General features: G+C 41.5%; 4 protein-coding genes and 1 long non-coding RNA gene across 6 annotated transcripts in view; 4 read left to right on the top strand and 1 right to left on the bottom strand.

Moving 5' to 3' along the window:
- The window catches only part of sparc (secreted protein, acidic, cysteine-rich (osteonectin)), a 27,069-nt gene extending 6,615 nt beyond the window's left edge, over positions 1–20,454 (top strand). The window contains exons 2-10 of the mRNA XM_070549990.1: positions 8,185–8,250; positions 8,589–8,642; positions 13,012–13,096; positions 14,034–14,155; positions 14,229–14,349; positions 15,185–15,318; positions 17,101–17,249; positions 17,338–17,486; positions 19,719–20,454. Of these exons, the coding sequence (XP_070406091.1) occupies positions 8,194–8,250; positions 8,589–8,642; positions 13,012–13,096; positions 14,034–14,155; positions 14,229–14,349; positions 15,185–15,318; positions 17,101–17,249; positions 17,338–17,486; positions 19,719–19,747 (900 nt within the window). The 5' untranslated portion in view covers positions 8,185–8,193 and the 3' untranslated portion in view covers positions 19,748–20,454. The remainder of the gene's footprint in view (positions 1–8,184; positions 8,251–8,588; positions 8,643–13,011; positions 13,097–14,033; positions 14,156–14,228; positions 14,350–15,184; positions 15,319–17,100; positions 17,250–17,337; positions 17,487–19,718) is intronic.
- Positions 20,455–28,116: 7,662 nt separating this feature from the next.
- Positions 28,117–37,795, top strand: g3bp1 (GTPase activating protein (SH3 domain) binding protein 1). Its single transcript, XM_015952006.3, has 12 exons — positions 28,117–28,251; positions 29,669–29,785; positions 29,891–29,972; positions 30,821–30,994; positions 31,065–31,155; positions 34,524–34,608; positions 34,807–35,056; positions 35,141–35,242; positions 36,059–36,176; positions 36,295–36,420; positions 36,606–36,715; positions 36,831–37,795. Exons 2-12 carry the CDS (start codon positions 29,691–29,693, stop codon positions 37,074–37,076), a joined length of 1,479 nt encoding a protein of 492 aa, XP_015807492.1. The 5' UTR covers positions 28,117–28,251; positions 29,669–29,690; the 3' UTR covers positions 37,077–37,795.
- Positions 37,796–55,488: 17,693 nt separating this feature from the next.
- On the bottom strand, positions 55,489–265,231 carry glra1 (glycine receptor, alpha 1). Of its 2 annotated transcripts, XM_070549989.1 has the most exons (11): positions 263,915–265,231; positions 232,056–232,180; positions 208,204–208,209; positions 191,980–192,018; positions 164,725–164,792; positions 133,179–133,402; positions 127,089–127,171; positions 125,924–126,061; positions 111,089–111,303; positions 108,942–109,088; positions 55,489–60,605 (listed from the first exon to the last, which is right to left on the bottom strand). In XM_070549989.1, the coding sequence occupies exons 1-11, from the start codon at positions 263,983–263,985 to the stop codon at positions 60,321–60,323; spliced, it is 1,401 nt and encodes a 466-aa protein (XP_070406090.1). In that variant the 5' UTR covers positions 263,986–265,231; the 3' UTR covers positions 55,489–60,320. The 2 variants fall into 2 exon arrangements, with proteins under 2 accessions (XP_070406090.1, XP_015807505.2); XM_015952019.3 differs by lacking the exons at positions 191,980–192,018; positions 208,204–208,209 and having other exon boundaries at positions 263,915–265,228.
- On the top strand, positions 87,942–91,655 carry LOC139069534 (uncharacterized). The gene is made up of 2 exons (XR_011520250.1): positions 87,942–88,956; positions 91,045–91,655. It is a non-coding gene; the product is annotated as an uncharacterized lncRNA (long non-coding RNA).
- A 7,645-nt stretch (positions 265,232–272,876) lies between the features above and the next one.
- Positions 272,877–274,026, top strand: LOC139070680 (zinc finger and SCAN domain-containing protein 29-like). Its single transcript, XM_070553384.1, has 3 exons — positions 272,877–273,299; positions 273,553–273,696; positions 273,776–274,026. Exons 1-3 carry the CDS (start codon positions 272,912–272,914, stop codon positions 274,024–274,026), a joined length of 783 nt encoding a protein of 260 aa, XP_070409485.1. The 5' UTR covers positions 272,877–272,911.
- The last annotated feature ends 14,332 nt before the right edge of the window (positions 274,027–288,358 follow it).

Below are 288,358 nucleotides of genomic sequence, written 5' to 3'. Positions count from 1 at the left end.
GGGCAGAAGTGCGCCTTGTAAGCATGCAGTCTGACAAAGTAACTAAGAAGAAGAAGAAACTAGCCACACCGTACTTCTAGCGATGGAGGATCACACATATTCTACAAGCAAACTTGAGAAACGGGATAGTTTGTCTCATCCAAGTAAAAGAAAAAGGATTTTGAAAAGTGAACAAGACTCTCTCCTCATCAGCTCTTGAAAGCGCCGATCTTCTAGACTTTATTGCAGCTCTGCCTCTTCCTCTTGTGCGTGGGAAGTTGCGGCTGGTTTGAGCAAATTCGGCTCCTTCATCTTGGGATGCTTGCCCTGCTTCTGTCGCATGTCTAACACCTCTGCCTCTCTGTGCGCTGGCACACGTCTGTCCTCTCCCTCTTCTTTGCCCTCTTCCTCTCCCTCGTCCTCTGTCTGTCTCCACTGATGGACCATCGGATGATATCTGACTCTGTTTACGGAGAGAAAACAATTACAGACTACACTACCTTGTATATTTCCAAAATGGCAAATAGAAATATAACATTTCTCAAATAAAATGAACAAAATATTGTCATTTTTTGTAGTCAGAAGTCATCACTAACTAGCTGCCGTTTGCTATTAGCAAACATAACTGACATAAAAAAAGTTTTTCTTATTCAAAACCTATTTAGATTAAATTAATAAAATAAGTTAGATGAAAACAACTAACCTGTTCGCTGACTTGAAAGCTGGAATTAGATGATGACATGCTGCCGTTTACAGCAACACGATTTTGTATTGTATTTGTTATATTTGTTAATAAAGTTTTAAATAATGATAAAAAAACCCTTTTTGATCCTCGGGGGCTCCAATAGCTGCAATACCGACTCTAAACTGCGTGGTGCTAAAGAGTCGGATCTTTTTACTATGATTTCTGTGAATTTCACACACGGGGCCTTTAAGGACAAATTACCAAAGTCTCAAAAAGAAAAACACCATCTGAAGTCACGGACAACAAAAGACGTTTTGACCTAGAAAACGGCGACTAGTGTTAAGCGCTTTCTCGTTTCCTCTGGCAATGTGGGTTTCCGGTTCCAGCAGAAGTGATCCAACTTAGGTTAGAGAGGTCAGGTGACCCACAACTCCACTTACTTTTCCTCCTAAGTTCTCCTTTCGTCTTTTCCTTTTAGTGTTCTTTGTGCTCAGTGACACAGGTGCTTTCTATGAAAACTGTCTTTGTTCAGAAAGCTTAATGGGAGCTGCACTAATCTCTCTGGAGAGAAACTCACATTGTTGGGTTCCAACAGGCCACAAAGACTGAAGCTTTTTACTGCTCAAGCTAGAAAAACAGTCCAAAAGGGCAGAATCTGGTGAAAGGAAAGGAGCACCAGCAAAGTGAAAGTCATTTAAAAACTTATCACATATCACTTTATGGGTTTGATTTTCATTATCAGCATTTATTTTAAGCAAAATCTACTTTCACTTAACTGTGTATGTGTGGAACACTGAAAAAACATTTTTAATAATTGTTTATGATTATGATCAGAGGCAGCTGACGGGTACCGTCAGTCCAAGCGGAACGCGGCTCGGGTGGTCGCCAAGGCAAAACCCCGGGCATGGGAGGAATTCGGTGAGATCATGGAGCAAGACTTCTGTACGGCTTCAAGGAGATTCTGGTCCACCATCCGGCGCCTCGGGGGGGGGGGGGGGGGGGGGGGAGCAGTGTGCTATCAACACTATCTATAGTGGGGACGGTGTGCTGCTGACCTCTACACAGGACGTTGTGGATTGGTGGGCAGAATACTTCGAAGTCCTCCTCAATCCCACCGACACGTCTTCCAGTGAGGAAGCAGAGTCTGGGGACTTTGGGTTGGCCTCTCAAATCTCTGGTGCTGAGGTCACTGAGTTGGTTAAAAAGCTCCTCTGTGGCAAGGCTCCAGGGGTGGATAAGATCTGCCTGGAGTTCCTTAAGGCTCTGGATGTTGTGGGGCTGTGTTGGCTGATGCGGCTCTGCAATATCGCGTGGATATTGGGGGCAGTCCCACTGGACTGGCAGACCGGGGTGGTGGTCCCTTTTATTTAAAAAGGGGGACCGCGCAGGGTGTGTTCCAACTACAGGGGGATCACACTCCTGAGCCTTCCTGGTAAGGTCTATTCAGGGGTTCTGGAGAGGAGGGTCCGTCGGAATGTTGAACCTCAGATTCAGGAGGAGCAATGTGGTTTTCGTCCTGGCCGTGGAACACTGGACCAGCTCTATACCCTTAGGGGGATCCTGGAGGGTGCGTGGGAATTTGCCCAACAAGTCTACATGTGTTTTGTGGATTTGGAGAAGGTGTTTGACCACATCCCTTGGGGGGCCCTGTGGGGGGTACTCCGGGAGTATGGGGTACCAGGCCGTCTGATACGGGCTGTTAGGTCCCTTTATGACTGGTGTCAGAGCTTGGGCCGCATTGCTGGCAGTAAGTCGGGCTCGTTCCCAGTGAGAGTTGGACTCCACCAAGGCTGATCTTTGTCACAGATTCTGTTCATAACTTTTATGGACAGGATTTCTAGGTGCAGCCAAAGTGTGGAGGGCATCCGTTTTGGCGGCCTGAGGATCAGGTCTCTGCTTTTTGCAGATGATGTGGTCCTGTTGGCTTCATCAGAACGTGATCTTCAGCTTTCGCTGTAGCGGTTCGCAGCCGAGTGTGAAGCAGCTGGGATGAGAATCAGCTCCTCTAAATCTGAGACCATGGTCTTGATTCGGAAAAGGGTAGAATGCCTTCTCTGGGTCAGGGATGAGGTCCTGCCCCAAGTGGAGGAGTTTAAGTATCTCGGGGTCTTGTTCACGAGTGAGGGAAAACTGGAGCGTGAGATCGATAGGCGGATTGGTGCTGCATCTGCAGTGATGCAGGCGTTGTACCGGTCTGTCGTGGTGAAGAGAGAGCTGAGTCAGAAGGCGAAGCACTCGATTTACCGGTCGATCTACGTTCCTACCCTCACCTACGGTCATGAGCTTTGGGTAGTGACCGAAAGAACGAGATTGCGGATACAAGTGACCGAAATGAGTTTTCTCCGAAGAGTGGCTGGGCTCTCCCTTAGAGATAGGGTGAGAAGCTCGGTCATTCGGGGTGGGGGGTGGGGGGTGGGGGTGGGGGGCTCGAAGTAGACCCGCTGCTTCTCCACATCGAGAGGAGCCAGTTGAGGTGGCTCGGGCATCTAGTCAGGATTCCTCCCTGGTGAGGTTTTCCGGGCACGTCCAACCGGGACGAGACCTAAAGGTAGACCCAGGACATGATGGAGGGACTATGTCTCTCACCTGGCCAGGGAACGCCCTGGGATTCCCCCGGAGGAACTGGCCCAAGTGGCTGGGGAGAGGGAAGTCTGGGCCTCTCGCCTTAGGCTACTGCCCCTGCGACCCGACTCCGGATAAGCGGATGAAAATGGCTGGATGTTTATGATTATAACCTGTCACTCTGAGTTAGGCTGAACATGGAAATAGTCTCCTAAACCTATCTGCTGCATTAGCTTCTCATAGAAAATAGACAGTGAAATCCTAGGATTTGAAAAGCCTGACAGATGTATGCCACACTGTTACTTAACATTCATGGACTCACCCATCATGACTCGCGACAGGGAATGCTGTTGTTGGTTTAGTGTCCAGCAAACAGAAGAGAATGTCTCGGCTAGCAGAAGCTAACTGTTAGCATCAGCACCTCCACTACACAGCAAGACTCCTCCAGGCTTGTATTATTTGTGGCGATGAGACATCAACATTTCAAGTCAGTGGTAGTCGTGTTACTGTTTGCCAGTCAGAGGCAAGATGTCCAAATATCAGTAAATAAATCTCTAAATCCTTTTGACTGAAGCTCAACTCTGATCTGGCTAACTTCTAGTTCCTGAAACAGGTGTATACAGAGTGTGACTTACAAGGTATTCATTTCTACTGTAGAGACCACTGCAAAGTCAAGTCAAATTGATCTTTAAAGTCATCAATATGTAGTAGGTTCGTTTATGTTTAGGTGCACATAAGAAGTGATGAAAACCACCTTTGATAAAGATTTTGCTGTTCTCTTTCACTCAACACTTTGGGTGCAGGGCAGCAGTTTGGTTGTAAATATTTATCTTCAGCAAATCTAACTAACAACCACAGAAAATGCTGTGATTTTTCAGGATACATCAGACAACACATCCAGATCAAACCTGAAAGTAGACAGAACATCTTAAGATGTGTCACACGTGTCCAGAATTATCCACCTACTCTCTTTATAGCATAATAACACAGGGTCTGCTGTATTCACTCCAACTCAACCCAGAATTTGTAACAAATAATTTTGTCTGCAAAATATATAACTTTGACAGTAAATTGAATAATACCGGTAACTGTTATATTGGGACATTTTCAAGACTCCTTTAGGTGAAAATCCTGCCTGCAGGTTCAACCATTACAGTACAAATGCCTAGTTTGTTATATTGTCACATAAGCATTTTACAATTATAAATAACTAAAAACAAATGTTTTATCTCACTTTCACACAGGAACAATCATTTGTATTTTTCGCTTTCTTGAATTGTATCAGACTTTTTTTTTTGGTAAAATCTTCTAAGTATATATATTTGCACTGTTTCAGGTTCAGAGTTTGAGGATAATGTTACATTTTGTTGCAAATTTTATGTTTGTTAATTTTTAATGACATGACTGGTACATTTAAAAACTGTTTATGTCAACCAGGTGGCCTTTATAAGCTCCAGAAGTCCAATCGGTGACCTAAACTGGAGAGACATTTAGAGCTCTTAGCTATAGCTCAAATTTTCTGGAAGGTCCGAAGACTTTGATGCCACTCATGCTTCTCGACAGACTTTGTAGCACCTGTTTGACCTTTAGCATCGCTATTTGATCTCTTTATGCCCCAAATAATCAACCCAGAAGGTGGACGTAATCAGCCAGGACACTTTTATACTGCTTGGTAAACTTGGCTTTTTTATGGGAAATAAGTACAATATTTTAAAATGGAACATCAAACGCCAGATTTATTGATTTGTAGACCTAAAAATATAGATGAAGAACATAAATTAAGCTATCTGACAAATCAACAAAATGATTTCAAATGAATGCAGAAATGATTAGCTGCAGTTTGAGTATTATCAGCTGAAAGTTAAAGTCCATCACAAAAAGCTTACCGTATATGTTTTATAAACTCTCCTTGTGTAGACTCAGGAAATGACACTTAATTCTCAGAGTTCTTACTGAATTATTTTCCTGTTCCCAGCCTTATTTGTCTGGCTGTTTATTGTCAGACAGACCACGGCAGGCTGTTTATTCAGGCCTCTGACCCGCCTGTTATGTCACAGACGAATGAGAAAGAATTCTTATAAAAATCTGTTTGGTGGAAAAAGCAACAGCGATATTACACCTACAGGAGGGGAGACGTCTGAATCAGCGACAGTTCCAGCGCAGGTTGTTTTTTCCAAGCAGGTTTACACTTGCTTACCTAACTAACCCAAATTAAATAGATTTGTGGGGGGAAAAGAGGCTCTTTATGAGCCTGAAGATTCGCATTTAGCCTCAGTCCTGTTTGATTATGAGAGCAGCTTTCCAAATAAAATAATTTGTTTTGCTATTACGTCAGTTTGTCCGCTCCGTCGTCCTTCAGCCCAGCACCTCCACCATCAAACAGCAATCTTCAGAACTGAGGACTCTACGTGCCTCCAAACCAAATACACGCTGATGGTCGGACCGTTTGTTTTCTCCTCCATTTTGGATTAAATGAGACTGTTTTCTGCACATGCTTTAAGGTCCTCTGTCATCTTAATACAGAGCTGTTCCTACCAGAGCTTCTGTAATTTTCCAAATGTAAGTTCTAACATTTTGACTTAGCCTGAAATTTGTGGACTTTCACAACCAGCAGACACCGCGGAGGTCCTACCGCAGTGAGAGTGGAAAAGGTTCCAGATGAAAAACCAGCAAGAACATTTAGGCATGTTCAAAAGGACTTGAACCTGTTAATGTTCCACATCTACTAAACCTCATTAAAAATGTGTAAAAGACAGAAAAGCAGATTTAATGTCTTTGAATCTCTTTTTAAAACATTTTCCTGACGATAAGAAATATGCAGAAATGGTGTTTTCATCTACATTGTTCCATGACTTTGCAAGATATAGACATTATGACACATCCAACTTTATTTTTAAAGCTGCATCTCTAGTTGAAAAAGTTATATTTGAAGCACAGAATTATCTTCATCAATGCATGTTTTCAATTGTTTTAAACAATATTGGCCAAAAGGACCCCCAATGGTTTCTGTTGGGAATGTTTGAAATTAATTTGATAAAGAATAAAGAACTAATTAATTATAGGAAACTAAATTTCTCCCATTATGCATTCTTTACCTTTAAAAGTTTTCTTCGCAAAATGACAACTGCTTCAATTTAAGTTAGGAAATGGTGAGAAGCAGCTGAGTCAAGTTCTCTCTGAGATAATCCTGACAAAAACTCGCCACACAGAAAAACTTCTACTTCTTCATAGGTTGTGCCAAACAAACAAAAGTATCTCAAACACTTTATTTTGGATGTGTCCTATTTTGATTTTCTGAGGAGGAGAGATGTGGCTGAGAACTTTGATGTATAGTATGTGCATGGTAGCTAAAGTTTGTGTCAATAAAACAGTAAAAACCAAAAGTTTGTTGCCACTTTCAGCCAATAATACTGGTAGACCAATTTATTGCATAACCCTAGTTTTTATTGAAGGTAAAGCATGCAGAAGCTGTGCTTCTGGTTAGCATTTGCAATTCTAATGGTAGCTAGAGTTCATCTTTATTTGAAACACACTTTCAGACCAATTTGCTTTCTGAATTGCAGATTTACCAATCAAATAAACCTAAAAGACACCCCTGTGAGACAAAGATGTTCACTTTTTATGTAATAATTCAATAGTTAGTCATAAGCAGAATAATAGTCATGCAATAGAAAGCTTTTCAGTCTGAAAATAAGTATTTAAACAAGCTAGACTGTGTTCGTTCTTTAGCAGAACGTATACCTTTCTCCCAGGAAAGAATGTAATTTAAGCAGCAAAAGCAAACATGCCAGTCATTTTAGCAGTGTGCTTGTGGTACACAATAGAATAGAAGGTCTGCTTTCAATGTCTGATTTTCCTTGCTCTGTTCCAAGGTCTGTAAAACAAGACATGAAGAAAACTTGAGCCTTTTCACTGCATGTGTTGGGACATGTCGACCTATTCAGACACTTTATGACAACAATCCTGTCCCTCACAGAGTTTAAATTCCTCAATATGTTCAAGAGTTTTTCCAAACAAGATTTATTTTGGATTACGTTCCAAGCTAGGTCCATTTTTCTGATCTTGATCTGGGTTGATTGCTTCCCTTCACTGTTATGACTCTGCATGAAAAGTTTGTCTAAAACCAGACTCCCCATAAAAAAGATAACGCAGCAGTTCAGACTTTGATCTTTACAGATGGCTTCTGCTGGTACTTAAACCTGCACATATGTCCAAAATGTTCCTGATGCTTGTGAGATGTGTCTGGGAGAAACAGCTGATTACATGGAGCTGAACAGGAAGAGAAGGCAGAAAGAGAGAGGGGAAGACCAAGCCATGCAACACTCCACTTCCAAACAAAGGAACCCTTATTTAATCGCTGAGATGAGAGGAAAGATCTGGTTTCTACGTCAAGTTTCAAACAATGGATCTCCAGATGAGATGAGATGGATAAAACACGGAGGACTTCTCTAACAGCAGCCACATTCAACAGGAAATATGTTTTCCAACAGATTTGTTGTTCTGTTGCATGAAAGGAAAAACTAAAATTGCAAACTTAAAATTAGAGGTGTTTGTTGAGATGTTGGTTCAGCACCAGATGCTACTCAGGGTCACATAGTATAGATTCTCAAATGTAAACGTGTGTTTACAAAAGCTGGTTATTTCCACTGAAGGCCTGGTGGGTAAATAAGGAATAAAAACATGTTGCCTCAGGATATGGAAAAGTATTCCTGTGGATGAAAACAGGAACTGTTTACACATCTGTTTCCAGCCAAACAGCAGAGCTAAATGCAAACTTCAGAAGACCTATTTAATCTCAGCTGTCTTATTTGCACGTATGCTCCCGACTGCAACAACTCCTTCAAGCATGTGACATAATAATGTGCAAGAGACTTTTGAACAAACGGACAAGTGAATGAAGCTGAAACTGAAGGGTTATGAACAGTATAATAGGAATATTGTGTTTTCTGTCCTCAGAGACTTTGAAGATGAGGGTGTGGGTAGTCTTCCTCCTGTGCCTGGCTGGCCACGCCTTTGCTGCTCCTGTAAGTAAAACTCATGATGAGTGTTTCTGTGTCTAGGTGTCGCCTCCAGTCGGTGTTTTAGCCAGCACGTTCCTTCCTTTGTGTACTGTCTTCTGTTCTTTCCTGTACGACCTCTAGTCAGTGTGTGACAGATTGTGTTTGAGTCTTGATCTTGGTGAGTACTCACCCTTAAAGCATTTCCTGGGCATTTGTCCTCAAGGGTGTATGCCATAGTCTAGACAAAATGTTTGGTTTAACACAATTTCCATGCAATGTCTCCTTGTTCATATGAAAATTCACATAGTGTTGATAATCTGTGATTTTTTTCATAAGATTGTGTAATGCTTTGTGTGTCCCAGACTGAGGAGGAGCCCAATGTGGAGGAGCTGGTTGCTGAGGAACCAGCTGCTGAGGTCAGTCCAAACTTTCTTTTCATTAGAGCAGCTATGTTTTAGCCTGGCAAGCCAGACTAAATAAATGTATTATTTAGTCTGGCCACGCTCCATTGATGGCTCTTGGTTGTGGGGCGGGTTCTACCGTTGTCTTTCAAATGATCTCCGCATTCCACTGGACAATGAATGTGACATACTCTTGTTTCACTCTGTTGCATCATCCCACCCACCAGGCATATAGAGTGCCCTGATTGGCCCACAAAGCCGATTAAGCTCTGTGATTTGTTCACTAAGCAGATAGAGCACTATGATTGGCCCACCATTATGGACCAATCACAGCTCTTTATGTGTTTGAAACCCCTCTAGAGAGCTGTGATTGGCTAGCCAGAGTCCTGGTAGGAGCTGCGGAGGTTCCAGTGGAGCATGTCTAGACCATTCTTTGCAAAGCAAGAATTTGGTCTAGTTAACTAGGCTAGCTATGTTTGGCTTTCTATAAAGTATTGATATTTTCTTAAAGGGTCAGTAAAATTTACAACCACATTTACCTTTTTGTTATTGAGTGAAGGCAGCTTGGCGTGTCTGATATAGCATACCAAAAAATCTTTGCTGTCTCTGACCTGCTTTCCTGTATAAATTAGTCATGTTGTAATGGCCACGGAGACGCAGTTTGTTCTGAGAAAAGCCGGTTTAACACGTCATAGAGTGCGTTTACATGCAGCCAGTAACCCTTTAAAAACCCGAATATTCACAATAACCCGGTTCCGCAGGTCCGTGTAAACACCGCCAGAAACCCGGATATGCTCATAACCGGGTTTTTAAAAACTCGGTTACTACACCTGGGGTAACCCTTTTCTAACCCGAATGTTTGGTCGTGTAAACGCATACCGGGGTATCCCCATCAAAGCGTGTGTTCTGCGCATGCTCTGTTTGCAAGGAATCGTGGTCTTTTGAGTAGCGAGACGTCTTGTATGCGCCAGAACTCTGGAAGTAAACAACAAGTTGGGAGCAACGTGGCGAGTCGCAGCACAGCACCACACTTTCGGAGTGACGAAGAAACTAAAGTGCAAACAAAAGCGGTCGCTATCTCTTCCGAACTGGGAAAAATGTTGTTGTTTTCACGGATACCGGAACGAGAAGAACCGGAAATGACGCATATTGCGTCTTGACGTAGTCCACACGTCCTGACGCTACCCCAACGTCTGCATTTAAATCGGGTTATGCAAGTTAGGGGTAACTCTTTCTATTTATGCTTGTAAACGGGTATTCTGATCAACTCAGAAACCCGAATCCCGACCTTAACCCGATCATAACCCGGATATTGGTTGCATGTAAACGTAGTCAGTGTAGACACACCTCCTTAAATATGCACATTCCAACCCACGTCAGTGTTAGCGATGTATAAACGCTGATCGCAGTAATGCTATCTGCAGAACAAGGGTAGCCTTGAGCTACCGCTACCACTAGCCTGAAGTAATGCTAATATACTTGTTGGATGAGTGGAAAACAAAGGACAGTGATGAAGCACTCACATTCCAGGATGTAATGGAACAATGACTGCCCACAACCCACTGGAGTCAGAAGCTATCAGGGTAAACCGGCCAATCAGCACGCAGCTCATGTCATGTTTACATCCTGCACGTGTGAGAGGGAGGAGGAAACAGTCTTTTCATCACAGATCTAGTTTATAGATGGTAAAATGGTAAATGGCCTGTATTTGATATAGCACCTTCTAGAGTCCTGGAACCCCCCAAGGCGCTTTACAACACAATCAGTCATTCACCCATTCACACACACATTCACACACTGATGGGGATGAGCTACGATGTAGCCACAGCTGCCCTGGGGGGAACTGACAGAGGCGAGGCTGCCGAGCACTGGCGCCACCGGTCCCTCTGACCACCACCAGCAGGCAACGTGGGTTAAGTGTCTTGCCCAAGGACACAACGACAGCGACAGACTGAGCGGGGCTCGAACCTGCAACCTTCCGATTTCGGGGCGAGCACTTAACTCCTGTGCCACCGTCACCCCATAGGGTTGAGTTTGGCCATTTATCGTGACTCCTGGGCCATTGTGAGCCCCAGCAAAGTTTCATAAGCTTTATGGAGGCTCAAAGAACAGTTTCCAACTGTGAATAGTTTACTATTGACCCTTTAAAGTTGAAGTATTCGTTTAGTGTCAAGAAGTTGCAAAAAAAAAAAAGTAATCCTTGAGAGTTTCTCATATACCACATTTGATTTGGAGCTAATTTTTTGTTCTGCATCAGAATGTACATCTTGAACTACAACAGAGATGTTTAATGTTTACGTTTATAACCTTTATAACAATTTGATAGAGAAAAGTGATTGATTTAGCTTGAAAAGTTTTACTTTTAGACCCCATGCTTAAGTTTCAAAAGCTCCTTGTTGCCTTCAGTTGAAGTCTGCAGACCTGAGCCCTTGAACTTACGCTGTAAAAATAGCCATATATTTACCAGTGATAAATCGTAAAACCACGACAAGAAAAACCAGTCAACTGTAAAATTATCTAAAACTATTGATTTTATGTGAAGTTGCTGTAAATAAATTAATTGGTGAAAACAGTAATTTGTACATTTTTACTTTGTAAAAACTACATCATTCTACTGTAAAGCACTCTTGCATAGTTTTCTTTATAGGAAAATTCCTTAAAGTTTACAACAATAAAACACCATCATTTTTACATTTATTAATTGAAAAAACTGCTTTTTATTGATGGTAATGGTGTAAGGAGTTTACTTCCTGTTTCCCAGTGTGCTTAGCGGCATTTAGGTGAGATCTGGCTGAACTGTCAGGGAAGTGTGTGTTCTTGACCTGACTCATGAATGCAAATGAAGGCTGTGCTGCAGTTCAATGCTGATGTCTTTAGAAACTCAATGCCTTTGATTACCATGATTTTACACAAAAGTGCTGTTGAAAACATGAGCAGTAATTAAGCAAGCAAATCAGTTATGACCCTAATGGCAGTTAATTGCTTATTTTGTTCTACTAATTGATTGCAATAAGGTAAACCCATTGAATTTAGTTTTTAGTGTGAAAAAATGTTGATTCTAGTGGCATCAATTTTAGTTTATACATTATTTTCATGTTTGTTTTACAGTAAAACAATGGGGTTTTTTTTTCAAGTAAAAAACATTTTCTTCTACAGTAAACTACTGACTTCAGTACCGTTTTTAAATGTAAAAATAAAAATAAATTACCGTAACGTTACTGTACTATTTTGGCAATCCCAGCTGCCGGCGTTTTACCGTAAAATCTACGTTATTTTTTTTACAGTGTATAGAAAAAGGCAAAAATAGATATTAATGGGAGAATCTGGCTCTGTTTTACTCTATAAAACATGCATTAAAACATGGCTTTCTCAAAGGTTTTCAATAGAAAAAAATTTGGGACTTTAAAAAAAAATCTAAAATACAGAACAAGAGCTTCCGCCTCAGCCCTGTTTTTACATCTCTGCTCATTATTTTCAAAGGTAGAATGACACATACATTTGGTTTTGCAGCTTTGTAAAAATGTTACAGATACATGCAGGAACCCTTGCAGCAGTTTTTTCCTCACTTATTGGCGCACATTGCTAATATTTACTCACAGACTTGACAAAGGTTTAATGTTTGTTTCTGCTCACACCACGGTCACAGCGGAGTTCTGGAAGGAAACTTCTCTAGAAAAATAACTTTTTACTCATGAGGGTGTGTGAGTTGTCTTGGGTTTTGCATTTTTATTTCTGTTTTTTTTTTTGCTAACCTTCTAAACTAATTATTTTTGTAGCTATAACTTCATGTCCCCGATAAAAGGCTTTTAAAGATCCATTATTAATAAGTCCAAATTATTATTAAATTATTCCACCAAATTCCATCTCAAATGCTTTCTTCTTTTTCTAATTAAAGTCTATAGGATCAGTTGTGAACAATGCAGGAAATATCAAAGGGAAACACTAAGCAACGTTTCTGGATCCAAAAACTGGAGTTTCCATGTGAACATTTTATGGTTTCCTGCTCCAGAGGTCCAGTGGGACCACAGATCCCACAGATGTTCATTTTAGCCACTGATGGAACCAGTCAGGGAGCGTTTAGATTCTGTTTTATGGCTTCACCACTTGTGGACCCAGCTGCTTGTTTTTGCTGGATATTATGGTCTTCCAGACTCTGTCTGGCCTACAGGGTGGACCGTCTTCTGAGAAGACATCTTGGGTTTTTTTTTTCAGGAAAACCACAAGTAGTTAAGTGGTTTGGGTTGAGTGGACGCCGTGCAAAATAGACCCAAAAATAAATGTTTTAAAAGACCAGAGTGATTTTGTTTTGTATTTATCTCTTGATTCTGATCACTTTTGACCAACATGTCACATTGCAACCTTCAATCTCTCTTGTTACCTATAGGAGGTCGATGTGGGAACAAACCCAGTGCAGGTGGAGGTTGGAGAGTTTGATGAAGGAATCGAGGTTGATGAAGATGTTGCTGAGAGTAAGTTTTCATCTTTATTTTGTCATCCAGGGAGACTCGTCCTAACCAACACATCCATCGTGGGGACCTGAATGATATCCCTGGTTATTGGAAGACTTTATCCTCCTCAGAGCTATTTATTCAGTGCTTTATGTCTCCTGATGAAACACAAATTCCAATTTCTGAGGCAAACTCAACCAGAAATCTACTTCTGGCCCTGTAAACTAATCTAGGAGGGTTTAAAGAGTTGCCCAAACGTCTGTGTAAAGATACAAAGTTAGACGTGGATGCACAAACATTGAATTCATTCTGATGCACTGACTTCTTCTTCTTCTTCTTCGTCTTCGTCTTCGTCTTCGTCTTCTTCTTCTTCTTCTTCTTCTTCTTCTTCTTCTTCTTCTTCTTCTTCTTCGTCTTCTTCTTCTTCTTCTTCTTCTTCTTCCTAAAAGGCATTTGGTTACATTGTACGCACTCAAGCCTTTGCTGGCTCAGGTTTCTGGTTTTATCCAAGCCTCAAACTGCTAAATCGAATGGTTGTAATGACAGGCTGCTTCCTTCTGTGAGCAGACGGCTGTGATTATATTTTCCACCCAGCTTTAAAATGCAACTCAGCCACAGTCAGCTCAGAGAGCATCAACAGCACAGGGTAGAAGCTTTTGCTCTGAGCGGTTCCACACTCTGATTAAACTGTGACTGATTAACACCTGATGCAACAGCTGCATGTTTCTTCTCATCTGCATGCTTGTGCATCTTGTAGCAAATCATGGTAAACACATTTAAAATCTATCAAATCAAAGATGAAAATAAGTACAGCAGATAGCTCAGGCGATGAAAGGTTAAACCCCCTAAAACAAACACCAATGAAATTAAAACAGTGATGAAAATTCAAACTACACGTTTCAAGGTTTAATCTTAATAAGAATTTAAAAATGAAATCTCCAACCTTCCCTCTGTGCAGACCCTTGCCTGAATTACCAATGCAAGAAGGGCAAAGTGTGTGAGGTTGATGAGAGCAACACCCCTATGTGTGTGTGCCAGGACCCCTCCACCTGCCCCCCTGCCGAGGGAGAGTTTGAGCATGTGAGTTTCAAAAAGAAACATCTTCCATCTCTGTTCAAACTGATCTCTAATCGCTTTTGAAACTTTTTTCCAGGTCTGCGGCACCGACAACAAGACCTATGACTCCTCCTGCCACTTCTTTGCCACCAAGTGCACCCTGGAGGGAACCAAGAAGGGCCACAAACTGCACCTAGACTACATTGGACCCTGCAAATGTGAGCTTCTGAACCCTACGCTGAACCAATGGCCTCATCTACACATCTGGAATATCCTGAAAGAAATGCAGTGAGGCTGTTGAGGCTTATAGATGTTATAAACAGGAGTCAGTGATGACTGACGGGAGTAAGGTGTGCAGGATAATGCATATTTTTGAGCTCCTACCTGATAAGTCAGTATTTCATCTGCACTAGAAGAAGTGGGATTCAGTCACTGGTGACTTTGGGCTTTTCTAATACTGCTGTTTTAAGAAACTCCTAGTCCATTTCACACTTGAACATTCAATGTGCATTAAAGCCAGTGGAAACATTTTTTTTACCCTCAATTGCTTATTTTATCTAAATTCTGCAGAACCAGAAAATCTAAAGCTTCTGCGTTTATGATTTAGTTCCTTCTCACGTGTAAGTTAAAAATCTGAAGCTGTCGGCAGATCCGCTCTCTCTCTCTCTGCTGCGACTGACGGGTGGGCTGGGCTGTCGTGTCGGGCCCTGTGGGCGCCGTCCAGACATGCAGAATGCATTTCTTCCTCTGTTCAAACTCAACACATCTCACGCAGCATGAGGAGATGAGTCAGGGCTGAGGGGCTCAAACGGAGATCTGGTAGAGCTCAGACACCAGCCTTTGGGATGTTTAAGGTGGAAAACTACCTGAACATTTGGATTTAAAGTAACGTCAATGAACTTCTAGATGATTATTCAAATATTGTAATGGTAAAGAACACTGACAGAGTTTTAGCTTGTGATTGCTTCTCCTTATTTTGTTGCTTCTGTGTAAAATATTTACTGACAGCGTGCAATGTGCTGAAGTTTGTCCAAAAATGTTTGTCCCTTTCAGTGATCGAGCCCTGCCTGGACAGTGAGCTGAACGAGTTCCCTCTGCGGATGAGGGACTGGCTGAAGAACGTTCTGGTGACTCTGTACGAGCGGGATGAGGACAACAACCTGCTGACTGAGAAGCAGAAACTCAGGGTGAGAAGGGGCGCTGATTAAATTATTAGATGTTTGGTTGAAAAAAATTTTTTGAATTTAATAGAAAAAAATATTGAAATCACCTCTAATTCTTGTATATTTTCATCTTCAACAGACAGGTTTTCTTTTAATCTTCTAAAGTACTTTTTCTGCCTTTGTCCTCTGTTCTACTTCAGTTTAGACCATTTTCTTCATTTCTGTTCTCAATCTTTATGAATCACAAAACTATTCAAATTAAACACTGACTGAAAAAACAACAACTCAATAATCTGACACAAATCGATAAATCTAAATCTTAAACTTGTATTAAATGCCAAAGCTTCTGCAATATGCACAGAGTTTGTTGTAAAGATCAGCAATGCTTTAGTGATGAATAATAAAGTTTCTGTAGAGCAGATTTGTTTCCTAAAGAATTAAACGTTAAAACTGTTTGATGGTTACAAACAGAAAATGTTTAAATGAGTAAAAAGCAGCTAAAAACCAGAGGTTCTCCAGCAGCAAGTCGGATTAATATTTCTGCCCATCATCATTTTGACTTCACACCGCCCAAGTTTGATACCCCAAGGGACATCTTATCCATACATTTACTCAAATACTATTTTACTTAAACATTTTACTTCTTTGTCTGTTTTTTTATTTATTTTTTATCTCTTTAGTCCATTTGCATAGTTTATTACTGTTGTGGTTCTTTTGTGTGTGCCTGTAATGTCATGTTCAACCAGCCGTTTTTCCAGCCCTCTTCCCAAGGTGGTTTGCTTCGGGCTGAACTGGCCCAACACGCCCACTGCCGACTGATTGGCCGGCTCAAATTCATGCCTACCATTAGGGGGAGCCTCCGACTGGCGGATAGATCAGTCAGGCGAGCAGTATACGTGACTAACGCGACCACCTTCTTTTACGGGGGGCCTCCCACAGTCGCTCCAAAGCGATTAGCGGAGCTGACACGCGTTTAGCCGTCAGAGGCGAGGGGCTGATGCGGCAATATTACTACCAAGTGAGGCGGAACGAATGTCGCAATATTCGAGCAACGCCATGCCGGCATGGCGCATTTATAGACATACAATTGCGGTAATATTACGCCAATATGCCGGCATGGTGTGTCCTATAAATGCACCTTCTGTGTGTTGTGAGAGGCACTCACACACAGACGGTGCTGTCGAGGTTTGAGGTGCCACGTTGGAGGACACACAGCAGAGCAGGATGCAATACCAAAGTCTGAGTCTCCCAAAGCAACACAGCTCACGGCCACCTTTATCAAATTTAAGGGAGACACCACAAACTTCTGTGTTAGTCTTTTGCCCTGCCCACGTACTCAGAGATTACACATTCCTGATAACTGTGTGTGTGAACAAACCCTACGAATGTGGGAGCTGTATCTGACGCCACCCAGCCCAGACCGGACTGGGACGATGTGGAAGCGGCCATAATCTTATCGCTATGGATCAGTACAAGGAGATGTGTCAAGATCTATGTGCGTCACATATCTTCTCCTTCGTACACAAGATGTGAAAACAATGGGTGTTGATTGTGGAAAGAACAAACCATTCTGTCCTACTTTAGCTGGACAGATAGAAAATGGAGAGAAGTGACCTAGGTCATGTTTCAGATTAGTAATTAACCATCAATTCTCCAAGGGTGTAGGTTCTTAAGGGTTAAGCAGGTAAAGTCCTATAAAACTATGCAGTTTTGTTTGTTTACTTTTTGTAACGGAAGAATTTTGATGTGAAACAACATTAAATCTGTTCGCCTCTGATGTGAAACCACTTCTGTCCCATCTATCAGGTGAAGAAGATCTTTGAGAATGAGAAGAGGCTGCAGGCTGGCGATCACTCTCTGGACCTGCTGGCTCGTGACTTTGCAAAGAACTACAACATGTACATCTTCCCCGTCCACTGGCAGTTTGGCCAGCTCGACCAGCACCCCATCGATGGGTATGCAGCCATTAGTTTGTTCGCTTTAAAGGAAAATCAAAGTTTAGGAAAACCTCCCCATGGGTGATTGTCTCTGTTTCATCACCAGATACCTGACCCACTCCGAGCTGGCCCCCCTGCGTGCCCCTCTCATTCCCATGGAGCATTGCACCACCCGCTTCTTCGAAGAGTGTGACGCTGATGATGACAAATACATCGCTCTGGAGGAGTGGGCCTCTTGCTTTGGCATCAAAGAGCGTGAGTGTCGATAACACAACTGTGTTCAGCATTTTTTCCCAGTTTCATCTTTTTTCTTTTCTTTTTTTTTTGCAAAGTTTATGATCATAAACTAAAAGTTTAAGTTTATGTATTTGGCAGATGCTTTTATACAAAGCTGCTTAACGCGGTTTCCCATGAGACTAGCAATAAACTACTTACATTGAAGAGAGAAAAAGGGCATAAAGAGAGTACAGAGTAGAGCAACGGCTCCCAAAAGTTCCCTATGTGGGTCACCATGAATTACACAGGGAGTCCTGAGATGATTTCCCGAAATTGATAAAAAAAATTCTGAAGCTATTTTTCTGGGATAGTTATTGCAAAAACTCAACTAAATTTTCAAATGTTTGTAAGTGAGCATGAGCTGAAGTAGTTTTCTTCATGCCCTGAGTTATTTCTCTTTTTAAACATGTTGGTGTTGTAAAATCAGCAACATCGGGGCTTGCATGCTTGACTATTGCTATTTTGAGAGTCTAAAGCTAAAACATCTTGAGAATCACTGCAGTAGTATAGAAAAAAAAAGGTGCATGTTAGGTCCTAGTCTGTAAGATGCTCTCTGAGGAGCTGGGTCTTCTAGACAGACAGGGAAGCCCCTGTCTTGTTAGCATTCGATAGGCCAATTGACTGTTGTGGAACGACTCAGGAAAAGAGTCTGGATTGTCGTGAGCTTGGTGTGGAAACCCTAGCAGGTTATCCTTGATGACCAGAATGACCAAGTCATGGGACCAGAGGAATGCAAACTACTCTATTCAGGACTTGATAGGCAAACAGTCAGTGTGTTTACATGCAATAAGAGAAAAACCAAGTTATTGCCTCAGTCTGAATAAAATTAGACATTTAAATGCACAAATACACCTTAGTCCAACTGAAGTCAAACCAAACTGGCCTACTCCTAATCAAGATAACGTACCCAGATAATCAGTGCGGTTACATGCGCACTGACTGACATCTAAGTTGATCCCGGTTGATCTAAGGGTAATAAGCTGGGAGTCTTTATCGTGGTGCGCATTAGAAAACCGACCGCTCATATAAAGTTCCTTCCACTCCGCTACAGTAGGTGGCGACACGCCCCATTTCACGTTGGCATTCTTAGCTTATAGCGACGCAAATAATATACAAATGTCGGCGGGGCTGCAGCTGATGGAATTGAAACAGGATGTGCAACAACGCTGCAGCACAGCTTATTGGGTACGTACTATACTGTATGATGGTGTTACACGTGCTCATTTGTGGCAATGATAACCCTAACCCGCAAACAGTAGAGGGCGTACCAAATGTACTGTCCCAACACATTCTCACACCCGAAGCATTGAAAAAGGATGCTGGGTGACCAAACGTTTGTTTCCGACACATTGGGAGCCCCAACGCATCAGGAGGCGATGCGCAGTTCCAGAGCATCATTTTCCGACGCCCGTGGTAAAACGCACATTTCCCTTTCTTGCTATTTAACCTTCCCCTCATTGCCCTCATAACCTTAACCCTATTTGTCATTCTAAACTTCCCGTGAACCATGTTTGTGAGGGACGATACAACTAGCAACAAAGTTTTGCATGCGCAAGAGGGTTAAGGTTAGGATGGGGGTGAGGGTGAGGGGGAGGTTAAATAGCAAGAGGGTAAAGGTCAGAATTCAGTGAAATCTCCATTTTCCCACAGCAGTCGGAAAACGCCTCCCTCACCCATCGTCATTTTTTAATGCTTCGGGTGTGAGAATGTGTTGGCTGTGCTGCAGTGCTTTTGTTGTCCATTGCTTCGGCTATTGTGCGTATCCTTATTTTCTTCATCTGCTTCACTTGCTCCAGTAATTTTTTTATTATTTTTGTTGCTACAGGCTAACCAGAAGTATGTCAACACAAACGGTGCATGATATCATGGAGTGGAAAGCACTCAATTCAATATTTGCTAACGAACATGTACACCATGATAAAGGCTCTCATTCTTGTTCAGTTTGAGCTCGATTATTGCCACAGCTCGATTTAGATGCACATGTAAATGCATCTTGAGCGTGGTGCAGGCAGCTAAGATTAGCCAAAAGGATGAATGTCCTTAAACCGTTTCTATGTTTCTAGATGGGTTACTTAATTGGTTTACATCAAACCAATTTTTAAAAGATTTTTCCTTAAATGTATCTCTATAATTTCTGTTTTCCTATTATTATGCCAGGAACGTTCTGTTACCAACATGCAACGATGAATGTTTTGTTCTTTATGTTTACAGAGGATGTGGACAAAGATCTCATCATCTAAACTCCTCGATTGGAAAGCGGTCGTATGACAGAAAACTTTAGCCGCTACTGACCAGACAAGGTGCTGATGATTCTTAAGTTAAAATAAAAAAACACAAAGTGCTAATTGCAAATTCTTTTCAACTTTTTCTCAAATATCGATCTTTCCTACCTATACCACTAAAAATATTCCAAATGAGAAGTGTGCACAGTTTGTACTAACCATCACGTGTTCAGAGACGTTTGCCTGTTTGCTGAACGAAACACCTTGTAAAGAAAAACTAAAGACCTCTGATGTAAATTTACATTTTGACAATATTATATGTCTATGCTATGATGTGTTCAGGGCTTTTGTTAAATTGGAGACCGGTTTGAAACATTTTCTTCAGGAGACTGAAACTGTAAAGTCAAAAATAAAGTTTCTAAATAAATGCTTTTCCTGCTTGCTTTCTACCAAACCAGCTGTTTAGTTTTGTACTCTTTTGGTGGCAGTGGGCTCCTTTTACAGTGAGTTTTGTATTTTGTTTTCTAACTTCTTGACTACTGGTTGATTGGTTTTTAAGTCTGACTTTTGATGCAAATTTCCTGACAGAGGCCGATGTGTGTCGATGTTTACACATTAAAGAGGGTCACGTTTGCTGGAAAAAAGGAGAAACCTCGCAGGCTGAGTTTTTCTCACCAATAAAACTCAAATGACATCTTATGGTGAATAAAATCCTATGAAACGAATGTGCCGATCTCTTCCTGGCTTCACGTCTGCAGCTGTGTCCTAGCGAAAGGAATTCAGTCTTAGATAATCCGAGGAGAATCTGCACAACAACCTGTCCTAACTCTGTTTTTCATCATTTCTGACTTGTTTTTCTTTGTAAAGTTTTTATAGAGGAAAATCATGTTTGTGAAGTTTGTTAGGTTCATTTGACAAACCTCTATGAGTGTTTTGGTTTTTACACACATTAATTCTGACAGTTCTTTTGGTTTGATGTCATAATTATATTTTATCTCCTTACTGTATATCTGGGCAGGTTTAGGCAGGTGGTGACTTTTAGATGCAGGATAATTCATTTTACTTTCTTGAGATCACTTAAGATTTATTCGTTACTTCACTCTCTCCGCCCTGACTGTTAGCCAGCTTAGATAATCCCGTTTCTTCTTTAAAAGTCATCGTGATTAGGTTAAACAGTCAATGTGGTAATTGTTTTCAGGCCCATTTTTAATTGTGAATGCACAAAATTCTGTGAAATACTCAAAAAGTGGATCGGAAAAGCAAAAAGATTAAATTAGGCTTGATAAGAGCGCTGTAACTGGGATTCAATGCATTCTCCTCCACGTTGCTCTAACTGTAATCCACTTTGATTAGAGTAGATGCAGTATCTAAACTTTCTTAACAAATTAACACACTGAAAGAAAAAGTCTGTTGGATTTACCTAACTGAATAATGTACATTCGTTGCATGAAATTAGATTATGTTTTGGTTTAATAACTTTATTATATAATATGAACGTGTTAAATGCATGATATTAAAACATGACTATTTCATGTTATTATGACACATTAATTACATGTAAGAACATGATCATTTCACGTTCTTACAACATGTATTTAGCATGTTCATGTTATATAATGAAGTTATTAAACCAAAACGTAATCTAATTTCATGCAACCGATGTACATGGTTCAATTATGTAAATCCAACAGACTTTTTCTTTGAGTGCAGTCGGACTTCATTACCATGTTTCTGAACTGACATTAGATCCCTCATAACCACTCAGAAGGGTCTCTAGGAGCTGGAGTTTCCAGCAGTCCCCATGAGAGGTGAGGGGACAGCTTGAACATGTCTCCAGTCCATCACAGAGGACTTCATGTTAGCTGTTGATCCAAGTTAGTTTCAAATTATCATCAAATTAAATATCATCCATATTGCACCATCATGGATTTATGTTTACAATTCATCTGAGCACAAAGAATCTCCTCCTAGTCCCTCTGTAACAAAGGTGTTTTCGATTTAAACCCCTCCCTCTGACTATTTGGAGCAGGATCATCATCGTCGTCTTCCTCCACTTATCCGGGTCCGGGTCGCGGGGAAAGCATCCCAACTAGGGAGCTCCAGACTGTCCTCTCCCCGGCCACCTCCACCAGCTCCTCCGGCAGGACCCCAAGGCGTTCCCAGACCAGATTGGAAATGTAACCTCTCCAACGTGTCCTGGGTCGACCCGAGGGCCTCCTGCCGGCAGGACATGCCCGAAACACCTCCCCGGGGAGGCATCCAGGAGGCATCCTGACCAGATGCCCAAACCACCTCAACTATCTCCTTTCGATCCGAAGGAGCAGCGGTTCTACTCCGAGTCCCTCCCGAATGTCCGAGCTCCTCACCCTATCTCTAATGGGCTCGACACACGGGAGGCGACATCGCCTCTCCTCCATTCATTTTCAATGAGACATGCGCGACAAAGCGATAATCGCGGGTCTCCCTCCTACTAAGCGAAACGGGAAAACATGCGTATGAAAGTTTGCACTCGTGCACATGTCGTGCACATACAGCCCAGCGACGCAATCCCAGAAAGTTGAAACATTTTCAACTTTTCATCGCTGTCTCTCAGGCGAGGACCAATCAACGGAGGTTTCATTCACTGACCAATGAGCGGACAGGATGCTCCGCACTTCTCCGAGCAAACATGGAGGAGAAGTTGATTATTATTATGTTTTATATAGTAAAATCAGAAGTAAGATTTCACATAACTCTAGCAGCACCTTGTGAAACATCATATCTTCCACTTTTTTAACTCTGAACCACTTAAATAACCTTAATTCCCTCCAACCTGACACAGCCAAGCAAAACAACGGAAGTTTCAATTTCGCCACGGAACAAAACGCGTAGACGGCTTTGCTGCTGGCCGCTGCCACGGATCGCCTCCCGTGTGTCAGGTAATAAAAGCGACAGCGACAAATTTCGCTGATCGCGGTCGTTTGTCGCCTCCCGTGTGTCGAGCCCATAAGGCTGAGCCCGGCCACCCTACGGAGGAAACTCATTTCGGCCGCTTGTATCCACAATCTCGTTCTTTCAGTCATTACCCAAAGCTCATGACAATAGGTGAGGATTGGGACGTAGATCGACCGGTAAATCGAGAGCCTGGCTTTCTGGCTCAGCTCCCTCTTCACCACGACAGATCGGCTCAGCGTCCGCATCACTGCAGACGCCGAACCAATCCGCCTGTCGATCTCCCGATCCCTCCTATCCTCACTCGTGAACAAGACCCCAAGATACTTAAACTCCTCCACTTGAGGTAGGACCTCTCCCCCGACCCGGAGTTGGCAAGCCACCCTTTTCCGGTCAAGAACCATTGTCTCAGATTTGGAGGTGCTGATCCTCAACTGAGCCGCTTCACACTCGGCCGCAAACCTACCCAGCAAGAGCTGAAGGTCAGAGCTGGATGAATCTAGGAGGACCACATCATCCGCAAAAATCAGAGAAGAGATTCTCCTGCCACCAAACTCGACACACTCCACACCACAGCTACACCAAGAAATTCTGTCCATAAAGGTAATGAACAGAACCGGTGACAAAGGGCAGCCCTGGCAGAGTCCAACCCTCACCGGGAACAGGTCCGACTTACTACCGGCTATGCGGACCAAACTCACGCTCCTCTGGTAAAGGGACCGAATGGCCCTTAACAGAAAGCCACCATACTTCTGAAGCGTCCCCCACAGGGTGCCCCTGGGGACATGGTCATAAGCCTTCTCCAAATCCACAAAGCACATGTGGATTGGTTGGGCAAACTCCCATGCCCCTCCATCACCCTTGCAAGGGTATAGAGCTGGTCCACAGTTCCACGGCTAGGACGAAAACCAAATTGCTCCTCCTCAATCTGAGATTCAGCTATCGATCGGACCCTCCTCTCCAGTACCTTGGAGTAGACCTTTCCAGGGAGGCTGAGGAGTGTGATCCCCCTATAGTTGGAACACACCCTCAGGTCACCCTTCTTAAAGATGGGGACCACCACCCCGGTCTGCCACTTCACAGGAACTGCCCCCGATGACCACGCAATGTTGCAGAGACGTGTCAACCATGACAGCCCTACAACATCCATAGCCTTGAGATACCCAGGATGAACCTCATCCGCCCCCGGGGCTCCGCTGCTGTATAGTTGTTTGACTACCTCAGCAACTTCTGCCCCCGAGATTGGACAGTCCATCCCCAGGTCTCCCGGCTCTGGTTCCTCCTCGGAATGCGCATAGGTGGGATTGAGGAGCTCCTCAAAGTATTCCTTCCACCGTCCGACTATAGCCTCAGTTGACGTCAGCAGCTCCCCATCCCCCCTGTAAAAAGTGTGAGCGAGTTGCTGCCTTCCTCTCCTGAGGCGCCGGACAGTTTGCCAGAACCTCTTTGGAGCCGATCGATAGTCTTTCTCCATGGCCTCACCAAACTCCTCCCACGCCCGAGATTTTGCCTTGGCAACTGCCACTGCTGCACCCCGCTTGGCTATCCGGTACCTGTCTGCTGCCTCCGGAGACCCACAGACTAGCCACGCCCTGTAGGCCTCCTTCTTCAGCCTGACAGCTCCCCGAACCTCTGGTGTTCACCAGCGGGTACGGGGGTTGCCACCACGACTGGCACCGGCCACCTTGCGACCACAGCTAGCAACAGCCGCCTCAACAATCGCAGAGTGGAACAAGGCCCACTCGGAGTTGATGTCCCCCACTGCTCTCGGGATGCGGTCAAAGCTCTGCCGGAGGTGGGAGTTGAACACTGTCTTAACAGATTCTTCTGCCAGGTGTTCCCAGCAGACCCTCACTACGCGTTTGGGTCTGCCAGGTCTACGCGGCATCTTCCCCTGCCATCTGATCCAACTCACCACCAGGTGGTGATCAGTTGACAGCTCTGGTCCTCTCTTCACTCGGGTGTCCAAAACATACGGCCGCAGGTCAGATGATACGATTACAAAGTCTATCATCGACCTACGACCTAGGCTGCCCTGGTACCAAGTGTACTGATGGGCATCCTTATGTTCGAACATGGCGTTCGTTATGGCCAAACTGCGGCTTGCACAGAAGTCCAATAACGAAACACCACTCGAGTTCAGATCAGGCGGGCCTTTCCTCCCAATCACCCCTCCAGGTCAAGCTGTCATTGCCCACATGAGCAATGAAGTCCCCTAGCAGGACAATGGAGTACTATCTAGCACTCGACCCCGGGACTCCAAAAAGGGTGGGTAATCTGAACTGATATTTGGCCCATAAGCACAAACAACAGTCAGGACACATGTCCCGACCCGAAGGTGCAGGGAAGCTACCCTCTCGTCCCCCGGGGTAAACCCCAACACACAGGCAGAGAGTCTTGGGGCTAACAAAAAGCCAACCCCAGCCCTCCGCCTCTCACCCGGAGCAACTCCAGCAAAGGAAAGTGTCCAACCCCTCTCAAGGACTTGGGTTCCAGAGCCAATACTATGTGTCGAGGTGAGTCCGACTATATCTAGCCGGTACCGCACAACCTCTGCCACAAGCTCCTGCTCCTTCCCCGCCAGCGAGGTGATGTTCCATGTCCCAAAAACCAGTTTTCTTGTCCGGGGATCGGACCGCCAAGGCTCCCGCCTCGGTCTGCCACCCGATCCACATTGCACCGGACCCTTCATGTTCCTCCTGCGGGTGGTGGGCCCACAGCTGGATGAGCCCATGTATCCAGTTCAGGCTGGGCCCCATGGGCGAAAGCCCGGCCACTAGGCGCTCGCTCACGGGCCCCAACCCCAGGCCTGGCTCCAGGGTGGAACCCCGGTAACCCTCCGGGCCGGGTACTCCGACTCTTTGACTTTACCTCCATGAAAGATCCTGTGAACTGTTCTTTGTCTCACCCTTCACCTAAGACCAATTTGTCATGGGAGACCCTACCAGGGGCACAAAGTGCCCCAGACAACATAGCTCCTAGGATCATTAGGGCACTCAAACTCCTCCATCACGATAAGGTGACGGTTCAAGGAGGAGTGGAGCAGTATCATTAAATTAAATCAAATATAAAAACATATTTAAAAAAATTTCTTTTACTCTTTTTTTTCTTTTGGGACCAGATCCATTCTAATTCGGTTTAATATCACGTCGAGTTTATTCCAGTTAAAAACCTCGGGATGGTCCAGTTCAGTTTGAGTGAGACTGAGCTGATCAGTTCTGTGATCATAATAAATGGTCCATCCTGAGCATGAATGGAGACCTTATGTAACAAGAACTGACTCAGGAGAGGAGGTGGTCTGTAGGACGACACAAGAGGACAGAAACAAAAGGAACTGGGATTCTGCTGCTCAGCATATTTAATTTACAGCAGACAGCGTCCAAAGGGACCTTTTCTTGTTTAGAAGAGCGTCATAGATGTTTTTTTTAATAATATATTCTACCTACAGAGATTTTTGTGTTATCTGAAATGCTTTTATTTCTATTTGTTCTCTTTTTATTTCTTAATAACTTGTCCCATGTAGTTTTGTATTCCACGTACTCCTGAGCTTTTCTGGTCCCAGTGTGTATTCACACCCATTATTGATGTGGAATTTATGACCTCCATATAAATACTCTGCTTGTTTTGTTAGTCATGTTGTTTACTTAAGCCGGTGTTCTGCTCTGGTCCAGATAGTCCAGGTTTCTGCAGAACTTAGGTTACACTTTCTGCTTTGGTTACTTTGAATTGTTCTTTGGTCTTCCATTTAGGATTTCTAAAGGTTTCTCTCCATGCAGCTGCTTCAGAACTCTTCCTCATCACAACTGCTTTTCACATTAAAATAATTAGTGAAGCCTCGAATTTGGTTGATCATTTTGCACCATCTCTGATCAGAACGCAAACGAAAAAGTCTTAAAAATTGTGATAAGAAAGCAAAGACAGGGATTAAACACTGTGTGTCAAGCTAAACTCTTTTTGACATTGTAATGTGATGTGAGTAATTAAAAGTTTGCACTGAACACTTATTTGTAACATCAGAAAATCCTGGCTGCATGAATTGAAGGTGTGTCTATGAAAATCGGCTTGAATGAGCCAATTCAACATGAGAACACGCTGTTCAGATCTGACTGCCATTTAAGGTTGTTCATGTCTTCAGTCTGTCTGTTCAACGTTGTTGCACTGAGAGGTTTCATTTTCCCTGGCTAAGGCTGCTCGTGGTCCCCTGGGAGACAGCAGAGGGAGATCCGGAGCACCCTGTTACCATCTCCACCCGCTCATCCAGACTCCAGCGTCAGGAATGTGAAACAACCCCAGGGCCCATGAAGCCTGAAGTCCCTCCTCTCTGCCACAGCAGGGAAAAAATAATGAGTTCATCATGCTGTTGAAGAGAAGGTTTGGTGATTTAACACATTAAAATCTCATTCAGGTCATAAAGTCATAGGTGTGGTTTTAAGGAGAATTTTAAGAATTTAACAAAAACTACGAAATAAAAAATAAAAAATACAGGTGAGTTAAACATTTGAAGTGGCACCTTTTAGATTTGATGTTTGAATTTTTTTTAAAGAACCATCATCTGTGTTCTGGCTAACTTTTTTAGGATTGTCAATAATTACAGCTGGATTAATTAGTGATTAATAGATAATAGCTGATTAGATAGATTTCTTTCCAGTTTCCATAAAAAAAGCACATTAGCAAAACATTTGTACTACACATGAATCTAATACTTAAGATATCATATGTGAGGAATGACTCTGGAGGATTTCTTTTCCAGCTCCACAATATTCAATTATTTCATTTTGAATTTCTTTTTTCCTAAATAATTATTACAAGTTATAAAAGTTTCTAAAAGGACAAATTTCCCAGGCAGTCTATTGACCCCTCCAAAGTTAACAGAGCTAAGAACAGAAACAAACTCAAGAAATAATAAAAAAAACAACAATTTTTTAATGAAAGAAACAAACTTAAAAAAATCACGTTATGACATTCACAATGAATATTATGACACAGAGAAGGGGGAATCTGAAGATTTCAGTACCAACATAAATATTGTTCAATCAATGTTGTCTCAAATGTTCCATGTTAGGTGTTTAAAAAGTTGTCCAAATATTTATACATTTGTAACTCTTTTGCTTTTCATTTTAGTTGACATAACGTCTGAATTGTTTTGTTTCGAGACAGAATCAGCATAAATCAGTCTAATCTCAGATAAAACGCGCTTGCATCAATCTTCCACAAATTACATTAGCTCAAATGTTGGCCAAACACTTTTGTCGCCTCCAAGTGGAGAAAATGTAACAGTGCATATTGACTACGGGAGACGCCAGTTCTTAAAACCATCGCACCTTAAACCGTTACTCAAACTTCCATTTTCATCCGGGATACTCCTTGGCGCTTTATTTAATTGGTTGCTGACTAAAACCTTAATCTTATTGGCCAGAGAAGCTCTGAGAGGCGGGACATCATGTTCAGTTGCGATTGCGAGGGTGAAACCACCGGTATCCGGGTACTCCAGCACGTTGTGAAGCCGCTAGTTAACAGGCAGCTGCTACGCTGGTTAAAAAAAGTCACATTATTTCAAAGCAACGTTTTCATTTTAATAGTTTGATCAGTTGGTGAGTTGTTTCGTTCCTATTTATGCTATCCTATTTTCGAAAAAGCAAATTTTCATTTCGCCGCGCTTATTTGATTAACTGGGTTGGCGTCCCGGTCTCCGTCTATTTTCTGGCCTTGCGATGATGTTAGCTGGTTTTGGCCATTGTAGCTAAGCTATTACATAGGTGTTATAACTGTGCAGTTCGCTTAATTATTAAATTATTTAAAACACAAGGCTGTTACTGAAAGTTTGAAATTGTAACTTATTTGAAAATAATTATTAATCCCCAAGTTTCGCTTTTGCTATTTCAGGAAATAGCCACCGCCCTTTCAGTCGTGACTCCCGTTTTCTTTCTTTACAATATTACTTTCCACATTTGGAATTGTATGATCGAACCGAATTTGGTAGTGTTTCGTTGGTTTTATTTGTGTATAAACTACCACCTTGGGTGTGTGGTCGCTAAAAGCGAAAGGTTAGACCAGGGACCGTGCGGGACACGTGCTGGGGCTCCTTCCGTAACCTAGCAGCAGACGGGTCTCTGTTCAGCTTTGAGGCCGTGAGCTGCTCCAGCTGTCGTTGTTCAGCTCCGTGGTGTGGCCGGGCGTCGTGCCATGTGTGCTCAGGTTATATCTGGTAACGGCCGCCGGACTGGCCTTTAGTCCCTGAGGCGAGCGGGGGCCTCCATGACTCCATCACGGCTGGCACGGCGTGGCCTTTGTCTGCTTACAGTTCGAGCACCTTTACTCAAGACCGTGACTTAAGATAATAAACACAAGTCCAAGCTTATCCTCTGCGCGCATCGTGGCCCGGTGGCACATTCTGATCTCGATGGATTGCTTTGCTTGTTTCTTTAACTCGGTTTCATTTCATGATGGATGGGATTTCGCTGGTTGTCTTTATGAGGATGCTCATTTCTGGTTCTGAATGATCTGATAGAAGAAGGATTAGACCGTAGCTTCTATGTGACTAACGTAAATTCTCAGGTTTGATTACCTGTTCTTTATTTGCCTCCTGCCTGAGCAGAAACAGGTTCTCTCACCAACTCATTCATCAAATGTTGCCATAATGTGCTGCATAACGCTAGGTGCCAAAATTATTGTTGCAGGATTGTTAAAAACTAAATGAAGACAATAGTTTTTGATGACTATTAGTTATCAATGTTTACATTAAAACATTTTACAGTTAAAAATATTGTCTTTGATCAGGAACCTGAGCTACAAGTTTTTATTTCATTTTTACAAATTGATGTAAATATATCAAGACTAATGATTTCACTCTCTGTAGTCTGTGGAAGTAGCTGCCTTATGAATTTCTCCACTGTCGGATTAATGAAGTTATTTTATTCTGATTCTTGGATCAAATCACCAGTTTCTTTGTCCCTACTTGGAATCACAGTCCGTCATTTTCTTTGTCAGTGACACTTTTCTTATTTGCAGAGATTTCCAGTTGACCAAAGAAATGGTGATGGAGAAGCCAAGTGCCCAGCTGGTCGGGCGAGAGTTTGTCCGACAGTATTACACACTCCTGAACCAGGCCCCCGACTACCTGCACAGGTACGGAAGTCAGCTGCTTGTGGAGGGTTTGATTTTGAAGTTTAAATGGTTTTATGATAAATTGTTAAATATTTGTACAAACAACTAGTTTGTCTTTTTGTTCAGGTTTTACGGAAAGAACTCCTCCTATGTGCATGGTGGCCTGGACAGCAACGGCAAACCAGTAGAGGCGGTTTATGGACAATCTGTAAGTGGGCTTCACCCAGTTAGAGGCATTTTCCAGCGGCAATACTTGGTGCAACTCGGGAGGGTTCGGTTTGGTCTGATTGCTTTTGTCCAACGGCGCGTTTTGGTATTTTTCCCCTGCTTTCCCTCTACTTTTCAGTCCCTCTGTTTTGGTTCCAAGAGCTGAACCGGTATTTCGACTGTCGGCCACTGATTGGCTAGGGGGCGGAGTCACTGGTTGCTCCAGAGCCTTCTGTCTGCTGTCTGAAACCATAAAACTGAAGAGTGTTCAACATCACCTTTATTTTTGTGCAGAGTTGTTTCTGTGGAGCATGCAGGTCACCTCACAGTGTGTACTGATGACCTTGTGCTATTTTTGTCGCGTAAAGATCCCTGCACAAGCAAATGCTGTGGTCCCCCCCATCCGCTATGAGGGGTGCACCCACTTTTTGTCTCTGAGCAGGCAAGGAAAGCCAAGTACTCTGTGGTGAGCCGAGTTAACCCACGCTGCACTGAGCTGTTTTAGCCTGAGTAGTGCTGTTGGAAAAGGCCTGTTAGGTGTGTCTCATAGTCTCATGAATCTAGAATGTGAAATATTCATGAATATATTTTCTTTTCAAGAGTCATTGTTACACACTTGTTTTTTTCTTCCAGAAACTAAGTTTTCTAGGTAGTTTAACATTCTGATGAATGTTTATCAGTACTTTCTGATTTATTAATCCTCACGTAAATTGTTTTATTCTAATGCTTGTTAAAATAACCATTATCGCTCTTGTCATGTAGTTGGATAATTGAGAAATGATTGATTGCTGTTAAATGCCCAAATTAAATCTTCAGTTCGTTAAATCTTTTGAATTTTTTTTTTATCAGGAGATCCATAAAAGAGTGATGGCTTTGAGTTTCCGAGACTGCCACACTAAGATCAGACATGTGGACGCTCACGCTACTCTGAACGAAGGCGTGGTGGTGCAGGTGATGGGCGAGCTGTCTAATAACATGCAGCCCATGAGGAAGTTCATGCAGACCTTCGTTCTGGCACCAGAGGTTGGTATTAGATTATTAATATATTTTTTTCATTGATCTGATCAGTTTATTCACATGCATGTTTTTCCAGGGTACGGTGGCAAATAAATTCTACGTCCACAACGACGTGTTTCGTTACCAAGACGAGGTGTTTGGTGACTCTGACTCTGAGCCTCCAGAAGGTGAGAAACTGTTTTGTTTTATGACCTAAACATTTTTCTCTCTGAAATTGGTGTAATGTAGCAAGTTTAAAAGAGGTTTAAAAAACATTTTTTTAATATTTCTGTTCATAATCGGTCACTTTGGGTTTTTCAAGCAGGCTGAACATGAAAATAGTCTCCTACACCAATCTGCTGCATTAGCTTCTGACGGTGAAGCTCTAGGGTTAGAAAGTCCTTGACGTATCTGCGTCACACTGTCACTTGGCATTCATGGACTCCCTTCCAGTTTTCAATCCAGCGATCACATGTAGTTCAAGCAGAGCAAGAAACCAAAGAGGAAGAACTTTCATGCCAAAGCACAAAGGCAAAACGTGGAGCATTGTATCTTGTAAGTCCCTAAACAGCAATGGTAATTAAGATGGTTAATGGACAGTGTCAACCTTCTTTTATGTTTATAAAAACGTAACATTTAAAGCTAATATGAATATTTAGAATGGACTTTGGTGAGATTTGTTAATGACAAAGGTCAAGTTTGTGAACACAGAATTTGATAGTAAACAAGTAAAAATATTGCACACTCTGCCTTTAACATCCACCATTTTCCATTTTTTGAGATCTATAGAAACTGTATATTGATGGTTTACTGGAGCAGATTATTTGTAACAATGGTTAAACTGGTCCATGGGGATGGGTCTAAGGTAGAGAAATAATCCCTCTAAAACATTCATTTAAAATCAGTTTATTATTCCATTGATCAGGGTATCCGCGGCGTCTTAAAAGTCATGAATTTGATGAAAGGAAAATTAAGACCCTTAAATGTCTTAAATCGATTTAGTGAAGTCTTAAATTTGGTTGCTAACTTGAAAAAAATGTTGGCGAAAATTGCCGTTTATGAAACCAAATGCGTTCATGGGAATGAAAGACTTTTTGTTTTAGGGAAGGTGAGTCTGATCGGGTTTCAGTCGCTCTTTATAAGAATCTGTTTCAGAAAAATGAGGAGTGTTCATCTTCTTCACAAACCCATCTTTGTTAGTGGGTCACGAGTCGCCATTTGACCAATCACAGTCATTGACTACGTTTACATGCAGCCAATATCCGGGTTATGATCGGGTTAAGATAGGTATTCGGGTTTCTGAGTTGATCAGAATAACCCGTTTACAAGCATAAATAGAAAGAGTTACCCCTAACTTGCATAACCCGATTTAAATGCGGACATTGGGGTAGCATCAGGACGTATGGACTACGTCAAGACGCAATATCCGTCATTTCCGGTTCATTCTTTTCGGTTACCTTCTTGTATATTTCGCTGTCTCTGTACTTTTGGCCGTCAACAAAAGACAATGTTCATACTTTTCACCAGACCGATGAAGACAGAGGTTTCCTCATCACTCCAAAAGTGTGGTGCTGTGCCGCGACTCGCCATGTTGCTCCCAACTTGTTGTTTACCTCCGGTGTTCTGGCGCATACAAGATGTGTCGCTACTCAAAAGACCAAGATTCCTTGCGAACAGAGCATGCGCAGAACACACACTTTGATGGGGATATCCCGGTATGCGTTTACACGACCAAACATTCGGGTTAGAAAAGGGTTACCCCAGGTATAGTAACTGGGTTTTATAAAACCCGGTTATGAGCATGTCCAGGTTTTTGGCAGTGTTTACATGGACCTGCGGAACCGGGTTATTGTGAATATTCGGGTTTTTAAAGGGTTACTGGCTGCATGTAAACGCACTCACAGAGACAGCTAGGGAAAAACACAGCGGTAGCCGGTACCACGGCGCCGCTACTACTGTCGCTTCAACATCTGGCAGCGGCTGGGGCTTAAAGTTCGTACAATCATCAAAATCCCCTCCCAGATACCAGTTTTCTGTCCAGAACTTTTAGCAGGTTTGTCTCCTTGCAGTTTCAGCCTTCACTGATGTTTCCTGAGGCTTGTGTTCTTATTTTTTGGGAGGGGGAGGAGTTGAGTTCAAGTGTTGGTCAGAAACTGCTTTCCCAGGAATTAGACAGGTCCATCCTAACCTAAAGAAGATTCTGACAGACAAGCTGCTGCAATTGTTTTTTCAGATTTGTACAAGCTAAACCCTTTAGGCACGCCTTCCCTACATGTTATATAAGAGATTTGAAATCAAGAAGAAGAAAAACTTGCAAAACAGTATGGATCTGTTCTCAGTGAGATGTTTTTAGTGGAAAATGAACATAAATAGATCTAAAGATGTTACTGGTACTTTTACTATCATTCTGTTGTGGAAAGTCAGCACAAATATTCAGTGAAAACTTTAAAAAGCTGCTTAAACCTTCATTATTTTATAGTGGGCCTTTCTATATTTATAAAATCAGTTGATTGTTTAAAGTAACTGTAACTAAAGTTACTCAGAGCCACAGCAGAAGGTCCAGTCTGAGTTAAGCTGTGGTAGCTGCAGAGAAACTGAGAAACAACATTAAAGCTTTTGCTATTTGCTTGTTCAAGTTTAATTCAAATCGAACAAATAAGTCATCAATTATATATTATTTCTATGTATATTTAACAGTCATGCTGGAGATAAAAGGCAGAATAGATTAACATTTTAACTTTATCTGGTTACATTGAAGCTTCATGTCCCACAGTGAGCAGTCTGTCCCACATGTGGGGAGTTGGGATCTGGTCATCCTACTGAAGAATGATTACAGTAATTTGGAATATTTTCAGATGTTTTTATGTTTGGTGTTTTGTGAATTAGTTTCATAATAATAGTTAATTATTATATGATGATCCCTAATCATTATCTGATCAGTTCTGTTAGCTTATTATATTTAGCTTTCATGATTCGTAGGACTGGTAGAAAGTTGCTTGCATTTTGCAAAAACATCACATAAAAAATATATATATTTTTTAAATGTTCTCAATAAAATAAAAGTATATAAATGTCAGAGGTCACTACAAAACCCACTGTAGAATAGATGCACACCTGCAGCACGTGAGGACCTTGTTTGGGGGAGTTATTTTGTCACTTTTTTCACAGCCTTGGAGTTTGCGGGTATGAAAAATAGATGCATGTAAACTAAAAATAAATATATTTTGTTCGTCTATGCGTGCGGTTTGCATTTTTGTACCATGGGGCTTTCCATATTATTGCTACAGCCTCGCTGTCCCGGGTGGGACGTAACCCAACATGAAGTGGAAAACGAAGCGATGCAGTATTTAAAAACAATATATAAGTGTTTAACAGTTGATTAGTTCTTTGCGATAGACTTAATTTTATTTTTTACAAGGTCTTAAAAAGTCTTGAAAAGGTCTTAAGTTTAATTTTGAGATTCCTGCCTATACCCTGATAGATATGAATCCAGTTTTTTTTTCTTTAGTTGTACATTGCGTTGTTCATGAAATAGTTTTTACTGTTTTATTTTCAGAGTCTGAGGATGAGGAACCGGAGAGGGTCCCCTCACCTGACATCGCCCCCGAAGACTCCGCCCCCTTCTACGACCCAACCCCTTGGTACGGCTTTAACACCTTTTCAGAAGTTTACCGTTGTGTTTTCTACTAAAGTGCTTTAGCTTGATATTGCAGGCATTGTTGCCAAGTGCTAAAGAAAACTAAACAATTTAAGTTTTAATACTATTTAATGTAACTAATTATTACTACCTTGTCAGAGTTAGAAATGCTGTTGTTTTGACAAAACGGACCTGGTTACAGTTCAGACCCAGTGGCTCAAGGTGATGAGGAGGAAGCAGCTGCTGTGAGTCCAGAACCAGAACAGGAGACTGAGAAGGAGGTTGAGGCTGTTGAAGAGGAGCTCACGGCTGATGTGATGCAGGAGACTCGGACAGAAACGCACACAGCTGATGATCAGACAGAGAAAAGCTCCACCACCCCAGTCCCTCCAACTACAGAACCTTCCTCTGCACCTGCAGAACCTGCCCCCGCTGCCCCAGAAGAGAACAGGGTAGGTCTGAATACCTCAACAGCCTTTTAGCAAATTCAACCAGGAGCTCAAAGCAGTTGTTCTTCCATCTGGTCTTCCTAACAGCCTTTCTCCTGGGCATCGGTCACCAGTAAGAACCTCCCTCCCAGTGGGGCTGTCCCAGTCTCAGGAATCCCTCCTCACGTTAAAGTCGCTCCCACCGCTCAGGTAAGTTTTATTTTTATTTTACTTTCACCTTGATTTCACTTAAGTTTTCAGCCATTAAAAGATCATTAGATTTTTTCTTATTTATTTGTAGAAGAGGAAAAACTTCTCAATTGTTTCCAGATCCAAACTGTTAAATAGTCTCAGTATATTTAAAGCTTGATGAAATAAATGAAAACTCACACACTAGTGGCTGCTGTGATCAATAGGGTTGAGCATTGTTTTTGAATTTGAATGATTCTAGTTCCTATTGATTCTCAGTTTCAATTCTTTCAAGAGCCGGGGTCCAAACACACGACATGTTTTAAATGAGACTGCTAACCATAGGTCTTACTTGATTAAAGGGGGAGTCACACCATGGGTGGAGTTTTACTTCAACCACACTTCCTGTTAGAAAAATTCATGTGGCGGACCGAGAGATGGAGAAAGGCAGTGGTTGACAGCACCCCCACCCCCATGCGCTCTTGGAATTTCACAGGTTGAAAAACGAGTCCGTAACAAGCGCGCTCACACACAGCAGACTCACAGCTCGGGAGAAGAGCAAACACAGAAACTGCAGCAGGCTGGAAGGTTTTCCGTCCACTGCGATCACTAAAGGACAGGAGGGCTTTTTTAAGGAGAGTGACTCTGAGCTGTAACGTGTCATGTTGGCAGGAATCCTGGAAAAACTGAAAATTAGTCCAGATTCCAATCAGTGCTTGATGCCCAAACCTATTGATCAACAGGATCTGTTGAATTCTCTTTAGGTAGAGATTTTTTATTTTTTTGTCTTTTATCCTAAATCCTGACCGCTTTCAAATTTATTTATTTATTTTTCAGCCACGTGTGGAAACAAAGTCTGAGTCACAGACAACAACACAGAGACCGCAGAGGGACCAGAGACCAAGAGAACAGAGACCTGGAGGTCCTCCGCTAGCCCACAGAGGGCCCAGACCAGGTACACATGGTTCAAGCTCCACATCACCTAGAGCTGATGTGAGCAGGTTTAGGACTACAGAAGAAACCAAACTAGTGAAATCTGTTAAGTATGCATTTGTTTCTCCTTTATCTTTTAGCTCGAGAGGGCGAGCAAGGCGAGTCGGAGGTTCGAAGGGTGGTCCGGTACCCAGATGCTCATCAGCTTTTTGTGGGCAATGTTCCTCATGATGTGGACAAGTCTGAACTAAAAGAGTTCTTTGAGCGTGAGTTAGATCTGATTGTTGACTTCTCTGTAGCTCTGTAGGTTAGTTTAATAGAAAAAATGTATCAGAAAATATGTGGTGTATAAACACATTTCTTGTTTTTTTTAGAAAGTAAAAGATTTTTTTCATTATTTCTTATTTTGTAAGCATTGTTTAAAATTGTGAAACATTCCCTTCTCTTCCAGAGTATGGGACAGTCCTGGAGCTGCGGATCAACAGTGGAGGGAAGCTACCAAACTTTGGCTTTGTGGTGTTTGATGACTCTGAACCTGTACAGAAGATTCTCGGCCTTCGGGTAAGGAACGCTTTTTAATGCATTTTAAAAGTTTTCTGGTAAACTCGATTGACATTTAAGTAAAGTAAAATGAGGTTTTTACATATTAATTGATTTTGATCTTCTCTTTGCTTAGCCCATCAAGTTTAGAGGTGATGTCCGTCTGAATGTGGAGGAGAAGAAGACCCGGTCGGCCAGGGAGGGCGACAGACGAGACGTGAGGCCCCGTGGTCCGGGTGGCCCTGGCGGTCCAAGAGAGCGAGTAGGAGGTGGTGGAGGACCCAGGGGTCCTGCTCGGGGTGGAATGGCACAGAAACCCAGCTTTGGCTCTGGACGGGGTGCTGGGCCCACCGAGGGTCGCTATTCTGCTCCACGTCAGTGATTTAGCTGGCTCCAAACCTGAGTTAGATTACTGCCTGGATTTAATCTTTACTGGTTCATTTTCTGAAACTGATTGGTTAAAACCAAATTGGAAAAACAAAGTAGAGCAGAGTCAGTCTGTTGGAGTAATTGATCTTGTATCCAGATTTTGGTTGCTGCTCATCCAGGGCTTGACTTCTGACTCTTTTCCTTCTCATTCTGCCTCCTGAATGCTGAAGTGTATCAAAGGAGTTTCTGGGTAATCCACGCAGGTTTGGTCCAGCATTCAATGTCAAGTCAACAGCAGCCAGAATAAACAGTCATCCATAGCTGCTTCCCCCTCACCAACCCCACCACCACTACCATTATCGATCGGAGCATCATGAGCAGAGCCGCATCCTCTGGCACCTCAGTCACACAACTTCATTTTCCTTGCAGTGCAGGTAAACTGCTGAGAGACTCGTTAGGAGTGAAGAGTGATGGTTCACATGACAATTTACATTCAAACCCACGGAGTTCTGCAGGATGTGGGTCAGCTTGCTCTGTTTTTAAAATCCCCCTTCTGGGTGTCTGAGTGCTGATCTGGCTTCAATACAACGTGCTCACTCAGATCCAGCTAAAGAAGAAAGAAAACGAAGACTCGATAATGACTTCCTCAGTTTTTCACCTGATGCAGTGTTGCTTCAGAACAATGCAGGCGGCTGCTCCGGCTCTCATTTATCTCTTTTTAGGATGACTCTGAATCCAAGACATTACCAGCTCCTCAGTCAGATCACCGACAGACTTTTTCATTGGTTTTACTTGTTTTACCTGGACATTAGTCAATTTTTGTCTTGTTTTTCATGCTTAACTTGAAATTATTAACAAACCATAACACACAAACATGAAAAAAGGGTAAATACTACTTGAAATGGGGAATAAAACCCGCAGTATTTTTGTTTTTTAGTTTTTTCGCGTTCTCTCCCTGTTTCTTAAAGGAACGTGTACTTTACTGTTTGGGCAATCCTGTGTATTGCTGCCACCATTGTACCTAGCGATGGATCGGTCTTATCTTTTTATTCTATCAGGTCAAGAGCTGAAACGTAGAAGTTTTATTTGAGTGTTAAATGTTGGGTTGCGTTAGTTGGATTCGGACGTGTCTGAGTGGAGCATGTATCCAAACCTGTTAGGCTTCTACTACCAATGCACTTCATCTGTCATGTTAAAATAAGCTCACATGCCGACAAGAGAACTAAATTAAAAAAACAAGTTACTGTTTTAACTTGGTTTTGATCTTTGACTCACTGGTTACAGCTGGATTAGAAAAGGTCAAGATACAGTTCTGTTCAGTAAACGGGGATTAAAATTACTAATCCACTTGTACTTAAGCTTTAAATTGAAAATTTTAATGCCAGATGTTGCATCTATAACCAGACAAAAAAACAACTAAAGCAACATGCATCCTTTGTTAATAAAGATGTCTAGTGAGAGGTAGGATTAGTGTGCCAGTGATGCAATCAGGCTCACAAAGTTGTCATCTCTTTGACCATAATGGATATAATCTCAACAAATGTATGTAAGATACTTGTTTTATAAATGAGTTGTGCAATTTGCATTTCTTGGTTCTTTCTAGTTACAGATCTGTGTTTAGAAAGAACCAAGAAATGCAAGTTGAAAAGATGCACAGAGTGAACGTACAGAAGATGTTAGTTCCATATCTAAAAGGTCTGGAAATGAGGCAGAAGCAGAGAGGCCCAGACTTCCCTCTCCCCAGCCACTTGGGCCAGTTCCTCCAGGAGAATCCCAAAGGCGTTTCCTGGCCAGCCGGGAAACAGTCCCTCCAGCGTGTCCTGGGTCTTTCTTTAGGTCTCCTTCCGGTTGGACGTGTCTGGAAAACCTCACCAGGGAGGCGTCCGGGAGGAGTAACCAGATGCCAGAGCCACCTCAGCTGGCTTTTCTGATGCGGAGAAGCAGCAGGTTCACTCTTAAGCCCCTCCTGGATGACAGAGCTTCTCACCCCGTCTCTAACTTCTACTTCACACTGGAAGCGTCAGCGACAACATCAGTGGAACAACACTACCCCTGTCAAGTGGGGTGACTGGCAGAAGAGTTACCCGGAGAGCTGTGGTGTCGAGTACCACTGAATCTGTTGCAGTCTTGTCCTTGGGCAAGACACTTCACCCACCTCACCCGATAGTGGTCGGCGGGACAGGTGATGCCTGTTCTCGGCAGCCTCGCCTCCATCAGTGCGCCTCAGGGCAGCTGTGGCCACAGTACAGTGTTGGGAGTAACGCAGTACAAAAGTAATTACTGTAATGCATTGCTTTTTGCTGTAATGTGGTAATGTAAGGCACTACAGGGAAAAAAAGTGGTAATATTTACTCGGTACAAACGTCAGTAACGCGGTAATTACAATGCATTTTTAAACCCAGAATCAAGATGTGGGTTTCCTAAAAATTCAAATTGCGGGAAGCCTGAAGAAAGATCCAGCATCCACATATATGACGTAATTTATGGACTCAGCTTTGCGGGCATTCTATGAGCAGAGAGGACCTAGCGGTAATGGCTCAAATACTCCAGCTGCGTCCTGCGTGCGGCCGCTGTTATATTCACAAAATGGCTCCACCGAAACAAAGTCAATCATTTGCGACCGTTTATATCAGCCCATATTCTCTGGTACTTCATGTACTTTTCAGCTGAGTTCATAATCTGTGCCCCGGTGATTTCAGCTCATTGCTGCTGGAGCGCAGCGCATATTAAGCTTTATATTTATTTATTTATTTATTTGCGTTCGGTAGATCCCTTTGGCTGATTAGTTAGAAAGTAGGAAATCTAGGAAACAGTTTTCTGGAAGACGGAGAAAACATGCAGCATGCAGGAAGGTTAGAGAGAGAAAGGGCAGGAAGTTATTCTAATAGAATCAAGAACACAAAACAAAGTGTTTGAAAAGAAAAAAAAGTAGGTAGATTTATCCCCAATACACATTTTTACCAGCAAAAAGCAATAATATACATAAGCATTTAATATTTATACATGTGATAGAATCAGATCACCCCAGAAGTAAGTCCCACATCCAGGGCCGTATCAAGGCATTTGTGGACCAAGGCAAATATAGGCTTGGAGCCCCCACCACCCCACTCCCTGCTCAGTTAATATAAGATGGCAGCGTAATGAGAGTACAGATTGTTGTTGCTTTTATTTAATAAACAATCATTTTAAAACACTGTTATTATATCTGACTGTTTTTAACAGCAATCCTAGCTCAGACACCACATCACTTTCCACATATATGTCATGAGCTCACTGAACGTCACATTACCAGATTCATATTGAAGTTGTATTGGTGAAAGTAACTTAAAGTAATGCAAAAGTAGCGTAATGCCTTACATTTTAAAATCAGTAATATTGTAATGTAATGAATTACTTTAAAATGAGGGTAACAAGTAATAAATAATGCATTACAGTTTTGAAGTAACTTGCCCAACACTGCCACAGTATAGCTCATCACCAGGCAGTGTGTGTGAATGACTGTGTTGTGAAGCACCTTGGGAGGTTGTAGAACCCTAGAAGGTGCTATAAAAATACAGGATGTAGAACTTTAAGGGAAATAACCACATAAATTGTTTTACTCTAGAACTTTGCTGCAGATCTTAGCCTTGGTGATCAGATGATGTGTGTGGTTCTGACATCATTAACAGACCTTAATCAGACAGAAGATGCTAATTACAGAACAGCTCCTGATTTTAGCACCACTCTGGCAAGTTTAAGACTACTGCAGCGTAATTGAAATTGTGCATCCACACTAGTTAGTTCTGGGGCTTAAATTTGCAGACATTCTTTTATATCAAAACTTATTTAGGGGGATTTATTTCAAGTGATTTGAAACTGAACAGACCAATCACTTTACATTTCATAATAATTCTCACAAGTTCAGCATGGCTGACTCTGAAACTTAATGTTCATTTCTGTCTCCATCTCTCTCTCTCTCTCTTTTTTTTCTTTTTTTCCTTTTGGATCTGTGTATTAAATTAAAAAAGTATGAGCTCAGATGCTGGCAGAAAGTCTCCCTGTGAATTGAATACTAATGTGACTCCAGTCCTGCTGGTAAGACGTCCTGGTTTTTCTTTCCTCCCACATTTATTTGTTTCCTGGGATTCCTGCACATCTAATTAGTCACCACAAATGGACCCACACTGCTGGGCTTTTCAATGTTGTGTTGGAAAAAGGGAAAATACAACTTTTAATCCTCCGTTAAGATTCCAGAGGGTCTAAAGATGTATTGGAATTGCCCCCATCTGTATGATTAGCATTGATCGTTTTTTTTTTTTGTTGTTGTTTTTTGCAGGAACCTAACCAGGCTGTTGCTGCAGTCAGAGAGCGATTTACTCATTCCTCCTGATGGTCGGGTCCTGACACACCCACTCAAACACTGGTTTTGCTTTCTGATCAGATGTCTTCACTGATTTGTTTGGTTTTTAAATGTGAAGTGAATGAAAGCTTCATTTTGAATGTTGAAGACTCGTTTGCTCAGCTTTAGATGGACAGCACACCTGTTGTCCCATCTCCAACTCTTCTTGGAGATGTGCCCAGACCAGAGAGGATGACTCAAGTCTGTCTTCCATCCCCTCCCATTAAACAGTCAGAACAATGTGACTGGGAGATGTCCTAACCTGATGTGTGAACCACTTCCATCTTCAGTGAGGAGGAGCAGTGTCTTGTAAGAGAGCTGTCAAAAAGGTGTGTTTAGGATTCTAAAATTTTGTATTTGTATGTTTGTCTTCCAATAAGTGTTGAACATTAAATTCTGCTGCCACATTTGTGAGGCTGAAAATTGTGAAGATTAAGATTTTTTAAATGTGAGTATGAATCTAAAAGCTGTGAGTGAAAATACTTGTGAATACAAATGACATTTCTGTGACTTTGAAAATCTTCTGCCTGTGGATACGAATTCAGTTTGTGGGTACAAAAATAAACATACTTGTGAATTAGATTCTTTTTATGTGAGTACGAATCTAAAAGTTGTGAGTGAAAAATCTTGTGAATACAACTCAAATTTCTGTGACTGAAATGTTTCTGCCTGTGGATACGAATTCAGTTTGTGGGTACAAAAAAAACCACAGTGAAATGACATCACGAGGATGAGCAATTGAACACCGATTTCACCAAACCTCACGCTTGAGGTCACGAGGGGGTTTTGGCAAGATGGCGCCACTGTAAGACGCCTTTTTACGGCGCTGGTGAAACTTTTCATTCAAAACTTGAATTCGCTTGCTTTAACCCCTAAAAAATGTAACTAGTATCTTAGCTCTTGTGGGGGACTGTGAAGGGAACATTTTGACCCACATTCCTTCTTTCATTGACTTTTTGTTTTTCTCTCTTTGACTCCCGCTGTATTTATTGCTAGCTTACGAGCACGACGTGGCTTGCTAATTGTGAAAAAAGTGAAACTCCAACTGCCAAAGTTTCGAATTTCTTTGTAGAGAACCTGGCTAGGCTCTGCCAATTATGTAGTGTAATGGTTTATGCTCTTTTATGAAAGAGGAACCATTCTACATATTAATTTGAGATATTAATTTTAGTTTTAAGAAGACTCAAAGGTTGTTTTCATCGATAAACTGTCGATAATATCCGGGGGTCTGTGTTTCAGTTCAATGAAGAGACAAGTTTGAAAGTGAAAGGTTTTAATTCTTCAAATTAAACTAATGATTTTAAAATGACAAGCATAGGAAATAACAATCAACATTGGTAACTTTGTTGAACAATCTTTAACAGTTGATATTTTAAGCTTGCACAAATAGACCTTGTGTTGGATGTGCTGAAGATTGAGAATGATGTGATGTGATTATGGATGCGTGTGTGCAGGTGTCTGAGATTGCTTCAGGAAGAAACAGGTGTCTGAGTGAAAAGTGATGGTTTGAATAAACTTAGGTTTTGTTAGAAAAGATGCATCAAACGCTATCTCTCGTGGACTGCCTCACCGTATTCGGACCCTCTTTTAGATCCGGGACGTCAAAGGAGGATGTTTCATCCAGGGCACCTTGGCTGGCAGAGAAGACGAAGGTGTCCGACGCTCCGGTCCAGAGATGACCTCGGTACACGTGATGATGAAGCGTTTGCAGATGCGCTTTCTTAAGTTTAAATTACTCAGAAAATCAAAGACTCTGGACGAGTCTGCATTAGCGGTTGTAATTCAGCTATTCCTGTCTGGCTTGGCAGGAATAGCGGGGGGGGGGGGGGGGGGGGGGGAGCCGGTGGGCTCCGTTCCCCCGTTAGCGGTTGTTCACACGTCCTCCCTCTCTCGTTGACCAACAGGAACTGAATCATGAACTGAAACTTACCAAAAGCCTTTCTCTTCTCAAAGCAAAACTTGTGCGTCAGCAAATGTGTTTTGGAGTTTACTGTGAGAGTGTTTGAGTGTGAAGCTCATTCCTTAAACATCTTCAAAACATTATTTAATTAAGCATTGATTCATTATAGGTCATTATGATTACCCAAAGCATAATAATCATTCATTTGATTAAAACACATTTATAATGAGCAAAATGATAATAATGATTATTTAACATTTAAAATAAAGGAAAGGAAGTTTAAGACTTTGTTATGTTATGACTAGCTTCCATGAGAACACCATCTTCTGGCCCTGCAGGTGGCAGATGTTATGGTTTGCAGCAGACTCTTGCAGACTTCATGTTGGCAAAAGGTCTTAATCTGTGGGTGAAAGTTCTGGGCGACCCAGCTTTGACCCAGCCGGGCCTTTGGCACAGAAAACCCATATTTCCTCACGTTACATTTTTGACGATACTAATACAGGTGAGGACATGGCCATGGACACAATGGAGGTGACAACGGAGAGCTTTAAACGATGCCATTCATATGCTAAACAACAACCTGTGGATGACGACTCTCCCTCCAGGAGCCCACAGATAAAAAAGTCGCCTCGCAGCGAGTCGGAACCCTCAAACGTCGTCCTCCTGGCAGCAATTAACAAACTTACAGAGTCGCAGCTCGAGTTCAGAGAGAAGTTGGAATCCATAGAGGCATCCATTGCGAACAACTTAACGAGTATCCAAGCACTCTTTTCCTCAGTCCAAGCAGCAGAGAAGAACGTCGGGGAGCTCTCAGCCAGAGTGGACCCCCTGGAGCTTCAGATTATAAAGCTGACTGTGGAAAACAAGAAGCTGGTGGACAGGATGAACGACATGGATGCGTACTCCAGACGCTGGAATCTGAAGATCTCCGGGGTCCCAGAGTCCGCGTCCAAAACAGGAAGATCAACGTCCCCCACGCCGCATCATAGTCCGGTCCTCGCTCCGGGCTCACCGTGATTAGGTCTGGGCAGATGCTAAAACTTCTCAGGTCCTCAAGCAGAAAAACATCAAAATATCGGAGGACCTAACCCAGTAGATGAGGGATGCAAGAGCGAAACTGTGGCCGATGGTGGACGAGGCGAGGAGGCAAAACGAGAGCAGGCTTCAGCGGTCCGTTTGCCATCATTGCTGGTAAGAAGTTCTCTGCTGAGGACTTGCCATAAAGGATTCCCCTAAAACAGATATTCTCATCTTTGGATGAACAGTGTTTAATGTTGATGTTTGACAACCAAGCAATAAGCTTTGGATGTTCTATTCATCTGGCCTTATCTTCTTCTAAAGCCTGGTTTATGCTTCTCCGTCAGCTCCGCAAGGGACAGACACGCACGGATTGACGGAAGCGTTTTGCTCTTTTACTTCTCCGTCTCCTGGAGAGTGTTGCAAAGCAATTGCCCAGCAGGACCACAGAGGGCGTAGCGCTGTTCTGTGGTATCCTGTCATGTATCGGTCCAAGATAGTGTGTTTATATTGTGTTTTTTGTGTATACGAGACTTTTTAACACGGACATATTTGTCTCTCATTCTCCCACCTCTTCATGCGCTCCCCACCTCTAAACCCACGTTTCCTGTCATTTCCGTCCACAAATAAAACGCTTGCTGCGTATCTTTTCACTCCTCCAGTCACGGGAGGATGAAACGTTCATTTTTTAGAGTTTTTTCGCGAGGTGTTCTTTAAGCTTCTCCGTGTCTGCCGCTTGTTAAACTCGGCTCTCTTTGCAATGGCGGCGCTGTAAACAACAGCAGCGTCCTGACCAATCACAAGCTTGCGTAATCCGTTTTGTTCGACGGATGTTTAAAAAAGTGGGCTCGACTCCGTACGTACTTGCGTGCCTGCCGGAGCCCTACGCAAGGACGGATAATGGCGTTGCGTGTCTCCGCACTGACGCAGACGGAGAAGCATAAATCAGGCTTTAGTAGACAAAATGAAAAAAAAAACAATGGCTGTGTTTTGTTTGGCACCTGTTTATACTGATTGGTTCCAAATCTTGAGTTTTTAGAGACAATAAAAAAAATAAAAAAGGGAGAGAAGGAGAAATATATACTATTTAAAAATAGTTAGATACCTGCAATGGGTTTTTGAATTTGTAGTATGATCCTGCTTTATAGTTTACATGGGTTTGTTCCAATTTTGATCACTCAGCGTTAGGTTTTGGCTTGTGAGTTCAAGTTTTGCACATTTCAACTTTTCACATAACTTAATACAACTACTGTTCAAGTAGTTTTGTTCTTCTGTGTTCTATATGTCTGATTTTCGTTTGTCGTGTTTTTCTCTAAATGTACGGGGTGTTCCAGATTTAACCAAAAGAAAAGCTTTATTTTTATTTTGTATGCAGCAAAATAAGGATGTTTATTTTTTACAGGAGACACATTCCTCTTCAAAAGATGTTACATTTTGGCGTAATCAATGGTGGTGGTGGTGGTGGTGGTGGGGGGCAATTTTTTTCTTATGGTACTAATTTTTCAGGGGGTGTTTTAATTTTATTTCATCCTAAATTTAATGGTGAAGTCATACACACCGAGGTTTCAGAAGACGGCAGATGGATTCTGTTGGTCATTAGATGTGGAGATAATTTTTTTATTTTAGTAAATGTTTATGGCTTTAATTCTAGGGTTTCTAACACCACGCTCCTTAACTCGTTATCTGATAAAATCCTCATGGAATTGAACAAATTTCCCTCAGCATTTATGGTTGTTGGCGGTGATTTTAACGAAGCTCCAAATTTATTTTCAGATAGATTTCCTGCTAAAGGTAGTCCGGATAATTTTAACCCTGTTATTTATGATTTCTGTGGTAAACTTTCCTTACTAGATGCCCTGAGAATTTTACACCCTTTGGAAAATAACCTCTTCACTTGGTTTAAAACCGACCTATCTCAAAAATCGCGTATAGATTTGTGGCTAATCTCTGATAATTTAGCTCCCTGGGTTCGAAGTTGTAATATTGCTATTGCTCCCTCAACTGATCATGCTGGGATAGATATATTTTAATAAAATTTAAGATCCACTAATTGTAGCAAACCTGGATATTGGAAATTAAACTCTTCCTTGCTACAAAAAAAAAAAAGAAAAAAAAAAAAAAGAAAAGATTACTGCTTGGGCATTAAAAAAATTGCTGCTAAATTCAATTCAATGTCTGAAATTACACCTACCCTAAAATGGGAGCTTTTCAAATTTGAGTGTCAGCGCTTCTCAATGCGCTTTGGAAAGCAACAAATAAGAGATCAGAATAAAGCTTATACTAATTATTTAAAAGAGTTTAATGAAATTTTAAGTATACCTGTTCTCAGTAAGGAAGATAAAGTGTGTTTGCACTCATTAAGGGGAAAATTAGACCTTTATTTCCAGAAAAAGGCAAGGGGAGCTTTTATATGGTCTCGGGCTGGATGGTTGGAACACGGAGAAAAAAAAAACCCATCCTTCTTTTTTAATCTGGAGAAAAAACGTGGAGAGGCAAGAAAAATATCTACTTTATTTATTAATGACAATCTCTCAAAAGATGAAAATGAAATTTCTTCCTTTATCTCTAACTTTTATCAGAAGCTATACTCATCCTTGTTTGTGCCTCAAGCCCCTCAGGATTTTTTTGATTGTGTCTCCCCATTCATTCCTAAAATGTCCCGGGAGAATTGTGAGCTTTGTGAAAGTCCAATTACGCTTGATGAACTGAAGAAGACTATTACAAAAATGCCATCTAACAAAAGTCCAGGCCCCGATGGGTTGCCTTATGAATTTTACCAAACCTTTTGGGATGACTTAAAATATATGTTGTTAGAAGCCTTCATGGATTGTGCCAAAAATATGGAACTGACTGTCTCTATGAAGCAAGGTGTAATATCCTTAATTCCCAAACCTGATAAAGATCTTCATTATGTGGATAATTGGCGTCCTATAACGTTACTAAATTCAGACTATAAAATACTTGCATCACTATACGCAAATAGATAAAAATTTTGCTTAGAAGAAATCAACTCTGTAACACAGTCAGGCTTTATGAAAGGTCGACACATCTCTAATAATATCAGGCTTGTTTTAGATATTTTAGATTATGGACATTTGTTTGATGAAAAGTCATTGATTTTATTTTTGGACTTCTACAAAGCTTTTGATACTGTGGAGCACTCATTTATTTTTGAGGCTTTAAATTGTTTTGGGTTGAAAGAAAACTTCAGGAACATAATAATCACTCTTTACACTAATGTTAATAGCTGTGTATCCCTGGCACATGGTACCTCTCCTCGCTTTGATGTGAAGCGGGGAATAAGACAGGGGTGTCCTATTTCCCCTTTCTTATTCTTGATAGCTGCTGAACTTCTTAATCTTTTCATTGTTAACTGTGTGAATGTAAAAGGTATTAAAATAGGTCAAGATGTTCTAACCATCAGTCAGCTGGCCGATGATACCTGCCTTTTTCTTCAAAATGATCTTCAAGTCCCTGTTATTATTAAAGCTTTAAATAGGTTCTCGGATGCTTCTGGTCTCACAGTTAATAAGAGAAAATGTGAAATAGTAGCCATACATGATTTAGACACCATATCAATAGATGGCAGAGAGGTAAAAAAAGAAGTTAAATATTTGGGTGTCACATTAAGCAAATCCTCTAGTGAAAGAATTTCAAAAAACTTCTACCCAAAAATGGAATAATCTAAATCTGTCTTTAATTGCTGGCTACAGAGGGATCTTACATTATAGGTCGTGTTTTACTCTCCAAGGCTGAAGGATTATCCAAGTTAGTATACCAAGCTTAATCTTTTATTTGTTGATAGCAAAACCTGTGCAGCTATTGATTCACTCTTATTTAAGTTTATTTGGAACCATAAAAATGAATACGTAAAGAGGAAAACACTTATTAGACAGATTTCAGAGGGGGGTATTAATTTATTGGATTTCCAAACTATCAACAATATATTCAAAATTAATTGGTTAAAACATTGTCTTTCACATAATAATGAACCATGGTTTTTTATTTCCAATTTTTTGTTTAACAAATGTGGCGGCTTAAAGTCCTTGCTTTCATGCAACTTTACCTCAGGTAAACTGCCTGTTAAACTTGCCAACTTTCACAAACAAGCCCTGGACACTTGGAAAATGGCGTTCAAACACAACTTTTACCCTCACACATGTAATTTATGGAACAATCAACATATTGCTCACAAGAACAAGTCTCTGTTTTACAAAGACTGGTATGATCAAGGTGTTATGTTTGTGTTTGATCTTTTGAATGATAACAGGGGACCTAGCTACGTATGATGAATTCATCCAACGTAAGGGGTTAAACACATCTCTCGCTATGCAAGAATTCTCCAAAGTATTCCTGTTCATGTATTGTCTCTTGTCAGAGCTCCTGTTCAGTATACACCTTACACAGGAAGGTTTCCTGCACTGTGTCTTGGAGGAAAGCTTCTTGAAGAGCGCTCATGTAACAATGCTCACATTAGAGCAGTTTTCACCTCTCTATATAGTCAGTTTCCAAATTCATTACGTCGTTGGAGGGTAATGTTTCCTGACATCAGTAGCAATGCCTTTTCTGAGGTTCAGAATTTTTTTGTCCCCAATAAAGTTAAAGAAATACACTTGAAAATCTTACATAGATATTATCCGTGTAATGAATTAATTAATAGATTTAGACCTGATGTGTCCCCTTTATGTTCCTTTTGCAAAACAGCTGTTGAGTCTCTTACTATTTGTTTTGTAGTTGTCCTTTAGTTGTACGGTTTTGGAATCAATTGTCTTCATTAGTTTGGGATTCTCATAAAATATTGATTACTTTTAATGAAAGTATGGTCTTATTCTTAAACGTTAAATGTAACAAGGAAGTTAACGATGTAACAAAATTGCTGTGTCTGTTGGGTAAATTTCACATTCATAAAGTCAGATTTCTCTAGGCTATACCAAATGTAACTTTATTTTATATTGATCTTAATTTTTTTATGACTCTGTATGCTCTGTACGTAGAATTAGTAAAAACAAGAAAGCTGTGAAAATATGCAATTTGATGAATTCTATTATGCCCCATATTATAAGGTGACGTATTAGTGGAATTTTATTTTATTTTATTTATTTGTGTATAATTATTTATGTTTATTTTTATTTATTAACATTTTTTTTCTCTTCTCTGTTTGCCAATGTATCACACCCTGTACATCGATGTTGTTTTGTCAATATGATATGTCTTGTCTGTTGCATATGTGTCAATAAAGATAAAAAGAAAAGATTTGCTCAGTTGCAGGATCGGCTCAGGGTCCTTCGACTGCCGATGACGTAAAAGTAGTTGATTGGCTGAACATGAAGCGTACGGAAGTTACGTTATCACGTTATGATTTTGATTGGTCAGAACAACTTTGCGGTCGTAGTCTTAGCGGTTGTAGTGTTGTAGTCCAAAGATCAACACTTTTTGGAGAAAATATGTTTGAATTTCTAAAGGAAATGTAAAATATAAGCAAATGATAAACGGTGACCCTCAAAAGCGCTTGATGTTGATAAAATGGGGCAAAATAAAATATAAGAACATTATTGAAAGACACCAAGCAATATTTTGAGTCAAAGAATGTATTTGGATAACAACTAAGGAAATATACAGACGAACTCCACATTAATACAAACAGATATGGCTTCATATATAAGAACTGTTCTATTTTTTGTCAGTCCAATGTTGGTTTTATGCAGTTTCACATTCTTTACAAAACAAAGATAATTATGGTGTTTTATTAAGTCCAGCTGGTATCCTGTCTTTTGGGTGTACTAGTCTGTTTCTAACTGTTGTGTATGGTTTTGTTGGTGTGTTTATGTTGTGTTTTTTCATTGTTGCTCTTATTTTTTCTGTTATGCCTTTGATGTAACTGCAAAATAAAATTACGAAAGATGGAATTTGAAACTAAACACAGCAAGAACACACCAAAGATGTTTAAAGAGCCTGATTGTTTCTTAGTGAATTCCTGTTGTCTACTCTAGCTTTATAGCCTGGCAAGCAATTCTATGAATGTATTAATGGGTGCTGGTCATAAAATTAGAATAACAGGACAAAGTTGATTTATTTCAGTAGTTCCTTTCAAAAAGTGAAATTTGTGTATTAAATCGTTCAGTACACACAGACTGATATACGTTTATTTCTTTATATGTTTGATGATTATAACTGACAACTAATGAAAATCTCCAATTCAGTATCTCAGAAAATTAGAATATCAATTAAGACCAATGCAGAAAAAAGAATATTTCGAAATGTTGGCCAACATGGATTACTGCAGCAATGCGGCGTGGCATAGAGTTGATCAGTCTGTGATACCGCTCACGTGTTATGAGAGCCCATGTTGCTCTGATAAAGACCTTCAGTTCTTCTGAATTGTTGGGTCTGGCGTACTGCATCTTCCTCTTCACAATACCCCATAGATTTTCTATGTTATTAAGGTCAGGTGAGTCCATCCATCCATCCATCCATCCATTTTCTGAACCTGCTTGTCCACGTAGGGTCGCAGGGGGGCTGGTGCCTATCTCCAGTGGTCAATGGGCAATCAGGCGGGGTACACCCTGGACAGAGAGCCAGTTTATCGCAGGGCAACACAGAGACACACAGGACAAACAATCACGCACGCAACACACACACACACACACACACGCACACGCACGCACACACACACACACACACACACACACACACACACACACACACACACACACACACACACCTAAGGACAATTTTGGACAGACTAATCAACCTAACAGTCATGTTATTGGAGGAAGCCGGAGTACCACGTATGCACAGGGAGAACATGCAAACTCCATGCAGAAAGATCCCGGGCCAGGAAGCGAACCCAGGACCTTCTCGCTGCAAGGCAACAGTTCTAACCGCCCGGTCAGGTGAGTTTTCTGGCAAATCAAGAACAGAGTGTAGCATACCAAAGGTCACATTTTCATCAAAATGAACAGAAATGAACTTTCAAGCACCCTTCTGTCAAGATCCCAAGTGATCCAGGGGGTCAGGAGGTCGAGATGGACACTGCCGATGGCGTGGGCCTCTGGTTCTGGAGCCCGTAGACGGCTCAGAATACGACCCTCCTAGTCTGGGTAATCTTCAGGTGACGGCAGGAAACTGGAGTGTCTATTTAGCGTCTAAGGCTGTTCGGTGGCTCTTAAAAGAGCCGTTGTGTCAATAATCACTCGCAAGCATTGCAGAGAGGCTTTGACCTTGAGGTCAAAAGAGAGGTGGGTTTCAAATGCTTGCTCACCGGTTTGGCCGGACCAGGAGTCAGCTGGAAACTAACTAGATCAAGACATAATTCTGTTTTATCAACTCTCTTGTTGATAAATTAGGCTAATCAGAATTTGACATGTTTAAAAACGTTACCCAGAATACCTCAGAAAGTCACGCCTTCAATCAGATACTCAGAGGTTAAAGCCTGGTTTATGCTTCTCCGTCAGCTCAGCAAGGGACAGACACGCACGAATTGACAGAAGCGTTTTGCTCTCATACTTCTCCGTCTCCTGGAGAGTGTTGCAAAGCAATTGCCCGGCAGGACAACAGAGGGCGTAGCGCTGTTCTGTGGTATCCTGTCATGTATCGGTCCAAGATAGTGTGTTTATATTGTGTTTTTTGTGTATATAAGAGACTTTTAACACGGACATATTTGTCTCTCATTCTCCTCCACCGCTTCATGCGCTCCCCACCTCTAAACCCACGTTTCTTGTCATTTCCGTCCACAAATAAAACGCTTGCTGCGCATCTTTTCACTCCTCCAGTCACAGGAGGATTAAACGTTCATGCTTTTAGAGTTTTTTCGCGAGGTATTCTTCAAGCTTCTCCATGTCTGCCGCTGTCAGCTCAGAGTCAAAAACCACACCCAGGTTCTTCACTTGTTCAGATGGATTAAAAGACAGAGAAATTGTAATTTCGGTAAAAGCGTCTCTCTCTCTGGGCCTCAGGACCAATGACTAAAACTTTAATTTTGTCCTGGTTGAGCTGGAGAAAGTTCTCTGCCATCCAGGATTCAATGTCTCAAATACAGTTAAAAAGAGCATCCATTGACCGAGAGTCATCAGGAGACACAGAGATGTACAACTGTGCATCATCAGCATAACTGTGAAAGTTAACCCCATGTCTCCTGATGACTCTGCCAATAGGGAGCATATAAAGATTAAAAAGCACTGGGCCTAAAATTGAACCCTGGGGCACACCACATGTAATCCCATGGACCCTAGAGGAACAAGTATCCAAACTCACCATGAAAGTCCTGTCTGTGAGGTAGGATGTGAACCATCTATGTACAGCACCAGAGAGGCCGATCTGTTGTAAACGAGTTAAAAGAATAGTGTGGTCTACTGTATCGAAGGCAGCACTTAGATCCAGTAGAGCCAACACTGTCAACTTCCGTTCATCATAATTTACTCTAAAATCATTTAAAATCTTCAGAAGAGCTGTCTTGGTGCTGTGGTTCACCCTAAAACCAGACTGAAATGTCTCTAGGACATTATTAGTGTTTATAAAATCATTTAGTTGATTTAAAACCAACTTTTCTAAAATTTTTCTTAAAAATGGTAAGTTGGATACCGGTCAATAATTGTTTAATTCATTAAAATCTAAATTCCTCTTCTTCAACAGGGGCCTCACCAGCAGCAGGAAAGACCCCCGTCTGAAGGGAGCAATTCATCAGGGTCAAAATCTCATCACTAAAAGATCCATAAAATTGTTTAAAAAACGAAGTTGGGATTGGGTCCAGAACACATGTGGTGGGTCTCACTGAGGAGAAAACTTTATCAAGAGTCTCAGCTTCTACCACGACAAAGCTGTTCAGTGTTTCCTCTGGTATAGACACACATCCAGATTTATCTAAGACCTTATTACTTATGGAGGATAAAATATTCCGTCTGATGGTGTCTACCTTCCCTCTGAAGTGGGCTGCAAACTCCTCACAGAGTGCATTTGAGGGTGTTTTCTGAGGTGAATTGGATGTACGGTTTAAAATGTTGTTTATGGTGGAAAAAAGTATTCTGGGATTGTGTTTATTGTCTAGAATGAGTTTGGAAAGGTATGCATTACTTTAATTTCTCACTGTGTTATTATATGATTTAAGTAGCTCTGTATATATTTGATGATTTATAGTTGTTTTGTTCTTTCTCAATCTCCGCTCTGCAACCCTGCAATTTCTCTTTAGTTACTTTAGATTTTCATTTCTCCACAGTGAAGCACGTTATGAATATAGACTTTTGATTTTAAGTGGAGCGAGCAGGTCGAGAGTGGATTTCAGTCTACTGTTAAAATCATTGACAGTAAAATCACAGGAGGCAGTTACTGGAGTGGGAGGGATCTTTCTAAAAACTTCAAGAAAACCTGCAGCCACTTCGGGGTTAGATGACGCTCCCTTGTTCTCACAGAGGGTTCCAGCTGGATAAAACTGGTGATGCTAAAAAGTACGCAGTAGTGATCAGAGATAGCCTTATCAATAACAGAGGACACACTGGTGGACAGGCCATACGTGACGACCAAGTCCAGGGTGTGTCCTCTGTTGTGAGTTGGCTGTGTGACATGTTGACTAAAATCCATATAACTCAGAATATTTAAAAACTCCTTTGAAAAAGCATCAGTCAGAAGGATTATCTACATGTAGATTAAAATCACCGGCTAAAATGATCCTTTCAAAGGAGTTGTGAAGGATTGATAAAAACTCTGAAAATTCTTGAATAAAAATGGCACTCTGCTTAGGAGGCCGATAAACTGTGACACATAAAATCTGAGGAGAGCTAAAAACTGCCGCTGTATATTAAAAAGTGGTAAAATTATCAAATAAAACTGGTTTGGCAGAAAGTATTGATGAGCTAATAAAAGCAGTACCGCCTCCCCTTTTGCTACTCCTCGTTGAAAAATTAAAATTAAAGTCTGGCGGAGAGGCCTCTGTGAGAACAACAGGTGCATCTGAACTCAGCCATGTTTCCGTTAAAAGCAGACAGTGAAGATTACAATATAAAATCAGGTCATTTATTAAAAACGTTTTGTTCAGCAGAGAACGAACATTTAAAAGAGCCATATCAATAGTAACTGGTGAAGGAGTGACTGTATTAACTGAAGGTTGGACTTTTGGTAACTGTTTTAGATTATTGGGGTTGCTTTTGTTTGGTTTATGACTGTTTGTCTGCTCTCTGCTGATAATAACAGGTATGAATGAGGTATGGTAAGGTCCAAGTACGATATGTGATTTACTGTTAAATTCAGGGCTGGGTTGGTAGGAGCAGGGACCAGCTACACATCAGGAAGTGGGAGCAGATGAGGCCGGTGGAGTAGACAGGGGGGGTTGTGGACAAGCCAGGCTCATGGTTAGAGTACGGGTCCCCTGTCTATTTAGATGAAGCCCATCTGCTCCAAACAGGTGTCTCCTGCCCCAGAAAATGTTAAAATTGTCTATAAAACCAACATTATGGATCACGGTGGCAGAGGAAAGCCAGGTGTTTAATGACAAAAGTCTGCTAAAATGGCTGATTCCTCTGCCCATGGTGGGAGTGGGGCCAGAGATAAAAACAGACAGGTGCATTGTTCTTAAAAGATTAAAAAGGTGAATAAAATCACGCTTGAGGAGCTCTGACTGCTGCTTACGGGTGTCATTGGTACCAGCGTGGATGATGAACTCACTGTTGTGTGTTTCTGGATGATGTCTGGGATGTGTCCTGCAATGTCCAACACTGTAGCTCCGGGGTAACAGAAGGTCAGGGCTCCTCTCATCCTGACATTACGGATGATGGAGTCCCCAACGATGAGTGTGGTTGGTGGTGGTGGTGTGGGTGTGTTAGTTGGTTGAAGCTGGGCAGAGGACCCTTCTGGGGCCTGCTGAGTGATGGGTTGAGCCCCCCCAGGGCTGCAGCAACGAGAATTCAGCAAGAGATACAAGAGATAACATGGTCATAAACCAGGTACTGGTAGCTTTGGCACTGTGTGCAGGTGCCAAGTCATCTTGGGAAATGAAATCTGCATCTCCATAAAGTTGGTCAGCAGCAGGAAGCATGAAGTGCTCTTAACTCAAACCCGGCTGTTGCTACCTGAATGCAAACTTTTTCTATGTTAAATATTTTGTCTCAGAAATAACTTTATGGAGTTTTGATGAACAAGAAATCTCACAGAACATGTTTATTTGTAATTTTTAATACTTTTTCTTTAATGATTACACAGATCCTTGAGTTGAGTAACAGAAAGCTGAAGATCCAACTCCAACCATCTCGACAATGTTCAAAAACAGGTAAAGAGAGTTTTGTCCAGAAAACCTTTAATCATTAATAGAATTAGTAGTATGACATGTTTCAATAAATATTTAGATATATACAGATACAGCAGGAACGGTACATTCTTTTTTTCTTTTTAAATTGCTTCACATTTTTTGTACAAGCCAAAATATCTGCCATTTTATTCATATTCATGCAAAATATTGTTTCTTGGATTAATGAAAAATAAAATTAATTTGCTGAACATTTTTCATCTTGCCTTGATGTGCACTTTCAGATTATAAGCGTCGGAAATCCGCAAAAGAAACAGGTGCACTTTGTGCCAACACACAATAGAAGCAAGTAAAGCAAAAAAAATTAAGGCCATTCCAACTTTTGCAAAGAAGATCAATAAATAATAACAATATTAATTATTATTCCTTTAGTTCACAGCAGTTCGGGGTTCATCGTGTTTTCCTCCTTCTTCTGGGCATCAGATTGCACATTACATACAGCAAAATACAAGGGAAACAAACAAAACCTCAGAAATAAACCATTCATCAAAATATCAAATCATGCTACTTTAAAATCCATTTCAGATTCAGAAATGAAGGTTTCAAAACTCCCCTTTTCTTGTTTATTTCAGTCCATCGGCATCATATCATGACGCAACAGAACCGAGCAGCCATCTTGTACTGTGATGCCCTCTCTACCCCAAACACATATATTTAACCAGTGATTAATACAATGAAATGAGGCCGATGACAACGCTATACAGTGATTATGATAAACACATGGACCCACGCCAGAAAACGGTCATGAATCATGTAAAAATGGTGGCTGAATGAATGCATGATATGCTTGTAGGTCTTTGTTTTCGTTTGCATATTCAACCTCCATATGGCACAAGAAGATATGTAGGGGAATGGATGACTGCTGTTGGCTCGAGGACAGAAGTGCTTCTAGTTTCAGTGTTTGTGACACAGTAGGAAAAACAAGTCATCATAATTAGACTGAGCCTGCTCAGGTTCAAGCTGCGATCAGAGAGAAGGAGGCTTCGATAGGAACAGGGAGACCGGGAGGTGGTGAGGTTCGCTTTTACGAGCTCCACATGGAAACAGAATCTAGCCCAGTTTCTTTCTCAGCGGCCATTTCTTCAGACATTTAAAATAACATTATGAGACTTTTTATTAGCCCACGACAGTATACAGCTCTGCAGAGACTTAGCATGGTTCCATTTGACTTTCCAACAGGTCCAGTTGGCGTTTTTAAACTTTTGCCTTAAAGCTCATTTTTCTGGAGGTAGAAAAGTTTCAAACATATTGTTTTGGGAACTTTGTGTTTTCAGGTGTCAGCATCACATGCTGTAAAACTCACTTTAAACCAACAAATGGGTCCGGAGCACAGCCACAGCTGCAGCTCACCGCTCCCCACAGGGATGGGTCAAATGTGGAGATACACTTTCACCAGTGTGTGATGAGGACTAATGTGACTTTAAATACAACAAATAAATGTGACTTTTTACATAGATAAATAACATAATTGAATCTCTGAGTCTATTTTTGACTTCAACTAATAAATAATGATGATGATGATGATCATGATGATTAAATAATAAAAATAAATAAACAAAACAAAAGAGGGAAATTTAAAAAGGGAAGCGCTAGGGGTTTTAGACATGCAAAATAAAAATGCTTTTCAAATATTTCAGGATTTTCACTGTAAATGGTGGCAGACGAGATCAACTCAAGTACCTTGGAAGGAAGTTTATTTTTCTCTGGAAACATTTGCAGCTGATTGTTCCAAAAAGAAAAGTAGACATATAAATCTTAACCACGAGCATACTCTTATGTAAAAGCTATCTTTATACCTTGGTTCTGCAAAAAAAAAAAAAAAAAAAAGGAAGAAAATTAAATTGAACATGTAAAGTTTGGGCTTTGACTTCACAAGTCCAACAAGCACAACTTAGTTTGTCTCAAAGATACCATGTATGCTACATTATGTAAACAGCATCGATGTGGGCTTTCAACAGGTTAACAGGCTGTTTTTTAATCTAGCTTTTGTGACTAAATATGTAAGCTATACCTAGAAAACTATCTTTATTAGAGCAATATAATCATGTTTTTCACACTGTGTATTGCAGCATAAGCAACATGTTTCAAGCTGATATAATTCTAAACATTTTAGGAATTAGAGTTTAATCTGTTAATTTGTCCTTTTTAGCTCCAGATTTTGGTAAAAGTTGATTAAAACAAAACTTAACACAAATGTTACATTTGTTTTATCTAATTCTGTCCATTCTTCTATTTTTAACAATAAGTCGGTGTGTTCTAAGCAAGTGATAAAAAAATCAATGTCAAAATATAATGGCCTAATTGGGCAGGAACTTCTCAATATAATGGCTCAGCTGTTGGGTGGTGCAGATTTTATGGCACCTTCATCTCAAAAGCATCAGAATTTTGATGAGTTAAATTAAAAACACACATTGTCATGCTGCAATACAACTTAAAACTGTCCACATGAAAGTGTCTCACATTTGGATAAAAAAACTCCAAGAATGTGTGTTTCACAGGTTAGACCGTCCTGGGTGTTATACAGTTTGAAATGGTACCAGTCGTATGAGTCCTAGATACATATGCCGTGTAATGGGAGCAGCAAGTCCAGTTTGTACTGGTTTCCTGCTCTACACAGCACATGAGCTCCAAAGGAGCTGGTACTGTAACAACACAGTGGGTGGACACCTTAGCATAACATGTAACATTTATATGTTCATATTAATAATGACTATATTAATAATAATAACACACATTCGTAGTATTTCCGGCTTTTCCTGGATGATATATATAGTCATTCCTTTGAACAGCTGAATGCTATAATATGCTTGCTGGGTAAATAAACATACAAAGTGCATGATTTAAAATGGAAAGGACAGCATTGAGATGCTGTAATATATCTTATTATATCTTTCACAAGAGAAAGTAGACCAAAAACTTTCTATCAATTTCTGCATTATGAAAATAAAACCTCTTTGGGGTAATTTGAGTAGGAGATAAATGAGCAAAATATTAAACGACTTGTGCAAAAACTGGAGAATAATCTCAACAACGAGCCAAATTGCTGAACTTTAGTTCTATCATCTGATTGGCGTAATTTGGCTCAACTTGCTTCTTGCCGATTGCTTTCTACAAAACAGAGTTTCATGCAGTATCCTGCATGCCTCGGGAACAAAGTGCCTCAATAGGTTTCTACCTTAAACATTCTAACACATAATCACATTTGACTTTAGAAGTAGCAGTTTGATGAAAGAAGCAAAGCTCTCTGAAGGGTACTGCTGGAGATGGAAGAGCTCTGAAGTGATAAAAATCAAAATTGCATATACTGATTATTGCATAGAAAAGCCTGGTGCAAAGCAAAAACATCGATCGCATCATCCTGTTAGACTGATCGATACTCGTGCAACACAACTACAGAAATCCTGTCATTGAACTCTGACTGGGTGGTGGTGGTTCAGGATGTTTGCAGCTACAGTTGGTGTTTGTGAGTGAGATGGAAGTACATTTATTTAGGATGTAACAGTTGTTGTAAATCTGCATAATTTAAAGTATTTGTTGTCTCAGATGGGAACAGGATGGGTTGAATTTTCAGCATCGCACTGAGGCAGGGTCAAAGCAAGGAAGTGCTGCTAAAATGTAAACATGTTTAAATTTCAGAAAACACAGCGACGAAAAACGGGTGAAGAACTCCATCAAGGATCGAGATGGTCTTTCTTCTGCTGATGGCATCAAATGAAGGATTTCAGTCATCTAAAGAATAAAACACCCGCTCCCCTTCCCCAGATGAAACCCTGAAGTGGAGTGCAGCCACATCATTTAATTGGCACATGAGTTAATTATAGTACATAAAAATAATCATTTAAGGACTGACGAGATGTTGATCAGAGATTTCTCAGCACTGCGTGTCCAGTCATTTCGTCTTTTTTCGTACTTGTCAAGCGGCAGCGACAGACTTCAAGTGTCTGCAGTTCTTGTTGGCAGCGGGGGGGGAGGAGCTTCGACAAGTACTTGCAATACATCTTTGAAGCAAATCTAGATATATAGAATGTGATCTTTGCATCAATTCATTAAGTGGAAGCCCTGACACGCCTTCCTTCCTTTTTTCTTTTTTGTTTTTAGTGAAACATCCTTCGTTCCAGAGGCCCACCTTTGGAAATAAAGTTTATAAATTTTCCAAATATGATAAATATGAGTATAATACACTGCAGTATCCCTCTTGCACATCCCCAACCCTCCACCCACACCTCATGTGTTCATATAGAATAATATATCTGTCTTCACACACAAAAGAAAAGCTCAAATCAAATACATCGTCTCCTCTTGTTTCAGTTCCTTCACTCCCAAACAGTTTGTCGTGTTTGCCTGTGAAAGTTTGTGGTTTCGCTGTTCCTCTTTAATATATTGCCACATTCATATATCATGCATTTAAATGCATTGCTATTGCACTGGTCCGGAATTTTCTGGGATCCAGGGGTGGTGGGGGCAATAAATGCAAACAATAGGATCGGATGGATCTTTTTTTTTTGAGGGGGTTAAAAAGCAGCAAAAAGGGGAAAAGGTGAAGGAAGAGGGACAAGTTAAATGGTTGGAAAAGAGGGCAATGTCTGCTACCGAAGTCATATTTGTGGTTTTTTGTTTTGTTTTGTTTAGCTGAATTCTTAGTTCCGCATCCCTTTCATCCTCCCCCTCTCCACTACTGCTTGTGGACGTCCTCACTGCGGATGATTTTGTAAATGATCCAGTAGAAAATGTTAAAAATGAGGAAGACAAGCGGGAAGGCCACACGAGACACCGTGTCAATGCGCTTGGCCCGACTGATGAACAGCTTCTTCATCTCCTCGATGCTCTTCTCGGGCGCGGCCGAGGTCGGAGCGTTGTTGTTGTTACCCTTGATGGCCATGCCGTCCTTAGCCTGCAGGCAGGCGGGGCCCATGCCATAGCCGGGGAAGTTGAAGCGCCCATCGCCCTGGTCCTCCTCCTGCAACATAGGCCAAGACCCAGACAGTTAGGAACCAGAGAAAAAACATCAGCTTTGGAGGTGTGGGTAGAAAATATGTGCAGGCTCCTAGGCGTCTTTGACAAATTGAAAAAAAAATAAAAATAAATACAGCTGAAACAAACAAAACAAATAAATGAATGAATGAATGAATAAGGACATTGTTTCATTTTGTAAGTGTGTGTTTGATTTAAAAATGAAATTTTAAAGAGATCCTAGAACATTTTTATTTTTGGAAATTGTTCTTTGAACCTCTATAAATCATTTGCAACTTTGCTGGAGTCTACAGTGACCTGGGAGCTCTAATGAATGGCCAAACACAACCCTGTTTTAAAGTTGTGTAAAAGAATGACCCGCCCACTCTGCCTGGACATGAATATTAAATTAGCTGCATGCTGATTGGTCGGTTTACCTCTTTTTTTTTTTTTTTTTTTTTTTTTTAACGTGTCCTGTCTGGCTGTGAAGCAAGCAGAATTGATGTCTGAATGCTGGTAACAAGCCTTACAGTTTTACTCTCAGGTGGAGCATCAGAGCATCTGCTTTTAATGTCGCACCTGATATTTAAAACTTTATTGTTATTGTTTTTGAATGCTTTGTAATTTCGACCAGACACGGAGACAGAGGTGAAAGAGAAAGGAAAAGAGAAAAGGTGGGGAGAGAGGGGGTTAGGTGGGGGGGGGATTCAACAAAAATAAACAATAATGAACAAGAGTCTGCTTCTAGACCTGCAAAATGAGACGAGAAAAAAGCAAAACATAACAAAAAAATGGGACACAACACCAATATAACAAAATCAAGCTATCACTGCGTCAACTTGATGAAGAAATATATAATCAATCATTGTTTAACTAAACAGTCACACGATAATATACCACAGTGCATTGAGTGCCCACCATAGTCTTAAGACATGTGTTGAACGTGCCCAAGCCCATACTTATGAGAGCACCATGTGAGCACCTGTGTGTGTACACGCGCTTGTTTATGTAAGGTTTATCTATAGGAGCGTCCAATAGAGAGTGTGAGGGACCACAGATCTGCCCCCCAAAGACGCGTAGGAGACGGGGGGGAGCTCCAAGTCCCAGAGATCCAGGCGCTGCCCCAGAACACAGGAACCCCAAGGAGCCCGCAACCAGAAAGGCCCCCGCCCCCCTCGAGAGGCACAGAGGATCGCCCCGGGGGGCCACAACCAGCAGCCGGCAGAGCCCCGGGAGATATCAGCGGCAAGTCCTCAGGCCTGCCCGCAGCCTCCCACCCCCTAGCCGGCCGAGTCCGGGACCCAGCGACCCGGGACCCAGGGGCGACCACCCCCGCCGGGGACCCAGCAGAGCCCAGGGACCCAGACCCCCCCAGGCCGCCACCGGGATTGATCAGGCAGATGCCAAAAATCTTAAACTCGCTGACCCGGGAGCCACGAACACTCAGGCAGACCAAGGCATCACACCAACACCAGGTGTGACAGGGGGGAGGGGAGACGAAGATCTATATCATCAAAGGAGGTCCCAGGAGAAGGGAGGAGTCAAAGGCCCCACCTGACATATACAGTCATACACAAACACAGTCACACACTCCCTCCCTCATGCTCACACATGCACATACAACCAAAGACTTACAAAAATACACGCCGGACACCCATTCATGCTCCCCATACACACCCTATTCACTCTGGTCCCGGTAATGCTGCACATGGGGTACAACCACCACCGGTTACCAGAGTTTGACCCTTTCTGCTGGGGTGCTGATGAGCAGGCTCCCCCGCCCACCGCCGAGCACAGCAACCCACCACCCCAGACCCCAACCAGACGGCCAGATCTCCCTCCTAGTCTCCAGCCCCAGGCAGCCAAGCAACAACAGAGGTGTGCTAAGACCCCCTGGTCTCCCTCCACCTGCTCCAACATAGTGTTGTGTGTTACAACACCTCAATGGCTTTGACCGCCTAAAGCTAGAAACGCTGTGCACAGTCATGTGCAGGATCTGGATAATGGAATGGTCAAACTATGGATCTATCTAGAATGTTTTCATAACCTGAAACTTTGGAGCTCTAATATGTTTTAGGAAGACAGCAGCAGTCTTTGGTCTTGGCTACACTTAGACTAGCTACATCAGTCTTGAAATAAGATGTCTGTATTTCTCCAATCAGAAGCTGTTTAGAAAGCTATCAACAGTAGGGTAGGAATTATAATTTTTACACAAAACGGACTCAAAATGACTAAAATAATCTATCAAAACCATTACGATAACAAGGGATTACATGAACAGTAACCAAGACAAAACAATAAAAGGTAGGTACTGTAAAATTTAGCCAGTGGTTATAAAAATAAATAAAATTCACCCACAAATGTTTAAAGTGTCACTAATGGTGTTAAAGGGGCAAAAACATCCACACTAAGATGTCAGCTGCAGTCACGTCACACGGGAAGCAGAACGTTTGTTGACGGTTGAGTGATCGGACCGACAGACGTGACCTGATCTGAACGTGATGAACAAGTGTGTGGCGTTTTCACCCAAAGGATGCAAGATCCTGAACATCTTATCTGCATTGTCACCCTGTCTTTTCATTAAAGCAGAGAAACATTGACTTTGTTATCTGGTTGCAAGTCTCCAATACAAACATGGACACGATCCGTGTGTGGAAACTTAAACAGGAAAATCAACCCGACAGGATCTTTAAAAGAAGATTAAACAATGTATTAAGAAGAAGAAAGAAAAGAAAACACAGATGACTCAATGTTATGTTTGACTGGAATCTGAATTTTTAGGTTAAAGATGGAAATTAAAGCAGGGTTGCTAGTTGTTTTGCTTTCTGAGTCACTTTGGGGAATGCTTGCAGAAGCATGTTTGGAGCAAATCGTTTAATTTTCCATTGGATGGGAAAAATAAGTATTTTATGATCAGAATACAAGCAAAAATGTAACCTCAATCAGGAGGAAATGCTAGCAGCAAGAGGGCTTAAGTGATGCAGAACCTCTGCAGTATCAACAAATCAACACGAAAAAAAAAACGACAGGTGGAAGCTCTGGTGAAGCATCCCTCTAACAACCAGAAACACTCAAAACAATCAAACAGCTGCAGTTTTTTAAATATTGATTTAAAAAATCACAAAAATTAAGACTTTTCAAACCAAATTAGACAAAATAAGAAGGTCTCACATTAGTGTGTGTGATGATAAGAGGCACTTTAAAATGCATTTGTAGATATGTGCATGTACAGGCATGCGTGTTGAACCACAAGGTTCATTTTTAGCTGCCTGTGTCCCGGTTCTGTCCTTACATCCACACCAAGCCATCTATTACTGTTCACACACACACACACACACACACACACACACACACACACACACACACACACACACACACACACACACACACACACACACACACACACACACACACACACACACACACACACACACACACACACACACACACACACACACACACACACACACACACACACACACACACACACACTACACTGTACGCAGGGTGTCTACGCATTAGCTGCGATGCTAGCCGACCTCTGCCCGTCCTTCAGTGACGCTGCTAAACTATTACGGATGCTCTGCTTTATTCTCCCTGCCATGTGATTAATGTGGAGGGTGGAGAGACGTGAGGAGGAGGCAAAATGAGAAGAACTGAAGAAAGAAAAAGAAGAATGAAAAGAGGAGAGGAAGAACAATAAGATGGGTGGGGGTGGGGGGTGGAAGGAGGAAGCCTGCAGATGCTGCTCAAGGAGAAATAAGCACTTTTGCAAAGGCAGAGGAACATAGAGATGGTTCCGGTGATCTAATAGAGGTCTGATCATGATTTTTACCTCCATCGGAATAGACAGAATTCCAAAAAGGATGGATATACGCAATCAAACATCTCACCATGTCCACAAAGAAGCAAGATGAGTTCAGAAGGGTAATCTAGTTTAGATAAATAGTGTGTAATGAAATCATTGGTCTAATTTAGGTGAAGTGCATGTTAGTCACAGCTACATCTGTAATTAAGCCCATCAGTACTTTGAATGTGACAGCATGGCCCGGCTCCAGGACCTTCTCGGTCTTCTGGGTTGAAAAATGAAGCCAGAAATGCTTTAAACAAGAGGAGCCTTGGTGGAGGACTGGGTCGGGTGAATCAAAGACAAACAGATATGAGTTCAAATAGAGACATCTGGTTCAATCTTAATAGGCGAATGTGAAAAAGGAATGCCTGCCTGAGCGAACATTAAACTTTACGTCACACATTGCTCAGTCTGACCATTTTCAATACAAACAAGTAAAAGGAGAAAGAGGATTGAGCAGAACCTCTTTGCTCACTCATCCATCACACTTTCAGCTCATGATTGAAGCATTTGTATTTCTGCTGTTGCTGCTGATGTGATTAATCTAACTGATCAGCATGAAGCAGAGAGCAAATGTTGTTAGGAATGCTGCTCCACATCCTCTCCTCTGTGAATGTTATCCTTGGATAGTTGTTGTAGAGATCTGCATTTGCATAAAACACGACTCAGAAGATGTGTCAGACCCACCTAATGCTGGTCCCTCCTGAAGGAGGAGGGATTTCTTGGCTGCTTCGTGATTTCCCCTCGGAAAAGTGATTTCCAGACGAGTAGCAAAAACAGGAATATATTCTAAATTTGCCTTTTCTGATATATTTTCTGGCAAATTCATCTCACACTGCCCCCCCCCCCACCCACTGACTCTTGGCTCGATTAAGGCCGATCGAGGCTTTTTAGGGTGATTCACTGGTATGCAGCAGTAAGTGGATTCTGTGCTGCTGACAGGAATGTTTAACCAACAGGAGTTTGAAAAGCTTCTATTTTTGTTTGCAGGTTTTAGTTTATATTTAAAGAAACAATAGTCTTTCCTTTTGTTGAAACAGCTTACAGAATTGTGTAGTGATACCCACTTCTGTTGTTGGAATTGTAACGCGACCATGAACCTCATGCAGAATCCATCTGCACTGAGGGGATTTGGCTTTTCATCTTAGATCTGATTTTAGCTGCATTATATGCGACTCCTGCACAGACACATTTGTCCTCCTGTGAGAGTCTCCGAGTCTTTCAATTGTGACCAAGCTTTGAATTTCTGCACACATAGCTGGAATGTATTTAGCTGTAAAGAGACCTAAAATAAAATAAAAATAAAGTGTTAAAGGAATTAATGTATGTTTATTGTAATATGTTATAAAAACTGCTTTCAGAGCACCTGAAGAAGAATCTGGTCATACAGAACGTTCCTGAACTGTAAAAAAATAATAAAAAGAAAATATTTTTGTTCTCATTCTTTTGAATAAGCAGCACAAGCTGGGACTTCCCTATGGTTTCCTTCCAGTAGGAACCTTGTGAAAAAATGCCAAAGGGAGGTGACCAGGAAGCATCTTAAAGGTCAACTGAACTGAAAAAAACATTTTTAAATGATTAGTTCTGATTTTAATTGGTCACTCTGAATTTTTCATGCAGGCCGAACATAAAAATAGTCTCCTACACCTATCTCCTGCATTAGCTTCTGATAGAAAATAGACAATGAAACTCTAGGATTTGAAAATCCTGACAGATCTAAGTCACACTGTCACTTAACATTCATGGACTCACCCATCTTGACTCGTGACAGGGAAGGCTGTTGTTGGTCTGGCGTCCAGGAAATGCTCGGCTAGTAGCAGCAAACTGTTTGCATTAGCAACTCCACTACACAGCAGAACTCCTTCAGGTTTGTGTTATTTGTGGAAGTAAAACATCAACGTTGCAGAGCAAACAGAGTCAGTGGGAGAGTCATGTTGCTATATCCAACAGGGAGCACAAGTCACACCCATCTACTTCCAGACCATGGGTCCCCAGAAGAACGAAAAAAGGAATGCAAGTCAGTGTTGCTAAAAATGCTATTTTCTAATTCTGCTTGTTATGTTCCATGGATCTGTCACCTTTGGTCTTTAGCCTGGTGCGCTGCACAACCAGTAGGCTTTGGTCACTGGACCTCAGGGACCTGCTGGGGGTGTAGGGACTAAGAAGATCACCAATGTAAGATGGTGCTTGTCCATGTAAGGCCCTATAGACCAGAACCAGGATCTTGAAATGAACCCTGAAGTTGACTGACAGCCAGTGAAGCTGGAGGAGAAGCGGGGTGATGTGGGTGTGTTTGGAGGACTTGGTCAGAAGCCGAGCACAGGCATTCTGAACCACCTGTAGACGGTTCAGGGAGGTTCTGCTCAGACACGTGAAAAGAGAGTTACAGTAGTCTAAGCGTGAGGAGATGAAGGAGTGGATAACTGTCTCAAGTTCAGAGCAGGACAGAATGGGACTCAGCTTAGCAATGTTCCTGAGATGGAAGAAGGAAGAGCGAACAAGAGAACTGACATGAGAATCCAGGGTGAGAGCTGGGTCAAAGGTCATGCCAAGATTCCTGATGGAAGGTTTGGTGTTAGAAGCAAGCTGACCAAGAGAGTCTCTGACTTTGGGAACCAGCTTGTCTGGGGCACAGATGAGGATCTCAGTCTTATCTTCATTCAGCTGTAGAAAGCTCCCAGCAATCCAGGTTTTGATAGTCTAAGCAGGTGTGTAACAGCTGCAGCTTAGACATCTCATGGGGCTTAAAGGAGATGTACAGTTGGATGTCATCTGCATAAAGATGGTAGGAGATTCATTTGAAGGAGCTCAGAATGTGCTGAAGAGGAAGCAGATAGAGGAGGAAGAGCAGAGACCCCAGCACAGAACCTTGTGGGACACCATGGGTAAGAGAGGTGGTGGAGGACCTAAACTTGGAGACGGCCACAGAAAAGGAGCGCTCAGAGAGATAAGAGGAGAACCACTCCAGAGCAGATCCTGATAGGCCTACCCAGTCTCTCAGCCTCTCCAGTAGCAGGTGATGGTCAACGGTGTCAAAGGCTGCAGTCAGGTCCAGCAGGACCAGAACAGAACAGTCCCCTACATCACTATGAGTCAGAAAGTCATTAGAGACCCTAAGAAGAGCTGTTTCAGTAGAATGAGCTCTACGAAAACCTGACTGGAAGCTATCATAGATGTTATGTTCATCAAGAGCAGCTGTGAGTTGTTTAGCCACAACCTTTTCCAAGATCTTGGAGATGAACGGAAGTTTAGAGATGGGTCTGAAGCTGCAATGGAGAGAGGCGTCAAGTCTCGGTTTTTTAAGAAGTGGGTGGATTACAGCGTTCTTAGAGTAAGCAGGGACCTGACCAGAAACCAGAGAAGCATTAATTATGGAGAGCACGCTGGGACCGATGGACAGAAAAGCACTTTTAAACAAAGATGAGGGTAAGATGTCGAGGGGGCATGCAGAGGTCTTCATAGAGTTAACTAGTTTGGTTAACTCAGGCAAAGAAACATGAGCAAAGCTATCTAGGATGATGGGCCTGGTTGGAGTCGGGAGAGGCAGCGATAAGGCTGAAGGAGAGATGCTAGATCTAACCTTATTGACTTTGTCCACAAAGGAAGACAAAGTTCTCACAGTCTGCAACAGAGAGGATGGAGGCTGTAGGAGAGGCAGGAGAGATGATGCTGCTGATGGTGTTGAACAGCACCTTGGGGTTCCCTTTGCTCTGGGACACCAGGTTGGAGAAATAGGAAACCCTAGCGTCTCTGATTGCAGAGTTAAAGGATGTCAGAAGATCCTTTAGGTGCAGCAGATGGACGTGGAGATGGGTTTTCTTCCACAAACGCTCAGTTTTTCAGCATTGACGCTTCAGGCTGCGAAGGCTGTCAATAAACCAGGGAGTAGGGTTCACTGCAGGAACTGATCTGGTTCTGACAGGACAGATGTTGTCCAGAATGGAGAGGCAGTGCTCGTTGAACTGAGAAGTTAAGGAATCTGGGTCATTATCAGAAGAACAGGGTGGATCAAAAGCAGCAGAAAAATTGCTAGCTGTGCTCTCATTAAGAAAACGAGAACTAACCATACGGCGAGCAGGAGGTGGGGACGCAGAAACTGACAAGTTAAAGAAAATGCAATGGTGATCTGAAATATAAACATCCTCAGGACAAACACTGTCAGCATGTAGACTGAGGGTAAAAACAAGGTCTAGAGTGTTTCCCTTGGTGTGTGTGGGGCCAGAAACATGCTGGGTAAAGCCAAAGGTGTCCATGAGGCTGGAGAAATTCATGGCAAAGTGATCAGAGGGATCATCATCGTGGATGTTAAAGTCACCAACAATCACCAGTCTGGACAGCTTCACAGTGGAGGATAGAAAGTCACTAAACTCCTGAAGGAAAGAACTGTTTGGACCAGGTGGACGATAAACCACAGCACAGTAGAACGGGTTCTTACGCCCAATTTTAATCAGCTGCAGTTCAAAGGAAGCAAAGTGACCAGAGGTTGTAGAGCTACATGGAAGATGGTCTCTGAAAACAACAGCTAGGCCTCCACCACGACCAGAACCCCGGGGCTGTCTAAGAAAAGAATAACCACTCGGGCAGAGTTCAATCAGAGCAGAATAATCAGATGTTTGCTGCCAAACTTCAGTCAGAAACAGAAAATCCAGGTTTTTAGAGAGAATTAAATCATTGAGCAGGAAGGACTTATTGTTAACAGAGCGGGTATTTAATAGAGCCATGCTGAGTGAGGTGGAGGAATCAGAAACTACAGAAACAGCTGGAGTTAGTGGATGTAAATTAGCGGGGTTAGATCCATGGTGTTTATAAAAACCACTTATGGAGAGAACAGGAGGAGAAACCACTGAGGAATGAGGATAAACCGACCTTATAAAACTTGGACGGATGAACCGCGCTGCAATGCGGCCTGGAGGAAATGCGGAGGTGGCGCTCAGGTCACCAAACAAAGGACAAGAAGCTAGAAGATCGCGCCGATGTTTACTAGATAAACCACGGTTTAAGAGAAGTCTTATTGTCACCTGGATTCCTGCTCGTTTACCTCTTTTCCTCCGACATTTTCCCGGGACCGGACAAACGTCGCTGGAGGTGTGCAGCTCGTGGCCGTCGTTTGGTTCCGGCAGGCACGTCCTCGGTGCATCTTGGGCGATCGTGAATGAACGGAAGGACAAAAGACTCTGGCGATCATAGGAAATGGTAGCAGGGACACTACTGAAGAGGATCGCAGACAGGAGCAAGGTGGAAAAGAGGAGGTTAGAGGAGAAAAGTTTGAAAAAGTGGCCAGTGACTGCGGCGAAGCCAAGCACAGGCGCCATCTTGTTGCCGACCGGAAGCGGAACCCCTTCTCCTTTAGCTACGCTAGAGGAGAGGAGATTCTGTGGTGACATCATATATATCCCTGCGATGGACTGGCCCTCTGTCCAGGGTGTACCCCGCCTGACTGCCCGTTGACTGCTGGAGATAGGCACCAACCCCCCCGGCAACGCACAGGCAGAGAGGCACATGAGGGGCGGGACTAGCCAGCTCAAAAATAACCAATCAGAAAAAATATGCAGGCTGTACTGCGCAACGCTGTAATTTGTTAGCTGTAGTCTAAAATGGTGTCTGGCAATGGCACAAAAATTTTTTTTTAGAAGAAAGGCTTTTTGCACTTCTACTTGTGGTTTTAAAGACATTCAACACATTTAGAACAGAGGAAAGAGCCGCAGCAAACTCCGCCGCTGTCTTTGTTGTTTGAGAACCTGAGCGTCGTCGTGTGTGACGTCCGCTACTCAGCGAAGACTGGCTCGGTTAGAATACTCAGGGGGTGGGGTTACTTGAACAAGAAAGTTCCCAGACCCTTTCTCTGCACAGAATTAAACAGAGGAGGAGTCTGGCAGGCCAGGCTAGGCGACTGCATGAAGAAGGTCTTTGAAATACATATACACAACATGCTATCATAGACTAGAGACTGCAATGATGGCAGAATCTCCCAGAAAAGTGCTATGCTCCCTGTTGGCCTGGAGGGGATATGCTTTGCAACACCCACCAGGCAACAGAGAAGTCTGAAAGAAAAACATCTCTTTGAGTGTTTGTGAGTCTCCACCTGAGCTGACTTAAGCCATCCTTGGGTGTTGGAGCTGATGCTGAGCCCAGACACTCTGCAGAGGAAGCTTATTTAGACTGCAATCAAAATCTCATGACTGAGGAAAAGGTTAAAAATGTTGACTAAGAGGGTGAAGTGTAAGAGGTGGTGATAAAGCCTCGGGACCCGTCTGACTTTTATATCATTATGTATGCTGCAGCTGAGGAGATGTCTGCCTCACAGCTGTGCTTGGCATCTGATGAAAGCAGACTTTCCTAATTATGTTTCTACAGAATTTGGATATTGACCAGTTGTTTCACTCATCTCTGCTTTTCTAGCTCTCTGTTTCCACCAGAGCCCCCATAGAGTATTAAACCAAGACATGTTAATGTCTTTAGCTCATCAAGCTGCTGACCTGGAATGACTGTCCTCATGATCTGCTGCTTAGTTCCTTTGTCTCCTCCTCTTTCCTTTTTTATTCCTCCACTTGATCTGAATTACATCCGAGGAAGTCACAGTCTGTTCAGCTTTATGCATTAAATCAAACCTCTGGAATTTTAATGAGAATTAGGGTTCACTGAAGCTTGATGCTCAGTTAAATTTAGCCTTTAATTTGGGATGGACATAATGAAAACATGAAGTCTTCCCAAGCTGATGCTCCATGATAATATTTTAAACCTATTTAAGATAATTGTATAATGTTTTGTTCAGTTTATATGGATGTGGCCCAGTGTCCCACTGCTGGAATAAGAGCACACTCCGACAGCACTGACCTTCTTTTGAAGGCTATACAGTGTAAATAACAATGTTGATATATCCAAAGACCATATATGTAAAAAATTACATATTCGTGTCCTGTCAGCATTAAAACCAATGCAGTAATGTTTAAAACAGCTCTAAAGCCAACTATGTGGCTTAAAAATATCAAATCTCACACAAACATCAAAAGGGGCCAATATTTCAAGTAAAACTCACAACTAATTCAGTTCAATTCAATTCAAAAATACTTTATTAATCCCAGAGGGAAATTGATTGATGTACTAGCTCAGAATAATAATAATAATAATAATAATAATCAAGTCGTCAATGAGTTATTGTATATTACAATGGCCGTTGGCAGGAAGGATCTCCAGTAGCGGTCAGTGTTGCAGCAAAACTGAAGAAGCCTCTGACTGAAGACACTCTTCCGTTGTCGGACAGTCTTGTGAAGAGAATGCTCAGGGTTGTCCATAATTTTCTTGATTCTCTGGAGAATCCTTCGTTACATTATCTCCTCCAGCGGTTCCACAGTCATCCCCAGAAGATGTGATTTGAAGATATGAAGATATATCCAGATTTTGTTTTTTAGGGCTTTGCCGACGGTGTTTAACCAAAGCAAGAGCATTCTCTTCAAAAGTCCACACTCATTCCAGAGGCTGGTTGGAATCTGCCCCATGAGACATTTCATATGACAAATCAAGACTCAGATTAGCTGAATTAAACATTTTAAGTTATAGGTTAAAAAAAATGAGGTGGTGGCTCAAGGAGGAGTATGATGCCATGAAGGAGATGCAGCTCGGCCTCCTGATTGGCTGACTGACTGTGAAGGTGGTGAACAGAGTGCCCTCCCAAATGAGGTCTCAGGTATCCATCGTAATCTTGTTGCCCTTTATCTTACTGTTCTGGTTATGAGAGATGATTGCTTTTTAAAGTTGAGTTGACTTATGTTTTTAAGGCAGGGACACAACTTAGAACTTTAGTAGAATCACCCATATTGTCAAGATGCAGTTGTTTGTTAGGACCCAAATGCAGGTGAGAGCATTCACAGGGAGCAAGTTGGTAAAAATAACTGATTTATTTAAAATTTGGCAGATAGGATGACATGAAAGGAAGATAAGGTGAGGCTCTGACACAGACCAGTGCAAACAAAGGGTTTAAATACATGAGGATAATCAGGGAAACAGGTGGGTAAGGTAACGAGGGCCAGGTGAGTTCAATCAACACTAACAGGGGAGACGAGACACCAAAGACACAGGAGGCTACAGGAGCACACTCTTCTGACACATGTACCTACACTACCATGTTTTATGTGACTGCATAAAATATGAGGAAAGTAGAGGACAACTCAGGGAGAAATTAAAAAACATAGGAGGTGGAGTGATAAATGTAAATAATTTGTTGAATGGTGAAGAAAGGACATAGAAGTTGGTTATTGAGTATCTAAAACACTGTGGTTTGCTGGATAGAATTTAGTTTTTTTTTTTTACGCTCTTACTCCGACTCACACTCCAGCACAGTAGGTGGCGGAAATGCGCCTAGAAGTTGGGTGCCACCCGCCATTAAACACGAAGAAGAAGAAGAAGTACCTACACCACCTGGCCCCAAAAAAGTCACCACCTGGATTTAACTAAGCAAAAGGGAACAAACCTCCTATTGGATAGTTACTGAATGTGATTATCTTTCAGCTGGCAACAAGTTATTTAACTACAACTTGTGCAATGAGTTGCTTCTCATTTCTTAAACAACCATATGGAAAGACACATCTGGTGGGAGTGGTAGGAGGTCGGAGGCATGGTGGCAGGTGTTGGGAGCGGACTTGTTTTCGGTTTAGTCTATCTTCAGGGGTTGTTCGGGTAGTCGGCCTACAGCCTGTACTGGCCCGGTAAGACGGCGGCGCTCTGTGCCACGCTTTGTTTGCGGGGGGGGGGGGAAGAGTGCGGCTGTTCAGTCAGCTGGGATGGTGGGCTGCTAAGAGGGACTGCGGGGGCAGCAGTGACACGTCGAACAGTGATTTGGATGCTCAGCTGAAGCAGCAGAGGGTTGGGGAGGACGGCTTTGTGGTCCATATCAGAGCGGCGGGTGGTGTGCATTTAGCTACTTCTAACCTGTTAGCAGTGTCCAGGAAGCTGAAGGGGGTGATAGGGGATGCACTGGTTTTAGTTATGTGGGGAGGGTTGTGCCGGATCAGTTATTGTGGCTGATGTGGCAGCAATGCAGACGTATAAGGACTGATGAAACTATGAATGCACTTAAGAACGATTTATTAAATCAGGACTGGAAAAATGTGTACAAAGAAGCTGATATTGATATTGCATATGGTACATTTTAAAAAAATATTTATGGAATTGTACGATAAAAACTGTCCAATAATAAAATACAGCAGAAAGCATAAATACTCAAATAGACCATGGATCACTAAGGCTTTACAAAATGCATGTAAAAAGAAGAATACACTTTATAGGGAATTTCTAAAACATAGAACAAAAGATACTGAAAATAAATATAAAAAATACAAAAATAAGTTGACCAGTATTATACGTGTATGTAGAAAGGAGTATTATAGTAAAACTTTGAACAACAATAAATATAATATGAAGGGTATATGGGATTTTTTAAACTGTATCATTAAAAATAATTCTGGGCAACGTAGTTATCCTCAACATTTTATTGACAATGGCAATATTATGGAAAACACTGCTGATATGGTCAACAGCTTTAATCATTATTTTGTCAATATTGGACCAAAACTAGCAGAGCAAATTCCTGAGTCACTGCCAACAGTAGACTGTAGGGAATGCCTGATTGACAGGAACCCAAACTCAATGTTCCTGATAGCAGTGGAGGAAAAAGAAATAATTGACACTGTACACATGTGTAAATATAAAACATCTACTGATTGTAATGATATTGACATGGTAATTATTAAGAAGGTCATTGAAGGAATAGTTGGACCTCTAACATATATTTGCAATTTATCATTTCAGACTGGAAAAGTTCCAAACAAAATGAAAATAGCTAAAGTTGTGCCGCTGTATAAAACTGGGGATAGACACCACTTCACAAATTACAGGCCAATTTCTTTACTACCACAATTCTCCAAAATCCTAGAAAAACTTTTTAATAAACGATTAGACAAATGCCTAGATAAATATAAATTACTCTCTGATAGTCAGTATGGATTTAGGTCGAAAAGTTCAACATCTCTGGCATTAATCAAATCAATTGAGGAGATTACAAATGCCATAGATCAGAAAAAGTATGCAGCTGGACTATTCCTGGATCTCAATAAAGCATTCGACACAATTAATCATGACATATTAATTAATAAACTTGAACGGTACGGGATAAGGGGGGTTGTACTGTGATGGGTGAAAATTTATTTAAGTGACAGGAAACAATTTGTGAAGTTGGGTGTCCATTCCTCATCATGTTTGGACATTGCTTGTGGTGTTCCACAAGGCTCTGAACTGGGTCCAAAATTATTAATTCTTTATATAAAAGATATTTGTAGGGTATCTGATATATTGAAACTAATATTATTTGCAGATGATACAAATATTTTTTGTTCTGGGGGGAATCTAAAGGAACTGCTGGATACAGTCACTACAGAGATGTGCAAAATTAAAAGATCGTTCATCAGGAATAAACTATCTCTGAATCTAAGTAAAACTAAAATAATCTTATTTGGGAATTCCCTCAGAAATGCACAAGCGCAGATCCATATATATAGTGTGGCAATTGAAAGAGTACTTGAACATAAGTTTCTTGGTGTGATTTTAGATGATAAACTAAACTGGAAATCTCATATAAATCATATACGTAACAAAATTTCAAGAAGTGTTTCAATCTTAAGTAAAGTAAAAAACATTCTGGACCACAACACACTCTACATTCTCTATTGTTCCCTGATTGCACCGAATTTGCATTGCTGTGCAGAGGTTTGGGGCAATACCTACAAATGTTCGCTATCATCAATCCTTATATTACAAAAAAGGGCAATACGGATAATCCATAAAACTGGTTATAGAGATCATACGAATCCTCTATTCTTAAAAGCTAAAATTCTAAAATTCACAGATCTAGTTCATTTTCTCACTGCTCAAATTATGTATAAAGTAATAAATAAATTGCTTCCTGACAATATTCTAAAACTGTTTACTATAAGGGAGCGTGGATATAATTTGAGAGGGGAGTTAATTTTACAACATCCTTGTATCCGAACAACATTAAAAAGTTTTTGCATCTCTGTATGTGGAGTGAAGCTGTGGAACAGACTGGGTAAAGATATGAAGCAATGTCCGAGCATGGTGCAGTTTAAAAAGCGGTTTAAGGATATGGTTTTTGCAGGGCACAGGGAGGAGGTAGAGACTTGATAGGGTGTTCCCATTGAGAATTTTTTTTGCGGGGGCACGGGTGTGATGGTATGTGTATATATATCTGTAGGTTGTGTATACTATGAATTGTTACTGGGGTTACTGAAATTGTGAATAGGTGTGTATGTGCATGTATGTAGATAGAAACATATATGTATGTGTATATGTAAGTATATCTATTTATTTCTAGATAATGGAAAAGGGGTGGAATTAAATAAGCTTATGCTTCTTCCTGCTCCTTTTTGAACATGAAGGTTATTAGTTGTGACTGCTCGTTTTCTTTTTCTGTTTGTTTTGAAGTAATTATTTGTCTCTTTGAATTCTACTTTGTTGTACTTTTTTTTTTTTTACATGTTCAAAATAAAGATTTCAATTCAATTCAATGCGCCATTTGGGCATCCAGCCTGCCTAACCTATTGAAGAAGAAGAAGATACATCTGGTGGTTGTGGAAAAGATGCTGTTTGAGAAGGGTCAGATCATTGAATGCATCAAGCATAGAAAACATTTAAGAAGATTGTATAAACAACAAAATTTTGGTTAAGAACTGTCTAACGTAATATTAAAAACTGGTCTGATGAGTCCAGATGGACCCTGTTCCAGAGTCATGGTGCATCAGGGTAAGAAGAGAGGCAGATGAAGTGATGCATCCATCATGTCAAGTGCCTACTGTACAAGCCTGTGGGGGCAGTGCTATGATCTGGGGTTGCTGCAGTTGGTCAGGTCTAGGTTCAGTAACGGAATATGCTCATGTCACCAGGGAAGATGGAATAACCTGGTCATTCAGTAGATTCAGGTAGTCAGCTGGCCTCATTCTTGGAGCACATCCTAACATGACAATGCCACGATTCATCGCGCTCAAATAGTGAAAGAGTGGTTCAGGGAGCATGAGACGTCATTTTCACACATGGATTGGCCACCACAGAGTCCAGACCTTAACCCCATTGAGAATCTTTGGGATGTGCTGGAGAAGGCTTTGTGCAGCGGTCAGACTCTACCATCATCAGTTCAAGATCTTGGAGAAACATCATCATCATCATCATCATCATCTTTATTTATAGAGCCTCCTACAGGCATGAAGCCTGCCACCAAAGTGCTGCACAGTAACAAATTAAAACTGATAAAATCACCCAAGACAATTAAAAACCAACAAGTGAAAACAGAATAAAATCATATAAAAGATCAGCAACATCTAACCCCTAACATTAATGCAACACTGGATGGAAACAAATCTTGTGACTTCGTAGAAGCTTATTGAAACAGTGCCACGGCCATGTTTTTAACCTAAAAGATGAGTGTGAAGTGGCAGGGTCTTGTTCACCAGTGGGTGAAGGAGTCAATGGGAGATTGACAGGCTGATTGGGGCGGCGTCTACAGTGATGCTAAACTGGTCTGTTGTGGTGAAAAGGGAGTTAAGACAGCTCTTAATTTACCAGTTGAACTGCGTCCCAAGCTATGGTCATGAGATCTGTGTAATGACCAAAAGAACAAGAACACACATGCAAGCAGCTGAAACGTCTTTACTCCTATCTCTAAGACTCAGCCTCTCAGTGGAGAGCTCAGACATTCAGGAGAGACTCAGAATAGAACGGCTGCTCCTCCACCTCAGAAGGAGCCAGGAGTTTGTTTGGGCATTTGGAGGAGGTATTTCGGCATGTCTGGCCAGCAGGAGGTCCTTGGGTCGACCCAGGACACATCAGGAATGTCATGTCTCCACATTGGCCAGAGGATGCCTAGAGATCCCACCAGTGGATCTGAGGGAGGTTGGTGGGGAAAGTGTGTTTCGGCTTCTCTCCTGGAGCTGCTACCCCCGTGACCGGGACTCAGACAAGCAGGTGAAAATGGACAGATGGACGGATGTTATGGGTCAGGCCAACATTAATTTGCATAAATATGGATATTAGCATCAAATTCTGAGGGTTAATTTGGTTTTGTTGACTTTTAGTGGAGAAAGAGGAGTCATTAGGTGTTTGATGTTAACAAAGCTCCCCGCAGTGATTAAACACCTCTTTGTTTAATCTGGACACATTGAAAGTGTTGAAAGCCACTTGACTGCCGACCTGTCAGTCTAAAGGTCGAATTCAGCCTGCAGAGATTGCTGATCGCTCCTGCTGTGCTACAGGCCTCTTAATCTCCATGCTCTCTTATCTGCCTTTGTTCTGAAAGCTGCTGAACATCCTGTGAGATCAAGGCAGTTTGAGCAAACCAGCATGTAGAGCAGACACCCCCAGCCACCCAAAAAAAGCACCTAATCACTGCTAACGAGCTGATTATGGCCGATCAATCAGGAAGTGAGTTTCCCTAATGAGACGCTGTCATTGTCAGACAGTGGGATGGTCTCAGCAGATTCGGGAGGGAGGTGGGTCACTTGCCTCTGACCACTTGTCCAAATGGACAGCTTCTTTTCCCAGGGGACTTAGCGAGCCAAAAACAGTCGGCTGAAGGGAAGGAAGGAACTCAAGGTTGCTCTCATTTCTTTTCTGCCTCCGCGTCGGCGAGGAGAAAGTCGAAGAGGACATTCATCAGATTTAATAGCTTTTTGCCTCCAGGATAAATCAAACATGTTATTTTTTTGTCTTTTTTGTTGTTAAAGATGAGGTGTGTGTTATTAAGATGCACCTGACAAGACTGATTGTATTACAAAACAGATAAATCTTCAAATATTTGTTTTAATGAGAGCGATTTTTGATCTAAAAATACATGTTTGCATTTTGCTTTGAACTCCAAAAATTAAATCTCTCCTGGAGAAGCGACCGAAATAGAGGAGTGAGGCAGTAATGTTTCTTTGATTTGCAAAGACCTCTCTCATTTTCTGTCTGGAGAGCCTGTCTATATCAAACAACACGAGCTGCTGCCAGGCGGGCCGATCCGTCAGGGAAGAGCAGAGTCATTAGCCCGATTCCCACCTGTACCGGGTCGGCCCGGGCCGGGTAGCCCCAGTCGGCCCCAGCCTGGCCCGGTTGATTCCACACATCCTTGCCTTAAGCCCATGTGGGCTGATTCTACCCACCAATCAGAGGCTTGCTCTAATGGAAGGTGTGAATGGGCTGATTCTACCCACCAATCAGAGGCTTGCTCTAATGGAAGGTGTGAATTTGCTGTCAGCAGTGGGCGTGTTGGCCCTGGTCGGCCTGAAGCAGACCCCCTCGAGAAGAGGGCCGAGAATGAGCCTTGGTTGGCCCGGGAAAATTCCAGGCCACCCAGATATGTAAACAACCTATGCTACCCGGCCCGGGCCGACCCGGTACAGGTGGGAATGGGGCTCTAGATCTGATGTGTGCTTCGCTGCTGTAGTCTCCCAGCAGGGGGGGATGTCTCTCTGCCTCGACACACAGAGGAAGTGACTCGGCCTCGCGGCTCTCTCTCAGGGCTGCAGCGTCTGTATGTTTGAGGCCTTCTTGCTCTGTCTTTCTAATTAAACAACCTCCTGAAGCAGACAGCCTCAGTCCAACTGCTCCTGCTCCTTCTTTCTCTCTGGACTACCAGTGTCACTAACAAATCAATAAAGCATCAGGCTAGAAACTACTGAAATCAGCACAATGGAGACTTCTTTTACTGCCGCAGCTACCTGCAGTTCAGCAACGGGCTTGACACTGAAATACGAGCTAAAATGCAGCGCTGAATTTATGTCAGTACGAGGACAGCGCTATTGAAACACGAATTCTGTATCACAGAACTGCCAACTTGAGCTAATCAGACAGAATCAGAATTTTTTTTTTTTATCAATCTTGACAGTTCCCACCCAAAAAGCTGACTTTCCTCTGAAATTTACAGATTGAGTTGTCTATCTTTCTGGATTCTTTCCATTTCCCAGCACTCACTGCTAGCGTATATCTTTCAGAAGGCAAAATGATTACATTAAGGTCACAGAAACCTCCAGGACAGTATTCACTCAGATTATGAAGACTTCAAACTATATGCAGCCTGACTAACAAAGAAAATGCTGCTCAGTCTGATCAACAAACCAATGCTAAACACTTACAAAAAGATCTTTGGTATGTTCTTGCTGTGTCTAATTTCTAATTCCATTTTTAGTTCTTTTTTAAAACACAGAAAATGTTTTTTTTTTACCTTTCTAACGGTTTCGTTTGTGGACTACAAAACTTCCTCAGAGCTGACGCTGATGGTGGTCTGCTGCCTGCGGATATACGGAGTAGGAAGGGACGCCACCATCAGCGTCAGCTCTGAGCAAGTTTTGCAGTCGGCAAACGAAACTGTTAGCAAGGTAAGAAAAAAAACATTTTCTGTGCTTTAAAAAAGAACTAAAAATTGACTTACAAAAAGAATGTGTATTATGATGCAATGCTAAGTGAATGAGACCTACATGTCTAGATCACTCACCTCCTTCCTAATCTCATTAAAAGGCTGAGTGTTCCATGAAGGAATTCCAATCTCCAAACTTCTTCCATGCCAGAGTTTGACTATAAGATCATTTTATATTGGGAAATGATCAACTTTTAGCCATTTTTAAGTAAAATATTGAAAGTAACAGTGTGCTTGATCAAACATGGTTTGTTGGAGCTCAGAATTTGTACTTTAAACGACACTAAAACATCACATTTTAGTTCAATGTCAAACCGAGTGAGTTGAAGACATGTTTGTGGCCGCCAAGGAGGATTAACTAAAGGCAGAGCTGACCCCAAAAGCTAATCAGTAGTAGATTTTCACCCAGTTAGCTCTTTGGATAATTTCATTATTATACTGTACACCCAGAAGTGAATGCGATGTTTAGCTACCATGTTTTTCTTTTCCTTTCTTCTCCTGCCTTTTGGCAGCAGGCAATAATCAATGTCAAGGTAAGACTTGCTGTTACTGCTACCTTCTTTAGACACAGAAGGTTAAGAATCAATGAGTTTTTGTCAAAGTTGGTCAGAAATACAAGCTCTTTTCCTTTAAACAGACAGACATAAGAAAATAAGCCAGGTTGATCATCTAACTCTAAAGCCTGGTTTATGCTTCTCCGTCAGCTCCGCAAGGGACAGACACGCACGGATTGACGGAAGCGTTTGTCTCTCATACTTCTTCGTCTCCTGGAGAGTGTTGCAAAGCAATTGCCCAGCAGGACAACAGAGGGCGTAGCGCTGTTCTGTGGTATCCTGTCATGTATCGGTCCAAGATCGTGTGTTTATATTGTGTTTTTTTGTGTATATAAGAGACTTTTAACACGGACATATTCGTCTCTCATTCTCCTCCACCTCTCCATGCGCTCCCCACCTCTAAACCCACGTTTCCTGTCATTTCCGTCCACAAGTAAAACACTTGCTGCGCATCTTTTCACTCCTCCAGTCACGGGGGAATTAAACGTTCATATTTTTAGAGTTTTTTCGCGAGGTATTCTTCAAGCTTCTCCATGTCTTGCGTTCCTGCCGGAGCCCTACGCAAGGACGGATAATGGCGTTGCGTGTCTCCGCACTGACGCAGACGGAGAAGCATGAATCAGGCTTTAGAGGCAGAAATCAGCTCGGACCATGTGTCTGTCATACCACATGTGAAGGTTAAATTTTGCTTGTTGCCAAGTCAAGTATCAACATGGTCATTTTGAAGTTCAAGCCTTAGTCAGACTGAACCAGTAACCCAATATTCACTGACCTCTGCCTTTTTCCTTTAGAAGGAAATGCTACATTAGCATTTATCTCCAATTCAAATGACTCTGCAGCAGTAATGGGTATTTATCAGCTCCAGCTGCTATCAGCAATAATGGAACAACCCAATTTCATGGTGAAATAAGAAATGAGGACTAAATAAAACCAAAATTTCATACCGTTGCATTTTTTGGTATAGGTGACACCTAGCATTGATGATGAAGATTTGTTTGCAGCTACAGTGGGATACAAACCATTGGGCAGCCATTTTAATCTTCATGATTTTCCTGCATAATTTGTTGGTTGTTACCATACAGATTTTCAGTTAACTATATAATATAGGAGACACACACAGTTATATTGGAGAAGTGAAACAAAGTTTATAGGATTTGCAGAAAGTGTGTAATAACTGTTTAAACAAAATTAGGCAGTTGCATAAATATGGGCACCACAAAAAAGAAATGAACTAAATATTTAGCAGCTCCTACTTTTGTAGAGATACCAGTCTGTAAACACTTCCTACAGCTTCCAATGAGAGATGCTGAGCAGTGTTTAGGGTCGTTGGCTTGTTGAAAGATCCAGCCCCAGTGAAGCTTCAGCTTTCTCACTGATTCCTGGACATTGGTCTCCACAATCTGCTGATACTGAGTAGAATCCATGCGTCCCTCAATGTTAACAAGATTCCCAGTCCCTGCACTGGCCACACAGCCCACAGCATGATGGAACCACCATCATGTTTTACTGTAGGTAGCTAGTGTTTCTCCTGGAATGCTGTGTTCTTCTTCCTCCATGCATAACGCCTCTTGTTCTACACAAATAACTCCATTTTAATTTCATCAGTCCACAGCACCTTATTCCATAATGAAGCTGGCTCATCCAAATGTGCTTCAGCAGACCTCAAGCAGCTCTGTTTGTGCTGTGGGTGGAGCAAAGGCTTCTTCTGCATCACTCTCACATACAGCATCTCCTTGTGTAAAGTACACTGAATAGTTGAACGATGCACAGTGACTCCATCTGCAGCAAGATGATGTAGGTCTTTGGTGCTGGCGCCTCATTTATCAAGCTTGTTTTCACACAAAACGAGGTCGGAAAACTGCGTAAGCAACTTTCCACGCAAACTTTGGGATTTATGAAAGAAAATTTAGCGGAAAAATGTGTGCATCTTTAAGTTGACTAAGGACCTGGCTTACGCACATTTTGAACATGGAGAGCACCTGCACTGCTGCTGCTGCTGAGAAGGATACAATAAATCCTGCAGCATTATCACTTGTACTGCTTCGTTTTCATACAGAACAAGACCCCCCACATGCACACAAACGCGCGTACACACACATGCGCGCACACTCACACACACATACACAGCCTGAAGCGCAGAATGCGGGATGCAGAATATTAGCAGGGGGACAGATTGAGACAGAATGTCATGCGTCTGTGACAGTGTGTGTGTCCTGTCACTGTGACCCGATTGATCATGCGCCCTGGCTACTTGGACAAGGGAGATCTCCATTTGGGTGACTGGTTAGCGCACGTGACATTCACCCGGGAGTCTGGGGATTGAATCCCGATTGGACCATTTTTTTTATATCCACCACAGATCTCTCTGAAGAAATCACAACATTGATGGCTTCAGCAACGCTGTGCCACTCCGTGGGTTTTCTCTCATTTGTTTTGCAAAAGCACTTCCTTTCATTTCTCCACCTCACCCACAGGCACCTCAATTTCTGCTTCTGTGAAATTGTGCTTCCTTGGTCTGGCCATGTCATTGGCGGAGCGCTGCAAAAGCTGGCTTATGTTCCATCTTTTAGTTCTTTTTAAAACACAGAAAGGTTTTATTTACCTGCAACGTTTCGTTTGCGGCTGAGTGAGCGTCAGCATTGGCGGCTGGCCAGTAGAGAGCGATAGGGCGCCACCCTTCCAGTTTCCCCAGTGTTTTTAATTTTTATTTTAAAAAATAAATAAATAAAATTAACAATAATCACATATTATAACTTAATTGTGTGTTTTGTAACAAAAATAAATTATATATATATATATATATATATATATATATATATATATATATTGGTCTCTGCCGATCTCTGCCGAGCGGTGTGCTGTTTTTCAATCGCCCAAACAAGACGGGACCAGTTGTCCAATTGCTGACAAGAAAATCAAAGGGTAGGAATGGGAATGTATCCAATCAGCGTCGACGTTGTTTCAGAAGCATGATGGGCGATAGAGCTACCGCCAAGGCTTTCGTTGGTGTTCGGTAGATCTCGGAGAGTCTCGACTCCAGCACGTTTTTGGTCGTGACTCGTGACGGTCGTGACGCAGACGTAGACATGGACGCCAGTGCGCCTACAACCAGCAGCATGGATACCGGATCTCAGCAGCCACTGAATTCAGTTCGGTCTCCTCCAGTATCCGTTCGAGAGGAGAACTATGGTGGAAAAACTTAATGTCAAAGAGCTTGGACCAGATCAGCCCGACGTAAAGATAAGCCAGCAGGACAAGGAGAAGGGTAAACTGTACACACGACGCTTCTCCCAAAATTGGTACACCAGGAAGCAGTGGCTAGCTGGATGCAATCACGCTAATGCGTTATTTTGCTTTCTGTGTTTGTTATTCAAAACGGCTGGGATCCACAGAAGGTGGATGTGGAACTTGTGTCTCATTGGGGACTCCATTCATTCTCTGACTGTGGAATGCAGCGCATCAGTGCAGCAGCCAACAAAGAAACGGAGGACGTTTGGACAGGGAGAACAGCAGCTGGGTGCAGAGGTAAGCTGTACATTACATTTCTGTAAACAAGACAATCAGAATCAGAAATCCTTGGTTGTCCCACAAACTGGGACATTTGTTTAATAACATGTACATTGTTTAATGTGCAATAACTGTAAAAACTAATTTCAACACACATACCTATTATACATATTTAATCATGTAAATGTAGATTTCAAGTAAATTTGTACATACGTCAATCTGATTCCATTTTACTTGTTACACTTCTGCTGCAGCAAACAAATTTCCCAGCTTTTGGGACAATAAAACATTTCTGATTCTCAATGAGATGTTTTTACATTTAAAGTAAAAACATCTCATTGAGAACCAGAAATGATTTATTGTCCCAAAAAGTGGGAAATATGACATTTGTAAGAGGGTACTGATGACATTATTTCCTATGAAAGTGTTTCCACTTTCCATAAGTCCTAACAGTGTAAATTTCTGGCATTTTGTCTAAGTGGTGTTTACTACCATTACTGTAACAGTGACCTGCTCATAATTTTTCATGTTCACTCAAATGTTGAAATTAAACAAAATGTTTTTGTTACTTGCCTCTTGCATTGCCTATTTACCATTTATGGTCATGTTATTTTATGTGCAATTTAATGCAGTATTTTTCAACCTTGGTCCACAAGGCAGCGTGCCAATAGTCAGACACACCTGGATTAATCAGTTTATCCAATGATGTAAGACAGGAAATAAAAGAGCTGTGCTTAATTCAGGAAATAGTGAAGTTGTGCACAAAGCTCAGAAAGCACAAGTTGGTTTAAAAAAAATAGCACAGCCCCACCAAAAATATTTTTCACCAGCCGCCACTGAGCGTCAGCCTGACGAAGTTTGCAACTGCAAAACGAAACTTTGCAGGTAAATAAAACCTTTCTGTGTTCTAAAAAGAACTAAAAGATGGAATTAGAATTTCAGCACAGCAAGATCACACAAAAGATGTTTAAAGAACAAGCCGGCATATGTAAATGCATGAGATCCAAAAGGCACTTTGCATTGACTATTTATGGCAGTAAGTGGGCGTGGTGAGGGCAGAATGTGACTAAAAAGCAGCTGAGAAACATTCTCATTAGTCTCCAATTTATGAAGCGGAGACTGCGTGCAGCTGTGCGTACTCCAAGTTTGATAGATTACAAACCTAATTGGCGTATGTATATTTTTTTGCTGAGCTTAAGTACGGTTTTAGTAAGGATTCTACGCAATGTTTGATAAATGAGACCCCTGGTCTTCAGGTTGACTATCACTGTTCTCACCATTCTTCAATTCTGTTTATCTGAGACTTTTCTTGGTCTGCCACTTGGTGCCTTTACTTGAACTGTGCCTGTGGTCTTCCATTTCCTCAATATGTTCCTAACTGTGGAAACAGACAGTTGAAATCTCTGAGACAGATTTCTGAATCCTTCCCCTAAAAAAATCTTTGTTTTCAGCTCGTGTGAGAGTTGTTTTGAGACCCCCATGTTGCTTCTCTTCAGAGAATATTCAAAGAGGAGGGAAACTTAAAATTGGACCTCTAAATACTCTTTCTCATACCTGGATTCAACTGTGTGTGGAGGTCAAGGGTCACTGAGCTTACCAAACCAATTTTGAGTTTCAGTAATTAGTTCTTAAGTATTTTGGAATCAATAAAATGACAACAGTGCCCACATTTATGCACCTGCCTAATTTTGTTTAACCAGTTATTACACACTTTCTGTATATCCTACAAATGTTGTTTCACTTCTCAAACATCTCTATGTGTGTCTCTTATATTATATATTTAACTGAAAAGTTTATGTTAAAAACCAACATTTTACACAGGAAAATCATGAAGATTAACAAGGCTGCCCAAACTTTTGCATCTCACTGTATTTCCACTGTGTTTCCACATTTATATCTTTCTGCTTTTTCCTTTATTCATGTGGGTTAAAGAAAGAGTTGGAATGACTTGAGAGAATTTTAAACCCTAAAATTTCAGATATCTAAACATTACCAAAAATGACTGTTAGAATGATCATGCAATAACCATGGTCTTGTGTCTATGTGTTCAAATAGTTGACATCTGTAGATGTTTTCAATTGAGCTAATGTCAAACCAGTCTTTGGTTGGATACACAACATCGTGACAAAACAAAACACCTTTCTGTTAGAATCACACTGAATGAAGAAATGTTTTTAGCTGAGGTGCATACTGTAATGTACTTTTGTCACAAAGTGTTTGACTTATATCCTTTCAGCGTACTCCTTTGCAATTTAGTTGACAGCTCAGCTCAGAAACGTCACATTTATCAAACTTTGTGACTCCCAGAAGGGTTTGGCTTCCAGTCACTTATGACAATTCTGTGACTACTTTGTTTCTCAAAATGTTTGTCTTTGTCAACAGTCCAACATTCTAGTACGGTAATTTGAGAGCCCTTGCAAATGTTTTAAGATATTTTACAACCTCCTATTTTCATGACGTTTCTGATTTGTTGCCAGCAAATAAAGTTAAAATCCCATTACTCCTCATGACGTACTGTTGAACTTACGTCTCCGCATTTGACCCATCCCTGTGGGGAGCGGTGAGATGCAGCTGTGGCTGCACTCAGGAACCATTTGGTGGTTTAACTCCCCAATCCAACCCTTAAAGCTGAGTGTCACGCAGGGAAGCATTGGGTCCTATTTTCAAAGTCCTTGGTATGACCCAACCAGATGTCAGCCCCGATCTCCCAGTCCCAGAGTGGACACTCTACCACTTGGCCACTGAGAAGGTTAATTTTGGCCAAGTGTGATGGTTTATGGTTTTCTGAGTGATCAGGTTGCTTTCTCTTGGTGGAAAAAAAACAGCTTGTCCATCTTCCTGATGTGTTTTAAATCTTTAAACCTAAAATTCGAAAGCTTAGTTGTAGTTTGGGCGACAGCGGTGCAGGAGTTAAGTGCTCCTCCAGTAATTGGAAGGTTGCAGGTTTGAGCCCCGCTCAGTCTGTCGCTGTCGTTGTGTCCTTGGGCAAGACACTTAACCCACCTTGCCTGCTGGTGGTGGTCGGAGGGACCGGTGGCGCCAGTGCTCGGCAGCCTCGCCTCTGTCAGCGCGCCCCAGGGCAGCTGTGGCTACATTTTAGCTCATCCCCACCAGCGTGTGAATGTGTGTGTGATTGGGTGAATGACTGACTGTGTTGTAAAGCGCCTTGGGAGGTTCCAGGATTCTAGAACTCACTATATCAAATACAGGCCATTTTAGTTTTACACAATTGAAGTGCTTACAACAGTCTTAACTGGCTAAAAGTTTGCCATCTCTACCTACATGTGTTTGATTATTGCTGAAAACAGACTTAAGAGTGTTACTAAAACCATATTCAATTACAAAATACACAAGGGTCATCACTGAGACTTGTGAAGACTAGCAAGGACTTTACTTTTTTGTTGTTTCCACTTCCTGCTCCTTTTTGAGTTTTAATTTGCTTCTGAAACTGAGTTAAAAGTATGTGAATGGCGGGGCTTTGATAAGCTGGTTTGTACATGCTGGAGGCCTGCAGAGACAGTTTCCTCTGCAGTGAGCTGAAACCTGACTGATATCCCTCCCAGAGCCACAATGAAGGGCTGTGGCTCAGATGAGAAAGCCTGGCCGGAGAGGTTAATTAAGAACGTGAGATGCTAAAGGACTGTCCATCTCACTGTGTCGGCTGGGTTGCACCATTAGACTTACTTCACAGCACAGCGGTCAGGACTGTTGGGGGAGATCTTACTGAGGGTGCTCCTAACTTTAATACTCTAGTCTTCTTTTTTAAATGCACTTAAAATGAAGTGAAAAGAACAGGGGATGAATTTTTAAATGTTTTGAATAATTGGTCCATTTTGACCAAATTATGCAAACCCCTGGAGTAAATTCTTCAAATGCAAATATATTATACTGGTTTGATACTTTTTTAAACTTTGTTTTAAGAAATCTTAGTTTTGCAATGCTTAACCTTGAGGGCACAAGTGCTCCTTGTCTGCAGCTGTTTGTGATTTAAAAAGCTAAGTGAGCCCGTCACCAAATGGGAGAGTTTGAGTATTCCTAAGTGTTATTTCTAAGAATAGGTTCTGTAGGCTTTTCAAAATGGAAAATCAACAATCAATATCACTATTTTTATACATACAAGTGTTTAAAGGAAGTTATAAGCAGAGATGGTGCAAGGGACCCTTAAGCAGTGGTGTCCTCAAGAGGTGGTTGTGGCCACCCCTGGAAAAGGACTGGCCACCAGTTACCCTCCCAGTGAAGAGCCCCCTTTCATAAATCATGTTCAACAAACCAAACATTTTTCTTCTTTAATCAAATAAATGTATCACCCTGAGTAATTATAATTTAAATAAATTTCACTGAGGCTCATCATTTTCAAAAAACATAATAAACATCAACAGTTTTTGTGAATTTTCAAAATGCTGAAACAATCAAATTTAAACAATAATAAAATACGGTTCGAAATGCCTCTTTTTAAATGTTTGTGTCTCTCGATTGGAGGTAAATGTTTTGGACACAAATTCTTGTTTAATTAAAAAGAATAAAGGAGCATGAGGTAAACGATCCCAGAATCACCACAAGGACCAAAGTGGTGTGCCACCTCAAATTTTCATGGCTCCATCTTGTCGCTATGATTATTTTCTGGGGTGTCACTGACCTTAAATAGAATTTGTCTTGGGCTGGTGAGCCAGTTATTCACATCCCCAGAACCTGGTGCAGGTTTTTGTTTAGGTTACTCAAATACTGAAACGATTCCTTGAGTACCTCGAATAATTCGAGGTCAAAAAATCCTCAAGTCAAATTCTCTGCCTCGAGGCTTCGTTTAATTCATATTTAATTAATTCATGGCTTTGCAATCGCCCGGGGTCATGTTTCACCCGGACCGAAATAAGTGACGCACATACACACTGCACTGAATGCACACGCGAGTAGCAAAAGCAACTTAACTTTCTCTTAAGCCATGGTGGAAAACGTGGACCCCGGTGGAGTGCGAAAAAGACACAAAATGTCAAAGGTGTGGGACCATTTTTCACGTCGTAAGGCGGAAAACGTACTCCAGTGTAAATACTGTAAAATGGATTTAGCCTACCACAACACCACATCCTCCATGCTGCAACCTGACCAGGAAACATCCACATGTAAATGTCACTTCTGCAAGCGGACTCGGAGCCTCTACAAGATAATGCATTTTAGCCTTTATTTCTATATATTCTGTAGACACTGTGCGACTTTTTCGTTTGTAGCGCTCAGTTTCAGCTCACACCGTACATCTGGTAGCAACACGTCGGTCTTAGAATGTGCTAAAAATAGCAGTTTTTACAACACGTCGGACTTTTACTGTGTTGTTATTGACGTCCGTTGTCCCTCAGGATTGCTGCAGGAGGACACGGGTATTTATGAGTGGCGGAGGAAAACGAAAGAAAGTAAATAAATGTGTGATCAGTGTAATTTGACATAACCACGGCAAACATGCTTTCTCGACAATCCTTGTTAGTGTGAGATAAAAAAGTGTAGAAATTAAAACGGACGTGTGTTAATAGGGAAACAGCTGGCGAGCCATGTTTGCGCATGCGCCGTGAGCGGTTCTGGTGCTGTTTGGGCCGCAGCCGCTCGCATTTGTTTGAAATGCTGAAGTTTTGAAAACTAATTTTGAATAAATCTTGAAGAATAACTGGCAATTGCTTGCTCATTTTAAGAGGTCTTTCTTAATTATAACATGCTATTTGATATAATGGTTTAAAAACGCAAAAGGGTAATTTATTAGAGTACTCGATTAATCGATAAAAGATTTGATAGAGTACTCGATTACAAAAATATTCGATAGCTGCAGCCGTAATTTTAAGTGCGGCCCTGGCCATTTTATGCTATTTGCTCATGAACTACTTTCAGTAAAGAACAGACAAAACCTGACTTAAATATATTATTTAAATATCTTTATTTTACTAGAACTAAACTATTTCAGGAAAATATTAAGTTGTGTTTATGTTTCTAGCACAAATTAAGATTTCTGTTGAATTTGTGATTTTTAGTTTTCTAATCAAGGTTTAGCTGCAGCAGATTAGTCACAATTATAGTGAAATGTACAAACATGATGAGAAATTACTAAATACCATCCTGCTTTCACCAGGGCTGCCAGCTCTAACACAATGAGCATGAGACACATGCATCTGACCTTGTACACATGCTCTCACGCTACATCTCCAATACCCCCCACCCCTGGCGCTCTTGCGGATAAAGACTAAAGAGACTGCGCGCACCCCTTGACTCCCCCCTTTAACAAACGGTCAGGATTGACGCACTTTGTTTTCATTTAGTTTTTAACCCTTTAACACCGAGGCGTCACCAGGATCACCGTGACGCCTCGGCGCATGTGATTTCAAATAACTCCTCGCTACTTAAACTATAAAATTCTTTAAAAAAAATAAAGGAGCTACTGTGTGGTGCTTAAAGGGTTAATGAAATCATGGCCGTTTCACATTCTATTCAACTCTAATCAGGCAGTGATCAAGGTCGCTTTTCTAAGAGAGACCTGAATGAGAAATATTAACACAATCGGAGAAACTCCTCCAATTGTCTGACTTGCCTTGCTTTGGTTTTTGTGTCATAAAGACCTTGTTTCAGCTTCTTTTCAACCTCAATTGCCGACTCCATCATACTCATCCCGATCCCGCACTGTTTCTTTTAGCCGACCGTTCCCGCCCGCAGCAAAATTCACACCGCCCGCCCTCGCAAGATTTGTTTTGGGTTCCGCGGGACCCAATCCCGATGCAGCCCTCTACTATGAACCTTCGCTAGCTATGCTACACCATGGATTTCACACTTCACCATGGATGCCCTATCCTGGCAGCAGCCAGCCAGTGCCAGCTGGGCATTACTTTGCGCGCCCTCCAATCAATTCAAAATATTCTCTACCAGAGAGCCCTCCCTCTTTCAAACAGATTCTGCTGCAACCATTCCAGATCTCTGTGTAGACTCAACACGGGGCGGGGTTACACATAGAGATCTGGCTGCTGCCAGGTTAAAATATTTTCAACTTTGCTTAATTGGTCATTTTGTCTGACAAAGGGAGTCTTAAGGGCTTTTCTATGATTGCATTTTACAGGATCCAGTGTTTCCAACACCAACTGTTGTCCTGACAGACTGCAGGGACGAAAACCCACTGCAGAGTGAGGCCATCACTGTGAAGATGGATAATGAAGAGATACTCCTTGATGATGGCAGTGTGGACATCTCCCTTGCCCTGGCTGTTACTTTTTCTCTTTACCACATCTTCCAAGTTCAGTATCCCAAAAACTTGAGAAAGACTGTTTCCTTTCTGGAAACTTTTGTTTTCGAAATGAAGGGTTCTGTTCCAATTGCTGTGCAAAGGTTTTATAATTCACTGTAAAAAGCAAGCCTGGCACTGTCTGTTATGGTTTTCCATTTGTTCTGTCGGTGTGATTTTGCAAATGTGTTCAACTCGAGTTGCTCTTTACCGTCACTATTTTTCCAGCATTATAAAAAAAAATTCAGCACTTTATAATACCTTTTTGCCTTGCATAGGATTATATTATGTCTGCTTGTTTACACTGTTTGTTTCGCAGTGCATGACCCATCAAGTGACTTACATCACAAGACATTTAAGATGGCGCCTGTAAACTTGCGTGACAGAGCTTCTTGCTTGAGAAGTGACAACTACTTTCCTGAAGCAAATAAATTGGCTGCATATTGGAACCTTGCAGTATGTGAGTTCTTTTTTTGACTTTCACCTGCCCAAGATTTTTGGTACAGATGTGGGTAGGGACTTTCTTTGAGAATGTCAATTTTATACATTTTTATGAAAAACAATTAGTTTTACCTTTTTTAATGGCATCATTGTTTGCTTTGAAGGACATGTTATAAGATCAGTTTTTGTTGTGTTTAATTTTGTGGAAATAATTTTTCAAGAAATGTAGAAACAAAAAACATCCCTTTATAACCTCTAAAACAAAGTTTTGTCTGGGTGTAAATGAAAACAGATTTGACAGGAATGAAACTGATTTAATGTAATTGGGTCCCAAAATTTTCTTTTTGGTTTAATTACTGCACTTAAATTGATGATTTCTGATTAAAACACCCAAAAAAACTTTTTCTGAAGCACCCAAATGAATTAGTTCTTCAGAGAACCCCTTGATAAATGGTTACTAAAGGAACCCTAAAAGGTTCTGATTTTAAGGTTCCACAGAGAATCTAATGATGTTCTTTAAAGAACTTTTTTTGGTTCTCTGAAGCACCCAATTAAATTAGTTCTTCATAGAACCTTTTGATAAATGGTTATTTGTGGAACCCTAAAAGGTTCTATATGTGAGGTTCCACAGAGAACCAAATAAAAGTTCTTCAAAGAACCCATTTATAAATGGTTCTTTGAGGAACCAATAGGCAAAAGGTTTCTTGGAGAACCGAAGAAGGTTCCCCTATGGCATCACTGTGAAGAACCGTCTTTGGTTCTAACTGGAACCTTTATTTTTAAGAGTGTAAGATGCTTTCATTCTACATTCTAAATAACTTGAGAGACTCCAGAGTACTTTTTTTTTCGTATTTGCTTCACGGATTAACCTAAATTCACCTTGACACACATCAGTCAAAAACAATCACGTTACGTAAAAATGCTGCAACCTGGATTCACCGTTTTAGTGATGCATGTTTGAGAAATTAATGGAGGATTTCCTCACTACCAGCTGTGAAACCTGAAACGAGTTGACCTCAGCTGAACAGTGAAGCCCTTCACTGTTCTGTAACAGAGCCTGAAATCACCTTTTGCTTTCATCAAATGAGCAGAAATAAATGTGCCACATAGGAAAAAAGTACCAGATGTTGGTCAGCCCCGTGCCTGCGGTCTCCCTCCTCCTGCTGTTAGGTCAGCAGAAACAGAAAAACAGACTGTGGGGTTTGGGTCCAATTCCCCTGAAATTGCAGCAGCAGGCAGACTGCTAATCTACCCCTTCACCTGTCGTCAGGCCTCAGCGCATTGTGGATGGCTACAATGAGATTAGGGATTAATCCAGTTTTTTAAATCATAAATTTCCAACTCTGCCCACTCTCTTGGGATTTTTTTAATGAAAGATCAGGACTAAACAGCCATCAGTATAAAAGTGATAACTAAATATTAGTATAAGGCTTTTCTTGAAGTCACAAATTGCTTTACAAGAAAAGAAACCAAAACAAACAAAACCAGAAAAGTTTCGTTCTGGTCACTGCAACAATAAACAGGAAGCTGTGCCAAAAGCTTTTACACAAAGGGTGAGTGTGTTCTAAATGAGACATGAAGGTATTTTATTGTAGAAGGTCTGATCTCCTTGTGTCTCAAACTGTGACCAGCGCAGCTGTCTGTGGCTCTGCTGGAGACAAACAGGTCAGTACGTCCGTGATGTCATTTAAAATCACCAAGGTGAAATAAGATCTTAAAATCAATATGGAACACATCAATCAATCAATCAGATTTATTTATAAAGCGCTTTTCAAACAAAGTGCTACTCAAAGTGCTTTACAAAATAACCCCAGATTCTCATAACAGATTAAAAACACTAGCAGACATATGCAAGCACACGCACGCACACACACACACACACACACACACACACACACACACACAAGTAAAAATTATATTTGGCTGAGTCCAGATGAGCCAAGTAAGGTAAGGCAAGGAAACGCCATCAGAGGAGCCGTCTGCCCCGGCAGCATCAGGTCTTCCACACTAAGTCAGGGCGCTCAGTGGAGGGGGAGCATAGACCCCCACCTATAGAGCACCCAGGAAGCTACAGTCGACCACCGCTCCCGGGGCAGAGGGCCCCTACAGAGGAAACACTGGATTAAAATGAGTGAAAATATAATAAAAGAGCTAATATAAATGACAAAAGTTAGAAAATAAGTAATAAATAAAATCATATAGACAGTAAAATAATAATATTAAATAATAAGAAGGTGCTAAAATATAATCATATAGAACATGCAAAGCAAGTAATAAAATATAATCATGTAAAACGAGGAATAAAACTGTAGAAAATATTTAGATAAAAGCTAACCTAAAAAGGTGGGTCTTGAGTCTGGACTTAAAAACATGAACGTTCTCTGCGACCCTGAGGTCCTCTGGCAGCTCGTTCCAGAGGTGAGGGCCATAACACTGGAAGGACGCCTCGCCGTGAGTGTGTGTCCTGACTTTAGGGATGACCAGGAGACGCCTGCCAGAGGAGCGCAGAGGCCGCGAGGGTTCATATTGTAAAAACAGTTCTGAGAGATAAGAAGGCCCAAGACCGTTAAGACACTTAAAAACCATTAGAAGAACCTTAAAATGGATCCTGAAACATACGGGGAGCCAATGCAATGATTCTAAAACTGGTGTCATGTGCTCCCGCCTCCTGGTCTTCATCAGGACATGTGCTGCCGAATTTTGTAGAAGTTGTAAGCCTGAGATGCTCTTTTTTGGAAGACCACAAAGCAGGGCATTGCAGTAGTCTATCCCACTGGTGCTAAAAGCATGCATCAACGTCTCCGTATTGGCCCAAGGGAGAATGGGGCGGAGGAGGTATTTTCACCATGGCTGTGTATAAAAGTAGGGGTTGCATCCTTTGAAGGCCGTATTAGATGGCTGAATTCATAATTTAATTTGATTTCCCAACATAGGACTAGTTTTAAACGTTCTGAAGTTTAGTGACTTAGACACCTACATTACAACAAAAATCATGTATACAGCAAAAATAACTAAAACAACTTCTGCCTCATCATGTCCAGACACTTTTCAAAATGACCTGATACTTCACCTGAGAGGTACTTCATTATTTAAAAACCCTAAGACCAACAGAATCACTGTGTTTGTTAATGGTGTAAAAATCCGGAGTAGTTGTAATGATAAACGATAAAATGACCCGCACTGGTATAGCGCCTTTCAGAGTCAGAGGACTCCAAAGCGCTTTACAATATAGTGAATCATTCATCCATTCACACACACACATTCACACACTGATGGTGATGAGCTGCATTGTAGCCACAGCTGCCCTGGAGCTCACTGACAGAGGCGAGGTTGCCGAGCACTGGCACCACCAGTCCCTCCGACCACCACCAGTTGTCCAAAAAATATTAAATAATGTTCTAATATAGTTCGTTTTAAGATACTTTATAAAGAAAATATATTTTTTGTTACAATAAGGAAATAAAAGTTGAAAAGCCTGGTATCACTCTTAGGGCCATGATATACTTGCTGTTTGACCTCGTGCTGGCGCAGGCAGCAGGCTACGTCTTTCTTCTTTTTTTTATTACTTATCTTTTATTCAAGTTTTCTTTCAGCATTTACAGTGTAAGGTCACTTCATTCATACATTTGTAGCGGAAATCCACATTTTATATCCTCAGGTTAACTTTGTATGGACTTACATGGAAAAGATTAACAACATTTTCACACACAGGGTTCTTTCACATTTAGCAGAAGAAAATAAAAAGGGGAATCTGAAACTGGTCCGCAGTTGAGCATTCTGGTTAACTCCTACATTTTTCTCCCAGGAACGCAAATTTTACCAAGTGACTTGTTAAGCCGGACATTATCAGGACTTGGTCTGTCTTACCTCAACCTGCCAATAACTGACTCTCCCCCCAAGGCCGGGTGCTCGTAAAACTTCTCAAGGGTCATTCTGGAAGATTCCAGGATCTCACTTTTATAAAAAACCCTAGTATTTTTCCTGTTTATCTATAATCAAAGGTGTTTAGGTTGTTCACCCTTAAAATAGAAATCAAGGTGCTCTAAGTTATCAGCCACAGACCTAAACTGTTTTGTGTTTTCTTTTAAGTTAAACCTCTGTCATTTGGTGTTTCTTTTTGTATTATATCTCGTGTTAAATTTCCCAAGTACGGTATCTTACATGTTTTTGGTATCCCATATCCTATTATTTTTTGTATGTTCCTCCATAACCTCTCCCAGTACCCCTCCAATTTTTGGCAGGACCAAAATATATGCGTATGGTCCACATTCACGTGCCCACAGGCTCTCCATGGCTGCTGCGTGGACATCACCCCTTTCATGATCTTTGGGGTTCTAAAGAATCTGACCAAGTTTTTCCAGTTGGATTCTCTCCAGCTCCTGGAGCTACTGGAGGTGCACTGTGTGTCATGATTGCAGGTGAAGAGATGATGGACCATGTGTGGAGGGGCAGCTCAGGAGGTAAAAATGCAGGCTCGGATAAAGTAAAAATGGGTTTAATGACAGGATACGGCAGGAACGAGAACAACACGACAAACAACACAAACAATGATCTGACAAAGTCTGGCACAAGGAGGGAGGTATAAATACACAGGGAAATCAGGAACACATGGGCAGGTAAACAAGGGACATGTGAAAACAATAAGGGCTAATCAGGGCAGGAGAGAGACACAGTCAGGAAGGCAGGGGCAGAACGTGACACTGTGTTTTACAGATATTGAGCCACTCCTCCTCTGTTACTTGTTCTTTTAATTCCTGTTCCCATTTTTCTTTGATATAGAGGGAAGAGGACTTTCTACATGTCATCAAACTTTTATACAGGGCTGAAATTACTCTAAATTTTTTCCCCTCATATGCTCTCTGGAATAACTCCAGAATCGCATTATTAGTCCCAGTTTTTTTTAAAATCTTTTTCACATAGTAATCCTACTATAGTCCAGTCCAAATCTATTACTTAACTTGCATATTGCTGTAATCCTTTTTTTTTTTTTTTTACCATTGTATGAACCCTTTATCATTCATCCCAGGCTTAAACCTGTCATCTGATGCAAACTCAATTTCCTTGTTTCTTTCTCTAGTTTATATCCATCAACAACCGTGTTCCATGTCTCAATTGTATTTTTGGTTATGACATTCAGTTGATTCCCTATCTTTCCCAGTAGATCTTTATATGCTATCAAATTTTGTACTTCGGTGTTCGTCTTTTCCATTTCTATACTCTTCCATCTTGAGGTATATTCAACATTACACCAATGTATCAAGGGTCTAATTTAAGCAGCATTGTAATATTCTTCGAGGCTTGGCAGGGCCAGTCCTCCCTTGTCTTTTGGAAGCGGCAGAGTTTTGTACCTAATCCTAGGTTTCTTTCCTCCCCATATGAACCTCGATATCCATCTTTGGTGGGATTTTCACTGGCAGAGCCTGAAACAGGTATAAAAGTCTCGGTAGTATATTTATCTTGATTATTTCTGTCCTTGAGCTGAAGTCTAAAAAGATGTCAGGCCATTTCTCCAAATCTCAACGGATTTCTTGACGTATTTTAGTATAGTTTGCATCATATAGTTTGTCTATTCTTTTTGTAACATTTACTCCCAAGTACCTTATCAATTTGGCCTTCCAATTAAGTTTAAATGTTTCCATCACTTGAGGCGGGGAGTAATTTATTGACAAGACCTGCGTTTTTGAGACATTTATTTAGTAGCCTGAATATTTTCTGTAAGTTTCCAGTAGCCTAATGAGTTTAGGGAAACTTTCATTGGGTTGTTTTAAAAAAAGTATTATGTCGTCTGCGAATAGTCCTATCTTATGTTCCCTCCTTCCTATTTCTACCCCTTTAATCTCTTCCTCTTGTCTAATCATTTGGGCTAGTGGTTAAATAAATAATGCGAATAAACTCGGAGAGAGACTACACCCCTGTCGTGTCCCCCTTTCTAGTGTAAAGCTTTTTGTCAAACTACCATTTATTCTAATCCTTGCCTTAGGTTCTTGGTACAACGACCTGATACAATTCACCAATTTCTCATTAAATCCAAATTTTTCCAGAACCTTGTAGAGAAATACCCAATTCACACTATCAAAAGCTTTTTCAGCATCTATGCTTACTAGAATTGCACTATCCACCCCCTTTTTTGGTATTTTCTATAACATGTAAACTTCTTATGTTATCTTGTGTTTGTCTATCTTTAATAAAGTCAGTTTGGTCTTCATCAATCAAATCTTGAATAAATGTTTATATTCTTTTGTCTATAATTGAAGTATACAGTTTATAATCCACATTTAGCAGTGAGATGGGTCTGTAATTACTGCAGTATTCTTTGTCTTTGCCTTCCTTTGGAATAATCAAGACTATGGCTTCCTTCCTAGAGGGAGGGATTTTGCCTGATTTTAGACTACAATTGAGTGAGTTCTGGAGCATTGGGGTTAATTCGTCCTCAAATGTTTTGTAGAAGGAGGCTCCCAATCCATCAGCTCTTGGTGACTTTCCTGATTTTGTCCGCCCAATTGCTTCTGTAATCTCTTTCGTTGTAATCTCTGCGTTTAATGTTGCATTTTGTTTTGAGCCTATTGTTGGTAAATCTAAATTGCTGAGAATTCCCCTCAAATATTCCTCACCTACATAATTTGGTTGTGAATATAAATTATTGAAGTATTTTTCGAATACTCTTTCAATTTCTTCTGGTTCATATAGGATTTTGTCAGTCGCAGGGTCTCTTATTTTATGTATATTAGTCATTGTTTGTTGTTTTGTAATACGTCTAGCCATGGCTTTAGTAGCTCTAGGTCCTCCTTCATAATAGGTCTGTTTTGTAAACCTAGCTCTTCTCGACGTCATTCAACAATATGCCATCTGTTTTTTCCCTTACTTCTTTAATCTGGCTCATTATTTCTGGATCTTTTAACTGCTTATGTTGTTGTTCGAGTTCTTTTAGTTTTTCTATTTGCCGCTGGTATGATTCTAGTCTGAATTTATTCAAAAATGCTATGTGGGAAATCAATTTCCCTCTAATCACTGCCTTTAGGGCATTCCACAAGATTGTCGGATCGACCTCCCCATTATCATTTTCCTCTTGATACCTAATTATTTCCCCTTTTATTTCTTTAATTAGTTTTGTATCATACAATATGTTTATCGTTGATTTTCCGTATTTTGTTTTTTCTCCTATAGTTTAAATGGATTTTTAAATAAATTGAGCTGACACATCGGCCACACCTATTCTGCATTCCTTTACTTTGTGTATATCTACTTTACTCATTATAAAATACGGTAATCAGTTCTGGAATACATGTTGTGTGGGGCAGAGTGATGGGTATAATCCCTGTCAATTGGATGAAGTTCTCGCCATACATCCCATATATCCATTTCTGGCATAATTGTGTTCATGTACCTGTTGATTTGTTTTTTGTTCCTCTTCATGCTTGTAGTATCCAACCCATAATTCAAAAATACATTAAAATCTCCTCCACACACTAATGTCCCCTCCGTTTCTGAATTTATGAGGTCAAAAACTTTATCATAAAATGTTTTCCCACTTTCAGGAGGAGTATACACATTGAGGAATGTCACCAATTGGTTTTCTAACTTCCCTTTTATCAAGATATATCTTCCTTTTTTGTCATTGATTTCCTTAGTCAATTCAAAATTCATTGTGTTGGAAATCAGTATCATCACACCCCTCTTGTGGTAACGCCCAAAGTAAGTAAGTAAGTAAAAGTTTATTTATATAGCGCCTTTCACAGATATAAATCACAAAGCGCTGTACAACATGATAAAGATCAGCGCAAATACCTCTGACCAATAAAAACACCAGAAAAACAATAGCAGTGATAAACGTAGAAAATAAAATCATAAGTATAAACAAAGTGAAGGTGTGAACCTGAACAAAGCCATCTTTGAATACCATCTTTGAAATACCAAAGGAAACTGTAGAATGAGTTCCTGAATCCCAACTTTCTAAACTTAACATGTTCTTCTTGTAGAAGGTGGGTTTCTTGGAGAAAAACCACCTGTGTTTTCTCCTTCTTAAGCTTGGATAGAATTTTATTCCCTTTTTAATAATTATTTAAGCCGTTAACATTCAGAGACACCACCATTATATCATTATGTTGCATTGGTTACACCCCTTGAAGTAATGCCTGTTCCCTCACCGCACTGCTGATAATCAGTATTTTCTCTTCAACAAAACATGAACGAACACATAGGTTGAACTCCCCAACAAAAATTGACCTCACTCTCTGTGGGTCCTGTCTCCTTGTTGGTAGGAGTGGGGGGTTATGTTTCCTAAACAGGAGGGCCTCCCCAATGGTCTGCGAGTGAGGGTTTGTTGACGGGTTGCTCACCGGTTTCCAGCCCTCTTTACCGCATGTCCCTCGCTGCATCTTCTGCGTTGTTGTAGGTTTTGGGTCCGTCCGACCAGTGGATCCTTATCCTGCTCAGTGGCGTCTGAAAGCGTATCTTTTTATCTTTCAGAATCTTTTAAATTTCTGAGTAGGATTTACATTTTTTTAACACTTCACTGGGGTAGTGGTGGTTGAAAAATATTTGTCTTCCCTTAATTACTATTTTCTTCTTCCAAGCTTTAGAGAGAATGCTCTCTTTGGTCTCATATTTGAGAAAATTGACCACAATGGACTTCGGAGATGTACCTGGTGGTGGTTTTTTCCGAGACTTCTATATGCACATTGGATATGTAGCTCATTTTCTGCCGGTAATGCGAGCTCTTGGTGGAGGAGTCCCTCCATTAGTTCCATCACAGACTCATTGTCTTGTTCTGCCACACTGTAAATCCTCAAGTTACAATGTCTTGCATGTCCTTCCACCTCAGTCAATTTTTCTTGTAGTTTTGCTTGTTGTTTCCACAGAGTTTGGATGGTGTCCCTCGCCTCAACATTCCACTCCTCTAATTCTGCCACTCGCGTCTGCACCTCAGCGATATCCTTCCGCTGTTCTTGTATTTCCTCCATGTTTTGTGTCAGTTCACGATTAGTTTCCTCTTCAAAGCCGGCGAACTCTCGTCTCACCTCTTCTTTAAATTCGTCTCTGAACAGGGAAAGGTCCTGTCTCATCTTCTTCTTTAGGTCTTGTATCTCTCTTGTAATATCTGCTAATCCTTCGAGTACCGTGAGGGCCTGAGTGCAATCCTCATTTTCCTTGCTTGCCGCATCATCTTCAGACTCTTGTTCTTCTTTGGTTTTAGCCATTGTTTTTTTTTTTCCTTAAACTTCTCTGTCCTCTTCCCTCACTCATTATTTGTCAGTCGGGAATTCGTGTTCTCAATATTTTCGTAGTTTTGTGGGGGAGTATTATCTAGTCTCAGGAGCTACATTCTATGCTGCCATCTTGCTCCGCAGGCAACCCGGAAGTCCTGGCTAAGTCTTTCTTCACATACTTGCTGCTGCACAGCACAGCACTGCATGCAGTACTGGAGTGTTCCACTAGGGGACACACTAGACTACTCAGACCGGACAGAGAGCCGGGCTTGTGGGTACAACTAAAACAAATATGGCATCAATAGAAGAGATCAGTAATTGCTTACTCTTAAGTTCACGACAGAAAAAGAGACAGCAGCTGTGTTGAAGATGGTGTGATAGACCTCTAAATCAGAGACGGAGTCACCATTAGTGGTGTGTCAGTCGCGAACAAACCGGCTCTAAGAGCCGGCTCTTTGAAGTGAACGATGGGAGCCGGCTCGTCATTGGGAGCCGTCCCTCCCCCCCCCCCCTCCCCTCTTGCTTTGGTGAAAGCTACAGGTGATTGGTCAACATGTGTAACTGCGTGTCCAGACTGTCCACACACAGAGCAGTAGGGGCGGGGAAGAGGGAAGGATCAGACTCAGACACACAGCAGAGCACATGCGGGTGGAGGGAGACGAAAGGGAATGAGGAGGAGGTAAAAGGCGAGCGAGAGAGAGGAGAGTGCGACGAAGATGGTGAGAAAATGAGCGCCAGCAGTCGGAAAGTGGAGATTTCTTAAAGTGTTCAGTTATTAAATCCATAGAAATGATAAATATTTGATATATAGCATTTTTTAACATTAGTCAATCATTTTACATATAGTGTTGCATTATTTTGGTTATAAATGTACTCTACGCAACAGAAAATCTGAGGAGCCACTTGGGAGCCGAAAGAGCCGGCTCTTTTTTGTGAGCTGAGCCAAAAGAACCGGCTCTCTAAAAAGAGCCGTAATTCCCATCACTAGTCACTATGGTGAGTGTGTCTCGCTCATTTTGTCAACTTCACCTACAGGTTACTCGTATATTGTAATGTTCGGATGAGTCGCATTAATTTTGCGGGATGCGCACAAAAGATGCTTCGAATCAACGCAAGTAACCCATGGCAGCAATTTTAAACGCGCATTCATGTAATCAAACAGGAAGTATATCACGGCCCTTAGACTGTGGGTTGCACTAGTGTTTCTTGTGGTGTGCGGAAAATTTAAGTTCCATCCATCCATCCATCAATTTTCATCCGCTTATCCAGAGTCGGGTCGTGGGGCCAGTAGCCTAAGTCGAGAGGCCCAGACTTACCCCTCCCCAGCCACTTGGGCCAGCTCTTCCGGGAGAATCCCAAGGCGTTCCCTAGCCAGGTGAGAGACATAGTCCCTCCAACATGTCCTGGGTCTCCCTATAGGCCTCCTCCTGGTTGGACTACCTGGAAAACCTCACCACGGAGGCGTCCAGGAGGCACCCTGACCAGACACTCAGAATTAAAGGGTTGGATTGGGGGTTTAAACCACCAAATAGTTCCCGAGCACGGCTGTTTCTGCAGCTCACTGCTCCCCACGGGGATGGATCACATGCAGAAGACCGTTTTCACCGCACCACACCAGTGTTTGTGACAATTATGGGTCTCTAATCTTTAAGCTTTGCTTCTACCTACAACAATTCGGATACATAAGTCAACTGAAATCAGTTGTTTATTGTGCTGAATTCAGTTCAATTCAATTCATCTATCCATTTTCTCGATAGCCGGGTGCTGGAGGCTAAGCCTATCTCCAGCAGTCATAAAACAAGCGGAATTAGAAAATAGCGTTTTTAGCTCTATTGACTTGCATTCATTTATTCGTTCTTCCAGGACCCTTGAGCCGACTGGAAAGGGAGGAGACTTAGGCTCCCTATTGTTTAAGCTATCTCTGTTGACTCCGCCTCCTCTGCGCATGTGCGGTATGAGGCGTGGCTTTCAGCTCCTTCTAGAAGTTGAGAGGGAGCAGGGGTGGGAGCTATAGCTATTCAAATTTCAAAATCTCCTCCTTTCTCGATGACGCCACGTTACGGACCACAGCTTTAAAATGACTAGTTGTCAAATTAAACAAACCATCTTAAATCTTTGCTTTCTCAGTTCATTTGAGTTGAGTTTATTTTTACATTATCAATTTACAACAAAAGATGCCTCAAAGCACGAAACAAAAATGCAACAAATCCAATTCCCATAAGAGCTGGTCTAAATGTGTGCTGTCAGTTTAGTGCAGTTGTAATATTGTTAAATTCAGCTATAGTACAAAGTTGTCCCTAAATAAGAAATTCCCGATGTGGGATCTGAAATGTCCTCACATGAGAGTCACTTTCGGGGCTTGTGAGGACACAGTGTCCTCATAAATACAGGAAAACATGATCCCACAGGTCTGACATGCTACCACTCACACACAACATGTCAGATTCGATCAGGCAGCTGGAGTCAGAGCAGGCACAAACACATGCCCTTCAACACTTAATTACACAACAGCATTCACAAACATGCATGTTCACAGAACCACAACCTCCTTCCTCCTCACGCAAACACACAAATGCAAAACTACAGGGGTTTTCTTCATTATTACAGGAACATTGCTGCATTTCTTGTGGGTGTTTGCATTTTTTCTGCCCTGCACCCACACAAGCAGCCAGCCTCACAATCAGACAGTGAATTGATGTTCCCTGCAGGCCTGACAGCTTTACCTCTTATTCAATACACAACTGACTGAACAAATGCCACATAGTTAAAATTATTTCAAGATATGCAACAGATAATTATCCTGGTGTAAACTAATGATGCACTTTGTTGTTTCAGCTAAATATGTCTGAAGAGGTTTGGAGATTTGTCATGAAGCAACGTCTCTCCAGGTCTTTAATTTCACATCAGTGAATTTGATGTAATCTTCTAGAGCAGTTAGACAGTTAATAAAATATTAAGGTGGTTTTGAGAGTTATTGTTTTTACACTAATGTCTAAACAGACTATGATAAAGGAGGGGGATGTGATGCTGCACACAAAGTTCCACACATCAGTTGTCACTAAGGGGCCATTATGGTCTACATTTTTTGAAGCCAAGTAGAAGTGGCTAAAATTGCAGTTCCACTCTCATCCGCTAGGGGCTGGCACCTTAAGTTAGCAAATCCTCATTGACTCCCATGTTGAAAACGCCAATTTCACAGCTGAAATAAACATGTTTACAGCCTGGTTCAAAAAACATTTTAGGTTTAATATATCTAGTTTACATCCCTGACAACTCTGGGTGTGTGTGTGTGTGTGTGTGGGGGGGGGGGGGGGAATTTTCGTAATTCTTCTGTTTAAGTGTATTAAATGCTTAAAATTCTGAATAATTAATGAGCTTCAGAGCCAAGTGACTTCAGAACTAGCTCCGGGAGAAGGCCTCAGACAAAGAAGGCAAGCTGTGGTTATTAACTGCTCTAACAGATCATCCAAGCAGTTTCTTCTTCTTTTTATCAGTATAAAAATTTATATTTCTGTACTTCATTTTGCTTTTTGAATGGGGGGAAATGCTGTGTCATTTAACGGCAGGCGGCTGGCTGTTCCCATTTCCCGGGGCAGCCGGCGTGCAGACCAGCTCTGATGCCATGCAGCAGTCATGGTCATTTGTGGATTTCTGAGGGAGATCACAGAAACACGGCAGCTTTTTTAGTTGATGCTGCTTTATTTTTGAGTTGTTCAACTGCTAATAGTTTGCTGGTTGAATGGGGGAAAATTCTATGTGTTTACCATAACACTGTTTGGTCTACGATGGTTTGAAATTGGTTGAAATAAAACGTGTTGGGGTGGCTCTTGGGTAGCTGATCGAGGATCGTGCTTTGCTGGTTCACCGCGGTGAAAGATCTGCGAGTCTGCCATTCTCATTTCTCCGGTTGGGAGTGCAACACAAAACCGTGAGCCAAGTCCCACTGCACTGACAACGGCGGACTAATGGATTTTTGACCGCGGTGGACCAACAAAGCCTGATATCCTCGGTCAGCTTACCTAGTTATAATTTTGTTACTACTAAGCAGGCCAGAGGTACTTGTACGTTGGAGTCATTCTACCAAGTTTTTCTTGCTAAAACCGCCCAGAAAAACATTTTTAGCTTCGGGTTAGCATGTAGCTAATGTCCTGCAGATCTCCAACCATGGAGAATGAGCTGATCTAAAAGGCCAGGGCTCACAATTGCAGCATTCTGGCCCTGCTTGTAATTTAACAGTCCCAGTCCATATTAATCAATCAATCAATCAATCAACGCTTTATTTATAAAGCGCCTTCCGCAACCCTGTCAGGAAGCCCAAGGCGCTGAAGATCTCCGTGTTTGACCAGCATGACTACAGCCTTGCACTGAAGCTGGTCAGCCATGTGGGTGGGCTACCCCGCGGTCCCTGGTGCCATTCTTAGCTTCTTGGTTGAAATGAAATGAATTAATACATTGATTTAAATATATGGTAATCAGTAATGTTTGATATGACAAGGCAATCGTCACCTGCACCCAGAGACAAGGACAAATTAAAGTTAAGTTAAACTCATGACATATAGATATTTCTTTACCCCAGATCAGAGCATCTGGTATCTCAAGAAGACGTGTTTTCTGAGGTTGTCTTGGTAATATCCCTTAACATGGCATGCTCTGACTGGCCAGGTAAATCATAATATGAGAATATTAAAACAGAATCACTTACAGTGATTCAGCAGTAGGAGTCGCATTCCAGCTTCCCATCATTCAGCATTTCAGTTCTAGAGAGCGCTTCGGAACGGCCGTCCGGAGTGACACCTCTTTAACCCTGAGCATTTTTGGCCAGCTGCCAAAACCCTGCTAAAAGCTGCCTACTGCTACACAGCAAACGGTTCCTGCAGAACTAAGCTGATATTGTTCTGACTCCTTAAGAGTCCTCGGAGATGCAAAGGGTTCCATCCTTTTGTTGTGACCCGGGACATCTCTGGACTGAAGAGTCGGTGCTACGGGTATTCTACAGCCCACAGTGCCAGAGGTCATCCGACCTCTCTGACCTTCGGATCCATGAAGAGGGTCTCCAAGAAAGGGTGAAGTAGAAACACAGATAGCGTGTGATGCCTTTTGATAAGAATCAACTCCATAGCTTAACGCAATCCATATTCTTTTACACCCAGAACTCAGTTCTTCTAGATACGAAAGTTCTGATAACATCATATTCACACATAGGCACCATACATCACATCTCACCCACCTAGATCCATCCATCACAGTAAATATTAGTTAACTTGTCATGTTTTAATTGTTTGGAAAATAACATTTTACTTTAATAAACATGACTCTTTCCTTGAATCAAGACGAAGTGTTTACAATCCCTGAATAAACAAAGAATCCTAGAATCTTCTGATTAAACATACAAGACCAAGCAGGTTGATATTCTATATTTATATAGAATATCACAGCTTATTGGTCATAAGTAAAGGTCATTTATTAAACTCTTAAAGCACTACATTTACCAACACCAACAATGATTGTCACGAATCCTACCAACAGATCTATCAGCCTTCCCAACTCCCACTGAACCCCAACTCCCATCATTCCACAGTCTCCCCTTCCTCCCTCCACATCATCACCTGCGTCTATATACGGACGTGGATTACCACAGACGCCATTTAGTCATCAAGTCTTCAAATCTCTAATTTCCCTCTGGGATTAATAAAGTTTTGATTGATTGAATCCATGCCAGAGATCAAAGATTCACAGCTTCACCAACTAGTTGGCTTCAGACCAGTAATTCACTTCCCTTAAGTTAGGAATAACACTACAGACCCATTTCCTTTCGGACCTTATGCTGGTGTGTTCCTAAAATCAAAGTGCATGTCGACAAACTCCCAGTGCTCGTACTTCCGTTTGGGTTTTCCCTTCACACTACAGCTCAACTCCCGCTCGTTCAGTCAGCTAGTTGCAGTTCTCGGGTACAGATACATAAACACAGATCTCTAATTTGAACTAAAACAATTTACCCGACCAGGAAGGTCCGTGCCGACCCAGATGTGAAAGCACCAACTAACATTTAGGCTCATGTTAGTTCATCTGCTCATTGTGTTTCTTTTCTTTATTTCTTGTGTTTTCAAGGCTTCTTGTAAGACCAAAACCACCAATAATACAAGTGATTGCATCCTATGGAGGCCAATTCACACCACTCTGATAAAAAAAATCATTCATCTCATTATTGCAACAGATATCTCATAATAATTATATAAAACATACATTTAACCTATAAAATGTAAAAAAACAGTGAGAAAAAAGCCCAATGTGCATATTTTATGAACATTTTTACAATATGAACACATAAAATGCCATAAAGGTTCTCTAAATACTTATTAGTGCAAGTCTAAACTTGGCTTAGTCATTTTCTGTGAATGAAACTCGCCTTTCATTAACATGATTGCATAAATTCTTTTGGATGATCTGTGTTCATGAGCCTCAAAATTCACTCACAGAAAAAAAACAATTAGCCACTTTCATCATGAATCTGTTATGAGCTCCTCTTTTCACCTGCAGCTGCTCACCAGTCTGTCTGTCCCTCATTAAATCTGTGTGCGATACCTCTTATCGGTCAAGGGACAGAAGCTGTCAGAGTAAAGCTCTGAATTATCTAACACCTGAAAGACAAAAGAGGCAGACTTCAAAACACAGTGGCACACATTTGCTCTATGTGAAGACACCTGGGCCTTCATTTATCAGTAGTACTTACACACAGATCTGTGCATTTGTTGTGTGTAGGAACAATTTTACACATTGTGTGAGATTTATCATTTAGTACTTGTGCGTAGAAATGTTCCTAAATATAAGAACAGCTCTGACCATGTGTACGAACAGCATCTAGTGGTAGAAAGGAGGTACCGCAATACTGCATTCATGCAGTTTCATCATCCACAAAATAATTTACTCAATAAGTGATTCTGTCTGTGGAACAACAGCTTTATCGCATAACCGGTGTTAGAACCTATAATCACACCTGTGATTGTAGACACCTTTCCCTCTGGCTGAATTCTCTGAGCTGAAACAAGCGCATCAGAGCTTTTTTTATCCCCAGACTGACTTACGAGGCATTCATTCCTACTAGAGACCACTGCAGATGTATTTAAAATATGAATGAAGGGCCCCTTTAATGGTAATAGCTATAATGAAAGGAAATATTTTCAAATGCTTAATATTTATTTCAGTATTGCAAAAAACATTTCAAACGTTTTGCTTCTTGTCCACGGAGCTTTGTCAATTCAGAATTGACAAAGCTCCGTGGATGAGAAGTGAAAAGTCTTCAAGAAACCAAAGAAGTCCATGACCTGGAGGACTGAGAACCATCACTAGCACATTTTAATTAAATTAACTGTATGTTTAAAACATAATATTTCCATAGCAGGAAAAATAAGATGTTATATTAATGATATTTTTTTATGATGTTAGACACAGAAGGTGTGATTAAACCCACAAATTCATTAAAACAAGAGCTCCTTCATCACCGTTTCTAATGGATGTTGCAAGCTTTCCTTTGTGTGTGTGTGTGTGTGTGTGTGTGTGTGTGTGTGTGTGTGTGTGTGTGTTCTGTTTTGTGAATCCTTAATGAGCTGTTCTGTGTTTGCTCTGTGGCTCAGCCTTCAATCAGCCCTCCGTCTAAAACATTGATGCCTCGTGTTTCTACCAGGCGGTGATGAGCCCCACACAAAGCCAAAACCAAACAGGAACTGAATTTTAGAAAAGGCCAAAAGATGGTGGGGAAATGTTTTTTTTTCATCTAAATGAGTAAAACAACAAGAACCAGATCACAAACTAAACTAAGTCATTGTGCTTTAGGTGCCAGACAGCTGAGGTCCAGATGGTTCTGGAACACATGATTTTGGATAGATGACAAGGGCGTGGGGGATCTTAAACCTGTAATGATCACTAATTGTTAGAAGCACAACGTGTTTTCCACTTAGCACATCCTAAATATTTGTTATTCAGAACATTGCTGAAATCCATCAACTCTGATTCCTGAAACAAATTCAGCTCGTTTGTTTCTGTTGACACAGCTGACAAACGAATGAAAGTGAATCGCTGCTGAACGTTTACCTTCATGTGTCGTCGCCTCCGTCTGAAGCGCAGCAGCTCCTTGTGTTGGCGGGCAATGAAGTTGACAGCGGCGTATTCCAGCAGAGCCGAGAAAACGAAGAGCAGACAGACGGCCATCCAGATATCAATGGCTTTCACGTAGGACACCTGCGGGTCATTGACACGAAGTTTTAAAACATCTAATGTGATTTATTAATCAGTGATAACAGTCGTCCCAATAGGTGTAGGTAAACTTTTAGAATATTTCCTTTATTTGTTTTGTTATTCTGGGTGTGATGAGAAAAGGCAGCGTTTCTGATTTGTGTATGAGTTTCCTCTCTTCCAAATGTCTTTTCAAATTTTAATTCTGTGAACTGTAAGAATAAAATCTTTAACTTAAAGATGGTAAATGGCCTGTATTTGATATAGGGCCTTCTAGAGTCATGGAACCCCCCAAGGCGCTTTACAACACAATCAGTCATTCACCCATTCCCACCCTGGTGATGATATGCTACAATGTAGCCACAGCTGCCCTGAGGCGCACTGACAGAGGCGAGTCTGCCGTTCACAGGCACCACCGGTCCCTCTGACCACCACCAGCAGGCAAGGTGGGTTAATTGTCTTTACCAAGGACACAATGACAGTGACAGCCTCAGCGGGGCTTGAACCTGCAACCTTCTGACTGCGGTGTGAGCACTTATCTCCTGTGCCACCGTTGCCCTCGCCGTCGTGCCTAAAGCACACACCACATAGATTTGAATTCCTATCTTTTTTCTGTGAATTAACAAGAAAATGTGAAAAAAAAGTTTTTGTCTTCAAAATAGTCAACTTTTAACTTTTAACTCTGCTTCAACACACCTGATTTCAATCATCAGAAAATTAACAGGCTTAGAGCCTGACGAGCTGAAAAAACTGAATTAGGTGTGTTGGAACAGAGAAACAAGTAAAACATGCTGGATGCCAGTTCTTCAGGACCAGGAGTGAGTACCATTGCTATAAAGGGTCATTGTAGCACACAATAGGTCAAGAAAATTATTTTAAAATCTGACAAAAAATAATCTTTAAGAAAATAATCTGCTTTTCCCTAATTTTCTTTACCTACCAGGATAACTATTACCTGGATGACCCAGAACCTTCACCAGCAACAAAACCCAGGCCCAGCTACACTACATGCTGCAGAGGAACAAAATAGATTTAAACTGTTAAGAGCCATAAAGACGACAGAATCATGGAAAAAATCAGTACCCACACCTGTGAGCAGGAGATTTTGCACAGAAAAAGTGTATGGACTGTTCAGGTGAAAGGGTTAAATAAAGTCTCCCGGATCACTGTCTGATTGCTACACCCTGCTGTGCTGTTACACCTCTCACACTTTGAAAGGGAGATCCTCTCTCCGTCACACAGAGAAACCCCACAATCAGCCGTTTAAAATCCAATTAAACTATGACTCTGGATCTTTTCTCCAAACACACTAAGATGACTGTGCAGCTTTACTATGAAAGCATTTATCTTTGAACGTCTCTGTGAAACCTCTTCTCCTCCAGAGCCGTTCAGCAGTCGGTCCGGTTTAATTCAGACAGAAAGGTGGAAAAAGGTGCACATGATAAAAGAGTTTCGACGCAATCAAAGCTAAAACCGATGTAAAAATCATTCCAAATGCCTTGAAGCGGTTTCTTTTTAGACAAACTTGCAAGAATCAAGATGGAATGTAAATGAAAAAATGAGACATTCATTTATCTTCATTCTACGTTTCTATGTTATTGTTTAAAACACATTTTTAAAATGCTTCAGGTGTGCCTGACTGAAAGAGTTGACTGGATAGCAAAGAATATGATCTGGAGTGTTATGTCTGATATTTTATAAATATATATTTGGTTGTTTTGCTAGTTATTTGTGAACTGTTGCTGTTTTAAACTCCTAAATTATGATTTTGTTTTGCTTTTCATCAAATCTTTTCTGTCCTTGCTACTTGTTTTCATCTCCTTTTAACGTCCCCATTTCCCGTTTAATTGATTCCCTCCCTTCATTGTTTTGAACATTAAGCTTCTCATATTTTCTCTGATCAATTTGCATAAAACTCCATTTTTAACTTAAAGGGCAACACAGAAGCCTGTAATGTTAGTTTCTGTTTAAGAGCAGGTAGCGCAGGATGATAGCATTTTTGTCACCTTGGGTAGTGAGGCTCTGGAACCGGAGCTCTGTGTGGTCATGGTCAGCACCGTGGTGATGCCCAGACCGACTCGGGCAGGCGCAGCATCCATGTTGATCCAGAAGGAAACCCAGGACAGGATCACAATGAGCAGGGAGGGGATGTACATCTGGATCAGGTAGTAACCCATCTGACGCTCCAGGTGGAAACGAGCCTCAATACAGGTGAATTTACCTGAGAGAGAGGATGGAAGATTGTCACTTTGTGCGCAGAGGAAGATAAGTTTCAGCTAAACAAAGGGGAAAAACCACAAAAAATGTTCCTATTTTAATGGAATATTATTGATCTTTCTTGAAGATCCTGGGATAAAAAAACAACAACAACAAAAACAACCCATCATTTTCTCTATTTGCTTTCTTTGAAAATGACTAAAATCTCAGTTTCAGTGACATCTCTTGGCAAAGAGCAGGGCAGCACACACTGAGCACAAGTAGCCTGTTATAATCAGGACATAACTGTGGTGCATCCAGCTGTGCCTTTGCACCTGCCAGACATCTGATCCACTGGGAGATTTTAACAGGCACCAGGTGTCTTTAACCACCTGTAGATGTTCTGTAGCTTCAGCGACCACCAGGTTTTGTTTGCTGGAATCGTACTACAACTGTATTTTATTGTGACACATTGCTATTGGAATGAAGCATCACACTTTTCCCTAACTCCTTGTCCTCATACTTTTTTCTGGGTCTGGGCAGCACCCCTAACAAGGAAACACAGAAAATTCACAGCCAGGAGATCCCTCTAGGGTGTCTTGAGTTGACTTGGGGGCCTCCTACTGATAGGATGTCCCAGAAAGGCCTCCTTTGGGAGTCTGAGGTTCATTTTTAACATTAACAAAATGAAGGATCGTTGGTATTTAATGTATGCAGATGGATCTGTGTTCAGTCCTCTGAACATTTAAGAAAGTTGGTATGACAACAACTTTTTCATCATAAAGAACAAAAAACCAAAGCCTACTTTAAACAGATCTTTGTTCACTGGGTGTTTGATGTTTTCTAGTTCAGAGTTCACACTGAAACCCTTACATCAGACCTTTCCACATTTTCCCAAACAGTAATATGCTGCCACTCACAAGCAGTAAGCATTAGAATTGTTATTTTTACATGAGTTTCACAACAGTAGGGCTCACTCGTTGTTTGGATTTGGGCTCAACTTTAATGAATGTTTCAGCTGAATGCTCATTTTGACTTCTTCATATTTAATCACGTTTTAATAATTGATTTGAACCAAAAGGCTGTTCCACGTTTAAGTTTTACTCCTCATCTTCTAAACCTTGTTATAATCACACTGCAGCTTCCACCGATTAGAGCCCAAATCCATCCGTCCGTCCATCCACCCATTCATTCTTTTATAGTGGAACATAGAAGGTTGGACTGAAGATCGATTGGTAAATAAACACTCTTGCCCTTTGACTCTCGTTTCACCAGGATGCATTAGTGAATAGTGATCAATCTCCAACTTTATTCTACCCTCATTAATCAACAAGACCCAAGAACCTTGAACTCCCCAACCTAGATCACTGATTTAATCTCAACTTCAGCCTCATTCACACCAAATGTGGATCAGATACAGTCTGGAATCTGTACAGCTTCTACACAAAACCAAAAACCATTGAATCCAATCAAAGCATTCACACTGAATGTGGTGCGGTGCGTTGTGGATCAGGAGCTCTGCAAAGTTTCAGCTTGGAGTCTATTTCTTTCTGTACAATATGCAGATTGTCATGAAGTAAAATAATTAACATGACCCAGACAGGAAGTGATGCATGGAACAGCGAGGTGCATTCAGTATATTTAAAACTAAAACTCATGCTGCATTATTTTGCTGGCTTTAGTTTAGGTATTAGGCAGTCTTTCTGGAAGCTTTGCAGAAACCAGACTAAATTTGTTCTGCACTCGGTATGACTTATGAGGCTTCAGAGTTGGCAATCCACCTGTTTCTGGTTTAGAAACAGGGCTCCAATTATGTTTTACTTGTTTCTCTGTTCCAACACACCTAATTCAGTCACCACCCACTGCAGGTCAGCTCAACGAGGCAAACATCATCAGTAAAGATCAGAGATGTGATGCACCACAGCCAGAAAATCTGTCCAACCCTGGCAGTCCAACACCTAATGAAAACATGTCTGACTTGTTGTCAGTGATGTTAACCACACTCTCTTTCTGATTGGACAAGGACCAATTAGCTCCCTGCTGGATTCATAGAGATATCTGGAGAGGTGACCTTTATTTTAAGTATGTTTTAGTCGGTTTAAATAGCATCTACATACCTTTGTGTCTTGTCTTTGTTGCACGTGCTTTTTCTTTTTCACAATAACAAGAACTCTTCAGACTTCCAATAAGGTTTCATTAAGGCTGTCATTGCATGGATGACTTCGAGACTCACATTAGTTGGGAGTCTTCAGAGCTGACATGATAATTATTATGGCAATATTAAATACAGTTAAGTCAGCAGTTCATTAGTAAGTAATTAATCTCTTAATGCAGCCACTCAGCAGACGGGGCGTAACAAACACTGGAGCCTAAACGAACACATGCTTTATCATCGCCTAAACCAAGGGATTTAATTGTAACATTTAGCCATTTTGCTTTAGAACATATAATTATTAATTATTAGGCTTGCTGAAAAAGATCATTTACTATCTGTCGAATGATGAAGACATCAACAGTTCAATAAATTGTGAAAAATGTACTTAGCCTTTCAGAGATTTTTAAACTGAAAACAGGATTAAAATACAAGACTTGCTTTATCCTCCCTTGGTTCAATAAATTATAAAAGAAAGGGAATTTTTCTGACTGGTTGTTATTTTCTGAAATGCTGGTCACTACTCGCAGCTTCAAACACATTCTGTTTGATATAAATGGAGTCAATCATCTCATCTCATTAGGTGGGCTGTTTTACAACACAGACAGCTTATTCAGGAATGGCTGCATTTTAAGAAAATGATGCAGACAAAGCAGATACAAAGGAAAAAAAGCCAGTCTAATGCAGTTCCATTAGCAGAAAAGGACATTCCAGAGTTCCTCATTATCTTAATGTGAAAGGGCACATTATCTCACGGCGGGCACACACATGATTCCTGGATGAAACACAGAAAAGCGCTGAGAAAGAGAGCAGCACTTGATATAGGCCTTTTTATCGATATCCAGTATATGATGTAGTCTAGCTCTTAATTTCTGATAGCGATGTAAACCGATACTAATATACCTAATCCTGACACCTAACCCTAAACAAATAAAATATCTCAAAAACTTAATGCAGATTTATTATTTTCTATGTGAGATAAGCAGCTAAAGAACACGTATGTAAAAGTTGCTTCATTAAAAGAGTAAAAAAAAATGATAATATCCACCAAGAGGCTATGCTGTCAGAACCTCAGCCTTCCTGATGAACAGTTTTTATCAACTTCCCCTCTCGGTTTGAAGCAGCATCATTACTAACTCCTGTTTCACAGAGACCTTTCTTCTAGAAGTCGTTTTAGTTGCTTTTTTCCATGGAACATGACCAGAGAGTGTACATGCAAGCTGGAAAGTTGGTTGCTTGGCAACGGTGATGCTGTCAGTCATCTGAGTCATAGAGCTGTCAGACTGACGGTTTGTGGGGGTTTTGGGCAAAGATGTCACACAATACGAGGCCCTCAAATAACATGTTGGACTCCTAACTCGTGTGACACAAAGTTTCAGCTCAGAGTTTAGAAACTTGACTGATGTGTAAAATTGTTTGTCTCATTCATGACCCACCTTTCACATTTGAGCAATGGACTACAGTCATAGACATTAAACAAGGATAATAATCTTCCATCTTTAGCTTTGCACAGTCCAAAATTCTAACAACACATGTTTTGCACTAACACAAGTTGTCGGCACACCACAGTTTGTTGTTTCTCTATGAGGCAGACAGCCAGCCGTGCTGCTGGTCCTGAAGCGGCGAGGGGTAAAGCAGTGGTTGATGTCTGTGCTCGCAGCATGTTGTCACACAGCTTAGGGAGAACAAAGTAAGGAATTTCCCTTCCTTCTCCTGATCCATCCCTTTCATCCGAAGCTTTTGAGTTTTGACCTAAAACCCACCAGAGTCAAGATCCGTCTTTAGTCACAAGAAGAGAACAGATCCTGCTACAGACAGAGCTGCTCACAGAGCTCTGATTTGTACAACATGAAATTGTCTGTGATCACATCTAGTGACAGAACACTCAGAGGAAGTACAGCGCAACCTGCCTGCCAAGCAGCGTGGAAAGTTGTGCAAAAATAAAAATGTTTTCCTCTGTAACTCTCAGGCTTTTCTTTTGTAAAGAAATTGTTTTTTCTAAATTCTAAAACCCAAATAAACTTGGAGAATGAACAGCAATGTTTAATCTAACAGTTCCAAAACTGTAAGAACAAAGTCTGGACTTGTTAAAATTTAAAATACACTTGAATGTTTTGCCCCTTTAAAAATAGATCGGACATAGAACATTTTTTATAAATGTGTGGTTTTGTTAAAACCCTTAAGAGAACAACTAAAGCAAGGAAAACCAAAAGATCTGGGTCCAGCATGAACGGAAAGAATATTTACGTTGGTAATGTTTCTCTTGGTATAATTGTCCTAATGCTGAAAATAAACAATCAAATGCTTGAATAACTTTCTTTTAGGCTGCAAAAAGTCCTTTCAACAGCAGAAGTTTTAAAGTGCACAAAGAAAACTGCACACTGCAGTAGGCCTATTTCCATTGCAGTACTGTAGCAACTGTAACAAATGTCCCTCCGTCTCCTTCTGTAATGTAATGAGCACACTGGGTCTCATAAGAAACCACAGGGTGGCCAGAGAGCGAGCTAGCCGGTAATCCATTTAATCAGAGACCATCAATGGGACGCTGTCCTGTTTGCTAGAGTTAACCTTAAAAGGGCAGAGAGAAGAGGAGAGAAGAGGAGAGAAGAGAAGAGCCAGAAATAAAGTGGTGATGACGAAGATGAAGACATGGGAGGAGAGAAGGGTGGAGAATGGAAGAAGCAGGTGGAGGAGGCAGAAGAAGAGGGGAGAATCTGTGAGGTAGATTTATGGCTGTGATACACTTCAGAGCTTTTAAGTGCTGTCCATATTTTCCATCTGATAAGAAGACTGAAATTACTCAGCTGAGCCCATATCTCACTGGAGGGTGGTGACAGCGGCGCAGAGTGTGTCAGACTTCAACCTGATCTTTGAGTTTCAGCTAATCCTAAAATATATCAACTAGATGTGTGATTTTTAAGAAAACAGGGTTTGTTTATGCATGTTTCTCCTCTTTAATTTTTGCTGGAATGTGAGTCGTTAACCTGACTTGGTCCAGTAGAGGTCTTGCTCCACCGCAGCACTGACTTGTGAGTGTTGGCATAAGTCCTGGCAAACAACCAGAACTAAAACTTTGTGTGGTGGAAAACTTGTCATGAATTGTTGAGCCAAATGCTAATATCCTCCTTTATGAACTCTTCATTAGTTGTTGAAATCTGACTATCTAAAAAGTCTGAGTGTACTTTTGCATCTAGAACCAGTCCAGAACCCATCTTTCTGGCTGAGTTGGACCTTCTAGTTTAGTTTCAGTGACTCAGAAAATACAGAAGCTGCAAGACTACTTTGGGAGTTGTCAGCATGAAGCTAAACTCAGGTTTATTAGAGACAGTAAAGAGAAGAATATGACATTCCCAGCAACAAAAGATAACATAAAGTCAAAAGATTGAAAATAAGTTGATTATTCAAAAATGTTATAACCCCATAATGGAAGTTCATCCATCCATCCATCCATCCATCCATCCATCAATTATCTGAACTCGCTTTGTCCACGTAGGATCGGGGGGGGGGGGGGGGGGGGCTGGTGCCTATCCCCAGCAGTCAATGGGCAGTCAGGCAGGGTACACCCTGGACAGAGAGCCAGTCCATCGCAGGGCAACACAGAGACACACAGGACAAACAATCATAAACACACACACACACACACACACACACACACACACACACACACACACACACACACACACACACACACACACACACACACACACACACACACACACACACACACACACACACACACACACACACCCAGTTAGATGACCGACTGATCATCTCGAGTCCTCCAAAATCAGCTGCAAAGAAAAAAAGATCCAGAGTCTGTAGATGAAAGGTTTGGTGGATAATTTAGCCATAATTGAAATAAAGCCTGTCGCACACAATAAGAACCCATAAACCGTGTCAACCTGTGAAAGAGGGACATCATTAATCTTCTTTACATTTGTTGGATGTATTCATAAGGTATTTTAGGTGGTTGGTGACCATCTATGTGCCTGAAAAAGTTCAGGTTAAGCACAAACACAGATTATGTCAAGTCTTTGGCTGTTAAAAACTTTCCTTCATGACACCAACATGCTGTCAGCCAGAGAACAAAAGCCCCCTGCAATGCAGCAGAAGCCTTAATTAGTATTTCAAACAGGAGTTTTGGTGTGTGTGTGTGTGTGTGTGTGTGTGTGTGTGTGTGTGTATATGGGGGTTTATGGAAAGAAATAAAAAGAAAATAGTCAGTGGGGGAGTGAATGAGAGATGAATGCAGGAGAATCTTCCGGTTTCTTGGCGACACCGCTGACTGCAGCTAATATATCTGTGGAAAACGACACCTTAATTCCCTCTTAATGCTTGATTAGGAAGCAGTGAGCTGAGTGCACACTCAACCCGCCACGCTAACTCACACTAGCACGCCATCACACAAAGGTTCAGCTACAGAGGAGCAGCAGAGTTGGAGAGCAATAACCCAGAGATGAGATGAGACAGACAGAAAAGACGACTGATGGTGGTGTTTCAGGGTAAACTGTCTTCAAAGAATTAATGTCAGCCTCCCTGAAGCTTTGAATGGAAATAAACACCACAGCATGTTTGGGTCATAGGACAAACCACAATGAGCATTTTTACCTCTTTTAGCTGCTGTTTTAGTAGCACAACTAGTTTACAGTAACTATTTATCTTGTTGCTTCAATCCAGCAGCAGCAGGCAGCGTCAAATATGTGATGAATGTGCTACCTACTTGCCTCCTCTTAATGAGCTCCATTCTCTTGCCCTCTGCAACACTTGTGCTTTACCTATTCCACCTTCCTCAGGATCCACTGATTTCCCTCTTCACTTTCTCTCTTTCTTAACATTTTTTTAATCACAAATGTCTATTTTCTGCTCATTTTAAATAGATATTTTAACCACTTTCAAAATATTTTTACATTGTTTGTTTTTGTGAAGCGCCTTGTGATTTTTTATCTTGAAATGCGCTATAGAAATGATATTTTCTTTCTTCTTCTTTATTAACCAAAATTTTATTGAAGGAAAGCTCTGCAGTTTTTCATCCCGAGTTCTGTTTAGTTTATTTTTTTTGAGTAAAATGTTTAGCAGGGTGAATAATCCTCTAAGAGTTGGACTCGTATAGAGAAAAACGCTTTAACAACTGAATGTGTGAAGCAGATGTCAAAATAGCATCAATAAAATGCAATGATGGATTGAAAATGTTAAATAGTGGAGGGTCTCTCTTATTTCATACACAAAGGCAATTTACTTTGCTTTCTAATTAGCAAGAATAGCAAGAAAATTAAAAATCAACATGACAAAAAGTACACACAAATTAAAATTTGATTTAAAAGTTTATGCATATCAGAATCAGAATCAGAAAAGGTTCATTGCCATTGTCAGTGAACAAGCAGTTCACAAACTAGGAACTTGTTTCGGTACTAATGTGCAACATATAACATGAATAATAAATTTCAAAAATAGAATAAGTAGAATAAAATATAATAAAACTAGCATAAAACATTCAGCTATAAAAACGGCAGGTAATGGTAATATGGCCGATAACGTGACGTTATGTCAAGTACAGAAGACGAGCATGGTTGTGTGTTTATAATCTATTCACAAGTCTAACGGCAGATGGAAAGAAGCTGTTTTTATGGCGGGAGGTTCTGGTCCGGACGGACCGTAACCTCCTGCCCGAGGGAAGCGGCTCAAAAAGTCTGTGACCCAGGTGCGAAGGGTCAGCTGCTATCCGACCTGCACGCCCCCGAGTTCTGGAGACGTACAGGTCCTGGAGAGATGGAAGGCTGCAGCCAATCAACTTCTCAGCAGAGCGCACAATGCGCTGCAGTCTATGTTTGTCCCTCACTGTGGCTCCAGCGTACCACACAGCGATGGAGGAGGTGAGGATGGACTCAATGATGGCCGTGTAAAACTGCACCATCATCTGGGCCGGCAGCTTGGCCTTTTTCAACTGCCGCAGAAAGTACATCCTCTGCTGGGCCTTTTTGATCAGGGAGCTGATGGATGGCTCCCACCTAAGGTCATGTGTGATGGTGGTTCCGAGGAAGCGGAAGGAGTCCACAGTGGTGACGGGGGTATCCGTCAGGACGAGGGGGAGAGATGGGGCTGTGACTTTCCTGAAGTCCACAATCATCTCCACTGTCTTCTGAGCATTGAGCTCCAGGTTGTTGCTGCTGCACCAGTACACCAGCCGTTCCACCTCCCTCCTGTAGGCGGACTCATCACCGTCAGAGATGAGCCCGATGAGGGTGGTGTCGTCCGCAAACTTGATCAGTTTAACGGAGTCATGGCTCGAGGTGCAGCAGTTTGTGTACAGGGAGAAGAGCAGAGGAGAAAGTACACTGCCCTGTGGGGATCCAGTGCTAATAGTCTTAGCGGTGGAAACATTCTTCCCCAGCCGCACGCACTGCCTACGGTCTGTCAGGAAGTCAGTGATCCACCTGCAGGTGGAGTTGGGTACGTTGAGCATGGAGAGCTTGTCCTGGAGCAGAGCAGGGAGGATGGTGTTGAACGCAGAGCTGAAGTCCACAAACAGGATCCTAGCGTAGGTTCCCGGGGAGTCCAGGTGCTACATATTTTAATTACAACATAAAAGGGACATTTGAAGAAGAAACTAAATGAGCACCCTCTAGAGAATGGTTACAGCATTAAGCCCCTCCATGTAAATGAATGGGACATTTAAATAAAAATAAGGAAATTATGCAAATAATGCAAACTAATGGAAATAATCATCATGGGATATATTTAGAAAGCAAAACCTAGCTGTGAATTATCACTATGAGTGTGCATGAAAACATTTATGTATGAGTGTGTGTTGCAGAGTCATGTCAAGGCTTTCCATCAGAAGGGGGATCATTTATCTCTGATGTGGAGGTGGCAGCCAGCCACCCATGTGGGTGTGATGCTTTAGAAGGTAAACTCATCTGCCTGCCAAACACACACACACACACACACACACACACACACACACACACACACACACACACACACACACACACACACACACACACACACACACACACACACACACACACACACACACACACACACACACACACACACACACAGTTTATTTGGACCCTATGATAAACAGTACTTAAAACAATTGTTTGTCGCGTCAAGTAATAATGGTTTTAAATATGTTTAGCTCTACTGACTTATTACTTTTATTTCAAGTTTCACCAGAAATATTTAAATATTCTGTAATTTTATTCTTTAATTGCCGGTGAAAAACACGAATGAGCAAATAACTTTAGACACTGTAGGTGGTAGCCCAAAGAATATTTAATTTATCATTCATGAATATGATTTGATTTACTACTGGTGGTATTGTTGTACATTATGTAACATTTTGATTTCCCACCTTTATCTGAGTGTCTCAAGAAGGTTGAAGTGAAACAGTTCAATCAGCTGGGAAATGGATCGAGGACTCGCCACTCTAAGCACTTAACCTCATATCTTACTAGTGTCCCTCTATGTGTCTTCAGACAACAAACTATGAAACCAATATCTGTGTTTATATTGCATTTTCTCTAGAGGACTGGTGGGCTGGACTCAACAGGTGGTTTTCAGCCACAGAAAAACAGAGTGAGGCAGAAGCCTTCATTTAAGTTGAACCTCCTCCATCATCTTTAGTTTTAAATTTCATTACCCTTTTCTATTTTTCATCCCTTTAAATAAGTTCATAAACGGTCCTCTTTTCAGCTTTATTTTGTTCCAATTGTTCTTAGAGAGTTTAAATTGAAAACAGCTGGACTTGACTGGTTATCTTAAAGACATTTCACCTCTCATCCAAAATCGTATTTGTTCTCGGGGAAACTTATCAAGGTCATGTCACAAGTCACCGATAATCTACACCAATGTATTCAAATCCTTTTTTAGCTTTCCCAAATTTTTTTGGAATACTTCCAAATGTCTCCTCCTTGAACCGTCACCTTATCGTGGTGGAGGAGTTTGAGTGAGCGAGCCAGCCCGAACCGGATACATGGGCTCGTCCAACTGTGGACCCACCACCCGCAGGAGGAACATGAAGGGTCCGGTGCAATGCGAATCGGGTGGCAGACCAAGGCGGGAGCCTTGGCGGTCCAATCCCCGGACAAGAAAACTAGTTTTTGGGACATGGAACGTCACCTCGCTGGCGTGGAAGGAGCCGGAGCTTGTGGCAGAGGTTGAGCGGTACCGGCTAGATATAGTCGGACTCACCTCGACACATTGCATTGGCTCTGGAACCCGAGACCTGGAGAGGGGTTGGACACTCTACTTTGCTGGAGTTGCTCCGGGTGAGAGGCGGAGGGCTGGGGTTGGCTTTTTGTTAGCCCCGAGACTCTCTGCCTATGTGTTGGGGTTTACCCCGGGGGACAAGAGGGTAGCTTCCTTGCGCCTTCGGGTCGGGGAACGGGTCCTGACTGTTGTTTGTGCTTATGGGCCAAATATCAGTTCAGAGTACCCACCCTTTTTGGAGTCCCTGGGACGAGTGCTGGATAGTGCTCCATCAGGGGACTCCATTGTCCTGCTGGGGGACTTCAATGCTCACGTGGGCAATGACAGCTTGACCTGGAGGGGTGTGATTGGGAGAAACGGCCCACCTAATCTGAACTCGAGCGGTGTTTTGTTATTGGACTTCTGTGCAAGCCGCAGTTTGGCCATAATGAACACCATGTTTGAACATAAGGATGCCCACCGGTACACTTGGTACCAGGGCAGCCTAGGTCACAGGTCGATGATAGATTTTGTAGTCGTATCATCTGACCTGCGGCCGTATGTTTTGGACACCCGAGTGAAGAGAGGGGCGGAGCTGTCAACTGATCACCACCTGGTGGTGAGTTGGATCAGATGGCAAGGGAACATGCCGCGTAGACCTGGCAGACCCAAACGCATAGTGAGGGTCTGCTGGGAATGCCTGGCAGAAGAACCTGTCAAGACGGTCTTCAACTCCCACCTCCGGCAGAGCTTTGACCACGTCCCGAGAGCAGTGGGGGACATTGAGTCCGAGTGGGCCTTGTTCCACTCTGCGATTGTCGAGGCGGCTGTTGCTAGCTGTGGTCGTAAGGTGGCCGGTGCCAGTCGTGGTGGCAACCCCCGTACCCGCTGGTGGACACCAGAGGTTCGGGGAGCCGTCAGGCTGAAGAAGGAGGCCTACAGGGCGTGGCTGGTCTGTGGGTCTCCGGAGGCAGCAGACAGGTACCGGATAGCCAAGCGGGGTGCAGCAGTGGCAGTTGCCGAGGCTAAATCTCGGGCGTGGGAGGAGTTTGGTGAGGCCATGGAGAAAGACTATCGATCGGCTCCAAAGAGGTTCTGGCAAACTGTCCGGCGCCTCAGGAGAGGAAGGCAGCAACTCGCTCACACTGTTTACAGTGGGGATGGGGAGCTGCTGACGTCAACTGAGGCTATAGTCGGACGGTGGAAGGAATACTTTGAGGAGCTCCTCAATCCCACCAATGCGCATTCCGAGGAGGAACCAGAGCTGGGAGGCCTGGGGATGGACTGTCCAATCTCGGGGGCAGAAGTTGCTGAGGTAGTCAAACAACTACACAGCGGCGGAGCCCCGGGGGCGGATGAGGTTCGTCCTGGGTATCTCAAGGCTATGGATGTTGTAGGGCTGTCATGGTTGACACGTCTCTACAACATTGCGTGGTCATCGGGGGCAGTTCCTAGGGAGTGGCAGACCGGGGTGGTGGTCCCCATCTTTAAGAAGGGTGACCTGAGGGTGTGTTCCAACTATAGGGGGATCACACTCCTCAGCCTCCCTGGAAAGGTCTACTCCAAGGTACTGGAGAGGAGGGTCCGATCGATAGTTGAATCTCAGATAGAGGACGAGCAATGTGGTTTTCGTCCTAGCCGTGGAACTGTGGACCAGCTCTATACCCTTGCAAGGGTGATGGAGGGGGCATGGGAGTTTGCCCAACCAATCCACATGTGCTTTGTGGATTTGGAGAAGGCTTATGACCGTGTCCCCAGGGGCACCCTGTGGGGGACGCTCCAGGAGTATGGGGTGGGTGGCTTTCTGTTAAGGGCCATTCAGTCCCTTTACCAGAGGAGCGTGAGTTTGGTCCGCATAGCCGGTAGTAAGTCGGACCTGTTCCCAGTGAGGGTTGGACTCCGCCAGGGCTGCCCTTTGTCACCGGTTCTGTTCATCACTTTTATGGACAGAATTTCTAGACGCAGCCGTGGTGTGGAGTGTGTCGAGTTTGGTGGCAGGAGAATCTCGTCTCTGCTTTTTGCGGATGATGTGGTCCTCCTAGCTTCATCCAGCTCTGACCTTCAGCTCTTTCTGGGTAGGTTCGCGGCCGAATGTGAAGCGGCTGGGATGAGGATCAGCACCTCCAAATCCGAGACCATGGTTCTCGACCGGAAAAGGGTGGCTTGCCACCTCCGGGTCGGGGGAGAGGTCCTACCTCAAGTGGAGGAGTTTAAGTATCTCGGGGTCTTGTTCACGAGTGAGGGTAGGAGGGATTGGGAGATTGACAGGCGGATTGGTTTGGCGTCTGCAGTGATGCGGACGCTGAGCCGATCTGTCGTGGGGAAGAGGGAGCTGAGCCAGAAAGCCAGGCTCTCGATTTACCGGTCGATCTACGTCCCAATCCTCACCTATGGTCATGAGCTTTGGGTAATGACCGAAAGAACGAGATCGCGGATACAAGCGGCCGAAATGAGTTTCCTCCGTAGGGTGGCCGGGCTCAGCCTTAGAGATAGGGTGAGGAGCTCGGACATTCGGGAAGGACTCGGAGTAGAACCGCTGCTCCTCCGGATCGAAAGGAGCCAGTTGAGGTGGTTTGGGCATCTGGTCAGGATGCCTCCTGGACGCCTCCTCGGGGAGGTGTTTCGGGCATGTCCTGCCGGCAGAAGGCCCCCGGGTCGACCCAGGACACGTTGGAGAGGTTACATCTCCAATCTGGTCCGGGAACGCCTTGGGGTCCTGCCGGAGGAGCTGGTGGACAAGGCCGGGGAGAGGACGGCCTGGAGCTCCCTAGTTGGGATGCTGCCCCCGCGACCCAGACCCGGATAAGCGGAGGAAGACGACGACGACGACGACTTCCAAATGTTTCTATACATTTTTACATCCAAACATTTCTGTAGGGTCAGAATTTGCTGAGTGCAAGAGAACAGAAACTTATTTGGAAAAATATTTTACACTAAATCTTGTGTGTTTCAATAAAATGTAAAAAACTGATTGTCTCAATATCTCATATTTTATTGTGTAGTCAGTTTTCCTTTGTTTGCTACAAGCCATACTTTTAATTTGCATAAAGATAAACAGTAAATTAATCGACTTTAAAAGGTATTGGCAGATTCCAAATATTGTTTCAAAAATCACACTTATGTAATGACCAGACTGGAGAGCACCGTGAAGACAACCGAGACACAGTAAAACCCTTTAAAGTTTTTATTGTGGAACATAGAGGAATGTTACCAGTCTGAAGGAAGGGCTGTAGCAGAGGCTTAGTCAGGAGGAGAGCGGGGGTCAGAGCCGGGGAGATCAGAGTAGTTCCAAAAAGGGGATGGAAAGAGGCAGAGTCCAGGATCCAGGTCCGAGATCAGAAATCCTGATAATCAGATGCACGAGATACTCCAGGCAGGGTGTAGGCAAAGGGGTAATCCAAAGGGCCAGAACAGGGTTGAGATGCGAGAGCAGAGGATCAAGAGTGGTGGAGAATCTACTGGGAAATGCTTTAACAATCTGCCATTGGCTTAGTGTTGGTCCTGGTGTTATATAGGGAGCGTTGCAGGTGGAGCTGATGAAGAGTTCATGTGAGACAGGTGGTTTGGATGAGGCTGATGGTGAGCTGGTTGTGGTTGCTGGGGAAATGGGGCTTGGCTGGAGCAGGGGCATGGCAAAATAACTCCATGTTGTTGAAATTAGCCAGTTTTCATGTTTTCAGCAAGTTCAAAACTGCAAAAGGGAAGCAATTTACATCTCGGCAGGGCAAAGCTAAAGCTCAGATGTAAAAGAGCAAAATGTTTTCATCACATCTAGTTATTTCTGCATGATATTGACACATAAATAAATTATCTTTTTTTTTTTTACAGGAGTACCTCAAGGCTCAGTGCTGGGTCCCTATTGCTTTGTCGTTTACATCCCCACCTTGAGCATCCATGGTGACCCCCCTCACAAGGCTTCAGGTTCACACATGACCCAATGCACCTTAACATGTTTCCTGATAACTATTTAAATTCAGTGTCCAATAAATAACATCTTTATTTTAAAGTTTAAATAAAAAAAGTACAAAAGTTGGGTATTCAGTGAATAAGCAGATTTGGAGCTTGATGAGAATGAGAAAACCCTTCAACTTACTCAAAATAATTGTGCTGCAGTGGAAAAACTCCAGGAAACAACCAGTTTACCAAATCAAGGGTTTTGACAGTGACTTGACTTTCTTTATAAATTACAGGACAACATTTCAGAAACTATGTGACCTTAAAAATAAGTTAAAATAACTACAAGGCCTACAAGAAAGCAGAAAGATGTTTGAACAGAAGTGACATTTCTCTCCATCCTACTCACCTGTGTTGTAATGTTTGGTGCAGTAACGCAGGTCCTTCTCTTCTTTGAGAATAAACTGAGGTAAAGTCAGGCCGTCTGCCACCTGCACAGCTCCCTTCTCGTCCCACTCAAAAATGAGGTCGTTCATGGTGTAGCCGACTGGAAGAGAGAGCAGGGAGCAGTATGTCAGACTGGGTGCACTGATTATTAAAAGAAAATATATATTTTTGTTCTCTCACCACTTTTAGAAAGACTGAGAAATCACATGAACAAAGAAAACAAAAAAGCTAAGCCAAATATAAGATATATATAAATATTTTTTGGGGAGGGAGGGGGGAGGGTAATGGTTATAATTCAATATATGGTAATAATAATTTAAACTAATATATTTTTAATATTAAATTTAATTTACTTTCCTATTCAACTGACTTCACAGGTTTTTTGTCATTTAGACATGTATATACAGACAAGAATATATGTCATTATCGCATGTGCTTCAAAATGTATCGCAATATAGATTTAGGCCATATCACCCATTCCTAAATCTACGTGTCGCTCAGCTTGGCATATTCTGCCACATCCACATGAATGTATTCAGATGCTCCATCTATAATCCCTGTTGTAATCAGAATCAGATTTTTTTTTGCTAATAACAGAAAACACACAAGGAAATTTGGCTGTTGGTAGCTTCAATAATATAGAGACTCTTAAAAAATTCAAAAACTGAAGATGCAATCAAAAGTTACGGCAAAGCAGTAAACAAGGCCAAAGGTAGCAACATGTGATAACTGGTGACGCTGATCACAAGCCATTGTTTCCGCTGGTCTGTGATCTAGACAGTTTCACTCTATACCCTCATTGTTCTGAGTTTTGATGCTGCTGGTGATCAGTGCATGTTTGTCGACCTCCTGTAGATGTACTGATAAGAACTCTTTGTACTTTCTCTGTGATTCCCCTCACGTCTGCTCGGGAATCAAAAAGCCACAGAGAAACCTATACCACAGCTCTCCCCCCGCCATCACTGATTGACTGATGCTTCTGTCACTTTCTGTGTGCGTGTGTGTGTGCGTGCGTGTGTGTGTGTGTGTGTGTGTGTGTGTGTGTGTGTGTGTGTGTGTGTGTGTGTGTGTGTGTGTGTGTGTGTGTGTGTGTGTGTGTGTGTGTGTGTGTGTGTGTGAATGCTCACAGCTCTCTAGCTGCATGATGCAGGTCTGGACATCCATCGGGAAGTTTTTCAGATCCATAGGACAGGCCAGGACCAGAGTTATTCTGCAACACACATATGAACAAACACACGCAAATGACACTATTGAATAATTACATGATAGTGATCTAAAACATTAGATTAGCTCTATTATGCAACAGTTAGTGGACTTTATCTGTAATGAGTACATGTTTATATGAAAACTGTGGGACGTTGTCCGACTACACTAAATGTTGTTCTCAGTGATAATCTCCTGCCCCCAAAAGGAAAAATATAAATAAATAACATCCTCTTAAGCTATGGCTTTCTGCCTGCTCAGTGTTCGCTGTCAGCATGTTGTCATAATGAGCAGAAGCTGATTTGACTTCACGGTTTCAGTCCTTCTGTTCTTCTCTAACTGGACACCCACTGCGACAACACACACGTCCCATTGGGCTGATGTACCAGATAAACTTTGCCGCGTCTGCACATTGCTACGAATCCTTGACAGGAGGTTTTACTCACATGATGTAACGAGCACAGATGTGCTGCTTTCTCACAAAGATGTTGAGCTGTTTCCTTTCTTCACCTCAACACCAAATGCTGACTGAGCAAAGAGCTCCCCCCACCCCCCCACATTGCCGTAAAGGTGACGAACCTCCAACCCTGCTGGGGTTTGTGCTTTTAATGAACTGCTGTGTTTTTTTCTTTTTCTTTTTTATTTCACCATTGTAAAGGATGAAATATCTCATACAAACCAAGTCCATTCAATTGGTGCAATTGTTTCTCCAAAACCCTGGCCCATTATCATGTTTTGTTCCTCTCTCAGGAGGCATTTGCAACTTTTCTTACAAAAAAATTGACATCAGATTAGTGGTTTGTCATGGGATGTATCTGAGATAGAACAGAGTTTTATTACAACCCAAAAGACTTTTATTACAACCCAAAAGACAAGTGTTTTGGTGAGAAATAGCCTCTGCTAATGCAAAACCAATAGAAGAAAAAGACTGAAGGAGGCAGAAGGATATGGAGGTTTTTAACCTGAAAAAGGGTTTCTTGTTCTTGTGGAGCAGAGGATATTTTGTCATGAAAAAATGTCATTTTGACACTGAAGTCAAACAGCTGACAGGAGGGGAATAAAATCTATGTTTATGCTATTTCTCTCAGCATGCCTGGAATGGATTTGCAGGCATTCAGGTAGAAATGGTGTCAAGGAAAATAAGCTCTCATAATGTGACTCTGCCCAATCTGTAGAGCTACGAAAGTCGAGGTCACCTCACTGCCCCCAGATTTTTATTTTTCTGTGGGGAGAAATGTTTCTTCTCTCCAGCTGTTTTTGCAACATTTTTCTAAACTTGTAGAAGTGTTTCTTCATGCGTCTTTTCATTTGACTTCTTTGTGTCAAACGCTGATTCTTCCTGTTTTGTCATGCCTAAATATAAACCACAAAAACACTAGCGTTGTGAAGGGGGTTTGGTGATTATTTTTCCAGAGAAAAGGAATTAGTTTTCACCATCAAAGGTAGTTGTAGGATGTTCATCTTAAGTCATTTTCTACAGAAATCATCCTTCATCTTGACCGAAGCATCAGAAGGTTAAAATTTAATGTCTATACTTTTACACTTCTCTGTTTACTTCTTATGAAAGAGGTGTCAAGTCAATTCATGCATTTTGATTAAGTAAAATAGTAGAACCACCTGATGCGAAAAATCAGATTTTAAAGATCAAGTTCACTGAGAAACTATTTTTACTTGTTATTTTTGAAATACAATCAGTCACTCTGAGTTTAACATGCAGGCTAAATGTGAAAATAGTCTCCTACACATATTTCCTGCATTAGCTGTTGATAGAAGATGGCAAACACTCAGATTAGAAAAAGCATCACAGATATACGTCACATTGAAAATTGGCATGCACAAACTCACCCAACATGATTCGTGGCGGGAAAAGCTGTTGTTGCTTTAGCGCCCAGGAAACAGTGTAGAAAGCCTCAATTAGCTAACTGCTAACAGCCAACTGTTAACATTAGCAACTCCACCACACAGCAGAATTCCCTCAGCCTTGTGTTATTTAAGGAGATAAAACATCAACATTGCAAGGCAAACAGACTCAGTGGTAGAGTTGTCTTGCTGTCAGCCAATCAGAGGCGAGATGTCAAGATATCAGGAAGTAAGACTCCAAATCCTGTTATCTGCTGCTCACCTCTCATCTGGCTAACTTCTACTTACTGAAACAGGAACGCCAGAGCTTTTTTGCCAGAGATCGACTCACAAGTCATTCATTTATTTTAAAGACAACTGCAAATGTGTTAAAAAAGAGTGAACTTGGTCTTTAAAGAAACATAATCACTGGTACCTGTTTTTAAACTTCAGGTTCAGCTGAATCATCATTTTATGAAAGCATAGCTAAACAATAATTTTTGAGGAGAATAATCCAATTTCTCTCATTGTTTTACATTATATTTTATTTTTATTTTCCAAGAACTTAGAAAAAAATCTATGGATATTTCCTGTAAAAGACACAACACAGTTCATGGAACTAAACGCTCATACATTTCCCCTTTATTGCTCTTGACTTCCACAGATCAGCCCAGCACTTGTATTTGAAGTGCAGCAGGAGATTACACTATTTGTGAATCTGCCCATCCAATCTTTAAAACTTCACTTTCATCCTATGGGAAAAGGCATCGTCGGCAACAACGTCCCCTCTTATAGAGATAAACATCAAAAAACAGAGTAAACAACTTTCACATCACCCCCCTCTTTCAGTCCCAGCCCCGGGGTAGTTTAATACCCAGAGTTGCCTCTGAGATGGAGCTGATCAACAGGGGGTTCATTCTGATGATGTCAAGTTAAAAAATGAAAGGCACAGAGGAGGCGTGCAGGGTGCATCCAAGCTCTGACGATATTTATAAAGGCCAATCATACTCCTCCTGCTCCTGCTGGACATGAAGGTGAAAACCGAGGCTGATAACGGATCAGAGTCGCTGCAAGAATACTAACAGGCTGAGTAGATTACGGTGCCTGCTGCTGCAGTGCTTTTTCATTTGCCCCTGAGCAATAAAAGCAACATGGAGACTGAAAGGATTGTCAGCTGAAGGAGGTTATAACTCTGACAGCCTTGAACAGCAGATACAGAAGGAAAAAAATAGTAAGTGGCTGGTAAAAGCTCTCAACTTCAACATGACAAGATTAACCCATTTAAGAAAATGAATGTCTCCAGAATAAAGCAAACAGACATGTTTCAGATCAGCACTGATTTAAATGTCAATCCGTTTCTTAAATTAATGCAGCGTTGATTCGTTATTGCACTTTTCAGCAAAGACCATTTAACTTTAACTCATCAAAAACAGAAGAAATGTTTTTTATTTTCTTTTGTATCAACAGCAGCAAACACATCCTTTACAGTAAAATAAAAACAAAACTTCTAAAAGCTTGAAAACCTCTGAATTCCTCAACCACAAAAGTTGAGTCTTTCTTTTGTCTGTTTAGTGAATACGGGCCCTCATTAACTGGTTCTTTAAAGCAAAACAGAACCTTCTGTGTTGGTAGGAAGTGGCCAGGATTTTAAAATCTGTTGTAAAAAATGTGAACAGTCAGTGGTATTTCGATATTACACGGTTCACATTTCGTGGCCTTGCAGTTTCCCAGATTTTATTTTGTGCAATTTTGCATGCTTGTTTGTACAGTGCATAATGTTTTTTGTCCAATGGTACAAATATTTGAAGTTTGAGTGTTTAAACAATAGATAAAAGTATGAAAATGTTAATGTCTGTCTGAGAAAGTGTCTAAAGTGTGTGGTGAGGGGTTTTACACAGTGGCGGTGCATTGGAGTGAGCATGTCTGCGGGGTAGAGGATAGCGGCTGTGTCGGGGGAGCGCAGTGCACCTGCTGGAGCATTTTAGTAATTTGCAGCAAGAGCCTGAAATGCTGGAGTGTGTGTGTGCAAATAAAACTGGTCACCCATGCATGCATGTTGGAAATAAAACTGTTGAGAAACTGACATTCTACTGTGTTGTGTGCATGACCTCAATAGTTGCTGTGTACGCTACAAAGATCTATAATATAAATCTGACTACTTTTCGGATTTCGCCTATCGTGGGTTATTTTGTGAAAGTAACTCTTGTGGAAAAACATGGGTCCACTGTAAATGACACATTTGCTAACAGGAAGTCTGAAGTCAAAGCAGCTAAAGAAACATAGAAGCGACAAGATACAGATAAGAGGTATAAAAATACAAACATGAAGCAAAACTGAGTAGGAAATAATTGATGCATAAGAAAAAAATTATTTAAATGGTCAAAGAATGTGTAATATCATTACATCACCCTTTACTGAAACAGCCCAAAAATGTTTGGAGAATAAAAATATAAAACAAGGCTGAAGTTTTGTTTTTAAAAAACAAAGAAAACAATCTTTTATTTAGAGCTTTTATATATAAAATTCACGAGGCGCTTCACAAGAACAAAAATAAAGAAAATAAAAATGAATTACAAAAATCAGAAAAACAATTTAAAAAATGTGATTGAAATATGTAAGAAAAGGGAAAGAGAAAGTGAATGAGAAAGCTGTTCAGATGAAGTTTGTTTTGATTTATGCATCATTCATTTTCACTAACTTCTGTCTGACTCAAACTAACTTCATTAGAATAGCGGTGTCCAAAATTTTCTATATTAGGTAAATTTAAAAGTCCCATTGAGCCACACAATGTATTTTATGATGATTTTATATTTGAGCACCTCAAAAGAAGGAACAAATTAGACACTTTAGTAAAAGTCTGAACATAAAAATGCTTTAAAAAAAGTCTGTCTAGACTGCTAGAGAAAATTTCACCAGTTCAGAAATACAAAAGGTACCACGAAGCCTGCGAAGGCCTGCCTCATCCAGAACACATCATTTAAAAATCATTCTAAAATAGCTATACTATTTTTAAGCTTTAAAATATTGACTTCTGTTTTTCACTTTTATAATCAAAATATTGAAGAAGAGTCTGAGGGAAGATACCCAAGGGGAGGGGTGAGTGCTCCGTGACCATGTTTGCATTCAAAACCTACCGTGTTCTGTAGATTCGCTGAAGCAGCTTTAATAAAATTTACAATAAAATAATTCCCACTACATACGCTGGTAAAACAAAACAAAACTAAAGACCAAACAGCAACAAAACCACAATAATTTACTTAACGCTCTGGCATCACTGATATCACTTCTCATCACCTTCATTTACCACCCTGTTGAGTCATAAGAGGACAAAACCATTCACATGTAAAAGTGGCCATAACCCTAACCCTTTAAAATAATATTTTTTGTTCATAGAACTATTAAACAACATCGGCCCAGCTCAAAGCTATAATTTTGAGGATTTTCACCTTTGAAATTCGTGTTTGAGTACTTAATGTAAAAATGCTGCATTTATGTAACAAACTAATAAATAAACAAATAAATTAAAGAGTTATTTTCAAAAACAAAGAAACAAAAAAGCTATTTTTGTGCCCCGGGCATTTATTACAAATTAGTTTTTTTAATGTTTTGAAATATTTATAATCACATAATGCATGATTATTTTTTTCAGAATGGAAGCCATTGAGACTTTTGTTCTGAAGTGGCACGAGAGGGTAGTAAATAATAAATGTCCTGCTACACAAACCTCAATATTGCTAAATTTTAACATTTTAGATATTTCATAATATAACCAAGACTGATTTATTATTAATGTCCCAGGCACCAAAATTAGTGTTTTGAAAAATAATTATTTTCACAAAAAAGTCATTGATCCTTTCAATGAAGATTATGATAACAGACAAAACAAAAATAAAAGACAAAAAAAAAAAAAAATAAAATAAATAACATTCAGGCTAGAAATAAAGAGAATCCAGAAAAAAATTCTTAAATAAATGAAATCTGTTTACTGATGATGAGTGAGTAGTCCAGCATATATTTGTTTATTAGTGGAAATATGTTTAATTTTGCACTGTAAAAGCATTTGAAAAGTCTTTGTAAAATCAAACTAACTCAAGCAACCACAAAACAAACAAAATATTAAGCAAAACACATCGTGATGAAGCAGTCGGTTAAAGCCAAACGCCTCCTTCACCTACCGTATGCTGTAAAGCACATTTCCGTTTTTCGAGATGCGCAGCAGCTTGTTGTCAGTGGTGACCTCATGAAAGTTGGCCCCTTTCTCGTTGGCAAAGAACAAATCAGGTTTCCAGATAGAGTCCAACATAGACGGATCAAGGTCCAGCGAGTCATCGGGATATTCGCTGTAGGCCAGCCGAGGGTCATTCCACTGCTGCCTCAGGAAGATGTTCACTCTGTAGTCCTGCATTAAGAAGAAAAGGAGGAAATACACAGAAGGGTTAAAGGGAGGGAGGAGGAAGAGAACAATACAGGAAACAAGTTTTGGAGCTGATGAGAAGCAGGATGATGTTTGTGGAAACACTATGTTAAGTCCACAAATGATCAGTTTTCACCTACAGACATCGGTCATCTACAGACCTAATTCCATCCTATGAGGTGGATTTTATATTCTATCTGCCAACAAGCCATAAGATCCTGCACTGCTTGTTGACATCTCTGAATCATTACATTAACATCATGTTCCTTCCAAGGTCCCTCACAGAGCACCCTTTTATCTAAGACTCCTTGCTTCACAGAAGAAAGAAGATTTAAAATTAAATATGAACTTCTAAAACTTATAAGCTGGATAATCATTAAATACATTTTTGTTTATTGCTACTTATAATAATTATAGTATAATGAAATGTTTTCATTTATCTGTGCTCAATGATTGAAGTTTGAAATGAATGTTATGTTATGATTACAGTGATTGAAAAATGTTTCAGCATGTTGATATGACAAGGTCATAATCATTTGCACTCACACAAGGACAAAGTAAAACCAGTAAAGTAAAGTAAAACCAATGTCACATAAATAGTCCTTTACCCCAGACCAGAGCCCCCGTATCAAAGAAGGCGTGTGTTTCTGAGACTCTTGGTAATATTCCTCAAACTTGTCAACCTCTGGTTGGCTACACAAATCATAACATGAGGACATTAAAACCAGATTACGCTGGTGGTTCCCTGAGTTCTTGAGAAAAGCTTCAGACCAGCCAGCTGAAGCAAGACCTCTTTAACCCATCAAAGTTTTGACACGTCGTCAAAACCTTTTTTGCACTTGCAAAGCTGATAAAGCAACGGTTTCTGCAGAACAAGCTGATATTGTTTAGACTCCTTCAGAGTCCAGACGCACGGTTCCATCCATCTGTCGTGACCCGAGACATCTCTGGACTGAAGAGTCGGTGCCACGGTTAGGGTTGTCACGGTAACCGGTATAGCGGTAAACCCCGGTAAAAAAGTTGACAATAAAAATAACCGTCCAGTTTTTAAAAAACTAAATTATCTCGGTGGGTTTACCGTGGCCGCGGTTTCGGCGTGGTGACCCTTACCAGCCACCGTCGCTTCAGCTGAAGTTCCCGCGGCGCGCACACGCACTTTTTAACCCCCAAATTCCACTACCTCCGTTCCCCTCCGCTCCGGTCCGCCCCCGCCTTCCGCAGCCGCTCGCTTCCGAACTCAATTTTTACTGGTACCCGCTCTACAACGGCTCCGCTCCGGTGCGGAGACCTGAGGTGGGCAAACAAGCATGCGCGGGACTTTCGAGATCTTGCGATACAGTCCGAGCAATAAACGCGGAAGTTAGATCCAAACACCCGTTGTGTGGGAGAAGCATCGGCATGAGCTGTTTAATCTGCCCATCATTTGTGTTGAGAGATCAGCAGTGTTTGGATCAACAAAGTGTGACTACTTTGATAGTGGAAACTGTATTTATGGCTTACTTTTGTGCTGAGTCATGTTTACATCCTGCATGTGTGCATGAATCATAAATGAAATATTTTGGTATTAAATGACAAAATTAAATGAGGCAAAAATATGTATCATTTTCTTCAAACAAATATTCTAAATAATCACAGCCAGTCCCTGACCGCTTTAATCAGCAAATTCTGAAACTATGAAAATCCCTTTCAAAGATGGGATGTCATCTTTTTCAGGTAGACAGAAGTCAAAACCAAAACCTGAATGCGTTGGGCTGGAAAACATGGCTGATGGAAGAAATGAACTTTTCAGATTTATGTTTATGTTTATTCATTTAGCAGACGCTTTTATCCAAAGCGACATACAATTTATAACCTACAGGGCATGTTGTGATCTGTAGGGGAAACCGGAGTACCCGAAGGAAACCCACGCATGCATGGGGAGAACACGCAACTCCACGCAGAAAGGCCGCAGCCGAGTCTTGAACCTGTGACCTTTGCGCTGCAAGGCAACAGTGCTAACCACTGCACCGCCATGCAGTTCACTCTTTAAAAGTTTTTGATATCAGCAGGAATTTAACCCTCTGGAGGCAGGCGTTGCAGATTTGTAATGTTAAAACCTACCTACCTGGTTACTCCACATACGTATTTCATGAGCATTTTTAACTCAGAAGTACCCCTGAAGGACTTAGTTGTTCGTCCTTTTATCAAAACTTATTTTGAGCCTGAGAGGGTTAAATGAATGTTGGGTAAACACAAAAAAGACGAGATAATAAAAATGGAAAGAAAAGAAAACATATTGCTGATTTATCTGGGATCAATCAGATAAAAGTAATAAAAAAAGCACAAAACAAACAAGAATTTATTTCACTATCTGCTCCTATGAGAGCAGCGTTCTCTGGAGTTCCATGCTCTCTGTAGCAGATGAGGCAGGTTGGAGGAAAATTGATTTAGGAGAAAAATCAAATTATAACAAAACAGGCAAAGTTATAAATCATACATCCTTGAAACAAGGAATGTATTATGAATCCGCAGGGAGACATTCCCTATATAAAAGGATTGATGTGGGAAATGAAGGAGAATAGAAGGCTCATCATGGGTCACTGCACTGCTGACTCAAGACAAAGTTAAGTTCATAAGGAGAAGCGGATCGACAGATACCAGCTGATGGAGTAATGGGCAGGATTTCATCGTTGGACAAGCAGGTGGTTGTGGGTATGTCATTTTCTGTTATGTGACTGGATTTTATTCATTTACTTTTTAAACAATCATGGCAAGGTGCCATTCTGAGCCCTAGCAGAGACCTTTTATTCAGCCTCTAAATCAGTGGGGAGTTTGAATTCTGCAGGAATTCTGGAAACACATGAAACCAACGTCACAACCTGCTGATTTTATTCCTACCATCTTGTTTGTCAGGATGTTTGACCAAATTGACTCATGCATTGTAGATTGTATTAATTTATCTTTACAATCATGCAATTGTTGAACCTATCCTGAAAAATAAAACAAAACAAAAAAAGTTTGCACTCAGCCTAAAAATTACAGACCCATTTCTAAATTACCCTTTGTCTCTAAAATATTGGAAAAGGTTGTGGCACATCAACTGCTTACTTTTCTGGAACTACACAACAGTTCTGACAAATTTCAATCTGGTTTATGTTAAAAGCATTCAACAGAAACAGCTTTGCTTAAAGTTTCCAGTGACATCATGATGGCTGCAGACAACGGGGAATTCACAATGTTAGTATTGTTAGATCTTTCTGCAGCATTTGACACTGTTGATCACAGCACCTTAATTAACAGACTTTGTGACTTGGTGGGGATCTCTGGAACTGTTCTAGACTGGTTTAGATCGTACCTTTCTAACAGAAGTTACAGTGTCTGTATAAACCAAATCATGTCAGATTTTACCGATCTGTTCTGTGGAGTACCCCAAGGCTCTGTTTAGGGTCCACTTTTGTTTCTACTGTACATGCACCCTCTTGGACAGAAAATGTATTTGTTTCATAACTCTTATCACCAGATGATATTCAGCTGTACTGCTCCTTTAAGGTTCTATAAACTGTCTGAACTGCTTGAGTGTCAATCAGCTATCACCAGCTGGCTAGGAGATAACTTCCTTCACTTAAGCTCTGAAAAGACTGAATGTCTGATCATTGCCCCTGAGAGCATGATTCCCCTGATTTGTCAAAAACTTGGTCATTTATCCTCTGCCGTAAGGACAAACTTAAGGAATTTGGGTGTTATTTTTGACCAATCTGCCCACCTGCCGGACAATCCTGATACTGACCACCTGTTCCTGTGCATCCCAAAGATGAGATACAAGTCCCATGGGGAGCAGACCTTTGCGTTCGCTGCCCCCAAACTCTGGAATGCACTACCCCTCAACGTACGACGGGCCTCTTCACTATGTCGGCTCAAGTTGGCGCTGAAGGCCTATTTTTATCATTTAGCTTTTGAACTATGACAGGGCATCTAGTGTTTTTCCTCTGTGGTATTTTCCTGCCAACATGGGTTAATCTTTTAGTGAGTTTTTTATTATGCTTTTAGTTGTGTTCTTGTTTTAGTTTAGTATGCTCTTTAAAAAAAAAAGTATATTCTTTTTTATCTGAATTTTTATCTAGACTTTTATTGTTTATGTATTTTTAATACTGTACATCACTTTGGTCAGCTGTCATGCTGTTTTTAAATGTACTTTATAAATAAACATTGTGTGGTATGATAATCAATGTCTCTTGAAGGCCACTCAAAAACATTGGTCTGAAACGTTTTTTATCACTTAAGAAATATCTCCAAACTGCAAAGGTTGGTATCAAAACATGAACTTGAAATGGTTAACCATGCCTTCATCTCCTCCTGTCTAGATTACTGTAACACACTTTTCACATGTTTTAACAAAAAAGCCCTTGACCGTCTTCAGTTGGTCCAGAACTCTGCAGCGAGGCTCCTAACTGGAGCAAACAGAAGAGCTCACATCACTCCTATTCTAATGTCTCTGCACTGGTTACCCATTAACTTTAGAGTTCATTTTAAAATCCTTTATTTATTTTATATTTTTTTAACGTGTCCTGTCTGGCTGTGAAGCAAGCAGAATTGATGTCTGAATGCTGGTGACAAGCCTTACAGATTTATTCTCAGGTGGAGCATCAAAGCGTTTGCTTTTAATGTCACGCCTGATACTTAAAACTTTATTGTTATTGTTGTTGAATGCTTTGTAATTCCGACCAGACACGGAGACAGAGGTGAAAGAGAAAGGAAAAGAAAAGGTGGGGAGAGAGAGAGAGAGGGGGGGGGGGGGGGTCCACAAAAATAAACAAAAATGAACAAGAGTCTGCTTCTAGACCTGCAGAAAAAAAAGACAAAAAAAAACAAAGGGACACAAAAAAAGGGACACAACAACAATACAACAAGATCTACCTATCACTGCGTCAACTTGATGAAAAGAAAAATATAAATATATATAATCAATATTGCTTAACTGAAGAATCACGATAATAAATCACAACGCATTAAGTGCCCACCATAGTCTTAAGACCTGTGTTTAACGTGCCCAAGCCCATACTTTTGAGAGCACCATGTGAGCACCTGTGTGTGTACACGCGCTTGTTTATTTAAGGTTTTTCTATAGGAGCGCCCAACAGAGAGTGTGAGGGACCACAGATCCGCCCCCCAAAGATGCGCAGGAGACGGGGGGAGCTCCAAGTCCCAGAGATCCAGGCGCTGCCCCAGAACGCAGGAACCCCAAGGAGACTGCAACCAGGAAGGCCCCCGCCCCCCTCGAGAGGCACAGAGGATCGCCCCGGGGGGCCACAACCAGCAGCCGGCAGAGTCCCTGGAGATATCAGCGGCAAGCCCACAGGCCCGCCCGCAGCCTCCCACCCCCTAGCCGGCCGAGCCCGGGACCCAGCGACCCGGGACCCAGGGGCGACCACCCCCGCCGGGGACCCAGCAGAGCCCAGGGACCCAGACCCCACCAGGCAGCCACCGGGATCTAACAGGCAGATGCCAAAATCTTAAACCCCCAGACCCGGTTGCCACGAACACTCAGGCAGACCAAGGCACAAGCCCCCACACCAGGTGTGGCAGGGGGAGGGGGGACAGAGATCTATATCATCAAGAGAAGTTCCAGGAGAGGGGAGGACCCAAAGGCCCCACCTGACATATACAGTCATACACAAACACAGTCACACGCTCCCTCCCTCATTCTCACACATGCACATACAACCCAAGACTTACAAAAATGCACGCCGGACACCCACTCATGCTCCCCATACACACCCTATTCACTCTGGTGCCGGTACTGCTGCACATTGGGTACAACCATCACCGGTAACCAGAGTTTGACCCTTTCTGCTGGGGTGCTGATGAGCAGGCTCCCCCGCCCAACGCTGAGCACAGCAACCCACCACCCCAGACCCCAACCAGACGGCCAGATCTCCCTCCTAGCCTCCAGCCCCAGGAAGCCTAGCAACAACAGATGTGGCTAAGACCCCTAGTCTCCCTCCGCCTGCTCCAATATAGTGTTGTGTGATCATGAGGTGTATTCCATGGCTGTGGTGAGTGGGCAGTGCGGGCATAATCCAGCATATGCCAGCTGATGCCACTGCACCACCCCACTTACACCCTCAGCCATCAGTGTCTAAGTGCGGTTTAAAATTGGAAGTGGGCACCGGCACTCGGGAGGAGGCTGAAATATCCCCCTGCCAAATGCCGTTGAATGTGCTCACTCCCAAGGCCCTAAGTGTGTGTTTGTGTGGAATGTCGTCAGTGGAAGTGTATAAGGTGCAAATAAAATTGGGGGGCAGGTTTCCACAGGAATGCGGAAATGGGGTCCATACCCGCACTTCCTGACTTGCCTACCCCCCAAGGTCCTATGTGTATGTTTGTGTGATGATGTGAGGGAGCAGGAGGAGAGAAATATGCGGGGATGGGGAGGAATGGCTGGTTGGGCTTAGCCCTCCAGGGAGCCAGCTCCCCTACTGGCCCCAATAGGCACCTCTGTTGTCAAACTGCCACCCAGGGCATGGAGACCCCCAGCCCATCCTGCCAGGGCCCAAAGCAGCAGCATTACAGAGCCTCACGGAGTCCGAGGGCACCAACCCAGCCCCACCCCAGCAGAATATCTATGCCCACCCCTGCATTTGCACAACTTCCAGAATATATAAGACATGGGACATCCAGGTAAGGTTGGGTCCTCCCCCTCCTGGACCTCCCCCTCCCCTGTGATGGAACGGCAGAGGAGCCAAGGTCTACCTGAGGCCCCCGAACCCGAGCCAGGCACTGCTGGGTGTCCCTGCCTTCTTCCCGGCAGCATACATGTCAGGACCCGACCCCCAAGGCCCCGCCCAGATCCCCACACGGGGCCGGCCACCCCCAAACCCCGAGCCCCCAGGCCCCCACCCAGACCCGCCCAGGGGCATTGCAGCCGCCAGGCAGTGACCCATGGCCGCCGCCAAGATCCCCAAGGGGCCCCACTCGCAACTGCCAGCAGTCCACCCCCCGAGGCAACCCAAGCACCTCCAGAGGGGGGCAACGGCCCCCCAGTCCCAGACACCCCCAGTGAACCCACCTCCAGGGAACATCCGGATACTCCAAACTCAGACCCCACACCCCCCCACCCACACCATCCCGCAGGACAACATCAACGGCCCCCACCCTCGCTATGTGATGGAACCGATCAAAGGAGCCCAGAGAGATTCATCTGAAGTGGAAGCAGAGGCTATATCAAGTGCAATATGATCTAACAAAAGATTTCTATACTGGTTAATGCAGAGAGTTTCTTTATTTTTCCAATTCAAGAGGATAGTTTTCTTAGCGATGCATATGGCAGTCAGAACCACGTGAACCAAAGATGTTGCAATCGGGACATCGTCCAGGTTTCCCAGTAAACAAAGAGAGGGGGAAGTTGGGATATGACATTTCAGACAATTTGACAGATCCTCACATACTCTACCCCAAAATTCCTGGACAGGTGGGCAGGACCACAGTGCATGAATGTAATTGTCAGGAATGTTGTTTGTGCAGTGTGTACAGGTGTCAGACGACACAAACCCCATCCTGAACATCCGATGACCTGTATAGTGTACTCTGTGTAGAATTTTGTACTGAATTAATTGTAAATTGGGGTGTCTGATCATTTTAAAAGTTTTTAAACAAGTTTGGGACCAGAAGTCCTGGTCAAAGCTGACTGATAGATCCACCTCCCATTTTTCAATAGGGATTGCAATTTTATCGTCTATTTTGGACAGTGTCTTATATACTTTAGACATTTTAAAATCCTGACTATAACTTTAAATGCTCTACATGGTCAAGCTCCTCCCTATATTACTGAACTGTTAAAGCCTTATGGTCCAACACAAGCCGTCAGGTCCACACAGCACCTTCTAGAAGTTCCAAAGACCAGATATAAAAGTCGAGGTGATCGCTCCTTCCAGACTGTTGCACCCCGACTTTGGAATGATCTTCCTTTATCCTTACGTAGGATTGACAACACGGACACTTAAAAAACCTTTTACTTAAAGTTGCTTTTACATGAATCTTTAGTTTTTTTTACTCAGATTTGTAATAATCTTTCACTTGGTTTATGATATTTTATAAATTTATGATTTTATTTTTTCTGATGTTAATCTATTTCTGATTTGAGATCATTACGGTTTTATGACTTTTTCTTTTATTTTGTTTTGATGTGAAGCACTTTGTGCTTCTATGTCTGTGGTAAGTGCTGTATAAATAACATTTCCTTACTTTCTGACCTGCTTCTGAGGCCATTGTGTTCAATGTTGTTTGACTCAATAACAAATAAAAACTGTGCAGATTTCTTGGTCTTCTTAAAAAGGGCTACTTTGTAACTTTTTGATATTTTTAAATTATTTTTGAACCAGTATGTGCTAAAATGACCCAGTGCAGGGTTAATGAAATGCCACTCAGACCCCAACGCCCTCTGTGGCCAGAGTACCACATTTGCCACTTCAGAGTGCCAGTCCGGTCTGTGGGACCAAGAAAAAAATGGAGCTGACATACCTGGCGTTTCCTGCATGTTTCAGATCATGAACACAACTGATTTGTTTAATTTAATGATGAATCGCTCCTATAGATATTAATGAAGTGTGGTTAGACATTTCAGCAGTTAGATTAAGGTGTTAAGAAGATGAACTCACAGCAAGGTTTTGCTTTTGGTTCTACAAAGAGATAATAAGGGGTGCTAAAAGCAAACCTAAACTGCCTTGTCTCCCTTTAACCATCTAAAGAAGAACATTACACCAACAAACAAACAGAATGGAAACAATACAAGCTGGGTACCAGAATTAAAGATAGACACACAATTGAAGATCATTTTGATGCTGCCTCATTAGTTTTGCTGATAGCAACAAACAACATGAACAAAAGATCACCAACAAAAGCCACAGTTACATTTAGAAAATGTATTTTAAAGGTGCATTACGTAAGGATGAAATAATCATGACATCCTGTGGTGAAACTTGGCTACTGCAGCCATTTGTAAACCAAACGTGTGACTTTCTCACTACTGTTCCGTGAGTTACAACGCAGTTGCCAGTGATGGATCAGCGCCAGAAAGTTCAAGATGACGAGTTAAGACGAGTCCTACACTGTAAGTTGATACCGTGACAAGTAGACTTTTCACAAAAATATCAAGTTGTAGAAATTGACAAAATCGCTTGAAACATTTTTAGAGCCAACTATTTGTTTCATTTAGCCGGCCAGTGTAGAATTACAAATGCCGGCCCTGCAGATTTGGCAATCACGAGGGCTCACGCATTGTAAACAATAACTACATTCCATTTTAGCTTTTGTAAAAAATGACAACCACCCAGCCGACTCAGAATGAAATTTGTTTCAATAACCTTTTGTGCTTATTTCACTGTTAAAGTCTTATGGTATATTTTGGTTAATATAAATAACCAAGACCTTTCTTTGCTAATTTAAATAATACTGAATGACCTACTCCAACTCCAGACATCCACAATGTCTTTTTGACGTCATTTAGCCTGAAACCTGATATTGACAGTCTGGTTTTATTCAGCTCGTCTGACACATTTAACCTTCATGATGTAACTCGAATCTTTAATATCTAAAATGGACTCAATGCAGTCTTCCGATCGCTGAAGGTCTGTACATGAACGTGTCTATTCTTATTTGAGTACATGATGTCATCCTAAAGATTATGCATCTCAGTAATTTGTTTCTGAGTGACAGTAGGATGGAGAAAGATAAAGACAACTGGATCAGGGTCCATGATTGAGTATCCATCTAAAGGGTCCCAGGTTTTGACTCCTGTTGGTTCACAGAGTTACATGTACCAAATAAACAAAATAAAAAAAAACAACAGAGTAACATCAGTAAACGGATTACACGGACTGAAGGTGAACTGATATCAGCATAATTACATTTTGCTTTCAGAGTGTTTGGACACCCTGAAGGAGATTTGGTTTAGATGGGTTTAGATAGAATTGCTGCTGTTCCTTAATGGAAGGTATCAGCTTTAATCGGTCTTTGTCAGATGACATATCGGGTGCTGTAGCGCGTTGCATGATGGGATAGCTGAGTCTATAAACAACGGAAGCATTGGTCGCTTTGTGTGTTGTGAGCTTATAAACCTGCAGAAAATGGGGAACTCCTGTTGGGTGAAGGGCTGCCATGCTATCTTCTCAATAAGTCAAAAAAGTTAAATGTAGGCTGGAGTTGCATTAACCGGACATTTCCCGAACTTGACAGTTTAGTTTTTGGGTGCAAAAATCTCAAAGCAGTTGGTCATTCTGACAGACTGGAATTACCCCGACACATGCAGGTGTGCAGACATTTAAAACTTTATGCACAGAGGTAAAAAAAATTCTATCAAAAAAGATTCCCATCAGAACATCTGAGCAGACCTGGACTTCATGATCAATGCAGCTCACTGTCAGCACGCTGAGGAGCTGTGGAGAGTAGCTCCGTGTGTGGGTCACAGCCCAGCAGCAGAACCAGAACACAGCAGGTAAAATTTAACTACTTTAAGTGAAACAGTTTAATTGTAACATTATTATGTTCCTGAACATGCTGGTCAGCTTGTTCAGACTAAATATAAATGAGAAATGAATGAAAATTAAAATTGTGAATTTTTATTTAATATTTTTTTAAATGAAAATGACAGGAGGAAACGATCATGACAGTTTTTTTAAACTGTTGGTGTTTTGTTAAAAATATTATTTTGAAGTCTAATAAAAGAAGGTAAATGGGGAAGTAATGTTTGTTTGCTTAAATGTAAACTAGTTAGAAACAATTATGGTGGAACTGTGTTTGGCGGTGGTAGGATCAGGACTATAAAAGGTGATGCACCAGCTGACGCCCAGTTTTAGGGAAGAGATGGCAAAAGCTGGAAGAGCAACAATAGTGGGTGGGCACAGCTGTGCTGTGACTGAGAAGGAGTGGGGCGATTTTGTAGAAAGTGGAAGTGATATGGAAATGAGTTTTGGACTGGAACAAGTAAAGAAAAAGAGAGCATATCATGTTGAAGGAAGTGAAAGTAGAAAGCAAAGGAGAGTGGTGCATGGTGATGAGGACAGAGGTACAGAAGAAAGGAAGGAATTTAAAGTTATATTGAGATTTTGAGAGGTAAATGGGGTTCAGGCTTTGAATCCAGTGAAGTTGACAACAATATTGAAAAATCAAGTAGGAGACATACAACTTGCTAAAGTGTTGAGGGATGGAAACTTGCTAATTCTATGTAAAAGTAAAGAGCAGAGTGAGAAAGCCTGCAAAATGAAGGAAGTGGGAAAATGTCAGGTAATTAGTGCTAGTAAGGTGGGAATGGGAGAGAGAGGAGCAAAAGGGGTGATTTGGGGGATACCGCTGGAATTGTCAGTAGAAGAAATCAAAGCTAATATAAAAGATGCTAAGATAAAAGAGGCAAAACGACTCACAGTATTCAAAGCTGGAGTGAGAAGAGGGACAGAGAGCATCCTATTGGAATTTGAGGGAGAAAATCTACCTGCAAAAGTGGCACTAGGGTACATAGCATACTCGGTGAGAGAATATATACCAAAACCATTAAGATGCTTTCAGTGTCAAAGGTTTGGACATACTGCAGCAGTATGTAAAGGGAAAGTAAGATGTCCTAGATGCGGGGAGGATCATGAGTATGAAAACTGTGGAAGAAAGATGAACCCAAAGTGTTGTAGTTGTGGAGGAGAGCACAGTGTGACATATGCAGGATGCCAGATAATGAAAAGGGAAATGCAAATACAGCAAGTGAGAGTTAAAAACAAGACTTCATATGCTGAAGCAGTGAAAATGGTAACTCGAAGAACCGAGGAGAGTAATGAAGGAATAAGGGAAGAATCTACCGAAAGGAGGGTTGGAGAAGAGGAAGGGAAAGTATTGGTGGATCTAAAGAAACTTGTTACATTCATAGCTGGAGTGATAAATGCAACAATGGAGACCAAATCCAAAACTGAAAGAATTCAAATCATTGTAAAAGCAGCAGTGAACCACTTAGATATCAGCGATCTCACATGGGAGGAGGTACAAAGTACTCTAAGTACTCAAGCAAGTCAGGACTTGGGAAATGTGGGGTGATAAATGTTGAGGGTTTTACAATGGAATGCACAGGGTTTAATAGCTAATGGACAGGAGTTTAAAAGTTATATTGATGAATCAGAATTTAAGCCTTATATAATATGTATTCAAGAATCATGGCTTAAAGTAGGGGTTGACTTTAAAATTAATCAGTATAAAGAAATTAGGTGTGATAGATCAGGGGGAGTAGGTGGTGGGTGTGTGACATTTATTAAAAATAATGTTCATTTTAGAACTGTAGAGATCAGAAAGGAAGAAGAATTTGTAATAGTGGAGGTGTTTACAAATCAGGGGAAAGTTATTATAATAAAATAAACTCTGCCATCCCTTTCAAGCGGGGATTCTACACAATTTAAGGCAAGACTTGATGGTAAAAATCGGCAAAAAACCGGCAGTAAAATCCAGCTTGTAACTGGTGGGGAAAACTCACTGAAGATTGATGGAAAACCAGCCAAAAAGTCTGTTTAACAACTAAAAGCGGAAAGGACATCAGCAAAAAGATCCTTCACCCGTCTAGCTAACAACATGAACAGACAGCTTCAGGGCATGTCCGAGGAAGAGCTTAAGGAGAATTTTAATAAAATTTCCCTAGAAGCTGAAAGAGTTACGACTGCAAACGATGAGGTTGGTGCTGGACTTCTTGTAGAAACAGAAGATGGACTGGATGAAGAAAGTTAGAACCTGGATTAACCTCTGATCAACAAGCAGACCTAGATGAAGCGACAAAAGACTGTGAGGAAAGACTGAAGCAGGTCAAAACATCCATCCAAGAAACTTTGTGGAGGATGTATGGAAAAGCTGAACTAGGAATTGAAATCCAAGTAGCAGAGGACCAAAGTACATATGCTACCACCATAAAGCCTGAGGCGGGGAAGGCTGCATATGATTTCATCCTCAGTCACTTACAAACACTTTTGAAATCTGCAAAGGAAGCATATTCTCAATGGAGAAAATGGATCCCTCGTGATGACGATTAAGAGACCTGGACCTTGGTTTCACGAACTGCAGAATTTATTCAAAAGGAATCAAAGGATGATAAAGGAAAAGATGGTCAAATGATGAATTTTCCAAATCAACCTCTGCAAATCATCAGATTAAAACCAACGTCTCTCCCTGAGTTCACAGGAAATAAGCGTGACTTCTGTCAATGGAGGAAGGACTGGGAGGCACTGCAAAAACAAGGAGAACCAACAGGTTCAAAAAAAGTAAAGAAAGCACAACTACTTGATAGTATTAGTGAAAAACTTTCTAAGGACCTGCGTCTCAATTCCTACAATACATCTGATGATATTTTCTGTGTCTTTGAGAACCGGTTTGGGAACCGGACAGCCATCACCATTGAAATAGTTGAGGAGCTACAGAGAATCCCTGCAGTGAGAGGTCACCAACCAAGACGCATCGTTGAGTTGATCCAGGCTGTAGAGAAGGCACTTGAAGATCTGAGTGACCTTGGGGACACTGGGGCAATAAAAAACCCTCTTGTGACCAAATCAATAGAAACAAAACTTCCGGAAATTTTTAAAAAGGAATGGCTTGTTTATGCAGCTGACAAAAAGAACTCTGTAGCATCGGCAAATCATTTCGACAGTCTGTTGGCATTTCTGAAAAAACAGAGGACATCTATGAGCAACTAGAACAACTCGAACAATTAAAGGAAGAGGAGCCAAGTAGAAAAGGAGTCAGGTCAGAACCAAGACTTGCCAGGACAAAGTCAGCTGCATCGGAAAGCAACTCCGTTGGTTGCGTTGTTTGTGGAGATCCAAAACATAAACGAAGATTTTACTTTTGTAAGAAATTCCGAACACTAACGCTAGCGCAGAAGGATGCTTTGAGGAAAACTGGAGTGTGCATGAAGTGTATGGAGGTTCATGACAAAAGACAGTACTGCAAACCAACTTACTTGTGCCGAAATCAAAGCTGTAAAGGTGAAGAAAATCCTGATCACCATTATTATCTGTGTCCACATGTTGAAAGGAGTAATTCAACTCAAAGAAAAAACAGAGTTGTAGCAGAAGAAAGTGATTCCACGAGAAAGTACACTGAAGACCAGGAAGAATTTCTCAGGAGGCTTTCACCTGAATTAGCAGAACACTGTAAAATGTGTTTACTAATGCTGTTACTAAAACTGGAATTCAGAAGGCTAAAAAAGACCAGTCTAATCTCTTCATGGGAAGTGGACTTGAAGAGGCACCAGTGCTCATGATTCTGGAAGTGACCACAAATGATGGGCAAAGGATTGGAACGCTGATTGATTTAGCCTCTGATACCAATTATATCACCCATAAAGCAGCAAGAAAACTAAACCTCTGCAAGTGAGGAAATTGCACTTGTGGTGCACGGAGTGGGTGGCATGAAAATCCATGTCAAGACTAGATGCTACCTCCTAATAATTTGTAATGACCCAGAGAGGAGTAATAAAGTCACACCAATTGGTTTGTTATGGACTTGATAACATTGCAACCTTTCACAAACATGTTACAGCAGAGCAACTCCAACAAATCTTCCCAGATGTATCTTTGGAGGAATTAAATTGACCAAGTGAAATTAACTTTCTCATCAGCCACAGGGAAGGGAAGTTGGCCCCTCAAAGGAAAAGAGTTGTGGGGGACCTTGTTTTGTGGGATGGACCCTTGGGCAAGGTGGTCGGCGGGACCCATCCAGAACTTTTTGAAGGGTTAACCATGACTGCTCATATGACAAAGACACACTTCGCAAGGTCAATGAGAACAGCCGCTATCAAGTACCAGGAACTCGGCCAGAAAACACCACAAAAGCACCCTTTAAATGAGTGGAACCCTAATCAAGTTATATGTCGACAATGGCTACAACAAGTCAAGACTTCTTAAAATGGTGGCATTGGGACAGCATTGGTGCCGCTTGTGTACCAAAGTGTGGCAGCTGCCGGTGTGGTGGTTGTCATCCGGGTGGTAAAGAGATGACCCTTTCTGAGGAACGAGAGCTGGAAACCGTGAAAGAAGGTCTGACCTAAGTTAAAGGAGACCACCACACAGATGAACCCCATTGGCATGCCAGCTACCCCTGGGTGAGTGATCCAGCATCCTTACCTGGAAACAGGAAAGCAGTTGAAGCCACATTCCTCAGAACAGAGAAACAATTGAGCAAAGAGCCTGGGTGGAAAACTGCCTACACTGAGCAAGTCCACGATATGCTTGATCGGAGAGCTGCAATCAAGCTTACCCAGGAAGAAATCACCAGGTGGCAGGGTCCAGTATGGTACATCAGCCATCTCATCACCCCAAACCCACATTTAGTGACGACTCCCATCCGACTAGTCTGGAACAGCAGTCAGAAGTTCCAAGGGGTAAGCATGAATGATTTGTTGATGAAAGGTCCCGATGTCTTAAATCAAATCCATGCTGTCCTTTTGAGGTTCAGAGAAGGAACTTGTGCTGCACTTGGAGATATAAAAAGATGTACAATTCCGTCTGGCTAGAAGAGAAAGCGCTACATCTACATAGGTTTCTATGGCGTGACTCAGAGAATGAGGAGATTGAAGACTATGCAATCACAAGAGTCAACTTTGGTGATAAGCCAGCAGGATGCATAGCGCAGTTAGCAATGAGGGAAACTGCCAACTTACCCCCTTTCTCTCACCTTCAGGAGGAACGGAAAGTCCTTCAGTTCAGCAGTTATGTTGACGACATTTTTGTGTCCCTTAACCCAGTTTGATTGAGGGAAATCACAGCTAATGTGAAAATGGTCCTGAAGGCTGGAGGGTTTGAATTGAAGCCCTGGGTATATTCCGGTCAAAGTGGGAGGAGTGAGTACACTGGCAAGCAAGTCAAGTCAGAGGTGAGAACTATAATCCTCCCAAACCAAATGAAAGAGGAAGAAAACAAAGCACTTGGTCTGGGATATATTGCAGAAGAAGACAAGCTTCATGTGATGGTCAGCATCAATTTTTCAAAAAGAAAGAAAGAAAAAAATGAGATTGGGGAAAAATCTTACTCAAAGTGAAATCAGAGACCAGACGCCAAACCATTGACATGGCGGGAGCTTCTCAGCCAAATATCAGGCCTGTATGACCCAATCAGCTTGGTAGCACCCGCAAAGCAGAAAGGAGCGATTCTGGTGCGGAGAGCATTCCAGGAAGCAAGTCTCACCAGAAATCAGGTTAAAGATACCTGGGATTCAGCACTCTCTAATAATCTCAGAGAGGATGCAATCAGGCTGTTTGAAGAATATACTCAGCTCAACAAGATTCAGTTTGACAGGGCTTTAACCCCCTTGCATTTCAGCTGTGATCCAACAGCCATAACCTTCTCGGATGGGAGCGAGCATGCTTATGGAGCTGTTCTGTACTTGAGGTGGGGGTCAGATCGGAGCCAAATCATAAAGCTGGTGGAGTCAAAAGCCAAGCTAACCCCTTTGGACCAAAAAGGTGATGCTGTCAAGGCAGAGGTTTGTGGTGCAGTATTCGCATCCCGTCTTAAAAAGTACTTTGAGCTGCACAGTCAAATTAAAATTCATCAATGGTATCATCTGATTGATAGCCAAACAGTCCTTGGAGCTATACAGCGAGAGAGCTATGGTTTTCAAACATTTTTTGCAAACAGAATAGGCGAAATCCAAAGTAATTCAAAGATCCAAGATTGGAAATGGATTCCAGGTCATCACAACATTGCTGATGTGATCACCAGAAGTGCTAGCCCTCAAAATCTTGAGGACGATTCTAGATGGCAACAAGGTCCGACCTTCCTAAAAACACCTGTAGAAGATTGGCCAACTAAATCACCAAAAGAGCTTGGAAATGCTGCTAGAGAGAACATCACCAAGCTTCAGAAAAAGGCCTTTGTTGCTGTGTTGACGAGAGCTCAAGCAAAAGAACTTAAGTTGGAACAGGGAGAACCAACAAACAACCAAATCTCCTCGGAACGGAGAAATCCAATCTCTTTGAAGAATCTTTTGAATTTCAATCACTTCAGCTCATTTATCAAATTAGTCAAAGCAGTTGCATATACCTGGAGAGTTGCTAAGGTGTTCCTCGGGCATAACAAAACTCTAAAGAAACCAAAGTGGGAGGAGATCCATCTTAATGGAGTCATTTCTGTATGAGAGCAAGAAAGTGCCCTGAAAGAAATCCTATTTACGGTCCAGGAAGAAATTTCCTTTCCAACAACAACATTGGAACGACTGGTTGTCTATCGGGATAAAGAGTCTGGACTGCTTCTCTGTGGAGGAAGAGTGCAAATTTTCAGAGAAGACAACATTGCCGTTCCACTAATCCCCTACAGTTCCTGGGTATCAACTCTGTTAGCCCGGGATGCCCATGAAGTATCTCATGATGGAATAGCTGGAACTCTGTTAAAGATGAGTCAAAAGGCTTGGGTTATAAAGGGAGGAAGAATTGCTAAAAAAAGTTGTTGATTGCTGTTTGATCTGCAGAAAAGCAAGAGCTCAAAAGTGTCAGCAAGTAATGGGAGACCTACCATCAGATAGGACTGAGCCTTCAGCCCCCTTTGAGTACGTCTCAACAGACCTCTTTGGGCCATATCATGTAAAAGATGAAGTCAAGAAGAGAGTTACACTCAAGGTTTGGGGAATCATTTTTTGCTGTGTGGCAAGTAGAGCCATTCATACTGAAATTGCTAATACACTATCTACAGAAAGTTTTTTGATGGCCTACCTAAGGTTCACAGCAATCCGGGGCCACCCAAAGAAAGTCTGGTCAGACTCAGGTACACACTTTGTTGGGGCTAAACCTGTTTTGAAGGATGTCTACGATTATCTTAACACCCAGAATAAAGTAACTCTTGAGGAAAGCGCTGCAGGAAATGGAACAGAATGGGCATGGACTGTGCTCCCAGCTGAATCGCCGCACAGAAATGGAAGTGCTGAGGCTGCTGTCGGAATCATGAAGAGAGCCCTCAGGAATCTTGCCAAAGGGACCATGCTCAGCTATAGTGAGTTTCACACTACCCTCTACATGGCTGCCAACCTTGCAAACAAGCGACCGATAACTGCAAGAGAGCAAAGCAGAGAGGGATGTATCCAGTATGTTACTCCCAATAGCCTTCTGCTTGGACGTGCATCCCAGGGTGGGGATTTAAAGAACTTTGATTTTTCCAGCTACCCTTACAAGAGGTTAAGAGGGATGGAAACTGAAGTAACAAAGTTCTGGAAGAACTGGAGGCAACTTGCTGGTCCAAATTTATTTGTAAGACAAAAGTGTCACACAGAAAAAAAAAATGTCTCTGTCGGCGACAACGTCTGGGTGTGTGTTCAGAATGCTATCAGAGGCCAATTCATTCTGGGCCACGAACCCTGATCGCAAAGAAGTCGTGAGGGATGTGGAAATTAAAGTTGTCCCCAGTTGCAGTGTTTCAATGGCGAGAGGATCAAGAGAACCAAAACAACGTCCAAGATATTCAGAAATGGAGGAGGTACCAAATTTTACTATTCTCCGAAGGGACGTCAGAAGACTTATTGTTCTACTACCCAAAGAAGAGAAAGGACAAACCTGATGAATGTGGGAAAAGGTCTATGTGAATATTGACTATGGAATTTGCGACCTTCCCAATGATGTCATGTGGGAATGTCGAGTGGGAGGTGTAAAAAATAAATAAATAAAAAATTATATATATATATATATATATATATATATATATATATATATATATATATATATATATATATATATATATATATATATTCTTTTGAAGTCTAATAAATGAAGGTAGATGGGGAAGTAATGTTTGTTTGCTTAAATGTAAATTAGTTAGAAACAATTATGGTGGAACTGTGTTTGGCAGTGGTAGGATCAGGACTATCAAAGGTGATGCACCAGCCGACGCCCAGTTTTAGTAGTCAGACAATCACATGTACCAGACCTTGGCCCATGTGAAGCACTTTTTGCTTATGTGGCAAGCCTGTGTGGAGCTGGCAGTCTTGATTCAAGCAGCAGGAAGGCAGCCGTTAAGAGAAACTTAAGAAACTTTATTGCTGCAGTTGCTTTCTGGTTGGCTGTAGCTTAGCCACCGGCCTACTAGCATGGTGATGTGGCATGGCCATATTTGTTTGACATCAATAGTTTGCACTGTAAAGCACTGTGTTTTAAGACTTTTTTTTAGCAACATTTGATAGACTTTGTCATCTGCTTTTGTAAATTTTAGATGGATTGAGCTAAAAGTTTAAGATCATTGATTAATTTAAAAACCAATAAACATGTTTAAGATATTTGCACTGCATAAATTAGAGAATTAAAAGGTTGTTCAATTTTGCATAAATTATTAAAACATTTAAATATTTAAATAGTTAAAATAAAAACAATTATTTCGAAGTTATTTGTGAAATGTACTATTTTGTTGGTTCTCAGTTAAGTATGTGTGCAATTTGAATTTAGTAAAATGTATAGTATGGGTTTGACGTAACCATTTGCATTTACATGTTTCTTGCTTGAATTGTTTTCGAGGTTTTCACCTGCACAAGACCAACCACAATCCTAAACCTTCTAAAAAACTACAAAATAATGAAGACGACAAGGAAAAATGGTGTGGTCCTTGAGTAAAACCCAGTCATATAACACTGCAAAGACTCTGCCATCCCTTTCAAGCGGGGATTCTACACAATTTAAGGCAAGACTTGACAGTTGGTGAAAACGAAAACAAACATGTCTAGCGTGACCTCTGCACGTAGGTATTGTGTCTGTACCTGGTTGTAAATTATAGTGATAATAACTCGTTTATTTAAGGCCCATCCAGAAAATAAAACCTGGCGCAGCACCTGTGTTAGTGGAGTCATGATTTTGGATGGCTACTTATAACTTTTACTTGATTAGAAATATGTTGAAGTAGTGCTACGCTTACTCAAGTGAAATATTTTTGGCAGTAATGAAACTTCTGAGCTCTGCTAGTTTCCTTTGAGGTCGTAGGGATCTACGTTGATGACTGTCTATGAAAATCCCGATCCTTAGCCTCCTTCAGAAGTTTATCCCTGTAAAGGATGCGTCCATCCTTGTTTTTTTTATCCATCCTTTTCACTCTTGTGCTGCTTCAACCTCAGCTGCAGCTTCCCCTAGCAATGCGAGTCACACACCGAAGATGGCGCCGGGGGTGTGTGGTTTACAGGCAGGTCACGTGTCTGACAAAGACCGATGGATTGGTAATCTTCGTTCGAACATCTTATTCTTAGTTTTCCTAATCCAGATTGCAAAACTGTAAAACCACTCTTGTTTGTAGTTTTATATCGTCCACCAGGCCCTTACTCTGAGTTTTTGGATCAGATCTCAGATTTTTTATCTGATTTGGTGCTAAATACTGATAAGGTCAATGTAGTGGGGGATTTTAATATTCATGTGGACATTGAAAATGATAGCCTCAATGTAGCCTTCAGTAACATCTTAGACTCAATTGGTTTTACTCAAAGAATACATAGCTCCACCCACTCCTGCCATTATACATTAGACCTTGTGCTGACTTATGGCATAGAGTGTGAGGAAATAACAATCTTTCCACATAATCCAGTCCTCTCGGACCACTTTCTGATAACCTTTGAGTATTTTATAACTGAGTTCTGGAGACATGAAAGTAAATTTCACTATAGTCGGTCTCTATCTGACAATGCAGTTGCATCTTTTAAATCAACAGTTCCATCTTTACTGTCCTCAGCATCTCAGAGGCATGTAGCAGAGGGCAATATTTTCAGTTCTAGCCCCTCACAAATTGATGCCTTAGTTCATCATGTTAATTCCTCTTTACATGTGGCATTAGATGATGTTGCCCCTTTAAAAACGAAGGTAATTAGGGACAGGAAGTTGGCTCCCTGGTTTAATTCTCATTTACGAGCCCTAAAACAAAACTCTAGAAAATTGGAGGGAACATGGTGCTCTACATACCATGAGGAGGCCTACCTACCCTGGAGAAATAGTCTTGTGCTTTATAAAAATAAGCTTTGACAAACTAGAACTGCTTATTTCTCAGCATTAATTGAGGAGAATAAGTATAATCCTAAATTTCTTTTCAGTACAGTTGCTAAACTTACACAGAATCATAGCTCTGAGCCATCTATTCCCTTAGCCCTCAGCAGCAATGACTTCATGGGATTTTTTACAAGTAAAATTAATTCTATTAGAAACAAAATCTTTAGCATCCTCCCTAATGCGATTTCTTCTTCCTCAGTAAGTGAGGCAGCATCAGAGGTGACTGTAGAACCTCATCTGTGCTTGAACTGTTTTGATCCAGTTGAGCTTTCAGATTAATCAAAAATATTAGCTTCATCTAAACCTTCAACTTGCATTTTGGATCCAATCCCAACCAAATTATTTAAAGAAGCATTTCCACTGGTTACTGCCCCCATTCTAGATATAATCTATCATTAGTAAATGGATATGTTACACAGGATTTTAAGGTTGCTGTAATCAAACCTTCACTTAAGAAGCCTTCTCTGGATCCAGATGACCCAATGAATTATAGACCAATATCTAACCTTCAATTTTTATCCAAAGTCCTGGAGAAAATAGTGGCCATCCAAGTATGTCAGCATTTAAACACCAATGCCCTGTTTGAGGAATTTCAGTCTGGTTTTAGAGAGTATCACAGCACTGAAACTGTGTTAGTGAGAGTGACAAATGATATTCTCATGGCCTCAGATAAGAATCTTGTGTCTGTTCTAGTCTTGTTAGATCTTAGTGCTGCCTTTGACACAGTTGATCACAATGTTCTTTTAGAAAGACTTGAACATGTTGTAGGGATCAAAGAAACGGCACTAGGCTGGTTTAAATCCTACCTGTCTGACAGATTTCATTTTGTAAATGTACATGACAAATCTTCATACTCCAGGGTTACTTGTGGAGTACCACAGGGTTCAGTGCTTGGACCAATTCTTTTTACTATGTATTTGCTCCCAATTGGTAAAATCATTAGACAGCATGGGATAAACTTCCACTGTTACGCTGACGGTACTCAGTTATATTTATCCATTAACCCTGATGAACCCAATCGGTTTGGGTAGATTACAGGCTTGTCTTGAGGACATAAAAAATTGGATGACTCTAAACTTTTTGCTTTTAAATCAAGACAAGATGGAAGTTCTCATCTTTGGACCTGAAATCCAGAAAATAAAATTGCTTAGTCAATCACCTGACCTGAATGGCATTACATTAATCTCTGAGAAGAAAGTAAGGAACCTTGGTCTTATCTTTGACCAGGATTTGTCATTCAAATCCCAGGTTAAACAGGTTTGTAGGATTTTCTTTTTCCACCTTCGGAATATTGCTAAGATTAGAAGCATCCTTTCCAGGAGTGATGCTGAAAAACTAGTTCATGCATTTATTATATCAAGACTGGATTACTGTAATTCATTACTCTCAGGAAGTCCACAGAATTTAGTTAAAAGTCTTCAGCTTGTCCAAAATGCTACAGCTAGAGTTCTGATGAGAATTAAAAAGAGAGATCATATCTCTCCTGTCTTGGCTTCCCTACATTGGCTACCTGTTAAATTCAGAATAGATTTTAAGATCCTTCTTCTCACATATAAAGCTCTGAATAATCAAGCTCCATCAAACATCAGTGATCTGATTGTTCCATATGTTCCTAACCGAGCACTTCGCTCTCAGACTGCAGGTTTACTGGTGGTTCCCAGAATATCTAAAATTAGGATGGGAGGCAGATCTTTTAGTTATCAGGCTCCTCTCTTGTGGAACCAGCTCCCAACTTTAGTCCGTGAGGCAGACACCTTGTCTACTTTCAAGACTAGGCTTAAAACATTTTTATTTGATAGGGTCTATGGTTAAAATCTGATGTTAGCCTAAATCTGGACAAGTGGGGGAGTAGAGGGAGGTGGAGTGTACAGTCAGTAAAGACGGCTCTCCCTTGCCCTGCCTCCAACATGCCTCCATCTAAATAGGATAGATTATACATAGTTATCTCTGCAGTTATGCTACTATAGGCTTAGACTGCTGGAGGATACACTGACCACTTTTCACACTAATGCTTTCTTCTACAATCTACTCTTTAACTGTATTATTTTCTGCAATTTCAGCTGTTAACTTTATTTTCTCTGTAAGTGTTTTTCTCCCCAGAAGAAGCTACAACGATGTTCTGCTGAGCTGTGGTGGCCTCATGGAGGGGGCCATCGTCTAGCACACTGCTGCTAACCACTTAAACATTCTCCCTCTCCTGATAATAACTTTTTGCTTTCCTTGACGTTGGATTTGCTACTGCTAGTTTACCCGTTTAATTATAGATCCACTAGGATAAATACAATAAAGTTTATCTCTCACCAAATACAATATTTACTAAGATATCACAAAATAACTACAAATAGAATATTTACTAAGATATCACAATATAACTATAGACACATTACTTTGTCGTGTGTGTGTGTGTGTGTGTGTGTGTGTGTGTGTGTGTGTGTGTGTGTGTGTGTGTGTGTGTGTGTGTGTGTGTGTGTGTGCCTGCTCTGTCTTCTCGATCCCCAGTGAGTCGTGGAGGATGGCTGCTTATACTGAGCCAGGATTCTCTGGATGTTTCTTCCTGTTAAAAGGGAGTTTTCCTCTCCACTGTCGCTTTATGCTTGCTTAGTATGAGGATTGCTGTAAAGTCACTGACACTAGTCAGTGACTTGATGCAATTTGCTGGGTTCCTTATATAGGAAACATTATTTCTGATTGGCTTAATGAACTGACCTGAATTGGAATGGTTATTATGTGAAGTGCCTTGAGACGACTCTTGTCGTGATTTGGCGCTATATAAATAAAATTGAATTGAATTGAAAATTGAATTAATCTAATCAGATGCCTACCTTACAGAGTTTGTTTAGTTGTGTTTAAGATGTGTCTAACCCAGAACTCACTGGAGCGTTTGTGTATCTCTTCTGGCTTGGGAATGCTTTGGGAATGCCTAGAGAGAGCTTGAGAGTGTCATAGGGGAGTGAGATATCTGGGTTTCCTTTTTGAACCTGTTTGCTGTTGGAACATGGTTGATCTAGTTTTCACCCTACCTCTATCCTAATGAAGACATCTGTGGACGAAACCTGATTTAAATTGGACTGAATGGTTTCTTCTCTTATAATTCTTGAAGAAAGTAAATTGTGTTAGAAATAGTTTTATGTGTTTCAGCTCTGTGACCGCCAACATAGACATACAGAAAAAATTTGAACCTTCATTTTGCTTTCTTCTTTTGCCCATTTTTATCAGGTACAGCTTTACAGTAGTCAGACTGATCCAGGTGTATTTACCACTGTTTCCTCAGAGTTTTGTTCTATAACCTTCCACCATCCATTCCTCACTCACTCTGTTTCAGTCACAGCTAGACCATCATCTGTGTGGAGTTGGCATTTAGCTTCCCCCTCCATCTCCCTAATTGTCAATTATTCTCAGAATATGGAGCTGGGCTGCTTTGGCTGAGCTCAAACTGTCATTAAGCTGTGTGGCGTAGCAGAAAAAGCATAGCAGTGGCGTGGTTCGGCCATGCCAGCAGCTCCAGCAGGTGGCATTTAAAGGAGCAATCAGCCACCGCGCCTTACATGCGTGCATGGGAATCGCCTCTGCCAAGCCCCTCTCTCTGGTTATCACTGTTTATTACACAAAACATCTCACATGAAACAAATGAGCCTGACCTTTCCTGAATGAGTCGCCTTTTTCTGCTTGAGAAAGTGACAAATAACTTGAAATGGTGCAGAGATGAGGAGTGTGTGCAGGTGGAGAGAAAGCAGCCACAAACATGCCAGCTGTTGGTTTCAGCTCAGAAAAGAATGGGGCTACTTAAAATGAGGAAAATGTATTAGACTAAAAACAAATTCTAAAACAATAAATCGTGGTTGCAGTCTCGTATTAATCAGTTTAAAACCAGTTTTGTAATTTGTGAATCTTCAGTATGAAATGGATTTTTGGGTAATTCTGAAGTATATTTATACGTACTATACACTGCATTTGAAACAGCTTCTTCCTTATGTTAGCTGTGGAAATTAACGTGTCCCAGAAGCAGCTCATTGCAAAATTAGAACCCAATCCTATCTTTAGTTAGTCTGATCAGCCAGACCCATGCTTCCTTATTCTCATAAGGAAGCATGGGTCTGGAACCCATGGTTAAAGGAACCCATAAGGAACCCATGGTTCCTTATTCTCATAAGGAAGCATGGGTCTGGGAACTCTCCTATTGCCCTGAAAATTCTAACCAAGCCAATCTGCACTGAGCAGCGTACATCACACACCATGACACTCAGTTTCTATTAAACAACAAAGATGGCGTTCCGCATGTGTATGCACCTTAAAGTGACTCATCGGATTTCGAAAACAACACGCATCATATCAAAAGGCATATGGAATATTTTTATTGTACTATTTGTCTATTTGCATAATTTGTTTTTTTTAAAAAGATGTTAGGCTTTTTTGTTCAAAGTAATTTTATTTTTATTTTTATTTTTTTGGTTTCTTACATTTCAGCTAATGTGATAAATTATTTGGTTGGAGAAGACATTTAATGACTTTCTTATGTTTTAATAGCACAGCAGCTTAACATTTAGATAATTTAATGAAAATAAAACTTCACATTTAATTAACAGTAAATCAAAACTCATAAAATTCTTCCATACATATAATGGAAAATTATGCATCAGTATCAAACACAAAACAGATAAAAACCCGTTAAAAAACACTTAATGTTTGAAAGGGTCAAAACGAGCTACTGTGGCGATCCTAAGCTGCATCACCAGACAATGGCTTGTCACAGACGCAGATGGATGGAAAACAAACATTTTGGCCACAAGACAAGAAATGAATGCCAGGCCAATCCAGCATTCAAATGAGGGAAAAGCAATTTTGGAATAAAATGAGAGAAAAGTAATATGAATGAGAAATGAGTCATTTCAGGGTATGGTTTATCATTAAGGGTGCATGTGACTCATTTGAGTAATTGCGTTATTAAAAATGTTATTGACACTCAGGCAGCTCTCACGTCCATTTGAGGGTGAGACACGAGGCCACTGGGCTGTTAAACACCACCCTTAAATTATCATCTTCCATTGGCACGCTGTGATGGAACCATTAGCAGAGGAAGTGCTGTACTTACACTGCAACACACTCATTCTGCATGTATTAAACTCAAGTAGTAAACCATGCATGAAGAACACAAATTCTCCTCCCCGTCTTCCTCTTTTTCTGCTTCCTTCAACATCAACAACAACTGCAACGACTCCAGAAGAATCGGCAGCCATATTCTAATTCCACGCCTGTCATAACATCCTGCCGCCTCCCTGGAATCTGCTCAGGTAGCAGGAGGAGGTTACGGACGCTCGCACATTATGGTGTAGCATCTGCTCTGCTACGACAATGCTGCACCAAGAGGCTGAGATGTGCTTTTTATGATTCTTTTTTACCATGTGGTCTCAAAGCCAGCTGCACAGAGGGATGCTGTGTTAATTTACAAAAGGGAAACGGCCTTATCATTAGGTGATTTTAGGACATTACAAGCATGGGCATGAAATGAAAACTGATGCTGCCGACAAGCAGGGTCAAAAGAATAAATATGCAAAGCAAATCAGGAATAGACATTTTAATAACTACAAAAAATAAACATAAAATTCTCAATTTTGTTAAATTAAACAAACAAAGAAAGATAAATCGTTATCAATAAACTATTTTGTTTGTAACTAACCTGAAACTGATATGTACTTTTCAGTTCAGTGTCACTTTTTTTTATTATTTGTTTTTTTTTACCGTGTCCTGTCTGGCTGTGAAGCAAACAGAATTGATGTCTGAATGCTGGTGACAACCCTTACAGATTTACCCTCAGGTGGAGCATCAAAGCTTCTGCATTTAATGTCACGCCTGATACTTAAAACTTTATTGTTATTGTTTTTGATTCTTGTAATTTCGACCAGACACGGAGACAGAAGTGAAAGGGAAAGGAAGAGACAAAAGGAGGGGGGGGGGGGGGGGGGGGGATGTTCCACAAAAACAATCAATGATGAACAACAGTCTGCTTCTAGACCTGCGTCAACCTGATGAGGAAATATAAAAACATTGTTTTACTGAACAATCACAATAATAAATCACAGTGCATTAAGTGCCAACCACAGCTGACATGTGTTGAACGTGCCCAAGTCCATACTTATGAGAGCACCATGTGAGCACCTGTGTGTGTACACGCGCTTGTATATGTAAGGTTTCTCTATAGGAGCGTCCAATAGAGTGTGAGGGGCCACAGATCTGCCCCAAAGATGTGTAGGAGATGGAGGGAGCTCCAAGTCCTAGGGATCCAAGGGCTGCCCCAGAGCACAGGGACCCCAGGGAGACTGCAACCAGAAAAGCCCCTGACCCCCTCGAGAGGCACAGAGGATTGCCCCGGGGGGGGGGGGGTTTGGGGTTAAGGGCACAACCAGCAGCCGGCAGAGTCCCGGGAGCTATCAGCGGCAAGCCCACAGGCTGCGGGCGAACCCAGCGACCTGGGACCCAGGGATGACCAGCCCCGCTGGAGATGCAGCAGAGCCCAGGGACCCAGATCCCACCAGGCAGCCACCGGGATTAATCAGGCAGACGCCAAAACTCTTAAACCTCCTGATTGGGGAGCCATGAACACTCAGGCAGACCAAGGCACCGCACTCCACTCCAGGTGTGGCAGGGAGAGGGGAGATGAAGATGTATAGCATCAAAAGAAGTCCCAGGAGAAGAGAGGAGTCAAAGGCCCCACCTGACATATACAGTCATACACAAACACATTCACACACTCCCTCCCTCATGCTCACACATACACATACAACCTAGGACTTACAAAAATGCATGCCGGACACCCACTTATGCTCCCCATACACACCCTATTCACTCTGGTCTTGGTACTGCTGCACATGGGGTACAACCATTACCGGTTCCCAGAGTTCGACCCTGTCTGCTGGGGTGCTGATGAGCAGGCTCCCCCACCCAACTCTGAGCAAAGCAACCCACCACACCAGACCCCAACCAGACTGCCAGCTCTCCCTCCTAGCCTCCAGCCCCAGGAAGCCAAGTGACAACAGAGGTGTGCTAAGACCCCTAGCCTCCCTCCGCCTGCTCCAATATAGTGTTAGTGAGTGTTGATGAGGTGTATTCCATGGCTGTGATGAGCGGACAGTGCGGGCATCGTCTGGCCTACGCCAGCTGATGCCACCACACTACCCCACTTGCACCCACAGCCCTCAGTGTCTAAGTGCAGTTTAAAATTGGAAGTGGGCACCGGCACTCGGGATGAGGCTGAAAACCCCCCTGCCAAATGCCGTTGAATGTGCTCACTCCCAAGGCCCTAAGTGTGTGTTTGCGTGGAATGTCATTGGTGGAAGTGTTTAAGGTGCAAATAAAATTGGGGGGCTGGTTGCCACAGGAATGCGGAAATGGGGTCCATACCTGCACCCCCTGACTTGTCCATCCCCCAAGGTCCTATGTGCATGATTGTGTGATGATGTGAGGGAGCAGGAGGAGAAAAATGTGTGGGGATGGGGAGGAAAAGAGGCTCAAAACAAGAGGAGACAGGGCTTTTTCGGTAGCAGGCCCAAAATTATGGAATGATCTTCCATTATCTGTGCGACTGTCCACGTCAGTAGAGGTTTTTAAGAAGCCGCTGAAGACCCATTATTATAATCTGACTTTTAAATCTGTGTGTTAACTGATGTTTTGTATTTTGCTGTTTTAATTTTTTTATTGGGTTCCTATATATTCTTTGTTTTTATCTTTTTAGTTTAGTCTTGTGCAGCACCTTGGTGACATGATATATGTCTGTAAGGTGCTTTTATAAATAAGGGTGATAATGATGATGATGATGAATGGCTGGTTACCACCATGTGGCCACCAGTCCACCACACAGGTGCTCACATGGTGCTCTCATAAGTATGGACTTGGGCATGTTCAATTCAATTAAATTCAATCCGATTCAAATTCAAAGATACTTTATTAATCCCAGAAGGAAATTAGAGTTTCAGTACACACAACTCAGAGATCAGACATACAGGCTAGTGACAAGACATGACAAGAATTGGTGACTGTGATCATTTGCAACCCTGAGTCGCGCTACCTTAATAGAGATCAGAGGGGTTACATGAGGACTGGTTCAGGTGGAGGAAAAAAAAGGCACTTCAGAGTTACCCTCCACAGGGAGGGCAGCATTGCTATGCAAAAACACCTCAGACAGAAATGTTCAACACATGTCTTAAGGCTGTGGTTGGCACTAAATGCACTGCGATTTATTATCGTGTGATTGTTCAGTAAAACAATGCTGATTTTACATTTCTTCAACAAGTTGATACAGTGATAGCTCCTGTTGTATTGATGTGTGTCCCTTCCCTTTTTCTTTGTTCTCTGTCCTTCTGCAGGTCTAGAAGCAGAGTCTTGTTCATCATTGATTGTGTATTTTTGTGGAATTACAAAGCATTCAAAAAACAATAACAATAAAGTTTTAAGTATCAGGCGTGACATTAAAAGCAGATGCTTTGATGCTCCACCTGAGAGTAGAATCTGTAAGGCTGGTCACCAGCATTCAGACAGTAATTCTGTTTTCTTCAGAGCCAGACAGGACATGGGTAAAAACAAAAGCAACTGAAAACACACTTGTTCAGGCTGGCTTTTGTGTGACCTTCATCCCTCCCTCCTTGTTCTGCTCTCCCTCAGGATCCACTGATTTCCTTCTTTCCTATTCACTCTCGCTTTCTTTACATTTTTAATCACAATTGTCTATTTTTTGCTCATTTAAAATATATATTTAATCATTTTCTAAATTTTGTAAAAATATTTTTACATTTTTGTTTTTGTGAAATGCCTCGTGATTTTTATCTTGAGAGGCGCTATAGGAAAGATCTTCTTCTTCTTCTTCTTCTTCTTCTTCTTCTTCTTCTTCTTCTTCTTCTTCTTCTTCTTCTTCTTCTTCTTCTTCTTCTTCTTCTTCTTCTTCTTCTTCTTCTTCTTCTTCTTCTTCTTCTTCTCTGCAGAACCCCTGAATAGACTTTACCAGGGAGACTCAGGAGTGTGGTCCCCCTGTAGTCGGAACACACACGTGGTCCCCCCGTTTAGATATGAGGACCACCACCCTGGTCTGCCAATTCAGTGGAACTGCCCCGGATGTCCAAGAGACATTGCAGAGCTGCGTCAGCCAACACAACCCTACAACATCCAGAGCCTTAAAGAACTCTGGCTGGATCTCATCCACTCATCTCAACACACATATGTTTAATTTAATTATTAATATAATTAAAAGTAATAGAAAAAACACAATTACTTAATGTAAGTTTATTTTCTACATTTGAGAAAGAGCATGGCAAGCAGAAAAATCTGCTCCATCCATCAACATGCCGCTTTGTATACACTAGCATTTTCGCTAACCTACTTGTAACTTTAGGCTAGTATCAAACATCAAAACAATCTCCCTCGTGTGTGTGTGTGTGTGTGTGTGTGTGTGTGTGTGTGTGTGTGTGTGTGTGTGTGTGTGTGTGTGTGTGTGTGTGTGCGCGCGCGTGTGAAATACTACAATTATGGTATATGAAATAAACACTATTATGGCACTATTATGGCATCAAAAACCTTAGAAGTAACGTAAGTCGTTCTCTAAATTTGTTTATCTCATTTACAGAAATGAACCAAGATATTTATTCCTTGAAAAGAAACTCAAACAACCCAAAAATGTGTCCCAAACACCACAAACGTATGCTCTTGTGATTATGGGTACTAAAAGATTTTTAGTGAAATTTCAAACAAATTTAACATTTTATTTTTGCATCATTCGACTTTTCTGAAAATAGACTTGTGAGCAGAACTTTTAAGAGGGTGTGGTTTAACCTCAGATTCCCTGCAGAGGAATTGGACAGACTCAACGCTTTAGTGGAAGTGTTTTTCCAAACGAACACAAAAATATCTGCTGTGAGCCTTGTTGCTCGGTGGATGCTGGGGCTTCTGCTATATTCAGAGTAATGGATTTTCCATGTAATGACAAAGTGTAAAGTTCTCCTTGCTTGCTTGCAAACACGCAGCCATTTTGCAGCCACTGTGGTGTTCCTTCAATCGCCATGAAGGTGATGCTGAGAGATGGACACAATGAAGGAAATAAATTTACAAATAGAGGTCTTTTTTTTAATTTGGATGTGTAGAATATTAGCACTGCTTTTAATTTATTTCATTTTTCTGTGGAAATTACTGGAGCTGAAATGGAGTTGTGGTGAGACTAGACAGTTTCCATTAGAGACCTAACTATTAACATCCACGTGCAGACAGGAGTGTCAAATAAATTAGTTGGAAATGTTCACTTTTAGACCTGGTGCTAAATGATAGGGATGATAGATGAACTTACCATTGTTGTTTCAGCTATGGACCCAAAACTGTTGATAAAAATGTTGCAGGTTACGTTGACAGGAGGGCCTGCAGAGATGGCACAAAGAGGAGAAAAATGAGAAGTTGTTATTTTTTATTATGTAATATCAGTAAACAAACAATTGAGGAAACTGAGAGTTGAAACGTACTGTTCAGTGAAGGTTCATCAGTAAAAATACCTTCATAAATTTAAAACTTTAACTGATTTTTTTTATTTTTAAAAAATCAATACTAGAAGATTTATTTTTACAAGTTAGTTTACGGCATCCATCTTGGTCTAACGAGTTACTTTCTTCAAATCTTATTTACAGATGTTCTGCCTCATTCACCATCATTAATGTTTTCCTATTTTCATTTCTTTTGGATGCTTTCTGTCGGGCAAAAAAAAAAGTGATGTCATTGTTTTCATTTATCTTGTTTTAAAATATTTTTACTCAGTATTGAATCTAAATGGGGAAAAAATCGTCAACTCTCAGATCAGTGTCAGAAATGTTCATTAAAATATCTCAAAAATAATTTCTACGCTGGGCCCTAGTTGGGAAATGTTTTTATTTAAAGGCAGATGAGGTAGCTCGTGTTTGTCTGGTGCTGCAGACGGTTTACGAAGGCAGAAGATGAAAACGAAGTGAGTCAAATAAATACCTCACCAGCCAGCCAAATAACCAACAAACCAACAACACAGCATAAAAACAAATAACTGTTTGTCTTTAAGTCACAAAATCACTTAACAGATATTGTAAAGGTGTACACATCCACGTGTTTGTAGAAAATGTTTGTTTGAAAGAAGAATAAGATACTAGGAGTTTATGAGCCAAGAGGAGTGACAGAAAAACACCCAAACACATTTATTTAACATGTGAATGAAATATCAAGAAAATTTATTTGCAAAGGAACATTTGACTTTTTGCTAGGCCCTGCTCACACAAAATAAAATGTTTCATCTGGGTTGGTGCCTTAGAATGATCTGTTTGGGTGACTGATAAGTTCTTACTGTTCCGTGTGATTTAGATTGTACTTATAAAGCACTGTGAGTGATCTGGAAAACAAGGAAAAAGTCAGGATTTACACTTTTTTGTTGCAATAACTGTGTTTGAATCAAATACACTTATGAAAATAGTTGTAAATGTAAGAATTACACAAAAAGTTGTTTGTGAGAAGCTTTAGTAAAGGCTGGTTTCTGCTCAGGGCTGTTGCTTTAGGCTGAGCTTTTGGACTTCAAGGCTTTTAACTCAATACAACTCAGTTATGTTTTTCATCTAAGTTCTCTCACAGAGCTGCTTTGGGGCTGTGCGATCAGCTGTTACTGACTGATATCAGATCAGTGCCTGACATAAATATTCATAACTCACTCGAGAAAATGGTGATGAAAGATTACATTTTGAGCATTTTCCATGAAATTACAAGAGGCAGGAAATACAAGAACATGTGCACAAATTCAAGTTATACATGTTACCAGGTTTTAGATTGTGATTTTTATTTATATTCAGTTAATCATGCTGGAGTAAAAAATAAGACAATTCGGAAACAGCTGGATAAGGAAATATGTTTCATGAGTCAACAGGCTGCATCACAGTCAGATAAGACGATCATGTATCTTTAAGGTCACACTTAGCCTCGTGATACCAAACACACAAACACACACATGGACACAGAGTTTGTGTTCAGTGTCCCAGGTTCAACTCGAAGTCTAATTCCACTTGCCGGAGGCGAGCGGCGAATGAGGGAAGGGGTCCGGATTTTTTTGATGGCCAATTACTCTTCCTGTCACAGTCTGAGGACCGCTCGAGGCCACTGGGGAGGTATATCAAGTCAGAGTCACTCACTCACTCACTCACTCACACACACACACACACACACACACACACACACACACACACACACACACACACACACACACACACACAGGCATGGAGTAAGGTTGCAGGAGTCCGGTTAAAAGAGGAAAAGAGTCATTAAAGTTAGCTCAGGGGGCTCATTCTCTACATGAGTCATATGTTCCAACATCCAATTAAATGATGATAAATGATGTAAAGAATGGGTCGTTTACATCTTACTTATGAACCATGAAATGTGAGATTCCATGGAATTATGAAATATCGATCTGATGGATCTTTGACTATTTTAACCTGAAGATCAGAACTTTTTATTGCAGGGATTAAGCAACACTTCGTATTAACTCCAAAGAAAGGGAGAGAGTCAGGTTTAAAATAGTTAAGAAATTTATTTCTACACAATTTAAACAAGACTAACTTAAACACTCTGTGTACTGATGGGCTAAGGTGGAGTGAGACGTGATGAATGATGATGGTGTGTGTGTGTGTGTGTGTGTGGAATGTTATTCAGAACCAGCGGATCCGGAGAAGCAGTTAGTTCAGAGTAGGAGTGAATGTTTCGCTCTAAACTTTAGTAGGAGATTTATAACACATGAAACGCCATCTGTTGGTCTACGTACCCAGGGGAAGCCTCCGTCAGATCCAGAATGCTGAGGTCCTCGTGGACCCTCCTTGGTACCGAAGCCGGTAGAAAAGCAGCGGTGCTAACCAAACTAGTCTTGGAACGCTTCCAGGTCACGACAAGTTATCACTGGCGTCTCCGAGACCCTGAAGGGGTCATGAGGTTCAGCTTTTATTCTGAAGGAACCGTTGCGGTCAGTTGTAACTTGCAACAGATTTTATCCAGCTTGTCTGAGGTTGTCTGAAGAATACAAGTCCAGTTGTTTCTAACCAAACCTTCTAGATTACCATGCCCTGTACGACAGATAATCTACACACACGTATCCCATATCTGTTTCCATTTAGTGTCCATCCAGCCTGCATCCTTAGTGCTTGCTGGTGTCATCATGAATTTTTTGACACAATCTACCAAGGTTAACTGAGGAGACACAAATGACTTGATAGTTCATCCAAACGACTGACCTCTCAGAGGTTCCAGGATGAAGAAATCATGATAACCTGCAGAATTTAGAAACGTGATCTACTGATAGAGTAGTAGCAGCAATGCTTTGGATGTTATCAGAGTTCATTTTTTGGACATTATTAGTTGTCCAGTAAGATAAGGTCATCACGGCTGTCCTTCTCAGCTGCCAATCAAATTCAAGATGGCTAACACGGTTGATTAAACTTAGTCTAATGTCCAACACAAACTCTCTCCTTATTCTAGCTGTTGAAGTCAACCATGTCTGTTTGATACAAGTCAAACTAATTACACAACAAAATTATAGTAATCTTTGAATGGACGTCTACATTCGTTGTGACTCTACTAAAAAATAGCTGCACCACTTACCAACATTAGCAACTGCAAACGGGAAAACCAGTTTTATGAAGAGCTAAACACTTATGTGGTTGTTCCTGAATCATTCACAACACATACTTAGAATTACAAAGAAATTATGCAACAACTTGATTCTTTGTGAAATATTGTGGATAATATTAATTTTAAGGTTTTTAAATGAAACTCCATCTTTTATCAACATGTAGTTAAAACTTAAGTCTGAACAGCATGAGGGAATAGAAATTCTTTTTAGTTTCTTTTTCCATTTTCAATTGAAACGTTTAGTACTTTTCCCACAGTCTTATTATATTTAAAAACAAAACCACTTGTTATGGTTCACAATCTGCTTTGTATTTTATTTTTACATTTGATTAGGCTGCAGTTACAGTTTTGATGAATATTCCTTCTAATTGAGATTCTGATGACACCAAGATTGCAGCGCTTGTGCATGCTGCATATATCCATGTTTCCTAAAAAGGTTTCAACTTTTTCTTATAAGATTGCTTTGCATACAAAACATCAGTTGCTATGCAACATTGGACAAATAAAACATAATCTTTATGTGACTTTTGGAGTTTGACTAGATGGAGCAGAACCGAACAGAACATAAATAAACTCAGAGATAAATACACCCTTTTTAATAAACCCCCTGCTGAGCCACCTGACTGAGTAAAAGCTCTGATATGTCCGAGACATCAGACAGTTTATCCATAACACCACCTAGAATTACATGTTCAGTGTGTTTTATTTCAGAATGGTTTTCCATGGTCTAACCCAAGTCCTCTGAATCTTTCTCTCCTCCCGCATTTTGGCTTTGTTCTGGATCCCTCCATCAGAGTCCTCTCACTGTCTGGCATGAAGGAGGGGTGGAGGGATGTCATAGTTTGTCTTCTCCTGACATGCCTTGCAGCATGTGATGCAGAAAGGGAAGAGGATGAGGAGAAGCTAATACCCATCAAATTCCTCTTCTCTCTGCTTTTATACCCCAACAGTTCATTAAATAACCATCGAGTGAAGGACAGAAGGAAAGATATCCAGTTTGCTTTATGGCTTTTCAGTGAAACAGAGGATGGGGATGCAGCAGGAGAGGTCAGATAAAAAAGAGGTAACAGCTCATTAACTGTCATGGAGGACAGGCTGGCAGTGAGTCACAGGCCACTGTAGCTGCACTCTGAGTGTATGAACTCAGACATCTCTTTTTTATTTCACAACACTCAGCCTCCAGCTTCAGTGAAGCAGAGGCTTTTCAGTTAAACCTTTAGTTAGTGATGTTAAGGTATTTGTACTTTGTGTTAATTCTTTAAAAGCTACCATTCAGCTAAAATATCCTTGTGCACATGTGCCTTCTTCTTCCAGCTCTTGAAGTGTACAGACGCTTTTTTCTCCTCTCCTCTCCCTCCCCTGCTCCTCCCAAGGCTCTCTGTCCTGTCTGCCTGTGCACTGCGCTTCTCTGCATTTTTTCTAGTAAGTGGAAATTATTAAACATGGATCTGGTCAGTTTTTTTCTCAATGCGATTGACAAAATCTTTTCAACGATGAGAACGGGAGATGGGGCTTCCGGATGCCCATCTGGGACAGAGCCAGCTGGGTATACCATGGACTCCTGGAAACTGTGGAACTTGATCTGTCTCTCTCCACTGTGTAGAGGATTCTGAAGATGTTTGGATATTAGTCGTTTTGGTGTCGGGATTCCTGCTGTTTGGCCTGAGCGGTTACCTGGCATACCGGAAAATTAACGAGCTTTCAAGGGATATTGGCTTAATCCCGGAGCTCAGGGATGGAATGCATCGCGCTGTAAACTCACAAACTCATATAATTGTCGAGATGAGTCGTAAGCTTGGAACTTTGGCTGAGATTCAGGCTCTGGCACAGAAGGTGGATTCGATCAAGGAGAGAGTTGACGGATCCCTCCCCTTTCCAAACGGAGGTGGTGAGCGCCGCTCTTGCGGCTGCACGCTCTGAAATGAGGAGAGTCCCAACCCTACCTTCCCACCTAGTGGACACTTATGTTGTGTATCGTCTGAAGTCTGTGTCCATATCTGTCTGAGGTGTTTTTTTGCATAGCAAAGCTATCCTCTCGGTCGGGGGTGTCTGATCTTGGAATTGTGTGTACTGAAACAACTGAATTTCCCTCTGGGATTAATAAAGTATTTTAGAATTTGAATTTTGAATTGAATGAAGCTAACACGCTGAGATTCATGAATTTTAAGAATCTGTTTTTGTTTCACAATAAAAGAAAAACTTTGTTATGAACCAGCGATAATGCATCAATAAGATACGATTTTGTGTATTTTATTTTGAAATTAGTATCACCAGTACCATTTTTGATTCCAAGATGTTACACAATGATGTAACATAAACTGGCCACAAAAGTCAAAGCAAATTGGTCCCACATTTTTCAGTTCTGTTCTGAGTACAAGTGAAAGTAAATATTTTAGTCTGATTTAAATGCCAATAAAATACTCAAAACAGTTTAAATATTCAGGACAAATGGCAGAAAATCAACTCTGGTTCCAGTAAAGCTTGAAGAGAAGCGGGATGATGTGGGTTAGGGTTAGCCCAAACCCTAATCCTAACCCTAACCCCAGCAATCATACTGTACACTCCTTAAATTATGATCATCTCTGGCAGCTTTGATCAGCTGCAGCCAGCCAGGAAATAAAAAATGACTTTGCATTTTATATAGAACTTTTTTTAACAGTGTTTAATCCATCCGCTCTGTGGAAAAGCAGCATCTAAAGCCAAGTGCACATCTTTTTTTTTTTTTTTTTTTTTTTTTTACACGCAGAGACGTCCAAAGCTGGACAGACTTCCCATGCTAATTTAAGGTTGCTAAGTTATGACTGAACACTGACTGACTGAGGAGAAGTTTAACTAAGCAGACAGAGGATTAAAGTTAATCACTAGCAATGTTTCTCTGCAGAGATGGCTGGGCATTTAATTCATGCAGATAAAAATAGAGATAGAACAAATGTTCCAGTGACCAAATGTGTTTAATCATTACATGAAACATACACAAAAATACACAAAATTACATTAAAACAAGGACAGGCACACACCTACACACACACACACACACACACACACACACACACACACACACACACACACACACACACACACACACACACACACACACACACACACACACACACACACACACACACACACACACACACACACACAGACATAAAGATGTGTTCATGCTGTGGAGGCTAATCAAAGCGACTGTGCTTGTCCTGCTGCGGTGCGTCTGTACAAATAAATCGTCCTCTTCAGCTGAACTCCACTTTCATTAAAAACAAGTGACAACAGCAATAAAGGAGGTGGAAACAAACGGCTCGAATCTGCTCCGCATTTCAGGCCCTTCTGCTAACACCATCCACCCGAGTCATTTACCGTAGAAACGCTCTAAACAGTCCCAGAGCTCATGGGCTGCGCGTGCATGATTTCCCTGAATGCCACGTCCTTAAAAATGAGCTGCTGGAACAATTTGTACAAGTCTACACGACAGAAATACGTCCTAGATGTTTCTTTCTGCCTATATTTTCTGAAAAATCTCCTTTCTTTGCAGCTAAGTCTCTGCAAGTGCTGGAGTTTCATTATGTGACTGAGACATCAGCACGTTGAGCTCAGTGAGACAGTGATCAGCTTACTGCCTAGATTTGGTTATCCTTTTAAACATATATACTGTACACATATTTATTAAATATGTTAAATTCAAGTTTGTACCCAAATCAGCTCATTCACACATTGGTTTCTAATTTCAAAAAACAGAAATGCTCTTTATTATGAGCTTTAGATGTCGCAAGGTTTCACCTTTTTTTCCCAGAATTTAAAGGATCACAGAGTTGTACCTGTTTCACATCACAACAAAGAAAAGGCAGATAACACGTTAAAAACCAGAAAAATAACATGAGAAGGATGTTCATCTCTCCATTAGTTCTCCATTCAGTGTTAATTCATGACGTATGTGCGGAAGAACTATTGAAAAAATGTATCCTTTCCATGGGAAAAAATAAAAATGATAATAATAATAAGCCAAAAAGCACTTTGCCATTATGTCTTCACAGCTCATTCTATGTAACACTTGCACATTTGTTGGATATAATTAACTTTTCATTTCCTGTTACCCTTGTTGTTTATCCAGGAAGTGTTTGGGTACAGGGTTTATGTAGATGACAGCTGATAAAACTTATAGTTCTTGTTTTCTGCAGATTCTCCATCAACAAGCCTTTTCCTCCCTTCATTTCACTTGTGTATCAAAAGAAGACACTGATCTATCACCAGAAGATAAAATTTAAACTCGTCTCCTATCCTGAAATATTGAAACCGTTTTCATTTCCTCGCTGCTCTTTTTTTAAACATTTTGCACTGGAGTCTGTTTGGACCAGTGACTGCAGCCCTGATCTTGGAAGGTGTTTCTGATCTTTGTGCCACCAAATGCCATATGTTGGGATGAAATAGCAGGTGGGTGAAAACTGCAGGGGGATTTTTCTCTGATGTAGTGGCGAGTCTCACTCCAGCTGATAACTAGAGTATTTTAGAACACTATAACATGTTTTTTAAATTGCACTCATCAGCCTGAAGCATCGAGAATTTAAAACTGCAAAGCTAAGTTATCTGTAGCCTCCCTCTAGCCTCATGCTCCTACCAAAGGCTGTTTTATTGACGTAAAAGTCACATGTTTTATTTGACTGTCAGTTGGATTCTTGCTTTAGAGAGGATGAGGATACACAAACATGGCACCCCCACTCCTCCTGCTTCCTGATCTACCTCCAGTTTGTGACATGTTGAGGTTTATCTGTGTGAATACATTGAAACCTTCCTCAAGCCTATGGTGGTGAGCTGGTCCCCATCTGCCAAGAATGACTGATAAAAACAGCAGACTAGCTTTACTACAACACAGCTCATTATGAAGGCAGACAATAGCAAATAAACAACAACTTAAAAAGCTATTTAAGGAAAATTTACTTTTATTTTCATTAATTTATAAAATCTTATAATAATCTAATAGATTTAATGAGTGCTTAATAATTCAAATCACATGCAATCATGTTTAGAGGCAGCAAATCAGGAGTTAGAGCCGGTGGTCCAGTAATTGGAAGGGTGCAGGACCACCTGATTCTTCAAATGCTCATGTGTTGTTGAGTAGACCAGGGCTAACGCTGGTCCTAGAGAGCTGCAGTCCTGCATGTTTTCCAGCCATGCATGAACCTGCAGTTTCTAACTGGTTGAACACACCTGATCCAGGTAACAGCAGGAACAACAAAGATATTTGGAAAACTAGCAGGACTGTGGCTCCCTAGGACCAGGGTTGCCTACCCCTGGAGTAGACAGAAAAAAATCCACTTTCCTTTAAAGGGACTTTATGGAGTTTTGAATTTTTATGCTCGCGATTGCCCCCTCAGGCCAAAAGCGTAACAGCAGCTTCAATAGTAGGCTCGTGCACGAGGTGTGCATGCTGTACGTGCACACTCCTTAACGAAAATAACAGCTGAGACAGTCCCTTGTGTGTGTGTGTGTGGCCTGGAGGACAGAGGAAAGGAGAATGCGCAGCTAATTAATTAAATAATTTGGTTCTGTATCTTTCTCTTCAGCACAGCCGACAAAGGTTTATGATGGGTCAGTCTTCCTGCATGCTCAGATCATGCCCTTCCCTTGCTTGAAAAATTGTTCCAAAATGAAAGTTCAACCCACATCTATTTTTTGTCGGTGAATTCAATGCCTTTCGGCGAGTCTCAAATAAAAATTTGGGCATCTTACTGTAAAAAATATACCATTAATGCAAAAAAAAAAAAAAACTCAAAATTTTGTTCACATCCAGAATTGAACCACGGGTCTTTTGCAGGAAAGCCCAACGCTTCACTAAGCGAGCTAAAGCACCAGTGATGTCTTTGATATCTGTAACATTTATATCCTGATGACAGCTGAAACAACGTTCAAAGAACGGTTCGGAGGGCTATGCCTGAGCGTGAACGCGCATGAAGCAGCCTGCTCGACCTGAGCAGCTCTCTTTTTCTGTGATTTTACAGAAAAACAGGCAATCACAGTAAAAATGCCAGGGCTCATTCTACAGGACCAGGGCATTGCAGGAGAATGTATGATGAAGAAATTTATTATTTCTAAACATGTTTTGGCTGTCAAACTTCCATAATGCCCCTTTAAAGGAAATCATTTTATGTTGAGAAATTAAAGAACTACAATTTTAGCAAAGTCTTGAAAATACTATTGAAGACATTTGGCACTGCTCTTGGAATCAGTGTTGAGTATGATGCACTTACTTTAAAGCTGTCATTCACTCATTAGTTTAATACATTGTGGTAAAAAGCTGCCATGGCCACCTTCAATTAGGTAATGAAACCTATTCAGTTGTAGATCTTTTTTGAGAGTTTACTTTAAGTTGGTCCAGTTGATCCTGAGATATTATGCTCCCGCTGTAGAACCAGAATCTGAATAAGAAGGGTTTTATTGCCATATGTGCGAGTATCACAACACTAGGAAGCAGCTGCAGTACTTGGTGCAAAAAAAAAACTGTCATGATTGCAGGTGAGGAGATGATGAACCATGTGTGGAGAGGCAGCTCAGGAGGTAAAAATGCAGGCTCGGATGAAGTAAAATGGTTTTAATAATAGAGTGGGAACGGCAGGACAAAACACAACGCTGACAGCTAACACAAACAATGATCTGACAAAGACTGGCACAAGGAGGGAGGTATAAATACACAGGGAAATCAGGAACACATGGGCAGGTAAACAAGGGACAGGTGAAAACAATAAGGGCTAATCAGGGCAGGAGAGAGACACAGTCAGGAAGGCAGGGGCAGAACGTGACCAAAACAAAAAAAAAAAAAAAAAAAAAAAAGCAAAAATTAGAATTGAGAAATAAACCCAATGAAATGAAAATAATATAGGGAAGTAATACTACTGAAGACGTAACTCAGGTTATTCTGTGGGAACACCCTGTTTAATTTTCCCCTGCTCATTCTATTGCTAACAAGACGCCCACCAGCTGTGAATGTTTCATCAGCTATGAGCGCTGGAATCCGCCTTCCACTTGAGAACTCTTTGGACAATCCTAAACTCAGATGTATTCTCTCAGATCGGTCCTCTGTGACTCATTCCAGCATGCATCTTCCAAGCCCCTTATCATCAACGTGCCGTTTTCAGGGACCAATTAAGTGGTCAACACAACAGTGTTTTGTGCTGACTTCTTCATTTTCCAGTAGCTCCTCACTGCAGCATACCCTGGCCACCGAGTGGAACTAATAAAGCAGCAAAAATCCAACACGCCTTATGTTTGATGACAAAGGATGGAGTGTAGGTGGTAAGGTGGGGTATTCTCCATTATCAGGCCTTTAGAGGGTTGTAAAACACACATACCTGAAAGATTTAATGTTTTCTATAGCTCTCTACTCTCCTGATGCCCAATTTAAACTGCTGTAAGTGACACCATGTCCTCAGGGGCGAGGCTGAATTTATTCTCATCAACAATTGAACTAAACAAAGCAAAGGAAAGCAGAAGAGAAACAAAGAGTCATAGGCTACAAATGAGACAAATAATAGTGTAAATTACGCAGGATCGCCTCCTTTGCAATTGAGCTGCCTTCAGCAAAAATGCTACAATGGCTGTGAGACACTGAATATTTATGAGGTGTCGTCTGTAGCTTATAAGGTCTGAGGGGAAAGCAGTTTTGCTCTTTATTGAACTAATAAATATTCTTTGCACATGCTCACCAAAGAACACAACTCATTTTACAAGCAGTGCTGGGGGAGAGGGATTAGAACATGCAGGGACTGAGCGAAAGGTAGAGGTGTGCTTTACTTTTCTTCTAGCCATTTTTATCCTCTATAATGTCCAGACATGGCCGCTGAGGGGGCGATCGTTTGTTCTTCCCACCATGTATTAACACCAGAGCTAAAATACCAGCTACATGAGAGAGAGAGAGAGAGAGAGAGAGAGAGAGAGAGAGAGAGAGAGAGAGAGAGAGAGAGAGAGAGAGAGAGAGAGAGAGAGAGAGAGAGAGAGAGAGAGAGAGAGAGAGAGAGAGAGAGAGAGAGAGATTCCCTTGGGATTTTAGAGTACCATAAATCAAAATTAAGGAATGGAATATATCTGTAAATGGTGTTAAGTTATGGAATAACCTTAAAAGGGAAATTCAAAAAACTCTGTCATTTAATATATTCAAAAAATGTACCAAATTGAGTGAACTAAATAATTATGAAAATGTAAATTAAATCAATGATCATGATCGCACTGGAATTAAGAACAGGAAAAAGTTTAAAATGAATCTGTATGTGTGTCTGACAAATGGAAATTGTATATAAATTGATTATTTCTTCTGGAAAAGAGGGCAGATATTATAAGATGTTTTTCTTCATTCTGCTCCTTTTCGTTCAAATTTGATTTTTTTTGTTATGTATTTCTTCTTGTTTATATGTTTTATTTGTTATTTTTTTAATGAAATAAAAAAGAGAAAAAAAATCGCCTGACACTACGATGTAACAATAATCATTTTATCAGACTGAAAGTTTTAAATTCGCAGAAGTTACTCTTCTCAGGAATTTAAAGTTAGCTAAAGTGATTCTGAACTTTGAAGAATATTGTCCTTCAAGGCTTTTCAGTGTGTGTGTGTGTGTGTGTGTGTGTGTGTGTGTGTATGTGTGTGTGTGTGTGTGTGTGTGTGTGTGTGTGTGTGTGTGTGTGTGTGTGAATGTGTTGCACGTATATATTTGAACCCCTTTATAATAATGATACTAACATATGTCCCAATCCAATCTTCATCTAAAATATCAGGTGTTTTTCACTGACTGGTATCAGGTGATACCGTCTGGGGACATTTAGTTTCTGATCTCTATTGTGAACTTACTGCCTCTCTGGTTTCACATAATTTGTGCTGCTGTCATACAGCACCATTAGTTCAGTGGTCCCAAAGAACGTTGAGGTTCACAAGCTGCAGCCAGATAATGCTAACATATAGTAAACGTCTTTAAAAATATTCTGAGCACCAAGCTTGACATTGCTTTTAATTTACTATGTATAAAGAAAACTTCAAAGAAAACAGAAACCCAAATAGAAGTTAAACGATATGAGGTTGTTGGCACTATTCTTCCTGTTGTTCTGTTTAATCTCCTGTCTCGTTGTTGAAGTGGATCAGAACAACAGAGCTGCCTTCAGCCACCGTGCTCAACTGAATTCATAAACACTTTAAAACATCATTATCATTGTTGACTCTTACTTTTACCAGCTGGTGTTTATGGATCCTAGGTGTGTTTATCTGAGGTTTACAGCAGAGTTTAACAAACACAACTAAGTAACTAACCAAGTAAGGATAATTTAGTTAGCACCTATCACAAAAAAAATAATAATAATAATAAAATCACAAAGGGCCTCACAAAGGAAATCACAGCAATGTTAAAACACCGGGGACCCCCCAAACAAACAAACAAACAAATAAACAAATAAACGGATGAATAAAGATCATTAAAAACAAAAAAGATCATGAAGCAAATGAATAAATATCCGAACTGTGTGTATTAAATAGTCCCTTTTATCTGTGCTGACTAACCACCTCTGTACACTAAGTTATGCATGTATTTTCATTGCTGTGATCTGTTTATAGTCTGCAGTAAAGATAGTAATGCTATTTTAATTTTCAAAGTAATGAAAAAAGTACAACAACAACAACAATAATAATAATAATTTAAATTCTTAGGTTTGTGCTTATATAAGTACGATAAAATGACACAAATGTGCTCCAATGAATGCTGGATGAACGTTTTCTTTTGCTGCAATATTTGCTACATGAAACACACAAACGCATCTGTCCCACGCAAATTTAATCCCAATCATTTTAATTAGGTTCAGTGATCATCTCCCCTCAGGTATAGCATCACATAGGGGTTGATATGAAGATGCTCCAAACCAAACATAAAACATAAAGAATATCAAACCGTGATCCATATGCTTGTGCGTAGTATGCAAATATGGATGCAGCTCCAGTTGAATCAAATTTCTAAAGGGCTGAAACACAAAAACTAATATTTGTTACACAGCAGCAAAAGGCAGAGAAAAAAAACCTCAGAAGAGAAACACTTTCAATCTCCCTGCTGCTGTTTTATTTATTTTCGTCCTCTATCAAATCCACGTATATAGAACATCCAAGCAAGCTGCTGCAAGAACAAGCTGATGTTTCCAGAACATCGAAGACATCTCCATCTTATGACTGAACAATAAAACACAATTTAAGAAAGTCTCGTCTTTTTTTGTTCATTTCTTCCCTCTGTTTGTTAGCAAGAAATCAAAGTTGGCCATCTGACAAAAGGCTTGCCTGCATCCTTTTCTTTTTTATCCTCATGCAGAAGTTTGAGCCTGCCTTCTATGCTGCACTGCTCCTCATTGACTCAGGCAGCTCGTAACTTTCTCACAAACAATTTAAAATGTAGCAGCTCCTGTTGCAGCCCCTTTCCTCCTTTCAGCGGGCTAATAAACAGCACAGCTGACGAACGGCAAAGGGAAACCACCGCGTTCTGTCATATTTTAATTGGGGTAGCGAGATGAGAAATTGTGGTTTCTCCTGCCGCCTTATTCAGCCATCCATCATCACCTCTTCGTTAGGAACAAACTTTATTTTGTTTTCCTGTGAAGGAGGAGGAATGCCATTATGACATGTTTTACCTCAGTTCTCTCTCTTTCTTTGTGATTTCCCCAATAATCTTGTTTTCTTTCTGTTTATGTCCTTTCCGTGCCTGTGTCATGTTACCCCAGCTCCTCTTTTCATTCATATTCCCTCTTGCAGCCACAGGGTGTTCTGGTTTCATTATGAGATGAAATGTATTCAAACTGGAAGGCAGACAGAGAGGAGAGGAAGGAGAGATGGATGGATGCAATGCAGCTTGGTCAGAAAACACCTGAGGCTCAGTCTCTTTGTGTATGTGTGTGTGTGTGTTTGCTTTTCTATGCATATTTACCTAAAATTGGCATTCATGCCTGCCAGCATCCTACATTTCTCTGTGAAACTGTGTGTGCAGCCTGTTTGCACTGAGAAAATCTGTTTGTGTGTGCTTGCATGAGCATTCCTGCGCTCCCATTCTTATGTTTATCTGTCCTCCTTCACAATCAGACTACATTGTATGAATCTGCCATTAAATAAGATATATGGGTTTGTGACCTTGAACAAAAGTTCACTGCCAATATAATTATCGTCCTACAAAGCCAAATGTTTATGATCATTTAATATGCATTAAAGCATGGGTCCAGGCTGCTGGACACTGGGAAAACTGAGAGACCATCTAAAGGCTCGGGAACTTTTTGCAGGTGTTTAGGATTTATTAGCTGATTAGAGTTTGACACTTTGAGTCAAGAATATTGAACCTTTTCACATTATTCGAATTATCTGAGCTTTGAATATGGGGTTTTCATCAGCTGTAAGCCATAATCATCACAATTATAACAAATAAAGGCAGAAAAATCTGGATTTGCATGGAATGAGTCTCTCATATATTAGTTTCACCTTTTAAGCTGCATTACTTAGATAAATAAACTTTTACACCATTTTCCAATGTTGTGAGTTTCACTTATCTCCCTATTCAATGTTGTAGGGGAGACTTTTTAGGCTCACCTTTGACCCATTAGTACCACCTGAGCCTGGTTTGAACACCACGGCCTCGCTTAGTATTGTTTATGAACACAGTGGACCATGTCACAAAGCTCCAATCATCTAAAATTGTTTTCTTGAAACGTGACGACAAGTTCCTTGAACCCCAGCAGCCTCCACAGTCCCCAGGACTAGGAGATTCATATAATGCATGGAAACGATTGAAGCCATCTTGTGAGTTTTGACCAGGACCTCTGAGGAATGTCTTCAACACTTTGTTAAATCTTTGGCACCAATACAGTGCTGACGGCAAAACTGCATCCTAAAGTCTACAAGCAAACAAGATCTAAAGTTAGAATAAACCATGAGGGATGGTGACATTTTTGTGCATAATTTGTGTTTTAGCTGGTTCTATGACATGCTTGATTCATGTCGGGCGGTTTGGCTGAGGAGGTACCATAAAAATCAATTCTATTTTTAATTAAACAGTTTTTTTATTGGAAGAATTCAATGAATGAGAATACGAATAAATGTGGACTCGTACCACTCTGCCCTTGTAGGTCTGTAATAAAAAGCAGATAAAGAGGAACGTTTGCAGAAAAATTAATGAGCAGCCCCCATCGGGGTTCCGTCCAGCTTTTGACTGACGGGTGGACATGACAGACCAGCAGCTACCGGACTGAAGCGAGACGGAAATCAATAGCAGGTCTGTGGTGGCGACACGGTGATGGACACGAGGTGACTAGAGTGTTATACCACTGGATTACAACTACAACACAGAGAGGGTGTAACAGTGTTAAGAGTGTGTGAGAGAATAAAAATAATAACGAGAATAAAGAGTTTCACAAAACTGACGGGTTACTTACATGGGTTTTCTGGATGTGTGTGTGTGTGTGTGTGTGTGTGTGTGTGTGTGTGTGTGTGTGTGTGTGTGTGTGTGTGTGTGTGTGTGTGTTAGCCATCAATACTTCAGTGATTTATTGCTGCGTTGGGACTGCAGCTGCTAGTCTGATGCTTTTAATCATGTTGAGAGAACAGTAGATGGTCGTCCTTGATTAAGGGACATAACACACGTTTGTGCACATTTACAACTCCTTTTCTTGGCTATTTGAAAGCACCGGTTCCCTTATTATACCAACTTTGTTTTTGCCAACCTTTTATTTGTTTATATATTTTCATTTAACTCATAAGAAAAATATGCATATTTTAACAACAAATCCCATAAAAGCCTTTAACCTTAATCAAAGATGGCACTTTGCAGGTTGATGCATTGGTGTAACACTAGCGTTTACAACTTACTGCTCATTTTGGACTAAACTGCTGGATTCACTTCCTGAATATGAAGGCTGTTGAATTTTTAATGAGGCTGAGAAATTTCACGAATCACATAAATTGATTCTGGCATTAATACCTCATTACTTCATAAAGTATTCAGAGTTTGCAAATTAGATTATTTTTCTTGTAATGAAAATGTATTAGGGTATAAGTCATCTTTTCTTTTTGTTTCATTTTTCTATAGTAAATTAAACCCCCGGCTCTTATTCCATTTACTTTTGATGAAAGGAAATGTAAAGCTGTTAAGTTATTTCCTGTGTGCCTGTACACAGCTTTAATTTAATGTGTGATTTCCCATAAGTCAAGTGCCAGGAGAGTATTTCATTAAAGAATGACTTCATCCTCTCCTTTTGCTGAGGTCTCAGAGGGCTACATGTTTCTGCAGTCTGAAACTGGAGATGATCGCCAAGAAAAGCAGGTTAAGTTATATTTTTTGAAACACGCTGAAACTTTTTTTTCACCCAAGTTGCTTTTTACAGTTTCATCCTTCAAATAAAACAACAGTTTTGGATTTGATGTAAGGGACCAAAAGTGATGAAGCAAAATTAAAAGGTTTAGATGTAGTCAACTCTTTTCATTCAACGCTTGAATTAAGAATTTGGTGAAGCCCACAACTCAACGAATCACATCACCTTCTCGCTCTTTGGTACGTGTCATAACATAGTCTCATCATTTTTAAGCATATGTGCAATAGTTAAGAATCAAATTAATAAGAAATAAAAAACAAGCTGCAACAAACTGGACATTTTGCCACACTGATGTAACCTGGCAGCGGCCAGGTCTCTATGTGTAGCCCCGTCCCATGTGGAGTCTACACAATTTGGATTCTCCTGAGTTCGGAAAACTCCAGATGTTGTGAGAATTCATCTTGCAGTGAGGTGTAAAACTATAATAAATTGTTTACAGTGTTCAGTTTGTTAAATGTCTCCAAACAGTTGCAAGAGGTCTTAATAATTTTAATGTATGCGTCAAAAGCCTAGCTGCAATGTTTGAACAGCCAAAATGTTATACTAGGCACCTATTTAGGCATCATTTTCTAACCACTGTGAAGATCCTGGGAAGGGTTAGAGACCAAATTAAAAATAAAGAGTTGGAGAATTTCAAACACATTTTTACAAGAAAATTGTGAGACAATTTGTGACAAATTTGCATAAAAAGTTGAATATAGAACAATTTAATAAAAAGCTACATGTTCAAATAATACCTCCACAGGGAGGGGGATGCAGAATGAAGGTACAGGATTTCCTTTGAAAGCTTTATTTTAATTAAAAAGTAATCAAATGTTGATTTTGAAGACATGCTGCTGCGTTTATGTTTATATCTACCAGCCTATAGAGGGCACCATTGCAGGTTACGAAACAGTCCACTCAGCACAGCGAGACTGGCTCTGTGGCAAGTCAAGCAGCTGCTTCTGAGCCCAGAAGATGTCGTTATCCTTCTCAGAAGAGGAGCTACCATAAAAGATCTAAAACCAGAGTGAGTTTAGGTGAAGCCTACAACAGATGGACCCAAATAAAAAAATTCTTGTATCGGCAGCGAACCTGGTATCCTGGTTCTATTGTTGCAACTACAACCTGCATACACTAGATGTCGCTTTGGTGTTCATGTTCCATATTTCACCTTCAAGTAAGAAATTAATCAATTAGATAACCACAAACTACTTTTATGTTAAATGGAAGCTCAGCTTTTAGTGAACAAAGAAATGTTTTGACTTGGATTTTTCCAACGCTTCTGTGTCGTAGAGATGTGCTGCCACCAGCTTGGGAATGTTTGGAAGAAAAACTGCAGCCCGGATTGCTGTTGTTTTGTAAAGTGCTAAACCTAAAGTGGACATTTAAATATTGACAATCAGACTGTCACACAATCCACCTAAAAAGAAAAGAAAATGTTTGTGTTAGCAATTTTTTTGCAACTGTGTGATCAACTTCATGTGATCCAGCTGTTTTTGAAACCTTTGATCTTTACCATCTGAAGAATGGACACATACATAATTTTTGTGTAATGGAGCACTCAGCTATGTCAAAAGCTTATGAAGCCTATGAAAGCCTGCATGGCACAAACTTGATTGCTCATGATGTTATGTTAAGCCTAATTTATACTTCTCCGTCTGCGTTGGTGCAGAGACAGGCAAACCCATTATTCGTTGGCGCAAGAGCTCTCCGACAGGCTCGCAGAGGGTGATGGGGATATGCTCAGTTTTTTAACTATCTATCAAACGTGACGGACACTGCAAGCTTGTGACTGGTCAGGATGCCGCTTCCTGTAAATTTGTCAACAGCACCTCCGTTGCCCCCTCAAAAAATAAGACGATATCAAGCAGCAGACATGCAACAGATTGAGGAGCGCCTCACAGAAATGTCTGAAAATAAGAGTGTTTATTGACCTGTGACTGAAGGGGTAACAAAGATACATAACAAGCACAGGACTGCCAACTTTTGAACTTTTCAGTGAGTGACAGCGTTCTGTCATTTTATGCTCTGTGATTCCTCAGCGTGAGATACAGTATAGGGCTTGGGATGACATGTGATTACGCGTGGCGTACTGGGATGTGCGCAGACATGTTGATGGCCTTACGAGTGTAAACAAATAGTGAAAACAAACAGGATGTCGTAGAGAAGAAGCGGATTTGGGTGAAAGGAAGTGTTAAACAATGTGTTAAAATCCCCAAAAGGATGTGGAATATACAAGGATATGTTAAACAAAGACGTTGTGGACCAGTACACGGACAAAATCAGCATCAAGAATGGTTTGGATCCATATGAAAGACCCAAGATTGGAGCGCCAATGATACCTTGTTGCTGCAGCAGCTCTGCATAATGGGCAGTTCGACTTTCTTGTTTGAGGTGTGAGCGAATGTAAATGTCCAGGTGAGCGGTAAACAATATATCTGCTATGTTTTCTATTAAAACAATCAGAATTGTCATCCCACAGAAGAAGTGTAGCAGGAGTAGCTGTGTTGTGTGTCAGCGTGCTCGCATTAGCTAACTGGTATGTGTGTGTAGACTATGTGTGTGTTGCAAGTGCATGATGTGGTTGAACAAAAAAAAAGATATATAAAAAAACGTACACCATCTGTAACTTACCAGAATGAAAATACTAGCCTAGTGAACTAGACCAAATTCTTGCTTTGCAAAGTTTGGTCTAGGCATGCTCCATTGGAACCTCCGCAGCTCCTACCAGGACTCTGGCTAGCCAATCACAGCACTCTAGAGGGGTTTCAAACACATAAAGAGCTGTGATTGGTCCATAATGGTGGGCCAATCATAGTGCTCTATCTGCTTAGTGAGCAGATCACAGAGCTTTATCCGCTTTGTGGGCCAATCAGGGCACTCTATATGCCTGGTGGGTGGGATGATGCAGCAGAGTGAAACAAGAGTATGTCACATTCATTGTCCAGTGGAATGCAGAGATCATTTGAAAGACAACGGTAGAACCCACCCCACAACCGAGAGCCGTCAATGGAGCGTGGCCAGACTAAAGCCCTTTTCAGATAGACATTCTGGAACATTTGCGGACAATTCAATCCGGTTTTTAACCGGAACTGTGTTTTCAGACACACCACTTTTGTACCGGAACTTGTCCTTTCGGCTGCGTTCACACAGCAGGGAAAAGTTCCAGATGTCTGACGGCGGCGGGGGGTGGTGGGGAGAATCTGGCTTATGTTAAGAAGAAGAAGAAGAAAATATCATTTCTATAGCGCCTCTGAAGATAAAAATCACGAGGCGCTTAAGCATAATTCTGCGCACACGAAGACGCATAAGAGACCTGGATGATGAAGCTCAATGGTTAAAGGAATCACTGAAGCGGCGTGAAGCGCTCCGTCGCGCGTCTAGATGGTACCGTAGGAGGCGAGCTGCCGTGGTTCGCCGCATGCTACAGCAGCGAGCTACCTAGGTGCGCACAGCGTCCCCCGGGCCCCTCCTCCTTCCCCTCCCCCTTGTCCGGAACTTTACCTCACCAGTCTGAAGCAGCCACCTTGTCCGTAACAATTCCGGACCTGTTACTAGGGGCTTCGTCCGGTTAAATTCCGGAACACGTTATCCGGATGTTTGTATTCAGACAGAAAGGTCTTACGGACAGAGTCCGGAACATTTCCGTTTTTCATGGCCTGTCTGAAGGGGGCTTAAATAATACATTTATTTAGTCTGGCTTGCCAGGCTATGAAAATACTACAGAAGGTGATGTTTGGTTGCCTTACAGCTGTGATACAAGCGAGCCGACGAGCACGTGTTTTATTAAAAAAGAAAATTAGCTTTTTGCTCGGTGTGGACTTTGCTAAGAATTAGGATATTCCTTTAAAATGCCCATAAAAGCACTGTCTGTGGGTGTTTTGCCTCAGCCTCGAGTAACTGTTCTGCAGAGTTGGCTTTCTGCTGCAGTAAAGGTGTGTTTCAAGAGAAGCCTCTTGAATCAGTATAAATCTCAAACACAGCATTTCCTTCCTCTCAATAAAAAAGTAAAACAGCAATATGCTTCAGCCTGCAGTCGTCACATTAAGGTGTCACCACCCTAAAGCGCTTTGCATGATTTTACAAAGCTGTCCTCCATGAAACAGGCCACTTGAATGACTATAAATCTGCAGAAACAGATTGAATTTTCTGGTCCTGTGTGCAGCACTTAAGGGAAAAGGAGAGCCCAGAGTAAGTCATTGAATATCCCATGGCCTAACATTGAGGGCATAAAAGTGACAGTGTGAGAAGGTGAGTTGTGTGTAAAATGTGCTGAACATACAACAACAGAAGGACCAGAGTAAGCTTCTAATCAGGAGGAACGGCTGCTGTTGGTGCTGGTTGTGGCAGAGCTGGAGGCCTTGACCTGCTGAAGATGTTGGGAGAGAAATCTCTCTTCTGTCCTCCACCATTATTGTCTGCACATAATCTCTTGCCTCTGTTGCCTAATCTGATTTGTTTGCTTGAACAACTGCAGCAGTTTGATCTCTTTATGAATGTGATGAAAAGTTTGCCAGTTTTCCAACCACACAGCAAAAACTATTGCAAATACGATTATCCATCTCACTTGGATGCTACATTTGCTAACAGTTTGAGGAAGATTTAAAAGTGTCTCTTGTGAGCTGCAGGGCTTCACTCTCATTTTGGTGAAATGTTAAATGAGTTTGAAAATTGTACAACACAAATTTACTATCAGACACAAAGTTTCTGGTTCTGGAGCCTTTCAAGTTTAAGTTTTGTAGCGTCACAAAGAGAAATGTGAGACAACTTCAGGAGTTTGAGACCAGTGAGGGTATGGTGTGGCAGCCCAGTGAGATACTGGATTCAGATGAAAAATAATAATAATTATAATTTACACTGTCTGGATTTTATAACTGAATTCAAGAATAAATCTTACCATCATGACTTTTTTTTTAAGTTGTCAAAGCTGGAATCCGTAGAGTGACGTCATCAAAACGAGGAGGAGAAGATTTAGAGATATGAAGAGCTATTGCTCCCACAACAGCTGCTCCTTTTCCGGACAGAGCTGAAAGCCATGACTCATACTGCGCACACAAATATCCTCATAATGGAGGGCTGTTGTGACTGCATGTTTTTGATATGTCCCTGCTCAGAAACACCAGATTCTAACTGCTGAATTATCTCCTCAGCCGTCTTCGGGTTCTGCAGTGCTAATCACTTGTTTTAATCAAATCTGCAGTTTTCAAGCAGGGAAACATCTAAAACCCACATGACTACATTATGATTATTCATGTTATTATGTTTATTCATTTAGGAGACGCTTCTATCCAAAGCGACTTACAATTTATAACCTATAGGGCATGTTGTGATCTATGGGGGAAACCGGAGTACCCGGAGAAAACCCACACATGCATGGGGAGAACACGCAACTCCACGCGGAAAGGCCGCAGCCGAGCCGAGTTTCGAACCTGCAACCTTCGTGCTGCAAGGCAACAGTGCTAACCACTGCCCCACCGTGCAGCCCATATATATATATATCATATATATCTGGAACACATATCCAATCTTCCCAGTAAATGTTGTTTAAGGATTTGGGTATGTCTCAGATCAGTGCAGTTGTTGGATATCCTTACATACAATTTGTACTACTAACAAAATACATTCTGATATCTGTATTTTCAATTATTTACTAATAAAATAATAATTTATTTATTTTAAAGTACTTAAAACATTTGACTAGTAATAATACTATTTTTACTGGGATGAATTTTTGCTTGGTAAAATAGGAATACAACAAAGAGGCGTGGTTGGTAATTGAATGTTAAAATGGTTCATTAAATTCAAATTCAGTCCATAGCCACCTGCTGGTATTCTTATGAACAAGAATAAAATAAACACGCAATCAAAATGTTATAAGTAGTTTCTATTTTTTTGTGTTTTAGTATTTTCTGCAGTAATCAGCTGGAGGTTTGTGGTGAATTAATAGTTATTGAGTTAAGGTTTCAATACCGTAGGTAAAATAGGTGTTTAACAACCTGTGTCAATACAGCAGAATGCAGGAAATAGCATCTACACCATATATATTCTTCTGCCTCCCCCATGCTTCTGACATCCCTGAGTTTACAGACTGATATTAATTCATTGCAGATCGAGTTAGCATTTTAGCTAGGTTGGTGTGCTAGGTAGGACTGCATGCTGGGAACTGGGGCGTATTCCCATTGATTGACCCTCTTGTGGATACCCATCTCTACTGGTTAATGCTCTAGGCTCTCATAAATGATTTGTTTTGCTGTAGGCCAGGAGTGGGAATTAGGAGAAATATATGAAAGATTCTACGTAATAGAACGGAGTAAGATAGTCAAATATGAGCATTGTTAAGTTACCCCAGCTTTAATTGACACATTATTAAGTACAGTTTGGTGGTTGGGGTTGAAGCGTTTCCTTGAAGCTCACGTGGGAATCTTGTTTATTGTCTCCGGTTACTGAGGGCCAGCTCCTCCCCCTCTTAAGTCTTGAACTTTTTTGAGCTATAATTGTGCTTCTGCAAGTTGAACATTACAATGAGCAATTACATCTTATTAGCTCTGCGGCTTCTGCTTCTTTTTTTCTACTGTTTTTGGTTGCAAAGCCAGTGGGTAAGTTATGCGTATCAGCAGCCTGGAGGCAGACGGGATGCTGCCTGCTAATATAAAATCATGGTCTCCTGTGAAGCTCACAGTGGCTGCAGACTGAAAAGCTCAGGAGGTAATTGGGGTCTTTAGTCTGCAAAGCAACAGTGTCTCTTCCACTGACATTATTCACTCAAAATAATCAGAGGCAAAAGGGTAAAATCTGCAGCCGACGTGCTCAACTTGAGCTTTGATTCACTGTAATTGTTTCGATAGCACGGTCCAAATTCTTCCATCGACTGCTCCTAAAATGTGCAATACATAAATGCAAGGGTGTTTTGATGGAAATGTTCTTTTCTCTCTTTTTGGACTGTGAGGGTTTTTAGATTGCCCCACGAGCACTGCCCAGCAGACCATCCATCGCATCTCTTTTCTGATTTGATCCATCTCCAGCTGTAATTGTCTGGAAAATCCTGCAGCAGTTCTTGCAGGATGGACCATGTGACTGGATGGTATATAAGGGGGGGGGGGTTGTATTATGGTCAAGTCTCTCTGCATAAAAATCTGAATCACATACATGTTATTTACGACTGACAGGAGCAACGGTGCTTACTGTGCATTTAAAGTTAACTTTATTCATCAGAACAACATAGTTTCTCAGGTGCTATGCATGTGCTTTAATCAGTTTTCTATTAAAATGATCTGTTCTGTCATCTTAAACTGGATTTAACATAAATTAACAGTTTGTAAAAACAGGAGCTGAAGTCATTATGTTGAATCAGTCCTGAAAATGCTTGCAGAGCTTGGAAGGATGCCCAGAAGATCTGCTCTGACACTTTCAGTTTTCATTTTTTCTGTTTCTTTCTACTGAACACCACAATGACCCAAATGCAGTTAAAAAAAAACATTTGGGCTCAGTAGTGTTTGTGCTGAGTCAGACTCCATAATCAGGGTCCAGATGGGTGGAAGAGGAGAACGTAGTTTTCTTTAATAACACCTTTTGCGGCGCATTAAACCTGCGCTGTGCCAATACACTAAGGCCATTTATTCAATCCCTTAGATGTAAGTAAAATTAGATGACAATGCTAACAACTCATATGGAGCTTGTTTACACTCTTTATAATTATTTATATCTTCATATTTAAAAAAATAATTCTATAATTTACTGTTTTTCACTAGTTTTCCTTGTACATGAAAAACTCACTGAATTGCTTCTTCTTCCGGCTCTTGGAGAGTACCGACCCTTTTTCTTCCTCTCCTCCCTATCTTATCCCGAGACTCTTTGTCTGTCTTTGGGTGTACGGCACTTCTGCATTCTTTCTGGAAACTAGAAACTGGAAATTATAAAAAATGCACCTGGTCAGTTGGTCTCTCAATGCGATTGACAAGATTTTTTCAACAATGAGAATGGGAGAAGGGGCTCCCGGATGCCCCTCTAGGACAGAGCCAGCTGGGCATATCATGGACTCCTGGAAACAGTGGAACCTGATCTGCCTCTCTCAACTGTCTGTAGAGGATTCTGAAGACGTCTGGATATTCGTGGTGTTGGCGTCGGGATTCCTGCTGTTTGGCTTGAGCGGTAACCTGGCTTACCGGAAAATTAATGAGCTTTCGAGGAATATTGGCTTAATCCTGGAGCTCAGGGATGGATTACGCCACGCTGTGAATGCACAAACTCATATACTTGTCGAGATGGGTCGTAAGCTTGGAACTTTGGCTAAGATTCAGGCTCTGGCACAGAAGGCTGATTCGATCAAGGAGCGAGTTGACGGGACAGCATGGTTGGGAATAGATTAATTTACGCTATTATTGGATCTGGAGGGGTTGGAGACCAACATAACTTTAAGACAGAGAGGAAATTATCTCTGTCTGGCCCCAAAACAAGTTCTTATCTGAATCTGGTGCCCTTGAACCTGTGAGGCTGAAGTGATTACTCCCCCTCAGAAGAAATGTGGAATGTTGCCATTGCCATGGCAACTCTGTCTCCCTATCCCAACATGGGCGGGACTGTGACCGGTGAAAGCCGTGGAACCGTTTCCAGGAGTCACTATGCTTTCTAACCCAATTTCCTCCCTCCCCTGTCCAAACGGAGGTGACGAGCGCTGCTCATTGCGGCTGCATGCACTGATGGGAGGAGAGTCCCCAACTCTATAATGGACACTTATGTTGAGTAATGTCTGAAGTCTGTTGCATTTCTGTCTGAGGTGTTTTTTGCATAGCAAAGCTGCCCTCCCTGTGGAGGGTCACTCTGAAGTGCCTTTTTTTCTCTCCACCTGACTCAATCCTCATATAAACCCTCTGATCTCTAGTAAGGTAGCGCGACTCGGGTTGCGAATGACTGCAGTCACCAATTCTTGTCATGTGTCTATGTATGTATGTCTGATCTCAGAATTGTGTGTACAGAAACTCTACTTTCCCTCTGGGATTAATAATGTATCTTTGAATTGAATTGAATTGTATGAAAACTGCTAAATAAACAAAGCTGTCTTGCCTTAGATTAATAGGAACACCTTTTCTTCAATTCAAACAGCCTTTTCATAGATATTTTTTTTCTAAAAAAATGCATGTTACTTATTCAGAAGGGAGCTGAGATAAAGGAGGCTACAAAAAGTATACCAGCAATATGAATGGTGTATCTATCTATCTATCGTGTGTCTATGTCTATGTATGTATGTCTGATCTCAGAATTGTGTGTACTGAAACTCTAATTTCCCTGTGGGATTAATAAAGTATCTTTGAATTGAATCAATCAATCTATCAATCTATCAATCTATCAATCTATCAATCTATCTATCTATCTATCATCTATCTATCTATCTATCTATCTATCTATCTATCTATCTATCTATCTATCTATCTATCTATCTATCTATCATCTATCTATCATCTATCTATCTATCTATCTATCTATCTATCTATCTATCTATCTATCTATCTATCTATCTATCTATCTATCTAGATATATATGATGTGGTGTTTATTTATTTTTTTGTGGGCTGGAATGTCCTTAAATAAAACAGCAATCCAAAAAATATGCTTGGATGTGTCGTTCCATTTATTAAAGTAAGAAACACAGTCAAACTAAACAAAACTTAAAGAAAATTGATGCCTACAATGTTGAGCATGGTCAAAACAGTTTGTCTCCAAAAAACCCACACCTGTGGCTTGAGTAGGCCACCTTTAACCTCAAGGTAGGCCTCTGTAGAAGATGGCTCCACCATATAAATATATATGTACATGTGTTCCAAACTTCCATCAAATAATTTCTTTTTCAGTTTTTCTGCACTGCTACCTACTGAACTTTCCAGTTACTGTATTTTACCTAGATTTTCCAAACTGGTACAAAGAACACTTACAGTAATGAATTCACACAAAAATTGTGATGATTAATCTTTTTTTGTACTTGAGCACATTGAGAAAATCTGCTAATGGCCACCATCCACATAAAAATAAGGCTCCGTAGATTTTCAGTAAATGAACAACATTCATCTGGAAATGGTCTCAAGCTTTTAAAGTCCCAAAAATCAATCTGTCTTCTTTTCGTGCGGGCTTCAGCTTTTTCCACACTGGGTGAAATCATTTCATGGTTAGGTAATGTTGCAAACTGGAAAAGTTATAAAAACAACAACAACAAAGTCCAGCTTGAAAGAGGCATTGAAAGATCTGCACAAAAAACATCTGATGCTGTCACATTTTGCCAGTGAAGCAACAATTCTGTGTGTCATCATTGCAGAAATATGTGTTAAGCATAACACACTTTATAAAGTCAAGCTCTCCATATATTTTCCCTCATCGCTCCGGTTAGTGATTCCTTGACAGCTTAATTCATACAACGTTCAACAATCTCTACAAATTCATCCACAAAGGCGTTTCCCAATGTTCCTCGGTTTCATAACATTTGGAAACTGCCTCATAATCAAACGTGTGACTGTGAAACAAACAAAAGAAAAAAAAAATGGCCAGGGAATTAAGAAGAGAAAAAGAAAGGAAATAGGAGAAAAGAAAAAGGAAAGTACCTTTCTTGTGAGTAGCTTCATTTTTGGAGCCTTTGGGGTCTAATAAAAAAAAGATCAGAATTAAACACAGCATATACTAACACCACCTTACCAACTATACGTTGTTTGTCCTCGTTAAGGAAAACAACAGCTTTTTCTATCAAGGAGCGAACAAGACAGCAAGGCTCGATTATCTAAGGTGTCACACTGCTGCCAACACTCAGCAAGGGTGAGTGTATGGCAGAGGGGGAGGCTCAAGAGGGACGGGGAGGAGGGGGGCAACATACTGTGATTGCAATAGCAGGAAGGAGGGATGCAACGAGCCTGTAAAGAAACAATCTATTGCCATACTGCAGCGGGCAGGAGAGATGAAGAGGAGGAGGGTTGCAATGCGGCTCTATCAAGAGGAGCTTAAGTATAACTAGCAAAATGCACTAAAGGTGAAGCAAGAGACCAGGGATTAAAAAGAGGAGGATGGGAGGAGGATAGGGAAGATGCAAAGACTACATGTCAAACTGGCTTCATTTGGATTTAATATTTTTGCCTCATTTATCATTTAGGAAAACCTTTATTTATTATTCTCACAAACAACAGGTTAATGGTGAGTTGCATTTTCCACACTAAGTGAAGAGACTCATCGTTTTCCATATTTAACTCCGGCCACAGAAATAAAGTAGCAACATCAAAATTAACAAATGATCGCCAAGTGTGAAATGAAATCCTATTTTTTTCCTTTAATGGGTGTAATTAATTTGAAGTCATTTGGGTGAAATGGAGCCTGTCGGAATGACCCCGGAGATGTAAATCTTCAACCTTTCACAAATGGTCCTCATCGTTGGAGTCTTAGCACAGAGAAGTTTTAGCCTGCAGAGAAGCTGATTTATAATGGAGAAATGTCAGCCTGCCATTGTCAAGGAACTGGAAGTTGAGGCCAAATGATTCATTGTTCTGCAGTGACAAGGGTCGTTCACTCCAGGAAAGTTAGCGCTCGACAACAGACTTTGCCTGATCTGTCAGAGAAGATTGGTGGCTTATTGGATTTATTGAATTTGTCTAGAAAGTTCCAGCGAGGACAAGTAGGAAAGAAAAGTTGTGCTGCAGCTTTAATCAGCAGATATTCTATAGACCCCAGAACACAACCAAACACAGCCTACCATCAGTCAACTTTGTGTAACATCATGTTAAAGCTGTTTTCTGGAGTTTCCCCTTTCAGAAATTATGTATGATTTGTCGGAAATCCGTAAAAGTGATGATCTTGTCATGTACTGTGATATAATGTAAGCAATATGTCTTTTTATTTATTTTTTGCTATGCACACCCCCTGCCCCGCAGAGCTCCGTGCAATAGGAAACTGAGCGCCGTCCAGAACTAACCAATAGCGTTAGACTACCGCTTACGTGCTTCAAATTTAAGGAACACCTCAGCTGATGCAGAGTTGATGAACTTTTCACGAACAAGTAAGTCTAAAATATAAATATATGAAAACACAACATGGCATGAGAATACTACTAAAAAACAATGTGTTTTAGCTCTGTTTGTCGGCTACAGAAGCACATTTATAAACAGAAACGTGAAGTTGCCATCTTCAAAAAAACAGACCAACAGCGTTTTTGTGTGATATGCTTGTCAGCCACTAGATGGTGCCATCGGATAAGAGAAATACTCCGGAAAGAAGCTTTAATGAGTCTTCCTTGCTGAAAAGAAAATGCACAGAAACCAGATGAGAAATATCTTTATGCATCAGAACTGGACAGTAAATCTAACAGAGAGAGAGAGAGAGAGAGAGAGAGAGAGAGCCATTTCATCCTCTTTGAAATAAAAACAACCAAAAATATTTTGTGCATTGAAAACATGTAGAGATGTTTCACTTCTTTAGTTCAGATTTTGTAACTGATGTCCTATTTTGCCCCCAAAGTGCACTGAACTGACCGAACCTGACCCATACTGGTTTACGGTACTTGACAACTGCCATAGTCAAGGATGGCAACTACAACAAGTAGAAGTGTGGAAGCAATAATCCATCATTGCCAGCCTAGGAAACAAAGGATTCTAAAATGGATTAAACCATTCTTTGTGACTATAGACTGTTGTAGACAGGTGACTTAAACACTATAATGTGCTCGAATCCACGAAAGGCATTTTCCTTTCCTTCTGTGCTCTTAGCCGTTTCCCTTAGCCCAGGTTCCCCCTGTGGACAAGCAGCTTGTAGAACATCTGATCACATGATGTAGTCATTAAAAGTATGGCTGCTTTAGTTTGGGGGAATTGCTCCAGGAATCTCAAAAGATGGGCTAATTACTGGTTCTGTGCCAAATCAGTTATCTTGGCTTTGCTAATGGAGCTTACCAAAAAAAGTGATCTTTACTGTTCATTGCTGCAAATAAAAATTATGCAATAGTGTCTGAGTGCACCATGTTTGCAAGAAAAAATTCTCATAATTTAATGAACATCTACAACTAATTTTAAAAGTCAAGCCAGTTCACGATGGCTGCCATAGATATTTTACTTTAGGAAATTAAAAAATATCTTAAATTAGTGGTGATTTGGTGTGTAACAGGCTGAGACACGTGCCCTGAGTTTTATGTAACATCTATGAACAAATCTCCCCATAAAAGGATACTTTGCAACATTTTCATACTTTTAAATCATTTTCTTGAGCCAGTATCTGCTAAAATGACCCTTTACAGGGTTAATGAAAGGCCTCCCAGACCCCCACCACCCTCTGTGGCCTTAGAAATAATTTAGGTGACATGCCTGGTGCTGCAGTCTGCTTCCATGTACTGCCCCTATCACCAGGGAAAATATACACTGTCACTTTAAGTGATGGAGTAAACCAAAGGCATCCAAAGTGTGGCCCATGGGCCATTTTAGGTCCTCTTACATGTCTGTGTGATCCTGGACAGCAATTTAAGCACAGTCAAACATTTTTCAATGCTTTTCTATTGTGGGTATAGAAAACACGGACCAAAACACGACCAATCAAAGCAACAAAAACAGAAGATAAAAATACCAATCAATAAAAGCTAATTAAAAAATTAGGACTACAAAGAACACAATAAAACACTAAAACAAGTCACGGTCTAAAGGCCAATCATAGTAGTTTGTTGTTTGTGAATGAATGTTATCGGTTGCACTGGATAAATAAAACTGGTGAAATATATTTTTGTTCATGTATAATTTAAAACTGTACAGAAAAAAATAAAGTATTTCAAAGGGGTGATTCTTTTTTATACACATTGTATTTTTAAAGTGCCAACATACAATTATTTGTATGTTTAATATTACAGAATTTTTCATATGATGTTTCTACAAAAACAGAGACACTATCCATTAAATTAAAATAGTACAATAATGTAATGTTGACCAGGTAATCATTAAATTAGAAAATCACATGAAATGAATTTTTTCCTGTTAATATTTAAGAAACACATCTGTGCTCTATACGTTTCAAACAAAATTGGAAAGTTGGCAAAACTCTCATATATCCAAACCCAAGCAAACACAAAATAACTATAACTCAGTTTATTATTATTTTTTACATTTATCTCAGAAGTGTAGCTACACTTTGATGTGGTAGGCAGTGGCGGAGCTTGATATGTGCAACATGTGCGGCCAAACAGGGTGGCAGTCTGGAGGGGGCGGCATTAATTTCCTTTTTTTTTTTTTTTCCATCAACCGATACATCAACAAAACATAGAAATCACATCTTCTTCATAATAATAATAGTGATGAGTGATGATAATAATAATATATCTGTAATTAAAGCACAACAAAGTCATTGCTTGTGTTTATATTGGGATTTTATTGCGCCCCCTTGTGTCTGCCGTGCCTCTGTAGTGCGCTCTATAGCGCCCTTCATCAGGTGGGGGCGGAGGGATCTCGGAGAGTGATGATGGAGGGATACAGGTACGGTTTCACATATCACCGCTCACAAACATAATGGAGAAGAAGCGGTCGAAGCCATCTGGTGCCCAATTTCGGAAAAAAAGAAAAGAAGAGGAGGAGAAACGAGGAAAAGATGCAGGTATGCATCTCTTTATTATTTAGTTGGTATTTTTCCTGCCTGTCCCCCAACTTATTGATTAACTAACCTCTCTAATCTGTACGTTTTGCATGGTGCTATGATGATCCCTTCAAATGTCTTTTGCTAGCTTCTTACGTTGCATGTATTTAGAACTACTTCCAACCGCTAGCTTTTTCTTTGTCAAATGAGCTTTTATGAAAAGCTAAGAGTGGGAAAACCGAAAGGCTGATAACCAAATGCCATCAAATTAAAATGAGTCTTTGAGAATTTTGCTGAAATACATTGACGGCGGGCGGCAGGTCTCGCGCCGGCGCCATTCGCCTTTCTTTTTGGACTCGGGAAATAAGCTACGTATTATTTACCCCACGAAAAACGGAGCGGCAGCGGGCCGCTGGAGGTGCCCTGCTAGTAAGATCCCGTGTATACTGTAAACTGCCATAAAATAAAAACTATAATAGCTAGAGCGGTCTTTTTTTAGCTGAAAGTTGAGACTGTCTCGCCTTTCAGCACTGTACAAGTCAATGATGTCATTGTGTTGCGTTGTGTGCTGCACAGCACACCGCGGCTATGTTAACTCACAGTGACCTTGAAGCAGCGCGGGAGAGTTGAAGAATTTAACCAGTTAAAATGGATTCATGGATATTTAATCAATAGTTGTGGCTCCTCTGGTCATTTAGTTCTTTGTGTGTCGGAGACATTTGCTGAATAAGGAAATAAAAACTTAAAATGACAAAAATATTAGGGAAAAACACTTGTTTTGTATTTTATCAATTATTAATGATTAATAGATTGTTGGTGTTTTAACTTTTGGTAAAGGAAAACACACAATTTCCAGGCAGCCCCAGTCTGGAGAAGTGATGGTGACATCAGCCATTAAAAAGAAATAATACTCTGAGGTTTTTATGAATAATTTGTACTTTTACTTGAGTATTTCTCTAACACCAGTACTTTTACTTGTAAATGAGTAATATTTTAGCAATGTAACAGTACTTGTACTTGAGTACAGATTTTCAGAATTCTTTCCACCACTGCTGAAAACTGTAAATGCTCATTGTAACATGTTAATTAAAATGCTGAAGCAACAGACGTGACATGAAGATTGTATTGTTTGTTTTATGCAACATCAGGAGCCCTACACAGATATTTTGGGATGACATCAGCTGCCACTGAGGAACAGCCATCTACCTCCACTGCTCATACCAGTAGGCCAGTATTTGAACTCGAGGAGGGACAGTCTGCTGGCACCACATCTACCCAGGAAGATAATTTAGGTGGGTTTTGCACGTGTGTGTGTGTCCAGCAAACATTTAGCTATAGACATTTAAATAGTATTTTCACAGAATATGGGAATTGTTCCATATAGCAATGTGGTGAGTTATGCTTCCATTTTCTGTCAATAGAGAGACCTACCAGTATATGTGAACTTGATGAGGGACAGCCAGCTGCCACGTCTCCCCAACAAGATACGTCAGGTAAGTTTTGCACAAGTGTGTGTGCGTGTGTGTGTGTGTGTGTCCTGCAAACATTAGAGAAATTTGAATGTCACATATTGTATTTTAATAGAATATGTGAAATGGTCCACATAGCAATGTGTTGAGTTACGCTTCTGTTTTCTGTCAATAGAGAAGCCTGAACTATCAACCAATGAGTCCCATTGAAGGTGATGATGAGCCTCTTTCTTCAGACCCAGCCAAGTGGCCATCACCAATTACCGACAGCATACGCACAGAGCTAGTTCGAAGAGGACCTACCAAGGTGCCAACTACTTTCATATTTCCCAGGAATGAAGGCGATGGCAGGTTTTGTCATCATCACTATTTCAGTAGAACTTTGACAAGTGGTGAGAAGGTGGCCAGCAGCTGGATGTTGTATTCAGTTAGCAAATGTTATATATAATACACTCCACGCAATTTGAAACAAAGTTGTAGGTGTAATTTTTTTTCTTGTGTGTGTGTGTGTGTGTGTGTGGGGGGGTCACGGGGGATCTCGCACATGGTGCCATTTAGGCCAGCTCTGCCTCTGGTGGTAGGAGCAGGATACTGCTCACTTTGAGGGCTAACAAGATTTTCATAAAAGTGGCTATAACTCTACTGTACTGTTGAGATTTTCGTACAATACTTAACTACATCTTGATAAAGTACTACCTTTTGCACCCTGATAATATGCTGTATATTGTATTAAACTACCAAAGAAATTAATATGTCAGGTGCCATCCTCGCCAAATGCCTGGACCACCTCACAGGTCCTCTCGATGAGGAGCAGCAGCAGCTCTGCTCAGAGTCTCTCCCAGAAGCCTGAGCTCCTCACCCCATCTCTGAGGTTGAAACTGCTAACTCTGCAAAGAAACCTTATTTTGGATGCTTTAAATTCACAATCATGCTCTTTCTGTTGTTGGCCCAAAGCTAATGACCATAGGTGAAGAGTGGGACAAAGACTGGTAGGTAAGTTGAGAGCATGTCTCTGGCTTGAAATGATTCAGGTATTTGGTGAGAATGCCTCCTGGACTCTTCCAGGGGAGGTGTTTTGGCAATGTGCTGATGACAGGAGGCCCCTGGGCCAACCAACAACATGCTGGAGGAATTATTTCTCCACCTTGGATGATGCTTTGGAAGCTTGCGCTGGTTGCAAGCAAGAGGACAGTTTGGATGTCTTTGCTTGGAAAGTGGATGAAAACAAATGTATAAATGATTAAAGTCCCGTGAGTCATCATCACACACACTTGGGAACTATTTGGTGCTTTAACTCCCAATCCAGCCCCTTAAAGCTGAGTGTCAAGTGGGAAGGCACTGTGTCCCATTTTTAAAGTCTTTGGTAGGACCCGATCGGGATTTGAACCCTGATGTCCCTGTCCCAGGGCGGACGCCACTAGACCATGAAGAAGGTAATAATTATATAACAATTGAATAATTGATCATCCATGAACAGAAACAAGAAAAAAACGCAACACATCATGAAACTCGGCTTCTCTCTCTCTCTCTCTCTCTCTCTCTCTCTCTCTCTCTCTCTCTCTCTCTCTCTCTCTCTCTCTCTCTCTCTCTCTCTCTCTCTCTCTCTCTCTCTCTCTCTCTCTCTCTCTCTCTCTCTCTCTCTCTCTCTCTCTCTCTCTCTCTCTCTCTCTCTCTCTCTCTCTCTCTCTCTCTCTCTCTCTCTCTCTCTCTCTCTCTCTCTCTCTCTCTCCCTCCCTCCATATGTATAGTGTATTCAATCTTTTCTCTTTTTTATTTTGGCATTCAAGTCACGTTCCTCAGTACCTCCTTCACTACTTCTTAGAGAAAGTGTCTGAAAAGGGAGATGAACAGCCTTCAAATCCTACGTTTCTTCATTCTCTATCAGCCAATGGTCCCCAAAACAGCTAGTCGCCCCTTAGTGTCCTTGCAGTAAACAATCACAAGTCAACATGTCTCTAAAGCCATTTAAACCAACACATAGGGCTTTTACCTCCAGCTGGTTATTAGGCATGATGGGATTTACAGCTAACAAAATGACCTTTATGAAAGAGCATTCCCCTTCTTTTAAACTTATTAGCCATGGACCGGTAGACTGCAGAGGGGGAATTCAGAGTAATAAAGCCATCAATTCTCCTTAGAGTTCCCAGATTGGCTTTGCACTTCCTCAAGCTAAAAAAGTCCCATGCTTTTACCATCTTTGGACCATGAAGAAATGCAGATGATGGGATGTATTTATGGAAAACCGTGAGACTGAAGAGACATGGCTAATTTGACAGTCCTCATCATCATTTATTTGTGAACTTCTCACTGAAAAGTAGAGTCGTCCTTTAGTTTTTAAGCTGTTTCTCCTCCCAGCCTCTCTTAAATTCACTCCCGAGTGCTCTCAGACCTTTGGCTGCCTTTCACCCTCCTCACATTCCATCCTTCTCTCTTGGTTGCCATTTTCAGTTCACCCCCTCCTGCTAGACGCTGAAGCATGATCAATATTTGTTCATAAGTTGGGGGTGAGTATCACCCCTCTGACAATATTAAAATTCTTCGCTCCATGCAATATTCTCCTGGAAAACAAATTTCCTGGCTTGGAAAGATACAGCCACTATCCTGAATACTGAAAGAGCCATAAAATCTTCCACTGAGCGAGGATGCCGGCTCCCTCCAATAGCTTTTATGTTTTTGGATTCTTGTAGAAAGTCACAACAAAGGATGAGAACAAAGTGTGGATGTAGCTACCCCAGAATATAACTGAACAATACTACAGCTTACTGGGGGGGCTATAATGGCATCAGCAAATGTAGTCTGTTGTTTTGTTCTTCTTCTAGTTTCCATCCCCAAGCAAGATCTTCCTGGTCTGTTGTCCATTAGCAATGTTCCCTACCATTACTTCTTCCTTCTATCCCTTCATCCATTTTCCCCCTTCAGCATTTTCTCTATCCAACAGTCATTACCTTTTGCCCATTAATCCCATTAAGTAGCCATTAAACAAGTGCTGATAACACCAAATGAACGTCAAGCTCTGACAGCTAATAACTACCTTCCCATGTTTAAGAGAAAAGGAGATGCAGGGAAAACACGGAGGGGTTGTAGTGGGGCCATGTGCAAAGAAGTGCTCCAGCTGTGACAAGAAAGAGGAAAAGAGAGGGAGAAAAAGAGAGGATGCTTCCACACGGTTTGGATTCCACTCATTCAGCAGTAAGCAGCATCGTGGCAGTAGAGGTGGATTTTATACATGTCATCATAGTGGCTCTGGAACAGAGAGAAGGAGCTTTGCCAAACCAGCTAAAGGAGCAGTGGAAAAATAAAGGTATTTTAGCTGAGGGAGGGAAAACTAAAGGAAAGGCGGTCGGCCAGCAGCGCTGCAGATAAATCCTGCTGAAATAGTTCAGCCATTTTCACTGGCTTCAGTTTATTAGAAACAGACATTTTAATGACTCTTCATACCTAAAAACAATATATCCTCTCAGACATACTCAGTATTCTCATTTCAAGACTATTTTTCTCATATTTTATATTTTTTTGTTAATTTTACTGAAACAAATAAAAACAAATGCATATGCTGTTTATATTTAATGTCTCTGCCTTATTTACTAAAATATTTTAAACATTTGTGCTTCTTATTGTTGCATTGCGTAGTAGTAAGGAATGTCTGACTGCTTTGTGGATGGAATGTCTAGATCTGATGAAAATGACCTGACATATGAGGCAGTTCTCTCTGTATGAATTACTAAATGTTTTTTCTGCCAAACCAGACGTGACGCAGGCAGAGGGTGTCCTGTTAGCTTGATCCAGAGAAAAATATGGATTTTAATGCTGGCTCTGACACAGAGGAAATTTTAAATGTTTATAATTATACTTATGGTGGACCACAACCATACAGTTATGAGCCTGCTGCATGCCCCAGAGAGCAGAGACAAGCCTGAGGGAGAACGATGGACAATGGAGAGAGATTTAGCTGTGGTATCAGGAGGTTTCGTGGAGCGAGCAGGTGTCTCGGTGACTGAACAATGCTAGCTAGCTAGCTTAAACTTGTATGCCAAACTCATTATGTTTAACAGATTACTGTCATGTACCAGGCATTTAAACTATTATTTGTCAGGTAATATATTATTGATTTTTGACAATAATAAATTCTAAGGATTCAGCTGTTTCAAACTCATTAATATCCGTTCACTTAACATAGCTTAGTGCTTTAGAGAGAGGGCGAGACACTTGTACAGCATACATTTTAGGACATCCTCAGGTGTCAGGTCTCAGGTGTAAGGTCTCAGGTGCCATTTCTCAGTTTTCAGGTCTCAGTTGTCAGTTATCAGTTCTCATGTCTCAGTTGTCAGTTGTCAGATGCCAGGTCTCGGTTGTCAGGTCTCAGTTGTCAGGTCTCAGTTGTCAGGTGTCAGACTTCAGACCAGTGAAAATGGCTGACAACTGGTGGGGGTTGTCAGACATCACGATTTGGACCAGGGGGGCGCACAGTGTAAAGAGGCAGCGAGCTACGGGCGCACAGAGTTGGGTCGGCTTGGCGTGGCTCCGGTGCTTTCAGACAACGCCCTAGGGCGTCGGAGGAGCACGCCGGGCTTTGCAGCGTCCCGCACCTCGCAAGTCCCCATATCCCCGGTCCCGCCGGCCGTCCACAGCCCAGTCACCACAGCATGTGTGTGTGTGTGTGTGTGTGGGGGGGGGGGGGGGCGCACAGGGGGCAGCGAGCTACGGGGGCACAGAGTTTGGTTGGCTCGGCGTGGCTTCGGCGCTTTCAGACAATGGCGGGGTGTCAGGGAGGCTGGGATGCGGGACACACACCACGGTTGTCCCGACTCCCCTGCCGTTTTCCGAAAGCGCCACGACTCAGACGATGTCTGACAAATGAGACCTGATGCCTGAGAACTGAGACCTGAGAACTGACAACTGAGCACTGACAACTGAGAACTGACAACTGAGACTTGAGAACTGACACCTATTGAAAATGATAGGCTCAATGTAGCCTTTAGTAATATCTTAAACTCAATTGGTTTTACCCATCGACATAAATAAGTTTTACCCAAATAATACATAGCTCCACCCACTCCTGCCATCATACATTAGACCTTGAGCTGACTTATGGCATAGAGTGTGAGAAGATAATATTTCCACATAATCCAGTCCTCTCGGACCACTTTTTGATAACCTTTGAATTTCTTTCAAGACATGAAAGTAAATTTCACTATAGTCGGTCTCTATCTGACAACGCTGTTGCATCTTTTAAATCAACTGTTCCATTTTTACTATCTTCAGCATCTTTGAGGAACGTATCAGAGGGCAATATTTTTATTTCTAGCCCTTCACAAATTGATATTTTAGTTCATCATGTTAATTCCTCTTTACGTGTGGCATTAGATGATGTTGCACCTTTTAAAAAGAAGGTAATTAGGGACAGGAAGTTGGCTCCCTGGTTTAGTTCTCATTTGCGAACTTTAAAGCAAAACTCTAGAAAATTGGAGAGAACATGGTGCTCTACACAGCAGGAGGAGTCCTACTTATCCTGGAAAAAATATTTTGTGCTTTATAAAAATAAGATTCAACAAGCTAGAACAGCTTATTTTTCATCGCTAATTGAAGAGAATAAGAATAATCCCAAATTTCTTTTCAGTACAGTTGCCAAACTTAGAATCATAGCTCTGAACCATCTGTTCCCTTAGCCCTCAGCAGCAACAACTTTATGGTATTTTTCACAAGTAAAATTAATTATATTAGAAACAAATTCATTAGCATCCTCCCTAATGCGATTTCTTCTTCCTCAGTAAGTGAGGCAGCACCAGAGGTGACTGTAGAACCTCATCTGTGTTTGAACTGTTTTGATCCAGCTGAGCTTTCAGAGTTATAAAAAATATTAGCTTCATCTAAACCTTCAACTTGCATTTTAGATCCAATCCCAACCAAATTATTTAAAGATGCATTTCCTTTGGTTACTGCCCCCATTTGAGGCATACTCAATCTATCCTTAGTTAATGGATACCTACTGCAGGATTTTAAGGTTGCTGTAATCAAACCTTTACTTAAGAAGCCTTCTCTGGATCCAGATGACCCAATGAATTATAGACCGGTATCTAACCTTCCATTTTTATCTTAATTCCTTGAGAAAATAGTGGCCATCCAAGTATGTCAGCATTTAAACACTAATCAAAGTCAAAAGTCAAAGTCAGTTTAATTGTCACATCTGCCACATGTACAGGACATACAGAGAAATGAAATTACGTTACTCTCAAACTCTCGCTAGATAGAAAATAAACATTTAGTATAAAAACAGTAACCAAGTTCAGAGAGACTGTGGGGGAAAAGAGAGGAGAGGTGGGAGAGTCGGGAGGGAGTTTAGCTTCCTAACCCCCAAATTCCACTACCTCCGCTCCGCTCCGACACGAACGCCGGAGCAAAATCGGTCCCGTTCTAGTCAATCAGAGCAATTCCACTACTGCGGTCGTGCTCCGGCAGTGCGGCGCCGTGCGTCGCCCTCTGTTCCGGCGTCCGGCAAAAATAGAATCGATCCTATTTTCGCCGGACGCCGGAGCACCTCCGCAGTCAATGGACAGAAATCACAAACGCCCAACAGGAAAAGGAGCAAGCAGAACTTCCGTTTTTCACAATACATCGATAAACAAAATGCGTTTTTGTTTCATGTGCACAGGTTTAACAACTTTTAACAACTATCAGTGGCGGCAGAAGTTTAAATGCACAAAAGTAAGCCATAAATACAGTTTCCACTATCAAAGTAGTCACACTTTGTTGATCCAAACACTGCTGATCTGTCAACACAAATGATGGACAGATTACACAGTTCATGCCGATGCTTCTCCCACACAACGGGTGTTTGGATCTAACTTCCGCGTTTATTGCTCGGACTGTATCGCAAGATCTCGAAAATCCCGCGCATGCTTGTTTGCCCACCTCAGGTCTCCGCACCGGAGCGGAGCCGTTGTAGAGCGGGTACCAGTAAAAATTGAGTTCGGAAGCGAGCGGCTGCGGAAGGCGGGGGCGGACCGGAGCGGAGCGGAGCGGAGGTAGTGGAATTTGGGGGTAACTGCCTGATGGATAAAGCTGTCCTTCAGTCTGTTGGTCCTGGCCTTGAGACTCCGCAGTCTCCTCCCTGACGGCAGCAGCTCGAAGAGGCTTTGCATTGGGTGAGTGGGATCAGTGCCGCCGCGCTTTCCCCTCTTCTACTTCCTCTCACGTCGCTTGAGGCACCTCCTTTGTGGGTGAGGAGCAGGAGTGGCAGTTGATGATTGAATAGTCCTCCGGAGCAGACCCAGATTTCTCAGCCCTACGGCGTCCCTAGAGTTTAACTTAAAAACATTGTTCCTGCCGATGTCGAGCAAAGATGTTCGGTCGTATACACACTTGCAGACAGATAGGCGTGACATGGACATACCGAGAAAAAAAAAAGAGGAAAAGGAAAAAAAAAAGTTTGGGAGAGAGAGAGAGAGAGAGAAGCCGCTGCGTGTGCACGCGCCGCCCGTAAAGCAACAAACGTTGCTAATGATCTGTTTGAGGAATTTCAGTCTGGCTTGAGAGTATCACAGCACTGAAACTACATTAGTGAAAGTTATAAATGATATTCTCATGGCCTCAGATAAGAATCTTGTGTCTGTTCTAGTCTTGCAAGATCTCAGTGCTGCTTTTGACACAGTTGATCACAATGTTCTTTTTGAAAGGCTTGAACATTTTGTAGGGATCAAAGGAAAAGCGCTAAGCTGGTTTAAATCCTACCTGTCTGATAGATATTTTGTAAACGTACATGAAAAATCTTGATACTCCAGGGTTACTTGTGGAGTACCACAGGGTTCAGTGCTTGACATAAAGAATTGAATGACTCAAAACTTTTTGCTTTTAAATCAAGACAAGACAAGTTCTCATCTTTGGACCTGAAATTCAGAAAAGGAAATTGCTTTGTCAATCACCTGACCTGAATGGCATTAAATTAGTCTCCGAGAACAAAGTAAGGAACATTGGTGCTATCTTTGACCAGGACATGTCATTCAAATCCCACGTTAAACAGGTTTTTAGGATTTCCTTTTTTACCATCGGAATATTTCTAAGATTAGATGCATCCTTTCCAGGAGTGATGCTGAAAAACTAGTTCATTCATTTACTACATCAAGACTGGATTCCTGTAAATCATTACTCTCAGGAAGTCCACAGAATGTAGTTAAAAGTCATAAGCTTGTCCAAAATGCTGCAGCTAGAGTTCTGATGAGAATTAAAAAGAGAGATCATATCTCTCCTGTCTTAGCTTCCCTACATTGGCTACCTGTTAAATTCAGAATAGAAATTAAGATCCTCCTTCTCACATATAAAGCTCTTAACAATCAATCTCCATCATACATCAGTGACCTGATTGTTCCATACATTCGTAACTGAGCACTTCACTCTCAGACTGCAGGTTTACTGGTGGTTCCCAGAATATCTAAAAATAGGATGAGAGGCAGATCTTTTAGTTATCAGGCTCCTCTCTTGTAGAACCAACTCCAAGCTTTGGTCTGTGAGGCAAACACCTTTTCTACTTCTAAGACTAGGCTTAAAACATTTTTATTTGACATGGCCTATGGTTAAAATCTGATGTTAGCCTAGATCTGGACAAGTGGGGGAGTAGACGGAGGTGGAGTGTACAGTCGGTAAAGAAAACTTTCCCTTGCCCTGCCTCCAACATGCCTCCACCTAAAAGGCTAGGTTATCCAGAGTTATCTCTGTAGTTATGCTGCTATAGGGTTAGACTGCTGGAGGACCCACTGAACACTTTCCACACTCTACTACTTTCTTCTACAATCTGCTCTTTAACTGTATTATTTCCTGCAATTTCAGCTGTTAACTTTATTTTTCTCTAAGTGTTTTTCTCCCCAGAAGACGCTACAATGATGTTCTACTGAGCTGTGGTAGCCTCATGGAGGGGCCATCGTCTTGAACACTGTTGCTAACCATTTAATAATTCTCCCTCTCCTGATAATAACACTTTACTTACCTTGACATTGAATGTGCTACTCGTAGTTTACCAGTTTAATTATAGATTCACTAGGATAAATACAATAAAGTTTATCTCTCACCAAATAAAATATTTACTAAGAAATCACAATGTAACCATAGAAACACTACTTGGTGTGTGTGTGTGTGTGTGTGTGTGTGTGTGTGTGTGTGTGTGTGTGTGTGTGTGTGTGTGTGTGTGTGAGTGTGTGTGTGTGTCTGCTCTGTCTTTTTGATCCCCAGTGAGTCGTGGCGGATGGCTGCTTATACTGAGCCAGGATCCTCTGGGGGTTTCTTCCTGTTAAAAGGGAGTTTCCTTTCCACTGTCGCTGCATGCTTGCTTAGCATGAAGATTGCTATTAAGTCACTGACACTAGTCAGTGACTCGATGCAATTTGCTGGGTTCCTTATATAGGAAACGTTTTTCTGATTGGCTTAATCAATTGACCTGTATTGGAATGCTTATTATGTGAAGTGCCTTGAGATGACGCTTGTCGTGATTTGGCGCTATATAAATAAATTTGAATTGAATTGAACTGGCAACTGAGACTCGAGGACTGACACCTGAGACCTGACAACTGAGACCTGAGGATGTTTCCTGAAGCAGTTTTTCCTGAAACCTGACACTTTTTTCCCATGGTCTGAAGTCTGACACCTAAGACCTGATTCCTGACACCTGGGGATGTCCTTAAATGCACCCCGTACGCTTGTCATTGCCTGGGCAGGCAGCTCGGATCTGGGTCCGACCCAGAAACCAGCTTCCCTGGCCCATCCATCTATCCATCCATTTTCATCAATGCCATTGGGGCGACGTTGGCACATGAGTTAAGTGCTCGCCCCGTAATTGGAAGGTTGCAGGTTCGAGCCCCGCTCAGTCAGTCGCTGTCGTTGTGAGAAGGGCATCAAAAAAGCCAAACACCATTACAAAAAGAAGATAGAAGAACACTTCTCCAACTCCAACCCCTGACGCATGTGGCAAGGACTCCAGACCATCACAGACTACAGGATCACCAAACCCTCCCCCGCATCCTCTGATGTTTCCTTCCTCAACGAGCTCAACAACTTTTATGCTCGTTTTGAGCGATGGAACCTCACAACCACAACCATAACAGACATGACGCCAGACCACCAACCTCTGACTCTCTCCCCCACCGATGTACGAGCGGTGCTGAGCAGGATCAATGTCCACAAGGCTGCAGGCCCTGATGGCATCCCTGGGCGTGTTCTCAGAATGTGCCCTGGGGAGCTCGCAGGAGTGCTCACAGACATATTCAATCTGTCCTTGGCCCATGCTGTGGTACCGGCCTGCTTCAAATCCACCTCCATTGTCCCGATACCCAAAAACTCCAACCCATCTAGCCTCAATGACTACCGCCCGGTAGCACTCACCCCCATCATCACTAAGTGCTTAGAGCAGCTGGTCTCAGCACACTTCAAATCCAGTCTCCCCCCCACCCTGGACCCCCACCAATTTGCATACCGCCAGAACAGGATCACAGAGGATGCAGTCTCCATTGCACTGCACTCTGTCCTCTCACACCTGGACAACACCAACACCTATGCCAGAATGCTGTTTATAGACTTCAGTTCAGCATTCAATACAATCCACCCCTCACAACTCATCAGGAAAATTACAGACCTGGGGATCAGTTCCCTCACCTGCAAATGGTTACTGGACTTCCTGACCAACCGCCCTCAACATGTCCGAATGGATAACCTCTGCTCATCAACAATCACAATGAACACTGGTGTACCACAAGGCGGTGTGATGAGCCCTTTCCTCTACTCCCTTTTCACCCACGACTGCAGACCTGCTGATGGTTCCAACACCATCATTAAGTTTGCAGATGACACCACGGTGATTGGCCTCATCAGTGATGACGATGAGACCGCCTACAGGGAGGAGGTGGACCGTCTGACTGAGTGGTGCGACACAAACAACCTGCTGCTTAACACTGAGAAGACTAAGGAGCTCATCGTGGACTACAGGAGGAATGCTGACCCACATCCACCCATCCACATTAAGGGGACGGCAGTGGAGCGTGTGAGCAGCTTCAAGTTCCTGGGAGTCCACATCTCTGAGGATCTCACCTGGACTACCAACTGCTCCAAGCTGGTCAAGAAGGCTCACCAGCGCCTCTTCTTCTTGAGGACTCTGAGGAAGAACAACCTGTCCTCAGACATCCTGGTGAACTTCTATTGCTGCACCATCGAGAGCATCCTGACCAACTGTATAACAGTCTGGTATCGGAACTGCTCCGCCTCGGACCGGAAGGCATTGCAGAGGGTCGGGAAAACTGCCCATTGCATCACCGGAGCACCACTTCCTGCCATAAAGGACATCTACAGGAAGCGGTGTCTGAAAAGGGCAGGGAAAATCATCAGAGACCACACTCACCCATCACATACACTGATCACCCTGCTGCCCTCTGGGAGGCGCTACAGGAGCCTCTGGACTAAGACCACCAGGTACCGGAACAGTTTCTTCCCAACAACTGTCAGACTCCTGAACTCTGCCTCCTGACATATGACCCACGTTAAACTCATGGACTGCTTGTATTAAGTACATCCTGTACATACTTATAGTCATAGAATACTCATAAAATAATTCATACAGTGTACATTATAACATACGTAATAGATCCATTTCTGTAATATACTTACACATCTTTATTATTACTAATATATATTGTAATACATCTATATCACGGCTAAAGCACTTCTGGATGGATGCAAACTGCATTTCGTTGCCCTGTACCTGTACATGTGCAATGACAATAAAGTTGAATTCTATTCTATTCTGTTCTATTCTATTCTATTATTTTCGTTGAGTGTGCATGTACAGCATGCACGCCTCGTGCACGAGCCTCCTATTTAAGCTGCCGTTCTGCTTTTGGCCAGAGGGGGCAATCGCGAGCATAAAAATTCAAAACTCCGTAAAGTCCCTTTAAGGAACTCCGGGCAGATCTCATCCACCCCTGGAGCCTTGCCACAGAGGAGCTTTTTAACCACCTCAGTGACCTCAGCACCAGAGATTTGAGAGGCCAACCCAAAGTCCCCAGACTCTGCTTCCTCACTGGAAGACGTGTTGGTGGGATTGAGGTCTTTGAAGTATTCTGCCCAGCGATCCACAACATCCTGAGTAGAGTTCAGCAGCACACCGTCCCCACTATAGACAGTGTTGGTAGCGGCTGCAAGTCAGAAGAAACAACAACAAAGTCGATCATCGAGCTCCGGCCTAAGGTAACCTGGTGCTAAGAGAACATATGGACACTTTTATGTCTGAACATGGTGTTCATTATGATAAATCCATGACTGGCACAGAAGTCCAATAACAAAACGCCACTCAAATTCAGATCAGGACGGCCGTTCCTCCCAACCACGCTTCTCCAGGTCTCACTGTCATTGCCCACGTGAGCGTTAAAGTCCCCCCAGCAGAACGAGGGAGTCACCGGAAGGAGCGCTTTCCAGCACCCACTTCAAGGTCTCCAAAAAGGGTGGGTAGTCTGAACTGTGTTCTGTGCTTATGCACCAAACTAGAGTCAGAACCTGTCCCCCCACACGTAGGCGGAGGGAGGCTACCCTCTCATTCACTGGGGTAAACCCCTACGTACAGGCACCAAGATGGGCTTCCCTGGCCTGCTGGTAATTTTTAAAAGCACTGCATACTCTTCTGGAGGTCGGGGAAGCTGGTTCTGAGCCAGGTTTCAACCCAAAATCCAGCTTTTCTGGCCTGCTTGGGTTTTTTAAAGATGGTGGCTAGAGGCAAAATTCCTTTGAATGACACACGTAAAGAAGTATTCAAACCTCAGATGAAAAAGGTTGTAGGATTTTCACAGCTGGAATTTTAAGAAAATCTGATGTTTTTGATCGGCATGGGAAAAACAGAAACTAACTTCTGGTCTATGCCCTGGGCAGCTGGTGATGTTTCCCAAGGAGGTCTGCTGAAACAGCTATAGAACACAATTCCCGACTCCGGTGTTTCTGCGTTAGTGTTATAGCAGAGAACAATGTGTCATCAGTCAGATGTAGCTTCTGAAGCCTCTGCTAGTTGGTCAAATTTGTTTTTCCTCTGGTATACTGCGACAAGAATGGATTAACCTGAGTAGTTCAACCGAACGCTGACCCCGCTAGTTGTATACCACAACCAGAGGTGCAGATATGTTTTAGACAGTTTGACTCAGAAGACCCGGGACCCGATTTGGACACCGAGGAGGATTCTGTTCATCTTCAGAACCAAAATTGATACAGTTTGCTTACTTTTCTTAAATATTTTATTTCTGTGCTCCACCGGGAGCTCTAAGCTGACGAGTTCTCAGCTGGTCTTAGCTCCATCATATGTCCCAATATAATTCATAATCCTCGTTATGTAAATGACAGGGAATGAACACGAGCACCTGCGTTCACACAGGTGGGATTTATCATCAGACGATTGCGGAGGAACGTGCGTACGAGAGTCCACCGCATGTTTCATAAATCAGTCTTTTGACTGTTTGTACACACATTCTAAATTTTGTCGTAAGAGGGAATATCAGACAGTTTCTAGAAAGGTTTGATAAATGAGGGTCCCGGTTTTGAGGGTCACCCCAATGTAACGTCCACAAATGGTCAGTTTTTCATGTACAGTTTGACCTCTTCAGTATCTGGTCATATGGAGACAGGAGTCTACATTTGTTGCATTTAATCTGGTGTATCCTGCCATTCCATCAACTGGAGTCCGGGCCTCTCTGCAGCTCTGAACACATGATAATGTATTGTCAACATCATGTTCCCTTCTAAAGGTTCTTCTCTGCCAAGCCTGTCTGCTTATCTAGGCTGTCCTGCACAGAATAAAGGACTGAACAGTTATAATAGTAAATAATCATATGGTCGAATGAACAATAATTATTAATGAATAATAATAACGTTTTGATGAATCTGTGCTTAAATTATTAGGGTTGATTAATATGTGCTTGAATTACTGAAGTTGAAATGAATGTAACCCCAAAATTCCTCTATCTCCACTCCGCTGTGCTCCGCTCCGGCACGAACTCCGCAGCAACATCGGTCCCACTGTAGTCAATCAGAGCTGTTCCACCATTGTGGCCGTGCGGCGCAGTGCGCCGCCTGCCGTTCCGCCATCCGGCAAAAATAGAATCAATCCTATTTTTGCCGGACGCCGGAGCACCTCCGCAGTCAATGGACAGAAATCACAACCACCCAACAGGAAAAGGAGCAAGCACAACTTCCGTTATTTCACAATAAATCGATAAACAAAAAGCGTTTTTTGTTTCATATGCACAGGTTTAACAACTTTTAACAACTATCAATGGCGGCTGAAGTTTAAATGCACAAAAATAAGCCATCAATGTCAAGAACTGAACTCTGAAGACCCGTGAAGATGCCAAACACAGTAAAAAATGGATTAAAAAAAGTCTTTATTTCAAGCAGAGTTACCAGATGGGCGAGGCTGGAGACAGAGTCGGAGACAGGCTAAGGTCAAAATGGCAGGCAGGATACAAGGCAGGAGTCAGGCAAAAAACAAGGTCCAGAGGCAAAGATCAGGCAGGGTGGATGGCTGGAGAACTACTGGCAAGGCTGTAATAATCTGGCATCTGTTGACTGGATTGCTGGTTCTTTTATAGCAGGGGAAGCAGGTGTATGGGATGAGGCTGATTACAGGAGCAGGTGGAATGAATGGAGCTGATTGAAGCTGACAGAGGTTGCTGGGGAAAACAGGGCTTGGCTGGAGCTTGGTGAGAGGACAAGGTGAGCTGAATGAGGAGGAAATGATAAGGCAGATGAGGGTAAAGGATGGGAGTCATGACAATAAATACAGTTTCCACTATCAAAGTAGACACACATTGTTGATCCAAACACTGCTGATCTCTCAACACAAATGATGGGCAGATTAAACAGTTCATTTCGATGCTTCTCCCACACAACGGGTGTTTGGATCTAACTTCCGCATTTATTGCTCGGACTGTATCGCAAGATCTGGAAAATCCCTCGCATGCCTGTTTGCGCACCTCAGGTCTCCGCACCAGAGCGGAGCCGTTGTAGAGCGGGTACCAGTAAAAATTGAGTTCGGAAGCGAGCGGCTGCGGAAGGCGGGGGCAGAGCGGAGCGGAGGTAGTGGAATTTTGGGGTTATTATGATTCTATTTTGGGTTCTTTTTAAGACACGGGAAATGTTTCTCTTTACCTTGCTGACAGTTTTGTTTGCCGACTGCAAAACATCCTCAGAGCTGACGCTGGAATTAGAAACTAGACACAGTAAGAACATACCAAAGATGTTATTATGATGATCAGTAATGTTTGGTTTAACAAGTGAATCATTATCTACACTCAGACACAATGTTTTTTAGAGATAAATTAAAGTTAAAGGGTTAAAGGGTTTAAGTAACGTCACTGCGCATAGAACCATATAATTATAGTAAATAATCATATGGCCGAATGAACAATAATGGTTGATGAATAATAATAATGTTTTGATTAATCTGTGCTTGAATTACTGAAGTTGAAATAAATGTTATTATGATAATCAGTACTGTTTGGTTTAACAAGTGAATCATTATCTACACTCAGACACAATGTTCATTAGAGACAAATTAAAGTTAAAAAAAACATCACTACACACAGAAATTTTCTTAGCCACAAATCAGAGCATCCTGTATCTGAAAGAAGGCGTGATGTTCTGAGGGTTTGTTGTTGACACCCCTTAACATGGCACGTTCCGATTGGCTAAGTAAATCATAATATGAGAATATTAAAACAGAATCACTGGGGAGTGATGCATCATTCCATCATTCCATCATTCTGAGAGATTCAGCTTTCTGTTACTTGAGGTAACTCTGACTGGCCATCAGAGGAAAACTCTCTAGCCACTGCATCTCTTGACAAGCTTTCGACATGCTAAAAACTGCCTACAGCTGACACAGCAAAACGGCTCCTTCAGCTATTCAGAAATAGCTGCTCTAGGCGCAAACTAATTCCAACCTGTGTGCCTAGCGACATCTCTGGACTGGAGCGTCGGTGCTGCGGTTAATCTACTGAACCTCGGTGTCCAGAGGTCATCCGACCTCCCTGACCTCCGGATCCGCGAAGAGGGTCTCCAAAGAAAGGGTGAGGTAGACACACATGATTGCGTCTGATGCCGTTTTGATAAGAACCAACTTCATAGTTTAATGCACACCCAATCCTTTTCACGCCCTGAACTCAGTTCTTCTAGATACAAGGTCCTGATAAACACACACCATTCAGTCACCATACATCACATCCCATCCACTTAGATTCATCCATCACAGTAGCCTTGGTTAACTTGTCATGTATTTATTTGTTTAGAAAATAAATGTCATCTTTTATAAACCTGTTTGAATTGAGACCGTGTTTGATCCCTGAATAGACAAAGAATTCTAGAATCTTCTGATTAAACATCCAAAGACCAAGCAGGTTGATATTCTACATTTATATAGAATATCACAGCTTATTGGTCATAAGTAAAGGTAACATATTAAGCTTAAAAGCAACTATATTTACCCCTCTACATATAATGGCATGAGCCAGCCTATCTTTATTCAAATCAAATAAACACTTCGTGTCATTTCTGGTATTATATCACAGTTTCTGCTCTGAACCAGAGTCTCCGTCACTCTCCTTTCCTCTCCGAAAGGGAGGTTTATCTTGCAGTACACGCTCCCCTCTCTCTTGTCCTCTCCCCTGGCCGACAGCCAGAGGAGCGGTTTATCTTGCTGTGAATGACTCTTTGGGTTACCAGGTTTGTATAGGTCGAAAGTGTTTGCTTTCAACTCATTTAAACTCCTAAAAGTAAGTGAATGTGAGTTCAATTGTGTGATTTTGCAACGTCGTGTCTGAGATTCTGTCACATTTGTGTATGCTGTTGTTGGTGTCATGCCTTTGATCCTCAGCGTTGACCTTTTGAAGCACTTTGAAGCTTTTATTGATCTGGAAAGGGGGGGACTTGGGGCGGGTGTTGAAGACCCCCTGCCCTTTGTTTTGCCTCCTGACCTTGACCTTCACTGCCTTGCGGTTGGTGACTCTGAGCATGGGGAAACCACATGCTTCCTGCCGAGCTCAGAGCCACCACCACCACAACCACAGCTTCCATCAGAGTCACCCTCTGATGTTTTCTCTCACATTGAATTCAAATCATTTCAATTCAGTTTTATTTAAATAGCGCCAAATCACGACAAGAGTCATCTGAAAGCACTTCACATAATAAACATCCCAGTCCAGGTCAGTTCATTAAGCCAATCAGAAAAAAGTTTCCTATAAAAGGAACCCAGCAAATTGCATTTACAGCAATCCTCATACTAAGCAAGCATTTAGCGACAGTGGAGAGGAAAACTCCTTTTTAACAGGAAGAAACCTCCAGAGGATCATGGCTCAGTATAAGCAGCCATCCACCTCGACTCACTGGGGATCAAGACAGAGCAGACACACACACACACACACACACACACACACACACACACACACACACACACACACACACACACACACACACACACACACACACACACACACACACACACACACACACACACACACACACACACACACACACACACAGGTCGTGGACCAAACTGATGCTCTTACTAATGAAGTTGCGTGAGACAAGCTACGACAACTTCTGTTAAAATACAAATACTCACTTTCAGTCGACTCCTTGGACTCCAACTCACCGGCTGAGTTCAACATCTTGTTGGACAAAGCCTGCCCTAATGCTCGAGAGCGAGGTACCCGCATCTATGTCGATGACATTCTTGTTCATAAGCGTACCTTGGATGACCACCTGTCTGAGCTGGACCACGTCATGGGTCAGCTCGCAGCTGCTGGTGCAAAGATTTCTCTCGCCAAAGGTCAGTGGGGCAGGTCAAAGGTTCAGTTTGTTGGCCTCCTTGTGGGACAACAGGGAGTGCAGCTTCAACATGGCAGAACTCAAGGAGTTGCCACCATCAAAGCTCCTACGAATGTCTCTGAATTTTGGAGTTTTCTAGGGGTGTGCAACTACTCTCGCAGAAGGCGAGACCTCTGACTGCCCTGCTGAAAAAGGATGTGCCTTTCAAGTGGACTGAGCAGCAGCAACAGGCCATGGACAACCTGAAGGCCGTGTTATGCTCAGCTCCGTGCCTGGCGCTTCCTGATTGTGACAAAGAGTTCCACCTTGAGGTTGGGTTCTCATCTAACTGCTTGAGTGCCGGTCTCTATCAAGTGTATGACTGTGACAGTCGTATTGTAGCCTTTGCTACTAAGCTCTTGTCCGGTCCTGAGTTAAAATACTCTGACTGTGGAAAAGCTTTGCTTTCCACCATGTGGGCAGTTAAACACTTTTCCTGCTACAAAAAATCATCATTGAAACTCAACATCAGCCAGTGACCTTCCTTAACAGTCCATGCATCAGAGATGGTGTGGTGACCAACGCACACATTGCGTCATGGCTGCTTGCTCTTTAGAGCTTCGACATTGAAGTACGCTGCACACGTCTTAGTTTCACTTGTCATCTACCCTCTTGGAAAAGTAATGGGTTCTTAACCACTAACCGGAAGCCCGTTAAACATTTAGACCTTTTCAAGGCTTGTGATGCCCTAGCGACATCACATGACACGCAGATCTATTGGCGTAAAGTCAAAGGACATTCTCGTGCACCCAGAACTGATAAAGATCTAAATGATCTTGCAGTCTCTCTTGCCAAACAAGGTGCAACTGTTGGTACCCCATGGTCCTTCAACCCTTTGTGGCTCCCTGATGATGTGTCTTCTTGGTCAGAGCCACCCCATGTGTGTGTCATGACTCGAGCTCAGGCTGCTAACGCGTCCACCTCTCGACCATCCAATGGTTTTGTGTCTGTTCAACCTGTCTTTTCTGAAAACAACCTTGTCAGCAGGGGTGGACTGGGACCAAAATTCGGCCCTGGAATTTTCTCTTCAGACCGGCCCACTACATTAGCCACGGACACTACATAGAAGTTGGCAAATTTTTCAGCGTCTCCTGAAAGGATGTAAAGGATCATTAAAACAACAAATAAGGAATTACAAAATCTATAATGTGTGATGACGACTTTATTAAATATTTCCCCCCTATTCAGTGGAGCAGCTTTTTAAGCAGCTCACTCTTCTCTGCTAGTCTATCCATCACAGAGTCAGAGTCCAAAGCCATGAGAATGTCTTTCTCCGAGGCCATCAACATAAATGCCTCCAGTTTATCGGATGAGAGGGTGCTTCTGAGCCTGTTTTTAATAAACTTCAAGATGGAAAATGTGCGCTCACAAGCCACCTGTGTAAGGGATAATGTGAGGAGGTATTTATAAGCAAGGCCTAGAACAGGGTATGCATCTGTTAGCATGTTGAAACGACAAAGTATTTGGTAGCAGCACAGAGGGCATTCTTTGCAGGAGCAACAGCTTATGGGAGTAATCTCAACCTCTTCTGTGTTGTTCTCTTCGCCATCTGATCCATCTTGTACTGTTCTTGCCTTGTATTCTGCCAATGGGGATGCCTTCAACCTGTTCCACTGGAGTGCAAAGCTTTTCAATTCAGCCTGTATATTTTCCTTAGTTGCCCTGCTGTCAAATCCTTGCAAGCACTTGCTCAAATCTTGAAGAGCAGACTGAGGAAGAGCATTGGTACAGAGCTGAGGGAAGTGTCTGGGATCCAGACATGCCAAGTCAGCATATAGATTCCCATGCATTAAAAAGCGCCTATGAATGGCTTCAATTGCGGTGTCCATGATCTGGTTATGCACATTCACCTGATAGGATTTTTCTGCATCATCCAGGGTTTCATCTTGAGCCATCTCTCCAGGCAAGACTTTCTTCATCCTCTTCCTCTTTTGTGGCAATGTGGCCTCCACTTCAATGTCCATGTCATCTTTCTCTTGGATTTTTGTGTTTGTCCACTTGACAAATGTGTCTGCTGCTTTTTTTACAGATTCAAAATCTCTTCCCAAGCTTTTCAGTGTATCCTGTGTTGATACTACCATTCTGTGGGCAGAGAGGATGTCCAATCCTGCTGTCTGAAGGTACTTAGACAATGGAGAGGTATGCTCAAATATGCGAAGGAAGATTTGAGCTGTTAAGATCGTCTCATACTTCAGCAAAGACTCAGCATATCCTCTGGCCATGACACGGATGGAGGGTTTTACTGTTGTCCGTTTCTGGATAGCTGATAATGTCAACAGTACATCGACATACAGACCATTTTCTGGCTTTCCAAAGGAGCCAAACACCTTCTTCAGGGCCTCGTGCTTGGCCCACCAACGTGTCTCACCAATAGGAGCAAGGATTCTCCGTCTTTTGTTTTGGCCTGTCTCTTCCCACACATTCATCCTTTGATGTGACTCTTTGATAAATACAGCAATGCCATTGATGAGCGCAAAAAGGGACCCGCTCTCAATAACAACCTGGGTTGTGTTTGCAAGCACCAGATTTAGCACATGTGCATAGCACCAGACATGCACCTGGTTTGGTGATTGTGCAGACAATAGTGAAGAGAATCCTTTATAATGGCCTTGCATGTTTGATGCCCCATCGGTCACATTTCCAATGCACATTGTCTTGCTGAGGCCCATTTTTTCCAGAACATCTGACAGCATGTCAACAAAGGCCTGTCCAGTAGATGAACTACACTTCAGCACTGCAACAAGCCTCTCATTAACAACATCAGTAACATACCTCATAATAATAGAGCACTGATCCTGAGAGGAGATGTCCTGTGTTGTGTCCAGCTGAACTGAAAACATTCCTGCTTTCTTGATCTCATGTGATATGTTTTCTTGAATCAGATGGTGAATTGCATCTATCACTGAGTTGACTGTGGTTTTGGAGAGAAAAGTTACAAGGGAACCTCTGCCTCTTGTGCCTCCAGACAAATGTAACTTTTTGCTTTCCTCAATGCAGCTATCCAGGTGCTCTTTTAAACAGAAATCGTACTTCCCCAGTAGAAGTATGAGTTCAAGGAAATTTCCATGGTCAACTGTGTTGTCTTCCAGGGTATATGCTGCCTCATTTTCTGACCTCCTGTATGCAAGCCCCCTCTTCCCAAGAACCTTGATGACATCTATTATGCGCTCCAAAACCTGTCGTCTTTTTTTGACCTGCTCTCTGTGTGCGGTCATCTGACTGCCACAAAACAAACTGCTGATATCGGCACTGGCAGATTTCAAGAGGTATGCTTCAGCACAGTTTCTGTGTGCACTGCTTCTCTCATGTTCCTCGGTGCGCTGGTGTATATGCTTCCATTCTGACATTCCACTGATGAACAGACTACTATCAGTTCTCTTACCAAATGCCATGCAGATGAAGCAATACAGCATGTGACGCTCTGGACAGTACGTCAGCCACTTTCTGCTGGTACCATCTCTGCTACAAAACACTTTTTGCACCACAGGATTGGTACTTTTTTGCTTAGGATGGTAATTTAGAAACGATAGGAGATTTTTCTGATCAGGTTGTGAAAAAAAATCTGTTATTTCATTGTCACATTCTTGGTGCTTTACAGCTGTTTCCCTCACAGGTGGTGCTGTATTTGGGCTGGCATACTCCTCACTCTCTACTGTCTTTTCCTTCTCAGGTGGTGCTGTCTTTGGGCTGGCATACTCCTCACTCTCTACTGTCTTTTCCTTCTCAGGTGGTGCTGTCTTTGGGCTGGCATACTCCTCACTCTCTACTGTCTTTTCCTTCTCAGGTGGTGCTGTCTTTGGGTTGCCTGTATTGGTTTGGCTCTCTCCCTGAATTGACCAGCTGGACTTGCCCATGACCTGTGTCTGGGCAAATAAGAAAAGCATTTTGCATTGTAAGGGGAAATAACTTCAAACCACAGAATAATCCACAATAGAAATATTAGTCCATATTGAACTAAATGTTCATGTGCACAACAACACCAATGGCTGTCATGTTTTCATTATGACACCTAGGCCTACTAGTGCTTTCCTGTGCAAACAACTCAGATGCAGTGATGACAAAAAAAAACTTTTTTGTAGTCCTATTGGAAAAATGCAGAATGTCTGGTTATTTTAGCCACACAGCTCAAAACTGTTCCTCGTTTTAAGGAAGGGTGGTGTGGCAGTATTTAAACCCAGGAGCTGATGACACTACTGCTAAAAAAACACAGAAGAAAAAGTAGTGTGTTTGTGTTTGTGTGTGTGTGTGCGCGCGTGGTTCGTTCTTTCGTTCGTGTCTCCCAGGCTAGTAAGTACCGAGGGCTTCATCTATCTAAAAGGAGTCATTTCCATCTGAATGTGGCAGGAACGGGATACAGCAGCAGAGCGGTAAGCTTTATATCACTATAAGATGTCGACAAACTTTACTTTAGATTTACAGGCATTAGCAGCACTAAAGCGTTAGCATCCGACTTGCTATCGCTAGCACAGTATGCTAGTAAAGTTAGCACCCAGATTAATGTGGATTATGTGATTGATTAATTGATTAATTAATGATTGATTAATGTGATGATTATTTGTCAGCTGTGCTTCGCATCTCCACCTCAGACATTCAACCTGACTTTGATGCACTCGTTAAAGCCCAGCAGAGAGATTTCTCGCACTGAATAAGAAAAAAATCGCTTAAAAACACAAAATAAGGTGTTTGGACCACAAATGTAGGCAACTAGCAGTGAACTGGGACACTTTTTTTTAAACCTCTTTCTCAAGATCACAGTTCAGTGATTTTATTTTACAGACAATACTGTGTGTCTGTAGAATGCTAAGAACCTCTTTCCAACAATATTTGAAACTCAGAATGTGTTTTGGAGTGAATGTGACTGAAACTGTTAACTAATATATGTCACAAATGTTTAACAAAAAACAAATGCGCACTTTGTTTACCATTGCCTTGGGAAATTTGAATAAATCACATTTTTGTAAGCCAACCTCACTTTTTCCTTTTTGCTCATTTATAACATATAGTCTACTCTTACCAGCTTGAAAAAACAATGGTATTTACTGCTTTTTATAAAGAAATACCATTAATATTATGCATAATTGACTTCAGCCTTTTGGCCTGGCCCTCCACAATTTTTCCATGGGCCCTCATGTGGCCCCATGGAAAAAATAATTGCCCACCCCTGCTGTAGGTAAATACACAGAACAGGCTCAGATCCAGGATGACCCATCATGCTCTTCTTCCATTCTGGCTGTTAGGGATTTTATCAATAACTCAATGCCTACTGATGTTTCCACCTAACGGTATTTATTTAGAATGCAGGTCAGACTTAACTATATTTGTTAGCAAAGCAGACTGATCTTGGGAATTTCACTGCAGCACTGATGTCCACCTCTGTACACATTAGAGAGAATTACCACTTTACAGCTAAACGCACATTTAATAAAGATATAGGCTACGCAATGCAGACAATAAAAACATAAAGTTGTAAGCATTAGAATTATAATGATCACATTAAAGAACATTTGGAGAAATGTTCTTTATTTTTCACTAGAATCTCAAATCTTTAAAATGTAACTGTTTTTTATCCATTTTCAGCCATTAAGACACCCAATATAAAATAAGACTACTTATAAAATTATTTATAATTATATGTATATATAGATTGATAGAGATCTTAAAATATATTCTTTTAATGGTGTTTTAATGAGCGTATCATTTTTTAAAACATTTTCTATAGAAATAAATAAGCAAGCAACCTAAAACTAAATCAAACCAAATATCAACACTCACAGCCTTTTAGCTCATATTACATGATGACCGCTATAGATATTAAACTTTTTCTACTTGTTATTGAACACACGTTTTAAAATGTAACCTAACCAGCCCCATGCTAATGCTACTTACTGCATGTGTCGGCCCTTCTCCTGGCGCACCAGCACCACCTGCTGGGGTGGTGACAAAGGCCGGCCCAGGACCAAATAGGTCTGTCAACTTAGAACACTTAGCAGCTCCCACCTCTAGAGACTTCAATTTTTTTCGCCGCAACTTTTCTGCGCCACCCAAACGTTTCCTAGGCTTATCCATTTTCCACATCAACTGTCCGACCGCAGCACTGTCCAACCATCACTCCCGCCGACTAGCGATGAGGCCCCGCCCACCCTGGTTTGTGCTGCCTAAGATTGACAGCCCTGTCGCAGCGCCCTGAACCAGTCAGCCCATGACAATGAGAAACAGACCAATAATACATCTTGATGTGGGCAACACACTGCTAGCCTCAGCAACCTATTGGCCGGCCCAATTTGTAAGAAATCTGAGGGCAAGAGAGAAAGACGAACGCAACGAGTGGATGAATGAACGAATGAAATAATTAATAAATGTCAGACCGGCTGTCAGAGTCCAAGCCCCCAGGCCGGGCTCTCCCAGCTGACCGGCTTCCGTCTTGGACCACATTACCCAGCATGCCCCTCGCGGGGATTCCCTCCACGTTTCACCTGCGTCAATCGATGTCTATATATGGAAGACGCTACACCGGCTCTTCACTCAGTCATCGTTCCACCGTGATCCATGATCAGAGTATTTCCAAAGCTACTACAGCTAAACCTCCACCTTTCCTCCTCAGACCTCATCCGTCAGCCTTTCCAGCACCGCTTTCAGCCCACCGTCTGTATAATAAACGCTCTTCCTCCCGAACCCAGTCTTCGAGTCTGACACCGGCCCAACGGCCCTGCCCACACTGTCGGCCCACCGGGACGGCTCCCGGTGCTCCAGAAGGTCAGTCCACCCCTGCTTGTCAGTCTTCAGACCCAGGACCCTGCTATGAGCAGGATGATCCTGTACCTTTCTGATCCGACAGCTCATCTACCTTCTTCTGTTGGGCTTGATTCCATTCCTGAGCTCCGTGCTCTCTTTCGTGTTCATGTCATTCCCTCTTTAGGTGTTGTTAACTACAACGGTGCTGCCAGAGTGACCAGTCGATTCAGTACCTCCAAGGTCAGTGACACCCACAGAGTCTGTGTCTTCTCTGCAGTAGGATCACTTCATCCTGGGGTGGGAAAGGCACCTACCCTAGGGGGAGTTGACGGTTGCAGTGACACTCCACCTGAGACTCCGCACCCTGCAGCCTTATTATTATTGTTAAAAAATAATAAAGACCTGCACTTGTGTTGCACCTTTCTGAGTCAGAGGACTCCAAAGCACTTTACACTACAGTGAATCATGCACACACACATTCACACGCTGATGGTGATGAGCTACTATGTAGCCACAGCTGCCCTTGGGTGCACTGACAGAAGTGAGGCCCTCATACACAGGACACCATTGCTCCCTCCAACCACCACTAGCAGACAAGGAAGGTGAAGTATCTTTCCCAAGGACAAAACGAGTGATGGAACCTGGGTTTGAGCCGGCAACCCACCAATTGCAAGGTGAACTCCTAACCCCTGAGCCACTTTTGCCGCCGATTCATCACTCAGAGAAAAAAAACTAGAGGTCTGGTCACTGCCATCATCCTCACTACTAATTAGCTTGAGTGATGAGGATGGACAAAGTTATGGCAGAAAGAAAGAAATGGGGTTTAGCTGCGGTTCTGACCAAAGCACACGGTTACACCAGTAAACACACCTTTTCTCATCTGAATCCAATATATTTCACCCTCAGTCATTTATCTTCCAGCACGACGTGGTCATTCATTATGATGAGTACAATATGAGAAATGCTTGGTGCTGCTGTTTGAAAGCTGAGCACTGTCCCTCTACTCCAAGCGCTCAAGTGTTGCCTGCCCATCTGGTCAGCCAGGTATAGCAGGTTCCAGCTTTGTTCCAGGAAACCGATGGGATGGGAAGGTAAGAGTTGAATAAAGGAAAATGTGAGGATGAGAGAGGTTAGATTGTGTATGGAATAGGATTTTAGAGCAAATTTCTTTGCATAAGAGGACCCAGCGTTTAAAGACAAAGCTGGATATGTAGAAAAAAAACATGATTGAAGGTAAAGAGAATACAATAACTGCCTGAACACAAATCAAATGAGGGAATTATTGAAACTTAAGGCCATGTTTCAAAATGTGAATAAAGGATGGAAGGGTGGGGTGGGGTGGGGTAACCATTAGAGGAGGGAGGAATAATGAAAGGATAGATGATCTCATGAGAGCCTAAACTGCGTAGGAATAGCAGATGAGCAATCAACCTGCTTATAAGAAAAATATTTTATGCAGTTGTTATTCAGCTGCAACTTTCAAATGCCCCAAAACAAACGAGCAGCACTGGAGTGAAGTTTTCATGAACTTAGTTTGATGTTTGTTGTTGTTATTGTTGTTGTTAGCCTCAAGGGCAACATGCCGATTATCACTTGTAAGTCGCTTTGGACAAAAGTGTCTGCTAAATACATGAACATAAACATAAACATGTTTGATCAGAATTAGTTTAACTTTTTAAGATGAGACTTTTAAAGCATTTATGCATTGTTGTATTTAAAAAAGATTAAAAATCCTTTAGTTTGCCAACAGTTGTATCTCAAACTCTTGGCCAGTAAGCTGAAAGTACAGCTAAACTGGATTATACTGTGTTCTAAAACTAAAAGCAATGAGTATCAAGAAAATCAATCCTTCAATCCATAAAACATGGTTTGTCCAAATGCCAGCTGGCTTTAAGCGTTTTATTTAATTCACTTTCACAGGTAAATGCTCAAGTTGACTAATCCTTTTTATTACATCCATCCAGGCCAGCTCAATGGAGTAAAACATAATTTTATGACACTATAATAAATGTCTTTGTCACTTGGTTGGTGGGAGAACTCACACTGATCCATATTCAGTATTGTTGACCATTTTGTTTAGGATCTATTTAACTGCATTCAAAGTCTGCAGTTTAACTCACACCATGTTTAAAAACACCCTAAAGCCGCTTCTGCTTCATTGTGTTGCTGAAAGACAACAAGCTGGGCCAGTATTCAAACCGAGGAATGACACATGATGTTTAAAACCAAACAACTACAGCACACATTGGACTGTAACTTCACACCAAATCGTCACTGAAAATCAAACATCTAGATATTGCAGAAATACACAAATCTGATGTATTTTACACAGAAAATCTGCCCTCAGCTGTTGGGCATTCTAGGGGTGAATGCATCATTAACAACCTGCTACCAGTGAGAATGTGATGTACACAGGTTAGGTGCAAGCAGCACAGCTGTAGAAAATCATATTTTAGATGTCTAGGTTGAAAGGAAAAGTTTTATGAGGTTGATTAGCAAAATTTAGCATGACAGTTTTTTTTAGAATTGGCATTGTGCACAACTGGAACCATTTTGTTTAGTTTTTAGTTAGAAATGTGAAACTCCTTCTGGAGTCATTGGAAAACCTTTAAAAATGTTTGACTTACTAAAATCTGATATAACTTATGAACAAATCTAAAGCAAAATAAGAACACTATTACTTATGAGTTGTAACTCATGTAAAATGCCTCTAATATGGGATTAGATTTGTGCCAATAGGATCAAGAAAAACACTTTGGAGATTGTTGGTTACGTATTGTAACTCCAGATTCTATGAGTATAGCGTAGCCCTTTAAGCCATTGCCTATTGGATTAATGCCGTCCCCTTAACCCATCGTTGAAGAGCTTTTGTGTACGTCCGCCTTCTTGGCGGGTCCTGACCCCATGAAAAGGGGGCAGCGAGCACCGCTTGCTTCTGTCATGCCACCGCTCCAGCCAGGCCTAGTTTCCCCAGCAACCAGCTCATCATCTACCTCATCCAGACCACCTGTCTCATATTAACTCATCAGCTCCACCTGCAACCACTTCTATATAACATCAGGAAGAACACCAAGCCAGTGCCAGATTATTGAAAGCATTCACTAGTAGATTCTCCAGCATTCTAAACCCTGCCTAAACCTCAAGATCCTGACCTCGCTTCTGAACCTTGCCACCTGCCTGCTCCCTGACTGGATTATCTCATAGTTTCTGATCTTCTGGACTAAAGAAACTGTAGTTTGTGATCAAGCCCCAATCCTCACACCAGTGCTGGAACACAGCCCATTTGGCGGAATAAGCAGCCATTGTGGATGAAGCGCGAGTGTTCTGTATGGTTTGGACCACGTCATGTGATAACCCGAGTGTCATCAGACACATCCATTCAGCAGCCAGACCCAGAGATGCTGGCCTAGGATTGGTGGATGCTTGATGGCTCTTCCTGCCTGTAGGAGCGCATCCTCTCTCCAAGGCAGACGCCACGGGCGTGACATCATCAGCAGCTGTAACTCTGGAAACCAGGAGGCTGTGCTGCGGAGGGGAGCCACCAGGATCACAGATAGTCGTTCTTGCCTGATCCGGAGCAGGAGACGGGGAATCAAAGGAACTGGTGGGAAGGGGTAAAACAGGAGCCTGGGCCAGGGTTTGTGAGTGAAAGCATCCACGCCTAGCGGGGGAAGATCTTGCGGGCTCAGGGAGAACCATAGTCTGCTGTATGTGTTCCTGTGGGATGCAAACAGGTCCACGTCCACCCTCCTGAACTTGTCCCAGATCTAGGATACTAGATCGGGGTGGAGACTCCATTCCGAGTGCCGAGGGCTACCTCTGGACATGATATCTGCCCCCACATTCAGTATGCCCAGAATGTAAACTGTTTTTATGGACAGGAGGCATGTCTGAGCCCAGCACAGGAGCGCTCTGGCTACACTGAGGAGTGGAGCTCAGGTCTTTTGATATGACATTGTGTTTATTTTTATTATTTTATTTTTTGCTGTTCAAACATTTATGTTCAGGGGGAAATCAGTGCTAGGTTTTGTTTGTATTTCATGGTCCTTTTTAACTCATAAAAGACTATCTCAGGTCATTTCCTGTCCATCTCAGTCCTGTTTGTATGCTGACCTCACATGTGTGTGTGGTCTTGATTTTAGCTTAGGATGATATCATGTGGACTGTGGTGGTCAGTTTCTGGTGAATTTCAGGCCCACTGGGGGGTCCCGATTGGACTGCTTAGAGAGAATATTGGATGGTCGTTGCTGAAGACAAGTCACATTCCACAGTGATCTCGCAGAACTCTTTTGTGCTTTCTCGCTACAGACTGTGAAACCGAGGAGATTGGGGTCCTGCTGCAAATGCTGCAACCAGATGGGGCATCAAAGTCACTCATCTCATCCCTTCAACTGCTGCTGAGGGGACCACCACGACTGTGCCATCCTTATGCGAGCTCACCGAGGACGTCAGATAAGTAAACAATCTGCCTTAAGCTTGCAGGGTCCATCCACGACACCATTGCTGATGTTTGGTGATCGCACTCTACCCTGGAACCGACCCTCAGCACCTGACGGAACGAGAGTAAACAGCAGCAGTTGGGAGGAACAACGGAAACGACACCTGGTGGTTGAGACACCCCCCCCCCGGGGGGGGTCCGTCCACACGATGCTGTGACCTGCCTCCAACGATGTCAAAATCCAGTACCCCAAATCTCCCGTCTGGTTTCATAGCTACCTGTCCAAAAAGAACCCCTCACTGTCCCAGCCGTCACAGGATCCCACGTTGCTATAACATCATCAGAGTAGCTGGCACAAGCCTTTTGCTCAGAATGGCTCTCTCTCCTGCCACACAACTGGTGTGGCCCAAAGTGCAGATTGGCTCCCTTCCCCCCGCCTCATGTTGCATGAGGACGGGCGTTCCTACGAGGACATTCGAGCTGAAGCAAGAGAGTCTGGGTCTGTGATGACCCTTTGTCCTTTCCCCACCTACAAACACAAAGCCCCTCACATCGACGGCCCCACGACCAGGACTATTCTGTTTCATCTCACCGAAAGTGCAACACCATCCCAACGTGATCTGCCCCCACTTCAGTCCCACTAAAACCCCACTGATAAGCCTTTGACCCTCAACTCTGCCCCAATTGGAGCTACTAAAGCCCCCTGATGCTTCCCATGCTTCATAGATTGGCTGTCATAAAGAAAAAAAGGAATTGGTGTCGGTTTTTATGACAATGTTTGTTTCTGTTACCTTTATCATGGTCATGCTTGCTTAGTTTTAAGCTGTGTTTAAGCCTTGTTTGAGGTAAGAGAATGGTTGACAAGCTCATGACGGATGCCTTAGTTCATATTTTTCCTAATTAAGCTACTTTCATTACGATTTCTACAGTGTAAACTGCAGTTTCTGTGACCATTACCCATGATCACAGGATTGTTGTTATTGTTTTTATTATACCAGTTTGTTCGGATGAACTTCGTTTGAACGGGGGGGGGGGGGGGGGGGGGGGATGTTGGATAAAAATAGTATTGGATGTATGGAAATTATTTTGTCTGGGTACCATCTGGTGTTTTTTAATTCAAACGAAGATTCATTCCTTGTTCATATTATTATTCCGCGCCTCCGGCAGGGAAGTTCGGCCTTGTAAGTCTGCAGATCTGTTATCACAAAAAGCTCCCTAATGAAGTCCAGACGGCACGTTTCTCTGTTATACCAAGAACCTGGGAAAGTTTGCTTTCTGTGAAGGGGGTGGGTGTGTTTATCTTTAATGTGTGTGTGCTATGTCACTTTTGAATGAAACCTTTTTGCGATCTTCTGCTCGTCAAGAGACCGAACTGACATCCCATTGTTGTGTATCTTCCTTCTCTCCGATTTTGCTAAATCTGGTTGTTGATTATTGGTGTTTATTGGTAAATGGTATTGATAACCTAAAACCTAATATCTCTAACCCCCTTGTGTGTGTTGGACTTCCTTTGAGGTACGCCTGAATTGATTAAAGAAAATACCCAACACTCTCTGCAGCAATAGAGCATTGTCCTGGAGGCTAGCTTAGCAGCTAGCTAGTGAGCTAATGTCTGGTTAAAGCCAACTTAAAAAGTGGCTTAACTTACAGATTAACTAAGAGTGCCTAAGAAAAGATAAAATATATTATCAATACTCACTTTAGATCCTCAGTAGACACTACAGACAGCAGAAATAACGTGTTTGGGGCTCAAAATTCATGTTGTTGACCGAGGTGGGAAAAGAAAAATTTTGGAGGCTACATCACTTCCGGGTCACTGAACTGTCACTCAAGAGATAACACTGTCCTATGGGAGAGGACTTCTCAGAAGTCCCACCCTGCTGAAAGAGTTGTGTCAGAATTGCAACCAAAAACTCAGGGATTGCAACAGAGAAAGCCAAAAGTGTAAGTGCAAATCTGGTAGTGAGCAAAGCTCTGAGAGGCAAGAATGAAACAAAGGCATTTGATAACAAAAATACATAGGGGCAAACAGAAAAAGGAAACATATTTTATTACTCATTTTAAGAAGTTGATTCAGATCGTAAGTTTTACTTTTAAAACATTTTTTTTCCATTAGTCAATATTTTTGTTCTGTCAATTTCTTAATTTTTGTTTGATCTCCAAAGTGTTTTTTCTTGATCCTATTGGCACAAATCTAATCCCATACTCTAAGGACCAATTCAGTGTTACTCCACAGTATTTTTGCATTGTCACTTTTATTTTGTGTCGGTGACAAGTAAGTTTTATTTTATTCCTAATTTGGAGTGTTTTGTTTTGCATATATAAGTAAAATATGTCCGTGAAGCCGTGAGTTTCCAACAAAATCCCATGGTGTGAATGCAAATTGACACTGAAACATGCATTTGACAAATGTTCTGTGTTGTAAGCCATATTTTTTCTCTACGTGCTAATAACTTTTCGATCACCGTAAAGATATAACTTTTGGGACACTTTGTTGTTAACTTAAAAATACTTTGAACAAAATAAACTTTATTTATTTTATCATTTACTGATTTTCAAAGGTTTCTGTGGGTGTGACTTCTCTTCGGTCCCAAAACAAGACTTTTCAGTTTTCTACACTTATTGTGATTTGGGTTCATGCTGCTTTCCAGCTTCAGCTTATTGTCAAGTGGAAGACTAGCTACTTAGCTTCTCCATTTTCTTTAATAAAAAAGTTATTATTTTTTATGTTTCTGCATAACAGCAGCATTAACTTTTTCCTAAGATAAGCATTTTATATTTATTTCAGTGTTGCTGTTCCAATATTTTCAATATCTCCTCAGTCTAATGCATATTGATGCTTTTGTATTATTTTTTCACAATTTGCTGACTGAGAAATTATTCAAATGTGTTGAGCTTTAGGAGACCTTGTTTCAGACGGAACCATATGCTGTGAATTATGTTTTCCTCATGAGGTTTTGAGAAGCAAAGCTGCCAACCTTTATTTAAAATTGTTTGTTTATCTTTTAGAGGAGAGGGGACACAAACAATTTACCCAATAAACTGAAGAACTCAAAGTTCATGCTCTTCTACTCTGTTGACAGCCTTGACAGTCTGGAAATTCTCATCAAGCGCCACCTGCTGACAGTCACTGATGCAATGAACTAAGAGCTCAACTAGAAATGAGCAGCCAGTCATTAAAATCCGTAGCTATGAAATAAGGTCTTTGTTTTAGAAATGCTTTCTAATAACATTCCAGAAATGCCTAATCATTGATTACTATAACTGTTATCAGCGGTGGGATTATTATTATTCCATGCACATAAAGCCAGAGCACTTTCATTTGTATTAAACTTTTTATGACATCACATTAGAAAAATGAAAAACACCAAAGCAGTAAATTCAAATACCTTCTTATTTAAAACCTGATCTTTAAAAAAGGTCAGTGCAGCAGTGGCTTCAGTAAATCACACTGGACTGATGCAAACCTGGGCCAAAGAGAATCACATTTAAAAACCAGAGACGTTCTTCTAAATGGACTCCCAACAAACACTGGAGTAAATTCTGAGCACGTCTGGGGTTTTCAGCTGTTTTGCAGCCACTGCAGGATTAATAATAGACACTTAGTCACGCTAAGACTCCTGCAATTCGGTCTGGCATTAGCTGAAATATCTCACAGATCACCATATAATGGGATGTAACATAATGAGTTCAGAGGAAAGGAAAAGTCCACGGCAGCATTTAGGAGAAAAGGACCACCCATCAATGGTTCTCTGTCTCGTAATAATCAGCGGTAAACAAGATGCGTGGACGCATGTATTTCACTTCTCTAGGGGGAAGAAACAGTAGGAAAATGTAAAAGAATAAGATGAAGCAAAAGTTCAAGGACTTGTGACATTTAGGTGTTCAATTCTGACCCTTGAGGGCCACTATCCTGCATGTTTTAGATGTTTCCCTACACATCTGACATGAAAGAAAGAGTGATAAACAGAATTCTGTAGAACTAGAAGACACACAAACCACTGAGTCAGGCATGTCAGAGCAGAGAACATCAACTAAAACCTACAGGATCATGACATGGATGACGAAGACTGGATGGTTCTGCTCTGAACTCCATGCTAACCTGTGCTACTAAAGTAAATATCACACAAAATAACAAAAAAGAACTAAAGCCAGTTTTATGCTGAGCTGTAACTGTTAGCGACATATTGAAAACACTAGCCTCAAAAAAATTGCTTAATCTAATTTCTCAAAAAATAAAATCATCATCCTAAACTCTTCTCTGTTTATTATCCAACTCAGAAAGTGAGAGAAGTGAGAGAACATTTTGAGAGTATAAATCTGTGCCGTGAATAACATATTTTGGACTGAATTACAGCTAAAATGTGCTCAGGAGTCCCAAAATGGTTACAATAAATTCATATGTGGCAGCACTCTACTTGAAAAAGGGCTGAACATACCACTTCAGTGTGATTCTAAATGAACATTTACTCACTGTCTTGAAAATGACTGACTAATCGCCAACAGCTGCAGCTCAATGAGATACTGGCCTAAAGGTTCAAATTTTGATCTTAATTCCTGGGTTTCATCAATCCTTTGAGATGGACACTTGTGGTTGAACAAATATACATAATAGATGATAAATATAAATAAATTCAGGCAAGTAATTTCACTAAAACAACAAATAAGATTCATATCGACTTGAGAAGTCTTTATTAAATAACTTCTATGCACATTTTAGGTCCTTAGAGGAAATAAATGAATATTTAAAAGCTTCTAATAAAATAATTTTCATGAAATTTCAGCCTGCTTCTTTTCTGCCCATAACTCCTCAAATGATTTAATCACAAGTTGCATTTTTCATGCAGTTTGATGGATATGGAGTTTCTTCAGTTCTCTGAGGATGGAAAAGTTGATATAATGTGTTCCTAATGAGAGACAGTTTGTTAGAGAAACCTCTGACATGTGTCTTTATAGGGGGCTAACATTCAGGGAGAGGTCGCTATAGAATAATTGATTATCATCAGCAGCATCGTCAATATGAGATCATGTTCAGCAGCACGCTGGCAGGAGGGAGGCGCATTACCTTGACCACCAAACAAGCACTCAGGATACTGTGTGGATACCAAGGAATGTAGCCAACTAGCATCATGACAACTACACATCCTGAAACGTGTTGACGGGGATGCTGTTTGTGCCATTTTATTTGAGCTTAAAGTGCAGGACTGGGAATTTGTGTTAAAAAAATAAAGCAAAATGAGGTCTAACACCAGAAATTCTATTTTTTTTAGCAATTTGAGCGTTGTGAAGAATTACCTTTGTTCCAAACTGCAAAGGGCAAACAAAAGAGATCAAGAGATTGAGAACAAACCAAAAACACTGAAATTGTTAAACAATGAGCACATGAGTTGAGCAACACTTATGCACGTTAGACTTATTTTTTTTCTCAGTCAAAACGGAACATACAAACCTTTAACTGGAGGGAGTCTTTGCTAAAATGCATTTAGAGACATTAATCGGATGCAGACACAACACATGTTTTCTGGGCAATCTTTGGCTACATTCCTGCCTTATCCCACTGAGTCTTGGTGGCATCTCCTACCTTTAAAATTTGGTCGGATTCTGGCATCGTAACCTGAAACCTTGCCCATGAGTTTGTCCAGAAACTCTGAAGGAGGCATCGGGGAGGCAGCTTTCCTCGCCGCAGCTTCTTTGGACGCCGCTAAGCTGGAAAATAAAAAGAGTTTTAACTTGATTAGACAGAATTCTGCACACTAGGTTTCAAAAAGCCGACATGAAAGTCAACAAGGCATTTTTATTATTTAAATTATTTTGAATTGAATACAGTTACGGTCACACAGAGTATTCATGTATTTTTTAATCAAAGCTAAAAAACAGCTTTTTCTTGACAGCTTCCATTAAAATTTCCAGGAAGTGTACATTCAGAGTTCAGCGAAAGAGCGGCTTACTGGTGATGCGATGCTGCACAGCCTGATTTAACAAAATAGACAGTTGAACCATGCTCACAATATTATTTGTCAGACATGGGTGAGAATATTTCCACCTTTGTGTTCTTGACAATGAAAATGTAACAAAATAAAGTTAACCCTTTATAGGGCCAACGTCTATATTTAGACACTTCCACTCACATCGTAAATGACGTTGGAGTGCCTTTTCACAAACTCTCACGATTACGGGATTTTATCCAAACAATCATCAGAGATCAAGCTAGTCACGGTTTGCGCCATGACGCCATTCCAGCCATCAGTTTGAGGCTATAACACGCCAAATACTGGTGTGTCTGCAGAGCCAGAAAACGCCTCGGTCTTCTATCGTGTTTACGGTCAGATCTCTAAAACTAGCAACGCTAACATCTTGCCGTAAAAGAACTAAAAGATGGAATAACAATGCTAGGTTTATGAAATTCTCACATCACAAGGTTCATTTTATTTCATTTATTTATTAATAAAGCACCATAATGCTGCCAGCCAAGGCTGCCTAAAGTGCAATACATGATTAAATCATAAATCATATACATTACAATAAGAGACAACAATAAGACCATACTAAAAATGGATGTCATAAGACATAAAAATACTAAAACAATGAAATCAAAATGCACATAATGCCTAAAAACAATAAAAAATAAATAAAAACATTCCAAGAATATTACCAGAAAATAACAATAAAACCAAAAGAATACTAGATTTGTAATATTCCATTCAATTTAGCTTTAAAATTCCAGACGACTGTTAAATGTCTAATGGGAGTTTGTTCCACAGTCTTGGGGCAAGAGTTGCAAAGGCTCGCTCCCCTCGAGACTTGCAGTTAAACCTGGGCTCGACCAATAGATCTTTCTCTGCAGAGCGGAGAGGTTGAGTAGGACCATACATATGACTAGGTTGACTTGTTGTGCTAAATAAAGATACATGTGTTGTAAATGTGCCAATGAAGTTGGTGAAATCTTATCATGAAAGTCAAATCTGACATATTTGAACATATATGCCTTGAACAAGTAAAAGAAATTATGAAGATTTTTAGGTAAAATCTGTTGTTTTTTAGACATAATCTTAATATTCATGGTAACAGTGATGATAACACTTATGATACTGAATATATTTTGTAGTTTTAAACAAAAATTTCTCTGGAAAATTGTGGAGGACATTTATTGCCCCAACCAATCTCACCATCAGAAATGATGAACGGGAGAAAGACGATATTGAAGCAGATCCTCAAATATAAAATATTCAAACATTTTATGAAAATCTATATTTGATCAGAAATAGTATATTTAGTTCAATAAGTTTTCAGAAATATTCTACAGCAATCTGATTTTATAAAAATACACTAAATTGTTTAAAAGACAAATTCCTCCATTATTTACTGACTGAGACTTTGGAAATTAGATAACTTGGAGGATAAGATAAAAAATATGGTTTTCCAAAACTGTATAGGCAAATCAGCTGTGTCAAAATGTTTGGAATTTCTTCTGTATCAATATTGTTTTATTTCATTAAGCTGCAGCCACAAATTCAATTGTTTATTTAAATAAACAAGTAACAAAACCGACCAAAACAGAAATATTTCCATTCACATCATTACTTTGTTGGAAGGATTGGTTATTTTAAATTCTGCATACAAAATAAAGTGTTCAGAAGTCACGTAACTGATCCTAAAATCTGTTGAACTTTTTTAGCTTTAACTTGACTGATTTAAAATGTATGAAATAATGAAATTATAATGGGAGTTTTTAATAATTTGGATCTGCCTGATTTAAACTCTTCAGGACTGAGAACATGCTTGCGAGCTATGACTCCTAGGAATAATTTATCTTGGTGTAGGGACATTTTTGTCTTTCCAGGAACAGATTTCATCTTATAAGGAGAGAGTTCAGTCCGATATTCCTCTTCTCTTCTGTTTTTATTTTAGAGCTATCAAGACGTTAATCATTCCAAATGTAACGTTGAGAAAGGCCAACAAGGTTATTTGTCCACAACAATGTCAGAGGCCAAATAGACAGTCAGGTGTCCAGCAGCCTTCCTACTAGGAATGTTGTGTTCTTCCCTGTACCAAAACCATTCCATGTGGCACCATCTGGAAACTAAGCCTTAATAAATTCCTTCTCCTAACTCCCTTATCTGAGCTGCAACTCCAAGATTCCATGCAAAAGAAGACACTTTTACTCTTTAGAATAAAATTATTTTTTTTCACTCTACAGGTTTACAATCATATTCTGTGTTATCTACAATTAACGTTCTATATAAAGTGATTTAATAAATATTAATTGATCAACATAAATGTTTATTATTTCATGACTTAAGTACACTAAATTAGTCTACTTAGTGATTTCATTAATGGTTTATCTTCAGTTACATTCACATATTATCAGTGTATTAACATATTAATGTTAATATGGTACTATGTAACCTGGCACTACCCAAAGTACCTAGTTTAATCATCAATCAAATATTAGAGGCTCAATAATATTGACAATCCATATTTTCATTGAATATTACATTTTATTGAAAACCTTAATATTATAATTTATTAAAAGTAACCACTTACAAATCGTTACACAAACCTAATCCTGATCTAAAGGGAAACATGTTCACGTTTTTGCTCCATCACTTTGATGAAAACTAAATATAAAAACAAATTTGCAGCATTAGTTGTGGTTCCTGATGAGTTTATGGGAGGAGAGCACCACCACTGTATTAATCTTACATACATTAAAGTGACACGATACAGTCAATTGCATTTAAATTTTCACCTTCTAAATGTAAAACCACTAAGCGTGACTTTCAATATGGTACACAGTGTCGTACGGCATGATAAATAGCTCCATTAGCAATTCATAAACACGTATTGCAGTCAGCGCTGTCGCTTTATCAGGGAGCTGCTGATCAGTATCGTAGTCAGCCGGGCGAAGATGGGGAGTATGAAGGAGACATGGTTGGAAAACAAAATGAAAAGTACAAATACCCTGTTAGTTTTGGTGTGTGTACAAAAATACACACACCTAGGAAATGAAGACAAACACAGACTTGGATTCAAAGCACACAGTGTGGCTGATGTTTGAAAATATTAATACACACACAAGTGTGTGTGTGTGTGTGTGTGTGTGTGTGTGTGTGTGTGTGTGTGTGTGTGTGTGTGTGTGTTTGTGTGTGTGTGTGTGAGAGAGTGCATGAGTAAATTTGTTTGACTTTAGTTGAAGTACAATACCACAGGAACCACAGTTTATGGTTTAAGATTTTAGAACTTAATACAAATCATTTGTTATTTATACATCTGAGGGTTTAAAGCACAACAAATTACAAAATGGCCATTTCTCTACTTGTCTGAACTTGTAAAGTGTTTAAAGTTTGGAGATATTAAGCATTAATTGTTGAAAAATATGGCAAGAGAGAGGACTAAATTAAAGTACTGCTCTTTGTTCTTGTCTTGAAGAAGAGTTCCAAAAGTGACACAGGGTTTTTCTCAATGCCAAGGAACCTCACCTTGATGTCTTGGCCCCGCCCCAGTTGCCTAGGAGATACGTCATCAGGAACCGCCAAGAGGTGTTCCAATGTTCATGTTCTACCAAGGCGTGTTTGTTAGCCATTTAGCTAGCTGAGCAAGGATACACCGGAGGTGTCTTGTAGCCTAGCCTTGGTCAAAAATTACCCACAATACACTGCGGTATTTTCAAAAGGACAGCGAATCAGAAGCCGGCAGCAACTTCAGGGACAAATTTCTAGTTTAAAAGTAAGTCAGCTAATTTAAAATGTTTTTTTTTTTAGATCCAAAGAATTTATCTATGGTTGGTTAGTTGCTTAGTAGCTGCAGCTTCGGTGGCTAGCGGGTAGTAACTCACGTATATTTTTTTATTTAATAAACATTTACACAATTTAAAAAGTAAAACGCTCATTATATATTTATATTGACACTTATACGTATAAATGTAATGTTGTCTCCCCTGTCACGTGGCGTTACATGACCGCTGTTGAAACCGCGGCCACGTGACGCAAGTCTGTTCCATTTAACCGTTTTCTCTGACCATGGAAGGACAGTGCCCTCGTAAACAAGGCGCCTGGCCTCGCAAGACATCGCCTCGCAAGGCTAGTCACCTTGACATTGAAAAACACCCTTAGTCTTGTGAGATGGAAGATGGATTTCAATCAGAAGTTGTATCCAGTCTAGAAAGTTGCTCCAAAACACCCGAGTTCTTGTACATTCAATATGATCATCGTTTCCACTAAAGCAACATGTATTATCGTTATTCATTGATTATTTTCCAGTGTTTTATTCTTGAATATAAATTGGAGTCAATTATCAGCAACAGGAACAGGATTAGCATCATTCTTTATTCAGTCAAGTGTGGTGCACACAGGTAAGAGATCCAGTGAGAGTTTGCAGTTCCATGAAATTATGTTTATGTTTATGTATTCAGCAGACGCTTTGTCCAAAGCGACTTACAAGTGATAATCGGCATGTTGCCCTTGAGGTTAACAACAACAATAACAGCAACAACTTGACATCAATCATGGAGAGGAGGGAACAAGGAGTGGACAGTAGAGAGGGGGATGGGTGCAGGGAGGGCGCTAGTTAAGAAGATGCTCTCTGAAGAGCAGGGTCTTCAGGAGTTTCTTGAAAATTGCAAAGGAAGCCCCTGTTCTGGTAGTGCTTGGAAGGTCATTCCACATTTGTGGAACGACGCATGAGAAGAGTCTGGATTGTCCTGAGCGTGGTGTAGGCACTGCTAGCCGATGATCCTGTGATGACCGGAGCGGTCGGGCCGAGACGTAAGCCTTTGCAAGAGGATTCAGGTAGATGGGAGCCGTACCATCTCGGACTTTGTATGCTAGTGTTAGCCATTTGAATTGGATGCATGCTGCTAGCGGTAGCCAGTGGAGCTCAATGAACAGAGGGGTGACGTGTGCTCTTTTTGGCTTTTTGCCAACCTTAAACAACAACCACCTAACAGAAAAATCCCCGGCCCAAAGACCAATGGGGATAAAAACACCGAAATTAGAAAACTGACCCTGTGTTGGCTAAATCCTACAAATGAGGAAACTAAGCCTATTCCTTATAGAAAACACCCTAACCCGTACCGCAAAGATTTAACCTTAGCATCAAGTGTCTATGAGCTCAGGAGAAACACAGGCTAATCTTGGCTTCTACTGACTGTCTGCTTCGCTCCTCTTTTAAAGTCTGTCGGCCGCTTGATAGCTGATGAAGATCAGCTGTCTTCTCTGGCGTGCCTCTCTCCGAGGTCCTGAATTGGCGCTGGGGCGCTGGAGAGTGTAAGCAAGCAGGTTCAGGCGCTGTTCCTGGTGCTGAATCCTCGGCAGTGGGGACAAGAGGCTCAGGTTGAAAAGAGAGGATGGACCGAGGGGACGAGGGTCGTCACAAGTACAAAACATCACTTCCTTGATTAAAATGAATCAGTAATCTCAAACAGTGAGTAACTTGCCGAAGCACCAACAACCTCCTGTGAACGATTTGAGTCTAATTCAGTTTTAGCCCAATGCGTGTCCACAGCTGAAGGAGGAATCTGGCCACTCTGCCTCAGTGATGCTGCTGATGGTCATAAATCATAACAGGTAAATCTAAAGCAAACTGATTAGCAGTTTGATGACTGATGATGTTGATGATCAAACTGAAAGGTTTAAGTGGATGCTGCTGTGGAGTTTAATGATTGTTACAGTGATGATGTGGTTCTAATGCCAGGTTTATTATCATGCCTTGTGTTTACTTTTATCTTTGTCACTCCCCTAGTCAAACATATTTTTTATAATAAAACAGATAGTTTTCTGCTAAATGGACAACTATTTCCTGCAATAAGTGATTATTTGAATTATAGAAAGAGAACTTTATGACAGCTTTACCTTCCTACAGTTTAATCAGCTCAGTCATTCAGCTTCACAGAGGTAATGAATCGCGTCACAACAAAATGTCCTGATGTTTGTCTTTTTTAGGTTTTTAAAACTGCTGAAATACCCTTTTGGAAAAGAAAAGTTGATTTGGAGCCACCAGCAACACGATACATGAAGGCTTTGGAGCATTTGTGGCCTTTAAAAGTCTAAACTCTGACCTTTAGTTACGCCACATCGGGTTGATGAGTCAGCAGCTTTTAAATGCCAGTGAACAAAGTCAACATGTGTCACAAGTTAAAGTTTTATTTAGAGGTAACCAGAGACGTTTGATGTGACAAACATGAATGTACTCTCAAGAGAGTTTATTTTTTATTTTTTATATGTTCATTCTTAGCAGGCATGTTGTAAACTTTAGAGAACATTGTGATCCTAAACAGATTCAGTTCTGGCCTCTCTCAGATGACAGCTGGATGTTAAAGGAGCTAAAGAGATAAAATAACTGTTTTATTCAAGAGAGGAGAAAGGAAGGGATGTTTTGTTTCTGTCTGAGTATTTTACATAATTTATCATTATGGAAATATCATTGTGTATAAAATCAATCTCATATTGGTTGTTCACTTTTAGAAGGGTATTTGCATAATGTAGTATTATGGAGTATTATGTAAATATCATTTTTAAAATTAAATAAAATGTTAGACAATAATTCCTAATTAGAATTATTTCTGAGTCTCTGCAGCACAAATTTATTTTTATCAGGTCTTGTTTACAAGTGAGGGAAAGATGGAGCGTGAGATCAATAGGCAGATTGGTGCTGCGTCTGCAGTGATGTGGGCATTGTACCGGTCTGTCGTGGTGAAGAGAGCTGAGCAGAAGGCAAAGCTCTCAATTTACTGGCCGATTGTCGTTCCTACCCTCACCTATGGTCACAAGTTTTGGGTAGTTACCAAAGAACGAGATCACAGATACAAGCGGCCAAAATGAGTTTTTCCACAGGGTGTCTGGGCTCTTTCTTAGAGATAGGGTGAGAAGATTGGTCATCCTGGAGGGGCTCGGAGTCGATCTGCTGCTCCTCCACGTCGAAAAGAGCCAGTTGAGGTGATTACATTACTTCAGTTCGACGGGTGTCGTCATTTGATCCCAGCCTTGCAGCCCCACTCTCAGCTCCACCTCTTTTCCCTTTTATGGAATTGTCTGGGCTTGATGGAACCTATGACACAGTCAAAATGGCGGTGGTGGCCACCTCCCATTTTGGCACAAAAACTTAGAATTGGAGCCTATGGACACGGATTGTCCAGTATATATGTCGATGCATCGGGCACAACACTGTTAACAACATTGCTTCTCAGTGAAGAATCCCTCCTGCAGACTTTCTGTGTGGACTTTGCATATTTTCATTAAGCATGCATGGAATAGTTCTGGTAATGGTCTTTGGTTAAAAGTATCTGATAAATAAATACGCTTAAGTGTAGATCAGGTCCCCAAAGCCCAACTTTCATGCTTTCTATATTTTTCTGCACCAACATACCTGGTTTGACTCAATGGCTGATTTTTAGGCATGTGACCAACTTATAAAGGGCATGCTGTAGTGGTGTCATTCAGTCAAGTGTGCTGGAGCAGGGAAACAGCTAAAACATGCAGGGCAGTTCCTCCCAAAACCAGGGGCCTCATTTATCAACCATACTAACGAACAGATATCTGCATATATCATGCGTAGAAACTAATTCATGCATTATGTGGTTTTCATCACTTTGTACCTGTGCGTGGAAATGTTCCTAATATAAGAAAACTTCAGACCGTGCGTAGCAACCATATGTCGATGGTAGCAACAGAAGAGGCTGCACTCAGACATTCCAACTAAACCAAACACCATCTAGAATGACTCCTTAAATTTAAAATGTAAACTTTAAGTGTACGATTGGTTTAAGACGATCTATAGGCACAGATGGCGGTGGATGACTGACATTCCTTTAGGAATGCTCTCTCTCTCTCTCTCTCTCTCTCTCTCTCTCTCTCTCTCTCTCTCTCTCTCTCTCTCTCTCTCTCTCTCTCTCTCTCTCTCTCTCTCTCTCTCTCTCTCTCTCTCTCTCTCTCTCTCTCTCTCTCTCTCTCTCTCTCTATATATATATATATATATTTGCTCAGTTTTAAATAGTCTGCCATTTCTATAGACAAAAGATTACCAGAAGATTTCAGTGTTGATGTCAAGAGTGCTCTGAGACTCTTCATGTTTTTACATCCAGTTTATTATCAGTTACAGTAAAAAAATGTGAGTTTTTCAAATTCAAATTCAAAAATACTTTATTAATCCCAGAGGGAAATTGATTTTGTTTTCCTTGTCTGAGTGAAAACTGTTTTTACTGCTCTGGACTGGTAACAGACATTCTAGGACATCAGAATATTTTCTCATATTTCTTTATTGATGTGTAAAACTTATAGCAGCAATAAAGTGTCCTTTTACCCAATTAGCATTTACTGAAAACATGTGAAGCATAATAACTATGCATAAACAATTATGAGAGATTACTGTAACTGCTGAGGTTAATTTGGGCACATTTTTTCTGAGTGATTATCCTGTTGTGATAACAGCGTGTTTGAAAAATTCCCTCTCTGTTCCCTTGTTGGACTCCCTGAAGTCGAAAGGGTTGACTAATGAGAGCTTTGGAAGATTGATGGTGATTATCAGACATTATAAATATTTTATGAGACTAACAGTTTAAAGCATCGGATGAATCCATGTAGACAGCCTGGAGAAGCGATCACTCCCCAAACTCTTCTGCTTTGAAAGAAAGGAGTTTCAGGTTCTTTGATGTTCCGTAGTAACGCGACCATTTTTTTCCTTCCACTCTAAATTAGGCGGATCAGGGATTATCTTGTGCCAGTGTGACAAATCTGAGTTTAATCCTCTTTACTACGATGACAAACGTGATAGGATCAAGTTCTTACAAAACCCCTCATTCCCGTTGTTCAGCGTTGTGCTCTGAGCTGCAGAGACGATATAATAATAAAACATAAGCCCAGTGTGAAATGGCTTTCAAATTAGCATTGAACAAACACACTGTAGGTCCGATGACTGCAATCTGATTAGTCACAGATTGGGATTACAGCTGCGCATCCTCGACACAAAGGAGACATGGAGTGTGAGCAACTCTTCAGGCAGAGCAATGCTGACACTGAGAGGGAGGTTCGGCTCTCCACTTATAGTGTGTTTAACACTGCAGGAACCTGTTTAGGTTTATTCATGTGAAATATCTGCTGCTGTAGCAGAACTGTGTTCAGGTCTGAGTGAAAAAATGGTAAAAAATACCACACAAAGGTTTTTTTTTTAATTATTACTACCATCATCTTTAACATGAATGGTATTTGTCTCATGTGTTATCTGTGATTTAAGATTCAGACAGTTTCAGGGTGGGTTTGGAATGTGTTTTTATTTTAAAAGGGACATTTTCAATTCAGTCCAGTTATTTTTATAGCTCTAAATCACAACAAGTCACCCCAAGACACAGGTAAACATTCCAATTGAATGAACTTCATTGAGTTCAGTTCATTATTCCAATTAGTTCAAAATTTACTGCATGAAATAATCTAGCTGAGCGCATTCAGTCACTCACTTTCCAGCAGTACCTAAACAAGAATTATCCAAAACATTTTGCATCCATTTGTGCTGCCATGTGCATCTCTACGGACCCTATAAACACTTAAAGGTGCAATATGGAACATTTTAATAAAGGGCTACATTTTTTAAAAATGATTGCCTCCATGGGGTGTTTAGAGGTGTGCAGAATGTATGTACAGTTTTTCCTTTAAAACTTATATTTAAAAAATATAAATATTGTAATTTTCATTTTGTCGGGCATGACACTGGGTTTATGTTTACATCTACCAGCCACTAGAGGGCACTGCTGGGCTAAAAGGTTTGGTCTGCAAGGCGAGGCTGGGACTTTGTAAAATGGCAGACTTGACGAGTCAAGCAGCTGATTCTGAGCCCAGAAGATGTTCCAACGGTAAATACTGATGTAAATTAAACGTATTAGTAGAAATTAGTCGTTACCCTGTATGATTTGTCACTGGACATGGTGCTGGCTGGTCACTTAACGTGTTAGCAGTGAACCAACACCCCAACAGCTGGAAAATGTTTTCTGCTGTTGCAGCTCCCAGAGTTGCAAGAGGGTAATTGTTCCATATTCAACCTTCAATACGTGACAAAAAATCTGCTTGTCCATTTTCTGTCAGTAATTGGTTTTAGGAATTGTGTCCCTAAAACAAGTCATTTCAAAATGTCCCCATCTGTGATGCCACAATATGGGAAATTAAAACAGAACCACCTTTCACAGTGAAGAGAGAACTGCTCCTTTAGGAACAAACCCCACCACCCGCTTCTATCTGTTTGGTTAATGTGTGTGTGTGTGTGTGTGTGTGTGTGTGTGTGTGTGTGTGTGTGTGTGTGTGTGTGTGGAGGGGTTATTATGTACTTGCAATGAAATTGTGACAGTTGTGCAAATGCTTTTCTCCCTATTTGTTCAAAAAGTATTCTCAGTTTCTTTATAATAAATCCTTGTTGTGAAGTGTGTCAACTGCCTTCTGGTGTATTATTATTATATTTTTTTGGGGGGGGGGGGGGGTCTAAATTGTCCTCTCCTGCCTTTATTACATGACCTACTGAGATTAATGAAACATCTTGAAGGCAGTTAGCCTGAGAGGTGAAAGCTAAATGATTATTTAATCCCCAATAAATCCAGATCTCACCTGAATCAACTAAACTGACTCAGTATAGGAACTGCAGTCAATCACAGGAATGTTTCTCCCTGTTTGTTTCATATTCGAGTTTCCAGAGAAAATCAATGGGTTTTAAACATCTTGAAGAAGATATAATCATTCTCACTATTTCTAATTTTCAGTTTTCATTGCTGTTCCGCAGAATAAATATTCACCGGGTAACGAAGCCAAACATCTGTCAGGTGCCTTAATTAACATAATTGTTTGGCTTAATGAATGAAATTGGTACTTTCAAAAGCACACCTGCGCTGCTCTTATAGTAAACATTCTATTCATGGACACAGAAAATGCATAATCACTTTGCAGATCATCTCACACACCGACAGTGCTGCGGTTACAGGAGATGAAGGAAATAAAAGCTTGTAGAGTCACTAACTGTAGATGTTTCACTCACACCAGGTGCTCGCAAGCACGGATAGCCGCTGTGGTGGTTTAACAATATGATTTCTCACCTAAACAAAATCATTTCAGATGAAATTCACCATGAAAATGGTTTTCTGAAATTGCTCTCAAGTGTCAGATTCGAGGTGACTCACGGCTAAGAACTTGTAGAAACTACAAAAATAAATATCGTCGTCGTCTTCCTCCGCTTATCCGGGCCCGGGTCGCGGGGGCAGCATCCCAACTAGGGAGCTCCAGAACGTCCTCTCCCCGGCCTTCTCCAGCAGCTCCTCCGGCAGGACCCCAAGGCGTTCCCGGACCAGATTGGAGATGTAACCTCTCCAACGTGTCCTGGGTCGACCCGGGGGCCTCCTGCCGGCAGGACATGCCCGAAACACCTCCCCAGGGAGGCGTCCAGGAGGCATCCTGACCAGATGCCCAAACCACCTCAACTGGCTCCTTTCGATCCAGAGGAGCAGCGGTTCTACTCCGAGTCCCTCCTGAATGTCCGAGCTCCTCACCCTATCTCTAAGGCTGAGCCTGGCCACCCTACGGAGGAAACTCATTTCGGCTGCTTGTATCCGCAATCTCGTTCTTTCGGTCATTACCCAAAGCTCATGACCATAGGTGAGGATTGGGAGGTAGATTGACCGGTAAATTGAGAGTCTAGCTTTCTGGCTCAGCTCCCTCTTCACCACGTGTCACGTTGCGGGTGTGGAGATGATGGACCAAGGTGGAGCAGATCAGGAGGTACAGATGCAGGCTTCAGGTAAAGTAAAATGGTTTTAATGGTGGAACGGGAACGAACAGCACTGGACAACGATGACAAAAAACTACAATGATCTGACACAGGGCATACGAGACGGGAGGTATAAATACACGGGGGAAAATCAGGAACACATGGGTAGGTTAACAAGGGACAGGTGAAACCAATAGGGACTAATCAAGGGCAGGGGCAGATCATGACACCACGACAAATTGGCTCAGCGTGCGCATCACTGCTGACGCTGAACCAATCCGCCTGTCGATCTCCCGATCCCTCCTACCCTCACTCGTGAACAAGACCCTGAGATACTTAAACTCCTCCACTTGAGGTAAAAATAAATATGATTTTTTTTAAATTAATAAAGGTAGGTCTGGTCAAATAAAGTAAATGATGGCTTATTTTGTCATCGTTTTACTGATGAATGGGGAATTATGGAAATCGTGTTGCATTTGAGAAAAGACAACAAACTAAATAAGAGTTGTCTCATTTTATGCTGTATTAAAATCCTTAATTTACTGATGTCTATGTGAGGTAAGTTATATTATATATTGTGTGTGTGTTTCCGTAATTGTGTGCTTGGCTGCGTATGACTGTGTGTGTGTGTGTGTGTGTGCGTGCGTGTGTGTGTGTGTGTGTGCGTGTGTGTGTGTGTGTGTGTGTGTGTGTGTGTGTGTGTGTGTGTGTGTGTGTGTGTGTTACAGCTATGGGTGGGGATCAAACAGGTTCTCACTGTTTCAATTCCTAAGAATTGTTCGTCATTTTCGCAAACGGTTCCCTTCTCAATTACAGTCTGTGCGAATCGTGTCACCATGCACGTTGCGTAGCTTACGCGTTCACTAAGCAGGAAACATGGCACTTAACTACACAAATGCTCAAAAGGCTGGTTATACTTTACAAGAAGGGATGACAACAGGGTAACTTGCAATACTTGTAAAGTAGATAATTCATAAAAGGGAGGAAACACTGAATGTGCAAAAGAATTTGCAAACAAAACACGCAATTACTTAAATTGAATGTCATGTTTTTGACCCGCTCCGGACTACAGAATTTCAATGCAGCAGCAGCGTTTGCATGTCCTCTCCTGTTATTACTGCAGGTAACTAATCAACTCACACTGCCTTTCAAGTTAGCGCCATCAGCCTTACATACACACCTCCACACTGGCAGGCTCAAGCCACTAAATTCAGACCTATGGGCTACAGCAACACTGCACCGAACAAGAAGATGACTCTGCCTTCAAGGAGCATAAAGAACATTTGGAAAGATCTTTCCAAACTATACCAGGCACAATTGCGCAGGAGACCGTGTGCAATACATTTTTGCCACCTATTCACTTACTCTGGAATTGATAAGGAATTTGACTGATAGCCAGAATCACCAGTGGCATTGATATTGGTAGAAACCTGTCAATTCCCACCTGTAGTTTAAGCACAATTTTAGATGGACATAAACTCAGTTTCCTTATAAATCAGTGATAAAATTCAAAGGAAAATGAGGAATTAACATGATGTTAGAGCCTCGATAAAGCTACATATGCTCTGAGGTCATGATGGAGAATCAAGTTGTATTTCCTCTACAGCCTTTAACAGCGGTAGTTTGTGTTGTCCACTCTTTATCTGCAAAAACTAAAACACACATGGACTATCATGTTTGGCAAAGTTTTGCATCATCAGATTCATGAACCTAACTCAGAAAACTGATGGACATGGACGGCATTAAAGGTTTTAGTAGCAACAAATAATGCATCCCAGTATTTAATAGAGGCCTGCATCACTAGCTTTATTATTACCGTATGATATTTTATCGGTGAAGTGAATTAAGATTTGATGTTTGCCAACATCTCACATTCAGTCAAAACCATTTCGATTTGATTTAATTTAGCATCCACGGATCGATATGAAACAACATGACAAGTTATTGAACACGATCACTTCCCACGTGAGAGATGATTCCTTCACTGACTGTTTTCTCACTGTTAGCCCTGACGCCGCTAGCCTCTTCATTTAACATGTTTGGGGATGTGCAGGAACAGGTAGAAAATGCCATTTCAGCAGAACTTCAAAAGAAAAATTAAAGTGTGTTTGACAAAGAGTTATTCTATTGATTTTTTAATTACAGGTAAATGACCATATAATGAACATATTGATGCAGAAGTAGAATTGAATAGTAACCTGGATCATGTATGGATACCACAGTTAATTAAACCAAATCATGTGATGATACAAAGTCATCCATAAATAAACATTCAGCATTTGTTCATGTTGCTCAGTTTACAACTTGTGTTCCATAATCAAGCTTGCAGTGTTTCCTTGTTTCTATAATGTTTTTACCCATGGGTAGGTGAGATTTAATGATTAATTTAATTAATCCCTTAAGTGTACCCTAATCCTCTAATCCAGGGATTCCCTAAGTGTGGTGCGCGCACCCCCGGGGGTGTGCGAGCTGCTACTAGGGGGTGCGCGAGGGGGTGCGCGGGGTGAAAAGTGTAATGGCTGCGGAGCTCAGAGAAGTCTGTCATATGTCACCATTAGCGTAGCCAGAAACTCATTTGTGGGTGGGCCTAAGAAAAAGTAAGTGGGCCCGATAAATGTAATTGAAAACAAGTATATTTATGTGCGTGTCCTCCATATGTGCCCTAACTTCATAATAACAATGCACCGAGCTTCAGCACTCTGGCCTGCGCACGCCGATATGTTCCGTATTTGATCATTTTGAACAATGTTGGAGAAATCTGAAGGTGGTGAGTCATTCTGGCAGATTGTAATTAACACCCTGTCTCATGCAGGTGTTCTGACATTGTAAACCTCACACACAGGACATTGTAGATGTAACTAAATGAATCAAGAAATGCGTCCCATTCAGGCTATTAACAGCGCTCTGAAGATCTGAAGTTCAGAGTGCGTCTGTCAGAGGTCAGACGCGTTCCAGCGGAACCACGGCTCACGGGTGTACAAGTGAGCACATCTGGGCTGGGCAGAAGTAATTTTACAACATTGGTTTAGATAGCGCCAATAACGAGACGCGGTGACTGGAGCGGCTCATGGAGCTGTGCCGCGTGCGCGCGCACACACACACACACACACACACACACACACACACACACACACACACACACACACACACACACACACACACACACACACACACACACAGATTCAATAAGCGTGCACACTGCGCAAACTCCGGCGCGCCGTCAGACTGAAGACAGCAATGAGCGCTACCTCCTCTGTGATTAAAACTTTTAAGAGGTTTTATAACAACATTTTTAATTTAAGGTCAAATTAAGATATTAGCTTCTATTTTGGGATGACGTATTAAAATCGAGTCCGCTCCAGCCAGTGACTCATCATGAACCTGACCACAACTCATGTTACTGCAGCATTTGTTGTTCCAGTCCGCGTGACAGCGGATCGCAGATTCAGCCACACCATAAAACAGCAATAAGTTGGTCTGAGGCAAAAGTGAACCTCATGGCTATATCGTTTCCATCTTTTCCCCTATAGACATTTGATTACGCACAAGTAGGTGACCAGTTCAGGTTTACACAGAGCAGAAGGAAGGAGAGCGCTCTGGCCGCACAGGTTAAACGTTCCTACTTTAAGAAAACCGTTAAATTGCATTGTTTATGTGCTACCTGGGCACTCTAAATATTTATTTAAAATTAAATCAAAGGAAATTGTAATGGTATCGAATGTTTATTAATTACCATTTAAAAAATGAAAATGATGGGGAAAAAGGTCGATCATATTTTTTTAACCCTGTCTGTTTAGCTTGACGTCTGATATATATATATATATATATATATATATATATATATATATATATATATATATATATATATATATATATACTGTATATATATATATATATATATATATATATGTATATATATATATATATATATATATATATATACTGTATATATATATATATATATATATATATATATATATGTATATATATATATATATATATATATATATATATATATATGTATATATATATATATATATATATATATATATATATATATATGTATATATATATATATATATACTGTATATATAGCCATGCCCTGATGTGGGGGCTGGGGGGTGCGTCGTCATGGTCGGGACATAGAAGGGGGTGCGCGGCTAAATAAGTTTGGGAACCACTGCACTGCTTAATTTACGTTTTTTGTATAAACAAATAATAGCTTCATTAAACCTTTCACACTGTTTAAATAATTAGTCATTGTCAGTAATATTATAAATGTAAATTCATAATCACTTTCATTGTTGGTTCTTATTTAAAACACAGAAAAGGTTTCTTTTTACCTTGCTGACAATTTTGTTTGCGGCTGCAAACATCCTCAGAGCTGACGCTGATGGTGGCGTCACTTCCCTATCCATTTATCCGCGGGCAGCAGAGGACATTGTTGCCCTCTGCTGCCCTCTTTCCCTTCACCGATGACACAGTCCCATGCACGATTCAATGTGTAAATCTCATCGTCTCTGTTCATGGTCTCACATCCACGTCTCCTTATCTCGATAGCTTCTTTTGTCCATATTTTGTATTTCTGTTGTTCGGTGTTTATGATCCTTGTGTTGTCCCAGTCCATTATATGGTTTTCTCTTGTGCAGTGATCTGTTACAGCTGACTTCTTTATTGTGCTTTCTGCTGCTTGTTTTGCTGCTCTTGTGTGTTTTCGACTTGTTTCTTTCTCGCACTCCTTTCTATGTTCTATTGTTCGTGTGTTGAGTTGGCGTCCGGTTTCTCCTATGTATGTTTTATAGCAGAGTTTGTTGTTGTTTACTAAAAATAATCTCAGCATAAAGTGATGTAATTGGCACGCATTCAGTGAAAGTTGCTCCAAGGCCTTTTAATCTGTGTTAGTCAATAATATTTTAATCTTCAGCCTGAACGTCCTTTTCTTTGGAATTTCAATGATCAAAGTTCAGATTTGCTTTAATTATTTCAGATCAATGCTGGCTGTGGCCGCTGTGGAGACCTGTGGCCAATGCTGAGGCAGCACAGGAGAGGGGGAAAAAGAGCTGAGTTGTCCTGTGCCAGAGTTTTGTATGCAAACAGCGAATAGAAAACAAGAGCGACTGAGAAGTGTGGGCGAAGGCGATGCTCCAATCATTAGTCCTAAGTGTTCCTCATTATGTTCCTAAAGCCTCTGAAGACCTGAATTCCTAATTGATCCTATCCTGGCATTTTGTAACACTCAGGGAAGCAAAGAGCTGCTCACTGCTTTGGCACTAACAGACACACAGCTTCAATCACTCAGAAAACACCGGCTCATCACTTCACTCCACTAACAACACAACAAAGCAAAAATACACAGTCTGTCACAATCAAGTGACAAAATAATCTGATATTTCCATCCATGCAGGAAAGACTTCTCTAAATGTTTTGCAATTACCAGCTAAATACCCATCATTTCACATCTGACACATTTTTATTTATTTAGTTTTTGTTAAAGCAAAGTTTTTACCACTTTAAAATATTGCTTTCAAACTGGTTTCAGTGGCTTTTGAGCCAGAAAATGAAGAAACATCTCATTAGACATCACTCTGTAAACCTCTGCTGACCAGAAACTGCACTTAACAGTTTGAAGGTTCAGATAGAAATACTAGTGGGAGGTCTCTAACTACTTTACAGCATAACTGTTTATTAGGGGTGTCCCGATCAGCATTTTAGGTTTCTGATCCCGATCCGATCTAACTTCAAATCCCCTCCAATTTAAAGTCCCAATCCGATAGTTTGCCTTTATCATTGACATTTATAAAGCTGAAATATATTTTTAGCAAGTAACTCAGGTTCACTTTCTAAAACTAATTTAATAAATAAGCATTACCATTACTCTTGTAAATCCCATGAAATCAACGTCCTGTTTTGAGACCGGATGAAGCGTGTTACATTTCCGGTAGCTTGATTTTACGGTGAACTGCTACTGTGAAGATGGACTCCAAAGTACTAAAAAGGAAATATGGTTACAAAGAGCACGAGGTGGGCTGCAGTCAGTAACAGCAGCTCTCCCTTCGTTACGCTCCTTTTATTATTTGCTTTTCCTTTTGTGCATGTTTTTAATACCCATAAGGTGAGCAGAGCTAGCTCTCTTTAGCAGCTAACTTCTTCACATGAAATATCGGTTCTGCCTCCAGAATGATGAAGAAACGAAGATGCAGCAGAGCGGGACATAAGCTCCAGGAGAGGAAACGTTATTATTATTTTTTTTTTTTACTGATTATGGAACTTTCGGGGGGGGGGGGGGGGTTGCTCTGGGAAACTCCTGCAGCTCCGCTCATGATTTGATTGCTTACTGCAGGGATCAGCTGTGGGTGCTGCTTACGCTGGCTCTCTCTCCACGGAAACCAAGTTCTGCCTCTAGAATTAAGCTCTGGAGAGGGAACGGAGATATAAACCATATCGACCCTTCGAGATTATGGGAAGAGTCTGCTCTCTCCCCAATAAAATGGAAGAGTTCTCAGCGCTGACTCGGCTGCTGCAGGACTACTGACAGCCTGATGTTTTTTATACGGAGACGTGGATGAACAATCTCATAGCAGACTCTGAGGTTTCCCTAAAAGGATTTAAACTCATGCGAGCCGACAGGAGAGCAGAGCAATTCGTTACGTGTCCCAAACATCTTGAGAAATGGAAATTGCTGCTTGATTCTTTATCCATTTGGTTGACTTCTTTTGGAAAACCCGACAGTAAACAGGGTGAGACCATCACATATGGAAAGGAGCCCTCTCTGGGAGTTTTCCCTCCCTAAGTTGCATATGCTAACATGCTCATAGTCTATTTCGGGAGTTCGGCAAGACTCGTATATATAAATCGGGGCATCCCTACTGTTTACTGTGTCAACAACTCGTAAAAAGGCTAGCAGTTAGCTTTTTAGGTTTGCTCACATCACAAAAAATCACAAGAAGAAGAATGAAATATTTTTTTGTTGTTATCATTGCGGAGAGACAAGTTGCAAACTCGATATTCTCACAAGATTGAGAGAGGGGACTGGGAGACATTTCTTTTTGTACATGAAGCTGTGGAGAACACACCTTCATTTCACTGATGTAAAGAGTCATTTTATAAACTTATGGCTCAAGATTTGTTTTATATGACGACTAAGTAACTCAGTGTGCCTTTACATGAACACTGCCAACATTCTGAAAATTTTACTTTTCTCCTGAACAATGTAACCCAAACAGAAGTCATCTGCAGTGATGAGTTCCAAACGTTTAACTTCTGATCAAAAAATACAACAAAGGCATGATTAGATGCAGTGCAGGTGACTGGAATTAAAATCAAGAAACAGACCCCGACTTAAGAGACCACTAATGTGGATGAGAAACAGACTCTGAACTGCACAGTTAAAAATATGTAAATGTAATTATTCTTAAATGTGGAACCTCTAGCCAGTATCCCACTTGTGGGCAACACAAAATGGTACGACCTCTTTAGCCACTTTGGCATGTGGCTAAATTCCAAAATAACTTGTCCCTCACTTTCCGACTCATAAGTTAAACTCAGAAAGTTTCAGAAATCCTGCATTAAGTAAGTATTGTTGGAGTAAAATTTTTAACATTCAATTTTTTATTAACAGGCACTGCTACTGTTACTTTTCCTTCTGAGGGGGAAAAAAGCCTAAATATTTAGTTTTTAGTAAAACATAATAAACAATCACAACCCAATATACTGTAGGTAATGATGCCAAATTACATTTACTGTAATACTGATGCATCATGTCTGGTATGTTTTTCTCATTGTGTGTGTATGCTGGTGCGTATGTTTGTGTACGTGTACACATACATGTGTGTGTGTGTGCGTGTGCGTGTGCGTGTGCATGTGTATGTGTTATTTACAAATTTTGGTTGAACTCCTGTAATGTTAAAATTTTATGTTTTTGCTTTCATTGTTTTTGCTAACTGTATTTTTATATGGAATTTTTATGGCGGCCTTCTTGGCCAGGACACCTTTGCAAAAGAGACTTGTTCTCAAAGGATTTCCCTGGTTAAAAAAATAAATAAAATAAATTTAGTAAAAAGCTTAAAATTTTGCAGGCCAGGGAAGCTTTTAGTTTTAATCCAAAGTAAGGATGATCCGGCTTTAGCTCCAGTTGTCTCAGCTGGCTCTCAGAAGATGCTTCTGCAGGTTCTTCAATCTTTAGGTCCTCTTTAGCATTATTCATTTATATTCATCATGGACCTTCTGTGCCAAGTGCTAAACAGCATTACATCCAGCGATGCAAAGGGAAGTAAACTAAATAACGATAAACTTTGGCATCAGTCACTTGTTTTAATAAGTAAACGAGCATTGGATTCAGGTTATGTGCATCACATTTACAGCTATAGTCTCACATTTGAACATTACCAAGACTTGAGCACTGAAACACATCATCATGTCACCTTGAGGCATTTAAAATACTTGCATTACTTTCAACATCCATGTAATTGACACAAGTGCCTACTTTTGTAGACAATGCTACAGTTTGGTTGGTGATTTTCACAAATGCCATTTAAAAAAACATAGATGGCAGTTTTCCCATCAACACTCAATAAAACGCAGCTTAGAATCACAGTGTCCCTGAACATGTTTCATATTTAACTGCACTTCCTATATCTTAATATAGAGCTGATCTTCCAGCAGGATCCCCTCTCTTCATTCGTGATGCTTTGTGGATTCCAGTGCAGGAAATCATCCTCAGTTCTGAGGAACTTTGTCCTTTTATAAAGCAAAAGCAAATCTGTTACTGTCTGCTAATCAATAATGCTCCATCATATATCAAGTTTTGGAAATGAAACCTGCCCAGAAGTTAATTACAGCCGAGAAAGTAGCAAACTTCACGGAGAAGTCGATTGTTTTTTTATTACAGGAGCTGGGAAATTGATCACAGGAAAGAAGAATACATAGTGTGTGTTATGATTTGTTATGATGGGAGAAGCCAGTGATAAATATTTGGTCATGTTCCGCCTGAGGGGAGGTTCATAAATAACACGCTTGGTTTAATTTGCCTGAACGCAGCGTGTCTGTGAACTGGCACTGGAAGATTTCTGAGAGGGGCAGCTGGCTGGGGTGTGAGCCCTCAGCATTTCTGTAGTGTCCTTGAGCAGCACAATAAATCTCTGTGTGCAACCACAGATGGTTCTGTTCTGGCTCTGACTCATTTATGTGAACTGTGACCCTTGATTAAACAGCAGGTTTGCTTCTCTGGATAAAAAAATGAAATGATTGACTTCAAATTTTTGTTTGCTGCAATAAATAAATAACAATCCTGATCTGTACCTCCAGATGTTATTTTCACCATTTGAGAAAAAATGCATTTAAAGGAACTAAAGTAGCTTTGTTTTAAAATCGTTTTTATTTATTTTCCTGAAGAGCTGGAACGCGTCTTCCTCAGCGTTGTGATTTTTAGTGATTTTACCTTTAATGCATGTAGGTAATTTGAGCAAAAATGTCTTCTAAAAGATTTTAAAAGAACTTCAGGCTTGTTTGGTTTCTAAAAATCCCATTTTGTGGAATGATAATGGTTAAAGTAGTTTCCTGTAGCTTTGTAGGGTGATAAGTTCAAAATGCAAAGAATGAACATTTGAAAGTTTTACTGTGTAATATACTTATGGAAGAAAAACCATGCTGTCCAATGTTTTCTTGTTATTGTTTGTCTATGTTTGACTAAATTGTAGTTTGTGAGCGTTTAGTTTCTTAGATTTCCTCTTGACATCAACAACAATTTCCTCTCAAAATGTCACATAACATCTTCAAACATCGCAAATAAAATGAATAAAATACCATTTCTCACCATGGAGTTTCATGATTTTATTTTTCATAATGTCCTGCCTCCTTCTGATATGATGTAAATGTTAGTAAAACCCAGGAAAGCCATTAAGTTTTGGACAAGTAAAAAAATTAAAAAAAACTATTCACACCAATTTATTCATGATTTTTGTATTTTAGAGTTCTAAAATTGTGCTGTAAGAAATTCTATTTGCTTATCCATGTTCTGCCAACTGCTCCCACTAAACCTACTTCCTTAGATTTATGGAATAATGTACATTTACTGTGAACATAACGATATCTGTTTCGCTTTATATGTATGCAAGTAGGATTAGTTAAACCAGCTGACTTGGTTAACAAAATCCATCATTTTAATTCTTACAGTGTAATTTTAGGAAACAAAATATGTTTTTGGATACAGTTGATTTTGGTCAAATATACATTTTTTTGTTGTAGTTGTCAAACTACTTAATAAAAGCTAGAGGCAAAAAACAACCGACATTTTTATTCTAAACATGTCAAAATGTATAAAACAACACGACATAATAATGAAAAACTGTTGCTGAAGCTTTTATCTGATTCCACTTCAAGACTATGAATCTGACATCTTTAGTTTATGAATGTATTTTATTTTATTAAATGACACAAAGTTAGAGTCTTACTGATTGCTAAACATCACCACAGAAAAATCACAGTTTTAAACAAAATGTTTCAGTTCTTTAGCAGGTTCTGACTTTGACTTTCAGCCCTATTCCAGAAAACACAAAAGGTGAGTCAGACAGACGACAGCAACAACATTTAAACAGCTAATGAATGCCACCAGAAAGGCTCCACTGAAGTGAAATATCACTCCAGGTAACTCGACATTTCATTCTGTCATGGCTCTATTTTCACCCGACTGTCTGTGTGAAGTTTAACCTTTAATTTAATGAACAAAGCAGCAAGAATTGACTATTTTTAAAAAATCATCACTTTCCTAATTTTCATCTTGCCAGTTAAAGATAAGGGCATTTTATTTCATATTAGGACTCAGCAGCATTTCATATTTTCAAGTTTAGATCGTTCATAAAAGCTGTCAAATGATCTAAAAAGGGGTTAAAATTTTTATTTCTTAACTTTTCTGCGCTGGGATTTAATTTATACTGTGATGTGACAAAAAGACAGTCCAGAGGCACAAGTTAGTATTTATCCTGCTAAAAAGTAAAGACGGGGAATATTCACTGTCCCTTTTAACGTGTAGAAAACAGAGCTCCACTGTGATGTCTGACTTCCACCGGCCACTCCATTTCCACGTGAGGGAGTAAAGGCTTTTATTGAATATGGACATCCATACAGGAAAGGTCACTTTCCACATTTTGTGCAGGGTGAAGATGAATAGTTTGCATACTGAGTGTTGTTGCCTGCTTGAGCGTGAGGTAACGATCTGTGCAAGCAGCCGGAAACTTGAGAGGTGATCAATCTACGTTATCACAGCAGAGGAGGATGAAGAACGAGCAAAGTGTCGGATCAAAGAAAAAAAACATTGTTTATTCGTAGGAAAGAAGCTAAGCTCTTTAAACCTGGTGATGCTCTCCTCCAAGAGGAGTTTAGTTTTATTAAGATAAAAAATAAAGCACCCTGTGTCCAGGCATGTCAGCTGCTATGACATTTAAGCACTAAAGCCCATACATTGCATAAAAAAATGTGGAGATGATTTACTTAAATTATTAATATTATCACCTCACATTACTATTTAACCTGTACTACTTCAACATAATCCTAAGTGATCTTATAAATTAGCAACATGACTTTTCCTGTTTCTCTCATCCAAGAGGTTCTCTTACAAAATAACTTTTTACTAAATGATATTTTGTACAAAAGCCTACAATAAATGATTTATCCCTTTAAAACAGTTTGGGACTAAAATGCAACCAGAAAATCATTCACCCCAGGTGGACTTATCAAAAAGAACAATTTTGTGAGATCGAATTTGTTCTCCACTTGATGTCAGCTGTTGCCAAACTTGAATACATTCAGTCCCTAGATTTTGTAAATCCAAGTTACTTTCTGGAACGCCTTTCGGAAAACAGCACAAGTGCTCCAGTTATAGGGAACACATTGCTAGTCTCTTTCCTCTACTTCAGCCCACTCATGGAATAAAAATCAGCTGCATCTACAGCAGCAATCTCCTCCCTGCTGAGGAGGGATACCATTGGTTGGTCAAAAGCCTGACAATCACTTTGACAGACTTACAGGCACTCCCTAGAGGTCAAGGTTTGTACGTCGGCAATCTGTAAAATGCAGCATTGACCTCTTTGATTCCTCACTCTAGATTGAGTAGTCAGTAGGAGCAGATGATGCACCTGGCTCAAATGCAGCAAGTAATTTTTTTCTGATTTGCTGTTTTATGAAGTTGCACCTTGTAGTGCATCAATGCAAAAGTCTTTAGGAATGTCATCAAAGGAAAGCAGGGATGTAAGAAAACATTGATATGGCAATATATTGGGATATTTTTTCTTGTGATATTACATCGCTATTCAAAAGCTGTGTATCGAATTTTTTGAAGAATTCACATGCAAACATTTGTGTATTTTTTTCTTTTGGTGCAATTCAAAGGCCGACCGCTGGTTTGCAGCAGTGTGCAATGGATTTTGTTTCCATCACTGAAATGTAAATCCCTCTGTTATGGTTCAGGCACGTCATGCTAAAGATGTTACATATCAATTGGATTGTTTATTGAATTTTCCTACAATAAATTCAGTCTAAAAAAATCACTAATATCTTCTGGCTGAATGTATCGCAATATATCGTATCATCTCCCCTGTATCGTGATACGTATCGTATCGCCAGAATTTCACCCATACACATCCCAAGAAATAAGTCAGTTTTTCTACAGAAACTGTCAACTCATACATCATGTTAGGATGTATGGTGCGTGATTAAACAAACTGCAAATGCTGATATTTTCAAATAAATGTGGTAAAAACGGTAAAGATGCCAAAGCAACAAAAAAAAAATCCACAATTATTTTCTTCACACGAAACAAAATTGAGATGTAAAAAAGCTGATTGTTAAATTTCACAAACTGGTAGCTCCTCTGTGTTTGATATATATTTCTTCCCAATAATTTTATATCTTAAATTTCATGTAAGATAAACATATTACACCTAATGAACATTTAATTTGAGTGTATTTAAATTGTTATGGGTTCTAAGCTCATATTGTCTTTTTTTTTTCTTTAAGGAACGACATTTTTGTGTAAAATGAGAAAATAGTAAGAAAAGATGTGCAAGCATTAAATGTGTTTTCATCAGGTCTGCCCCCCCCCCCCCCCCCTCCGTTGACAGACTAATCAATGTTTAGTAATAAGGCTGAATGGGGAATGAGGTGTAAGGGCTCTGGGTTTGCATAGAGGAGAAAAAAGATATCAATTAAGCAGAGAACTGCAGAGTCCAGACCAGAGAAGCTGAGACAGCAATATCCTCGACGCCAATTCATTACTAATCAGAGAATGCTGAATGCAAAACTCCTGTAGCTTCTCTCCATCCAACAATACCACCGACTCCAACCATGTTCACAGGGAAGGAGAGATTTATTAGCAGGTAGAAAATAATTTTGCATAATGACAAACATCAACGTGATACAATAAAACGAAACATGGCTGCAGGTTAAAGGCAAAGCAGGTATTAAAATAAACAAGATGATTCTGGGCTTGTTTTTAGCTCCAAACTTTCTACAAACCGTACCTTTCTCATTCTGTTTGCTAAAGACAAACTTTATTAGTATTTGTAAAAATGAAAATACTTCAATGAGTGCCCTATAAAGGGTTAATATTAGATAAAAATTTTTCAAAATGTAAAAAAAAAAAAAACTAATTTCTGATTATTATTTAATGTGTCAGGCTTTAAAGGATTGCCTGTCTCTCTAGGATAATATCTTTGCATGAGGCTACAAATTTCTCTCTCAGTAGCCCTGATGAGCTACAGATGATTTACCTGCTGTATGCTGGGCACTGAACCCTAGCACTGCCAATAACTTTATCATGATAGACTCATCTCATTAGCAAACTTAACTTCAAGTGACTTCAATGTTTCTTTGATAAATAGCTCCTTATGTCCTCACCCTTCTTTTTTGCCTCCATCCTCATGTTAACTACTTTGTGAGACTTTTATTTTGTTTAATAGTCAGACAGGATGTGGTGTGGTGCAAACACAGGAGTCTTGCATACGTCGGGAGCGTTTTCTTTCAAGCTTTGGCGCTGCTAACAACCGACAACCTGCATAGCCAATCACACTGGTCAAATGCGTTGTGGAGGTAGGACTCGAGGAGATAACATAATTTCAACCTTTCTGCACCTCCAGGGTAACAAGACACTGAATGGCTTGTTGTGTTTTATCGGAGACGGTCGAATTATTGTTGAGAACAATTTGGTCATCGGTGGATATTGGTGGGGACACTTCACCTCTGTCCATGGCAAATCTATGCCCTTGGTATATATTAAAAAACAAAACATGAACAAGGAATGTGATTTTAAAAATATAAAAGTTATTTTTCTTTGACTCATGAAATATTTATAATGAAGTTGAAACTCTAAAAATGCAGAAATGGTGCAAAAGTCCATTTATTTTATTTTGGCTCAGGAACTCTTTGCAGGTGTTCTGGATTCATTAGCTGATTTGTGTGACACTTACAATATTACAAACATCACAATATGTAAGCCATAATCATTACAGTTATAACAAATAAAGGCTTGAAAATAGCTTAGCATGTTATGAGTCTATCTCATATATTATTTTAACCTTTAAGTTGAATTAAGTAACTTTTGCACCATTTTCTGAGTTTTACCTGTGAGAAACCATGTATAACTGTTAATCTATAAGTTGTTCTGATGCACTAGTGCTCTTTTTGTGACCCTTTAAATTTTCTCTCTACACTTTTTGTTTCATATCACAAAATAAAAACACGTTATTGGAGTTTTAAAAGGTGTTCTATAGAACATTGTGAAGAAAAACAGTTTAACAGTTTGTAACAACTGTGCGGAGATGTGAGGATTTTCATTGATTAAATGACTTCCCCACTAAGAAATTGTGAATTTCCCTCAGAAATTAGATAAAACAAAATTTTAATTTAACGTAATTTTAATTGGTCATGAAATGTCATTTCAGTTCATTTATATAGCGTCAAATCAAAGAAAGAGTCTCAAGGTACAAGGTAAACTGAATTCATTTCATTACGCTAATTGGTTAAAAGTTTCCTACAAGGAACCCAGCAGATTGCATTGAGTCACTGACAGTCAGGGTTAAAAACCTATGAAGGCTCTAAAAGTCATGTTTTTAGAAACAAGACCTGATCTGTAATCCTTGTTTTCTGTCAGCTCATCCCCAACTTTAAAAAAAGACACTCTTCAGCAATGACCATCTTTGTGTTCAAACATTTTTATGTCAATAAATTTGAAAATGTTTTTGAAACTAAATAAAAAAAACAGAGATTCAATGAGTTGGTTGTTTTTACCAAAATGTCCAATAAAAGTAGTTCTCTGCAAGGATCATCCCTTGAGTTATATTTTTATCTAGACGATTTAGTGGTCAGAACTTAAAAATGTGTTGCTCAACACAAATAAAATGTTACAACTAAAAGCAAATTTAAGGAAAAATAAGTAGATGACGCGATTTTCTTTGCTTTTATTTTAATTAAAGATGCAGCTGATAAGAGCATCATGTGGATACTATGGGATCTTCAATAAAGACAAGACTGATTAAATTATTGACATGAAAAATAGAAACAGGACCTGATGTGTAATCTTTGTTTTCTGTAAGATTATAATCAGCTTTTTAAATAAGCCTTCCTCAGCAATCGCCATTTGGATCGGAAATGAGTTTGCCTCACAAAAGATATTAGTCTTTACAAATTAAAGACAGAAAGAACAAAGTAAGGAAACTTGGTGTTATCTTTGACCAGGACATGTGATTCAAATCCCATGTTAAACAGGTTTGTAGGACTTCCTTTTTCCACCTCTGGAATGTTGCTAAGATTAGAAGCATACTTTCCAGGAGTGATGCTGAAAAACTAGTTCATGCATTTATTACATCAAGACTGGATTACTGTAAGTCATTACTCTCAGGAAGTCAACAGAATGTAGTTAAAAGTCTTCAGCTTGTCCAAAATGCTGCAGCTAGAGTTCTGATGAGAATTAAAAAGAGAGATCATATCTCTCCTGTCTTAGCTTCCCTACATTGGCTACCTGTTAAATTCAGAATAGATTTTAAGATCCTCCTTCTCACATATAAAGCTCTTAATAATCAAGCTCCATCATACATCAGTGACCTGATTGTTCCATACGTTCCTAACCGAGCACTTCACTCTCAGACTGCAGGTTTACTGGTGGTTCCCAGAATATCTAAAATTAGGATGGGAGGCAGATCTTTTAGTTATCAGGCTCCTCTCCTGTGGAACCAACTCCCTGCTTTAGTTCGTGAGGCAGACACCTTGTCTACTTCTAAGACTAGGCTTAAAACATTTTTATTTGATAGAGCCTATGGTTAAAATCTGATGTTAGCCTAGATCTGGACAAGTGGGGGAGTACAGGGAGGTGGAGTGTACAGTCGATAAAGACGGCTCTCCCTTGCCCTGCCTCCAACATGCCTCCATCTAAAAGGCTAGGTTATCCAGAGTTATCTCTGTAGTTATGCTGCAATAGGCTTAGACTGTTGGAGGATACACTGACCACTTTCCACACTCTACTACTTTCTTCTACAATCAGCTCTTTAACTGTATTATTTCCTGCTATTTCAGCTGTTAACTTTATTTTCTCTGTAAGTGTTTTTCTCCCCAGAAGAAGCTACAATGATGTTCTACTGAGCTGTGGTGGCCTCATGGAGGGGGGTATTGGCTTGAACACCACTTCTAACCACTTAAACATTATCCCTCTCCTGATAATAACTTTTTACTGTTTTTACTTTGATATTGAATGTGCTGCTACTAGTTTACTTGTTTTATTAATTATAGATTCACTAGGATAAATACAATAAAGTTTATCTCTCACTAATAACAATTATTACTAAGAAATCACAATGTTACCATAAAAAACACTACTTGGTTTGTGTGTGTGTGTGTTTTTGTGTGTGTGTGTGTGTGTGTGTGTGTGTGTGTGTGTGTGTGTGTGTGTGTGTGTGTGTGTGTGTGTGTGTGTGTGTGTGTGTGCTCTGTCTTCTCGATACACAGTGACTCGTGGTGGATGGCTGCTTATACTGAGCCAGGATCCTCTGGAGATTTCTTCCTGTTAAAAGGGAGTTTTCCTCTCCACTGTTGCTAAATGCTTGCTTAGTATGAGGATTGCTGTAAAGTCACTGACACTAGTCAGTGACTGGATGCAATTTGCTGGGTTATTTATATAGGAAACTTTTACTGATTGGCTTAATGAACAGACATGTATTGGAATGTTTACTGTGTGAAGCTCCTTGAGATTACTTCTGTTGTAATTTGGAGCTATGTAAATAAACTTGATTTGAATTGAATTGAACATAGGTCCATATCTAGGTAGAATCGGTGCAACTACCTTGGTAACAAATCTTAACACTGACAGAAAATGGGATCTCCACCATGTTCTGCACTACAATTGGAACTACCGTATTTTCCACACTATAAGCCGCTACTTTTTTTCCACGCTTTGAACCATGCGGCTTATAATGAGGTGCGGCTTTAGACAACCAGAAAAGATGGATGCTAGAAAGTCTAATGAAGGAATGGTTAGAGTGCTATGGAAAGCGCCCAGGAGAGCGACACTGCTTATATTGAGGTGCGCTCTATAGTCTGGAAATTACGGTAATTCGATTTTAACAATCAGACTCTGAGAAGCAGCTCCTCTGAGACAAACTGCTCAACTGTTTGGTGTTTCAAAACATAAATTGATTTCTATGCTTATTATTTTCACACATATTTTAAAAATCCCTATAAAAATGCCAAAACAAACAGAAATATTCCAAATTAACTTGCATTTACAAGTGTTAGAAGTTTAGTTGTGGATTTTAAACTTTTAAAGTTCAATTAATGAAACTTTCAACACGTCAATGAATTTAATGGCATAAACTAATGGAGATGTTGATTCACAGATAGTGAGTCTGCCCACAAAGAACCCAATAAAATACTTTTTTTTCAAGTTCCAATAGCTTAAGAAAATACAAAAACACATCTCACATTATAATTTCCACTAAATTAATACATTCTAATGGGTTAAGACAAAAGCAAATCAACTTTTTGTCCCTAGAGTTTAGAACTTTTTTGAAGAAGATGATAAACATTAAGAGTAGAAATTCTGTTTACTTTGAATCCATGTAGAGAAAAAGAAGAATACTCCAGCACAGTATGAACAATCCTTGACATCAAACTAGCTCAGTTAAATGGCGTAGACATCAAAATCCAGCACAGCTTCACATAAATGATTGAAACCCTGTTGCACCACAATTATTTCTAAACACATGGGTTCTGCTAAGCAAAACTTAAAAAAATAAAGCACTAATTGATAAAACCCGCCTGCATGTAGATGTTCTCACTGGTTCTTTACACATTTCTCATCTGTTCCCAACAACGTTGCAGGTTCAACATTAAGAAGAATGAATGTGAGAAGTAAGCTGAGTTCAGCAGCAGCTTCAATGTTAGTCATTTCTCAAGATTTTGGCAACACAAGGTACCTGAAATAACATAAATAGGCTGAATCATGTAAACCAAGAAATAGGCCACATTTTGTTATACTTTTCTTTCAAACACACTCGTAATCTATCAAAGTGGTGTAAACAATTTGCTTTAGACTTTGGCTGATTTTTGTCTGATGTTCAGTTGTGAAAAGGGTAGCACACTGAACAGCATCTGCTTATAAAACAGCAAATAAGTGATGAACAAAAAATAAATGTTTATTCAGGTTAGTTGTATAGCGTCAAATCACAAGAAGAGTCTCAAGGTACAAAGTAAATATTCCAATTGAGTTCAGTTCATTACACTAATTGGTTAAAAGTTTCCTATAAGGAACCCAGCAGATTGCACTGAGTCACTGACTGTCAGGGTTAAACACCTATAAGGCTCTAAAAGTCAAGTTTTTAGAAACAAGACCTGATCTGTAGTCCTTGTTTTCTGTCAGCTCATCCCCAACTTTTAAAAAAGACACTCTTCAGCAATGACCATCTTTGTGTTCAAACATTTTTATGTCAATAAATTTGAAAATGTTTTTGAAACTAAATAAAAAAAAACAGAGATTCAATGAGTTGGTTGTTTTTACCAAAATGTCCAATAAAAGTAGTTCTCTGCAAGGATCATCCCTTGAGTTATATTTTTATCTAGACGATTTAGTGGTCAGAACTTAAAAATGTGTTGCTCAACACAAATAAAACGTTACAACTAAAAGCAAATTTAAGGAAAAATAAGTAGATGACGCGATTTTCTTTGCTTTTATTTTAATTAAAGATGCAGCTGATAAGAGCATCATGTGGATACTATGGGATCTTCAATAAAGACAAGACTGATTAAATTATTGACATGAAAAATAAATGTTTGAACAAAAAATACTGGCAGAAGTTTAACATTTGAGTTGAATAGCTTGAACTTGAGTTTTCTATTTACCCCTCAGCCTGGTAACCCGCTAGTGGTCGCAGTTCTTCCAGAAAGAAACCGGAGGAAACTCAGTCCGACTTCATTCCTCTCACCCTAGCACGCGGACTGGCACACTCCTGAGCCATAACTCACACAACCCCGAGGCAACTTTGACAAGTTTTCTCCATAATTCGCTTCTTTCCCTTTAAGACCTTTGTGGGCAGCGCTAATTTCCATGCACATTCCCAAACGGCAGCAAAGCAATAAAAATGCTAATTTCATTTGTGTTTTGTATCAAATCCCCAAACAAATTACTCGCATTTCGTTATTTTCCACCCATGAAGTCAATTTCATGTCTCTGCTTACCTGAAAAATACTAGAGTTTCCCACAAATATATCCCCAGTGCGTTTAGTCGGCACATTTTTCCCAGTCTCATTTTCCTTGAAGGGGGTTTGTGGAGATGCTGCTGGAATGGGGGGTCACACTCTTCAGAGGACGAATTCCCTCTTTAGAAAAGACAATCCTTCAGAGGTGAAGGAGGAGAATGAGAGGGGAGGGGGGCTGTGGTTATGGTTTACGACCTCCAAGGTGAGCTGAAAATGGACCGCTTTTTTTTTTAAATAGGGGATTCAGATCCCGTGTCCGTCGGTTCCGAGCCGCGGGGTGCTCATGATTCCGCTCTCGGTCAGATCATGCTGTCCCACTTCTAGGTCCACAATAGAGCAGGGAAAGAATCCATAAAATCCACACGGAAAACGCGTTCAGGACCACGGACAGCGGCAAGCGGCGGCAGGAAGCGCGTCCAGGTTTTGGCTTGAAGGGGAGGCAAAGGGGGACAAAGGAGGGAGGGAGGGGGTTCTCTGGTCTCAGAGAAGAGCAGCCGCTCACAGGCTGCTGTTAACGGACACGCAAACACACCCAGTGACTTAAGTCCGGTCCATGCGTTCCGCCGCAGGTGAAAACGAAACGGGACATATTCCCTTCAGAGGCTGTTGGACTGCGGAAAGCTGCTTTCTGGTGTTTTCAGGGCGCTGAAACAATCATGCATGTGTTATAAACCCCAAATCCACACACAGAGGAGTGTTTCCTCTCACATCTGGCAGCTCCGTCTCACACGCGTCCCTGGGGCATCTGGAGCGTGGCTCTGGATCCGTGCGTATCTGCTGCTGAGGGAGTCCCGGCGCTGCTGCTGCTGCTGCTCAGAGAGGAATGTCTGCAGGTAGAACAAGTGTGCCTCCTCTTCTTCCTCTCCCTCTCCTTCTTCTCCCCCGCCTCTTGATGCTGATTCTCCCTCCTCGTCTCGTACTTGTCTCCCAGGGGCGAGCTGTAGTAGTAGTAATACTTAGCGCTGCAGTAGCACGGCTCAGCTGCTCCCATTGTCTGGTGGTGGTCAAGTTGGAGACGCACCGGCGACCGCTGCTGCGCTCCGAATGCGCTCCCACAAACCAACAGACAAATCAATAAGAGTTAAGTCCCTGTGAATATCTGAGAAGGTCACAGGAACATGCCATCCTGCATGTCAGACTGATGTGGACCCTCCATGACAGGAGAGTGGCCGCTGCCAGGCGCGCGCGCACACACACGGAGTACAGACAGCAGAGCCGGCTCGGTGCGCTCAGACACTGTTTTCTTGCTGCAGTCATTAACCAAACTCCAAAATACGCACCTCGCCGCGGGCAGACACGCCGACAAGCTGCTGTCATTGGCCCGTGTGGGCATGGAACTTGCAGCTGATTGGTTAGTGAAGGTGTCACGAATGCAGCTGAACGTGAGCTCTGCCTCCTCAGAGATTCCCGGGGGGGGGGGGGGGGGGGGGGGGGGGGGGGGGGGGGGGGGGCTGAACTTACAGAAGAGTTAAGATTTACCTTAGGGGCAGATTCCAGACTCGGGAGTTTTTGCTTCTGCTAAAAAAAAAAAATAATTATGTTCATCTGTCACACACAGACTGCTCAGTGTAACTGACAACATTATTATGCACAATTAGAAATTATGCCAATAGTGCCGATAAAAAAATACAACTTCAGTGTATGCACATTAAATAAGATTTTTAGCTAGCTAATATCGCTGTTTAACTTATTGTTTGCATACAGATTATAGTTAATGGCCGAAAGTGTAGAGCACTGAAGAGATCATTCAGACTAGGGATGTCCCGTTCCGATATCAATGTCTGGAATTGGTCAATATTATCATAGCACAAAAGAGGACTCAAATGCAGAGCTAACACAGTTTAATAAGCTGAAGGGATTCCTGGCAGTACAGCACAACATAACAAGTCCAAAACTAACTAAATACATTCACACAAAGTGTTACTGAGAGCAGGTTCACTTTACTCAACTGAAGAAGATGAACTGGCAAAGGAAACTGTTTGCAAAGAAGCATAAATGGAGAAGCCAGGACACAGGTGCAAAACATAAGGCTGATTAGTGAGGAGTCTCAGGTCGTGAAGCTACCTGTAATGAGACAGGAAGTGAATACACAAAATAAAACAGGAAGTACCAGAAATACAATAAAACCAGAAACATGACTGCAAAGCACTCAACCTACAGAACCACCCATGACATCACCCCCCACACCACGCACGGCGCCCGACGGGCCGGGAATGTCCGGGTGCCGGTCATAAAAATCCCGAATCAGGGAGGGATCCAGAACATCGCCAGCAGGCACCCAAGACCTATCCTCAGGCCCGTAACCCTCCCAATCAACGAGGAATCGACGACCCCGACCCCAACGCCGCACAGCCAACAGCCGCCTCACTGAATAGACCGGGCCCCCCTCAACCATCCGGGGGTGGGGGGGTGGGGGGGTGGGGGTCGGGAGGCAGGAACCAATGCACTCTCCCTGGCCGGTTCAACCTGACTAACGTGAAATGTCGGATGGCACTTCATGGTCCTGGGGAGCTTGAGTCTAATAGCCACAGGGTTAATGACCTTCGATACAGGAAATGGCCCAATAAATCTCGGGGACAACTTACGAGAGTCTGTACAGAGGGCAAGGTCACGAGTAGAAAGCCACACTCTCTGTCCCACCCTGTAGGCCAGAGCAGGGACCCTGAGACGATCAGCAGCCAACTTGTAGGATGTAGATTGCCTCAGGAGGGAGCGACGTGCCCTAACCCAGGTCCTACGACAACGCCGAACAAAGGACGCTGACCTCCCCTTCTAGAGCTGGAAACAGAGGCGGTTGATAACCTTACACAGAGTGAAATGGGGAAAGACCGTAGAAGCGGTTGGCAATGTGTTAAGTGGCCTGTATTTGATATAGCATCTTCTAGAGTCCTGGAACCCCCCCCAAGGCGCTTTACAACACAATCAGTCATTCACCCATTCACACACCCATTCACACACTGGTGGGGATGAGCTACGATGTAGCCACAGCTGCCCTGGGGTGCACTGACAGAGGTGAGGCTGCCGAGCACTGGCGCCACCGGTCCCTCCGACCACCACCAGCAGGCAATGTGGGTTAAGTGTTTTGCCCAAGGACACAACGGCAGCGATAGACTGAGCAGGGCTTGAACCTGCAACCTTACGATTACAGGGCGAGCACTTAACTCCTGTGCCACCGTTGCCCTGTGTTGTGAGCAAACTCCACCCACACCAGGTGCTTACACCATGTCGAGGGGCACTCGGCGGCAAGGATGCGTTGACCAGTTCCAAGCTCCTGATTTAGCCTCTCAGCCTGCCCGTTACTCTGGGGATGGTAACCTGAAGAGAGACTGACAGAAGACCCCAAGAGGGAACAAAAGGCCTTCCAAAAACGAGAAATGAATTGAGGGCCACGGTCTGAAATGATGTCAACCGGGAAACCATGGATCCTAAAAATCTGAGACAATAATACCTCTGCGGTCATCTTGGCCGTGGGTAATTTAGAAAGGGGAATGAAGTGCACCATCTTAGAAAACCAGTCGACTACAGTGAGAATAGTCATATTACCTTCAGAAACAGGTAGCCCGGAAACAAAATCCAGAGAGATGTGTGACCAGGGTCAAGAGGGAAAGGGGAGAGGGAAAAGTAGGCCCGAAGGACATGTGTGGGAGGTCTTGTGCCGAGCACATACAGGACAGGCTGCCACATACTCAGCGACATCACGTCTCATAGATGGCCACCAGAACCGTTGCTGAATTACAAACATTGTTCTTTTGACACCTGGATGGCATGAAAAACGGGAAGCATGGGCCCAGTGAATGACCTGAGACCTCTGCTTAGGGGGAACAAAAAGCTGGTTCGGAGGACAACCATCAGGGGCCTGAACAGAAGCAGCTGCGTGCTTTACCTGCTCCTCCACAGACCAGGTCACTGCTCCAACCACACAAGACAAGGGGAGGACAGGTGCTGGGACCTCGGGAACAGAGGAAACTGTGTTAGGCAGGCGGGACAGAGCATCAGGCTTCACGTTTTTTGAACCGGGTCGATAAGACACAGTGAAGTTAAAACAAGTAAAAAACAAAACCCTCCTGGCTTGACGAGGATTCAACCTCTTGGCCCATCTCAGGTACTCTGAATTTTTGTGGTCGGTCCACACGATGAATGGCAGCTTGGACCCCTCGAGCCAGTGGCACCATTCCTCCAAGGCCACTTTAATGGCCAATAGCTCACGATCCCCAATGTCGTAGTTTCTATCAGTGGCAGACAGCTCGCGTGACAGGAATGCACAGGGGTGAATGCGGTGATCCACCTCGGAGTGCTGAGAGAGAACAGCCCCCACTCCCCCATCAGAGGCATCCACCTCAACAATAAACTGGATCTGGGTGTCAGGCATTACCAGAATCGGAGCTGAAGTGAAACAGTTCTTAAGACTCAGAAAGGCCTTGTCTGCCTGAGAGGACCATAGAAACCTGACACTTGGGGAGGTCAGAGCATGCAAAGGGGCGGCAATGCTACTGAAACCCCTTAAACCATCGGTAAAAGTTTGCAAAACCTAAAACCCTCTGCACCTCTCTCCTCGAGGTAGGGACCGGCAAGTTCTTGACCGCCTCCACCTTTGATGGATCCATCTGGATCTCTCCCTGCCTCACAACAAGCCCAAGGAAATGAACGGAAGACTCGTGGAAGGCACACTTTTCCGCCTTCACATAGAGCTGGTGTTGGAGAAGGCATTGAAGAACCCTCCGCACATGCTGGATATGGGACTGCATATCAGGGGAGAAAATCAGAATATAATCTAGGTACACAAAAACAAAATAATTGAGCATGTCTTGAATTACATCATTAATCAAAGCCTGAAAAACTGCAGGAGAATTAGAGAGACCAAAATGCATCACCAGGTACTCATAATGCCCACTGGAAGTATTAAAGGCAGTCTTCCATTCATCCCCCTCCCTCACTCTCACAAGATGATAAGCATTCCTTAAATCCAACTTAGTAAAAACTGTAGCACCTTGTAAGAGTTCAAAAGCCAAAGAGACCAGTGGGAGGGGGTACCTGTTCTTGATGGTGACGTCATTGAGACCCCGGTAATCGATGCACGGACGTAAAGTGTTGTCCTTCTTAGCCACAAAGAAAAAACCTACCCCAGCAGGGGACGAAGACTCATGAATTATGTCTGCCCGGAGAGCCGCGTCAATATAATCCCTCATGGCCTGCCGTTCAGGTAAGGACAATGGGTACAGGCGACCCTTAGGGGGTGTGGTTCCCAGCAGCAAGTCAATGGCACAGTCATAAGGACGATGCGGGTGCAAAGAGGTAGCCCGTGACTTGCTAAAAACCTCCTTAAGGTCATGGTAACAAGAGGGAACCCTAGACAGATCTGGGAAGTCAGAATCAGTCTGGTAGAACCCCTAGAACCTGGGAAGGATGGGGACCAATCTATGTTAGGATTATGCTGAACTGTCATGGTCTATGTCTGTGTCTGTGTCTATGTCTCTTTGTGTTCCTCTTGTGTCCCCTGGTCTTCAGCCCTCCAGATATTCCCTCTCAGGACCTGTGTTCCTTCAGTCTCCCCACCAAAATTTATTTTTTTACATAAAACAAACAGATAGATTGGAGCAAAGAGAGTAACTATTGGAATGCTAGATGGAACAGGTGGGTTTTGAGTCTGGTTTTAAAGAGCGTGAGGGAGTCAATGTTACGGAGGTCAGGAAAGAGTGAGCTCCAGAGCTGGGGAGCAGAGCGACTGAAGGCCCCCATAATGACCAGACAGAAAGGTGGGACAGAGAGGTGGATGGAGGAGGAGGACCTGAGGGAACGGGTGGAGGTTGAATAGGGAGGATAAAGAGAGAGTGGTGAAGAAGGTCATACAAAAGTCAAAATCAAATCAAATCAAATCACATTTATTGTCACGTCACATGTGCAGGTACACTGGTACAGTACATGCGAGTGAAATTCTTGTGTGCGAGCTTCACAGCAACAGAGTTGTGCAAAAATACAGTAATGTAAAAACAAGTAAAATATAAAAAATGGCTAATCTAAGTATAAAAATGAATAAAGTAAACTTTAAGATAAGAGATATAAAATATACAGAGGTTGGTATGTGCAAAACAGTGGCATTAATGTACAGTATGGAGTGTGTAATGTTGGAGTTTCAGTAGTGAGGGTGAGGTGTCTGCGAAGTGTTCAGCAGTCTGATGGCCTGATGGAAAAAGCTGTCTCTCAGTCTGCTGGTTCTGGACCGGATGCTGCAGAACCTCCTTTCTGATGGAAGTAGTCTGAACAGTTTATGGCTGGGGTGACTGGAGTCCTTGATGATCCTCCCCGCTTTCCTCAGGCACCGCTTCCTGTAGATGTCCTGGAGGGAGGGAAGCTCACCTCCAATAATCCTTTCTGCACACCGCACTACTCTCTGGAGAGCTTTGCGGTTGTAAGCAGTGCTGTTGCCATACCAGGCGGAGATGCATCCAGTAAGGATGCTCTCAATGGCACAGCGATAGAAGGTCCTGAGGATGCGGTGGCTCATGCCAAATCTTTTCAGTCTTCTGAGAAAGAAGAGGCGCTGCTGTGCCTTCTTCACTGTATTTTCCGTATGCACTGACCACGTAAGATCCTCTGCCAGATGAACTCCAAGGAAACGGAAGCTGCTCACCCTCTCAACAGCGTCGCCGTTGATGGTGATGGGGGTGTGTATTCCTCTGCTCCTCTGGAAGTCCACTATCATCTCCTTTGTCTTTGTGACGTTGAGGGTGAGACTGTTGTCCTGACACCAGTGGGTCAGGGCGCTGATCTCCTCCCTGTAGGCCATCTCATCGTCGTTGGTGATGAGACCTACCACTGTGGTGTCGTCCGCATACTTCACAATGATGTTGGAGTTTCTCGTGGTCGTGCAGTCGTAGGTGTAGAGTGAGTACAGGAGAGGGCTCAGCACACACCCCTGCGGAGCACCAGTGTTCAGTGTGATGGGGTATGAGGTGGTGCCGCTCAGTCTGACCACCTGGCATCTGTCAGACAGAAAGTTAAGGATCCAGCTGCAGAGGGAGCTGCTCAGTCCTAGATCCTGCAGTTTCCTGTCCAGCTTCGAGGGAACAATGGTGTTGAATGCTGAGCTGTAATCTACAAACAGCATTCTCACATACGTGTCCCTCTTCTCCAGGTGTGACAGGGCAGCATGGAGTGTCAGGGCTATGGCATCATCAGTGGACCTGTTGTGGCGGTATGCAAACTGTAAAGGGTCCAGTGAATCGGGCAGTGCAGAGCAGATGAAGTCCCTGACCAACTTCTCGAAGCATTTGCTCACGATGGGGGTCAGGGCTACAGGTCGCCAGTCATTCAATGTGGAGATGGTGGAGGATTTGGGTACAGGGACAATGGTGGCCATTTTGAAGCAGGCTGGGACTACAGAGAGAGAGAGGGAAAGGTTGAAGATGTGTGTAAACACTCCAGCCAGCTGACCCGCGCATGACCTCAGGACGCGGCCGGGAATCCCGTCCGGACCAGTAGCTTTGCGTGCGTTCACCCTCCTGAAGCACCTCCACACATCCTCTTCAGACACAGTGTGCGCACTGACGTCATCCGTGGTGCGCTCACTGTCCGGTTTCATGGAGTTCGCTGTGTCGAATCTGGCATAGAATGCATTTAGATCCTCACACAGAGAGGCCGTGGTCTGCGGTGTGCTGGTTCTCCCTCTAAAGTCTTTGATTGTGTTTAGTCCCTGCCACATACTCCGGGAGTTGTCAAACTGTTGCTCCACCCTGTCTCTGTACTCACGTTTGGGTGCTTTGATCGTCTTCCGGAGATGGTAATGTGCGTGTTTGTAGTCTGATGTGTTCGCGGATGCAAAGGTGGTGCTCCGCGCCGCCAGCGCCTTTCGCACACCTACATTAATCCAGGGTTTTTGATTCGGGAAGGATTTAACTTGAAAAATTGCCAGCTTGAAAGCCAGCTTGAAAAATTGAGTTTTCAGCTGCTTTTTAAAGGAGACCACTGAGTCCACTGATCTCAGGCTCAGGGGGAGAGAGTTCCAGAGTCAGGTGGCCACAGTAGCAGATGATCTGTCACCTTTGGTCTTTAGCCTGGTGCGCTGTACAACCAGTAGGCTTTGATCACTGGACCTCAGGGACCTGCTGGGGGTGTAGGGACTAAGCAGATCATCAGTGTATGATGGTGCTTGTCCATGTAAGGCCCTATAGACCAGAACCAGGATCTTGAAATGAACCCTGAAGTTGACTGGCAGCCAGTGAAGCTGGAGGAGAAGCGGGGTGATGTGGGTATATTTGGAGGACTTGGTCAGACGCCGAGCACAGGCATTCTGAACCACCTGTAGACGGTTCAGGGAGGTTCTATTCAGACACGTGAAAAGAGAGTTACAGTAGTCTAAGCGTGAGGAGATGAAGGTGTGGATAACTGTCTCAAGTTCAGAGCGAGACAGAATGGAACTCAGCTTAGCAATGTTCCTGAGATGGAAGAAGGAATAGCGAACAAGAGAAATGACATGAGAAACCAGGGTGAGAGCTGGGTCAAAGGTCACGCCAAGATTCCTGACGGGAGGTTTGGTGTGAGAAACAAGCTGACCAAGAGAGTCTCTGACTTTAGGAACCAGCTTGTCTGGGGTAAAGATGAGGATCTCAGTCTTATCTTCATTCAGCTGTAGAAAGCCAGCCATCCAGGTTTTGATAGAGTCTAAGCAGGTGTGTAACAGCTGAAGCTTAAGCCCCATTCCCACCTGTACCGGGTCGGCCCGGGCCGGGCAGCGTAGGTTGTTTACATATCTGGGTGGCCTGGAATTTTCCCAGGCCAACCAAGGCTCATTCTCGGCCCTCTTCCCGAGGGGTACTGCTTCAGGCTGACCTGGCCCAACACGCCCACTGTCCACCGATTGGTCAAGTCATGTGTTACCCTCCCCTTCAATAACATCTTCTGATTGGCCCTGTGTTGTTATTTGTAGTGATGTCACAGAATCGCGCCCTAATTCAAACCTCCAAACTCACCAGCGTTGACATGATGGCTTTTCCCTGCTCCCAGACCTCATCTCCTAACCCCTGGAGCAATGAAGAGGTTAAAACCTTCCTCTCTTTGCTCAGCGACGAGAGAATCCAGCGCGAACTGGACGGCACTGTGCGTAATGAAAAGATCTTTCAGGGGCTTGCACTGGCGATGTTCACCCACGGCTTTGAACGCACCTCGAAGCAGTGCCGAGAAAAAATAAAAAAGCTCAAGGCTGAGTACAGGTCCATCAAGGACCACAACAGCATGAGTGGAGCAAACAGGCGGCAGTGGAAGTGGTTTGCTGAAATGGACGCCATTTATGGTGAGAGGCCTGTGAGTAATGGCCGCGAGAGTGGCGTGGACACAGCCACTCCAGCTAACACTGGACCTCAAGACAACGGTGAGTGAGCACTTATCATAATAAGTAATAATATGACCTCCGTTTGTGCTACACTGTACTATAGTGCGGACGAAATGCTGTGCTAGCTTTGGGTAGCGCTGATGTGCGACATAACAACAACAGGCTAGGCGACAAAAGGCTAGGCTAACTCCAGGCTAGTTGTGGCATGCCTACTAGCCTAGCTTGCCCATTAACTTCTTCGGTCAGTACTTGTGTTTGTGCATATTAAGTAACTGTTTTCTCATTATAAAAGATACAACTCTGGAAATGTGCGCCTATGGGAACCAGGACGTGCCCGACACCCGGGACATGGACGCTGGGCTCTCATCTGCCGACAGCAGGCGTAGCTGCAGCCCGAGCGTCTCAGCGCCGTCGGTGGGCAGCAGACCACGCTACGGTGAGTTCATTTGCAACAACAACATCAAAATATGACAAGCACGTGTGATTACATATACATCTTCTTGGCGTTTATTCAGGAAAAAGGAAGCGGGGGAGCACCAGCGTGTCACCATTGTTGGAGACGCTGGTGGAGAGTGACGCGGGGTTCCTGGAGACTGCGAGGAGGATGAACACATTAATGGAGCAGCAAATGGAGGCAGATGCGGAGGACAGACGCCTGGACAGGGAGGAGAGACGAGAGGAGAGGATGGCACAGCAGCAATTCAACGACTCCTTTTTGGATATGCTGCCCAGTTTGTTGTCTGCTGTTGAGAAATCAACCAAATGACCTGATTTTCTTTTATTTTGTTAGATGTGCAATAAAGTGTTTGACAATGCAACGTATAATCCATCATTGTTCTGTTCACAGAATGTGAAGTGGAAAGGTCTAATCATGGTTCCAATATATAGCTGTGTGCTAAAATAGCATACACCAGCCTTGGGTATTTGCTTTATTCATCTCAGATTTATATAGGAATAAATACCAGGTAGGTGTCAGTGTAGACAAGATTATGTTATGCCAGCAGGAGTGTAGAGCAGGATCAGAAGCTCAAATGTGCCCCCCCACACTTGGCTATTAAGAACTTTTGTCAGGCAATGTAAACAAGAGTCCAAATATTTACCTGCACTTACCATAAGGACTTGAATCATATGGCTAAGCCTTGGATGTGCATAAAACAATTGCTTAAGTGAAATTTATCTAGCTGATCTGCATTCATTTGGACATGATGTCCATATAATTTATTTGGATTTAAGAGTATTTCCTTTATTTGTCAGCAGGCGTGTTTAGAAGTCCCAGAAGCTCAAATGTGTGCAGTCCACAATTGACTTACTACAAACTCATGAAATATATTTGCTCATGTTTACAATGTTTAGGTGGTGGTGCATTAAAAAGTTCAAGGGCCAAACATTAGCTGCGTGGAGAAAACTTTATTTGGGCAAAACATTCAGTCAGATGAAATTAAATCACTGCTGCCCCACAAGGTACATCATCAGAGCATCACACTTTGCTCTCCCTCCCACATCTCCTGTGTTTTGTGGCGGTGGGGGTGCAGCCACAGGTTCAGGGTATTCTGTTTCAGTCGTCCACACATTGTCATAATGCTCCCCGTGGCTCTCACACAGATTATGCAGGGCACAGCAGGTCAGAATCATGGAACGCATCAGACTGACATCACAGTCATTCCTTTTCAGCAGGCAACGCCACCTTCCCTTCAGCCTACCAAAGGCATTTTCAACCACCACATGTGCCCGGCTGAATTTCTTGTTATAAAGAAGTTGCTGCTCTGTCAGACGCCCAGTGTCTGTGAAGGGTTTCAGCAGCCAGTCTTGCAGCGGGTAAGCAGAGTCACCCAGGATGCAGTATCCAAAGTCAACGCCAGCAATTTGGATGGAATGGTAAGGGAAGAGATTTCCACGGCTTGCCAAATCCCAGATGGAGGAAAGTCTCAGGACCCTCGCGTTGTGCATGCTCCCTGGAAGCCCTGCAAAAACATTCCAAAACAGTCCCTTTCCATCAACCACAGCTTGCAAGATGAGTGAGTGCCACCCTTTCCGGTTGAAATAGTCTGTGTGAAAGTTTCTGGGTGCTATGATGGGGATGTGTGAGCCATCAATAGCACCCACACACTGTGGCAACCCCCACCTGCTCTCAAAATAGGATGCTATCTCCCGAAATTTACCCTCATCGGGTAAATGAATCAGTTCTGGCAACAGCAATGCTTCTGCAGCAGCACAAAAGTCCTTCACACACTTGGCAGCAGTTGAGATGCCAACATCAAACAGAACACTGATGGGTCTGTAATCTGAACCTGTAGCAAATTTCCACAAAGCAATAACCACAATCTTCCTCAGAGGCACACACTCACGGAAGAAAGTGTCTTTTTGCCGCAATGCTGGCCACAGTTTGTTGCACAGGAACATGAACGTCTCCTCAGACATTCTGAAGTGCTGCAACCACTGCGCTTCCGTGTAACGAGGCAAGTAATTATCCCACCAGTCAGAAGATCGGTTGAGTGACCAGATTGCGCGTCTGCGGCTGGAGCCTTCCAAAATAGCCATCTAAAGAAATTAAACGTATTTTATTAACTTGAAGTGTATTAAACACGCACGTCAGCATTAGACCTTTAGACATTACCAGGATGCGTCGTCTGCGTTGTCGTAATCGCAGCAATGTGTTGTACTGCTTCAGCATGGCTCGGAGACGCTTTGCTGATTTCATCCTCCTCTCATCCCTCCTCAGCTGGCGAAGCCGACGCCTTTCGGCCTGTCTGGCGCGGAGTCTGGCCCCCAAAACGAGCCGCAAGCGCAGAACCATGAAAACTATCACTACGAAGTTCTCCATAGTTTACAATAGTGTCAACAACACAGGGCGGCTTGAATAGTCGCTGATATATGACATCACTGACATCTTAGTGCCAATTTCTCCCGCCGATTTCTGGGGACCGCCCCCATGTCCGCATTCCGGAGCAGGGCCGTGAGGAGGGTGAGGAAGCACTCGGGCCGGGCTGGGGCCGGCCCGGGCGGCCCGGCCCAGGCCGACCCGGTACAGATGGGAATGGGGCTTTAGACATGTCATGGGACTTAAAGGAGATGTACAGTTGGATGTAAAAACGGTAGAGGGAAGTCACCAGGTGCATGCTTTGGATTTATTGGATTAAAGAGAATGGCGTCTGCCTTGTTTTCGTTAAGGCAAAGGAAGTTCTCAGACAGCCAGCCTTTAATTGCAGTAATACAGTCGACGAGAAGGCGTGTTGAGTCAGGTTTACTTAAAGCCAAATAAATCTGGCAGTCGTCAGCATAAAGGTGATAACTTATTCCAAGGTTTGCTAAAATCACCCCCAATGGCAATAAGTAAATCGAGAACAGGAGTGGCCCCAGAATCGAACTCTGAGGCACACCCCAGCGAAGTGAAGTAGATGGAGAAGAAAAGCTGTCATTGTGAACACTAAATTGCCTATCTGACAAATAGGACCTGAACCAGTGAAGTGGGGTCCCTTTCACCCCCACCCACAACTCCAGCCTCCTAAGTAGGATAATCACAACGTATTGGTCATAATTAATTTGCAGTCATTACGCTATAAAGTGTGACTGCTACACAACTAAACTAGGATAAAGGCTCCCACCCTGGTTAAGGTATTAGCTAGGTTATTTACAAATCTCACGCTGATTGAGAACATACTTTAGGAGTCAGATGGCAGCAGTGATCAGCAGCGCTGCATGGATCCTTGGAATAGTCTATTTGTAGGCTTTTGTTTAGCAGATTTCCTGTTTGGTGTTCTGCTGGGAGGAGAGCAGATGAATCACAACTGGCAGCAACAAGGCTGCAGGACAGATCAATAGCTCCAGCTGTATAATGAAAGTATTGTCTCAGTAACATTTATCTGTTTCTAAGAGTCATCAGATCTACTTGTCCAATCTTCAGTGAGATGCTTGAAGAATGACCTGAAAGAGATGTAAGCATTTTTTATATCAGAGCAGATAATCAATGCCTGCAGTAGGCAGCAGTCGTGTAGCACTCACTGTCACAGAGGAGTGGGACAAGTCAGAAGTGGAACTGGCACAGTGAGAAATCATATCTCCTGTTTGCAGTCTGCATTTACTGTAAATAATGTTGGTAAAACATCATCACTTGAATACATGAGCAACAGGAGCATCAGAGGTTATTAGAGGTCTTTAGAAGATACTGAGTTTAGCTAGTTTGTACATTCACTTTCCTGGAGCCCAACTTGCTTAAGAACATTGGAACTAATTATTCAATTCAGTACAGAATAAGCATTGATGTGACTCATCCAAATGACCAACGACAGAAACTAGTAACATACAATGAACAGGGAGCTGCTGGGAAGAGAGCTCAAATTAAAGTTTGTGATCCTGGACACAAGTAGCTGAAGGATATTTCTCTGTAGATTTCAGTCTTAAAAACAAGCCAAGGTGCATCCGTCATCTATCCATTGGATGGATGTTGCAAAGGGAGTTTCCAAAATGTCTAGAAACTTTAGAAATGGTTTTCTAATCTTCCAGCACTCTCTGGTGTCATTGAAGTTGTGAAAAAATATTTTATTTGCTCAAAAAAACAAATAAAAAAACTTTCTCTTGAAATAGTCATTATGAGTTTCTGGATATCAGTTCCATTGATTTTCTTTCAAAAAGTCAAAAAGAGGGAGAAACAACTTTGTCTAAAGTCCGGTTCACATGACAGGAGTTTTAAATTATAAACAAATTTTCCAAAAATGACAGACCACACATAAAGAATCATGGATATTTCCATTGAAGCCCTAAAGTGTGTGGTGTGCAGAAACCCAGCAAAATCTACACACTACTCATGAACTGACTTCATTCATGGACATTCTCTGCTCAGAGGAGAAATCTCACGACATTAAACATGACCACTTTCGGAGTAAACAAATATGATTGAGGATGAGCATGCTGCACTCTTCTGCCACCTCACCCATGCACATCACATTCAACAGGTGGCATGCTCGTTTGTCCTTGAAGATTGGAACAAGGCCAATCAAGATTTTTCTACCAATCCTGCCTGTCTCGGGATCCCATGCTTACTTTTGTTATCGTTTTTGTTTTCCTTTCACACTTTTAAATGAATTTTTTCTTTCCTTTTTCCTCATTTGTTTTTATTTTTGTTCTTGTGAAGCACCTTGTGATTTTTTTTTATCTTGAGAAATCGTTTGCGTTCACAGATTTATTAGTGGAGTGGCCTTTATGATTTTCTGAGCTGGTCAGAGCCCTCTTAATACACCACACATGATAAGAATATCTGCTAAGATTATATTTAGAGCCAATATGTTCTTTAAATTGTCATAAGAAGAGAATTGGGTGATGAATCGGACCAAATATCCTGACGTGTTAAACAGGCTTATTTTTTATAACAGAAATTGTCAGGATAGTAGCAGTTAGTAAGTTAAACATCACCACATGACCAGGCCTTGTAGAAAACCTTTTGCAAAGTGTTTTTCCACACCAATTTGTTGGGATTGAGACTATTAATAGACTTTTTTGTCTTTCCATCCTATTTCTCAAACTAGTGACCAGCAATTGCAAGTCAGTGAGGTGCTAGCTGTAGGTTACGGTTTAGATCAAATGTGGTCCCTTAGAGCTCCTAACACATGTGAGTACACACACTCAGAGCCAACACCAAATCAGTTATGGTGAGCAATCTAAACTTCTATTAATGGAGAGCATGGCTCTCTGTTCTTCTGTCTCCAGCAAGGTGATTCAGACTTGAGCGTATGCTCTCCTCCAGTTTGTCAGGCATCATCAGATTGAAATGTCCTCATTTAATCTTCTCTACACTTCACCACCTGTTTGCATCACCCAACCTCAACCTTGGCTTGTCTGCTACAGGCAGTCAGTTTAAGACACACAGCCCTTCACATCCTTAAAATGCTCCATATTTTGCAGAAATCCTAATTTAGCTACACCAATGATTTGTTCTGTTTTGTTCTTGTTATTTGTGGAATAATCTTCATGATTTCCTGATTTTAAGATTTGTGTTATTTTTGACCTGCTTGTTTTTGTCTTTATCATGCATCAGGCTGTTCTTGAGGCTGGAAGCAAATAAAAATGTCATTGCCTTACAAATCAGGGGTTACATTGCAAAATGTGAATGTCCAACATATCTACCAAGAAGGCTTTATGGTTCATACCCAACTAATTGATCAGGTTCATAAAGCTCATTTGAGACACTGAATGTAGTATATTACAGAAAAATATGTCAATAAAAACTATAATGGCATACAAAATATGGCCTAAGTCAATTCAAAAACCGTTACCATTGACAATAACATAAAAAACTAGCACAGCTATATATGACAAGGAATGGAAAGAAAAGCTATAATTATCAGTGTCTATTTTCAGTGTCCTTCTGCTTCTAAGCTCAAATCATTGCATTTAAAAATAGTCACTTTTAAGGACACATGGTGACACTGGTGCCTCTGCAAAATTGCTTCTTGAGTCAAATATTCAAGTTCAAAACCCCAAGTGACAATCTATCAATACATATATTAAAAAATTATTCTACTTCCTTATTTTTTACATTTTGATGTATTTATTCCAATCTGTTTCTAATTTAAAAGGGGTTGGGCACTGAAGGGTTAATTATAAAACAGCTCCACCTGCTACTACATCAGGGGGCTGGCATTGAGCAATAAATGTCCACTGAAGGATGGAAAAAATGGTAAGCTCTATGGAGAACAGATCAGTGTGGTTAAGTTTAACATTTTGTACAGAAACACAAACACACAGCAGATTTAACAAACATAATCTCAGATGGCTGCTAGAAATACTGGCCTTGAAGAACATCATATGTGAAAGAAAGTGTGAAATTTACCATACCAGATCTTCAAGAACTCACCACAGTTTAATGCATTTAAACATCACCTTTAATTACAGTATAGTGGATATATACTGTTGTTTGATGAGAGAGGATAATTTAATTTCTGTTACAGATTCACCAAACTTGTGTTGCTAAATAAAGAAAAACAGAAACATTCTTTCAACAATTTCCAAATGCGACCAATCACCAGTTACGCTGTGCTTTCTATCATCATCAGTCAGATTACTGTTGTCATGTTTCTGTGACAGTTTTGGTCCTGAAACTTTGGATGAGTTCCTCGTTAAAGTAGCAAAACCTTTTTGCAGTCTTTCTAAATTTATTTGAATTGTTTTTATGGAAATACATTACAGCTAGCATGGTTAAGACTGCTGCCTCATAGGAAGAGGGTTGCAGGTTCAAACTCTGGCTGCAGTTTTTCTGCACAGACCTAAAACATTCTCCCCATGAATGCTTAAGTTTTCTCAGGGGGCTTTTCTTTTCTCCCACAGACAAAATATATGTCTGTTAGAAAAACTGGTGACTCAAATTTCCCTGGTTGTGTGAGCGTGTGGCTGGCTGGCTGCCTAATTTGTCTCCAAATATGTGTCACGGACTGGCACGCTGTCCATGGTGTCCCTCTTTTTTGTACAGAAACCAACGCCCCCCGCGACCCTACTAAAGCTTAAACTACAGAAAAAGAAATACATCTTGCAAGTGCATTTACGTATTTAGGCAGACAAATACATAATTATATATTGGTTATGTTAACAAAACATTTGGCTTACTATGACAATGGCAAGACATCGAGTAAGCATTAAATACATTTACAAATGAAAAATCATCTTAAAAGATTTTAAAAATGTCACAGAAATGAAACATTTTTGCCAATCTTTGACTGTGTATTATTTGTTAGTGTCATGATGTAGAGTTGTAGTTACCCAAACTATATATATATATATATAATTCATGCATTTAATCACAGCTTGCATTTAAAGCAAGGTGGAATCTTTGTCTGCACGATTTCCTCGCAGACCGAATATCACTGACGCACACAACAATGCACAGTGCTCTGTTAATGGCTAATAAAATGGGCAACACTTTACAATAACATACGTAAAATTGTGCTTTGTTACTAGGGAACGACTTAGGGGGTAAAGAGTAATGAAGCAGGGAAGAATAGGTAGTAAACCAGTAGTTACTGGTAAACACCCAGCAGTCTTATTCAGGGACTTATCGGTAGTTATCTATGAACGCAATAAGGAACAAATCCCAAACAAATGTAGTGCCTGTAGACTCTTTTTTAAACTTCATGAAGGATGCAGATGATTTGCAACATCACAGTGGTTTAACATCACTGTTTCATTTTGATTTCCCTCATCTGTCACTTAGTCGTCCATCGTCAGCATCCGTCTATCTTGAGATAATGTAAAGTGAAGCCTCCTCCCAAGTATCTTCTGAGGAACAAATCTGTACCTACTAGGTACTTAACCATGTAGTAAACCTCTTTAACCATCAAAGATTTTGACATGTCATCAAAACCTTTTTTCACCTGCAAAGCTGATGAGCAAACAGTTCCTGCAGAAACAAAGCTGATATTGTTAGACTCCTTAAATGTCCGCCAGGTGCACGGTTCCATCCAGCTATTGTGACCCGAGACATCTCTGGACTGAAGCGTCGGTACCACAGTATTCTACAGCCCTCCGGTGCCATAGGTCAGCCGACCCCTACAACTTTCGGATCCACCAAGAGGGTCTCTCTAGAATGGGTGAAGTAGACATGATAGATTGCGTATGATGTTCTTCTGATGATAACAACTTTACAGCTTAGAGCAAACCAAATTATTTTCACCAGAACTCAGCTTACTTTGATAAGGAAACTCTGACTGACATCACATTCACACATTCACGTTTAGTTACATCCACTCACAGTAAATGCTTAGTTAATTAGTCATGTTTTAATTGTTTGCAAAATAAATTCTTACTTTAATAAACCTGACTCTTTCTTGAAGTAAAACGAAGTGTGGTTGATCACTGAAAAAGCAAAGAACCTAGATCTTCTGGATTAAATCCTAGAATCTTCTGATAATTACAATAAAGAATCTTCTGATAATTAAAATAAAGATGTAGCAGGTTAATATTTTATATGTATATAGAATATTACATCTTCCTGGTCATAACAAATAAAAATCATCGATTTGCCAACGCTACAGGAAATCTGTACCTACTAGGTACTTAACCATTACCTACTGCTTTTGTGTACCCTAAAGTAAAGTGAAGTCCCCTCCCAAGTACCTACTGAGGAACGAATATGTACTTACTCAATACTTAACCATTACTTATATGTTATTACATGGCCATTTACCATAAATACATTGAGCTTATTCACACATCATTTTATTTCACCTTGTGTGGGGTAATATTCCAGAGATGGGTGACCAAAATCCTGCAGGTTACAGTGTTACCTGGCTCAAATCAGTCACTAAGAAAATGTGAAATGTTTAGGGTACTTTTTTAAATAATCAGAAAAGTACACAAAAATTAACTTTTACATTTATAAACTTTGAAATCAACATGTAAAAACACTCTAAAACTACATATTCTTCCCTGCTCCATTGTTCAGTACCCTTAAAGTCGTTCCCTAGTAACAAAGCACAAATAGATAACTACCTATGAGTCTTTGAATAAGACTGCTGGGTGCTTACCAGTAAATATTGGCTAACTACGTATTAGACCACGAAACAAGACTGTCAGGACGTTTTCACCAGTAACTACTGGTTAACTACCTATTCTTTCCTGCTTCATTACTCATTACCCCCTCAGAAGAAGAAGAAGAAGAAAATATCATTTCTATAGCGCCTCTCAAGATAAAAATCACGAGGCGCTTCACAAAAACAAAAAATAAAAAAAATGTAAAAATATAAAAAAGCATTTAGAAAATGTTTGAAAAATATATTTTAAATGAGCAAAAATAAGCAATTGTGATTTAAAAGAAAAAATGTTAATAAAGAGAGAGAGAGTGAATAGGAAAGAGGGAAATCAGTGGATCCTGAGGAAGGTGGAATAGGTGGGGAGAGCAGAATAAAGAGAGAGTGGTGAAGAAGGTCATACAAAAAAGTAAGTCGTTTCCTAGTAACGAAGTGGAATTTTGCCTACCTTTTTGTAAAGTGTTACCCTAAAATGGAATAAAAGAGGAAAGAAAATGCCTTGCTTTGACTAATGCAAGATTTAGGAAACACGTCAGTCTAATCTCTTAACGTAACAAAACAAACAAAAAAAAAGCTTCCAGAAAATTGCGGAGTCCGTGTCGCAGACATTTTTCATAGATCGTCTCTGCTGCTGCTGCTGGGTGGTGTCACACCCTGTCCTGTCTCCCCATTTGGTTCAGCCTGTGTCTCTGTTGATTGCTCCCACCTGCCTCTCGTTTCCCAATCACCCAAGCTCCCAGCCCTCCTGTATTTAAACCCCTCCAGTTCTGTGTCTCTTGTTGCCTCATTGTTTCCATGTCCTGTGTCCTGTGATCATTAAAAACCTTTTAAGTTTTCCAGTTTGTCTGCCTGCCTGATCCTTTCCCAGCATTTGGATCCTCACCTCCGCTCCACTCACCAGCGCGTCGTGACAGAAAGAGGCAACCCAGTAAAGGATCCAGCGGGGAGGTTCTCCCTTGGGAGTGCTTGCCCCAGTTTTTAACTGCGGACCACCGGCCAGCTCCTTTTCCTCCGGCATCGCCTCGCAGCGGACGCCGCCGCCAAGCCCTGGCTTCGGTGATCCTCTCCATCCTCCCGGAGCCGGAAGGAGAGTTGGACGGGGAGGCGCAGATGGACCGCTCCTGCTATGTGGGCACCAGACTGGCTGTGTGGTCCCCCGGAGTTGGCCCACGGCGTTTCGAAGGATGCCGGGCTCCACCGTCACCCCGTGTCCCCGGACGGAGCCGCGAACTTGCAGCTGCCCCGGCTCGGCGCACCGGCTCAGCGCACCGGCTTGGACCCGCCCCCAGTCGGATTAGCTATCCCGTCTCCGGTCCAATCAGCGCCTCCGTCATCTGCAGGTGGAGGAACCACACCTACAGCCCAGCTGACAGAGCTCGCCGGTCTCCGGGCGGAGCTTGGTCGGATCTGTCAGCTCGTCAGCCTCCGGGAGTTCCAGCTGGACACCCTGTCCTCCCCGTATGTCCAGGGGAGGGTTTCTGTCCAGCCAGCGGCCCCGCCTCCGGTCTTTGACTAATCTGTGCTTAAATTAATATGGTTGATTAATCTGTGCTTGAATCACCGAAGTATAAAATGAATACTATTATGGTATTAACAGTAATTGTGGATTTGACAAGTGGATCATTATCTACACTCAGACACAAGGTTAATTAGAGATAAATTAAAGTTGATTTAAACGTCATGACACAGATATTTTCTTAGTCACAAATCAGAACATCCTGTATCTGAAAGAGGCGTGACATTCTGAGGTTTGCTTGTGAACACCCCTTAACATGGCACGTCCCGGTTGGTCAAGAAATCATAATATGAGAATATTAAAACAGAGCTCACTAGGCAGTGACTCAGTTCTCGAGAAAGCTATGGAAAGGCCATCCGGAGCGAACCCTCTTTCACCCAAAGCTTTCGACAAGCTAAAAGCTGCGTACAGCTGACACAGCAAAACGGTCCCTTCAGCTATTCAGAAACAGCTGTTCTAGAGGCAAACAATTTCAATCTGTCTGTTGTGATCTGGGAGACGACTCTGGACCGACCTGGTCGTACTGCCGTCTTTTCTACAACTTCAGTACCTTGGGGACAAACGGGACGAACGAGATAAAACCGTTCGACGCAGCGGAGCGAAAGGAGAGACAAACGGCTGTGCAGCAATGTATATACAGAAAGCAAAGACTGAGCGTTTAGTGAGCAGAGAGAAAGAAAAAAAAAACAACGGCCGAGGCCGTGAAAAGCCCTGATTTGGGGAGCGCGCAGATGGGGGAGAGGCGGACTCGACTCTCTCTAATAAGAACTGGGAACTTGGAACCGACGCGGTGAGTAAAGAAAAAAAAAAAGGGAAAAAGCTAACGATGGCTAGCTAGCCACTAGCCAACGATACAACTAAAAAAGAAAAAAAAAACTTAAATAGCTTAGTAAATTAATTCCATTCTTATAGATTTATGTGGAGATGACAGAGTGAACCAATCCTCTGTAGGAGGGAACCCTTGGAGTGCGTTGGTGAGAGAATGAGATCAAATTCAGTAAATTATTAAATCCGAAAAGCTAATTACAGCTACCGAGGTGATGGCAGTGGGCTGCTAGACGTTAGATGCCAGGAGTTAACATCTCAAACCACCAGTTAACAGTGGTACGGCATATATATACAGGATTTCCAGAGGCTGACGGCTCGAACCGCCAGTTAACGGTGGTACGGCCTAAATGTACAAGGTCGTCAGGGGCGTTATCGCTAACGCCATAGAATTAGCAATGCATGCCTTAACCAAACATTTATTTGAAAAAAAGAAAAAGAAAGAAAACTAACTGATTAGGGAAGAATTATTTTACAAATATGGACCAAAGGACCAGAATTTATATATTTTTTAATTTTGTTATAGAAAATATTTATTGATTTATTTACATTTTATTTATTCATTTATTTTGTTACAAATATACAAGGTGTCACAATGCTGTATAGAAACTCAACCAAATGTATCCTTGTTGTCATGAATGTATTTCTTTGACGAACAGTGTAGAGCAATAGAATCTAACTGAGCCTATTGAGCTGAACAATTTGTTGTGATATGTAATTGTATTTCCAGAGCTACTGAGAATTATTTTTTAATAGACAATCAAATTGATGTTATGTTAATTGAACTGTGAACCCAAACATGATTGGCTATGCCAATAGAGTGAAGCATTTGTTTAAGTCTGTAAGACTTTATGCTTTGATGTGACGAGAAGGGTCGACTCGATCCCAAATCGCTAACAGTCCTGTTGTTTACAGGCTGTTTTTTTTCCTTGGGGTTTATCCCGACTTCTATGATCACTTACTTGGAACGAGAAGTGGATTTCTTCCTGACGAGGGAGATGGCGAGCCTTAACCACTGAACGAACCAGGACATCTCAAGTAACTGAAGAGCAGTCTGCTCTCTTCTGTGAACAATCTCAACAGTGTGGTAGGAAAAAATTGCATCACTGGACTCTGACTTTCACCTCAATCGTGGGGATTTGACTTGACGCCGGCTGACTTATATGACTCATATGATCAAATCTCATACCGACCGCTATACTATTTTCATTTTTTTCTTCTGTTTTTATGTGTTATCTTTATGTTAAATTTCCCATTATTATTAAATTTTTCGTATACAAACCGTTTCATACTACACCCGTGACTCCAGTCATTCTTAAACAACCTCCAATTCTCTCCGAACCTAATTATTGGCCCATTTGTTTATTTTTTCTTTTAATTATCTTATTGTATCCTGTAATCCGGTTACATAAAACTTGGCGAGCCAGCCAGGAGAATTGTAGAGCTGTTACCTTAGCTAACCATTGACTGACATCATAAGAGTGCCTGGAGGTCGCAGTGACTTGCCATTTTGGCATTATTGGTACTTTTGAGTGTTTTAAAATGGAAGTTGTGAAAACAGAAAAGGTCAAGGTTTCAAATGCTGTTTTAATCAGTGGGTTAACTGTTACAGACCTTGATAACGAAGTCTTTGAGTTTATGGAAGGATTCGGACCAGTTAACAGGCACATTAAGTTACCAAACTGTGATCAGATTATCGTGGAGTTTCAACATGAAGCCACTGTTAAGGGATTAGAGAAATGGTGTTTACCCTATGACAAACCTTGTACTAGGAAACCAGATGTTTTCTTTCATATTCAAGACCTAGCCAGCACATACAGTCTAGAAACTAGCACATCTGCCACTGATGCCTAGCTGTCAGAGCTCAGGGACGTAGCTGCGCAGAGCAATCGATCATTTAAAGACCTTCCATTGGAGGAACTGGCAAAAATTGGGGAATCTTTGGGAAGGGATACCCATGCATCTGAACCAGTCACTGAACCAGAGCCAATGCTCCATAGTGACCAAGTTACATATTCCCCGACTTTAACACCGGAAGGTAACTATTTGAACAACTCAAAGGGCAATTGTCCACCTGTAGCAGTTTTGTAGAGGCTGTTGGAACAGCTGCTTTAGTAGCCTGTTTGTCTTCTTCAGTGCGCAGTTTGAGGAGAAGTGCTGTAAAATGAGGCGGGTTGTCTTTCTTTTGTTTGAGTTGCAGGTTTGAAATAAGGTTTGCTGAAGAAGACAAACAGGCTACTAAAGCAGCGCGCATGAAACAACACTTAGGGGCACAACGAACTAGAGTGTATTCAAACGTGCAAACAACATGGTCTCAGAGTAAAACCACTTGTGAACAGGAAATAGATGATAACTATGATGACTTACACAGACAAATCGCTGAGCTCAGGAGCCAAATTGCACAGCTTAAGGTTAACAACACAGATACAAAGGCAAAGAAAACTCAGTCAGTCAAAACCCCATGTGGGAACTAAAATTCCAGATAAGCCCAAACCAATTCAGCAGATAACAGCAGTGGTGCCCTGGATATTGCTTTAAGTGTGGGGAAGATGGGCACATAGCTTCTAGCTGTAGCAACGAGCCGTATCCAGCACTAGTTGCAACTAAAAGACTTGCTCTGAGACAGAAGCAGCGCAAGTGGGAGATGTCCAAGCCAATTGCTCAATCTCCTCCTTTAAACTGGTAGAAGCTCCTATTGTGGGACAGATAGGTGCTACAGTAGAGCCAAGGCCCTCTAAGGAAAGGACAGAGAGACTTTTTTGCAAGCCAGTTCATGCTCATTCAGTGCCAAAACTTCCCAAAAGATTAGTGGGTGGGTGATGCACAGCTACAGTCGCAGTTGACAGTGTTGACTGTAATTGCTTACTGGGTTCAGGGTCCCAGGTATCCATCATTGCCAGTTCTTTTTACCAAGAACACCTACCTGACCTCTCAATTAAACCCATCAGTAATCTGTTAGAAGTCTCGGGCGCAAATGGTCAGGCAGTTCCTTATTTAGGATACATAGAGACAGGGGCGGCGTTAGGCCCGGCTACTTGGGCTGAAGCCCCGGATCTTTCATGATAAGCCCCGGATCTAAATCGCGGAAGTAACATGCAGTACTAAAGTCCAACAGAGAGAGCGCAGCTGGCAGTAGTTTGTAAAGTCCCATTTAGTCGTCACACACAGGTGTGTGGTGAAATTTATTCTCTGCATTTGACCCATCCCCTGGGTCAAAATAGCTCGGGAACCATTTGGTGGTTTAA

The sequence above is a fragment of the Nothobranchius furzeri genome, chromosome 1 (assembly GCF_043380555.1).
Source record: "Nothobranchius furzeri strain GRZ-AD chromosome 1, NfurGRZ-RIMD1, whole genome shotgun sequence".
Taxonomy (NCBI): domain Eukaryota; kingdom Metazoa; phylum Chordata; class Actinopteri; order Cyprinodontiformes; family Nothobranchiidae; genus Nothobranchius; species Nothobranchius furzeri.
The sequence above is the reverse complement of the archived record's forward strand: the minus strand, read 5'-3'. Positions and strand labels throughout refer to the sequence as shown.

What these genes read in the sequence shown, in the direction of transcription:
- LOC139070680 (XM_070553384.1), top strand. Translation starts at nt 272,912, where the DNA reads ATGATGGCTTTTCCCTGCTCCCAGACCTCATCTCCTAACCCCTGGAGC. An exon ending in CACTGGACCTCAAGACAACG is followed by an intron (nt 273,300 to 273,552) that starts GTGAGTGAGCAC and finishes TCATTATAAAAG; the next exon opens with ATACAACTCTGGAAATGTGC. An exon ending in GGGCAGCAGACCACGCTACG is followed by an intron (nt 273,697 to 273,775) that starts GTGAGTTCATTT and finishes GCGTTTATTCAG; the next exon opens with GAAAAAGGAAGCGGGGGAGC.
- g3bp1 (XM_015952006.3), top strand. Translation starts at nt 29,691, where the DNA reads ATGGTGATGGAGAAGCCAAGTGCCCAGCTGGTCGGGCGAGAGTTTGTC. An exon ending in AGGCGGTTTATGGACAATCT is followed by an intron (nt 29,973 to 30,820) that starts GTAAGTGGGCTT and finishes TTTTTTTATCAG; the next exon opens with GAGATCCATAAAAGAGTGAT. An exon ending in CTGCCCCAGAAGAGAACAGG is followed by an intron (nt 35,057 to 35,140) that starts GTAGGTCTGAAT and finishes TCTTCCTAACAG; the next exon opens with CCTTTCTCCTGGGCATCGGT.
- glra1 (XM_070549989.1), bottom strand. Translation starts at nt 263,985, where the DNA reads ATGAGACTGGGAAAAATGTGCCGACTAAACGCACTGGGGATATATTTG. An exon ending in AATGTGCTTTACAGCATACG is followed by an intron (nt 127,172 to 133,178) that starts GTAGGTGAAGGA and finishes TGTGTGTTGCAG; the next exon opens with AATAACTCTGGTCCTGGCCT. An exon ending in CATCATGCAGCTAGAGAGCT is followed by an intron (nt 126,062 to 127,088) that starts GTGAGCATTCAC and finishes TCTCTCTTCCAG; the next exon opens with TCGGCTACACCATGAACGAC.